Genomic DNA, 288,358 nt, shown 5'->3' with positions numbered 1-288,358 from the left:
GAGTCAATATATTTCACCTTTATTTATGAAAAAATCCCAAATTTACCCAAAATTTTTAAAAATTCGCGGAAAAAACGCTAGAAGGCTTAGAAGTTCAGAAGCAATTCTTCAAATTTTTAAGAAAATTGCCAAAACCCACTTTTTAAGAACCAGTTCAGGTCTGAAGTCACTTTGTGGGGCCTATATAGTGGATACCCCCATAAATGACCCCATTGTAAAAACTACACCCCTCAAGTTCCTTAAAACCGATTTTAAAAACTTTGTTAACCCTTTAGGCCAGGCATCCTCAAACTGCGGCCCTCCAGCTGTTGTAAAACTACAACTCCCACAATGCCCTGCTGTAGGATGATACCTGTAGGCTGTTTGAGCATGCTGGGAGTTGTAGTTTTGCAACAGCTGGAGGGCCGCAGTTTGAGGATGCCTGCTTTAGGCGTTCCACAAGAATTAAAGGAACATGGAGATCACATTTTTAAATTTCACTTTTTTGGCAGATTTTCCATTTTAATCCAATTTTTTCTTTAACACATCGATGGTTAACAGCCAAACAAAACTCAATATTTATTACCCAGATTCTGCGATTTACAGAAACACCCCACATGTTGTCATAAACTGCTGTATGGGCACACGCCAGGGCGCAGAAGAAAAGGAACTCCAAATGGTTTTTAGATGCCATGTCCCATTTGAAGCCCCCCTGATGCACCCTTATAGTAGAAACTCCCAAGAAGTGACCCCATTTTGGAAACTTGGGGATAAGGTGCCAGTTTTATTGGTACTATTTTTGGGTACATATGATTTTTTGATCATTCATTATAACACTTTATGGGGCAACGTGACCAAAAAATTGGTTGTTTTAGCACAGTTTTTATTTATTTATTTTTACAGCGTTCACCTGAGGGGTTTGTTCAAGTGACATTTTTATAGAGCAGATTGTTACAGATGTGGCAATACCTAATATGTATACTTTCTCTTATTTATTTAAGTTTTACACCATAATAGCATTTTTGAAACAAAAAAATTTGGTTTTAATGTGTCCATGTTCTGAGAGCTATATTTTTTTTATTTTTTGAGAGATTTTCTTATGTAGGGGCTTATTTTTTGCGGGATGAGGTGACGGTTTTATTGGTATCATTTTGTGGGACATACGCCTTTTTGTTCACTTGGTGTTGCACTTTTTGTTATGTAAGGTGACAAAAATGGCTTTTTTTGACAGTTATTTTCATTTCTTTTATGGTGTTTATCGGACTGGGTCGATCATGTGATATATTTATGGAGCCGTCACGGATGCGGCAATACCAAATATGTCTATTTTATTTAATTTTTTCTATTTTTAACATTTTTTTTATTCCTTACTTGGGGAATTTTTTTTTTTTTTAACACTTTATTTATTTATTTTTTATTTTACACTTTTTGTCCCCCATAAGGTCATACAAGACCTCTGGGGGACATTTACTTCACTTTTTTTTTTTTCCTCGGTGAGCGCTGTGTATGCAGCGATCTAGAAGGCAGGGATACCTGGGCACTGTCCCTGCCTTCTCTCTGGGTTGCCCTGCTGTCACTGACAGGGGGCAACCCGATCAGTAGCCGCACGATTAGCGTGCAGCTGCAGTTTTTGAATGGACATTCCAGAACGTCTATTCACAAATAGAGAACCACCTCCCGGATGTTTTTAGTCTATGGGCGGACGGGAGGTGGTTAAGGTCGTTAAATAGGTTGTCTCTCTTCAACAAATGGCATTATTATGTAGACAAAGTTAATACAAGGCACTTACTATAGTGTGCAAGCATGACCACCGCTGCTAGATTAAATGGGCAGTGTATAATGTGATAGAAAAATGAATCAATCCAGCAAAGGAGGCAATATGGACAATCACAATACATTAGTAAGCGCCTTGTATTAACTTTCTCTACATGATAAATGCCATTTACTGAAGGGAGACAACCCCTTTAACCACTTAAGGACCACAGGTTTATACCCCCCTAAAGACCAGGCCCTTTTTTACAAATCGGCACTACACTACTTTCACCGTTTATTGCTCGGTCATGCAACTTACCACCCAAATGAATTTTACCTCCTTTTCTTCTCACTAATAGAGCTTTCATTTGGTGGTATTTCATTGCTGCTGTCATTTTTACTTTTTTTGTTATTAATCGAAATTTAACGATTTTTTTGCAAAAAAATGACATTTTTCACTTTCAGTTGTAAAATTTTGCAAAAAAAACGAGATCCATATAGAAATTTTGCTCTAAATTTATAGTTCTACATGTCTTTGATAAAAAAAAAATGTTTGGGTAAAAAAAAAATGGTTTGGGTAAAAGTTATAGCGTTTACAAACTATGGTACAAAAATGTGAATTTCCGCTTTTTGAAGCAGCTCTGACTTTCTGAGCACCTGTCATGTTTCCTGAGGTTCTACAATGGCCAGACAGTACAAACACCCCACAAATGACCCCATTTCGGAAAGTACACACCCTAAGGTATTCGCTGATGGGCATAGTGAGTTCATAGAACTTTTTATTTTTTGTCACAAGTTAGCGGAAAATGATGTTTTTTTTTTTTTTTTTTCTTACAAAGTCTCATATTCCACTAACTTGTGACAAAAAATAAAAACTTCTATGAACTCACTATGCCCATCACGAAATACCTTGGGGTCTCTTCTTTCCAAAATGGGGTCACTTGTGGGGTAGTTATACTGCCCTGGCATTCTAGGGGCCCAAATGTGTGGTAAGGAGTTTGAAATCAAATTCTGTAAAAAATGACTTGTGAAATCCGAAAGGTGCTCTTTGGAATATGGGCCCCTTTGCCCACCTAGGCTGCAAAAAAGTGTCACACATCTGGTATCTCTGTATTCAGGAGAAGTTGAGGAATGTGTTTTGGGGTGTCTTTTTACATATACCCATGCTGGGTGGGATAAATATCTTGGTCAAATGCCAACTTTGTATAAAAAAATGGGAAAAGTTGTCTTTTGCCAAGATATTTCTCTCACCCAGCATGGGTATATGTAAAATGACACCCCAAAACACATTCCCCACCTTCTCCTGAGTACGGCAATACCAGATGTGTGACACTTTTTTGCAGCCTAGGTGGGCAAAGGGGCCCATATTCCAAAGAGCACCTTTCAGATTTCACAGGTCATTTGTTACAGAATTTGATTTCAAACTCCTTACCACACATTCGGGCCCCTAGAATGCCAGGGCAGTATAACTACCCCACAAGTGACCCCATTTTGGAAAGAAGACACCCCAAGGTATTCCGTGAGGGGCATGGCAAGTTCCTAGAATTTTTTATTTTTTGTCACAAGTTAGTGGAAAATGATGATTTTTTTTTTTTTTTCATACAAAGTCTCATATTCCACTAACTTGTGACAAAAAATAAAAACTTCCATGAACTCACTATGCCCATCAGCGAATACCTTGGGGTCTCTTCTTTCCAAAATGGGGTCACTTGTGGGGTAGTTATACTGCCCTGGCATTCTAGGGGCCCGAATGTGTGGTAAGGAGTTTGAAATCAAATTCTGCAAAAAATGACCAGTGAAATCCGAAAGGTGCTCTTTGGAATATGGGCCCCTTTGCCCACCTAGGCTGCAAAAAAGTGTCACACATCTGGTATCTCTGTATTCAGGAGAAGTTGAGGAATGTGTTTTGGGGTGTCTTTTTACATATACCCATGCTGGGTGAGATAAATATCTTGGTCAAATGCCAACTTTGTATAAAAAAAATGGGAAAAGTTGTCTTTTGCCAAGATATTTATCTCACCCAGCATGGGTATATGTAAAATGACACCCCAAAACACATTCCCCACCTTCTCCTGAGTACGGGGATACCAGATGTGTGACACGTTTTTGCAGCCTAGGTGGGCAAAGGGGCCCATATTCCAAAGAGCACCTTTCGGATTTCACAGGTCATTTTTTACAGAATTTGATTTCAAACTCCTTACCACACATTTGGGCCCCTAGAATGCCAGGGCAGTATAACTACCCCACAAGTGACCCCATTTTGGAAAGAAGAGACCCCAAGGTATTCGCTGATGGGCATAGTGAGTTCATGGAAGTTTTTATTTTTTGTCACAAGTTAGTGGAATATGAGACTTTGTATGAAAAAATAAAAATAAAAAATAAATAAAATTTCCACTAACTTGTGACAAAAAATAAAAAATTCTAGGAACTCGCCATGCCCCTCACGGAATACCTTGGGGTGTCTTCTTTCCAAAATGGGGTCACTTGTTGGGTAGTTATACTGCCCTGGCATTTTCCAGGGGCCCTAATGTGTGGTAAGTAGGTAAATGACCTGTGAAATCCTAAAGGTGCTCTTTGGAATGTGGGCCCCTTTGCCCACCTAGGCTGCAAAAAAGTGTCACACATGTGGTATCGCCGTATTCAGGAGAAGTTGGGGAATGTGTTTTGGGGTGTCATTTTACATATACCCATGCTGGGTGAGAGAAATATCTTGGCAAAAGACAACTTTTCCCATTTTTTTATACAAAGTTGGCATTTGACCAAGATATTTCTCTCACCCAGCATGGGTATATGTAAAATGACACCCCAAAACACATTCCCCAACTTCTCCTGAGTACGGCGATACCAGATGTGTGACACTTTTTTGCAGCCTAGATGCGCAAAGGTGCCCAAATTCCTTTTAGGAGGGCATTTTTAGACATTTGGATACCAGACTTCTTCTCACGCTTTGGGGCCCCTAGAATGCCAGGGCAGTATAAATACCCCACATGTGACCCCATTTTGGAAAGAAGACACCCCAAGGTATTCAATGAGGGGCATGGCGAGTTCATAGAAATTATTTTTTTTTGGCACAAGTTAGCGGAAATTGATATTTTTAATTTTTTTCTCACAAAGTCTCCCGTTCCGCTAACTTGGGACAAAAATTTCAATCTTTCATGGACTCAATATGCCCCTCACGGAATACCTGGGGGTGTCTTCTTTCCGAAATGGGGTCACATGTGGGGTATTTATACTGCCCTGGCATTCTAGGGGCCCTAAAGCGTGAGAAGAAGTCTGGAATATAAATGTCTAAAAAATTTTACGCATTTGGTTTCCGTGAGGGGTATGGTGAGTTCATGTGAGATTTTATTTTTTGACACAAGTTAGTGGAATATGAGACTTTGTAAGAAAAAAAAATAATAATAATTCCGCTAACTTGGGCCAAAAAAATGTCTGAATGGAGCCTTACAGAGGGGTGATCAATGACAGGGGGGTGATCAATGACAGGGGGGTGATCAATGACAGGGGGGTAATCAATGACAGGGGGGGTGATCAATGACAGGGGGGTGATCAGGGAGTCTATATGGGGTGATCACCACAGTCATTGATCACGCCCCTGTAAGGCTTCATTCAGACGTCCGGATGCGTTTTGCGGATCCGATCCATCTATCAGTGCATCCGTAAAAATCATGCGGACATCTGAATGGAGCTTTACAGGGGGGTAATCAATGACAGGGGGGTGATCAGGGAGTCTATATGGGGTGATAACCACAGTCATTGATCACGCCCCTGTAAGGCTTCATTCAGACGTCCGGATGCGTTTTGCGGATCCGATCCATCTATCAGTGGATCCGTAAAAATCATGCGGACGTCTGAATGGAGCTTTACAGGGGGGTAATCAATGACAGGGGGGTAATCAATGACAGGGGGGTGATCAGGGAGTCTATATGGGGTGATCACCACAGTCATTGATCACGCCCCTGTAAGGCTTCATTCAGACGTCCGGATGCGTTTTGCGGATCCGATCCATCTATCAGTGCATCAGTAAAAATCACGCGGACATCTGAATGGAGCTTTACAGGGGGGTAATCAATGACAGGGGGGTGATCAGGGAGTCTATATGGAGTGATCACCACAGTCATTGATCATGCCCCTGTAAGGCTTCATTCAGACTTCCGGATGTGTTTTGCGGATCCGATCCATCTATCAGTGCATCCGTAAAAATCATGCGGACATCTGAATGGAGCTTTACAGGGGGGTAATCACCACAGTCATTGATCATGCCCCTGTAAGGCTTCATTCAGACGTCCGGATGCGTTTTGCGGATCCGATCCATCTATCAGTGCATCCGTAAAAATCATGCGGACATCTGAATGGAGCTTTACAGGGGGGTGATCAGGGAGTCTATATGGGGTGATCACCACAGTCATTGATCATGCCCCTGTAAGGCTTCATTCAGACGTCCGGATGCGTTTTGCGGATCGGATCCATCTATCAGTGCATCCGTAAAAATCATGCGGACATCTGAATGGAGCTTTACAGGGGGGTGATCAGGGAGTCTATATGGGGTGATCACCACAGTCATTGATCATGCCCCTGTAAGGCTTCATTCAGACGTCCGGATGCGTTTTGCGGATCGGATCCATCTATCAGTGCATCCGTAAAAATCATGCGGACGTCTGAATGGAGCTTTACAGGGGGGTGATCAATGACAGGGGTGTAATCAATGACAGGGGGGTGATCAGGGAGTCTATATGGGGTGATCACCACAGTCATTGATCACGCCCCTGTAAGGCTTCATTCAGACGTCCGGATGCGTTTTGCGGATCCGATCCATCTATCAGTGGATCCGTAAAAATCATGCGGACGTCTGAATGGAGCTTTACAGGGGGGTAATCAATGACAGGGGGGTAATCAATGACAGGGGGGTAATCAGGGAGTCTATATGGGGTGATCAGGGGCTAATAAGGGGTTAATAAGTGACGGGGGGGGGTGTAGTGTAGTGTAGTGGTGCTTGGTGGGACTTTACTGAGCTACCTGTGTCCTCTGGTGGTCGATCCAAACAAAGGGGACCACCAGAGGACCAGGTAGCAGGTATATTAGACGCTGTTATCAAAACAGCGTCTAATATACCTGTTAGGGGTTAAAAAAAACACATCTCCAGCCTGCCAGCGAACGATCGCCGCTGGCAGGCTGGAGATCAACTCTCTTACCTTCCGTTCCTGTGAGCGCGCGCGCCTGTGTGCGCGCGTTCACAGGAAATCTCGGCTCACGCGAGATGACGCCTATTGGCGTTAGTGTGACCTGGGAGCGCCGCAGAAATGACGCCTTTCGGCGTTAGCGTGGCGGGAAGTGGTTAATAGAGGTATATGGCTTAGAGGGTCCTGAAAACTATCCCAGGTGTTTTTGGCCTCTTGGCCTTACATCTCAATAATTCCAAGAGTATTTTATATTTTTTTGTGAATTTTTGTAAAAATAAAAAATAAAAAAATCTGGAAAATATTTTCTGATCATGTTAACATTGCAGAAAAAAAAAATCATGCTTGAACCTAGCTGAATTTTTTTTTAATTCTAGCAAAAATAATCACATTCAGATATTTCTTCATACACTGTAGCAACATATAATAATATCACATTTGCAGAAAATATATGCATTCAATAAAGAGAAATAATGATGCACGTACTACTAATAACTATTTGTGTCAGAGTACGATAATAATATGATATTTGTATACTACACCATCCGCGTCTGACTGCAACCTATAAAAGAGATCTGTGTTAAAATTTAATCAAATGGTTGAATACATCAATGTTTCATAAGGATTCATTAATCCATTGTAACATCTGCACAATCATTATTTTACTGCTTCAAAGCATCATAATAACCCAGCTGCAAAGTTAGAAATCATGAAAACTTAAAAAGGGCCATAAGGAATAGACAACTAAACGAAGCACTGCGATAAACATATTAAAAGCATTGAAAAATAAATCATTTAATAAGCATTTTTTTGTATAAATATATATATATATATATATATATAAATATGTATATATTAAGTATTTAAATAAATGTAAGATATAGACATATATTATTATAAGACAGTAAATGTAACCCTCAAACCTTTATACACACCTTCATAATCACCCATCATATTATTATAAAATCCCAGCATAAAATTGAAATTTTTCTCCATATAATGTCCTCTCACCTGTATAATATGAAGAATTTCTCCGCAGTCGCTGGCACTGTGGTACTGAACGGATGTAAGAAAAATTCACCTGTGGTATTTACATTTTTTGCCTGAACCTATGGTTCATCTGTACAGCAGCTTATTAGAAACAGCTTTTCCCCACAAGATGCTTTTTCCAAGTGTTTAGACTATAGACCTTCCTTTTCCCTCTCTACAATTTTTTTGTCCGCTCTTGGTCTCGCAATCTCATCATACTCAGGTGTCTGAGATTACCCAATGAATTTCCAGCACTGGTAATACAACGACCAAGGTTATCGTTACATTAACTCCTGCTGATCCAATCCAGCTGTGTGCTTTGTGTCTGTATATAGTGTACCTATGCTGTGCCAGATCCAAAGCAGCTCCACTGCTATCAACATCAAAATGGGGTTTGCTGTATAGACTATGGCTAAATATCTCTCCTGTCAAGCTTCATGATGGGGCACAGGTTTAATAATATTATCATAGAAATAGAGTTCTCCTATTGTTGTCCCCCCCCTTACTCCTTGACATTGGTGGTTTTACCACCATGCAAATCATGAAAATGCATAGGGCTCCAAGACATCAGGGGCCCTTGCTGATGGATCAGCCGAGCCCCCTGACTGCGGCACAACTTTCAACTGTATCTGCACCCTACAGGTGAAAACTATGGCAAATGCTCAGGTGAACATGACCAACCACCACCTCTGCCCAGGCCTCTGAACCACACGTAATGTCACTCCATCAGTGACACATTGCTCTCTTGTCTCTTCAGATTTGATGCTGAAGAGGAAGACGTTCAGGATATTTGGTGTGGGTGAGCTAATGTTGCAAACTCTGCTGGTTACTGGTTAGCTCCACCTTTGGTTCATACCCGCTCCCAGTGCTCCAAGGGGCTTATTTTGTGGTCAACATGTACATGACAGGATGCTGAGGACCTGGCTTACAATGTGACCACAGCTGTACCCTTTTGAATCTCTAAACTGGTAGCAACTTTTTGGGATAATGGATTTTTAAGGCCGTTGACACCAATATGAAACAAGGATGTGCTGAGATATTAAAGAGGTTGGCCATTTTCTGACTACTTGTGACCAGTGTGTAGGTAAGATGACTATATGGCAATTACTAATATAGTATTTGATGATATTCTATGCCACATGCTATATTTCAGAAGCCATACCCCCTTGTTAGGCAGATGTTCTGTGCAGTTCACATAGAGTTCCTGTCCATAAGATGACCTCTGATGGAAGGTCATGTGACCGGGCAAATCACATTCTGCTGCACTTAACTCCCAACAGTGCAAGTCCCGATGTCAGGTGCAATGGTCACATGATGTTTAACTATGATAATAGTGGTCACTAAATTGTAACTTTTATTAAATTATCTAAAAAAGAAGGAGGAGGTTCTCAAATAACATATAAACTAGACATGTACGCTAACCTGGGTGGCACCCACTACATTGGGACATGTGTAGCTGGCCTAACTCGGGACTCAATATATGTCACCAGAGGGGGCAAACTAGTGACCAAAACCAAAAAGGGGAGATGGACTTATTGTGGTATGTAAACCTTCATCAGCCCCTATTAATCAGTAGTCCAGTCACTGACATCGGTCAGTTTCTCTGGTGACTATTACTGCCACCGATTCATCAGGAGTGCTTACAGACACACACAAACAAACTGTGCTGGCACGCTCTGGTGCATAGCGTGCAGCACGTAGCCTGCGGCACTGGGATGGCCGCCCTCCACTGCCGCTGAAAAGGAGAACACCACGCCCCCTATGCCGGACGTCATCTCGCGGGAACCAATAGCATCGGGGTGCCGCTAGCTACGGACGCGCCCCTGTCCTGCCTCTATACTGTATTCTCTGAGGCATAGAAGGTAAAAAGTATTAATGAAGTGACTAATGGGCGGTTCTAGTAACTACCAGGTATAGTAATACTCACTGAAGACACTTAGCCAGGAACCCTATTAGGGGATGTATACATCAATAAAAACCGCTCAAGCTGGCATGTGTAAATGGTTGCCAAGCATAACGCTTGGACGCACAGAAGAGCAAGATAATGTCCAAATAGCAATAATCACAGCCACAGCAATCTCGAATACAGATAGGTCAGTGTCACTACAGAGAGAGTGTTTGGCTTTCCAAATGTGAGCCCAATTCTGTCATGACAGGTGACACTGACAAATTCAACCTAGACCAGACCATGTCACTGAATAAAGCTGGTATATGAAATGAAATCATTCAGTCCACGTGGTTTCACCGTCTGAAGCATGCAAGTCCACTGAGCCTCTTTGCGAAGGAGGAGATTATCCACATCTCCCCCTCGCGCAGATGTTCTAACATGCTCAATCTAATGCAGTCAGTGGTGTCAGGGTGTTGTTTCAAGGCGTGTTGAGCAATTGGTGAATCAGCTTTATTCGCGATATCGCATAAATGTTCACCAATGCAGCGCCTAAATTCGCGCTTCGTCTTCCCTACATATTGCTATTTGCAGATACATGTTGCTACATAAATCACCCCATAGGTTCTGCAATTAATGAAGGACCGGATCTCATTACTCTTGCCCGTGGTTGTACTTACCACGTCCATCCCTTTCTTGATGACCTTACACTGTGAACCAATCTATCTCTCAGATTACCACCTCTGCGGAATGTTATGAGGGGGTAATCTCCCACCAAGTGTCCCACTATAGGATCAGACTGTAAAAGGCCCCAGTTGTCCTTGAGAACCTTGCGTACTTCCCTATGCGCTAAATCAAATGTGCCTATGATCCTCACCTTAGGGTCATCACTAGTAGCCACTTTTGGATGCAGCAAACTCTCTCTGTCGCATCCAGAGGCATGGTGATATGCTTGCTTCCATGGTTCTGCTGGGTAACCTCTCCGACTGAATCTAGTTCTTAGATTATTTGCCGCAGTTCTAAAATCAGCCAACTTAGAGCAATTCCGCCTTGGCCGCAGATATTGTCCTTTAGGGATGCCACACTTTAACAGTAGTGGATGACCACTATCCCATTTGAGTAGCGTGTTAGTGGCTGTCGGTTTTCTAAACATGTTGGTAGTGATTGTCCTATCCAGGCCAATCTTCGTTCACAGATCAAGGAATGTCAGTTTGGTATCATTGATCTCACTGGTAAAGTATAATCCTAGATTATTCTTATTAAGGATAGAAGCAAACTCTTTAAATGCTGAGGCAGTATTATCCCAGAGAATGAACACATTGTCGATGAACCTCAGCCACAGTGTGATGGATGAGGCCCATCGACTCATGCTTTCCCCAAAGATGACCTGTCTCTCCCACCAGTCCAGGTATATTTGAGAACTTCCACACGTTCTTTTTTAGATAATTTAATAAAAGTAAAATTTTAGCGACCACTATTATCATAGTTAAACGTTATTGTCATAAAGGTAGTCGCCTATTGCAGTACGCAGCCCTGCAGGGTGAGCGAATGTGAGGTCACAGGGGTAGTTAAAAAACCGAGGGTTGTTCTTGGTACTCACAGTTTTTATATACCCTGGGCAGGCGTACAGCAGTGATGGAGAGGCTGGCACATGGATCCTCTGGGGCACTCTCTGTGTATAGGGACCAGGCCAGGTGGTAGGTGAGGTGCCCTGGGTGTTGTAAGTTTAGTGTGCCTGTGGCAAGATCCCTTATAGTTTGTGACGCCAGTGCCGGTAACGGTGGCACACCGATTTATTGTAGGAAGAATTGAGGTACACACAGTTGCAGTGAACCAGAACTTCTTTTTACTGAATAGTTCAACTATATACAGTCCTCAGTTAGTTCCATAGGTATAATGTTGAATACAGGCAGGCTTCATACAAATGGCAGGCAAAGTCTTTGCAAGATACTCAGAGCGTATAACACTTACAGATCAGGCTGTATTTTCCTCAGATCCTGTCTGGCTTTCACCAAGGCCCGTATGCCCTATTGCTGGCTTTATCCTTGGGTAGGGAAAACTTCCTCTGGTATATATCTTCTTGCTGTAAATATCCTTCTGCCCTTCAGCTTTCTATTTGGCTGGATAAAAGTGGCTCTGCTCTGTACTTGGTAAGGTGCTATATATCCTCAGGAGGTAACTTCTTCCCCTGGATTAACTTCTGAGCTTCTCTTGCTCAGGGACCTCAGGCAGGCTAGCCTGAGCTACTTGGCCTCCTGGATTAGACTGAAATAACCCCTTCCTGTCTGGTCCTAACTATATATACTAAGGGGTTCCCTAGCTCCCTCTACAGCTTGGGAGGAGAAATTACACCCCTAACAGGTCTGGTTCACAGGAATTAACATGACATTATACATTACATTGCAATATAAAATACCATAGCAATTTCCCACAGGAGGTGGGGTAACATGACCCTTAGTAGTGCCCACCCTTACGTAGTTTACGTAGTGGGACACTACACTATTACTTACAATATTATTTAGTGAATACTTTTTTGATTCAGTATTGCTTTATATAAGTGATGGCAGGTTTTTTTATCCATTGATATTAGTTCTGACAACTGGCTGGGTAACCTGCGGGAAGTATTCTCTGAACAGGAACTGCCTATGTCCTCACAGTTGGCCAGTATCTCCTCTGTATAAAAAAATTTGACGAAAGTGTATAAGGACCATGTTCGGTCATGGTGGGAGATACAGACCCTAGAGACGTACCTTAAGAATAAAATAGTTCCTACGGGGCCTGCGAAATCCTGTATTGCCGAACGCTAGGGTGAAATCAAAGGAACTTATAAAAAAAATGGGAGAAAGAATCGGTTGAATTCTCCCTCCGTCTTATGAAATTATTATTAGAAGAAGAGAAAAACATTCTAGCTAAAACCACCAACTACCTGCAGGCACAGATTGAGGTAGCGAAGAAATTTACACAATCTCCGGACTTTGAAAAAAGGGAAAGTGCACTACAGCAATAAGTAGAGAGATTTACTGGATACATTAGGGAGAGAAAACATAATCTGTTTGTGCGTGATACCTGTGATTTTAAGGAGGGTACTGTCTTTAGCTTCACAGGTATAAAAAGTAAAACAACTGTGGAAAGCGAGATTTTTCATCCTCAGAGGGTGAAGTAGATGGTGAGAATACAGCAACCACATCGGTGAATACCAGAAGTAATAGAGGCAGAGGACGAGGTTGGTGACCTAACAGGAATCGAGACAGGACTGACAGGAATGATGGGGGGGGGGTTTAGGTATGGGTACAGAATACCCCCTAAGGAACAGAAAAAAACATTAGTTCCACTCGGACATGCTGAGGACTTACAAATTATTAATTTGTCAGATCGAGTCCTGTCAGCAACTGAGATGGAACTTCTACGCAAAGGGTTGTCCTTTGTCCCAATATGTAGGTATAACCCATTTACTTGGGTAAAGGATATCAACCTCTTTATTAGGAAACTTAAATGGAGGAAATTCTTCCTCACCCATGACCGGGATGAATGCCGGAGATTAGGCATAGATGAGGAAGAATTATCTGATGTCCGCCTGTTGGCGGAATTGTGGGAGGAGGGACAAAGGCCTGCGGGTACTGGCCCCTTCACCCACTTGAAATTGCGCTCCAAAAAATATCCACCTGTCAGTGAATACTCTCCCCTGGATGTGTTCCTCATGACTGTTACAGAAAAGTTGAGGACGCTGCATGTTTATGATCAGGGATCATGTAATCTTACCCCTGATGAGTCAGCAGTCCTGGAATTGCTGCAAACAGGGCCGGCGCTTCCATAGAGGCAAGGGAGGCAATCGCCCCCTGGGCCCCCGAGTCCTTAGGGCCCCCCCGCGCCGGCCCGCAACTAACTATAGGCAGGACAGTCAGTGTCACACGGAGATGAGCGCTTCCATTGTGGAAGCGCTCATTTCCAGTCAGTCCTCAGGACAGCGATACAGATGGCTGTGCAGCAGGGGAGGGAGAGGTGTGTCCCTTCCCCTTCCTCTGATAGGCAGCCGGCCTAATGCCGCCTGAGCCCTGAGCCGTACAGCGCGGGACACAGGCCGGAAGAGGCCTGCATCGCATCGCTGCCAAGGAGGTAAGTATAAGTGTTTTTTTTGTTGTCAATACTGGTGGCTACTGGCACATGATAGGGGGGGCCTATGGCTACTGGAACATGATAGGGGGGGCCCTATGGCTACTGGCACATTATAGGGGGGCCCTATGGCTACTGGCACATGATAGGGGGCCTGTGGCTACTGGCACATGTTGATGGGGGACTCAGGCTACTGGCACATGATAGGGGGGCCTATGGCTACTGGCACATGATTGGGGGGGCTCAGGCTACTGGCACATGATTGGGGGGGGGGCTCAGGCTACTGGAACATGATAGGGGGGCTCTGGCTACTGGCACATGATAGGGGGGCTCTGGCTACTGGCACATGATAGGGGGCTCTGGCTACTGGCACATGATATAGTGGGGCTCTAGCTACTGGCACATGATATAGGGGGGCTCTGGCTACTGGCACATGATGGGGGGTCCTCTGGCTACGGGCACATGATATGGGGGGCTCTTCTTACTGACACATGATGATGGGGGGCTCTTATTACTGGCACATGATTGGGGGACATCTATGGGGGCACTTTTTACTGGCACATTATCTACTGAGGCTACAAAGAACGGTTATTTTATACGGGGGCTCTGTATAGGGGCATTTTATACTGGGACACATTATGGTGGGTACTATGGGGAAGTTGGGAGAGGAGTACTATGGGGTCATCTACGGGGCACTGAGAAGGGGTATTTTATACTTACAAATTATGGGGGACACTGAGGGGCATCTACTGGGGCACTATATATGGGGCATTTTATACTGGTACATTATGGGGGGAACTAGGGGGAAAGGGGGGAGAGGAGCACTATGGGGGCATTTACTGGGGGCACTATATAGGGGTATTTTATACTGGCACATTATGGGGACCTTAGCTCAACTGGGGGCATTACAAGGGGGTATTTTTTGCACTGTCACATTATAAGGATAATTATTTCTACTGGGGGGGGCATAATGGTGGGCTTTATTACTCCCCCATGGGATGACCCCCTAGTAGCAGCACCAGCCTCTCCCTTCTCTGCTATCCCTCTGCCCCTTCTCCAAATCCTTATTATGAAATCTTTCTCATTAGGATAAAACACATCAGCTCCACATAGCCCCTGGCCAAAGTGTTGAAGTGGTGTCCGAGATCCCCAAGGGTCAAGCCAAGTAACTGTAAGTTTTCATATGTAATATGTTTATGTTATACACATATAGCATACACCGTGCCCCACAATATACAGTTTCTTCTGTAAAAGTCATCAAGTGTCATGGGGGGGGGGGGGCCTTATTGTTTTTTTCGCCCCAGGGCCCCATTTCACCTAGAACTGGCCCTGGCTGCAAAAGGACAAAACAATCATCATCAAGCCTTCCGATAAGGGAGGAAATGTGGTCTTAGGGATGGAAGCATACAGGATGGGTTTACGCATCCTGAGTGAGAGATCATGTTATGCCAAACTTCGTAGTAACCCTACTGTTACCTTCAAAATCTATTTGTCATGAAAGCTAGGGGAGGCGAAGAGACAAGGCCTGGTGAGCAGGGATGAATACACCTACCTGCTGCCTGACAACCCTATCACTCCAGTGTTTTACGCTCTGCCTAAAATACATAAAGGGGTTAATCCCCTTAAGGGCAGGCCTATAGTGTCCGGAGTGGGGATCCTTACAGAGAGAGTCAGCAACTATGTGATCCTGCGCCCCTTCGTGTTGAGTTTGCCTTCATACGTAAGGGACTCAATGGATATGCTGAGGCGTTTAAATGATGTGACATGTGAGAGTGGCACACTCCTTGCCAGTTTGGATGTGGAGGCCCTCTACAGTTCCATCCCGCATGAGAGAGGATGTGAAGCTGTAGGGGCATTCCTGGCAGAAAGGGGTGCACATTTAACGTCACACAATGACTGTCATCAAGTTGCTGGACTTTGTCCATAAGAACAATATTTTCCTGTTTGACAGACAGGTCTTCCACCAGCTCAGGGGGGTGGCGATGGGCAGTCCCTGTGCCCCAACTTTCGCCAACCTATACCTGGGCTGGTGGGAGAGACAGGTCGTCTTTGGGGAAAGCATGAATTGATGGGCCTCATCCATCACACTGTGGCTGAGGTTCATCGACGTCGTGTTCATTTTCAGGGATAATACTGCCTCAGCATATAAAGAGTTTGTTTCTATCCTTAATAAGAATAATTTCATGATTTTCCTATTCCATGACGTAAAGTCATGATTTTATTAAAGACACGGAGGCGAGTATTGCATTAACTCTCTTTACTGTTACCATAGCAGCAAAGAATGAACAGTCAATCACAAGAAGAAAACCATAGTAACCAAACTCCTCCCACCATCCCAGTATATAATGGCTCAGCCCCTGGGATCATCCTCTTTTTTTGTACAGCTGCTCCAAACTGTAAATCTTCCGAAACTGGTCATCCTGGACCGGAACTCTTGACCACGCAGACCGGATAACACCTTCAACAGAAGGGAAAACGAACTTTGACGGCGTAGAAACACGGAAACAAGAAATGAGACATAACAAGGTTACTAATTTTGCCGACAATTGGCGTAGGGACAGTTGAGCATTAGGAGACCAAGAGGAAAAGAAATTTAACACCAATTCCACATCCCACGTTGTAGAAAAACGAGGTCTGGGAGGGCGAGATAGGCGAGAGCCTTTAAGCAAACGACACACCAGAGGATGCTGGCCCACAGGGCATCCTTCAACCCCCTCGTGTCTAGAAGAAATCGCTGACCTATAAAGGTTAATCGTGCGATAGGCCTTACCTGAATCATAAAGGGAAGACAAAAAGGACAAGACAGAAGCTACAGGGGCACGAAAGGGATCCAGAGAGTGTCCTCCGCACCAACGAGCCCAAGCGTCCCAGGCGGAACGATAAGCCCGTCTGGTTCCGGGGGCCCATGCGTTTTCCAGTAGGAAAATAGTCGTGTTTGAAACTCCAGACAATGAGCTGGGACACCCGAGATCCTGCAAGCTAGAAGTCGGAGCAGACCTGCTTGCAGAAGGGGATGGGATTCCCCCGTCGGACTCCGCAGGAGGGAGAGTTGGTCCGGAAGGAGAAGCGGAAAATCCACTAATAGATTCAGAACCAGAGGGAACCAAGACTGTGACCTCCATAGGGGTAGGACCAAGATGAGTTCCGCTGCTTGGTATTGAACCTGTAGAAGAACTCGAGGGATTAGAGCAAATGGAGGGAAGACATACATTAACGTCCCTCCCCAGTGTTGCAGGAACGCATCCACAGCTTCCGCCAGAGGATCCGGACGCCAGCTGAAGAATCTGGGAAGCTGGGAATTCAAGCGGTTCGCGAATAAGTCCACAGAGGGGAAACCCCATCGAGATGACAAAGCTAGGAATATCCTCTCGTCTAACTTCCAATCGCTGGAATCCGAAATGTAACGTGAATTCCAGTCCGCTAACACATTGTGAAGGCCCGGGAGGTGTTCTGCAATCACCACGATACCCCTGTCGAGACAGAACTCCCAAAAGTCCTTCGCTAGGTAGGTCAGAACTGATGAGCGTGTGCCCCCCATACCGTTGATGTAACGGACCGCGGAGACATTGTCCATCCGCAGTCTGATACAGGTTGTGACCGAGTCATTGGCGAAACTGCGAATCGCCAAAGACCCTGCTAGCAACTCCAGACCATTGATATGGAGACGAGCCTCTTCGGGGGACCAGGGGCCTCCTGTGGATACCCCATTGCAGTGCGCTCCCCAGCCTCGCAAGCTGGCGTCCGACTCTATAACCAGATCCAGAAGAGGACCGAACAGGGCTTTGCCATTCCAGACTGACAGGTTCTGGATCCACCATTGAAGCTCATCCTTCGTCTCCCTGTCTAGAATGATCCTGTCTGAATAGGCGGCTCCTGCCTGGAGATGAGCAATTTTGAGCCGCTGGAGGGCTCGGTAATGCAAGGGAGCCGGAAAAATGGCTTGTATGGACGATGCCAGAAGTCCTATTAGTCGTGCCAAGTGTCGAAGAGACAACTGCGGACGAAGCAGTGCATGGCGTAACTCCTTGCGAATCGACCGGACCTTGGATAGGGGAAGATGAAGGGTCAGGGAAAGGGAGTCTATCCGGAATCCTAAAAACTCTATTGAAGTGGCTGGTGTGAGGCACAATTTTTCTTGGTTTATGATAAAACCTAACCTTGAGAGAAGATTGACGGACATGGAGAGATGTCTGAGGAGGAGGGACGGACTTTGCGCCATGATAAGAATATCGTCTAGATAAATTATCATGCGTACACCTCTGCTGCGGAGCCAAGCCACAACCGGTTTCATTACCTTGGTGAAACACCAAGGGGCGGACGACAGGCCAAAAGGAAGGCAGGTGAACCGCCAGACTTGATCTCTCCAAAGGAAACGGAGTAGATCCCTGGAAGCAGGGGCCACTGGGACTGTGAGATATGCATCTTTTAGGTCTAATTTGACCATCCAGTCGCCCGCAAGGAGCATGTCCCTTAAAAGATGGATACCCTCCATCTTGAAGTGCCGATACTGAACCAACGCGTTGAGGGGTTTCAAATTGATGACAGGGCGCATCAGACCTCCTTTTTTCTCCACTAGAAACAGATTGCTGATCACGCCAGTGGTGTGAGTCGTGGCGCGTTCTATTGCTTGTTTGTGGAGTAATTCCATTAGTTCCCTGTGAAGGTGTAATTGAAGTGGACCGGTTAAATGAATAGGATGGGGAGCAGGTAAGAGGTCTGGGGAGGCTACCAAGTCTATCGTGAAACCTCTGACGGTGTTCAGAACCCACCGGTCTGAGGTAATCGCGGACCAAGCATGGAAAAAGAGACGGAGTCTGCCTCCGACACAATCTGTTGAAAAAGGCAACATGAGAGCGGGATGGGAACTTACCGACTGGTCGCCGAAAGGAGGGTGCTCCCCGATAACCTCTGGAACGTCCTGGTGTACCCCGGGAGGGGAAAAAGGAAGGTTGGTGTCTGGGGTCTTGAAGTGAGGATCTGTAATTAAAGGAGCCTCTCCCCGTGCCGCGTGGATGGAAGTTAGAGCGGCCGGACAGTCGGCTCCTAGAGCTGCCGGCCCTGTTGGAAAAACGGTTATTAAACACTTTCCGCATTGAGGTCTGAGCTTTGTCCAGAGCCGTGAAAGCCCCGACATATCTGCCCAATTCTTTTATAAAGGAATCTCCAAACAGGAGACCCTGAGCATCTTTGCCCGCCTCAGACAGGGCTAGGTTGGAGAGTTTTGGCTCCACTTTAATCAAAATAGCTTTACGTCTCTCTATGGCCAAAGAGGTGTTTACGTTACCCGTAATACAAATGGCCCTCTGAATCCATCCCCCTAATTCAATGGGGTCTACGGATGTACCTTCTGCTTTGGCGGACTCCGCCATGTCAAATATCCTGGCAAGAGGGCCCGTAATATCCAGGAGTTTATCTTGGACGGCTCTAAGAGCCGAATCTAACCTCTTTTTGGGGTTGAACCCCGTTTTCGACAGGAATTGGACCATTTTAGGATCCACTGTCGGTGTCTCACACACCTTGTGGGGAATGAGGGGGCGTGGGCACTCCGCTCGCAACTTGTTGCGTGATTCTTTACTTAAAGGGGCGCGGATCTTCGATTCCAGATATTGCGCTACGTGAGTAGCTGGGAGCCATTCCGCAGAGCGGGGGTGGTGGAGCTCGTCAGGGTTAAATAATGGATCGCCCAGGGGATCAACCAAAAGATTGTCCTGAGTGGGGTGCCCTTCTGGTATAGCAGCCGTTGCCGTTGCGGGGACTGGGTTAGGCAACAGGTCTAGAGGATCAAGAGTCACATCCTCAAGTTCCTCACTAGAGTCATAATTTGACTCGTTCCGAGCCTCCTCTATGGATTCTTTATCAGAATCAGACAATGGCTCAGGCAAGGTACTGGCCGTCTTCCAAGCGCGAGTGCGTTCTGCCTGTCGCGAGCAGGCTCTTTTACGCGGGACAACCGCGTGATCATATGATGGCTCACCATCAGTCATAGAGGTTCTGGAGGCTGAGGGCATGTTAGTATCAACCCCTGCATTCTGGGTAGACTGGGAGCATAAGGCCTGGGATATAGACTGTGACAAGGCAGAGGACATAGAGCCCATGGCTGCCATAATCGCATTAGAGATGGATTGTTGTAATACAGCATTCTGTCTATCCTGTGAGGAAGTATCCGTGCGGCTGTCTACAGCAGGAGGAGGTGTAGGGACAGAGGGGTCACCCTGTCTAGGGGTAGAACTAGTACTGCGGCGGGACATAATGGGAAGAGTAATTCATCCCAGACCACTGAAAGCTGCAGCAGAAAGGATCGACCTAAGGAAGAAAGAATAGCAATGAGGGTCTAGAAATGTACATAAACGCAAGTATAGGCGCAAGAAGAAAACACATACCAAGTGCACCGGCAGCAGGAGACTCCGGAGAGGGCGCCGTGCGATGCTGAGGAGAAGGTGCCGAGATGTCGCGAGATCTCGGAAAAAACGGCGCCAAAACAGTCCGAAATCCCGCGGAATCGCGGGGACAGAAGGAGGGAGTACCAAGATGGCGGCCGAAGTCTCGCGATCTCGGGAGTTCGGCCGGCAAGGTAACGGAGCGCAAGGGGAAAGAAATAGCTGGCCTGAGGAGGACCGGAGCGTCCGGTGGGCGGAGGAAACGGCGAATAGATGTGGGGAACTACCCCCAGGTATGCTGGCCGAAATAGGAAAGAAAGTAGGCCAAAAAAGCTAACATACAAATATGACAAAATTAACCCATAGGGGAAACTGGTTAAAGGTACAATAACAATAGGGAATCAACCCTGAGGGAGAAAGTAATCAAAATCACCATAAAAGAAAACCCATACAATAGTAAAAAGATACTCATCTGCTATGGCAGCAGCAAAGAAAGAGGATGATCCCAGGGGCTGAGCCATTATATACTGGGATGGTGGGAGGAGTTTGGTTACTATGGTTTTCTTCTTGTGATTGACTGTTCATTCTTTGCTGCTATGGTAACAGTAAAGAGAGTTAATGCAATAGGAGCCTCCGTGTCTTGTCATAAAATCTAGGATTATACTTTACCAGTGAGATCAATGACACCAAACTGACATTCCTTGATCTGTGCATTAAGATTGGCCCGGATAGGACAATCACTACCAACATGTTTAAAAAACCGACAGCAACTAACACGCTACTCCAATGGGATAGTGGTCATCCACTCGCGTTGAAGCGTGGCATCCCTAAAGGACAATATCTGCGGGCAAGGCGTAATTGCTCTAAGTGGGCTGATTTTAGAACTGCGGCAAATAATCTAAGAACTAGATTCAGTCGGAGAGGTTACCCAGCAGAACCATTGAAGCAAGCATATCACCATGCCTCTTGATGCGACAGAGAGAGTTTGCTGCATCCAAAAGTGGCTACTAGTGATGACCCTAAGGTTAGGATCATAGGCACATTTGATTTAGCGCATAGGGAAGTACGCAAGGTTCTCAAGGACAACTGGGGCCTTTTACAGTCTGATTCTATAGTGGGCCACTTGGTAGGAGATTACCCCCTCATAACATTCCGCAGAGGTGGTAATCTGAGAGATAGATTGGTTCACAGTTTCTTCTCTACCCCAATATCGGAAACGTGGTTGCCCAATAGACCATCAGGCACCTTTAATTGTAGTGGATGCGTGGCGTGTAAGGTCATCAAGAAAGGGAAGGACGTGGTAAGTACGACCACGGGCAAGAGATATGAGATCCGATCCTTCATCAATTGCAGAACCTGTGGGGTGATCTATGTAGCAACATGTATCTGCAAATAGCAATATGTAGGGAAGACGATGCGCGAATTTAGGCACTGCATTGGTGAACATTTATGTGATATCTCGAATAAAGCTGATTCACTAATTGCTCACCACGTCTTGAAACAACACCCTGACACCACTGACTGCATTAGATTCCAAGGAATTGAGCATGTTAGAACATCTGCGCGAGGGGGAGATGTGGATAATCTCCTCCTTCGCAAAGAGGCTCAGTGGACTTTTATGCTTCAGACGGTGAAACCACGTGGACTGAATGATTTCATTTCATATACCAGCTAAATTCAGTGACATGGTCTGGTCTGGTCTGGTCTGGTCTGGGTTGAATTTGTCAGTGTCACCTGTCATGACAGAATTTGGCTCACATTTGGAAAGCCAAAGTGACACTGATCTATCTGTATTCGAGATTGCTGTGGCTGTGATTATTGCTATTTGGACATTATCTTGCTCTTCTGTGCGTCCAAGTGTTATGCTTGGCAACCATTCACACATGCCAGCTTGAGCGTTTTTTATTGATGTATACATCCCCTAATAGGGTTCCTGGCTAAGTGTCTTCAGTGAGTATTACTATACCTGGTAGTTACTAGAACCACCCATTAGTCACTTCATTAATACTTTTTACCTTCTATGCCTCTGAGAATACTGTATAGAGGCGGGACAGGGGCGCGTCCGTAGCTAGTGGCACCCTGATGCTATTGGTTCCCGCGAGATGACGTCCGGCATAGGGGGCGTGGTGTTCTCCTTTTCAGCGGCAGTGGAGGGCGGCCATCCCAGTGCCGCAGGCTACGTGCTGCACGCTATGCACCAGAGCGTGCCAGCACAGTTTGTTTGTGTGTGTCTGTAAGCACTCCTGATGAATCGGTGGCAGTAATAGTCACCAGAAAAAACGCGTCGAGCGATAGATAGACTACTGTCCCTGAGTTATGGAGGGGAGAGCTTTATAGTCTATAGAAGACACAATTAGGTAGCCGTTTTATATAGTCCCAGGTGGGAGCATAGACCGATGTCAGTGACCGGACTACTGATTAATAGGGGCTGATGGAGGTTTACATACCACAATAAGTCCATCCCCCCCTTTTTGGTTTTGGTCACTAGTCTGCCCTCTCTGGTGACATATATTGAGTCCCGGGTTAGGCCAGCTACACATGTCCCAATGTAGTGGGTCCCACCCAGGTTAGTGTACATGTCTAGTTTATATGTTATTTGAGAACTTCCACACGTTCTTTTTAGATAATTTAATAAAAGTTACATTTTAGCGACCACTATTATCATAGTTAAACGTTATTGTCATAAAGGTAGTCGCCTATTACTTACAATATTATTTAGTGAATTCTGCAATGGTCACATGACCCTCCATCAGCAGCCATTTTATGCACAAGACCTCTCTGTGGACAGCAGAAAAAACCAGGCAAACAAGGGAGCATACCTGATCAAATATAGAAAATGGCATAGAATTTCAACAAAGGCTATATTAGTAAGTGCCATGTAGTCATCATACAAATACAGTCAACAGTAACCAAAAAGTGGCCAACCCCTTTAAGCTAATTCCCTTATGATGTAATCATGCTAGCGGGACCTAAGTCATTATACTGATGATTTATTCATTTATTGGGTATATATCATTCACATTTATAAATGTAATCACAATAATACTGTCCCCTATGTTTAAGATTATAACTGGTATGTCCACAAACGAACCAAAACCTGGATCATTTGACATACTGTATATCACCATATTCTGTGCCATAGGGAGTAGAGTAAAACTAGGTAAGAAATCTTTGTATTATATGTTTTTTCTATCTTTATTCTCAACTATCCTGTCTTAGGCTTCATGCACACGACCGTTCCTTTTTTTGCGGTCCGCAAGCCGCGGATCCGCAAAAAAACGGTAGCCGCCCATGTGCCTTCCGCAAAATGCGGCCCATTGTAGAAATGCTCATTCTTGTCCGCAAAACGGACAAGAATAGGACATGTTCTATTTTTTTTGCGGGGCCACGGAACGGAGCAACGGATGCGGACAGCACACAGAGTGGTCTGCATCTTTTGCGGCCCCATTGAAGTGAATGGGTCCGCATCCGAGCCACAAAAACTCTCAGCTTGGATGCGGACCCAAACAACGGCCGTGTGCATGAGGCCTTAATAACCAACAGGGATATCCACATTTAGAAAGTCTCTGCTTGATATGCATGGCTTCCATGGCAGGCACCACTCCTCCACATAGTCGTGTTTACCCACGGTCCCTTCCTGAGACAAATACCTGACTATATGAAAGAGATCCCGGAAACAGGATTCATCTGCAAGTCTTACTACATAGCTGAAGCTGGCTTCTTCATTGCTCAGAAGAAGGATGGTTCTTTGTAATCTGTATAAACTACTCTGGTCTGAACGAGGTCACCTACAAAAATCAAGTATCTCCTGCTGTTGACATCTGAACTCTTTGACAAGGTCTTCACCAAAATGGATCTCCAAGGTACTTGTAAACTGATCTGCATTCAAGAGGGTGACAAATGGAACAACGGTCTTTTAAACCTGTTATGGCCTCTATGAGTACCTCATCATACCTTTTGACCTTAACAATGCTCTGGCAGTGTTCCTGAAGTTTCCCAGTGACATCCTCTGAGATTTGCTCTAACTCTGCATGGTGGTTTATCTTGATGACAATCTGATCTACTCATCTGACTTGATGTTGCATTGAAAGCACGTTCATGCTGTTTTGCAACAGCTTAGCTCTATGCCAAATAAGAGAAATATCTCTTTGAAAGATTGTTTCTTCCCATTTTTGGATATGTGATCACAGACCGCAGCCTACTGATGAATCCTGAAAGACTGTCTGCACTCCTAGACTGACATCGTTCTCAGGGCCTGAGAGCCATCCAGCATTTTTGGGGTTCGCCACAATTGCTGCTCCTATCTCTGCTCTTACCATAAAAAGAATGAATGCCGGAGTTTGGTCACCTAAAGTGCAAGCTGCTTTCTAAGCCACTAAAGTGCTTTTCTTTAAAATAGTAATAAACATTTATGTAGGTAGCTGTAGTATTGTAATGTGTTAGGTTGGATAAACCAACAGGAAGTTCTACACATCAGAGTGATTTGTTTGAGTCCAAATTGAAAAAAAAAAAAAAAAACATCATGGGGATGATATACATGAGGTAAGAAACTCTATCCATATCTGTTAAAATTGTAAGCCTGGAAAAACCCTTTAAAAACATTCTCCTTTACCTCCATCTTGTATTATCCTGATGTCTCCAGGAGCTGGAGAAGAGCTAAGAAGAGTTCTAATGGCTAGACTCAGACATGTGACTTCTTGGGGATATAAATCTAAAACTGCTGGGAATCTTGGACACTTTTGGTGGCCTATGCTTTCCCCAGACACCCGTGAATATGTTGCCGCCTGAACCACATGCGGACAAAACAAGCCTTCCTGGCAAAGACCTGCAGGTCTTCTCCTTCCTTTGCCTGTGCCAGATTCTCCATGGCAACATATCACTGTGGACTTCATCACTGATTTGTCTCCATCCTCCGGCTCTGCTCTGATCTGGGTGGCCAGACCATTTCTCCAATGTGGCTTATTTCAATCCATATTTTTTTTTTCGACTACACATATTATCCCCAGCATATTAGGAAGTTCATATCCAGGTTCTTGTGGAGATTGCTGAATGTCAGGCTAGAATTCTCTTCAGCATTTCATCCTCAGTCCAGTGGACAGGTAGAGCATATTAGCTAGGTTCTGGAGAATTATTTGCACCATTTCATATTTTGTCATGATAATTTGGTGTTTTTCTTTCCCTGGAAAGAATTCACTTAGGCAAGAATTTTATTCTCTAAATCATGTATGAACAGGTCCGGTGCAAGGATTTTTGCCAACACAAGCGAAGCTACATTTTGGCGCCCCCCCTCGCAGCTCACCTGGCCCTGGTCCGTCTGCAGCAGCTGGCTTCTCCTCTGTGTGGTCCTGGTATCTTCTCTCTGCTTCAGACAATCGCTGGTTTGAGGACCGTTTTTTTCGCCCTCTAGGTTTTAGGGGAGGATAATAAAAACATATTTTCCATTACACCTCAGGTCAGACCAGCCAATCAGACCCCCAATATTCATCAGACCTCAGCTCACAGCCCCAATCAGACCCCCAATGTTAATCAGACCTCAGATCAGAACCCAATGTCAGACATCAGCCCCCATCCATGAGCCCCCCATGTCAGCCATTAATCCCCCCATGTCAGCCATTAATCCCCCCATGTCAGCCATTAGCCCCCAATGTCAGCCATCTGCCCCATGTAAGCAATCATGCCCCCATGTAAGCCATCAGCCCACGATTTCACATTTCTGCCCCTCCATGTCAAATCACCCCCTATGTCACATCAGCCCTCCATGTCACATTTCCCCCCTCCATGTCACATTTCTCCCCCTCCTTTTTGCATAATCCCCTCTGTCACATCACCCCTGTGGCGAAACCAACCTCGCCACTGGGTTTTGGAGAGGCCTGTTTACCAGCCTCTTGCCTCAGGATTATGGCCAATACTAACTTTAAAGGAGAAGACAGACCGGCCGCACAGCTTAAATCTGTCTTTGGAATTGTATTTTATGTTATGTGAGGGTACCCAGATAGCTAATTTTATTGTATTCGTGTAGTCTGAGTGCCATTCACCTAATGATATGCACTCAGACTTGAGCTATCTGGGGATATGTTAAATGTCTGTGTTTACTGTAAGGGTTGTGACATTGCATGTTTAAATGATGATTTCTGTCCTGTTGTCCCCACATGTGTATTGGCGATTTCCCTTTGTCCTGAGAGATAATTGAATTACTCCTCGGGTGTCTCCACGGCAGAGAGGAGGAAACCATGATGCATTGTGGGGATGTATTGTGTCTGTGTATCCTGAATTACTGCATATCTGTCCTGTTTCACAGTCTTCCTTCATGTCCCCTAGGGGCATGTCCACCAGATGGGGACCTGCATAAATACGGGAGGGTAGCCCTCAATAAAGTGTTCCTGTTTTATCCTTCATCATGTTGAGGCTGGTGTTTGGGTAACTGATCAACACTGGGGGATTGCTATACGCTGGGAGCTTTGCTATACTCCCCTGGCTATAACTACTAGCTCTTGTAAGAGCTGTTCCTGATCTCTGGATTTGGGAGATGTTCACCCACTGGAGCCTGGAGCCTTGTCGTAGGTCCAGGGTGGGTAGGAGACGGTGAGACCTCAACCAAGCTTCGGCGGTTCGTGGGGTCTGCAGTGCTTACGGTGTCAAGTGGAGTGCTTGGAGTCCTCGGGAAGCACTAGGAGCAGCTATCGACGGAGGTACCCAGTCGGGATGCTAGGAGATCCGTTACATTGGTGGCAAGCAGTGGGATGGCGTCCTAGTGTGAGGAGAAGCAGCTCGGAGACACAGTTCGTGGAGTATATTGAGGGCAACGCTAGTATCCGTACAGCGCCCCTGGCTACAGCAGCAGGAAGGAATCAACTAGTCTTCGGACAGCATTCTATGACGAGGAGGAGGAGGCAGCCGCAGACTACAGGGATGCAGACAGAAAGGAAGTCTGGTATGATGCCCTGAAAAAAGCCCAGTGGCGGTGAGGTGAGAGTCTCCCCAGTTATGAGCAGCAGCTACAGAAGCGTGTGGCGATGCGGATGGGTCTCTTGGGAGAGCAGCCCCTGGATGACTGGGTAACAGAGCTCCAGAGCCTGGTATGTAAGGAGCTTTGGCTAGTGGACGCTTACCAGGCCCTACGGTGGCATGTCATTCAACATTCCCCCTGGGCAGCTGAGCATGACAAGCCAGAGGGAGAGGAGTTTTATGGTCCTGGCTTGTTATGGGAGTCCTTTGCAGAGCCTGACTTCGGGAGCCCTGCACAGTCCAGACTTCAGAACATTTTCTACGAGAGGGAGGCTAGGCTGGATTGGGAGGACCCCCATGAGGTAGAGAAAGACCTGGCTCACCTAGCAACCCTGGAGTGGGAACTGGAGCAGGACTACCGAGATCTCTTCCACTCCATTGAGAGGGCTCAGCGAGAGAGCAGAGTGTCAGACCCAGGTCCAGAGCCCTTCAGCTGGGAGGATATTGTGGAGGTGTCCTGGGAGGACCCGACTGAAGTATCCCCTGCTTCAGTACCAGCTTCAGAGGTAGGGGACCTCATAGACTGGTCCTGGGGGGAAACCCATATGGCAGGTGGAGATGGGACCGAGATCTCTCAACCGGCCCTACAGGGATGCTGGGCAGTCGGCCCAGATCCCCAACGGCAGCCGGAGTTTCAGGGAGTAGGGACAGTTGGTCCTGCTCCCCAGCGGCAGTATGTTTTGCAGGGAGAGGAGAGCATCGTCTCCATTCCCCAGAGGCAGTATACTTTGAAGGGAGAGGAGACAATCGGTCTCTCTCCCCAACCACAGGGGGACAGCACCCCTAACTCCAATGGTGCAGATGGGACCGCAGTCTCTGCACCAGGCCTACCGGGATACTGGACGGCCGGTACAGATCCCCCACCAACCCCGCAGGAATGCCAGGAGGAGGAGGTAAGCGATTCCTCCTCTCCACAGCCGATCTGAAACAAGGTCCTGGGGATAGGATTCCATGACCACATCCCAGCAGAAGAGCTGGCATCTGGGCAGAGTGCAGTCGGCCTCTGCCCTCCTCTATCCTCTTCTCCAGAGGCTGACTCCACACCGGCTTCCCCAGCGGAAGAGCTGGCATCTGGGCAGAACACAGATGGCCTCTGCCCTTCTCTATCCTCTTCTCCAGAGGCTGAATTTCCACAGGCTACCCCAGCGGAAGAGCTGGCATCTGGGCAGAGCGCAGTCGGCCTCTGCCCTCCCCTATCCTCTTCTCCAGAGGCTGACTTTCCACTGGCTACCCCAGCGGCAGAGCTGGCATCTGGGCAGAGCGCAGTCAGCCTCTGCCCTCCCCTATCCTCTTCTCCAGAGCCGGACATCCCACAGGCTACCCAAGCGGAAGAGCTGGCATCTGGGCAGAGCGCAGTTGGCCTCTGCCCTCCTCTATCCTCTTCTCCAGAGGCTGACTTTCCACAGGCTACCCCAGCGGAAGCGCTGGCATCTGGGCAGAGCGCAGTCAGCCTCTGCCCTCCCCTATCCTCTTCTCCAGAGCCGGACTTCCCACAGGCTACCCCAGCGAAAGAGCTGGCATCGGGGCAGAGCGCAGTCGGCCTCTGCACACCAAGTACCTACAGCTCCAAGCTAGAGAGCAACAAGGAAGCAAGGAGTAGCAGATGCCTCCTCAACAGCTGGGGACATACAGAACAGAGCCAGGCCCCAAAATTCAACAGGTCCAGTATTGGGTTGTGGGTGGACTGCCAGACTAACTCAGATACCGACCGGCATGAGGTCAGGTATCTGGTTAGTCTTCCCTGGGAGGGGGAGATGTGTGGCGAAACCAACCTCGCCACTGGGTTTTGGAGAGGCCTGTTTACCAGCCTCTTGCCTCAGGATTATGGCCCATACTAACTTTAAAGGAGAAGACAGACCGGCCGCACAGCTTAAATCTGTCTTTGGAATTGTATTTTATGTTATGTGAGGGTACCCAGATAGCTAATTTTATTGTATTTGTGTAGTCTGAGTGCCATTCACCTAATAATACTAGCTCTTGTAAGAGCTGTTCCTGATCTCTGGATTTGGGAGAGGTTCACTCACTGGAGCCTGGAGCCTTGTCGTAGGTCCAGGGTGGGTAGGAGACGGTGAGACCTCAACCAAGCTTCGGCGGTTCGTGGGGTCTGCAGTGCTTACGCTGTCAAGTGGAGTGCTTGGAGTCCTCGGGAAGCACTAGGAGCATCTATCGACAGAGGTACCCGGTCGGGGTGCTAGGAGATCCGTTACAACCCCCATGTCACATTTCTCCCCCCATGTCAGATATCTCCCCCTTCATGTCACATTTCTCCCTCTCAAAGCCTCAATGTCACATTTTCCCCCTCCATGTCAAATCACCTATGTCACATCAGCACTCCATGTCACATTTCTCCCCCTCCATCCATGTACAGTCGTGGCCAAAAGTTTTGAGAATGACACAAATATTAGTTTTCACAAAGTTTGCTGCTAAACTGCTTTTAGATCTTTGTTTCAGTTGTTTCTGTGATGTAGTGAAATATAATTACACGCACTTCATACATTTCAAAGGCTTTTATCGACAATTACATGACATTTATGCAAAGAGTCAGTATTTGCAGTGTTGGCCCTTCTTTTTCAGGACCCCTGCAATTCGACTGGGCATGCTCACAATCAACTTCTGGGCCAATTCCTGACTGATAGCAACCCATTCTTTCATAATCACTTCTTGGAGTTTGTCAGAATTAGTGGGTTTTTGTTTGTCCACCCGCCTCTTGAGGATTGACCACAAGTTCTCAATGGGATTAAGATCTGGGGAGTTTCCAGGCCATGGACCCAAAATGTCAACGTTTTGGTCCCCGAGCCACTTAGTTATCACTTTTGCCTTATGGCACGGTGCTCCATCGTGCTGGAAAATGCATTGTTCTTCACCAAACTGTTGTTGGATTGTTGGAAGAAGTTGCTGTTGGAGGGTGTTTTGGTACCATTCTTTATTCATGGCTGTGTTTTTGGGCAAAATTGTGAGTGAGCCCACTCCCTTGGATGAGAAGCAACCCCACACAAGAATGGTCTCAGGATTCTTTACTGTTGGCATGACACACGACTGATGGTAGCGCTCACCTTTTCTTCTCCGGATAAGCCTTTTTCCAGATGCCCCAAACAATCGGAAAGAGGCTTCATCAGAGAATATGACTTTGCCCCAGTCCTCAGCAGTCCATTCACCATACTTTCTGCAGAAGATCAACCTGTCCATGATGTTTTTTTTGGAGAGAAGTGGCTTCTTTGCTGCCCTTCTTGACACCAGGCCATCTTCCAAAAGTCTTCGTCTCACTGTGCGTGCAGATGCGCTCACAACTGCCTGCTGCCATTCCTGAGCAAGCTCTGCACTGGTGGCACTCCGATCCCGCAGCTGAATCCTCTTTAGGAGATGATCCTGGTGCTTGCTGGACTTTCTTGGACGCCCTGAAGCCTTCTTAACAAGAATTGAACCTCTTTCCTTGAAGTTCTTGATGATCCTATAAATTGTTGATTGATGTGCAATCTTAGTAGCCACAATATCCTTGCCTGTGAAGCCATTTTTATGCAACGCAATGATGGCTGCACGCGTTTCTTTGCAGGACACCATGGTTAACAATGGAAGAACAATGATTTCAAGCATCACCCTTCTTTTAACATGTCAAGTCTGCCATTTTAACCCAATCAGCCTGACATAATGATCTCCAGTCTTGTACTCGTCAACATTCTCACCTGAGTTAACAAGATGATTACTGAAATGATCTCAGCAGGTCCTTTAATGACAGCAATGAAATGCAGTGGAAAGGTTTTTTTGGAATTAAGTTAATTTTCATGGCAAAGAAAGACTATGCAATTCATCTGATCACTCTTCATAACATTCTGGAATATATGCAAATTGCTATTATAAAAACTTAAGCAGCAACTTTTTCAATTTCCAATATTTATGTAATTCTCAAAACTTTTGGCCACGACTGTACATTCTTAAACACAAGAAGGTTCATTTTTCCACCCTTTCCCAGAGTGCGCCCTAAGGCAGCCGCTTGGTCTGCCTTATTGTAGCACCGACCCTGTGTATAAACAATATCTGCAGATTGTACTTGCTGTTTCTGTTTCCACTAAGGCGTCAGCTGCTACCCTCAAAGACTTATTCCAGATTTGGCAGGATCTTCCCCTTCCCAGATCACAACTTGTATGAAGAAATCTAAAGATCACAAACACAGGTCACCGCAACACTTCTGCCCAGGAGACAAAGTCTGTCTATCCTCCAAAAACATCAGTTTGAGAGTGCCCTTTAACAAGTGTGTTCCCCGGTTCTTGGGATATTTTGAGATTTTGAAACAGATCAATCATGTACGCTACAAATTACATCTTCTACCTTCTCTTCGTATAATAAATTCATTCCACATTTCACATCTCAAAACGCTGGTGCTCAGCTGGAGAGGACTGCCAATGAGCTGTGAGGGATGAAAGAACTGCTAGAGAAGAGGCTATTACAGGATATGTGAGGCAGTTAGAGGGCAGATAGATAATATGATCAGGCAGTGAGAGGAAGCATCAAAGAATAGAGGCTAAGACACTGTGTCATTTTAAGTCAAACCTCTTTGGTCACATGATTAGATGTAGTCTCAACACCGAGAAAATTGTTTCTTCCAGTGACAAGAGCAATAGAACTAGAGGACTTCTTGAGTCAGGGAAAGCCTGCCAGAATAGAGGGAAAGCTGCAACATTTTGAATAAGTGGTAAAATGCTGAAATGTACCATAATTTTTGCAATATAAGATGCACCGGACCATATGACGCACCACAGATTTTAGAAGAGAAGTATGAGAAGAAAAATATTTTGAACCAAATGGTGTGCTAAAATGATACCCACTAAAGTGCCCCCAGCACTAACAATGGCCCCCTATAAGGGACCCCTTCAGAGTCCCCAGTAGTAATAAGGCTGATGTATAAGGCAACAATATACTGTAAAGCCCACAGTAGTAATTAAACCACCTATAGTGTCCCCAGTAGTTATAATGCTAGTTAGACCATGTTTGCCTGACTGGTGAACTAAGGACTGTACTGTTGCACAGACACTAATAGAGTACCCACTGTAATTAAGATGCCCTGCCTACCAGGCATGGAAACCCAGACCCCACACTCTCTGCCTTTGACCTGCCAGGAACCATACCACCGTGTGCCATTCATCCCCCTCCTCCCTCATCTGGCACATGGGAAATAATGGGGTAATTTATCAAACTGGTGTAAAGTAGAACTGGCTTAGTTGCCCATAGCAACCAATCAGATTCCACCTTTCATTTTCCAAATGAGCTGTCAAAAATTAAAGGGGGACTCTTATTGGTTGCTATGGGCAACTAAACCAGTTCTACTTTGCGCCAGTTTGATAAATTACCCCATAGGCCCTTCTCCACAGAGGCAGTGCCAGTGCACTATAGCCCAATCCTGTCGGTGCCACTGTGTGCCGCCTCCCCCCCAACTTCCCACACACACAGAGGCAGTGCCACTATATCCCTCCCTTACTCCTAGTCTCGCACATGGGGGCAGAGCAGACCTTCTCCACAGATGCAGTGCCAATGCTGAATCCAGTCTGAGGCAGCATGCAGCCACAGCTGACACCTGGAGGGACTGAGCTACGCTGTGCTTGCCATGACAGGACAGGAGTGAACTGTGGTGGGCACATACTTCTGCAATTTAACAGAACTAGTAAAGAGTGGTGCCCACCGAACAACTAGTGGATCGGAGTCACACAGCACAGGTCTGACAAGCAGCACAGGGCTGACTTTATAAGTGAAGGCATACCTCCCAACTTTTGAAAATCGCAAAGAAGGACAATATATGCCGGCAATTTTTTTCATACTAGGCCACGCCTCTAACTCCGCCCAAAGCATAATTACTGACCCCTGTCACAACTGCAGTATCTGGGGATCGGTTAAGTGAGTGCAAGTTCCTTTAGTTTTTTACAGCATGTGGAGCCCCTGGGACAATTTTTTCTTACGCTTCAATATCCATTTAAATATTAGCACATAAATCATCGGATTATAGCTATTTTATGGAAGAAATTGCACAAAATAATGAAGTCCTGGACTAATATACAGGTAGAAACCATACAGATAGTTTAGTAAGGAGCAATTTAGTAAATTTATTAATGCACATTTATGCATTAATTCCCGAGGTCAAAAAGAGGGAGATTTAAAGGGAGTCTGTCACCACATTTGAGCCTATTAGACAGATCCAATAGCGTTAATAGTGCCACCCAGAAGTTTAAAACGGTACCTTTGTTGCATATACCGGAGTCTTGTTTGAGCCAAAAATGAACTTTGTAGGTTCTGTAAATGCGCCGTCTCAAGTGCCCAGGGCGGCGTCTCAATCTTCCGAGCCCAAGACCGGACCTCCCCAACGGCTCATAACCCCGCCCTCCTTGTGCCTCTGCCCGCCCGTTTACACTCCTCCTCTCTCCTGCGGCGCAGTGGAAAAGGAGAGAGGAGGAGTGTAAACGGGCGGGCAGAGGCACAAGGAGGGCGGGGTTATGAGCCGTTGGGGAGGTCCGGTCTTGGGCTCGGAAGATTGAGACGCCGCCCTGGGCACTTGAGACGGCGCATTTACAGAACCTACAAAGTTCATTTTTGGCTCAAACAAGACTCCGGTATATGCAACAAAGGTACTGTTTTAAACTTCTGGGTGGCACTATTAACGCTATTGGATCTGTCTAATAGGCTCAAATGTGGTGACAGACTCCCTTTAAGGATCAAAGAGGGACAGAGGGACTTGGGTCAAAAAGAGGGACTGTCCCTCCAAAAGAGGGAGACTTGGGAGGTAAGGTGAAGGTAACCTGTGATTGGATCCGGAACACAGGTCAGGTGCGCTGGAACAGTCAGCACTGTGGAGGAGGGCAGAGTCACCAATCGAGCATAATCTTCTAGCCTGCCCTGCCGGCTGCCACCCCTAGAGCATAAAGGCAGTGAGCAGGCACAAAAGAGGATGCGGCATTGGCCACTGCCAGTGTTTGTTAACTGCTGCACCGATGCCACCCCCATCAAAGACAGTAGAGGCCTCCTCTCTATACACACTGACATTTTTTGGGAAAAAGTGCATCTTAGGCCTCATGCACACGACCGTTGTGTGCATCCGTGGCCGTTGTGCCGTTTTCCATTTTTTTTCGCGGAAAAATCGGAAAATGCACAGTTTTGCAGCCGTTTTTTTCACGGCCAACGGTTCACGGACCCATTCAAGTCAATGGGTCCGTGATCTGTGGTCGTAGGTTCGTTTTTATACAGACGGATCTTCCGTCTGCATAAAAGCTTTTTCATAGCTGAGTTTTCACTTCGTGAAAACTCAGAACCGACAGTATATTCTAACACAGAGGCGTTCCCATGGTGATGGGGACGCTTCAGGTTAGAATATACTAACAAAACTGTGTACATGACTGCCCCCTGCTGCCTGGAAGGTGCTGCCAGGCAGCAGGGGGCAGCCCCCCCCCTGTAGTTAACACATTGGTGGCCAGTGTGGCCGCCCCCCCCCCCCTCCCTCCCCTGTAGTTAACTCATTGGTGGCCAGTGCGGCCGCCCCCCCTCCCCTGTAGTTAACTCATTGGTGGCCAGTGGGCCCCCCCCTCCCCTGTAGTTAACTCATTGGTGGCCAGTGGGCCCCCCCCGTAGTTAACTCATTGGTGGCCAGTGGGCCCCCCCCCTCCCCTGTAGTTAACTCATTGGTGGCCAGTGGGCCCCCCCTCCCTCCCCTGTAGTTAACTCGTTGTTGGCCAGTGGGCCTTCTCCCCTCCCTCCCCCTCCTAATTAAAATCTCCCCCCTATCATTGGTGGCAGCGGAGTGTACCGATCGGAGTCCCAGTTTAATCGCTGGGGCTCCGATCGGTAACCATGGCAACCAGGACGCTACTGCAGTCCCGGTTGCCATGGTTACTTAGCAATTTGTAGAACCATTATACTTACCTGCGAGCTGCGATGGTCTGCGTCTGGTCGGGAGCTCCTCCTACTGGTAAGTGACATGACCTGTCACTTACCAGTAGGAGGAGCTCTCGGCCGGACCTGTCACTTACCAGTAGGAGGAGCTCCCGACCGGACGCAGACCATCGCAGCTCGCAGGTAAGTATAATGGTTCTACAAATTGCTAAGTAACCATGGCAACCGGGACTGCAGTAGCGTCCTGGTTGCCATGGTTACCGATCGGAGCCCCAGCGATTAAACTGGGACTCCGATCGGTACACTCTGCTGCCACCAATGATAGGGGGGAGATTTTAATTAGGAGGGGGAGGGAGGGGAGAAGGCCCACTGGCCACCAACGAGTTAACTACAGGGGAGGGAGGGGGGGCCCACTGGCCACCAATGAGTTAACTACAGGGGAGGGGGGGCCCACTGGCCACCAATGAGTTAACTACAGGGGAGGGGGGGCCGGCCGCACTGGCCACCAATGAGTTAACTATAGGGGAGGGGGGGGCGGCCACACTGGCCACCAATGTGTTAACTACAGGGGAAGGGGGGCTGCTGCCCCCTGCTGCCTGGCAGCACCTTCCAGGCAGCAGGGGGCAGTCATGTACACAGTTCTGTTAGTATATTCTAACCTGAAGCGTCCCCATCACCATGGGAACGCCTCTGTGTTAGAATATACTGTCGGATTTGAGTTTCACGATGTAACTCAAATCCGACGGTATATTCTAACATAGAGGCGTTCCCATGGTGATGGGGACGCTTCAAGTTAAAATATACCATCGGATTGGAGAAAACTCCGATCCTATGGTATATTAACTCCTGACTTTACATTGAAAGTCAATGGGGACGGATCCGTTTGAAATTGCACCATATTGTGTCAACGTCAAACGGATCCGTCCCCATTGACTTGCATTGTAATTCAGGACGGATCCGTTTGGCTCCGCACGGCCAGGCGGACACCAAAACGACTTTCTTTTCATGTCCGTGGATCCTCCAAAAAACAAGGAAGACCCACGGACGAAAAAACGGTCACGGATCACGGAAAAACTGAACCCCGTTTTGGTATATACAGACTGGGATATGAAATGTAGCAGCAGATGCACTGTCTAGATTTAATTTTTTGGTTTTCTTTCAGGAGATGCCCGACGCGGACCCCACGGGAGCCTCAATCCTGACACACAACACTCTAGTGATGGGCTAGAGTCTTTGATTTCGACAGCAAAACACCTCATAAGTCAATCAGTAGCCCCAAATACGGCCAGGAATTACAGAGCCGGGTTGAAAGCGTTTGATAGTTTTAGACTCCTTTACCCTCAGGGCGGCCGTGACGAAACATCATACTTGCTGGAGTTCATAGCTTTCTGTTATTCCCAACTTAAACTCTCTTATAATACCATCAAATTATACCTAGCGGGCCTCCAACATCACTTCATGCTCAGTAATCTGGGTCGATCTTCTATTTTTTTTCAAACCAGGCAATCAAGGCGGCCCTCAGGGGAATACAAAAAAATCCAAAACAGGCTCCCACCCGTAGACAACCGGTGTCCAGCAAGCTGTTCAGGGATTTGTCTTCTGCCCTAGATGGCTGTCCTTTTGGGCCCTTGACCAGCACGGTAATACAGCAGCCATGTTTTTAAGTTTTTACGGCTTCCTCCGGCCAGGAGAATTCACTGGCAGCTCTCCGGGACATGGCTGTCTCCGCAAAGAACAGCTGTCGTGGCATAATGACTATTTCGTACTCAGCCTTTCACTGACCAAAACAAACCAAGCAGGGCCACCCACGGAGACTAAATATTTCCCTACCCAAAATAACTGGTGCCCAGTTCGGATCCTCAACAAATTATTATCCCTGTTACAGACAGCGCCTCGTAACAGTCCTCTCCTGCCCTTCAAAGACAAACCCCTCTCTTCAAACCAATTCACGTCCCATATCCGTTCTCTGGCAGCAGGCCTTGGGTACGACCCAGGAGTCATCTCGGGTCACTCGTTCCGCATCGGAGCGGCTTCGTCGGCGTCGAAACACCAAGTCCCTGCTCATGTCGTTCGTTCCATGGGGCACTGGAGGTCATCTTGTTTCATTGGATACATTCCAAACCCACACAGGGAAATATCCCAGGCTTTTCAGTCATTGGCGTTATAGGTCATGCGAGTTGGAAGTATATGAATAAACCGGTTTAGACAACATAGTGTACTTGTCTTTTTGCCCTCTCCAGGCTTACCCACGCCCGTGGCTCCCGGCACAACTCAGCCATAGTTCAGGTTCGGCATGCCTTACCCACGTCCAAGACGCATTCAGCCCTGCCCATAAGTATTAAGGCTGATTTCAGCCTGTATTTGTGGGCAGGGCGTTGGCTCCCTATATATACCTGCCAATTCCTTCCCTCAGGTGGTGTGTCTCACTTACCCCTCCCTCCCACCCCTTTTTTCACACACTCCAATAGGGTACGCCCTCTCCAGGCTTACCCACGCCCGTGGCTCCCGGCACAACTCAGCCATAGTTCAGGTTCGGCATGCCTTACCCACGTCCAAGACGCATTCAGCCCTGCCCATAAATATGAGATAGACTCATTACATGCAAAGCGAGATATTTCAAGACTTTGTTATAATTTGGATAATTATGGCTTACAGCTTATGAAACCCCAAAGTCTTAATCTGAGGTACCCTTTGCTCAGGGGGTATGGATTTTATTACACGACACGGAGGCTCCTATTGCTATCTCTTTCTTTACTTAAATCTTATAGCAGCAAAGAAAAAACATCAATCAAACAGGTAACCATGGCAACCAACTCCTCCCCACTGTGCCAGTATAATAATCCTCCTCTTTCTTTGCTGCTCCCTCACAGATAAGTACTTCTAATCCTATGTATCTGTGGGTGGATGCTATTTGTATTTATGTTTTGGGGATATATAGATATGAATGTTATCTGTATTGTATGAGGTATTTCCTTTAGGTGCTTTAGGATTGTGCCCTCCGGGCGTTAATATCTTTTCCTATTTATTTCCTTCCCTTGGTTATCGTTTTGCTTTACAGGTTTTTTCCCCTCGTTTATCACCGTTACCCCTCCGTTTGTCTACCTTACTCCTCCGCTCGGTTCTCCCTCTGTTTTCCCGCTTGCGGCGCTTTTCTCCTAAGTGCCGATTCTCCGGGCGCTTCTTCTTACGGCCGAGATCTCGCGATATCTCGGCTGCCATTTCCTCTTCTTCTCGGCTGGTTTCGCGCTCTCCGCTGTGTTCTCGCGGGATAGCGCGAGACTTCCGCCTTCATCTCCGTCAGTGTCGCCGGGAGTTGCTTCATCCTGCTCCGTCCTAGGTTTTTGCATTACTGCTCGTTATAGAGGCCTTATATGAGCCCTCGGCCATAATATTAATACTATTAGCCACCATTTTGGCACTTGTTAGTTTAGTTACTAATTAGCCATCGCTACCCTTTGCTTATCATGTCCAAGGCCCCTTTTCATGGTTCTGGCCCTGTCCCTGAGGGCATGGATGCTGTTCCTCTCTCTCAGGATACAGATGTTATTATCCCTGAGGCACAGTCCTTAGCCTTACAGCGCTCTGTGACTGCTGCTATACAGGCCGCCATGGGGTCCATGTCTACGGCCATTTCAAGTTCTATTACTGAAGCCCTTTTGGCCGGCCCTTCCTCCTCGGCGCCTTTAGGGCCCTCACCACTTGATAAACCACTACCTGCCTCCAGAAACACTATGACTGGTGGAAACATAGCCACCCTTGATGGCGCGCATCGATCGCGCAAGAGAGCCTACGCCCGCCAGGCAGAAAAGGCGAGGCAGTGGAAATGCGCCAGAGCGCAACAGGATAAGGAATCGGGTTCTGAACCAGATTCTGATGAGGAGGCTCAGTATCAGTCTTTGGACGTAGTGGATATTGAGGAGGAGGATCCTTTGGATTTGGACCTGCCTGGCCCGTCCTCAGGATCGACAGCTCCCATTGAGGTTCCTTTTGATGCCTCTACTATCTTGGATCCTACAGGGGAACCCCTTTTTGACCCGGATGCTCTCCACCATCCGAGGTCGGCGGAATGGCTGCCGTCTTCTCATATTGCCAAATACTTGGAGGCCCGTATACGCCAACCTCTGTCTAAAGAGGCGCGAAATAAACTAAAGGCCGAATGTCCCAGACCTATTGTACCGAACAAAGTCTGCGAGACACCCGTTGTTGACCCAAAAATGTGTCAATTTTTGGCTAAGTCAGGCTGGAACCCCAGGAAGGGGCTTGAGTCAGCCCTGAAGTCCTGTCAGGACAAGTTGTTGGACCTTTTGGGCCCATTAACAAAAATCTTTGAATTGGCTGAATCAGCCAGAACCCAGAACACCCTGGTAGACCCGGAAGAACTCCGGCGATGGATACAACGTGCCGTGTGCCTCACGGGCAACGTAAATACTTCGCTATCAATTGAGCGTCGTAAGGCTATCCTGTTTAAAATAGAGCCTAAGCTGTCTAATTTAGCCCTTACCGAAACAGGAAAGGAAGCTCAGGGCTTACTCTTTGGAGATACCTTTATTAAGGACCTCTCCCGGTTTGTAGGAACCTTTATGGCCCTTGATAAGGCTCAAACATCCATGAAGAGAGTGTTCCAAGGACGGGTCTCTAACAGGGCCGGCAGCTCTAGGGGCCGCCTGTCCGGCCGTTCTTCATACCAGACCCGCGGGTCCGGCAGAGGCTCCTTTTCTTACCGACCATCCAACCAGGAATTCCGTCAACCGCCTGCCTTCTTCCCCTCCCGAGGTTCGTCTTGGCGTTCACGTGGAGTCAGAGGTTCATCTTCCAGACGTCCTTTCGGTAAGTCCGATGTCACCGTTTTCTTTGACTCCTTGTGTAGGGGGCAGGCTCCGTCTTTTTTCCCATGTTTGGAAATCCATCACGGCGGATCCTTGGGTCCTATCTACTGTTCAGGGGTTTCACATAGAGTTGGTTCACCTCCATATCCAGATTCCGTCTCCGTATCCTACGGTTCTCCCAGCTTCTTCTCAACTGCTGTTGCATCAGGAACTGTCAGCCCTGTGTCAGAAGGGCGCCATAGAGCGGGCCCTCCCTTCCTCAGAAGGGGTTATCAGCAGCGTTTTCTTGGTGGCCAAAAAAGGAGGCCAGATGAGACCTGTGATCAATCTCAGGTCATTAAACGCGTTTGTAAAATATCGACACTTCAAGATGGAGGGTATCCACCTCCTCAGGGATTTACTCCTTCAGGGAGATTGGATGGTCAAATTGGACTTGAAGGACGCCTACCTGACGGTTCCGGTAGCCGAACCATCCAGGGATCTCCTTCGTTTTCTCTGGAACTCGGAAATTTGGAGGTTCACCTGTCTGCCTTTCGGTCTCTCTTCCGCCCCTTGGTGTTTCACCAAGCTCCTTCGTCCAGTAATTTCTTTCCTTCGCAGCCAAGGAATTCGTCTGATTATTTATCTGGACGATATCCTGATATTAGCTCAGAATCCTTTTAACCCACCTTCAGTGGTCTATGGACCTACTATCCCGGCTGGGATTCCTTCTGAATTTGGAGAAGTCGTCACTTACCCCGGCCCAGTCCATAGAATTTTTGGGATTTACCATCAATTCTTCCACAATGTCTCTCAGCCTTCCATCTGCCAAGGTTCGTTCCATCCGCAAGGAACTTCTCCATACTCTGTCTCTCCATCAGGTTCCCTTACGTCATCTGGCCAGAGTCAAAGGCCTCCTCTCCTCGTCCATTCAAGCTGTGTTTCCGGCTCCCTTACACTACCGCAGCATGCAACGTCTCAAGATTGCTCACCTCCATGCAGGAGCATCATACGAGGATGTGGTTACATTGGACGAGGACACCAGAGAAGAACTGATGTGGTGGATCCACAACCTGGATACCTGGAATGGGAAGGCCATAATTGGTCCCCATCCGGACTTCACGGTGGACTCGGATGCCAGCCTTCTCGGCTGGGGTGCGTACTGCGAGGGTGTGATGACAGGAGGACCTTGGTCACCAGAAGAATCCAAGTTCCACATCAACGCCTTGGAACTTCTGGCGGGCTCCTTTGCCGTCCGCAGTTTTGCGAGCGGTTTGTCCAAAATTTGCATCAGACTGCGGATGGACAACATTTCCGCAGTTCGGTATGTCAATGCCATGGGGGGCACACATTCTGCGACTCTATCCAGCTTGGCTCGGGAGTTTTGGACATTCTGCCTGTACAGAGAAATCACAGTGGCGGCGGAGTATTTGCCGGGACTCCACAATACTCACGCGGACTGGAGCTCGCGTTTCCTCTCAGACTCGGGAGATTGGAAGTTAGATTGCACGGTGTTCTCATCCATATCTTCCCGTTGGGGTCCATTCTCTGTAGACCTCTTTGCGTCCCGTTTGAACGCCCAACTTCCACGCTTTTACAACTGGTGTCCAGATCCGGACGCGGAAGCAGTAGATGCGTTCCTCCAGGATTGGACCGGTCACCTTGCGTACGCTTTTCCCCCGTTTGTGATGGTGTCTCGAGTATTGTCTCAAGTCCGCCGCCAGCAAGCGGACCTGGTGCTCATAGTTCCGTTCTGGCCCGCGCAATCTTGGTTTCCTCAGCTGATGGAATGCCTGGTTCAATGCCCTCTACTTCTTCCTGTTTTTCCAGGCCTCTTGTTGAATCCAGGGGGTTTGGATCATCCCCTCACCCTCGACGGCTCTCTTCATCTCCTGGCATGCAGAATTTCGGGGAACCCTGGGACATCGCTGGAATTTCGGAAACAGCTCGACTTCTTTTGGACGAGGCGTGGGCACCAGGAACCAGACGAGCTTATCGATCAGCCTGGAGGTCTTGGACTGATTGGTGCCTGGCTAGGCACCAGGATCCCTTATCATGTCCTGTGACCGAAGTTCTTCAGTTTCTCGCTTCTCTTTTTGAGGACGGTAAGGCTTACCGTACTATCAATTTATACCGCTCGGCCATTTCCGCTTTTCATCAAGGCTTTAATAGATGTCCGGCAGGTCAACACCCTCTTGTTTGCAGACTTCTCAAGGGTTCCCGCCTATCCCGACCTCCTAGACCTCGGTTCACTTCTACTTGGGACGTCTCTTTGGTGCTTACACTGTTCTCTTCATGGCCGTCTAACACGGACCTTTCTCTTCGTCATCTTGCAGCCAAGCTGGTGTCGTTGTTCTGCTTGATTTCTTGCAAAAGAGTATCAGACGTTCGCGCTTTGGATCATGACGCTCGTTCTTTTACTCCGGAGGGAGTCACGTTCAACATCTCGCGTCGCACCAAAACCAGTATTAGGTCAGTATCTTACCCCAGTTTTCCGAATTCCCCGGCTCTTTGTCCGGTGTTGTGTCTCCAGGAGTATGAGGCTCGTATGGCTGCGCATCGATCCTCTTCTTCTCCGGAACTTTTTCTATCCTATAGACGTCCTTTCCGTCCGGTCTCCACTGTCACCTTGGCCCGTTGGGTGAAATGGGTTATGTCTTTAGCAGGTGTGGATACTGCGATTTTCACGGCTCATTCCACTAGGGGAGCTTCGGCAACATCTATGGTGGTGTCTGGAGCGCGTTTAGAAGATATTATGAGGATGGCGGATTGGTCCCGTGTATCTACTTTCCGTGAGTTCTATTTCAGGCCTTCTATTCACGTTTTTTCCTCAGTTATAGGTCAGCTTTGAACTCGCAATAGGAGCCTCCGTGTCGTGTAATAAAATTACATGATTTTCCTATTTTATGACGTAAAGTCATGATTTTATTAAAGACACGGAGGCGAGTATTGCCCTCCCATTTTATATACCCTCCCTGAGAGTTGCTCTGTTATGCATTATTTATTGTTTTGTGATTTGATTTTTTCTCATCCACTTATGCTATATGTTCATTTTCATGCACTGATGTCTCTCCTGATGAGATTTTTGGGACGTTTTCTACCTTTGTCTTCTTTATTTATTTCTTAGGCTGAATACACTGTCTTCTGGATACGAATTGTTTGGGAGTTTCCGGTTTCCGTCTTCCGTTGAAGAGCCGTTCAGCTGGTCCTTGAATTTCGGTTTCCGTGTTTGGAGAGTTTGGTTCTAAGAGTTCTGGACATCGGTCGTTATCAAAGAAAGAGGAGGATTTAGCAGAGTCAGAGACTATTATACTGGCACAGTGGGGAGGAGTTGGTTGCCATGGTTACCTGTTTGATTGATGTTTTTTCTTTGCTGCTATAAGATTTAAGTAAAGAAAGAGATAGCAATACTCGCCTCCGTGTCTTTAATAAAATCATGACTTTACGTCATAAAATAGGAAAATCATGTAATTAATTAGCTGACTAGAGTGAGACACTTTGAGTCTAGAATATTGAACCATTTCACAAAATTCTAATTTTAAGCTGCATTAATGCAGATCCTTTTAATTTACATTACTGAAATAAATGGACTTTTGCACGATATTCTAATTTTTCGAGTTTCACCTGTATTTTGAAGGGGTTGCTATTGAAGTATTATTTTTGCACTGGAAGACCTCTAAAATGGTGTTCCATCCTCAGTGATTTAAAGTCAAGAGCACCGAGATTTTGCATCAAGCAATACTTAGTGAAGTTCTGGTCATACGGGAGCTTGTTTATTCCAGTAAAAGATCCTGTATGAGTAAGCCTTCACCTTTTCTGCATACATGCTTCATACTACACCTCATGCACCGGATCGCTGAAGACTGAAAGATTGAACCAAGTTTGAAACATCTTGCATGTTCTCCAACCCCTATCATCCGAACACTTCTGTCTCTGTATACATCCTCACGCTCCCTCCATCATCACCTCCAGCTTATGGCTCATTCCCTTTCATTATCACCAAGGATACTAAGCAATTATTCACAGAAAATATGAAGCTCGAGCGCTAACACAAATTCCAGTGATGCTGCCACCGCAGTCAACGGACTCATATTTCTCAAAGTGACGAGTCTATAAGTCCAAAATTCTTAGAAGAAATAAATATTCTTCTGTGCTCTGCATCTTGACGAAATGTGGTATCTTTATTGATACTAAAGTCCAATTTTATAAAGCTTTTCGGGGGAGATCCTCTTCAGATAATCAGGACATATCCCTAATATACATACAGTATGTCCTGCTTTAGCTGGAGAAGGGTTCTCCCCTGAAAAGTGTTATGAGAATAGACTGTTGTCAATGAAGATATCCACATTGCATCAATTTATTGAGCCCAGAACCGTGTTTTTCTTCTTCTTGTATTTATTGTCTAACAAGAGCGGCACAAGTGGTACCTACCTGAGTGTCATCAGTGGAGTCTGCAGCCCAACTTGTATGATTACCTATCGATGTCTGTATTGTTGGTGTGAGACTTCACAAAAATGAAGGTGAGCATCCCATTGGTGTCTTACCTACTTAAACTGTACTACCCTATGTGTCGCTTTGCATGTTTTTCTCTTTGGTAACAGACAGCCTGCGAGAGTTCATATTAGTTACGTTCTGTAAATAACTAGATATTCATTAGCACAATGCAAAATTGTTGGCTTCCATACTTGTACCTGCTACTAAAAACATTGAAAAAATGTATTCAGCACCAAAAGTCATTTTATAGACATTCTCAAGGAATATACATTGATGGTCTGTTCCTAGGATAGGCTTGTAACAGTGTGTTCCCCTTACAGAAATTAGTACTTTTCACATAATGGTGGCACATCAACTCTTGATTGTTACATATCTACCATGAGGCACAGAACTTTAGTGGTTACAGTTCACTCTAGGTGAGGCTGTACACTTAAACACTGAAGAACATAACCTGAACAGTCTAGAATAAATTGGTCCAGATGGAATATCTTATGACATACCATGGAGACATCAGTTGTCATTGCCAGTTATCAGTATCCACTTTACTTTTTTTTATATTCAACTATACAATCTGTATTCACGGTTAATTGTCCTTCCAAATCCTGGAGGGAGGCATTAAAGGGTTTCTGTCACCAGAATTAACCCTATTAAACTGGCTGACATTAGCGATGTGGTAATGTCAGCAGACCCTAACTCTCCTATTCTTATGCTTATGGATGCCCCCGTTACTGCACAATTTTAACTTTGATTATATGCAAATTAGTCTCTAGGAGCGGGGGGGGGGGAGGGGGCGTTGCTCCTGCTTCTAGAGGCTCCGTTCACCCACCTCAAGTCACGCCCTGCCGTCCTTGATTGACAGGGCCAGCGTTCATCTCCTCCTGCCAGCCATGTGTGCTGGGTAAATCTCGTGCCTGCGCAGTGTCGTTTACCCATCACACAGGGCCGGCAGGAGGAGATAAACGCTGCCTGGCCCTGTCAATAAAGGACAGCAGGGCATGACATGAGGTGGGAGAATGAAGGCTCTAGGAGCAGGAGCAACGTCCCCCCCCCCCCCCCCCCTGCTCCTAGTGGCTAATTTGCATATCATCAAAATTAAAATTGTGCAGTAATGGGGGGATCTATAAGCATAAGAATAGGAAACTTAGGGTTTGCTGACATTAGCACATCGGTAATGTCAACCAGTTTAATAGGGTTAATTCTGGTGACAGAAACCTTTTAATTACTTTGATTCCAAAGCTGGACAAAAATATGATAGTTATCCCCTATTCTGAGAACCTTCCGGATGCTTCAGGCCAGTCACGACACCCGCAACCTACATACAGAGGTCACTTTCATCTGCTACATCTTCCATAAACTACTGAGGAAACCCAACAAGGCAGTTTAGGAGTCCTTTTTTCAGTCTGCAGAGTATTTCTCTTGTAGTAATCAGCATTGCAGGACTGATTCCCAAGCTGTAAAGTAAGTTGGAACCACAGTCAGCCATTTTATAATGAGTAGGCTGTCTCTCCGGGTCATCTAGTCACCCACCAAGTGCACAAAAACACTTTTATACTTTCTCCTCCTTCTCTCTATATTTGTCTTTCTAATGTATATTAGATCTTTAGCGATGTCCTACACTGAGGTAGAACACCTACATGACAATTCACATGTATCCTGCAAACTAGCAATGTAACGAATTCATTTAAATGGGTATTCCCATCTCAGGCATTGATGGTATAGCGTTAGGATATGCCATCAATAGTCCAACATCTGGGGCGCACTTCAATCTCCAGAAGAGCAAACCGCTCATGCAAGCTTTGCTCTCTATTCAGTGCTATGGGAGCTGAGTTAGTGCGCTCTGCTATTTTTGGGAGTCCCATAGCAGTGAATGTAGAGAACACTGCTCAGGCACTGCTACCTCTCTATTAACTGTCATAGGACTGCCGGAAATAGCCATGGCAGAGCTTGGCTACTTTTGGAACACCCATAGTGGTGAACAGGGTCGGTGTTGGGTGGGCAGAAACTACTGGGCAATTGCCCAGGGCCCCCATCGTCTAAGGGGCCCCCTGCTACAGTGCTGCTGTTCATGTCAGTGAATGTCAGTGGAAGCAAACGGGCGGAACAGCTGAAATGCTACATTTTACAATGCAGTGTATGGTCTACTCCCTCTACAAATAAAACAAATCATTACCCACAATGCTTCTCTGCAAACTGACAGCTCCCAGCACCAGCAGCCCTCTTCTACTGGAGCTGTAGGACCTGCGATGATGTTACCTGCAGGAGGCAGAGCTCAGCAGAGAAGAGGGGGAGGCGCAATATGCTTCCTCCACCTAGGGCACCGACATACCTTGTCCTGGCACTAATATTATATAATAACAGCCTAGACATGCTGGGAGTTGTAGTTCCATGTTTGGAGAGGGATGATCCATGTCAGTACAGTGAAATAATTTCTCTTCCCTGTATCTGTACCCAGGAAAGTTGGATGATTTACAGTATGACTGCCATTATGGCTACTACAGCTGCTATTTTCAGGTACATTTTTATCTGAACTGCCAACGGGACCCCAGCAGTGAATGAAGGGGCCCCAATACTCTGTCCACATGAATCCATGCGCTTGTGTGATCCTACCACCTTGTTCTATGGCAGTGCTGGAATTCATTGAAAGGGTATTCCGGTTACATTATGTTATCCCCTATCCACATCTCATGGCCACTCCATTCATATACAGCCAGGTCCATAAATATTGGGACATCGACACAATTCTAACATTGAAATGAAACGAACAAGATGTGCTTTAACTGCAGACTGTCAGCTTTAATTTGAGGGTATTTACATCCAAATCAGGTGAACGGTGTAGGAATTACAACAGTTTGCATATGTGCCTCCCACTTGTTAAGGGACCAAAAGTAATGGGACATAATAATAATCATAAATCAAACTTTCACTTTTTAATACTTGGTTGCAAATCCTTTGCAGTCAATTACAGCCTGAAGTCTGGAACGCATAGACATCACCAGACGCTGGGTTTCATCCCTGGTGATGCTCTGCCAGGCCTCTACTGCAACTGTCTTCAGTTCCTGCTTGTTCTTGGGGCATTTTCCCTTCAGTTTTGTCTTCAGCAAGTGAAATGCATGCTCAATCGCATTCAGGTCAGGGGATTGACTTGGCCATTGCACAACATTCCACTTCTTTCCCTTAAAAAACTCTTTGTTTGCTTTTGCAGTATGCTTTGGGTCATTGTCCATCTGCACTGTGAAGCGCCATCCAATGAGTTCTGAAGCATTTGGCTGAATATGAGCAGATAATATTGCCCGAAACACTTCAGAATTCATCCTGCTGCTTTTGTCAGCAGTCACATCATCAATAAATACAAGAGAACCAGTTCCATTGGCAGCCATACATGCCCACGCCATGACACTACCACCACCATGCTTCACTGATGAGGTGGTATGCTTAGATCATGAGCAGTTCCTTTCCTTCTCCATACTCTTCTCTTCCCATCACTCTGGTACAAGTTGATCTTAGTCTCATCAGTCCATAGGATGTTGTTCCAGAACTGTGAAGGCTTTTTTAGATGTCGTTTGGCAAACTCTAATCTGGCCTTCCTGTTTTTGAGCCTCACCAATGGTTTACATCTTGGGGTGAACCCTCTGTATTCACTCTGGGGAAGTCTTCTCTTGATTGTTGACTTTGACACACATACACCTACCTCCTGGAGAGTGTTCTTGATCTGGCCAACTGTTGTGAAGGGTGTTTTCTTCACCAGGGAAATAATTCTTCGGTCATGCACCACAGTTGTTTTCCGTGGTCTTCCGGGTCTTTTGGTGTTGCTGAGCTCACCGATGCGTTCCTTCTTTTTAAGAATGTTCCAAACAGTTGTTTTAGCCACACCTAATGTTTTTGCTATCTCTCTGATGCGTTTGTTTTGTTTTTTCAGCCTAATGATGGCTTGGTTCACTGATAGTGACAGCTCTTTGGATCTCTTCTTGAGAGTTGACAGCAACAGATTCGAAATGCAAATAGCACACTTGAAATGAACTCTGGACCTTTTATCTGCTCATTGTAATTGGGATAATGAGGGAATAACACACACCTGGCCATGGAACACCTGAGAAGCCAATTGTCCCATTACTTTTGGTTCCTTAAAGGGAACCTGTCATCTGGAAAAGACAATTTACACTAATCAAAGTACCTTAAAGTATCTCTCATAGTGTGCCCAAAGATGTATTCATATCTTCTTTCTGCGTTGCGCTGTCTCATAAAATAGACTTATAAAACTGTGTTTGGCACCTTTTTGAAGTCGTGCTGAAGTCACAGGGGCAGCGGCCTCCTTGACTCGACCGTCGGATAAGCCCGCCCCTATGCCGCTCCTCCGCATATTAATGGACATTTTTCCCTGTAGCCGTGACCGCGCTCTTCTCACGCATGCGCCGTGCGCGTCCTGCCGCAGCGCGATCCCGGCTACGGCTCCCTCCCTCCCTGGCATCTGCATGTTCACTGCGCCTGCGCTGCAGTGCAAGCAGACAGTGATCGCGCTCACGCCGCAGGGGAGAAGCGATGGGCGTGAGCGCGCTGTATAGGAACGGCGCAGGCGCAGTGAACAAGAAGATGCCAGGGAGGGAGGGAGCTGTAGCCGGGATCATGCTGTGGCAGGACACGCACGACGCATGCGCGAGAAGAGCACGGTCACGGCTACAGGGAAAAATGTCCATCAATATGCGGAGGAGCGGCATAGGGGCGGGCTTACCCGACGGTTGAGTCAAGGAGGCCGCTGCCCCCGTGACTTCAGCACGACTTCAAAAAGGTGCCAAACACAGTTTTATAAGTCGATTTTATGAGACAGCACAACGCAGAAAGAAGATATGAATACATTTTGGGCACACTATGAGAGATACTTTAAGGTACTGTGATTAGTGTAAATTGTCTTTTCCAGGTGACAGGTTCCCTTTAACAAGTGGGAGGCGCATATGCAAACTGTTGTAATTCCTACACCGTTCACCTGATTTGGATGTAAATACCCTCAAATTAAAGCTGACAGTCTTCAGTTAAAGCACATCTTGTTCGTTTCATTTCAAATCCATTGTGGTGGTCTATAGAGCCAAAAATGTTACAATTGTGTCGATGTCCCAATATTTATGGACCTGACTGTATATAGGAATTCCAGAGATAGCTGAGTGTTGTACTCCGCTATCTCCAGAACTCCCATAGAAATGAATGGAGCGGCCACGTGCATACCCTTCTGACCACTCCGATCATTTCAGTAGGCTGCAGGGGGCATGTGGTTCCAGTTCTTGTGATCAGTGGGGGTCCTAATGGTAGAACCCCCACTGATCTGATAGTTTTACCCTATACTTTGAATAGAGGATAACTTAATGTAACCAGAAGATAGGGCAAAGGGCTATTCATAGTATTCAGTATATTGGGCAGACTAGATGGGCCAAATGGTTCTTATCTGCCTACACATTCTATGTTTCTATGTTTCTAGAATACCCCTTTAAGTCTCCCACATAATCTGATTAAAAAATTATGACTGGTGCGTCGTCTGCTTGTAGCAGTAGTACAGTGTAATTACAGCTGCTCGTTCCATTCAAGTAAAGGTATTGTAATTATACTGCGCAGCCACTACCCCTTCATACAGCTGATCAGCGGGGGTGCCGGACCCTGACGATCTGATATTGATGACCTGAGTATACATAATCAATATTAAACCACTGTACATATAGATGTACACATACTGTACACAAATCTATATACTCAAACAAACGCTATGCATATATCTATATACTTACACATACACTGTACATATATCTATATACTCACATGTACACTACGTAAATCTATATACTCACACATACACTGTACATATATCTATATACTCACACGTACACTGTACGTATATCTATAAACTTACACATACCCTGTAGATATATCTATATACTCACACATACCCTGTACATATATCTATATACTTACACATACTCTGTACATATATCTATATACTTACACATACTCTGTACATATATCTATATACTGACACATACACTGTACATATATCTATATGCAGCGTCCCACTACATGTGTGTGGGCACTGCTTAAAAGTACTTTTTGATCTCAACAATTGCATTGTACAGTATGGTATAATTTTGCATTGATGTATGTGCAAAATCCCTGGTAACAGGCCTATTAGGTGTAATTTATACATCCCACCACTAGATGGGGATATAGTTCAGGTCTTATATATACCTAGGTCAGGCCTAGTGAGACAGATTAGTGGAGGCAGATGTGAGTTGAATAGATAGGGACCAGAGGTCAGTGTAAAAATCAGTAAGTAGACTGATACTGAGAGAGTGAAAAGGTGCAGATCCAGCACTTCAGCTCTGAAGAAAAGTTTTAGTCCAGAAAGAGACAAGAGACAAAGGATATATTTAAATACATCCAAAGGATAAAAGCCGTAAACCAGGCATAAAGGACCTTTGGGATATTCAGGTGAAGGATACCATAGCCTCCGGCAACCTCACTAAAAATTCCACTGACATTGAATAACCCACTGCTCCAAAACCACGAAACCTAAAAAGCCTAAAAACAGTGGATTTGCAGAATTAACTCTGTACCATCTAGAGACTGCATATTTGTACTGCTGCAACAAAAAAACATCCAAAGTAAAAGTTGTGAGTTGCCTCATTATTACCACTATTGGTTGTACCACCATTAACGGTACTGGCGTCACGACAAAAACCATCAAGGGACTCAGCCGCAACAAGCACCCTAAGCACCCCTAACATCAAGGGCACCTCAACCACCATCTTGGCTGATGCTTCCTACCACAGAGCGTGCCCTGGAGGATTTCGTGCTGTCCACCTCAACACTGTGCTGCCAGCCCAGAGAGGCTTTCTGCTAACCGTGAGTAAACTGATGAACTGTGTGTCATATCATTTGGCCCCTCATCGGTCCACCGTGCACCTCACGTGTTGCCCCTGCGACTGGCTGGCTGCATAACTTTTTATTGGCATCACGAACAGGATATTAACCCCTGCGCCATATTTGAGAGACTGTCGCATGTGAATAAGCTCCTTTATTTGGTTGAGAGACTTTTGCTTATTGTGCGCTGTTTTGGGCTACAGAACTGTTCAGACTGATTGAAAAAGTATATGGAGGTGCTATACTAGTCCCCAGCATCAAAACCGCAGTGTTAAAAGTGAGAAAATCCAACATTTGTGTGTTACTATAACTGCTTGCTGTCAGTGAATAGACTGTTACTGTGCAATTAATATGGCCGCCGGAGCTCCGATTTGAAAAATAATACTGCGCCATCACTGTGTACAAGTTGGCGACACCCCCTAAAGAGAGCGGGAAAATATTGTGCCACCCCTTTATGCAAAACTGTCTGGTCAAAGCCCATCCTACCTGTACTGTGTTGTTTCTGAGAGGCCAGCCCTGAATACAAGCGCAGCGCCACCTCCTCTGCTTGTGGCCACATCAAAGGGAGACGCCGCGCAGGGGAGGAGAGTGCGACGTGCGTGTATCCACAACATCGCGGGATTTCGCATGCGAATTCTCGGAACAGGAATCATCGCATTGCCTGTCTGCCCCCAAGTAACCATTGTGAACTGTAACTTTAATAAATATAACGATACTGCGCTCTGGTACTTTAAGTATATTGAAATTAATGCAGGGATATCACAGATTATTACAATTCAGCACATGAGTATACACTATTATACAAGTCTTTATCTGGCTTTGCCAGTATACCTGTAGTGTGAACTCCTGTCTGTATGTTGATCCTCCTGCTTGTGCTTCTGTATTTGGTGTGCTGGTGCGGCTTTCTGAAAATCGGAGATTGCAGATAGAGTGATTGTCGCTCACCGAATTCGGTGAGCGACAATCACTCTATCTGCAATCTCCGATTTTCAGAAAGCCGCACCAGCGCACCAAATACAGAAGCACAAGCAGGAGGATCAACATACAGACAGGAGTTCACACTACAGGTATACTGGCAAAGCCAGATAAAGACTTGTATAATAGTGTATACTCATGTGCTGAATTGTAATAATCTGTGATATCCCTGCATTAATTTCAATATACTTAAAGTACCAGAGCGCAGTATCGTTATATTTATTACAGTGCCTTCCTTTATGCGGCAGACTTTGCGGTTCTGCTGCGATACCGCTGCCACCACCTAGTACATCCACGGAGCGCCTTTGAAGCGTTATTTAAATTGTGAACTGTAACTTACTATTGCTACTTCAGAAAGAAGCACCGCTAGCCAGGAGCGCTATTAGAAATTCAAGTAAGCGCTGCCTGAGTGTTGTATTTATTTAAAGGGCCATACACCGCAAGATAGCGGTCGCCCGTAGCAACATTAAATAAAAAGTATTGGAAACCACAATTAACATATCTAACTGTAATACACCTATCGTCAGCATGTCTGTGCAGGAAGATAACGTGCAGGCTGACCTCCGCGGACCTCCTGCGGCAGCCGCAGCCGGTCCCAGCGCAATGCCAACTGATGCAGCACCAAGTTTAATGCCTTTAACTATGCCTTATTATTTTGGGGCCCCCTGGTTCCCACGGTATTCTGGAGAAGTTCACACTTTAAGGGACTTTAAAGAAAAAATGCTTGCTGTGTTCAGGTTGTACCCTGTATCCCCAGAACAGCAAATGGAGATTCTCCTTGCGCAATTGGAAGGAGCTGCTCTCAGAGAAGTGAAATCCTGGCCAAGCTCAGAAAGGAGGACACTGGAGCAGATATTTGAACGTCTCTACACCACCTTTGAACCCAGGACCGTGTCAGAGGTTAAGCTGAGGTTCTTCAGTAAGAAACAGCAAACGGGTGAGTCACTCAGAGACTTTGCATTATCTTTACAGGAAGCCCTTAGAGCTGTTGTACAAGTAGACCCCCGTGAGGCAGAGAATCAGGACAAAACCCTGAAAGAGCAATTTATTGAAGGTAACAATACAGACAATTTAAAGAGTCAACTAAGAATGTTAGCCGCCCAGCATCCAAGTGCTGCCTTCCTAGATTTTAAAGAACTAGCTATCAGTATACTGGGAAAAAGTCCACCAACAGAACCTGTTGGATCCGCTATAGTGGCAGCAACACAGCCGGTCACCCCTGTAAAACCTTTACCTGTCGTCAGTCAGGCAACTCAAGCCCAATTCCTGACGCAGTTGCTGCCCTTACTGAGCAAGTCCAATTCCTAACTAAAAGTCTGGAGAAAGTTCACAAAAAATTGGAACAATTGGAAAAGCCACTATTGCTGGAGGATGAGAAACCTGTGTCCAGAAGGCTCTTCTCTCCTGATTATAAAGAGACTTATTCCAGAAATTCAGGCAGACGCCCACCTGACCGCACTAGTACCCCTAGGCGGCCTATCTGTACATACTGTCACAAGCCAGGCCATACTGAAGCCACCTGCTGGCAGTTAAACGGGCGACCCCCGAGGTCAGGGACCACCCTCAATAGGTCCAGAAGATCCCCATTGGATGCCAAGATATGAAGGATCCCGTCCAGAAGTGACACTTCAAATAAGTGGAGTTCCTTTTGTTGCCCTAGTTAACACTGAATCCCAAGTCACTACCATCCAACAGTCTGCATTTGAAAAATACTGGGACCAAAATCAGCTTACCCAGCCCCCAGAATCCTGGCTGGGTCTCATAGCCAGTAATGGCAAACCTGTACCAATACTGGGTTACTGGGAACCTACCATTCAAGTAGGAGGAACTATTCTATCCCAACAAGGCATTATTGTAGTACAAGTTAAAGAAAATAACAATAACCCTCCAATAGTCCTAGGCATGAATGTCCTTAGGAATTGTTATGTTGAAATGTTGGAAGCCTTACACCAGTCAATGCCTACTGCTTCTTTTGCTTCTAAGAAGGTAATCCAACAAGCCATTCGTGTACTGAGTGCACAACAGAAATTCGCCAATGAAAAAGGAGAAATTTGCTGTGTCCGAATCCGAGACAATCAACCGGTGATACTCAAGCCCAACACCGAAACTCTACTGTGGTGCCGAGCTGTAGTTGGAATTCAAGGTCAAGACTACCAAGCCTTCGTAGAGCCTGTCGTCTTGGAAGACTATCCCCTAGTTAGAGCTGCAAGAAGCCTGGTAACCGTCACTGAAGGTAAAGTAAAGGGGATATTCGTCTCCTCAACTTGAGTGATCACAGTGTAACGTTAACAAAGTACCGTCCCATTGCACAGCTGGTCCAAATCACCTTTCAAGATGTCATCAGTGTGACTACAGATCTCAAGAAACAACACCCACAGGGCCAAAACTTAAACACCCCCTGGTGGAAAGAACTTCATGTGGGAGATGCTTCAACACCAGAACACCAACTGGAAGGAGTATTGCAAGTCGTGAAGGAACATCACCGTGCCTTCAGTAAACATTCTACAGACTATGGAGAAGTGGATATCATAAAGCACTCCATTCCTACAGGTTCACACCCACCGATCAAGGAAAGGTATCGGTCTATACCACCTACTATGTACCAATCCGTCAAGCAAATGATTCAAGAGATGAAAGACTCAAACATTATCAAGGACAGCCATAGCCCATGGGCTGCACCACTAGTCCTAGTCCGGAAAAAAGACGGCAATATCAGATTCTGTGTGGACTACAGAAAAATCAACCAAATTACTCACAAAGATGCTTACCCTTTACCACGCATAGAGGAATCCTTGACAGCTTTAGGATCTTCAGCCTACTTCTCTACTCTTGATTTAACCAGTGGATACTGGCAAGTACCAATGGCACCAGAAGAAGACTGCATTTACCACCCCTATGGGCCTATTTGAGTTCAACTGCATGCCCTTTGGACTTTGCAATGCGCCTGGAACTTTTCAGAGACTAATGGAGCGTTGTCTGGGCCACAAAAATTTTGAAACCGTCCTGTTGTACTTAGATGATGTCATCATCTACTCCAAATCCTATGAAGATCACTTGAAACATCTGGCCGAAGTTTTTCAAGTTCTCATTAAGCATGGACTAAAAGTCAAACCATCCAAGTGTCATCTACTGAAGCCAGAAGTTAAATACTTAGTGCATATCGTCAGCTCTGAAGGTGTTAAACCGGATCCAGAGAAGATAGCCGCAGTCCGAAATTAGCCTACTCCCACTACGGTGAAGGAGGTAAGAAGTTTCCTCAGTTTCGCAGGATATTACAGACATTTTATTCCTCACTTTGCCCAAATTGCAGAGCCCATATTGGAAATTTTGAGAGGGCATCCTAAAAGATATCAGAAAACTCCAATACCAGTGGAATGGAACACTGAAAGAGAAATTGCCTTCCAGCTCCTGAAAAAGAGGTTAACAGAACCACCAATCTTAGGTTACCCGGATTATCAACAGCCATTTCACCTTTACACAGATGCAAGTAAGAAAGGACTGGGAGCTGTTTTGTCACAAGTACAAGAAGGTAAAGAAAGAGATTTCCTACGCTAGTAGATCTCTTAGAGGTGCTGAAAGGAACGACCAAAATTACAGTTCCTTCAAATTGGAATTTCTCGCACTCGTGTGGGCTGTCACAGAAAAATTTAAAGATTATTTTGCCGCAACACCCTTCGTGGCCTTCACTGATAACAACCCACTAGCACATCTTAACACCGCCAAGTTAGGAGCGTTGGAGCAAAGATGGGCCTCACGCCTTGCTAACTACAATTTTAACGTAAAGTACAGAACAGGAAAAGCAAACGAAAATGCGGATGCATTATCCCGTCTGCCGACCAAAGAAGACCATACTTCACAAGAAGATGTTTGGGAAGAGGTAGAAATGCCATCCTTCTACAACAACTTTGCCCACCAAGACATCATTACTGTAAAAGAGAAAAAGGTTTTCAACCTTCAACAACAAGTGGATCCAAAATCCCAAGTGGACAAAGAAAAATGGATCAAGCTACAAAATTAAAGCAGAGTGTTAGGAGAACTACAAGATTTCTTCACCAGTGGAAAAAACCCAGAAAGAATCTGCAGAAAGAATGCTGATCTAGAATTGTCCAAACTATGGAGACATAGAAAACATCTCTTTCTACAAAAGGGCCTACTATTAAGAAGAACTTTAGACCCAGTTACATGGGATCGTCTATACCAAATCCTAATACCACGCCGTGATGCCAGGATCATTTTGGAGATGTACCATGATCAATCAGGACACTTTGGCGTGCAGAAAACAGAAGCCACCATCCGTAGAAGATTCTATTGGAACGGGATGAGAGGAGACATTGAGAAATGGTGTCGAGAATGTTCCACCTGTGCTGTTGGAAAAGGTGAGAAACATGACCAAAGAGCTCCCTTACATTCCATTGTGAGCAGAACACCGCTAGAAATAGTAGCCATTGATCATGTGAAGTTGGAACCAAGTAGCTCGGGTTATACCTATGCTATGACCATCATTGACCACTACACAAAATTTGTTGTAGCTGTGCCCGTAAAAGATGAACCAAACCCTAATTGAAATGTTAAGAGCAGTCCCACCTGCTACAAGAAATGATTGGCCTACTTTATTGCCTCAGCTGATGTATACCTACAACAATACTATTCATTGTTCTACTGGGTATACACCCTACTACCTTATGTTTGGCCGACAAGGTACCTTACCTGCTGACCACACCTTGGGCGTACAAGTGCCTGATGCAATCAACCCCCTACCAAAGACTGATTGGGTGGCGGAACACCAAAGGCGTTTGATTGACGCACAAGAGATTGTTCAACAACGCATGGGACATGCCCATGAAAAACAACAGAAGGACTACAACCAATCTGCCAAGGCAGAACCACTCAAAATTGGTGATCGTGTCTGGTTAAAAAATAACCATAGAACCAGCAAACTTGATAGCAAATGGGAGAGAGAACTTTATACCATTTCTGCTATTCTGAATCCAGAAACTGACACGTATGAGATTACCCAAGAGGATAAATCCCGTGTAGTACATAGAAATCGTCTAAAATTGTGCCTTAAAGAAGACACTTCAGTAAAAACTTCTCAAGGAGAAGCTGTTCCAGAAGAAATTTAACCCATTGAGCCAGAACTGGAAAAACCAACTGAGCCAGAGGGACCAATACAGTCCTTGGGAAAAACCTTATTAGGCTCGGACCCTTTGCAATAGTTCTTAACTCCATGGCTCAACATTCTAGTGCCTGCTAAAACCAACACCCCAACACTTCAACCTGAAGTTATTGCTACTCAGGAAGCCTCAAGTTCCCTTGAAGCAAGGTTGGAAGAGTCTTAGCCACTTCGTAGATCTGAAAGGAGTACAAGAGGACAACCACCAGTCCGTTACGGAGATTTCCTGCTCCAGCAGCCGAGAAGACAACTTCCAGCGCTGCCAGTTCAACATTGAAGACATCCTTAACTTGTCTGGAGTTCCCTCGACTCAGAAAAAGGACTAATCTTCTGTTCCATTTGCCTTAAAGGACTTTTTAAGGGACTATTTGCCTGTTTTGCAACGTTCAAGTCCGCACCCGGAGATAGACTTTCACGTACCTGAGCCTCCGTGCTATTCCATTTGGACATTTATTTGTGCCCAGGGAACGGACTCATACCCTGTGAGCCTCCTGAAATGTTTATTTGTGTTTTTCCTCATCATTATGGACTATTTTGGTTGCCGGTATATCAGCAGTATTCAGAGAGAATAATGTGTTACCCCATTTGTCACATTTCGTTGTTGCCTGAGATATGCTTGCCTAACCTATTTTATTCATAGGTTCAAGAAGTACAAGAATGTGAGTTATGGCATTATTTCCCTATGCATGCATGCTTCTCCCTTTTTTATATCTTTCAGGATGATACAACATCGAGTCAAGAATGTGTCGAGGTCGACTAACATTTTACCATGGGGGTATGCAGCGTCCCACTACGTGTGTGTGGGCACTGCTTAATAGTACTTTTTGATCTCAACAATTGCATTGTACAGTATGGTATAACTTTGCATTGATGTATGTGCAAAATCCCTGGTAACAGGCCTATTAGGTGTAATTTATACATCCCACCACTAGATGGGGATATAGTTCAGGTCTTATATATACCTAGGTCAGGCCTAGTGAGACAGATTAGTGGAGGCAGATGAGAGTTGAATAGAGTGGGACCAGAGGTCAGTGTGGAGATCAGTAAGTAGACTGATACTGAGAGAGTGAAAAGGTGCAGATCCAGCACTTCAGCTCTGAAGAAAAGTTTTAGTCCAGAAAGGGACAAGAGACAAAGGACAAATTTAAATACATCCAAAGGATAAAAGCCGTAAACAGGCATAAAGGACCTTTGGGATATTCAGGTGAAGGATACCATAGCCTCCGGCAACCTCACAAAATTCCACTGACATTGAATAACCCACTGCTCCAAAACCACGAAACCTAAAAAGACTAAAAACAGTGGATTTGCAGAATTAACTCTGTACCATCTAGAGACTGGATATTTGTACTGCTGCAACCAAAAGACATCCAAAGTAAAAGTTGTGAGTTGCACCTTACCACTGTCTACCTCATTATTACCACTATTGGTTGTACCACCATTAACGGTACTGGCGTCATGACAAAAACCATCAAGGGACTCAGCCACAACAAGCACCTTAAGCATCCCTAACATCAATGGCGCCTCAACCACCATCTTGGCTGATGCTTCCTACCACAGAGCGTGCCCTGGAGGATTTCGTGCTGTCCACCTCAACACTGTGCTGCCAGCCCAGGGAGGCTTTCTGCTAACCGTGAGTAAACTGATGAACTGTGTGTTATATCATTTGGCCCCTCATCGGTCCACCGTGCACCTCACGTGTTGCCCCTGCAACTGGCTGGCTGCATATATACTTACACATACACTGTACATATATATATATATATATATATATATATATATATACTCACACATACACTGTACATATATCTATATACTCACATGTACACTATGTATATCTATATACTCACACATACCCTGTACATATATCTATATACTCACACGTACACTGTAAATATATCTATATTCTTACACATACACTGTACATATATCTATATACTCACACGTACACTGTACATATATCTATATTCTTACACATACACTGTACATATATCTATATACTCACACGTACACTGTACATATATCTATATACTTACACATACACTGTACATATATCTATATACTCACACCTACACTGTACATATATCTATATACTCACACGTACACTGTACATATATCTATATACTCACACGTATTCTGTACATTTATCTATATACTCACACGTACACTGTACATATATCTATATACTCACACATACACTGTACATATATCTATATACTCACACATAGACTGTACATATATCATATCTCTGCAGTAATCATAGTTCTGTTACCATGTCTATATGTCAAACAGGTGGGGTCCACAATTTTCGCACAGCCCAAGGCCCATAGTAGCCTTAAAGGGAACCTGTCATCAACTTTGTGCTGCCCATACTAACTGCAGAATAAAGTATAGACAGGTGAGTTGATTTCAGCGGTCTGTCATTTAAAAGTTAAAAGTAAGTGGTTGCCGAGAACCAACATCACAATCACTGCAGACTGGGCCTCCTGAGAAGAGTCATGGTTATTCATAAATTCCTGCTCTCCCTGCCCACCTGCTGATGTACCTCCTGACAAAGCCTACGTGGCGAAACACGTGTCGAGGTTGAGGCATTTGGGGATCAGTGATGAGCGGCAGGGGCAATATTAGAATTTGCGTTATTTTGCGATAAAAATTTGCGATTAGAATATTCCGCGAGCAGCAGCAATATGGGTATGTAGACTTAGTTGATGTCTTGACTGACTGTACCACCCAGTGTCAAGTAGTTACCATGATTACAGGCTTTGTCCACCAGTCATATTATTAGATATTGCCGTAGTCTGACATTCAACCTGAGTCCTAGACTGAGGAGGGTGAAAGGATTTTTTGGATAATCATGTTAGAGGTCTGATGTGATATGTCATTATCATTGTTATCTATTATCAATTTGATTGTCACCCGACTCTTTATTATTTTGGTAACTGTGGCTGCTCAAGGTGCAATTTTCCTCCAATGCGTTTCTCCGCATTGTTATGCCCATTTTTTAGAGGCTCGCTTCTCTACATCCCATACCTTTTGACTACCAGTGATATTTATTGTCTGATGTAATTCAATAAAAAAAATTATTTTTATACTAACAGTATTCTCGTTTTTGGTGTTTACTTTATGTTTCTTTCTGAGGATTAATGTGTTGCAATTGTGGGTTGCTGTAGGTTTAATCACCTGCTGATGATTGACAGTCTTCTGCCTAGTTTTCTCCCTTTTTTTCTAGGAGAGAACTGACAATCATCAGCAGATGGGCGAGAGTCAGGGCCGTCTTTAATAAGGGGCAAAAGGGGCAGCTGCCCCGGGCCCAGTTGCTCCTGGGGGCCCAAGGCAGCTCCCTCTTGAGCCCTGCTGGAGTGGCCACTGCCCCGGGTGTGAGGCTGCTATGCCATGCCTGCCAGCACTCCAGGCAGTGAACTATGAGAGCTGTGATTCTCTTAAGGACCTTAGATGACATCATCACCATGTGACCAGTAACCTAGCAATATTACTGGTCACATGGCTATGATGTCATCAAAGGTCCTGTCTAAAAGGAGTGTTGCTGCAGGAGAAGTTTGCCAGACTTGTGGAGCTTTTTTTGTGAAGATTACATCAGGAAAAGGTGACAGGGGCTGTTATACTAATATACTGTAAGCTACTGTATACTGTGGGGGGCTGTATACTGTGAGGTGCTGTATACTGTGGGGTGCTATACTGCTCTACTGTATACTATGGGGTGCTGTATACTGTGGGATGCTGTATACTGTGAGGTGCTGTATACTGTGGGGTGCTATACTGCTCTACTGTATACTATGGGGTGCTGTATACGGTGGGGGGCTATACTACTGTATATTGTGGGGTGCTGTATACTATGGGGTGCTATACTGCTCTACTGTATACTATGGGGTGCTGTATACTGTGGGGGGCTGTATACTGCTCTACTGTATACTGTGGGGTGCTGTATACCGTTGGGTTGCTGTATACTGTGGGGTACTATACTGCTTTACTGTATACCTGGGGTGCTGTATACTGTGGGGTTCTGTATACTGTATACTGTGAGGTGCTGTATTCTGTATAGTTTGGGGTGCTGTATACCATGAGGTGCTGTATACTGTGGGGAGCTGTATATTGTGGAGTGCTATACTGCTCTACTGTATACTGTGGGGTGGTGTATACCGTTGGGTTGCTGTATACTGTGGGGTGCTATACTGCTTTACTGTATACTGTGGGGAGCTGTATATTGTGGAGTGCTATACTACTCTACTGTACACTGTGGGGTGCTGTATACTATAGGGTGCTATACTGCATACTGTGGGGTGCTGGGGTGCACTGTAACGCTAGGGTGAGCCAAGCCTCGGTCTCCTTCCTGCAGAGCGATGCCCACTTCCAGCCTGAGCCCAGCTGCCCAGAGCATTGATCCTGAGCCGCTGGAGTCTTCAGAACTGGAAGTATTTACAGTCATTTACTGTACTCTACCAGGGGTGTGGATTTATTTTGTGTGTGTGTTGTGGTGGAGGGCGTGATTGCATGCTAGGGTGTGGGAAGGCGGGATCCAGGGGGCCCAAGTAAATTTTTGCCCAGGGTCTAATCAATATTAATGATGGCCCTGGCGAGAGTGCAGGAGATTTTGAATAACCATGACTCTTCTCAAGTAGATTTGACTCTTTTCAAGGCCTGGGCTGCAATGATTATGAGGCTGGTTCTCAGCAACCACTTACTTTTAGCTGATGAGTGACACACCGCTGAAATCAGCATTTCTCTCACTATTTTATGCTGCCCTCAGTGAGGTCAGCATAAAGTTGATGACAGGTACCCTTTAAGGCCGCGTTCACATCTGCCTTTTTAACTCTGGCAGTCCAGCAGAAGATGAGGCTGCCGGAGTTCACTGTATTCAGTGTATATGATGGCTTTTGGCCAGACAAAAAATGCTACATGAATCATTCTTTGTCCAACCAAATGCTGGCATAAATAACGGATCCCCATTCACATTCAAATGAAATTACACATACTATTCCTGCTAGTAAACAACTAAATGAAAAGACTACAATCACAAGATGGGCAGCATGGTGACTCAGTGGTGCCTTGCAGCGTTGGGGTCCTAGGTTCAAATCCGACCAAGGACAACATCTGCATGGAGTTTGTATGTTCTCCCCATGTCTGCGTCGGTTTCCTTCCAAAGACATACTGATAGGGAACTTAGATTGTGAGCCCCATTGGGGACAGACTGATGCTAATGTCTGTTAAGTGCTGTGGAATATAGTAGCGCTATATACGTGCATAAAATAAATACTGCTTGCTAGTATTATGTCTAGAATAAACTTAGAATGTAATTGAATTTGGTGCATTTAATATAGTTAAATAAATACATTTGTTCACATATTTGTTTTCATTTACGAAATCGATGGAATGTGACTGTGTTGTTAGTACATTATTACAAGATTTGGGGCCCTACTTTTGATTTTGCCCAGGGCCACATTTTGTCTAAAACCAGCCTTGGCGGTGAATGGAGGATGGCCACACAGGCGCTGTGTGCTCTCTGGAAATAGTCCTTATAGATCTAAGATCACCTTTTTTTTCAGATGCTTATAGAATTAAAACGTAACTTTTATTTTTACTTTTAATATATTTGTGGTAAGGAGGTATTTGAATTAATAGATATCAGTAGATGGCACATTTATGGCTCTATAGCATTCTTATAGTATATGTCCTGCTTTATGTCTCTATATCAGGATCTGTAGATTAGTGCACTGTATCTGTGGCTGCGCGCTGCCACCTGCGCTCCTAATCTCTCTTCAACTAGTATTCCAACATCTGTTGGTATCCCAGCCTATCTGTGCCCCTCACTGGTTCTAAAAAGCTGCCATCTTCAGGGGATCGGGCAGTGCGTGTGTGCAGCCGCGAGGACAATATGTAACCTAACATGTTTACGTCATGGGGTGTCATTGGATGAAATGGCCTGTGCTGGCGCTTGTAACTATAATCTGGTATGCACTGGGAGAGAAGTCACCCTTTATAGGGTAGATATTAGCATCGTCCAGCCCCTGTGGTGACATATACAGTACTTACCTCCCCTTACTCTTCCTTCAGCGCCGTGTGGAGCATACCAGTGCGTAATAGATGCCCGGCACTTTCTCGCGCATGTGCGGGAATTTAAAATTAGTTTCTTGAGCATCTTGGTACTGCGCGTGTCCTGAGACTTAGGCTCATGTGTCAATGAGTTGCCTCCTTCTGCGCATGCGTTCGGCTGTGGTACACTGACTTGTAACATTGTAGGATGTTGATTATAAGTGGATACTTCTTTCAAATGTGGTGGGGTGGATGAGAGCTTAATTTACTTGGCTGGAAGTTTGTAACCTCTAGATTGTAACTTATTTCACTATATATGTACAACAATCCTACAAGGAGGTTAGTAATATTGCATAAAGTACAAATAACATATTATATAACCTATTTTTTCCATCTCGTCTCCTCCTGTTGTAGTCTTTTATCTATATTTCCTTGCCTTGGGACGGATTTTATTTTAGCGATACGCCAAAATTTAAGGTTTGAGGTATTTCCTTGGTGTTGAGCTCTTATATGTCTAGATACGGATGTATCTTCTCCTGTATTGATACTGCTCAGGTGTCTAGAGATCCGTCTTCTTAGTTCCTGTATTGTTTTTCCTATGTAAATTTTTGGGCAGTCCCATTTGATAGCGTATACAACGCCTGTTGATTTACAATTTATGTAATCTTTAATTTGATCAATTTTCCAATCAATGAGATTTTTGAAGGTTCTGGTGGGTGTCATTCTGTTGCAAAACGTGCATTCGCCACATGGGAATGAACGCTTGTTGCTAAACCATGTTTCAGTTGTTTTCTTTTCGTATGACTGGAAGTGGCTATGCACCAGTGTTTCTCTCAAATTCTTCCCCCTTCTGTAGGTGATGCTGGGATTTTTAGGTAGGACCTCATTAATATCATTATCGGCTTGCAAGGTACAGAATGCCAGTGGTGTCTCATGATCCTGTAAACTCTCTCATATTATACGTCATAAGTTCCAATACAGAGTAGCATCTTCCCTTCTTGCCGTGTATTTTTATCCATCAATAGTTGGTTTCTTTCAGAATTTTTTGCTTTGTATAAACTTTTTTTTATGGGGTAACCTCTATCCACAAACCTTTTGTAAAGAAGCTTACACTCTTGTTCGAAGGCCTCTTTCGTAGAGCAGTTACGCTTGGCTCACAAGTACTGTCCCACTGGGATCTCCTTTTTAAGGGGGGGCGGGTGGAAACTTTTCCAGTGTAGGAAGCTGTTTGTGGATGTCTGTTTCCTATATATTTCAATCCTGAATCTGCTGCCAGGCTCCAGTGTAGTTTTTAAACCCAGGAAGTTTATGCTTGTTTTTTGCATTTCTGCTGTGAAGGTCAATCCCACAGTATTGTCATTGAAGCATGGGCGTAGATATAGGGGAAGCAGGGGAAGCGGCTGCTTTGGGGCCCTGACCCAGAAGGGGCCCATCCAGGAGGAGGAGGACTAAACGATTTTGTCAGGGCCCCCTCAAAAATTAAATTATATACAGTGACAGTGTAGAAAACGGATGGAACAGCTGCCAGGTCTAGTCTGAGAGAGCAATCTTTACTAGCCACAGGAATTGGGGCGGGATAAAAGGAAGCGGTTGCAAAAAAATTACTGGGGGAGGGGGGCCCCATTCAAAAATTTGTTGTGGGGCCCAGTCATTTCTAGCTACGCAACTGCGTTGAGGCAATTAATGAATTCAAAGAAAAGTGTTTCAGTGTTATCCCAAAAAATTTAAATATCAATATAACGTCCCCAAAATAAAATGTGTTCTGTGTATTTTGTGTGACTCTCTGTAAATGACTATACGGTATTCCCACCACCCAAAAAATTAATTAGCAAAACTTGGTGCACAAATCATCCCCATGACTGTCCCTTTGGTCTGCAAATATTTCCCATTAAATAAAAAATAATTGTGCGTTAACAGAAACCATAATAGTGACAGGACAAAAACATTGTGCTCGTGATATTGAGTTCTTTTGACGTTAAAGGGATTCTGTCACCTCGTTTTCGGTTATAGAGCTGCGGACATGCACGGCTAGATCGCGGCTAGCATGCCCGCAATATACCGGTCCCATAGGGATGTGTCCTTTTAATTTGTTTAAAAAATTATTTTAGAGATATGTAAATTAGCTTTGTAAGGAGCCCAAGGGGCTGCACTAACCTTCCTGGTGCCAAGCCATGTCCCCTGTGAAGGAGCCCAGCACCGCCTATGTCCTCCGAATCTCCTCCTTTCGTCACAGTTAGATTGCCGCGAGCTCACGCATGCGCAGTGCCAGTATAGTGTTTCTTCACTGTGCTGGCATCAGCCTCAGTGAAGGAACTGCGCATGCGCGAGCTCGCGCATCGCAAGATTACGGCAATCTAACTGTGACGAAAGCAGGAGATTCAGAGGACATAGGCGGTGCTGGGCTCCTTCACAGGGGGGCGTGGCTGGGCACCAGGAAGGTTAGTGCAGCCCCTTGGGCTCCTTCCACGCGTTATGGGTAACTGATGCATTCCTATGTTTACTGTTAGCGTCCTTATGTATTAGTTATTTTCTTACTATGCTACCACTGCAGTGTCCTCGCTCTGTTTATACTTTATATTCGTGACCTAGCCTTGCTTTCTAACCATTGCAGGCTGGCCATCACAATTCTCATGGGCTAGTTCGACACGGTACTGGTGGCAGTTAATACTATGTACAGTCCCTGACAAAAGTCTTGTCGCTTGTGTACAAATTGACCTGAAGTGCCGCTAAAATATATTTCTAATCAAGATTTTGTTACAAGAAATGGGTCATTTTAATCCCAACAGCTTTTGTAATAATGTTTCAGTGCAAAACGAAACTGACAAAAAGTATTCTAATATTCACAGCTTGGTAAAGCCCATTGAGTCAATTTTTGCCAAGACATAAGTGTTGTCGCCTTGTCATATGAACTTCACCTATGACTAATAATGGATCAATTAGGTCTCAGGTGTGTATAAAAAGAACCCAAGTACACTAGACCTTCACATCAACTGCAACTAGACCTCTGCAAACATTCATAAGATTAACCCGGAGACTAAAGTGTTGATTATCAAGAGGCTGAAGACCAGATCCACTGCTGATGTGGCAGACACCTTCAATGTGTCTCAGCATCAAGTTCAGAGGATGAAAAAAAGATTTGAAGAGACTGGAGACGTTATGGATAAGGCCAGGTCAGGCCGACCCCGCAAGACAACTGCTCGAGAGGACCGTTTGTTGGCTCGAAAATCCAAGGCCAGCCCATTTTCCACTGCAGCAGAGCTCCACGAGACCTGGTCACCTGAAGTCCCTGTGTCAACCAGAACAGTTCGTCGGATTCTGTCTCGAAATGGCCTCCATGGTCGAATGAGTGCCCATAAGCCAGCACTAAACAAAAGACAATTGAAAAACCGTGTGGCATTTGCCAAGGCCCACAGCCTGCTAAAAGGATGGACGCTGGAAAAGTGGCAGAAGGTGGATTTTTCTGATGAATCTTCTGTTGAATTACACCACAGTCGCAGTAAATATTGCAGGAGACCTACTGGAACCCGCATGGAGCCGAGATTTACCCAGAAAACAGTGAAGTTTGGTGGAGGCAAAATCATGGTCTGGGGTTACATCCAGTATGGGGATGTGCGAGGGATCTGCAGGGTGGAAGGCAACATCAATAGTCTAAAATACCAAGAAATCTTAGCTACCTCTTATATTCCCAACCATAAAAAAGGCCAAATTCTGCAGCAGGATGGTGCTCCATCGCATACTTCCATCTCCACATCAAAGTTCCTTAAGGCGAAGAAGTTGGTAGGCCTGAATTCAATATTGGTGCACCAAATGGCGGTATTTTAAATGCCTGAATCAAACCCCTGTATGTAGAGGGTGTATCTCACATGGTCTGAACCAGTGTAGGCCTGAATGAAATATTTCTTTGCCCAAAATAGATGTATTTCAAATAGCTGTATTTCAAATACCTGTATCAAACCCCTGTATGTAGAGGGAGTATCTCAAAGGGGATGAACCAGTGTAAGCCTAAATTAAATATTTATTTGCCCAAAATGGCTGTATTTCAAATGCCTGAATCAAACCCTGTATGTAGAGGGAGTGTCTCACAGGGCCTGAACCAGTGTAGGCCTAAATTTAATATTTTATTGCCCAAAATGGATGTATTTCAAATGGCTGTATTTTAAATGCCTGAATCAAACCCCTGTATGTAGGGGGGGAATCTCACAGGGCCTGAACCAGTGTAAGCCTAAATTAAATATTTCTTTGCACAAAATGGATGTTTTTTAAATGGCTGTTTTTCAAATGCCTGAATCAAACCCCTGTGTGTAGAGGGGGTATCTCACACGGTCTGAACCAGTGTAGGCCTGAATGAAATTTTTCTTTGCACAAAATGGCTGTATTTCAAATGTCTGTATTTCAAATGCCTGAATCAAACCCCTGTATGTAGAGGGAGTATCTCACAGGGCATGAACCAGTGTAGGCCTAAATTAAATATTTATATGCCCAAAATGGATGTATTTCAAATGCCTGAATCAAACCCCTTTATGTAGAGGTGGTTTCTCACAGGGCATGAACCAGTGTAGGCCTAAATTAAATATTTCTTTGCCCAAAATGAATGTATTTCAAATGGCTGTATTTCAAATGCCTGAATTAAACCCCTCTATGTAGAGGGGGTGTCTCACAGGGCCTGAACCAGTGTAGGCCTAAATTAAATATTTCTTTGCACAAAATGGATGTATTTCAAATGGCTGTATTTCAAATGCCTGAATCAAACCCCTGTATGTAGAGGGGGTATCTCACAGGGCCTGATCCAGTGTAGGCCTAAATTCAATATTTCTTTGCCTAAAATGGCTGTATTTCAAATGGCTGTATTTCAAATGCCTGAATCAAACCCCTGTATGTAGAGGGGGTATCTCACAGGGCCTGAACCAGTGTAGGCCTAAATTAAATATTTATTTTCACAAAATGGATGTATTTAAAATGGCTGTATTTCAAATGCCTTAATCAAACCCCTGTATGTAGAGGGAGTATCTCACAGGGCATGAACCAATGTAGGCCTAAATTCCAATATTTCTTTGCACAAAATGGATGTATTTCAAATGGCTGTATTTCAAATGCCTGAATCAAACCCCTGTGTGTAGAGGGGGTATCTCACACGGTCTGAACCAGTGTAGGCCTGAATGAAATTTTTCTTTGCACAAAATGGCTGTATTTCAAATGTCTGTATTTCAAATGCCTGAATCAAACCCCTGTATGTAGAGGGAGTATCTCACAGGGCATGAACCAGTGTAGGCCTAAATTAAATATTTATATGCCCAAAATGGATGTATTTCAAATGCCTGAATCAAACCCCTTTATGTAGAGGTGGTTTCTCACAGGGCATGAACCAGTGTAGGCCTAAATTAAATATTTCTTTGCCCAAAATGTATGTATTTCAAATGGCTGTATTTCAAATGCCTGAATTAAACCCCTCTATGTAGAGGGGGTGTCTCACAGGGCCTGAACCAGTGTAGGCCTAAATTAAATATTTCTTTGCACAAAATGGATGTATTTCAAATGGCTGTATTTCAAATGCCTGAATCAAACCCTTGTATGTAGAGGGGGTATCTCACAGGGCCTGAACCAGTGTAGGCCTGAATTCAATATTGGTGCACCAAATGGTGGTATTTCAAATGCCTGAATCAAACCCCTGTATGTAGAGGGTGTATCTCACACGGTCTGAACCAGTGTAGGCCGGAATGAAATATTTTTTTGCACAAAATGGCTGTATTTCAATTGGCTGTATTTCAAATGCCTGAATCAAACCCCTGTATGTAGAGAGGGTATCTCACAGGGCCTGATCCAGTGTAGGCCTAAATTAAATATTTATTTGCCCAAAATGGCTGTATTTCAAATTGCTGTATTTCAAATGCATGAATCAAACCCCTGTATGTAGAGGAAGTATCTCACAGGGCCTGAACCAGTGTAGGCCTATATTCAATATTTTTTTGCCCAAAATGGATGTATTTCAAATGGCTGTATTTCAAATGCCTGAATCAAACCCCTGTATGTAGAGGGGGTATCTCACAGGTCCTGAACCAGTGTAGGCCTAAATTAAATATTTCTCTGCACAAAACAGATGTATTTCAAATGCCTGTATCAAACCCCTGTATGTAGAGGGGGTTTCTCATAGGGCATGAACCAGTGTAGGCCTAAATTGAATATTTATTTGTACAAAATGGGTGTATTTTTAATGCCTGAATCAAACCCCTGTATGTAGAGGGAGTATCTTACAGGGCATGAACCTGTGTGGCCTAAATTCAATATTGGTGCACCTAATGGCCGTATTTAAAATCTCTGAATGTAACCCAAATGTATTAAGGGTGTATCTCACAATTACATCTGCATCAAAGGCTGTCAATAACATTTTTTGTGCCCAAACGAGTGTTTGTTTAACAACTGTAAAGGGGGAATATTACTCACCAATATTTATGCAAATATTGATACTTAATATTCATAAATAGGAGGAGCCGTCTATTGATAACTCCGCCTATTTATACCTTTATATAATAATAACAATACCTTCACTATGCCTTACACTGATCGCTACACTAGCTGCATGCGCCTTACTAACTAACTATCGCCAATAACTACACGTTACCGACGGATACAAATATAACAGTATTTATTAACAATACACTACGCAATACATTTACAATACAGCACTAGATATACAGTACTCAACTACACTACACAGTCCCAATTCCACCCACAAACTAACTATACGATACACACATTCAATATTAACAGCCCACCCACCTAGTACTATAAACTATCCCTATGGGGTAGACGAAGGTTGACGGTGGTCTTACTAGAGTGTAAGCCAACCATAAAGCATAAATATACCGCGGGAGGTGATTAGGGTAAATCAGGGAAGGGATTACTAGGGGTGTTGGATTATCAGGGGTAATAAGGGGTAGGGTACCAGGGGTATATAGGTTAGGGTTACCAGGGGTATATAGGGTAGGGTACCAGGGGTATATAGGGTAGGGTTACCAGGGGTATATAGGGTAGGGTTAGGGTTACCAGGGGTATATAGGGTAAGGTTACCAGGGGTATATACCAGGGGTATATAGGGTAGGGTTTATAGTGAGTGAGAGTAGTGGGGTATATAGTAGGGGGGTATATAGTGGGGTATATAGGGAGTGAGAGTAGTGGGGTATATAGAGTAGTGGGGTATATAGGGAGTGAGAGTAGTGGGGTATATAGTGGGGTATATAGGGAGTGAGAGTAATGGGGTATACAGTGAGGGTGAGCGTAGTGGGGTATATAGGGAGTGAGAGTAATGGGGTATATAGTAATAGGGGGGTATCAGAGGGGTACTTAGGTATAATGCTCGTTGTCCAGGGGTTGCTCGTTCGTCCAGGGATGATCCTCTCCGGCTGGGGCTCTGTACAGAAGTGCCTCAGCGTAGCGCCGCCTGACTATTTAAGTTTGGCGGCGCTCGCTCCCGAGGCAGCACGTCCGGACGTGCACGTGCGCGCCGCCGGCCAGAACACGTGGGCCGGCGCGGTGATATGACGTCACCGCGCCGGCCCGCGCATCCCGGAGCGCGCTTCCAGGCGGAGGGTTCCTTTGATCCTCCGCCTGTAGCGCATCTGCATACCATGCGGTGCGATAATTATCGCGCCGGAGGGGTGCAGATAACAGAGGGAGGGACGTTTGTTCCTCTCTCTGTTATGTTAACTATCCCCAACGGTTGGGGATAGTTAAATACCAAAAGGCATCGGATCTCTATTGATCCCATGCCTTTTGAGGTCACCAGAGGCTGGACATAATTGTCCAGCCATCTGGAGACCTTCTCATCCCCTGCAGGGATGCATGAGGGGGGGGGCGGCACGTCTGGTTCCTATACTATATGTGTATGGATGCTTGGGGCACATCCATACACATATATATACATATATACAGTTATATTATAAGTATATGCACAATCATGGATGTTTGGGGCACATCCACAAATATGCATACACCCACACGTGACAATAAGCCCATCCATACATATATATATACATATATACATAGAGATGTATGCCTGTCAAGGAGGCCTACATACATTTCCATGTATATCCCCTGGTCCCACCTGGACGGGCCCACAGTCAAGGGCCAATATACATGTATATATGTCAGGGCATATATACATATATATTTAAATATAACACTTCCTTCAACAATCCCCCTGTTGTCGGGAATACGACAATAAACATTTTGGGGGAAGGGTTGGGAGGTATTTACCCCCTCTCAATCGCACTCTAGGTGACAATTCAGGAAGGACTGAAGTAGTATGACCCTTAGGTACCTAGACATCACCTGTCATGACTAACATCTCCGACCTGCCCTTCACCAACGCCTCCGTCCACCGAATACACCGTCTTTTCCTTGGATAACTTCCTCGGCATCTTACATTATGTTCCTCAGGTGTCAGCCACTCCCTATGTAGTCTATTTCTGACTCCGGAATGGCTTCACCCTTGCCGTCTCTCTCTTGGCCAGTGTTGTTCTTCTGGCGTCCGTTACCCCCAATGTTAGTGCCGGTAATTCATGTAGCACCTCCTTATGGGGTATGGACGGCCGTACCTTTTAACACCAGTATGATTTTCATCTTAATTGAAGACTGAGTTGTTAGAGAGGTTCTCCCATGGACAGATACATAGGTTTTTACAAGGCAGGTCAGATTTTCTGGGGGGGGGAGGTGATGTCATAGTACCTAAATTCTACCTGCGGGAAAGAACCCCGCACTACCATCATTCAATCCAACCCCTACAAAAAGTCACCATTGTCGATATTGAAGCGGCAAATACTTTAGTAGATGAGGGGCCTGACCCTAGGGAATCTACTCTACCCCACTCACACGAACATGTCATATCCCTCCCAATACAGCCCAATTCAATTCAGTGAGTACCCATAGAGACTCATGCCTTGGCCTACTCTCTATACCTCCCAAGACACTGGTAGTTAACAGACCTTTGTGTCCTTGGGGAAACGACTTATAGGATGCAAGTGTGCGTCCAGCCATATTGTAGTATGGCTGTCGCACATCTACACCTAGAGTGTCCATGGGTACATGAGGACACATATATACAAATAATCAATGTAAATCTATACACAATATGATGAGGTCACAGGGTGGCCTATGATTATACCCCTATCCTTCTTACGAAAATCTACTACAATACGTGATATACATGTACATAATGCTATGAGGTCACAGGATGGCTTTGGATGTTCACCCTGAACCCTCATAGGAAAAACCTACTACAACACAATATTTATATACACCCACCCCCACACACAATACTATGAGGTCACAGGATGGCTTTTGGATTTTTCATCCCGACCCTCATAGGAAACAGTATGTCCATGCGATCTCTGGCTCCAGGACTTTGTTGGAGCTAAGTCCTGAGCCTCCTACGATTAACTTCGTGAAGTTCTGTCTGGTTCTGGTTTAGTTGGTCCGCAAGTCTCTTGACCCTCCTGTAGATTAGACACAGTCCCGTGTACATGATGATTACCAGAACCAGAAGAACTATCACCGGATGAATCAATAGGTTGAAGAAGGATGTTGCCTTTGGACTGTAGCCGAACAGACTTTCCCACCAGGAGATCTTGGAGTCTTTGTCCAACGCAGTTGTGATTGCCGTTATTTTATTCTTGTCGTGCATCAGTTGGATGGTGGCCTGTTTCTCTGTTTCTCGAAGATTCTTAATTATTTCGTCTTCTTGGCTGAAGTCTAGCAGGAGATGTTTGAGTTCTATCCCAAAGCCAAGAGGGATCTTCTGGAGTCTCACGGGTACGTCAGGGCGGATGTCGAGTCTCTTCTCCGGGGTGATTGGTGTCCTTCCTTGTAACTCTGCGACATCTAAACCTAGGACGGGACTAAGGGTGCAATACGCTCCAGGGAGGAGCTCTCCTCTCTCAGTGCAGTTAGTTCCATAGATTGTATAAGACATGTTTTGCCTTTGGTACCAGCACCAATACCCCTGTCCCAAGTATTTAAGGGAGGAGGGTATTGGGCTGGCCTTCATCTCACAGGACCCCTCGGTGCTCCAACATTGGTGTCTTAACACCCGATCCTGACTACCTTGACAGAGGATAGCATCCTCTTTCTTCCAACATCCCTCTGTGTCTAACAGATAAGGATGGCCTCTTTCATAGGTTAGAACGCCCGGGGGGAGCTGTGGATGAAGCACCGTCTGGTTATTTATGACAATCCCTAAGTTAATTGCACTGTAACCCTGTCTAAGATGGCCAGATACAGGAGCCAATGATGAAGCAGTGCAAGTGAGATTCCTACAGCCGTGCCACTGGACTACCCACCAGTTGGTGTGATTGGCTGCAAAAGGAGATATAAGAGGACTTACCCGTTGGCGGAGGTTAAATGGGAAGTGGCCGCCGTACAATGATGATACAATATGTTTAAGGTTGCCTGAGAGTTCACTCTGGACCTGCGTACACGCCAGAGCGAGCTGAGCTCTATCCTGTTCTTCCAAGAGACCCACAACTAACCTTCTAAACTTCTCTCGTAAAGCAGAAGATAGGGAGGTAGTGGCATCTATGTGCGAATGCTGCAAACCCTCTAAGACGTGGTTTACATCAAGCTGGGTCTCGAATCCTTCTCCGGCGTGTCGCGCAACATCCCCAAGTTTACCTCTCAGGACTTCCATATCCATAGTGTTCAGGGCGCCCACTCCCAATGCACCTCCGCCTAGTCCCATGGCTATCAGATCTCTTCTTCCCCGGTGATTTCTATGTATGAGATCGTCTTTTCTTACCTCTTGCCCTGCCTCTATCCAACCTCTTATCATGTCAATTTGGTTCCTCACAAACTCCCCACATCTGTGATCCCACTGGTCGACTCGGAAGTCATCTACAGAAATTCTCCAAGTAAATAGGACGAATTTTGTCCCCGTGATGATCTTCCATGGGGAGGACAGTTGAGGAGCTATAGGATCTGCCAATTGATGGATAGGGGCGTTGCAAGAGTCTAAATGCATTTTTACAGGTTGTAGACCTGTCGCTTCATAGGGGATCCTTACCACCGTTACACAAACTTGCCCTCTACCTCTGAACGGATACCATTGGTCATTTTCTCCAACCTGTAGCACTAGTTTTCCTACGGGTTTGGATTTAGACAGATAGGCCCATTGTGTAAATGTCCAGCACCCTTCATCTACTGCCTCGCAAAAAGGCCATCTAAACGAACCATCTATATTGATGTCAAAGTTAATATCCCTGCCACTGGGGTCTTTCCAATCGGAAGACACATACCTACCCCGGTATTCCTCATTCATAGGGGTACCGTCCATCCATACATCCACTGTAGGGGTATCCACCCCATTGCACACTAAATCCCAACTCCAGGGATTAGTGTCCAAGGTTACCATCTGGGTATCTTGTTCCCAGTGGGCATAGGTGACGAAATAATATCCAGTCACCTCCTGAACACAATTGTCTCTCATGATGGTGATCATAAAGGACCGTATGGATGGAGATCCCTTTAACTGAGCATACCTGGGATCCTTGGCATCTGTCCGTACTTTTAAAACGGTGGCTCGGTAAAAGCCTTCCAGTTTTACCGGACCACTCTGGTCATTCCATAAGGCCTGGCCAGAGTTACTGCAGTTTAACTTTAGCATCACTATACTGGTTCGTATGTAATCTGTGGACACATGTCCTTGAACATAACTGGATTCCCTAGTGATAATCATCTGGGAATCTCTTAACATACAATAAGCTTTTAGGGTGCCCTTTACCGGAATGGGTCTGTCAAAATATGTCCTTACCCTCAGCCCATCTTGGCTATCCCTCCTTATGAAGGTAGCTTTAAGGATATACCAGCCACTATACTCTGCACCCGTGACATCCTCGGGACTCAGAACCCCCTCCTTGGTACACAACACTGTGGTAGTGTTGGCTTCCACTTGTTTGTAAGGATGTAAGTGAGGGTCCTTAGACACCCATCTTAAGGATCTCATAGGAGTAGGGTCAGAGTCCCGAAAATGTCTGAATTCTTTGAGGCAGAGTGCATGTAAATCATGTTGTATGGCAGACACATTCTCCACAGGGGTATAATGTTGAATTACACCTTGGGCAAAACTCTCCCTCTGGAAACCATACAGATACCACTGTCCTGGTGTAAATGAAAAGTTCTCGTATGGTGTCAGGATTTTGCCCTCCAAACATTCCACCATTAAAAGGCCGGGTTTATTCATAGATATGTCAGCCATATCTATATTAACTCCCAGGCCCTCCCCCAAAGAGGTTGAACCTGCCATCATCATGCTTACCACCAGTACCACAAGTTCGGGATATGCCATGTTCAGAGGATTTCTATATCTTTTCAGGCTAGTCGTAACCTTGGTGAGTCTCCCTCCCGTGATCTGTTAATTCAATGTGAATGTAATTAGCTTCATGGATCCACCTTCGACCCCACCAAAACACCCCCCCCTCCCCCCGGTCACCCAACTCTGTGAGGGTTCATGTTATTGAGTTGGGGAGGCTCGGGTGGCTTTGGCCTGGTCGATATGGATCCATAAAACTCCCTGTGCCTACGTGACTTTTTCTTGGTCGTCATCGGCCTTTGCACCTTTAGCATGGTGTCACCCATTACTTCAAGGACCTGATAGGGTCCTTCCCAGTTTGCATCCCAGGGGCCGGCCCGACGGAAGATTTTCACCATCACTAGCTCTCCTACAGAGGGCATTGGCGTTTCCCCCTGTAGATACGGTCTGTGTAGCCGTATCGCTGCATGAGGCAATAACTCCTTCAGGTTTAGTTGTACCTGTTGGAGAAACAGGTCTCTGGCGATGGCGTTCTTCACTGGTTCTGACACTAGGGGTTCATTGGGTAGGCATAGGGGCATTTTGCGTCCGGTCATTAGTTCAAATGGGGTGATACCGGTACTAGTAGCCTCGGTAGCTCGGATTCCCATTAGCACGGCTGGCAGAGAGGTTACCCATGAGGAACCTTTCTCCAGTAGTGCTTTAGAAAGTCGTGTTTTTATGGTCCGGTTCATCCGCTCCACGATGCCCGCAGACTGAGGGTGGTAAGGCACGTGAAACCTTTGCTTTATATCTAAAAGACCACAAAGTGCTTTCATTACCTTACCCGTGAAATGGGTCCCTCTGTCCGACTCTATCAATCTGGGGATACCCCATCGTGACAGAACCTGTTCCCAGAGAACACGGGCAGTGGTTGTAGCCGAATCATTAACCGTGGGGATGGCTTCTACCCACTTAGAGAAGACATCCACTACCACCAGTGCGTAACGATAGTTACGACTTCCTGTTGGTAAAGGTCCTATAAAATCTATTTGTAGTGCGGACCATGGACCATCTGCAGGAGGAACTCGCTGCAACACCGGCTTCAGGGCTGACGCCCTTGGGTTAACCTGAGCACAAACCAGGCACTGTTGTGTTACTTCCTCTACTGTGTTGGACATTCCCGGCCAGTATAATTTGTCTCTCAGGAGAGACAAGAGTTTATCCCGGCCCAGGTGTCCAAACAGTTGGTGGTTCAATCTGGTTAGCTCTGCTTGCAGATGCTGTGGAACCACGGGAAGAGGAAGTTGCTGTGTACCGGTATCGTGACACAGGATCCCCTGCTGTATTGACCAGGGATGCTGTGGAGATGTGAGGTGTGTCATTAGAAGAGAATCTTTTGCTTGTTCCTCCTCAAATGACACCGGGCCTTTACTCAGGTTGGTACGAACTGCAATCTGGTAGGCTGGTAACGGCTCAGTGTCTGTTTCCTGAAGGATCCCAGACACTGCCGCTAGTTTGGCCAATTCATCCGCCTTGTTGTTACCCAACGTCAAAGGCTCATCCCCTTTCTGATGCGCAGGGATTTTTATGATGGCTGCTTCCGCCGTGTGTGCCATGCCCCATTCCCAAAGTTCTTTCAGGACCGACAAATGAGCCAGAGGTTTGTTTTGGCTATCCACAAATCCTCGTCTTTTCCATGTATCCAGGTGCAGGGTGAGAGAACGAACTACATATGAACTGTCGCTATATATAGTTCGTTTCCCTGGGGGTTGAAGAAGCAAGGCTTCCTTGACCGCCTCCAGTTCCGCCCGCTGTGCCAACATGTGACCTGGTAACTTGACCAGATTCTGGGTACCTGTGGTCTCATCCAGCACAGCAAAACCTGTGACATAGGTCCCATCCATGAAAAATCGAGAGCCATCCACAAAGATGACTCTGTCTTCTGGATGTTTATCGGTCCTGAAAATTTGTGGCGCGTTGATATGCGCTGGTTGGCCACAGTCATGTTCGGTGCCAGTTAGGTTCAATAACTGGGACAGAACATACTTGGCTTTGTGGTTCACCTGCAGACTCCGGCCACTGAGATCCATAATCCACCTCCCGAATCTCTGTTGGGAGACTCCAGGGAGTGTATCACGGAGCAAGAGGGCCAATGGAGAGTGTGGAGTCTGTAAAGTGAGGGGCCTGAAGCCTACAATATGCTCAGTGGTTTTGACGGCATAGTGTATGGCTGCCAGTTGTTTGGCACACTCATCGAACCCTCGTTCAACAGGCGAAAGTAACCTGGAGAAGTATCCCAGCGGTCTAGTGTCATACCCTATCTGCTGTAGGAGGACCGCTGAGATAGACTCCGTCCCTGCATGCGCCTGTATGGCTATTTCCCCTTCAGGATGGGGAGTGGCCAATACAGGGGCAGAGGAGAGGTCCCTTTTCAAAGTAGAAAAGGCCCCTTCCTGTGCATCAGACCAACCTTTGATTGAGGGGTCTTCTCCTCTGAGGAGTTCATAGAGGGGTTTTGCTTTGGCAGCAAAATCCTCTATGAACTCCCTCATAAAATTAGCAACTCCCAGGAATTTTCTCAAATCTTGTAGAGTGCCCGGTCTAGGTAACTTTACCATGGCTTCCACTCTGGCTGCCACGATTCCTTTGGCTCCAAAAGAAATTTGGACTCCAAGGAAAGTTACCTCTGTTCTGGCCAAATTTGCCTTGTGGGGACTCAGCTTGAGTCCTGACTTGGCCAGGAGTCCCAATAGTTCTTTTAACAGAACCAAGTGTTCTTCTATGGTTTCTGTGTGTAAGAGCAGGTCATCCACGTATTGCAGAAGGCATTCCGGCCGTGAGAATACACTCAGAACGGCCGCCAATGCCTGGTGGAAATACGTGGGACTACTGTGGAACCCCTGGGGGAGTACACCGAACATGTACTGTTTGTCCCCTACTGTAAAGGCAAATTTGTACCTACAGTTTTCAGTGAGTTCAATTGAGAAGAACCCATTGGCGACATTTATGGTTGAGAATATGCGACTTTTGCCGCTTATTCTGGCCATGATGTCAGGAGTCTGTGCCACCACTGGAGCGGACATTGGGGTGTATTTGTTGAGGACCCGGAGGTCTATGGTGAGCCTCCATGCATTGGTGTCCTTTTTCTTTACTGGCCAGAGGGCATTGTTGCATTTAGAATTGCCCTCTATGACCACCCCCCTAGTTTTTAATTCTTGGACGGTGTCCAAAATTGAATGGGTGGCTTCTGGCGGAAAGCGGTATTGGCGTTGAGGTGGAGGGTCGGGACCCTGTATGTCCACCTGAACACCAATCAGTCTGCCACAATCGTTTTTTCCCTGGGCCCACAGATCGGGGTACTCATACACAATAGCCTCAAGGTCTGGATTATGTGAGATATCAGGCCATTTGTGTTCAAGTACTTCAGTAGAGTCATCTATTGTTGGCAATGGTGGTCCCAGAAACTGGCGTTGGATGACAAACACCTTGGATTGTCTGGGACCCTTCCATACAATACTATTTGCCAGATCTAAGATCCACCCATTTTGTGTCATTACGTCGGTTCCAATAATGTTGTCAGAACCGGGGTAATACCACATGGGGATCCTAAGGGTCGTGTGACTGGTAATCTGGACAATTACTTCTTCTATTCTGTGGGCCCTCACCCCCCCTTGTTGGTGATCAAATCCGATCACCACACACTGAGGGCTGTTGGGATGTAAATCATGTTTGACATTGGTAATGGAAATTTCCGCACCAGTGTCAAGCATGATTTCGGCGTCCTGATTTTTGATTTTGGCCTTTATGTGGGGTCTCCCTGAAGAATCCAGTATGATGGGACATACTGGCGCCAGATCTTTAGGGATCCCTGATCTTCAATCAATTTCTACCAGACTCCCAGTAGGTACCTGTGAGGTACATACTGCCACTTGTGGGTTCTTGCTATGAACCCTTCGTGTGGATTCCAGGGATTCCACACTCATTACCGAACGCGCTGGGTCATTCACAACAGCCACACGTTTTGGTGTCTGGACCTGTGAATGTCCCAGATATTCCCCCACTGGTTTGGCATAATTAGGTTTCATCTTGAAACCGTTATTATTGCCTGTTCTCTCAGGATTTGTCCGGTTGTTACGTGACCATTGTGGACAATTCCTCTTTATGTGCCCGTATTGTAAACATAGGAAGCATCGAATGCCTCCCATCCTTTCCAATGGCGGGGCTGTGGGGCGAATAGCCGAGTTCCCTTTTGTGTGCTGTACCCGTTCATCTTGAGATGTATCGTGTACAGGCGCACGCTCCGTCACTTTGACGGATTTCTTATTGAGCAGTGTATCCTGTCTGCACTGCTCAATAATCATAGCAGCATCCGTGAGGGATGGCTCCCTAGCTGCACTCAACCGGATTGCAGTGTCAAGGTATGGAAATTTTTCCACAAACATACGTATCATACCCTGTGGAATTCCAATACCGTGATCTTTCGTAACCCTTCTGTACATTGCTTCAAACCGACTACACATAGACAGAGGTTCGTCATGTATAGTGGGTTTGAACTTGGACAGGATATCCGGAGTGACGTCCCAATGGCCCGTTGCCAGTCTCATGAGTATGGAGAGACGTTCCTCCTTGTCATAAAACTGTCCATTCATGGGTTGCGTCCTCCCCGTTACCTCATACCTTTGGTTTAGGTGTGTAGGTAACCATAACTTGAATAACTCCATGCGATATTCGTGAGCCACTGAATACTTGTTACAGTGACCCTCGAAGATATCACATGAAGTAAACGGATCTACACTGGGATCGTATTTTGGGATCTCCTTGCAGATCCGTAACAGGAAGTTTATCCTTTCCATACTGGAATGGTTAGGATAAAAATCTTCCTGTCTTTCCGGACGCGTTGGCGGATTGGAAGTGGTAAATGGCCAACCACTTTCCTCTCTCCAATCGTTGCCCTGTTCCTGGGATCGGTTGCTACTATTCTCCCTGGGTGTGTGGGTGAATTGTAGCGTCCGTTCCACCTGTCCCCTAGTGTCTACTGTATCGGATGTTTGATCCGTGGAAGATCTTGGCGCTGTCGCCGCTATCTCCCCCTGTGCCGTTTCCGAAACACAAACCTGTTTCGTGGGCACCATACTGTTAGCACCAGGCCGTGACAGATTCGAGATGACCTGCTGCAAATCCGCAATGGTTTGCGTTTTTGCAGCCAGGTCCTCTCGAAGTTGAACAATCATGTTATCCATAGATACCGTATTGTTCCTGAACTGGTTTATCTCAGTGTACAGTCTGAGCAGTTCCTTATCCATGTCAGAGTAGAAACTCTCCTTGTCCGAGAGTCTAGACTCTAACACGCAAATTTCCCTGCCCCTCTCGACCGTACACTGGGATTTCTCTTGTAGTTGTGTTTGTAATGTGTGTAACTGTTTAATGTTCTCAACACAACAATTGCAGTGGAAGTTTGCAGTGTTGGAAACTTCCTCTGCCTTTGCCGTGCTGTTAAGTGTTTCCAGATGTTCCGGCTTCCAAATGATATCCTCAAAGGTGTGAACCAATTTGGCTAACATTTGGAGCCGTTTTTTGGTTTTTTTAAACATGCTGCGATTAATGCAGAGTTTGTCATGAGCGTATGCCTGGTCCAATAAAGTGGACCATAGCAGCTCAGTGGATTTGTAGGTGGTGGGAATGATGGGGTTGTATGTGCTATGTTTGCTGAGGTGTTGCAGTGTGGCGAAGTTCATACTTACTTTTTGACGAGAGGCCATCTTCATTGGTGTCGTTTGTTGTGCTGTGTTGCTGCGTGGAGGAGGTCCTTCAATATTCGGAACGCCTTCTCCCGACCAGCCAGACGACTTATGTTCGACTTCAATGACGACGGTTCTCTCTTCAGTGGTGTAGGTGATGACTTCTCTCCAGTGGGCGTGTAAGGGAATCAGAAAATATTAATACAGAAAAATCAGAAAAGATTTTAGATTCTCTGCTGTAGAGATTGCTCTGTGTCTGGTTCTGATTGAACAAACCGCTTTACCTATACGAACTATCAGGCAATGGACGCTCAGAATCCACTGACCGCGTCCCTCCCGCCTGACTAGTTCACAGCGTAAGCGATTCTTTTCGCCAAAACCAAACACAGAAAACAAATTCTTAGCAGTGGGCCTGGCTCGCCAATGTAAAGGGGGAATATTACTCACCAATATTTATGCAAATATTGATACTTAATATTCATAAATAGGAGGAGCCGTCTATTGATAACTCCGCCTATTTATACCTTTATATAATAATAACAATACCTTCACTATGCCTTACACTGATCGCTACACTAGCTGCATGCGCCTTACTAACTAACTATCGCCAATAACTACACGTTACCGACGGATACAAATATAACAGTATTTATTAACAATACACTACGCAATACATTTACAATACAGCACTAGATATACAGTACTCAACTACACTACACAGTCCCAATTCCACCCACAAACTAACTATACGATACACACATTCAATATTAACAGCCCACCCACCTAGTACTATAAACTATCCCTATGGGGTAGACGAAGGTTGACGGTGGTCTTACTAGAGTGTAAGCCAACCATAAAGCATAAATATACCGCGGGAGGTGATTAGGGTAAATCAGGGAAGGGATTACTAGGGGTGTTGGATTATCAGGGGTAATAAGGGGTAGGGTACCAGGGGTATATAGGTTAGGGTTACCAGGGGTATATAGGGTAGGGTACCAGGGGTATATAGGGTAGGGTTACCAGGGGTATATAGGGTAGGGTTAGGGTTACCAGGGGTATATAGGGTAAGGTTACCAGGGGTATATACCAGGGGTATATAGGGTAGGGTTTATAGTGAGTGAGAGTAGTGGGGTATATAGTAGGGGGGTATATAGTGGGGTATATAGGGAGTGAGAGTAGTGGGGTATATAGAGTAGTGGGGTATATAGGGAGTGAGAGTAGTGGGGTATATAGTGGGGTATATAGGGAGTGAGAGTAATGGGGTATACAGTGAGGGTGAGCGTAGTGGGGTATATAGGGAGTGAGAGTAATGGGGTATATAGTAATAGGGGGGTATCAGAGGGGTACTTAGGTATAATGCTCGTTGTCCAGGGGTTGCTCGTTCGTCCAGGGATGATCCTCTCCGGCTGGGGCTCTGTACAGAAGTGCCTCAGCGTAGCGCCGCCTGACTATTTAAGTTTGGCGGCGCTCGCTCCCGAGGCAGCACGTCCGGACGTGCACGTGCGCGCCGCCGGCCAGAACACGTGGGCCGGCGCGGTGATATGACGTCACCGCGCCGGCCCGCGCATCCCGGAGCGCGCTTCCAGGCGGAGGGTTCCTTTGATCCTCCGCCTGTAGCGCATCTGCATACCATGCGGTGCGATAATTATCGCGCCGGAGGGGTGCAGATAACAGAGGGAGGGACGTTTGTTCCTCTCTCTGTTATGTTAACTATCCCCAACGGTTGGGGATAGTTAAATACCAAAAGGCATCGGATCTCTATTGATCCCATGCCTTTTGAGGTCACCAGAGGCTGGACATAATTGTCCAGCCATCTGGAGACCTTCTCATCCCCTGCAGGGATGCATGAGGGGGGGGGCGGCACGTCTGGTTCCTATACTATATGTGTATGGATGCTTGGGGCACATCCATACACATATATATACATATATACAGTTATATTATAAGTATATGCACAATCATGGATGTTTGGGGCACATCCACAAATATGCATACACCCACACGTGACAATAAGCCCATCCATACATATATATATACATATATACATAGAGATGTATGCCTGTCAAGGAGGCCTACATACATTTCCATGTATATCCCCTGGTCCCACCTGGACGGGCCCACAGTCAAGGGCCAATATACATGTATATATGTCAGGGCATATATACATATATATTTAAATATAACACTTCCTTCAACAACAACTGAATTTGACAACTGTATATAAGCCTGTAATTTCACACGTGCTGATGCTGCAATGCCTGAAAATAGTGTTTTTTGTCAAAAAAGTGTGTTTTTCAAATCCCAGAAAATGATGGGTGTATTTCTAGCTTAAATTGCACACTGACTAATCAAGATGTTGTAGATTGCCAATAAAGTGCTTTTTTGGTAACAGAATATGAAAGCTATATATATTAAACTTGAATTTAACACTTGCAGATCTGGAAAATACTGTTTTTTTAAAAATAAAAAGGGTGTTTTTAAAACCCCAGAAAATGATGGGTGTATTTCTAGCTTAAATTGCACACTGACTAATCAAGATGTTGTAGATTGCCAAAAAAGTGTTTTTTTTGGTAACAGAATATGAAAGCTGTATATATTAAACTTGAATTTAACACTTGCAGATCAGGAAAATACTGTTTTTTGGAGAAAAAAAAAGTGTGTTTTTCAAAACCCAGAAAATGATGGGTGTATTTCTAGCTTAAAATGCATACTGACTAATCAAGATGTTGTAGATTGCCAAAAAAGTGTTTTTTTGGTAACAGAATATGAAAGCTGTATATATTAAACTTGAATTTAACACTTGCAGATCTGGAAAATACAGTTTTAAAAAAAAAAAAATTGTGTGTTTTTCAAACCTCAAAAAATGATGGGTGTATCTCTAGCTTAAATTGCACACTGACTAATCAAGATGTTGTAGTTTGCAAAAAAAAAATGGTGATTTGCAATGTCACAAAAGCTCAGATGCAGTGTTGGTGCAGTGAGCTTGCATAAAATGGCCGCCGCCGACCTAACTAACAGAATTATAAAAGTTTTTTTTTTTTGGTCAATGGGCTCAGGGCAGGGTAAAACGATTGTGTCCTGCACCCACACAACTATTTCTCTGTAGATCGCTGAGTTAGATTCTCTCCTATTCTCTCCCTGAAATCACAAGTCCAGCAGCATAGCGCTACGTGACCCAAGCTTATATAGAGCCTGGGTCACATGCTGCTTTGGCCAATCACAGCCATGCCATTAGTAGGCATGGCTGTGATGGCTTCTAAGGTCAGACAGTTAACCGCTTGATTGGCTGCTCTGCAGCCTTTCAAAAAGCGCCAAGAAAGCGCCGAACACCAAACCCGAACCCGAACTTTTACAGAAATGTTCGGGTTCGGGTCGGGGGTCCAAAAATCCTAAAGTTCGGTACGAACCCGAACTTTACAGTTCGGGTTCGCTCAACCCTAGTTATATATTGTCCTCGCGGCTGCACACACGCACTGCCCGATCCCCTGAAGATGCCAGCTTTTTAGTACCAGTGAGGGTCACAGATAGGCTGAGATACCAACAGATGTTGGAATACTAGTTGCAGAGAGATTAGGAGCGCAGGTGGCAGCGCGCAGCCACAGATACAGTGCACTAATCTACAGATCCTGATATAGAGACATAAAGCAGGACATATACTATAAGAATGCTATGGAGCCGTAAATGTGCCATCCACTGATATCTTTTAATTCAAATACCTCCTTACCACAAATACACTGCCTGTCCAAAAAAAAAAGTAACCACCAAAAAATAAAGGTCACACACTCTAATATTTTGTTGGACCGCCTTTTGCTTTGATTACGGTACGCATTCTCTGTGGCATTGTTTCGATAAGCTTCTGCAATGTCACAAGATTTATTTCCATCCAGTGTTGCATTAGTTTTCCCCGAAGATCTTGCATTGATGATGGTAGAGTCTGACTGCTGCACAAAGCCTTCTCCAGCACATCCCAAAGATTCTCAATGGGGTTAAGGTCTGGACTCTGTGGTGGCCAATCCATGTGTGAAAATGATGTCTCATGCTCCCTGAACCACTCTTTCACAATTTGAGCCCGATGAATCCTGGCATTGTCATCTCGGAATATGCCCGTGCCATCAGGGAAGAAAAAATCAATTTATGGAATAACCTGGTCATTCAGTATGTTCAGGTAGTCCGCTGACCTCATTCTTGGAGCACATATTGTTGCTGAACCTAGATCTGACCAACTGCAGCAACCCCAGATCATAGCACTGCCCCCACAGGCTTGTACAGTAGGCACTAGGCATGATGGGTGCATCACTTCATCTGCCTCTCTTATTACCCTGATGCGCTCATTACTCTGGAACAGGGTAAATCTTGCGTTAAAAATAGATTTTATTGAAATATAAATAAAAATAAAATAAACATAATACTGAATGTACATGGGTAATAAGGCAGGGACAGCCACAGTCCTACATCACCCTGTTATCAGCCCAGTGATATAAAATGTATAAACAATATCTCAATTATTAAACAAACAGGTAACATTTGATCCAAAGAACATAATGTAAGTGTAAGCAGGAGATATATATGATACGTATCAGAGCCCCAGCACTGCAAAGCAGCTATATGGCCTGGATCCAAGTACAACAAGTGATAATACCAGGTCATGCACCGAGTGGTGAGGCAACATACCTAAGAAACTGGGACTGAAGTCAGGGTAATGGCGCTCCTCGACGCGCGTTTCGCGTGTAGTTCGCTTCCTCCTGAGGAAGCAAACTACATGCGAAACACGCGTCGAGGAGCGCCATTACCCTGACTTCAGTCCCAGTCTCCTAGGTATGTTGCCTCACCACTCGGTGCATGACCTGGTATTATCACTTGTTGTACTTGGATCCAGGCCATATAGCTGCTTTGCAGTGCTGGGGCTCTGATACGTATCATATATATCTCCTGCTTACACTTACATTATGTTCTTTGGATCAAATGTTACCTGTTTGTTCAATAATTGAGATATTGTTTATACATTTCATATCACTGGGCTGATAACAGGGTGATGTAGGACTGTGGCTGTCCCTGCCTTATTACCCATGTACCTTCAGTATTGTTTATTTTATTTTTATTTATATTTCAATAAAATCTATTTTTAACTCTTTATTGGTGTGTCGCACACTCCTTCCTTGTTGTGTTAATTTGTAAGTAACGGGAGTGGACCGTTTACATTGAGACCGCAGGTGATTTAACAGGGTAAATCTGGACTCATCAGACCCCATGACCTTCTTCCATTGCTCCAGAGTCAAATCTTTATGCTCCCTAGCAAATTGAAGCCTTTTTTTCTGGTTTCCTCACCGATTAGTGGTTTTCTTATGGCTACACAGCTTTTCAGTCCCAATCCCTTGAGTTCCCTTTTCATTGTGCTTGTGCGTGCGCTTACTTTCACTATTAAACATAGCCCTGAGTTCTACTGTTGTTTTTCTTCGATTTTATTTCACCAAACGTTTAAGTAATCGTCGATCACGATCATTCAGGATTTTTTTCACGCCACATTTCTTCCTCGAATACAATGGGTCCCCACTATTCTTCCAGTTTTTAATAATGCATTGGACAGTTCTTAAGCCAATTTTAGTAGTTTCTGCAATCTCCTTAGATGTTTTCTTTGCTTGATGCATGCCAATGATTTGACCCTTCTCAAACAGACTAATATCTTTTTCACGACCACGAGATGTGTCTTTTGACATGGTTGTTTAAGAAATGAGAAGCAGCTCATTGCACCAGTTGCGGTTAAATAACTTGTTGCCAGCCAAAAGATAATCGCCCATGCAGTAATTATCCAATAGAAGGCTCATAACTATTTGCTTAGTTGAATCCAGGTGGCGACTTTTTTTTTGGACAGGCAGTGTTAATTCTATAAGCATGTGGAAAAAAAGGCGATCTCTGGTCTATAAGGACTATTTGTAAATAAAAGTATTTGCTGTAATACGCCTATCCACACGCTATTTGGGATCATATATTTGTATTGTCTCTGGAAATAAGAGCAGGTTCCAGAGGTAGGACCTGCACCTATATAACATTGCTGGCATATCCTATGTCTGAGATGAGAATACCCCTTTAAGCGGAGGCCACTGCCTGCCATAGAACAGGTAAATCAAGCCATATTAAATTATTATTATTATTTTATAATTTGGATAGAACAGACAGAGACAGCACAATTTTTAGCGATTGAAGCAGAATCTGTGACTTTACTTCCATGGCTTTGTCCTCTTTAATTGATAAGATAGAGCAGGCACGAATCCTCTCCCCATTCAATGCTGTTATCATGCTTAATGTCTTGATAAAGTTTAGTGTCTTAATAATTTTACGGTCATGATCCAAGCAAGAAAAGAGAAGACATAAAAAGCAAAGCTTCGTGACTCATTATCCACCGATGTCAAACTTCTGCATATTTTGGAAGTAGACAACTGATGATCCGAAATGTCATTGACTAATAAATGCAGAACAGCAGTAGACTTTTTTCAGGCTGCACAAATGCACTATGATTACAGAACAAGTATCTAATGAGACAGACGGTTACGCCAATTGCAAATTATTAAAAGTGACCTTGTGCACTCAAGGACAGTGTCTCTACAGAGCCTTGAAATTGCCTAATGCTAATCAGTCCCTCCAAGCCTCCCTCATGGATAATTTCAAGTATCACTAGTTGAAATCCGTTAAAACCATTCACCCTCATACACCAAGATAAAGCACAATTTATTACTAGCCCCGAAATAGAATTTCTTGAATTCTGCATGAACACCCTGGATATATTTGCAGTGAGAAGAGGCAAATTGGAAAGTGTTGCAATTTCGAGGAAGGAGATTAAATGGATTTTACGCTGTTTTGGGAATTGCATATTTCAATTACAATTCTAATAATAATATTATGTTTGTTCATACTGACATCACCACTGTGGCCAATCACTGGTTGTAATAGTTACATGACGTGACTTTTGAACCAATATTGAAAACCTCCTTTACATTGATAGTCTATGCTTAGGATAGGGCAAGACTGCTTCATTGGTTGGGGTCGGACCTCCACCATTCAAAATAACAAAAAGGCTGTGACACTTCAAATGAATTGAATTCAGTAGCAATACCAGGCACAGCTGTCCATACAGACGGACAACTGTGTCCATGTAAATAAAGGGGTTGTCCCATGATAACATCCTTTTTAGGGGATAAGAGTCTGATTGGCAGGGGTCTGACTGTTGTGGCCCCCACCAATCACTCTCCATTTCCCTCATTTGAATGGAGAGCTAGGCATGTATGAGTGTCTGCTGCTCCATTAAACTCTATGGGACTGATAGCCCAGAACTTGTACATGGCTATCTTTCGCTTGTACATGGCTATCTTTCGCAGCCCCATAAAGCTGACTGGAGTTTTAGACAGACATGGTGCTCCATTCAGACAATGGAAAAAGGCCCCCAATCTAGCCACTGGTTGGGGCCACAACAGTCAGACCCCTGCCAATCAGACACTTCTTGCCTATAGGGGATAAGTTATCATGGGACAACCACTTTCCCAAAAAGGGGACTTGGTGAGGGTGGGGAGGGGGCAGGGCCAGTGATGCCCGACCACATTTATCTTTTATGCCTGTGATTCTAGCAGTTTATTGTGAAGAAAATAGATGACAGACACCCTTTAACAATGTCCAGCTAGTTTATAGCATCGAACACCCAGCTAGTTACATAGACACTCCCCTAAAACTACCCCTGTTGCTGCTTTGACACTTCCATGGATAAAACATAACAGGGAAAAAGACAGAAGATAGGAGCAATAAAGGTAAATGCTTATTTTAATGGATGTCAGTACAAACTAGAAAACCCCTTTAAATGATGACCTATCCTCAGGAAAGGTGATCAATATCAGATTGGTGGGGATACAGCACCCAGCACCACCACCGATTAGCTGTTTCGGGCAGCCTCCAGCACTAGAAGCTATACAGTGGACATTGCCAGAAGCAGTAGGCACCATCCACACCATCCGTGCAGGGGTACTGCAGCTAATTTTCCATCCAAGTCAGGCTTCTGCCCACTGTAAAGTTTCCGGGTCAGTGGCTGCCCAAAACAGCTAATTGGTGGGGGTGTTGGATGTCAGACCCTCAGGATTTAACACTGAATAACTATCCTGAGGATAGGTCATCGATATCCAAGTCCAAGAAAACCTCTTGAATTGATTGATTTATGGCATGCTGACTTGTACTCATTTATACGTGGTGCCCACATTTAGGAAACAGTTATATAGAGATGCCACTTCATGTAGCATGGCACTGTGTGGTTCTGTCTACAGAGTGATGCCATGACTGCCTGATATGGTCACTTTGGACAAGATCACTATCAAAACAAGTAGCAGCAAAAAGAGAGGAGGTAGGACACGATGTTAGAAGCACTCTTCATACACAGGGGATAGTAAAAAGGTTTACCGAAATTCACCAATTCCTAGGTATTTGGCTTTCATGTTTGCATTGTAATACCAATTAGTAACACACAGACTGATGACGAGATTGTGAGCTCCACTGGGGACAGCAAGTGATGATAATGTCTGTAATCTGTCAGCGCTATACCAATGAGTAAAATAAACTCTGAACTCTGCATTGGATACAACAAAGCTAAGGAAATATAAAATACACTTAGCTAAAACTTTACACAAAGCAATAAATGAAAGGTGGGAAACGTTAAATATTTTTAATTTAAAAGACATGTCCGTCATTCACAGTTTACATATAGACTTGATATACATAAAAAAGCGAAGATCTTTGCAAATACATTACATTATATATCATGTACTGACCCTGAGTTACATCCGATGTTATTCTCCAGAGCTCTATTTACAATTATGTAGTCCTCAGAGCTGAAATCTTCCATCATTCCACCTTTAGGCTAGGTTCACACGGGCGTTGCAGGAAAATGTGCGGGTGCAAAACATTGTAATGCGTTTTGCACTCGCGTGAGAAAAATCACGCATGTTTGGTACCCAAACCCGAACTTCTTCACAGAAGTTCGGGCTTGGGATCGGTGTTCTGTAGATTGTATTATTTTCCCTTATAACATGGTTATAAGGGAAATAATAGCATTCTGAATACAGAATGCATAGAAAACTAGCGCTGGAGGGGTTAAAAAAAATAATAATAATTTAACTCACCTTAATCCACTTGATCGCCTAGCCCGGCATCTCCTTCTGTCTCCTTTTCTGAACAGGACCTGTGGTGAGCATTAATTACAGGTAAAGGACCTTTGGTGACGTCACTCCGGTCATCACATGATCCATCACCATGGTAAAAGATCATGTGACGTACCATGTGATGACCGGAGTGACGTCACCAAAGGTCCTTTACCTGTAATTAATGCTCACCACAGGTCCTGTTCAGCAAAGGAGACAGAAGGAGATGCCGGGCTACGCGATCAAGTGGATTAAGGTGAGTTAAATTATTATTTTTTTTTTTAACCCCTCCAGCGCTAGTTTTCTATGCATTATGTATTCAGAATGCTATTATTTTCCCTTATAACCATGTTATAAGGGAAAATAATAATGATCGGGTCTCCATCCCGATCGTCTCCTAGCAACCGTGCGTGAAAATCGCACCGCATGCGCACTTGCTTGCGGATGCTTGCGATTTTCACGCAACCCCATTCACTTCTATGGGGCCTGCGTTGCGTGAAAAACGCAGAATATAGAGCATGCTGCGATTTTCACGCAACGCACAAGTGATGCGTGAAAATCACCGCTCATCTGAACAGCCCCATTGAAATGAATGGGTCGGGATTCAGTGCGGGTGCAATACGTTCACCTACCGCATTGCACCCGCGCGGAAATCTCGCCCGTGTGAACGCAGCCTTAGTGTCTCCTCAGTTTGCTCTTGTGAAATGCAATTTTTACAACATTCATTGCACAGTGATCTGAAAATCTAACCATACTTCTGCATTAAAGGGAAACCTCTGTCATAAAGGAGTATTTTATAAATTCTATATTCATAGAAAAAAGGTTTCTTTTAGAATATTTGGCATTTTTATTTTGTCAGTACTGTGCCATTGAAAATTCATGCAAATGTTGTAATCTGTAGCAATAGTAAAGTCATTTAAGTTTAGGACTGCTGCACATGGAATGGTTATTATGAAAGGTAATCTCATTAGAAGAATAGGTGGAGGACTGGAATGAATTGCAGAATTAAAGCTCTATTTTTTTCTTTTGATAGACCTTGAGAAGTGTAAAGTGAGAAGCTCTACACCTCTAGAATAGCACAGGGGAGGTGCACCACCCATCACTTTTCTCTGGTCTCACTAATGGTCTGACAAAGAGTGTTAAGTAAGAATCTCTGCCATGCTAACATTCCAGACAGTGGCTTCAAAACATTATATCCAGAAAACCATCCACCAACTTTATTGTAAACAAAAATACATTGAATATTCACATGTTAAAAAAATTATGGAAATGTCCCTTTAAACCAGCATAGCTAAACTTGCGTAAAACGTTTCTATAAGGGCTCATGCACACGACCGTGAGCCGGCCGGGCCCGTATTGCTGCCCGCAAACAGCGTGTCCACAAAATACGGGCCCCAGCCATTCTGGCACCCATTCACTTGACTTCACTATGGAGTGCTTGCATGGGTTTTCTGTCCGTGCCTCCGCACTGCAAAAAAGTAGTGCATGCACTATTTGTCTGCTGTGCAGACCGTCGGATGCGGATCCACATGCGGCAGCCCCATGGTCGGTGCCCATGCATTGCGGACCGCAATTTGTGGTCCGCGGCACACGGTTGTGTGCATGAGGCCTAACTCAGAACAAGACCAAGCAAATGTAGTCTTGGAATCCTCCCTGGCAATAACCTAGTATCACTAAATGTATTGGGCAAAATGTATATAAATCACGACTATATCATAAATGGTCGCACCAAGTGTTTCAAATTGGAAGTGGGGGTCATGAGCAGGGGGTGAACATATACCTGATAGACAAAGCAATGTATTTATATAGGTCTGAATTTATGTATACATAGCTATATGTAGTATGTGGAGATATATCCCTACCCTGGAAGAAACTTTCTCATTTGTTCATTATCACTCCCCCGCTCAGAATTGTACTGTACTACATACTAGCTGCTAAGATATGTGGGGGAAGGGAAGCGACAAGTAGAGGTGTAACTTGAAGCTCCTGAGCCCAGATAACATTTATAATACTGTGTCATCTTATGTGGCAGGTGGGCATTTGGGCCCCCTCAGTGGCCAGGGCCTGGGTGCGACTCTCACTCCTAAACCCCTATAGCCACAGCCTGGGTAACAACTCCTCTGAACATATTATTGGCCGAGGAAAGTTCAAACTAAACTGAATATCTGCTATACCAGTGCTCACTACTGCCCCCCTATGGACAACATTATTTCCTGAAAGGCTAGGAGAATTTCTCTATAGATCTGGAGTTCTATATTCTCTATGTACTAATGGACAATACAACCTGATGCTTCTCTTTTAATTTTGGCTTTGAGTTTCCTCATCTCCTGGTTGGTTTCATCGATAAGCAATCCACATTCAGTCACTCTCCACGACTCCTCCAGGAGCTTTTGCTCATAATACTTATGTGATACCAGACTGAATTTCTGCACCAGCCGCTGCTTTCCTGGTGTATTGCTAATGGCTGCCAATGCCAACGAGCTGTCCAGACTCAGAGCCTTCATGTACTGCCTGCAGGCAGCTTCATTCTCCTCCTGTAACAGCAAGATGTATCCCTTACAACAGAAGTCCTCCACTTGTGTCTTGAGGTCATTAGTATTGTGCCTTTGGATGGCCTTGTCCATGTCTGTGACCGCATTGTGGTAGTCTCCCATATGAAGAAGGCAGGTGGCGTGCTGGCGCAGGTATTTAGGGTTATTGTTACTAGCTATAATGGCTAGGGTAAAATAATTCAGAGCCTTTTCATGATCATTGTCTTGAGTGAAGGCGATGCCTTCTTGTCCTGCCACCTGCAAAGCAAAAAGTAAATAAATTTTATTTTCTTATATAGAAATGGCTTTTGCATCGGCCTCTTTTGCGGTTCTACTGTATTCGTATTATCTATTCTGGATTAAGTTTATGCTGGCTTTTTAGCTTTATCTATTATGGGAGAGCTAGGTGGCGGCCATAATGGTCAATAATCAAGTAGTTGTCACCCAGCAATCCTGGCATCAATAGGCAAAGATAATCCTGCACGGATGCTCCTGCATTACAGCACAACTAGACAGATATGCCATTTGGTTATTAGTAGATATACTTTACTTTGCTTATTGGGACTAGCAATGATACTGCTATTTACACTGCCTTGAAAAAGTATTCATTTATAGTATTTTTTAACGTTAGGCCCACAAATTTACGGTAAATGTATTTTATTGGGATTTTATGTGACCAACACAAAGTAGCAAGTATGTATGTATGAAGTGAAAAGAAAATGATACATGGTTTTCAAAATAATATTAATAAATAAAAATCTGTGTGAATTTGTATTCAGCACCCTGTACCCTAAATAAAAGACCAATTGCCTTCAGAAGTGAATTAATTGGTAAAAAGAGTCCACCTGTGTGCAATTTATTCTCAGTATAACTACAGCTGTTCTGTGATGGCGTCAGAGGTTTGTTAGTGAACATTAGTGATCAAACAGCATCATGAAAACCAAGGAGCACACTAGATAGGTTAGGGATAAAGTCGTGGAGAAGTGTAAAGCAGGGTTAGGTTATATAAACCAAGCTCTGAACATCTCACAGAGCACTGTTCAGTCCATCATCCAAAAATGGAAGGAGTGTGGCACAACGGCAAACCTACCAAGACATGGCCATCCACCGAAACTGACTATCAGAGAATCACTAAAGAGGCCCATGGTCAGTGGCAAGAAGAAAGAAAACAATATGAAGTCCCATTTGCAGTTTGCCATAAGTCATGTACGGGACATAGCAAACGTGGAAGAAGCTGCTTTGGTCAGATGAGACCAAAGTTTATATTTTTGGCCTAAATGCAAAACACTATGTGTGGGGTAAAACTAACACTGCGCATCAACCTGAACACTCCATCCCCACCGTGAAATATGCTGGTGGCAGCATCATTCTGTGGGGATGCTTTTGTTCAGCACGGACAGGAAAGCTAGTCAGAGTTTATGGGAAGATGGATGGAGCTAAATACAGAGCAATCCTGGAGGAAAACCTGGTAGAGGCTGCAAAAGACTTAAGACTGGGCAGAGGTTCGCCTTTCAGCAGGAAAACAACCCTAAACATACTGCCAGAGCTACAATGGAATGGTTTAGAGCAAAGCATATTCATGTGTTAGAATTGAGATTCTGAAGCAAGACTTGAAAATTGCCATTCACAGACGCTCTCCATCCAATCTGACAGAGCTTGAGCTAATCTGCAAAGAAGAATGGGCAAAAATGTAAAAGTCACAGGTGCACATCCATAAAGCTAACATGCAAACAGCAAACAAAATATGGCAGCACGCTGTTATACATGCAAACAATAGAACTAGGGATTAGAGATTATTCTGGATTACAGTGGTGCTATACCTATTATACAAGAAAAATGGAAGCTCTTTGTGCACATTTTTGATCAAACGAGAGTCGGGCCCATCTACCTACGTCAAGTTGGCTTCTGCAGATGGGTATCTAACACTAAGGCCTATTGCACACGACCGTATGGCTTTTTCAGTGTTTTGCGGTCCATTTTTCACGGATCCGTTGTTCCGTTTTTTGTTTCCGTTGTGTTTCCGTTTCTGTTCCGTTTTTCCGTTCCGTTTTTCCGTATGGCATATACAGTATACAGTAATTACATAGATAAAATTGGGCTGGGCATAACATTTTCAATAGATGGTTCAGCAAAAAACAGAACGGAAATGGAAGACATACGGATGCATTTCCGTATGTGTTCCGTTTTTTTTGCGGACCCATTGACTTGAATGGAGCCACGGACCGTGATTTGCGGGCAATAATAGGACATGTTCTATGTTAACACGGAACGGAAAAACGGAAATACGGAAACGGAATGCATACGGAGTACATTCCATTTTTTTTGCGGAACCATTGAAATGAATGGTTCCGTATATGGACCGTATACGGAACGCAAAAAACGGCCAGTAAACGGGAAAAAAAAACGGCCGTGTGCAGGAGGCCTTACAGAACCGCCTCTCCTGAGCTTAACTTTATTCCACAATGTTCAGGGTGGTGTAGGAAGCAGCTATATTTATACTCGCTTTAGAGGCCACGGATAGATGGGCAGGGAGTGCTTGGGCAGCTACCCTCCAAGCACACTGCAAGAAAATTTAGACTAGCACATGTAAAGTCACAGGTGCACATCCATAAGGCCTCATGCACACGACCGTATTTTTTTGCGGTCCGCAAAACGGGGTTCCGTTTTCCCGTGATCCGTGACCGTTTTTTCGTCCGTGGGTCTTCCTTGATTTTTGGAGGATCCACGGACATGAAAAAAAAGTCGTTTTGGTGTCCGCCTGGCCGTGCGGAGCCAAACGGATCCGTCCTGAATTACAATGCAAGTCAATGGGGACGGATCCGTTTGACGTTGACACAATATGGTGCCATTTCAAACGGATCCGTCCCCATTGACTTTCAATGTAAAGTCTGGAGTCCCTTTTATACCATCAGATCGGAGTTTTCTCCAAACCGATGGTATATTTTAACTTGAAGCGTCCCCATCACCATGGGAACGCCTCTATGTTAGAATATACTGTCGGATATGAGTGAGATCGTGAAACCTCATTTCCGACAGTATATTCTAACACAGAGGCGTTCCCATGGTGATGGGGACGCTTCTAGTTAGAATATACTACAAACTGTGTACATGACTGCCCCCTGCTGCCTAGCAGCATCCGATCTCTTACAGGGGGCCGTGATCAGCACAATTAACCCCTTAGGTGCCGCACCTGAAGGGGTTAATTGTACTATCATATCCCCCTGTAAGAGATCAGGGCTGCCAGGCAGCAGGGGGCAGACCCCCCCCTCCCCAGTTTGAATATCATTGGTGGCCAGTGCGGCCCCCCCCCCTCCTCCCTCTATTGTAATAATTCGTTGGTGGCACAGTGTGCCCCCCCCCCTTCCTCCCTCTATTGTAATAAATCGTTGGTGGCACAGTGTGCGCCCCCCATTGGCCCCCCCTCCCTCTATAGCATTAACAACATTGGTGGCTAGTGTGCGGCCTCCCATCTCCCCCCCCCCCCGATCATTGGTGGCAGCGGGTTACTAGCAATAGTACAATAGTAAAAGATTCATACTTTACCTGGGAGCTGCGAGGTTCGTGTCCGGCCGGGAGCTCCTCCTACTAGTAAGTGACAGTTCATTTAGCAATGCGCCGCACAGACCTGTCACTTACCAGTAGGTGGAGCTCCCGGCCGGACACGAACATCGCAGCAGCAGCCTGGAGCAGGTAAGTATGAATCTTCTACTATTGTACTATTGCTAAGTAACCATGGCAACCAGGACTGTAGTAGCGTCCCGGTTGCCATGGTTACCGATCGGAGCCCCAGCGATTAAACTGGGACTCCGATCGGAACTCCGCTGCCACCAATGATGGGGGGGGGGGAGAGATGGGAGGCCGCACACTGGCCACCAATGTTGTTAATGCTATAGAGGGAGGGGGGGCCGATGGGGGGCGCACACTGTGCCACCAACGAATTATTACAATAGCGGGAGGGAGGGGGGGGGCGCACACTGTGCCACCAACGAATTATTACAATAGAGGGAGGGGGGGGGGGCCGCACTGGCCACCAATGATATTCAAACTGGGGAGGGGGGGGAGGGTCTGCCCACTGCTGCCTGGCAGCCCTGATCTCTTACAGGGGGCCGTGATCAGCACAATTAACCCCTTCAGGTGCCGCACCTGAAGGGGTTAATTGTGCTGATCACGGCCCCCTGTAAGAGATCGGGTGCTGCCAGGCAGCAGGGGGCAGTCTTGTACACAGTTTGTAGTGTATTCTAACTAGAAGCGTCCCCATCACCATGGGAACGCTTCTGTGTTAGAATATACTGTCGGTTCTGAGTTTTCACGAAGTGAAAACTCAGCTTTGAAAAAGCTTTTATGCAGACGGATCTTCGGATCCGTCTGTATAAAAACTAACCTACGGCCACGGATCACGGACACGGATGCCAATCTTGTGTGCATCCGTGTTCTTTCACGGACCCATTGACTTGAATGGGTCCGTGAACCGTTGGCCGTGAAAAAAATAGGACAGGTCATATTTTTTTCACGGCCAGGAAACACGGCTCACGGATGCGGCTGCCAAACGGTGCATTTTCCGTTTTTTCCACGGACCCATTGAAAGTCAATGGGTCCGCGAAAAAAAACGGAAAACGGCACAACGGCCACGGATGCACACAACGGTCGTGTGCATGAGGCCTAAAGCTAACATACAAACAGAGGTTCAAAGCTGGTACTGACATAACCCCAAAAGACTTGCAGCTGTAATTGTAGCAAAAGGTGTTCCTATAAAGTACGGGGGAGGGGGGGGGGGCTGAATACAAATGCATGCCACACTTTCCAGATTTTTATTTATTAAAACTTTTGAAAACCATCTATCATTTTCTTTTCACTTCACACATATTTGCTACTTTGTGTTCTTCTATCACATAAAATCGTAATCAAATACATTTAAGTTTATGGGTGTAACGTGAAAAAAATTTGGAAAATTTCATTACTACTATCTCCTTTTTACACATATGCCATGTACTCCCTTTGAAGCTTTGTTGTTTCTTGTGTATTTCCAGCCTGATAAAGGGCATTCTCAGAGTCCTGCCCGAAACGTTGCTATTACTCCCAATATTACTTTAATAAAAGAAAACTAATTATATTTGATCTATCCAATTATTGTGAACAAAATTGTGATCACACTAATCCTACTGCAGGAAGAATTACCTGAGACGGGCACCACATAGGAGAAAGAGACTTGCACAAATAGTGAATGGAAACACACTAGTGACAGTAGAAAAAGATCAAACACTGATCCGTTTTGTTTGGGGGTTTCTGTACAGCACCTCCGATGGATAACATGTGGTAGTGCAGTTGTATTTATTTTCACCTTATGTTTATATCGTAATTATTTTGCCCTGGGAATTCACTATAAATTCTACCATCACTCATCTGCTTTATTTTCCCAAACCTCAAGATCTGCAATTTATTAAGTTACTAAAAGAAATCTAGAAAGGAAAAAAGGCAGATGCTGGATACATGTTAAACATCAATTTCGCTGCTAAAAGCCTTTCAAGCAGTAAGTGCTTGTCACAGGGTTTATGATTGCACAGGTGCATGTACAGAAGCCTTTTCCCATCTAGATAGGATTATTTTAGTTTATTTACGCTTGTCAGGTAACATTAAGAGTCCATTGTGAATTTTTGCAAACATTCATTTGTTTAATAAAAAATTCCCATTAAAACACATTATAAAGAAATGTGATGATTAAGATGACAGGTAGGTGTTTGGTTTAAGTAGAAATAAGGTACAATCTACAATAAAAGGAAAAAATAAAACAAAATAAAAAGGTTTATTCAAAGTTTACTAAAAGTCACTGATTAATAAGAAAAAAAAACAGCGTCTATAGAATTCTACGAGTTCATACTGAAACTCCAATTGTATTTGTACTAAATCTAAGTGTTATGGAAACATTGGGATACTGCCATGTGCATGGATCCTTAGTCAACCAGTTTTTATAAGCCCTCAAGGCAATGTAAAGCCGGTGGAAGCAAGTCAGTCTGTGAGTGCCCGCCCCCATTTACTAGTTCAGCTCTTACCCCCATAAGTCATGTTCTGATTTTTCTGGACTTGCTTATGCGATGAATTTCTAAGAAACACATTTTCTAATGTGGACAAGCTAGCCAGCTGCCAGACATTAAGTGGGGTCAAGTAAAGAAGCAGAAGAGATGAGTGTTCAGGATTATGTCTTGCATTTAATGACAGCTCCAGCACTTTCAGGCCAAAATGAGCAGAAATAATGAGGCTCTCTTCAGTACTATACAATTATGTTTACTGGCAAGTATCCTTAACCCTTTCTACCCCGGGCCAGTTTTCACCTTCCTGCCCAGGCCATTTTTTGCAAATCCGACATGTGTCACTTTATGTGGTAATAACTTTGGAACACTTTTACTTATCCAAGCCATTCTGAGATTGTTTTCTTGTGACACATTGTACTTCATGGCAGTGCTAAATTTGAGTCAATATATTTTTCCTATAATTAAAAAAAATCCAAAATTTACCCAAAATTTAGAAAAATTCTAAATTTTCTAAGTTTGAATGTCTCTACTTTTAAGACAGATAGTAATGCCGCATAAAATAGTTATCAGTAATCATTCCCCATATGTCTGCTTTATGTTGGCATAATTTTGTACATGTCATTTTATTTTTTTAGGACGTTAGAAGGCTTAGAAGTTTAGAAGCCATTTTTTATTTTTATTTTTTACAAAATTTCCAAAATCATTTTCTTAAGCACCAATTCAGTTATAAAGTGATTTTGAGGGGCCTACACAATGGAAACCACCCATTAATGACCCCATTTTAGAAACTAAACCCCTCAAATTATTAAAAACTGTTGTTACAAACGTAGTTAACCCTTTGGGTGTTCCATAAGAATTAAAGCAAAATGGAGGCGAAATTTCCAAAATTCTTTTTTTATGCAGATTTTTCATGTTAATAAATTTTTCCTTGGAACACAGCAAGGGTTAACAGCAAACTAAACCTTAATATGCATTACTCTGATTCTGCAGTTTACAGAAATACCCTATATGTGGTGGTAAACTACTCTATGGGCACGTGGCATTGGTCAGAAGGAAAGAAGCGCCATATGGATTTTGGAGGCAGATTTTGCTAGAATGGTTTTTGGGCACCATTTTGTATTTGAAGAGACCCTGACGTACAGTGGAAACCCTCAAAAAGTGACCCCATTTTGGAAACTACACCCTTCAAAGAATATATTAACCACCTCCGGACCGCTGTACGCACAGACGCGTCCTGGAGGTGGTTGATTCATTCCTCCTGGACGCGCCGGCGCGTCCTCTCGCGAGACGCGAGATTTCCTGTGAACGCGCGCACACAGGCGCGCGCGCTCACAGGAACGGAAGGTAAGAGAGTTGATCTCCAGCCTGCCAGCGGCGATCGTTCGCTGGCAGGCTGGAGATGTGTTTTTTTTAACCCCTAACAGGTATATTAGACGCTGTTTTGATAACAGCGTCTAATATACCTGCTACCTGGTCCTCTGGTGGTCCCATTTGTTTGGATCGACCACCAGAGGACACAGGTAGCTCAGTAAAGTCCCACCAAGCACCACTACACTACACTACACCCCCCCCGTCACTTATTAACCCCTTATTAGCCCCTGATCACCCCTAATCACCCCTGATCACCCCATATAGACTCCCTGATCACCCCCCTGTCATTGATTACCCCCCTGTCATTGATCACCCCCCTGTAAAGCTCCATTCAGATGTCCGCATGATTTTTACGGATCCACTGATAGATCGATCGGATCCGCAAAACGCATCCGGACGTCTGAATGAAGCCTTACAGGGGCATGATCAATGACTGTGGTTATCACCCCATATAGACTCCCTGATCACCCCCCTGTCATTGATCACCCCCCTGTCATTGATTACCCCCCTGTAAAGCTCCATTCAGACGTCCGCATGATTTTTACGGATCCACTGATAGATGGATCGGATCCGCAAAACGCATCCGGACGTCTGAATGAAGCCTTCCAGGGGCATGATCAATGACTGTGGTGATCACCCCATATAGACTCCCTGATCACCCCCCTGTAAAGCTCCATTCAGATGTCCGCATGATTTTTACGGATCCACTGATAGATGGATCGGATCCGCAAAACGCATCCGGATGTCTGAATGAAGCCTTACAGGGGCATGATCAATGACTGTGGTTATCACCCCACATAGACTCCCTGATCACCCCCCTGTCATTGATCACCCCCCTGTCATTGATTACCCCCCTGTAAAGCTCCATTCAGACGTCCGCATGATTTTTACGGATCCACTGATAGATGGATCGGATCCGCAAAACGCATCCGGACGTCTGAATGAAGCCTTACAGGGGCATGATCAATGACTGTGGTGATCACCCCATATAGACTCCCTGATCACCCCCCTGTCATTGATTACCCCCCTGTCATTGATCACCCCCCTGTAAAGCTCCATTCAGACGTCCGCATGATTTTTACGGATCCACTGATAGATGGATCGGATCCGCAAAACGCATCCGGACGTCTGAATGAAGCCTTACAGGGGCATGATCAATGACTGTGGTTATCACCCCATATAGACTCCCTGATCACCCCCCTGTCATTGATTACCCCCCTGTAAAGCTCCATTCAGACGTCCGCATGATTTTTACGGATCCACTGATAGATGGATCGGATCCGCAAAACGCATCCGGACGTCTGAATGAAGCCTTACAGGGGCATGATCAATGACTGTGGTGATCACCCCATATAGACTCCCTGATCACCCCCCTGTCATTGATTACCCCCCTGTCATTGATCACCCCCCTGTAAAGCTCCATTCAGACGTCCGCATGATTTTTACGGATCCACTGATAGATGGATCGGATCCGCAAAACGCATCCGGACGTCTGAATGAAGCCTTACACGGGCGTGATAAATGACTGTGGTTATCACCCCATATAGACTCCCTGATCACCCCCCCTGTCATTGATCACCCCCCCTGTCATTGATCACCCCCCCTGTCATTGATCACCCCCCCTGTCATTGATCACCCCCCCTGTCATTGATCACCCCCCCTGTCATTGATCACCCCCCCTGTCATTGATCAACCCCCCTGTCATTGATCAACCCCCCTGTCATTGATCAACCCCCCTGTCATTGATCAACCCCCCTGTCATTGATCACCCCCCTGTAAGGCTCCATTCAGACATTTTTTTGGCCCAAGTTAGCGGAATTATTATTTTTTTTTCTTACAAAGTCTCATATTCCACTAACTTGTGACAAAAAATAAAATCTCACATGAACTCACCATACCCCTCACGGAATCCAAATGCGTAAAATTTTTTAGACATTTATATTCCAGACTTCTTCTCACGCTTTAGGGCCCCTAGAATGCCAGGGCAGTATAAATACCCCACATGTGACCCCATTTCGGAAAGAAGACACCCCCAGGTATTCCGTGAGGGGCATATTGAGTCCATGAAAGATTGAAATTTTTGTCCCAAGTTAGCGGAACGGGAGACTTTGTGAGAAAAAAATAAAAAATATCAATTTCCGCTAACTTGTGCCAAAAAAAAAAAATTTCTATGAACTCGCCATGCACCTCATTGAATACCTTGGGGTGTCTTCTTTCCAAAATGGGGTCACATGTGGGGTATTTATACTGCCCTGGCATTCTAGGGGCCCCAAAGCGTGAGAAGAAGTCTGGTATCCAAATGTCTAAAAATGCCCTCCTAAAAGGAATTTGGGCCCCTTTGCGCATCTAGGCTGCAAAAAAGTGTCACACATCTGGTATCGCCGTACTCAGGAGAAGTTGGGGAATGTGTTTTGGGGTGTCATTTTACATATACCCATGCTGGGTGAGATAAATATCTTGGTCAAATGCCAACTTTGTATAAAAAAATGGGAAAAGTTGTCTTTTGCCAAGATATTTCTCTCACCCAGCATGGGTATATGTAAAAAGACACCCCAAAACACATTCCCCAACTTCTCCCGAGTACGGAGATACCAGATGTGTGACACTTTTTTGCAGCCTAGGTGGGCAAAGGGGCCCATATTCCAAAGAGCACCTTTCGGATTTCACTGGTCATTTACCTACTTACCACACATTAGGGCCCCTGGAAAATGCCAGGGCAGTATAACTACCCCACAAGTGACCCCATTTTGGAATGAAGACACCCCAAGGCATTCTGTGAGGGGCATGGCGAGTTCCTAGAATTTTTTATTTTTTGTCACAAGTTAGTGGAAAATGATGATTTTTTTTATTTATTTTTTTTTCATACAAAGTCTCATATTCCACTAACTTGTGACAAAAAATAAAAACTTCCATGAACTCACTATGCCCATCAGCGAATACCTTGGGGTCTATTCTTTCCAAAATGGGGTCACTTGTGGGGTAGGTATAATGCCCTGGTATTTTAGGGGCCCAAATGTGTGGTAAGGAGTTTGAAATCAAATTCTGTAAAAAATGACGAGTGAAATCCGAAAGGTGCTCTTTGGAATATGGGCCCCTTTGCCCACCTAGGCTGCAAAAAAGTGTCACACATCTGGTATCTCCGTACTCAGGAGAAGGTGGGGAATGTGTTTTGGGGTGTCATTTTACATATACCCATGCTGGGTGAGATAAATATCTTGGTCAAATGCCAACTTTGTATAAAAAAATGGGAAAAGTTGTCTTTTGCCAAGATATTTCTCTCACCCAGCATGGGTATATGTAAAAAGACACCCCAAAACACATTCCCCAACTTCTCCTGAGTACGGAGATACCACATGTGTGGCACTTTTTTGCAGCCTAGGTGGGCAAAGGGGCCCATATTCCAAAGAGCACCTTTTGGATTTCACTGGTCATTTACCTACTTACCACACATTAGGGCCCCTGGAAAATGCCAGGGCAGTATAACTACCCCACAAGTGACCCCATTTTGGAAAGAAGACACCCCAAGGTATTCCGTGAGGGGCATGGCGAGTTCCTAGAATTTTTTATTTTTTGTCACAAGTTAGTGGAAAATGATGATTTTTTTTATATATTTTTTTTTTTCATACAAAGTCTCATATTCCACTAACTTGTGACAAAAAATAAAAACTTCCATGAACTCACTATGCCCATCAGCGAATACCTTGGGGTCTCTTCTTTCCAAAATGGGGTCACTTGTGGGGTAGTTATACTGCCCTGGCATTCTAGGGGCCCAAATGTGTGGTAAGGAGTTTGAAATCAAATTCTGTAAAAAATGACGAGTGAAATCCGAAAGGTGCTCTTTGGAATATGGGCCCCTTTGCCCACCTAGGCTGCAAAAAAGTGTCACACATCTGGTATCTCCGTATTCAGGAGAAGTTGGGGAATGTGTTTTGGGGTGTCTTTTTACATATACCCATGCTGGGTGAGAGAAATATCTTGGCAAAAGACAACTTTTCCCATTTTTTTTATACAAAGTTGGCATTTGACCAAGATATTTATCTCACCCAGCATGGGTATATGTAAAATGACACCCCAAAACACATTCCCCAACTTCTACTGAATACGGAGATACCAGATGTGTGACACTTTTTTGCAGCCTAGGTGGGCAAAGGGGCCCACATTCCAAAGAGCACCTTTCGGATTTCACTGGTCAGTTTTTACAGAATTTGATTTCAAACTCCTTACCACACATTTGGGCCCCTAGAATGCCAGGGCAGTATAACTACCCCACAAGTGACCCCATTTTGGAAAGAAGAGACCCCAAGGTATTTCGTGATGGGCATAGTGAGTTCATGGAAGTTTTTATTTTTTGTCACAAGTTAGTGGAATATGAGACTTTGTAAGAAAAAAAAAAAAAAAAAAAAATCATCATTTTCCGCTAACTTGTGACAAAAAATAAAAAGTTCTATGAACTCACTATGCCCATCAGCGAATACCTTAGGGTGTGTACTTTCCGAAATGGGGTCATTTGTGGGGTGTTTGTACTGTCTGGGCATTGTAGAACCTCAGGAAACATGACAGGTGCTCAGAAAGTCAGAGCTGCTTCAAAAAGCGGAAATTCACATTTTTGTACCATAGTTTGTAAACGCTATAACTTTTACCCAAACCATTTTTTTTTTACCCAAACATTTTTTTTTTATCAAAGACATGTAGAACAATAAATTTAGAGCAAAATTTATATATGGATGTCATTTTTTTTGCAAAATTTTACAACTGAAAGTGAAAAATGTCATTTTTTTGCAAAAAAATCGTTAAATTTCGATTAATAACAAAAAAAGTAAAAATGTCAGCAGCAATGAAATACCACCAAATGAAAGCTCTATTAGTGAGAAGAAAAGGAGGTAAAATTCATTTGGGTGGTAAGTTGCATGACCGAGCAATAAATGGTGAAAGTAGTGTAGGTCAGAAGTGTAAAAAGTGGCCTGGTCTTTCAGGGTGTTTAAGCACTGGGGGCTGAGGTGGTTAAGGGGCGTACTGAGCACTTTGACCCCCTAAGCTTTTTACAAAATTTGAAAACACTTGGCTGTGAAAATGAAAAGTTTCATTTCTTACAATAAAATGTTACTTTAGCCCCAAATTTTTCATTTTCACAAGGGGTAACAGGAGAATAAGCACCCAAAATGTGTTACCCATTTTCTCCTGAATACGGCAACAACCCATATGTGGTGGTAAACTGCTGTGGGGGCACATGGCAGGACTCAGAACAGAAGGAGCACCATATGGCTTTTGCAGCGCATATTTTGATGGATTGGTTTATGGGCACCATTGATTAGTATTTTTTGAGTGATTGTCATATATGGGGGCTCATTTTTTTAGGTTTTCATTGGTACCATTTAACTTTTCATTGGTACCATTTTAGGGTACATAAGATTTTTTGATCGCTTGGTATGACAAGGTGACAAAAAATAGCTGTTTTGGCATAGTTTAAAATTTTTTTTTTTTACAGCATTCACCTGAGGGACATCTCATGTGATATTTTTATAGAGCAGGTTGTTATGGATGTGACGATAGCTAATATGTCTATTATTTTAATTTTTGTTAAGTTTTACACACTAAATGCATTTTTGAACAGAATGGAATCTTGTGTTGCCATTTTCTGACTGCCCTATTCTTTTTTTTTTCTGTCGATTGTCTTAGGGTCTCATTTTTTGTGGGATGAGATGGCGGTTTGATTGGTACCATTTTGGGCTAAATATGCCTTTTTGATCGCTTGGTATTACACTTTTTGTGATAGAAGGTGACCAAAAATGGCTATTTACTGCATTCAACTGACAAGGTGGATCATGTGATATTTTTATAAATCCGGTCTATATGGATGCGTCAATACTTACCGTAATATGCATACTTTTCCTCCTTTCTTTTTAAAAAAATTTTTATTACTTAATTATGGGAAAAGAATGCTTTTTCTTTTTTACTTAAAACTTTTATTTTTATTATGCAAAAATTTATTTTAACTTTTTTTTAAACTTTTTTTGTTTCCCCCCCCCACAACTTTTGGTGGTCTGATCCCATGTACAATGCATTACAATACTTCTGTAATGTAATGCATTGGCTGTAAGTGTATTACACACTGTAATACACTTACAGCCTTCCTGCCTGTGAGATCCAGGGGCTGGATCTCACAGGCTTACATGGAAGGCAGCCCTAATGCCTGTGGAAGCTCCCTCCCTCCACACACCCCGCACAGCGCTGACCGCGGCATAGTGAGGGTTAATGTGCCGGCATCAGTGTTTTCACAGATGCCGGCGCATACAGCAGGGTTCCGATTAATGGGAACAGCCGGTCCCCTGCAGCTGATCGGGCAGGCGCAGCTCCTGCAGCCGCTCAATTAGCGCGCCATACTACGACACTGGTCAGGAAGTAACATAGTAACATAGTACATAAAGAGGAAAAAAATACATTTGTCCATCCAGTTCGGCCTGTCATCCTGCAAGTTGATCAAGAGGAAGGAAAAATAACAAAAACTGTGAGGTAAAAGCCAATTTTCCCCATTTTAGGGGAATAAAAAATTCCTTCTCGACTCCAATCAGGCAATCAGAATAATTCCCTGGATCAACGACCCCTCTCTAGTAGCTATAGCCTGTAATATTATTACGCTCCAGAAATACATCCAGGCCCCTCTTGAATTCCTTTATTGTACTCACCATCACCACCTCCTCAGGCAGAGAGTTCCATAATCTCACTGCTCTTACCGTAAAGAATCCTTTTCTATGTTTGTGTACAAACCTTCTTTCCTCCAGACGCACAGGATGTCCCCTCGTCACAGTCACAGTCCTGGGGATAAATAGATGATGGGAGAGATCTCTGTACTGACCCCTGATATATTTATACATGTTAATTAGATCTCCCCTCAGTCGTCTTTTTTCTAAAGTGAATAACCCTAATTTTGATAATCATTCGGGGTACTGTAGTCTGCCCCATTCCAGTTATTACTTTAGTTGCCCTCCTCTGGACCCTCTCCAGCTCTGCTATGTCTGCCTTGTTTACAGGAGCCCAGAACTGTACACAGTACTCCATGTGTGGTCTGACTAGCGATTGCAAAGTGGTAGGACTATGCATGGGCGTAGGAAGCGGGGGGGACGGATCCCCCCCAGGAAATAATGCGGGGGGGGACAGGTTTGGTCAAATCCCCCCCAGGCTCCAGCCAGGCCAGCGGCAGTGTCTGTGTGCGGCGGGCCGGCGGCGGCAGGCAGTGTGCGGCGGGGCAGGCACTGAGATGAGCGCTTCCATTGGGGAATCTAAGCGCTCATCTCCATGGTGATCCGTTTATATCGCTGTCCTCAGGACAGCGATACAAACAGAAGGCTGCAGAGGAGCAGGGCAGGGAGGTGTGTCCCTTTCCTGTTCCTCTGATAGGCTGCCGGCACTACTAGGCCGGCAGCCTATCAGAGGCCGGCGTAGGCGGCGCAATGACGTCATCGCGCCGGCCTGAGCCGTACAGAGTTGGAGTCAGGACACAGGCTGGAAGAGGCCTGCATCGCATCGCTCCAAAGAGCCGAGGTAAGTATAAGTGTTCATTTTTTTTTTACTATATACAATAATTAGTTGGCACATAAAAGGGGGGCACTGTTATTATACTGGCACATGATTGGGGAATTTGGGGGGGCCCTGGTATTATACTGGGCTGGCACATGATTGGGGAATTTGGGGGTCTGGTATTATACTGGCACATGATTGGGGAATTTGGGGGGGGGGGTCTGGTATTACTGGCACATGATTGGGGGGGTCTGGTATTACTGGCACATGATTGGGGGGTCTGTTATTACTGGCACATGATTGAGGGGGTCTGTTCTTACTGGCACAGATTGGGGGGGTGTCTGGTATTACTGGTGCCACATGATTGAGGGGTCTGTCTGGTATTACTGCCACATGATTGGGGGGGTCTGGTCTGGTATTACAATACTGGCACATGATTGGGTGGGTCTGGTATTACTGGACCGTCTGGTATTACTGGCACATGATTGGGGGGGTCTGGTATTATACTGGCACATGATTGGGGAATTTGGGGGGGGGGCTGGTATTACTGCCACATGATTGGGGGGGGGCTGGTATTATACTGGCACATGATTGGGGAATTTGGGGGGCCCTGGTATTATACTGGGCTGGCACATGATTGGGGTATTTGGGGGGGCCCTGGAATTACTGGCACAGATTGGGGGGGGGGGGTCTGGTATTACTGGCACATGATTGGGGGGGTCTGGTATTACTGGCACATGATTGGGGGGGTCTGGTATTACTGGCACATGATTGGGGGGGGGTCTGGTATTACTGGCACATGATTGGGGGGGGTCTGGTATTACTGGCACATGATTGGGGGGTCTGGTATTATACTGGCACATGATTGGGGAATTTGGGGGGGGGTCTGGTATTACTGCCACATGATTGGGGGGGGTCTGGTATTATACTGGCACATGATTGGGGAATTTGGGGGGCCCTGGTATTATACTGGGCTGGCACATGATTGGGGTATTTGGGGGGGCCCTGGAATTACTGGCACAGATTGGGGGGGGGGGGTCTGGTATTACTGGCACATGATTGGGGGGGTCTGGTATTACTGGCACATGATTGGGGGGGTCTGGTATTACTGGCACATGATTGGGGGGGGGGGTCTGGTATTACTGGCACATGATTGGGGGGGGGTCTGGTATTACTGGCACATGATTGGGGGGTCTGGTATTATACTGGCACATGATTGGGGAATTTGGGGGGGGGTCTGGTATTACTGGCACATGATTGGGGGGGTCTGGTATTACTGGCACATGATTGGGGGGTCTGGTATTACTGGCACATGATTGGGGGGGTTCTGGTATAGTGGCACATGATTGGGGGGTCTGGTCTGGTATTACAATACTGCCACATGATTGGGGGGGTCTGTTATTACTGGCACATGATTGGGGGGTCTGGTATTATACTGGCACATGATTGGGGAATTGGGCGGGGGGTCTGGTATTACTGGCACATGATTGGGGGGTCTGGTATTACTGGCACATGATTGGGGGTCTGGTATTATACTGGCGCATGATTGGGGAATTTGGGGGGGGGGTCTGGTATTACTGGCACATGATTGGGGGGTCTGGTATTACTGGCACATGATTGGGGGGTCTGTTATTACTGGCACATGATTGAGGGGGTCTGTTATTACTGGCACATGATTGGGGGGGGGTATGTTATTACTGGCACATGATTGGGGGGGGGGTTCTGTTATTACTGGCTGATGAGAGGCCCCCGGGGGGGGGCTGATGAGAGGCACTGGGGGCTGCTATGAGGCATGGGGCTCTTATTTGAGGTCTGATTGGGGGTCATTCATATTGGGGTCTGAGCTGAGGTGTGATCTGAGGTATTATTAACATTGGGGATCTTATTGGGGCTGTTAGCTGAGGTCTGATTAACATTGGGGGTCTGATTGGTGGTCTGACCTGAGGTGTAATGAAAAATATTTTTTTCTTATTGTGCCCACTTCCAGCCCGGAGCCCAGCTGCCCAGAGCACTGATCCGGAGCAGCTTGGAGAAAAAGGCCTCACAGTCTCCCACATTCCTTCTGCCCGGCCAAGCCAGCACCCCTGAGTCTTCAGAACTGTAAGTTTATACCCGGCGAGCAAAAATGCTGTCCCCCCCAGATTTTTGGGGGTTCCTACACCCATGGGACTATGTTCTTATCACGGGCATCTATGCCCATTTTGATGCAACCCATTATCTTATTGGCCTTGGCAGCAGCTGCCTGACAATGTTTTTTGCAGCTTAGTTTGCTGTTTATTATAATTCCTAGATCCTTTTCCATGTCAGTGTTACCGAGTGTTTTACCATTTAGTATGTATGGGTGACTTGCATTATTCCTTCCCATGTGCATAACTTTACATTTGTCAGTGTTAAACCTCATCTGCCACTTATCTGCCCAAGCCTCCAATCTATCCAGATCCCTCTGTAGTAGTATACTGTCCTCTTCAGTGTTAATTACTTTACACAGTTTAGTGTCATCTGCGAAAATTGACACTTTACTATGCAAGCCTTCTATAAGATCATTAATAAAGATATTGAAGAGTATAGGGCCCAATACTGACTCCTGAGGTACCCTACTAGTGACAGTGACCCAATCTGAGTGTGTACCATTAATAACCACCCTCTGTTTTCTATTATTGAGCCAGTTACTTACCCACATACAGACGTTTTCTCCCAGTCCGAGCATTCTCATTTTATATACTAACCTTTTATGTGGTACAGTGTCAAATGCTTTGGAGAAGTCCAGATATACGACATCCATTGATTCGCCGCTGTCAAGTCTAGAACTTACCTCCTCATAGAAACTGATTAAATTAGTTTGGCATGACCGATCCCTCACGAAGCCATGCTGATATGGCGTTATTTGCTTATTTCCATTGAGATGCTCTAAGATAGCATCTCTTAGAAAACCTTCAAACTGTTTACCCACCACATATGTTAAACTTACCGGCCTATAGTTTCCAGGCTCTGTTTTTGGACCCTTTTATTATTGGCACCACATTTGCCATGCGCCAATCCTGTGGGACATTCCCTGTCAGTATAGAGTCCGCAAATATCAGAAATAAGGGTCTGGCTATGACATTACTTAATTCCCTTAGGATACGGGGGTGTATGCCATCCGGTCCTGGCGATTTGTCTATTTTAATCTTTTTAAGTCGCTGATGTACTTCTTCCTGGGTCAGACAAGACACTTTTAATGGGGAATTTATTTTTACATTCTGCATGTCATCTGACAGTTTATTTTCCTTAGTGAATACACTGGAGAAAAAAATATTTGCTTTGCTGTTTTTTACATGTTCTATTTTTTTTCTTACAGTTTTTCAGTGCTTCCGTGCTACCCTCCTGTTTTAGTGATTTATATGCTTTCTTTTTGTCATTTATTGCTTTCTTTACAGTTCTATTTATCCACATTGGTTTCTTTTTGTTCCTTAACCTTTTATTCCCATTCGGTATGTACCTCTCACAATGAGATTTTAGGATGCTTTTAAAGATATCCCATTTTGTGGCTGTATTTTTATTTTGGAGGACTTTGTCCCAGTTAGTTAGGCCTATGGCCTCTCTTAGTTGGCTAAATTTAGCTTTTTTGAAGTTTGGTATTTTTGTTCCTCCCTGTAGAAACGTTCTTTTGAATGATAATTGGAAGGTTATTACTTTATGGTCACTATTTCCCAGGTGTCCCCCAACCTGCACGTCTGTTGTTCTGTCAGGCCTATTGGTTAATACTAAGTCCAGTATGGCCGTCCCTCTAGTCAGATCCTGAACCATTTGGGAGAGGTAATTGTTGTAACGGTCACGTCCACACACACACAGGGGGAAGGGTAGTGACCACTGCGCTCCACCCTCACCCCTGGCCCTGCCTACTTGCCTCACGAGTCCTGATGACAGGGGACAACTGGACGGCAATCCCTAACTTAGGATATGTGCAGGGAAGACAGACAAGACAAAATACGGAACATGAACGGACCGGGTCAGAACCAAGAGAGCTACGCAGTACAACGGATTAAGCAAAGAATGGTCAGGAGAAGCCGGGGTCAAATACCAGGAGAGTAGCGAAGTACAAGAGGAGTCCTAAGAGAGTAGTCAGGTGGGAGCCGAGGTCACAATACCAGGATGTATGCGCAGTACAGGAGGAGCAGGCAGAGGATCGTCAGGGAACAGGATCAGGTAAATATTCAGTAGTCCAACAAATAGCCAGGAGCCTAGAAATTAACAGGCAACCTGTAGCCAGCAGGCTGCCTGTATTTATAGTGGGGAGTGAGGGTCATGTGACGTGGCCAGCATCACATGACCGACAGACCAACCAGTCGAGCACCGAGTGATCAGCTCGGCGCTCAAGGCAGACTAGGAGCAGGGAGCCACCCAGCTAGTAAAGCCGCCCTGGGAATGAGGTCAAACACAGAACCTCATTCCAAAAGCTAAGCAACAGTTCTGCGGGCAATGGGGGACCGAGTGCACCTTCGGAACCCCGTGACAATTGTCTTTGGTTATTGCCAAGAACCTGTTTCCTTTATGAGAGATACAAGTTTCAGTTTCCCAGTCTATATCTGGGTAGTTAAAGTCCCCCATAATAACCACCTCATTATGATTTGCCGCCTTGTCTATCTCTTTTAGTAGTAGATTTTCTGTGGACTCTGGTATATTAGGTGGTTTATAGTAAACTCCTATTAGTCATTTATTATTGTTTTTAGCTCCATGTATCTCTACCAACAGTGACTCCACATGTTCATGTCCCTCACTTGTATCTTCCCGTGACTTCCCGTAGCGCCGTACTATTACAGCGCTGGTCGGGAAGGGGTTAAAAGAAATCTGTCACCTGGCCAGACCGATGAGGATATGCTTTAAAGATTTTTTCCAGGATTTGCAAAGAATTTTTTTTTTGCAGCCCTCTTGCCCGTGTTATCGCAGCTCAGGCAAGAGTGGTGCTGCATCTGAAAAAAGCAGATCCTTGTTTTTCTAATCAGGGACAATACGTTTGTTTGTGCCTCTTAAGTTGTTGCCAAACAATGTCATTCCAAGCTATATGTTTATGCCTTCTGTGAGGAATCTCAGCCAGTAGTGTTGAGCGAACCCGAACTGTAAAGTTCGGGTCCGTACCGAACTTTGCGAATTCGGGTACCCGGACCTGAACTTTGCCGGAAAAGTTCGGGTTTGAGTTCAGTGTTCGGGCATTTAATAAAACTTTTGAAAGGCTGTAGGACAGCCAATCAACGAGCTTTTAAGCTGTGGCCACTTAGAAGCCATTACAGCCATGCCTAGTAATGGCATGGCTGTGATTGGCCAGTGCATCATGTAACCCAGCCTCTATAAAAGCTGGATCACGTGTAGCATCACCCATCAGCTCTGAGTGTGCAGGGACAGGAAGCAGGCAGCTGAAGCGAGGGAGAGTGTTAGGGATCTGGCTATTTGTTTTGTGGGTGACCTATAATTATTTTTTGTGTGTGCAATACACCAGCTTTGCACCCCTGACACAGAAATATACGGTAATAATAAATCTGGCTGTTAATTCTGTGAGTGACCTATAGCAAATTTTTGTGGGTGCAATGCACCATCTTTGTACCTCGACACAGAAATATAATAATTAATCTGGCTGTTAATTCTCTGGGTGACCTACAGTGATTTTTTTTGTGGGAGCAATGCACCATTTTTGTACCCCGACACAAAAATATAATAGTTAATCCGACTGTTAGTTCGATGGATGAAATATACCCATTTTTGGTGTGAGATACATGTGCACTGCATACGTGACAGGGAAATTATTATAGTTAATCTGACTTAGTTCGGCCGGTGACATATACCCATTTTTGGTGTGAGGTACACCTACACTTTATACACAACAGGGAAATTAATATAGTTAATCCGTCTGTTAGATTGGTGTGTGACATATACCCATTTTTTGTGTAAGGTACACTGCACTGCATATGTGACAGGTTAATGAATATAGTTAATCCGTCTGTTAGTTCGGTGGGTCACATATACCCATTTTTGGTGTGAGGTACACCTGCACTGCATACGTGACATCAAAATTAATATAGTTAATCTGTTAGTTTGGTGGGTGACCTCAAAGATTGAGGAGAGAATCAAATAAGGGCCATGGCCCTGGTCATGGTGGTGTTGGTACTGGTGGAGCTCCTGTTGCAGGGAGAGGATGTGGTCGATCTGTGCCAGCTACACGCCCAAATGAAACACCTTCCTCAGGTGCACGTAGGTGACAGGACATTCAGCATCATTTTGTAGGCTTGAATACTGATGTATGAATAGTGAGGCCAGAAAAAGTAGAGGCTGTAGTAGATTGGTTGGCTGACAGTGCCTCCAGTTCCTTTACATTGTCTCCCACCCGGTCCCCTGCTGAAAGCGCAGAGTTGGCACCTGAAGCCCATGGGCATCTGTCTCTCAAGTCATGCAGCAGTCTCTTATGCTTTTTGATAACTCTGCTGGCGGGGTTTCCGTGGACAATCCACATAGCCTTGACCCAGAAGTGGAAGAGATTAAATGCACTAATGCCCAACAACTTATGTTTCAGGATGTGGACATGGGAGGACCACCGCAGCACGTCTCTGATAAAGACGAAACACAGGGGCCAACTGCTGTGGCTTTCTGCCATGTGCAGACCGGCAAGGAGGGCAGGCGTGAAGAGTGGGTGGAAAATGATGTGGAGAATGATGAGGTCCTAAACCCCAAATGGAGTGGGTGGAAGATGATGTGGAGGATGATGAGGTCCTAGACCCCAAATGGTCATGCGAGTGACGTGTGCAGTTCGGAGGAAGAGGTGGTGGTCACACAGCGCCAGCTGCACAGCAAAAGAGAGCAGGGTGCAAAAGCAGAGTGGCTGTCCCTTAGCCAGTATGACTCCTACTGCCCACTTCACCCAGGGACTAAACACACCAAATCCAGCTCCAAAGAGTTCCCTGGCGTGGCAGTTCTTCAGACAATTTGCTGACGACAAGACGCAAGTGGTTTGCACTCTGTGCAATCAGAGCTTGAAGCGAGGCATAAATGTTCTAAACCTAAGCACCACATGCATGACCAAGCATCTAAATGCAAAGCACGAGCTGCAGTGGAGTACAAACCTGAAAAACCACATAAGATCTCAGGGTCCTCTTGCTTCCTCTTCTGCTGCGGTCTCAGCCTCTTCCCCCCCCCCCCTCTGGAGTGACAGTGGCACCTGCCACCCCGCAAACAGAGTATGTGGCAGCAATACCACCATCTCCACCACTGTCACCCAGCATGTCCACACTGTCCCATGGAAGTGCTCAGCTGTCCATCCCCCAAACACTGGAGAGAAAGAGGAAGTACCCCCCTACCCACCCGCGATCCCTGGCCCTAAATGCCAGCATTTCAAAATTCCTGGCCTTTGAAATGCTGTTATTCTGTCTCGTGGAGACAGAGACTTTTAAAAACCTTATGGCGGTGGCTGTCCCACAGTATGTGGTTCCCAGCCACCACTACTTTTCCAGGCGAGCCATCCCTGCCCTGCACAACCAAGTTGCAGACAAAATCAGGTGTGCACTTCGCAGCGCCATCTGTGGCAAGGTCCACATAACTACCAATACGTGGACCAGTAAGCATGGGTAGGGACGTTATATCTCTGACTGCACACTGGGTAAATGCTGTGGCGGCTGGAACTGAGGAGGATAGCAGGACATTTCTCGTTGCCTCCTGTTACCTCCCCCTCCTACTCTGCTTCCTCCTCTACCGCCTCCTCATCAGGTCAGCGTAACACCTTCACCTCCAACTTCAGCACAGCCAGGGGGAAACGACAGCAGGCTGTTTTGAAACTCATCTATTTAGGGGAAAAACCCCACACCGAGCAGGAGCTGTGGACAGGCATAGAACAACAGACCGATGAGTGGTTGGTGCCGCTTAGCCTCAAGCCTGGCCTGGTGGTGTGTGATAAAGGGCGAAATCTTGTAGCAGCTCTGGGGCTAGCAGGTTTGATGCACATCCCTGTGCTGAATTTGGTGGTGCAGAGGTTCCTGAAAAATTACCCCGATATGTCAGAGCTGCTGCAGAAAGTGCAGTCCGTCTGTGCGAGCTTTCGGCATTCTCACCCTGCTGCTGATCGCCTGTCTGCACTGCAGCGTAACTTCGACCTTCCCGCTCACCGCCTCATATGCGACGTACCCACAAGGTGGAACTTCACCTTGCACACTCTGGTGAGACTGTGCGAGCAGCAGCAGGTGATAGTGGAGTTTCAGCTGCAGCACGCACGGGTGAGTCGCTCTGCGGCACACCACCACTTCACCACCAATGAGTGGGCCTCCATGCGGGACACGTGTGCCATGTTGCGCTGTTTCGAGTACTGCACCAACATGGCCAGTACCGATGACGCAGTCCTCAGCGTTACTATCCCACTTCTATGTCTCCTTGAAAAAACACTTTGGGCGATGATGGAAGAGGATGTGGCACAGGAGGAATAGAAGGATACACCTCCCACAGAGGACAGCTTGTCGTTGCCTCTGGGCAGCCTGCAAAATGACCACCGAGTTGCCCACATTCTAACCGGTGCTGATTACTGGGTGGCCACCCTGCTGGATCCCTGCTACAAGGACAACGTACTGTCCTTAATTCCGTCACTGGAGCATGATGGGAAGATGCGCGAGTACAAGCGCACGCTGGTAGACGAACTGCTGATGACATTCGTACTTGTCAGCGGGGGCTCAGTGGAAGCACAAGGCGAAGGCAGAGAAGGGGGAGGAAGAAGTCGCCAGCGCAGCTGGGGTATTGCAATCACCTCAGAAGGCAGGGTTAGCATGGCCGAAATGTGGAAAAGCTTTGTCAGCACACCACAACAACCAGCACCACCAGCTGATACAGAACCTTTTAGCAGGAGGCAGCATTTCAGCAACATGGTGGAGCAGTATGTGTGCGCATGCCTACACGTACGGACTGATGGGTCTGCCCCATTCAACTTCTGGGTCTCCAAATTAGGCACATGGCCTGAGCTTGCCCTTTATGCCTTGGAGGTGCTGGCCTGCCCTGCAGCAAGTGTATTGTCCGAACGTGTGTGTTTAGCATGGCAGGGGGGGGTAATCACAGACAAGTGCCCGAAGTTTAGACGGACCCGGCAAACCCGAACATCCTTGGGTCCGCTCAACCGTAATTACCAGATATGGCAATGTACCAAAATGGAAAGCTGTGCCTAATAACTCTTGGCTTGGGCCAAAAGTAGGGTCAGTCCCAACAGGAGCAGCCCCAAATCTATTTCCTTAAAGGGTTATTACTGTTTTACAATTTTCAACATCGATTGACAGGTAACAACACATTATCACTTACTAATAGTGATAGCTTATCTGTAATGCCCCATTTTCCTGCACTCCACCGCAGTTATGTGAGATTTTCCATTGTGTTGGTTCCCTGTCCTGATGACAACACTTCTACATCTGAAGCATGGCAAGCCCTCTAAGGCTCTGCCCTGTAAACACAACATCATCACTGACTTTGTCTCTTTGGGCGGTGTTCTGCCTATTCTCCTTGACCCTGCCCTGTAGACAAGTTGAATGCTGGTGTTATTTTTTTGTGTGGAAATGGAAAGCCTCTTACCATAATTTACAAAAAGTTTTCTTAAAGGGACAACCCTTTTTGAAAACTGTATATCTACAGAAAAAAAAATTGTCATTGGAACTGTTGTGACATCACTGGTATACAGTTAATGATGTCACAGAAGATCAAAGGACTGCACACTCAGCTTTATCACCTGCATCAGATCTCTTCAAGATAAAATGCGGGACAATATTAAGTTACCTGTACTAGAGGGATGGTCTGAGAAACAGGAACCTCAGTTATGAGTCATGAATAGTCATATGTATTCCCTATTCTTTGTTAGTCTGAGGGCACTCCTAAAATATTCTTAGTAGAGATGAGCAAATTAATTCTAAATTAAAGGTATTCATTACAGATTTTCCAAAAATGTTGTCGCCTAACAAATCCAAATTATTTTAATGAAAGCTTTCATTCTGTAGACCAGAAGACAAAGAAGAAGGCACCTGTCATCAAAAAAGGAATCGTTTTTGGAGTTGGACCATTTTTAACCACCTCAGCCCCCCTAGCTTAAACACCCTTAATGACCAAGCCACTTTTTACAGTTCTGACCCACACTACTTTAACCGTTTATTGCTCGGTCATGCAACTTACCACCCAAATGAATTTTACCTCCTTTTCTTCTCACTAATAGAGCTTTCATTTGGTGGTATTTCATTGCTGCTGACATTTTTACTTTTTTTTGTTATTAATCGAAATTTAACGTTTATTTTGCAAAAAAATGTCATTTTTCACTTTCAGTTGTAAAATTTTGCAAAAAAAACGACATCCATATATAAATTTTTCTCTAAATTCATTGTTCTACAGGTCTTTGATAAAAAAAAAATGTTTGGGTAAAAAAAAAAAATGGTTTGGGTAAAAGTTATAGCGTTTACAAACTATGGTACAAAAATGTGAATTTCCGCTTTTTGAAGCAGCTCTGACTTTCTGAGCACCTGTCATGTTTCCTGAGGTTCTACAATGGCCAGACAGTACAAACACCCCACAAATGACCCCATTTCGGAAAGTAGACACCCTAAGGTATTCGCTGATGGGCATAGTGAGTTCATAGAACTTTTTATTTTTTGTCACAAGTTAGCGTAAAATGATGATTTATTTTTTATTTTATTTTTTTCTTACAAAGTCTCATATTCCACTAACTTGTGACAAAAAATAAAAACTTCCATGAACTCACTATGCCCATCACGAAATACCTTGGTGTGTCTTCTTTCCAAAATGGGGTCACTTGCGGGGTAGTTATACTGCCCTGGCATTTTAGGGGCCCAAATGCGTGCGAAGTAGTTTGAAATCAAAATCTGTAAAAAATGGCCGGTAAAATCCGAAAGGTGCTCTTTGGAATGTGGGCCCCTTTGCCCACCTAGGCTGCAAAAAAGTGTCACACATGTGGTATTTCCGTACTCAGGAGAAGTTGGGCAATGTGTTTTGGGGTGTCATTTTACATATACCCATGCTGGGTGAGAGAAATATCTCGGTCAAATGCCAACTTTGTATAAAAAAATGGGAAAAGTTGTCTTTTGCCAAGATATTTCTCTCACCCAGCATGGGTATATGTAAAAAGACACCCCAAAACACATTGCCCAACTTCTCCTGAGTATAGTGGGGTGTCTTCTTTCCGAAATGGGGTCACATGTGGGGTATTTATACTGCCCTGGCATTCTAGGGGCCCTAAAGCGTGAGAAGAAGTCTGGAATCTAAATGTCTAAAAAATTTTACGCATTTGGATTCTGTGAGGGGCATGGTGAGTTCATGTGAGATTTTATTTTTTGACACAAGTTAGTGGAATATGAGACTTTGTAAGAAAAAATAAATACATTTCCGCTAACTTGGGCCAAAAAAATGTCTGAATGGAGCCTTACAGGGGGGTGATCAATGACAGGGGGGTGATCAATGACAGGGGGGTGATCAGGGAGTCTATATGGGGTGATCACCCCCCTGTCATTGATCACCCCCTTATAAGGCTCCATTCAGGTGTCCGTATGTGTTTTGCGGATCCGATCCATGTATCCGTGGATCCTTAAAAAACATACAGACATCTGAATGCAGCCTTACAGGGGGGTGATCAATGACAGGGGGGTGATCAGGGAGTCTATATGGGGTGATCACCCCCCTGTCATTGATCACCCCCCTGTAAGGCTCCATTCAGATGTCCGTATGTGTTTTGCGGATCCGATCCATGTATCCGTGGATCCGTAAAAAACATACGGACATCTGAATGCAGCCTTACAGGGGGGTGATCAATGACAGGGGGGTGATCAGGGAGTCTATATGGGGTGATCACCCCCTTGTCATTGATCACCCCCCTGTAAGGCTCCATTCAGATGTCCGTATGTGTTTTGCGGATCCGATCCATGTATCCGTGGATCCGTAAAAAACATACGGACGTCTGAATGGAGCCTTACAAGGGGGTGATCAATGACAGGCGGGTGATCAATGACAGGGGGGTGATCAGGGAGTCTATATGGGGTGATCACCCCCGTCATTGATAACCCCCCTGTAAGGCTCCATTCAGACGTCCGTATGTTTTTTACAGATCCAATCCATGTATTCGTGGATCCGTAAAAAACATACGGACATCTGAATGCAGCCTTACAGGGGGGTGATAAATGACAGGGGGGTGATCAATGACAGGGGGGTGATCAGGGAGTCTATATGGGGTGATCACCCCCGTCATTGATCACCCCCCTGTAAGGCTCCATTCAGACGTCCGTATGTTTTTTACGGATCCGATCCATGTATCAGTGGATCCGTAAAAATCATACGGACGTCTGAATGGAGCCTTACAAGGGGGTGATCAATGACAGGGGGGTGATCAATGACAGGGGGGTGATCAGGGAGTATATATGGGGTGATCTGGGGTGATCAGGGGTAAATAAGGGGTTAATAAGTGATGGGGGGGAGTAGTGTAGTAGTGTTTGGTGCTACATATTGCTGAGCTACCTGTGTCCTCTGGTGGTCGATCCAAACAAAAGGGACCACCAAAGGACCAGGTAGCAGGTATATTAGACGCTGTTATCAAAACAGCGTCTAATATACCTGTTAGGGGTTAAAAAAATCACATCTCCAGCCTGCCAGCGAACGATCGCCGCTGGCAGGCTGGAGATCCACTCGCTTACCTTCCGGTCCTGTGAACGCGCGCGCCTGTGTGCACGCGTTCACAGGAAATCTCGCGTCTCGCGAGATGGCGCATATATGCGTGACTGTGCGCAGGGCTGCCGCCTCCGGAACGCGATCCTGCGTTAGGCGGTCCGGAGGCGGTTAAAGTTTAAAAGCATGTGTGGTGTGTTTTTTTTACTACCGTCTACCATTCGTTTACCCATAGTCATATATTTCACTGCAACTTTGACATTACTGATGCTATCTTGGCGTGAAATAGCTTGAAAGAGGTTGGATACAGTCCGAGGAGACCTCAGCGTGTTGCACATACATTTTTAGAACAACTGGGGCACCTTCAATGTAGACCGTATTTATTTGGACAGAATCAAATCTGATGGCCAATTTAACCAACTCAGACCTGAAACTAATTTTTGTATAGCTAATCCTTTGCCATATGAGAGATTTGATACCAGGGGTCAGTGGTACAAATTGTCCCTTTAACTTAACAGAAATAGTACTGCTGCCAGCAGATGTATACTACACTTCTACAATGGAGCTACATAGTATATATACAAGAGTATCACATTGCAGCTAGGTCCACTGTTGTGCCCATGAGGAAGTGCAAGGTATATAGCAATGCTGGTACAGGATAATCATCATACACTGCCTATATTATTGTGCTCATCATCGCAAATGAAATATAACATTTTCTCAGTCACAAGACTAAAAGGGCATCACCATCCAAAAATTGTTATCACCTATTAACAGCCTACAATGCATTCAGGAACTCTTCTTTACACTTTTTTTTTTACATTTTGTTATATTGTGGCCTGGTGCTGAAATAATAAAAAAAAAAGTCGTCGTCCCCATCAATCTATACTCAATACCCCATAATTACAAAGTGAAAACAGAATATTAAAAATGTTTTTCAAAATTTGTTAAAAAAGAAAAACAAAGATTTTACATGGACATAAGTATGTGGACCCTTTGCTATGACACTTGAAAATTTTGCTAAGACATGAGGAGGAAAGAACTGCCTGTAGATCTCAGCAGCGCACAGACAGAATTGTGTGGAGGAACAGATCTGGAGAAGGGTACAAAAACATTTCTGCTGTACTGAAAGTTCCCAAGAGCACAGTAGTCTCCATAATTCTTAAATGGAAAAGGTTTGGAACAACCAGGACTCTTCCTAGAGCTGGCTGTCTCACCAAACTAAGTACCGTAATCAGGGGTGAAAGGCCTTGGTAAGAAACGTTGTCTGAAGTGTAGTCTGCTCAGTACATAAACAAATTACAAACATCATGCTGACCGATTTCGGGAAGAGGTGCCCTTAATCATGGCATAATTCATAAAAGATAACATGAGTTTAAATGCAGAAAAGCAAGGCATGCATGGAGAACATCTGGAATGGAACAGTGGACTGTGGCTATAGAGAATATGCAAGAAAAAACAGAAATACATGAAAAATGCAAATGGTTTTCAGTAACATAATGTGAAGAGACACCAATAAGAAATAATCATACAGAATAATTACATAATTAATAAAAAAAAAGCCAAATCCATTTGAAGGTTTGAGCCAGGCATGCTCAACCTGCGGCCCTCCAGCTGTTGTAAAACTACAACTCCCAGCTGATAGCTGTAGGCTGTTCGGGCATGCTGGGAGTTGTAGTTTTGCAACAGCTGGAGGGCCGCAGGTTGAGCATGCCTGGTTTAAGCCATTTGGATAATGTCTGCCCATAGTCAGTATTCAAAAGTCTTCACGCCTGAGGAGAACCCTCCTCATTTGGGTCGGTGCACTTTTTCAATTGCTTTCACCTAAAGTGTGCTTGTATCTCCTTGGTGCATATTGACAAAGTGCATTGCAGCATCGGACAGGCTTTTGTGTTCAGAACTGGCTATACTGTTCAAATGTTCACCAATTCTAGTTTTCAAGCCATGTGTAGTGCAACCTATATACTGAAGATTACATTTGTTGCACTCAATAATATAAACAATGTAAGGGCTCATTCAGACGGCCGTATATGTTTTGCGGTCCACAAATTGCAGATCCGCAAAACACAGATACCGGCCCGTGTGCGTTCCGTAATTTGCAGACCACACATGGCTGTCACTCCCATAGAAAATTCCCATTCTTGTCTGTGACAAGAATGTATGGATCCCGGAATTATATAGAGGGATCCACATGGGATTATAATCATCCCATTAGCTTGGGTATAGTTGTGGCGGGAAATTTTCCCGCCTAAAAGTGTGTATAGGTGAGCTAAATATAGTTAGTTGCTGGGGGGTTTGGGGCAGAGGTAAATTATTGGGTCATTAAGTGACCTATGGGGTAGTGTTGCTGGGCAGGGTAGCCTGGGATGCCCAGCAACAGGTAGTTCATTGGTGGGACAGTTTCAGGGCCCCCCCTTGGTTAGGGCTATATAGCAGGCAGTGTTAGGCTGTCATCTCATCAGCGTCTGGAGGAGGTGCTGCCTGTCTGCGTACCTGGTGATGGAGGATTTCGTTGCTGAGCTGCGGAGGCGTGCGGGAGATGGAGAGACGGCGTCCTGGCTGGAATCCTGCTTAGCTGACTGGTCTTCATCTGCGGCTGTTCCGGCAGTGGTGTGCGATCCTGGCGATGTTCCGGTCCCGGCGGTGTCTGCAGCTGACCTATCTGGAGATCTCCCTGTGGTGCCTGCGCTGCGCTCTTCAAGAAGAGAGAAGAGGCAGCGCACCCGTTTCTCTCCTTCACCCTGTAGGTCTGTTCCGGAGCGGAGGAGATCAGAGAGGAGAAGTGCTGCTGTAGAAGAAACCGGAAGTGGCCGCTTGAGGATGACATCACAGGCTGAGGTCCGTCCTGAATCTGCGTCCCCAGGAAACTTGGAGCAGCGTTTTGGTTCCGCTTCTGCCCTACAGCATTTTGGTTCCCAGGAAGGTCCTGCTGTGAGAAGATCATCGCTTGAGCCCCCTGGAAATACTTCGCGGCAACATGGACGCAGACGACGCAGAATTGAGCCACAGCCTGTGCAGCACCAGTCTCTGCCGCTCCGCTCCGGCGTTGAGCAGCGGGACGGTGTGTGCTTAGAAAGCGTGACGCAGCAGAGACAAGAGGCATCCGCATCTTCTTCTGGTGTCCGGAGTGCTGCTCCAGCGGGTGGTGAGTTCCCCAGGGAACTGGGCACCGTTATTGCGTCCTTGTCTTCTGTACTTTCTTCTTTACAGAGTTTTGCTCCTCTTCCCCCCCCTGCTCCTGAACCGGCTGGTACGGCAGGCGATTTTTCTGATGCTTGGCGTTTTGGCGTTTTGGCGGTCGGGGGACGGGAGGGGATTATGATAGTGATGACTCTCTCCCTCTTCCAGCGGTGGCTAAACGTGGAGGAGTGTCAGAGTCATGTTATAAAGAAATGTTGCCATGTGATATTTCGCCTTTGGGCTTTCATCTCTCCATGTCGGTCAAACAGAATATATGGAGAAATGAATTTGTGGATATATTGTCGTTGTTACCTGCTTCAAAAGATTTTGTCGCTAAATTAGATAGAAGGGAGGATAAGTCTGAAGAGGATAGGAGACGCCCGATCCCTCGTACCTTTAATAATTGGTTGCAGGCATACTGTATCTTTTGCAGCGTGATGGGTGAGAAATTTCCTGCAAAATGTTCAGGCCTTTTTCAACATTTAGATAATGTTTTGGAGGCGTATAAGAATTTTGGAGAGATAGGTTGGTTTGTGTATGACGAAAATTTCAGACAGAGGCTGTCCGTATATCCTAGTATGCGGTGGGGCACAAAGGATGTTGGGCTGTGGCTTAATTTATTGTTGCCGCAACGTTCATCTTATTCTGCCCCAAAACAGCAGTCAGCCTCTGCATTACCGCAGTCTCAATTGTTAAAAAAGGGCACCTGCTTTGCTTTCAATGAAGCGCAGTGTAGGTGGCCGGCATCATGTAAATATCGCCATGAATGTGCCTTTTGTGGGGGCAGTCACCCGATGGTTCGCTGTTATAAAAGAGCTAACATGCCTACCATGCCATCCACAAAAGAGTTTATTGCAAAGAGCATGGACGCCAGTAAATCTGGTGACCATGCGTCCTTGGTTAGAACGTTACCCAAATTGCAAGATGGCGGAGCTGCTACGGTTTTGCTTTGGGTTTTCAGTTGTCATCGTTTTCTGGTGTAGGTTGTGAATGGGTGAATAATTTGTCTTCAGTTGACCAGTTTCCTGTGGTTGTGAGGGATAAATTGGCAAAGGAGCTGGAGTTAGGCAGGATCGCTGGTCCTTTTTCCTCTCCGCCTTTTGCCAATTTTCGTCTTTCTCCATTAGGAGTTGTTCCAAAGAAAGAACCCAATGCTTTTAGATTGATTCATCATTTGTCATTTCCTTATGGTGCATCCTTAAATGATGAGATTGATAAAGCATTGTGCTCGGTCAAGTATGCCACATTTGATTCAGCAATAGACCTGATACGTAGTTTTGGTAAAGGTGCTTTGATGGGAAAGGCGGACGTTCAGTCCGCCTTTCGCCTGTTACCTGTACATCCTTCTTGTTTTAACTCACTTGGTTTTCATTTTCAGGGTTTATTTTATTTTGATAAATGTATTCCAATGGGTTGTTCTTTGTCTTGTTTCTATTTTGAAGTTTTTTCCTCGTTTATTGAATGGGTAGTAGCAGTCAGGTGTATGCGGGGTGCGGTGACGCACTATTTGGACGATTTCCTGTTCATTGGTCCAGCGGAGTCCTCAGCATGCTTAGAAAGTTTGGAATCCTTTTTTGCAGTTTGTTCTGAGTTTGGTGTTCCGTTAGCCGAGGATAAGACAGTGTACCCTACTAATTGTTTGGAATATTTGGGGATTGTCATAGATTCTGTGAAAGGCGAATTTTGTCTTCCGTCACAAAAAGTGTCAAAAATCTGTATGGCATTATCTTCATTGCTTAGTAAGCGTACAGCTAAGGTGAAGGAGATTCAGTCGGTTTTGGGTATGTTAGCTTTTGCCAGTAGGATTATGCCGATGGGCCGGGTGTTTTGTCGGCAATTGTCTGCAAAGATTTCTGGGGTGAGGAACCCGGGTTTTCATGTTAGTTTATCTAGGGAGGTTAAAGAAGATTTTATGATTTGGTTGGAATTCTTTCAGCTTTATAATGGCAGGTCGTATTGGCAGGAAGATTTTGTTTTAGCTTCTTCTATGGATTTGTTTACGGATGCTGCTGGTTCTTGCGGTTTTGGTGCATATTGGAACGGACATTGGTGTGCAGAAAAATGGCATCCTGCTTGGATTTTGAATGGGGTGACTAAGAATATTGTTTTGTTAGAGATGTTTCCTGTTGTGGTTTCGCTAGTTTTATGGGGGAGTTGTTTTTCCAATAAGAGAATTATTTTGCATACTGACAATAAGGGTGTTTTATTTGCAGTTAATTGTTTATCATCAAAATGTCCGTTAGTAGTTAAATTGTTACGTCATCTGGTTCTTCTCTGTTTAAGATTAAATATTTGGTTGAAAGCTCGCCATATCCCTGGAATAGATAATTCAATTGCTGATTCGCTTTCCCGTTTTCAGTTTCAGACATTCCGACAGTTGGCAGAAGGGGCCGATCTGAAAGGGGAATCGTGCCCTGCGTACCTGTGGAATCTGATTTGGTCCTAGGTATGTCTTACTTACAGTCTTCTGTGGCTCTGGCGACCTGGTCGGATTATAGCCGTTCGTGGTTTAGGTGGTGCAGTTTTACAGCTGATAGAGGTTGGTCTTCTCATGGTGGTGGTGAGGTTGCTGCTTTAGCATTTTGTGTGGCATTGTTTAGGCAGGGTCTGGCTTACTCTACCGTTTTAAGGGTTTTGTCAGGTGTTTCCTTTTTTCTTCGGGTTTTAGGTTCTCCTTCTTTGTTAGATTATTTCTTGATTAAGCAGATGTTAAAAGGTTACAAACGTGGTAATTGTTCTCCTGACAATAGATGTCCTATTTCTCCCACGCTGTTAGGATCGTTATGTCATGCTACTTCTTTAGTTTGTTTTGATAGTTTTGAAGAGTTGCTATTTTCCACCGCGTTTTGTTGTATGTTTTTTGGTGCTTTTAGAATTAGTGAATTGTTTCCAAGAAATAGTGAGGCAGGTTTGGGTTTGGCCTTGAAACATGTCCATGTTCATGTTAATTATGTTTTGTTCTTTCTTCCGACGTCAAAGATGGATCAGTCAGGTAAGGGTACCTGGATCCGTGTGAACAGAGTTGGGTCGGGTGGTATTTGTCCGGTGAGTATGATTTCTAAATATTGGCTTCGCAGACCAAGGGGTGGTAATGCTTTCTTTGTGCATGCAAACGCCTCTCCTTTAACGCAATATCAATTTAGGTCCGTGCTAAAAAAATGTTTAAAGGAATTGGGTTTAGATGGTGTCCGGATTACGTCGCATTCTTTTCGGATTGGAGCCGCCACTGCGGCGGCTCGGTCGGGTTTGAGTGCGTCAGTGATTAAACGGATTGGAAGATGGTCGTCTAATTGTTTTAAAATGTATGTTCGTCCTGATATTTCTGTGATCTGATGATCTTTATATTATAGTTTTCACAGGTCTCACCGTATGGATTGTTGGCCATTCTTTCGTGTATTGGGCCCATCGCAGAGCTGAAAAAAGATCGTACGGTGATAACCTATCTTGGTCCACAGATACGGTTCGAATATACTGGAATGGAGTCAGGGGTCTTCGTTGGGAAGGTTTGATGGATGTACTGTTGGAAATGTGTGATTTATACCCTGATCCTGATGTAATAATTTTTCATGCGGGGGCCAATGATGTGGGCAAATTTGGTACCATTGAGTTGGCCTTTTGTATGAAACGTACTATGGTAAGGGCTAGGCGATTGTTCCCTGATGCCCGTTTAGTTTTTTCGGAGATGATCCCACGTTTACTTTGGTTATCCTGTTCCAATTTTAAATATTTGGATAAGATTAGGATACGTTTGAATAGAATTATGGCTCGTTTTATGCCATTAATCTGGGGGTTTTCTTTTCGACACGTGGACCTTGAAGGTGGTTTGCCCGGCCTTTATTTTTCGGACAAGATTCATTTGTCAGAAATCGGTTTGGACATTTTCAATTTGGACATGCAAGCTATAATTGAGATAGTTATGGGTGGGGTGGGGCCCATGCCGCCTGGTTAGCCGGCATGGTCCGGTGGGTGTAAAGTCGCTCACTGAAATGGTGAGCGGACGAGTTAAGTCTGAAGTTTAGGCCGAGCTTATGGCTGGTCTAATTATTTGTTTATGAAGTTATTGGTTTATATTGATACAGTTGAATTTTGGATTAAGTTAATCTTTAATAAAGCCGGCCGTGGCCTAATTTATTCCACCAAAAATATTTGTGTCCACGTGTTTTATTATTATTTATAAGAGTTGGAGATGTTTAAGTAATCTTATGGTACACTCATATGATTTATAATCCCATAGTACATGCTCTATAGTTTTTGCGGGGCCGCTGAACAGAACAGCGGATGCAGACAGCACACGGTGTGCTGTCCGCATCTTTTGCGTCCCCATTGAAATGAATGGGTCCACACCTGTTCCGCAAAAATGCAGTACGGGTGCGTAACAAAACAGATGGCCGTCTGAATGAGCCCTAAGTGCTATTACAATTTACAAATGAGGCCAACCTATGTTTATAATTGTTGAAGGTAGATAAAACCTGTTTAGTGGGTACAACATATTTACACAACGGCATCTATTCAAGCCGCATTTGAAAAAAACTTTACAGGAAAGCCAGTTAGTAGGTTTGGGGGTCTGAGAGGAATACATAGAGGGTTCCACGAGGTTGCCTAGGGTTAGAAAGGTGACCGAGAACCCAATGGTCACTCTGGCTGAGCTCCAAAGATCCTGTGTGCCAATGGCAGCCTTTATAGCAGAGTGGCCATAAAGAAGCTTTTTCTCTGTAAAAGATATTTGATTTCCCAAGTTGAGTTTGCAAGAAAGCACCTAAAGGACTCTCAGACTGTGAGAAACAATTTTCTCTAGTCAGTGGAGCATGGTGCTGGCAGAATCATACTTTGGGGGTGTTTTTCAGTGGCTGGGACAGGGAGGCTGATCAGGGTGTAGGGAAAGCTGAATGGAGCAAATATTCTTAATGAAAGCCTGATCCAGAGTGCTCTGGACCTTAGACTAGGCCGAACAAGACATTGACCATAAGCACAGAGTCCTGACAACACAGTGACAACAATGGCTTTAGGACAACTCTGTGAAGTTCCTTAAGTAGCCCAGCCAGAGCCCTGATTTGAACGCAATTGAACATCTCTGCAGACACCAGAAAATGGCTCTTCAACTATTCTCCCCACCCAACTGGACAGAGCCTGAGAGTAGAGATGAGTGTAGTTTTAAAAAATTCAACTCGATCAGAATTAATTTGCGACAAAGCACATTAGAAATCGGCTATTTCCCAGCTGCAGGGAGCATGTATCTTAGTGTACATCACTGTGCATTGTAGAAACATGCATAGCTGGTCGCCTGTGGTAGTGAAACTGTTACTGTGCGTCAGCATGACAGGTAGGTGACAGGCGTCACTCTCAGTTCACATTTCACTTATTTAGTCAGTTACGGTTCAAAAACTGACCAAATAACTGGTGTGAACTCAGCCTTACTGGTCAATAGAGATGGCCTTGCGGTTCGCCCGGCGGTCGTTTCGCGATGAACTTTGCGTGTTCGCGATTCGCCAAACATGAGAAATTCGCGCCCGCCATATTCTTTTACATTATGAAGAACTTTGACCCATGACACATCCATCAGGTGGTACAGGACAGCCAATTGAGATGTTTCAGCACGTGGACATACCCCCTACCTTATAAATAAACCTGATCTGGCCGCCATTTTACATTCAGTGTTTTGCCAGTGTAGGGAGAGGTTGCTGTATGGGGCAGGGACAGACTGTTAGGGACACCAAACGCTAGCTAATAAGGCCACAAAAGTCCTTTTAAGCACTAGTATAGTTGTGCTATCGATAGGTGTGATACACAGAGGGATGCGATATACTTATACTTTTATAATGAGTCAAAAACACATAGATCTATATACTGATCACCTGGAAGTCAGGGGCCTAGGGGCTAGGGGCTTACTGGGGCCATTTTTATATAGGGTAAGGTTCCGGACGGGGTCGCTCTTATCAGGGCGGGTGCTCTGTGGTTAGGCTATCAGGGCCAGAATAGCACCACCTGTAGGGCAATATCAGGGACAGTTCTTTGCCCACCCTGTCCTTCAATACCACATCATCATCTAGTCCAGGGATAGATGATTTTTGCCTTCCCTCCGGGATTCATGGATGTGCACTGGAACCCCCCGGATTGTGGTAGGACATATGCTTTCTGATTTGGTGGCGCCGAGCACTTGTTATTGCCTACCACATCTATGCTTTTTGCTTAAAGGGGTTCTGCACTTTGTTTTAACTGATGATCTATCCTCTGGATCAATTTTGCGGAACTCGTGCAGACCCATTTATTTTCAATGGGGCCGTAATGTGCTGTCCGCATCCGCATTTGCGGATCCGCACTTCCGCATTTGCGGATCCGCACTTCCGCATCTGTGCTTCAGTTTCTGCAAAAAAATAGAACATGTCCTATTCTTGTCCGCAATTGCAGACAAGATTAGACATTTTCTATTATAGTGCTGACAATGTCCGGTCCACAAACTGCGGAATGCACATTGCCGGTGTCTGTGTTTTGCGGATCCGCAAAACACTTACGGACGTGTGAATGGACCCTCATAGTAAAATTATTAAAGGTTACGTTTTATCTTTATGCATAGTCTAATGGATTGCCTTCCTTGTACAATGTTATAATATACTTTCTATGTTAGAAAGTATATTACAGTGCATTTGTATTGTGCGGCAGTTGTGTGCGGTTCTGCTGCGATACTGCAGGTATATAGAGGGACAAGCGTTATTGGAACAAATAATTTCTACTGGTGTGATATACCAGTCGTCCCCCCAAAAAAACAGATTGAAGCGGGGTGTTATATACCAATATACTTTCTTTATAGTGCATTTGGGTACTGTATAGTGCATTTGCGCATGCGCGTACGCAAAAATTATATTGCCGATATTTCGCATTTGTCCATCATTACTGGTCAATGTTAGTGTCAGGTATAATGGACGTAACCGTGCAGTGGCCCTAGACCCTGCTATAAAGTGATAATGCTCTCTCCTTTGCTGATTCCACATAGATTGCTACAGAACGTGTTCTGCTACACGCTGATACAAGTAGTGCCCCCATGACAGATTAGAGACGGTGTCAGCAGTAAGTTTGTGTTGACGTCACTGTTTATTTTTCCCTTCTTCTGATCCGTCACAAGAAGAACACCAAAAGACGAATACTGTCTTTTGAGCATCTGCCTTCACACGGTCAAAATTTTGTCAGTAATTGATCTGTATTGGGCCATGCCAACTTAGCGTGGCATCAGAGGAACCCAGTGACTCTTTGCTGAGGGTGTCTGATGTCAATTGAGATGATGTTGAAGACTGAGTCAACCATTCAAGGATAGCTGGGTTGCTGGTCAAAACACGACCACTGGATGACGCTGACAGCTCTGGCCTGCTGCTTCAACAGCGCTATCACCCCCCCCATGTATTTGTGCTGCTACTTCTACCAGCTAAAGAAACATTTTTGCAACTGACCTTAGAAGGTCCTGGCACCTCTCTGTCAGACATACTGTACAGTAACAGTAACTGTAAAATAGCAGTAGTAATTAGACCGCTTTTTCACTCCAATTAGAGACTTAAAGGCTAATGAAGTTACTTATCTATAAGGTGGGAAAGTGGGAAAACAAATAATTTTAAAAATAGAGCGCTATTTCACCCCAATTACAATTCTATTCCCTTAACATGATTAGGGTGGCGGCCATCTTGTCTGAGCTGTTTTTTACAGCATTCAGAAAGCATTAAGAAAATTGCTTTATGGGAGCCCCAAAGACTATAGAACTAATTGTCTGGAGTGGACCTCATTAGCTTCTCTGGGGGAGTTTTCTAGGCATGCTCTATGATCTGTGCAGAGGTCATTGTACAAGGAAAGAATAGAGAAGCTGTGACAAACACCTATTGTGAATTTTGTGGTGGATCCTGTCTTATCCATACACAGAGGTGATATCAGTACAGGCAGGATTAGAATGACAAATAAACAAGTAACTGCAGTTATGTGATCTGTAGAGAACAATAAGTGCCGCCTATTATTAGGCTTAGAGGCCTATTTTTTTTTTTAAATATGTTAAACATGAAACCGTGATTTTATTTTCAGTGGCACAGTCCCACCGAAAAGACAGAGAAAAATAGTCAATTAAAAAAAAAAAAAATGTTCTCTATGAATAAAAATAACCCTTTCTAACTGAAGTATCTCTTTAAGCCATAGGGTGTTGGCTACACTGAAAATGCACAAAAGATCCCAAAAACACTTAGTAAGCATCTTTGTACTATTATTTTGGCATATCAACCACGAACCTCTGTTGTTGCCAGACTATCTTACAACTGGACCACAAAAAGGAAGAGGACGTGATGGGGGTGTTCCCTTATGGGACTGGAGCAGGGTTTGAGATGGACTAGGTTTCGATATTTGTAAGTATAACCTTAGGGCACTATGCTATGAGTTGTTGTGCATTTTCATTTACAGAGATTTTTTGAAAATCCCATTCTGTGACAAACCTAGGATAATTATTATTTATAGAGAGCGCTCAGTGATTGCACAACCTAAAAAAAACTCTAATGAAATTCAATGATAAAACACTTGAGACCTTAATGAAGTTTTTATTGCTGCTGTCAGAAAACTGACCTTAAACGAACTGAACAAACTCAACTGCTTTGATAAAAGAGAGAAATATATCTGCTTTACTGCAGTAGTTTCGAAGGATCTCAAATGTATGTCCGTATTTGGGCACCAATAGTCATCTCTTGGGGTAATAGTCTTGGAAATGTTCCTGTTTACATTCATAGGCAAATAATTCTTGACCCAGACCTGCTAATACAGCTGAGAAGTTTGTTACAATACATAGTGTAGACAATACTCTGTGACCACAAATCTATTTCCTATTGTGAAATTCACACCGATAGCCTTGGGGCTCATGCACACGACCGTATGTATTTTGACAATAATAGGACATGTTCTATTTTTTTGCAGAACGGAAATACAGACACACGAAAACGGAATGCACACGGAGTAATTTCCGTTTATTTTGCAGACTCATTGAAATAAATGGTTCCGCATACGGTCCGCCAAAAAAACGGAACAGACACGTAAAGAAAATACATTCATGTGCATGACCCCTTACCCATATAGATAATTATCACAAACGTGTCAACTGTGTGAGTGGAACTCACAAAAAGGGTCTTGTGGACATTTTGGTGGGACAAATAGATTCTTCCAATTAACATTTATGGCCTATACTAAAGATAGTAATTTGTTAACTTATTTGCCACTCTGGCTCAATTATACCCTTCTTGTCCTAGACATAAATAGGGATGTAGAAATGATTTCATATCGTTAAAACCAGCATAACTACTGTGCAATGAGTGGTGCTCCTTTAAAGGGGATGTCCGGGTTCAGAGCTGAACCCGGACATATCCCCATCTTCACCCCTCCGGCCCTCCTGATATGAGCATTGGAGCATTTCATGCTCCAATGCTCTCCTTTTCCCTGCATTGAATCGTGCAAGTCAAAGACATTTTATGGAGATCTGGTGACGTACTGGGCTCTCCATGGGGAAATCTAGGCGAAGGTTTCCGTCCAGCAGTGAGCTCAGTGATGTCACCGGCATTAATGGGCGGGCTTTAGTCCGCCCTAGCCTGTAAAATGGCTAGGGCAGTGCTAAAGCCCGCCCATCAGAGTCAGTGATGTCACCGGGAACACTGCTGGGTGGAAGTCTCCGCCTAGCAGTGTGCCATTGTAACATTGTAAACAAAAAAGCCCTTGCCCTGCGCAATACAGCAAAGGGCAAGGGAGAGCATCGGAGCTCCTATTAGGGGGGTGAGGGGTGAAGATGGGGATGTCTGGGTTTAGCTCTGAACCTGGACTACCCCTTTAAAACTAGCTTTTCGCTCACAGACTGATGATTGTATTGTACTGCAGGAGAAGGTGCCGACGGGTGTACACTTCCCTATCTCCCTACTGTTCCTGCTGCTTGATTTTGGCAGTTGCTGTCATTGACCCTATACACCTTACTGGAGCGATAGCATCTAAAATCATATTAACCACTGTCCCACATGTCTAGGGCTAGTATGGAATAATTTTGCCAGGGTGGTAAATAAGTTAACAAATTACTATAGTAATGCCCATCCCTAGACAGGGTCAATTGTTTGATCTCCTATCCTAAAGATAGGCCACCAATATCTGATTATAGGGGTTTGGGTTAGTCAGAACCACAGCCATTCAGTATTGGTATACTATCTATCTTGAGGGAACATTTGTGGCCACCAATTTAGACAGGGGCATACATAGTTATCATTGCACCCTATAGCAAAACTTAGAATGGGCCCCATATCTTCCGTCCTAATGACAGTGGAGACATATGTCCAAAGTCACTTTTGGCTAAGTCAGATTTATTAATGGTCCTTTAATACTGTTATAAATGTGATTTGACGGTAGCAGCTTATCCTTCAGTGAGCGGCTTTACAAAAGTCGCACGTCTTTACAAAAAAGTCACATGTTATATTAAAAAGTTGCATAAGATAAGCATGGCCCTCACTGAAGTGAACTTGCGCAATTTTTTGCGACTTTTTAAATAGTCGCAATAGTAAATCTGTCTAGAGATTCATTAACATAAGAAAACACGCCCACTTTCAGAAAACTGGCGAGCATAGCGCAGAGCCAATAAAAGTGACTTTTTCTCTCCATTATTTTGACTTCAGCTAATGATAAATCTGGCCCCATGAGTTGATATTGGGAACAGAAACAGGAGTTTAGTGCTGACTTTCCTTTTACCCCGGACACCACCGCATTTGCATAGAGTGTCTCCCAGGTAAGCACACCACTGAATTTAGATTAATGTCCAAGTTCATTGGAAATGTTTTTGCTGTCAATAATTCTTGCTTTTCCCTATGCCGAGAAGGAGAAGCCCTATGAACATAATCATTGACTTGGACCTCTTCATAGATTTATGCCCGTGATCTTACCAGTGTCTAAAGAAATTGACTCAAAAATAGTTGTGTCAAGTTGTGTAGCAGTAAGTGATGTGTATAGGCGATAGGTATAATAATACGCAATCTAGCAGACACATTTTTGTAAAATCAAGTGTCAAAACAATTTCAATAATTCTATATTTTCTTAGTTCCATCTATGACTCAATTGTGAAATGAGGAAAGCAAGTCACCGAGTACAGCTGTATCAAGAAACAGTTTAGAGGGAGTTTGTAAATAACCTCTTTAATTGAACTTTGGAGGATTGTGCAAAAAAATTACAAGGGTCCCAGAAGGTTATGGACCATGAATCATACACAGCTGGGCAGGTCTATTGTGGCAGAGCAGTTCAATTCAAGGATACAGCTCCAAATCAAAAATTGCAGAACATTTCCCCCTAAAGTAAAAAAATATGTTCTAGATAGAGATGAGCAAATCTATTCTGAATAAATAAAATTTCTCAAAGCTTTGGGATTCCAGCAAATCTAAGGGGATCATTTATGAAACTGGTGTAAAGTAGAACTGGCTTGGTTACACATAGCAACTAATCAGATTCCACCTTTTATTTTTGATGGGTTGGCTGCCGCCACCTTGCTTAACCCCTTAGGGACCCATGACGTACCGGTATGGCATGGTTCCCGAGTCCTTAAGGACCCATGACGTACCGGTACGTCATGTGTTGTTCCGATCACTGCCGCCCGCCGCAAATCATTGAGCAGGCACCTCGGCTAAATTGAGCAGGCACCTCGGGAAGTCCCGTGACCCCCCCCCCCCCCGTGTCGGCGACCGCCGCAAACCGCAGGTCAATTCAGACCTGCGGTTTGCGGCTTTTATCTAGCGCGGTGGCGGTGGTCCCATCTGGTCCCCATGCGGCTGTAGGGGGGACCCGATGGCATGGAAGGCAGCACGATGCCTTCCTGAGGCATCTGTGCTGCCTTCCGGTGGAGAGCCTGTGAGATCCAGCCCCCTGGATCTCACAGGCCGGAAGCTATATGAGTAATACACACAGTATTACTCAAGACCAAGAAAAATCCAGCTTCCAAGATGCAAAAGGTGGAATTATTGTGCGTTTAAAATCCAATGCAAGACATCACAGGTTACAGTAACGCGTTTCAGACCGCAAGTAAATCAGGGTCCTTCATCATGACAAAAAACTTGTGTACAAATCTCAGTTTAAAAAGACTAATCCACACCTGACTCCCCAATCATTAAGTCACATGTCCTGATTAGACTGACTCAGAACATGTGTCAACCATGAAGGGAGAGGAGGGAGGAAAAGATACACATGAAATACACATGAAAAGATACACATGAAATACACATGAAAAGATACACATGAAATATATAGAAAAAACATAATAACAATGTTTAAAAATGACAATGCGTAAAAAACATCAATGGCAGGCAAACGTGAAATTAATATTGTAGTATGAGATCATGTCTCTTGTTCAGACCTTCAGGATATCGCGTGGCTCGTAAAAACATCCAATAAGCCTCGCAGCTTTCTCCTCAGGTCGCCACCTCTGGCTGGAATAAAGACCCTTTCAATGCCTTGGGCTCTCAAATGGGTCACTTCACCACCATGTACAGTATAGCTGCAAAATGTTCACTAACTGCAGATACGTTGCGATTTCTGTAATGGGGAATATCCGATATGTGTTTACGGATTCGCGATTTTATTTGGTTGGAAGTGCAACCTACATACTGCAACCTGCACATTTGGCAAGTCACTAAGTAGATGGCATTTTTTGTGTTACAATTCAAGTAGCTATTAATACTACATTTTTTGCCATTAGCCATAGAATGGAAGAACTGGCTTACTTGAAAATGATCACAACAAATGCATCTATTGTGCCCGCACTTATAGCTCCCCTTCGTGGAAAGCCAGGTCGGTGTCACATTACTTTTCTCTTTGTATAAACTGGGACTGATGAGACTGCCTAAATTTCTTTGCAGCACATCTAATACCTCCCGCTATTATTTCTGACCACTTTTCATCAAAGCTGAGGACTGGTAGATGTTTTTTTAATAATTTTGCATATTTCCCTGTATTCGCCACTGTACTGAGTGACAAACGTAATGGGAGTGTGGCTATTCACTTTCTTGTTGTCCGCTGTAGCTGTGGAATTCATATCAGGAAAGATTAAAGATTTGCGGTTCAAACTCTGGACCGTTTTTTTGCTGTTTCGCATATGGTTCTGTGAATAGGCTCTAAGAGCCAATCTATTCACAATCGTATTACTTTCCTGTTCAAAAGACGAAATGGCCGAACAGTTACGCCTGGTACGGATCAGCTCGCCTTTTGGAATGTTGTATATTACATGTGGCGGGTGACATGATGAGGCATGCAGAATAGTATTGCCAGCTAGCTCTTTCCAAAAAGTGGAGGTGTTCACACTAGAACTAGCAGAATCACCGCTCAATTTTAGATCCAAAAAGGAAACCGACCTGGTGTCAGAATGCAGCGTGAAAGAAATAGAGGGTACACACAGGGCCGGGCCGACACAGAGGCTGGGGAGGCTCCAGCCTCAGGGCGCAGGCCAGCTCCCCAGCCTCTGCCGGCCGCGCTGGAGGAGGGAGTAGTGAGCACTTGGCACTGACTTACGTGCTCCCTCCCCACTCCGCCTTCTGGCTCGGCCGCTCCGCTGCTTTGGTCTCTGCTCAGTCGCTTGCCTGACTGGCTGCGTACAGCGCGCACTTTGACCTGACGCGCTGTATGCAGTCAGGTCACATGTGCGCCCTCTGGAGACCAGGAGCAGCGCGGGCAGCAGCACAGCACAGCACTGTGTCACGACCCAGCCCAGGCCCCAGCAGGGATAGAGCGTGAGAGTCTGCCCTGAAGTGAAGTAAGATAGTTGTTAAATAAAGATAATATTCTTTTCCGTCTGATCTGAGGTCTGATGGGGTTCTGGATGGGGTAAAATTACAAGGAACGCCCCGGGGGGGTTGGGGTGGATGTCTGATTAATAACAAACATACATATCTAAATGGCGGGGGGGGGGGCTTGACTTGAGTCATCTACTGATCAGTTATCATCAGAGCTGCAGGAATAAATAACATCTAAATGTCTGGTGGGGTAGATAGAGGGGGGGGGGGCACTTGGGCAGCTCAGCCTCTGTTGGTGGTGGACCTTGTCCCAGCCCTGGGTACACATGAATCCATATATTCGCCAGTGGTATGGAAGCCACATCACCAGACCATACAAACAGCAGGTCATCGATGTAGCGCCCATACCACTGCAGGCGATCGCAGAAAGGGTGGGTGTCGATGAGGAGGAAGCCTCTCTCCCACCATGCCATGAATATATTGGCAATGGAGGCAGAGAACTTAGCCCCCATCGACACCCCTGACACCTGCAAATAATAACATCCATTGAACATAAAAAAATTATGTTTCAAGAGAAAGCTGACCGACATCTCCAAAAATTCTTGCAATTCACAGGTATAATTACTATAGGTATTGAGGAACCAACACAGAGATCGCAGCGCCAAATCATGTGGTATATTCGTATAGAGTGACACCACGTCTGCAGCAATCCAAACATAATCCTCTCTCCATTGGAAAGACGACATGGCCTGTAACACAGATCCAGTGTCTTTTATGAAACCAGGGATGAGAGGAATGAGAGGTTGCAATAGCGAATCTACCGATTCAGACAAACGTTCTGAAAAGCTACCTATACCCGCCACAATGCGCCGCATTGGTGGAGAAAACACATCTTTGTGGATTTTCGGCAGAGCATGAAAAATGGGGATGACTGGGCAGGTAACATAAATGTAATCCTTTTCTTTTTGCAATAAACAGCCAGAAATAAGGCCAATGGATAATAAATCTGCTAATTTCTTCTGAAAAGAGGGGAGCGGGTTGTCCTGGAGTGCCCTGTATACATCCGGATCACTCAGCATTAGCAATATTTGGGACTTATAAACGCCACTATCCAAAATGACAACCGCTCCACCCTTATCAGCCTGCTTGATTACCAGGTCATCCCTATCTCGCAAAGCCCTTAAAGCCGCCATCTCTCCTTTCTGGAGATTAGAAAAAGAACCAATATGCAAACCATCATGAATTGCATTCTCACTACGGTGCAGTTTAATATCATTATGCAATGCACATAAATCCCTCTCTACCATTTCTTGATACCTATCCAAAGCAGGTGAGCGAAACTGCAATGGATAGAAATCTCTATTGGTAACCTTAAAGGGTTTCTACCACCAGAAATACTGTTATGTAGCTGACTGATATAGCGATTCGCTAATGTCAGCACTACATAACAGTATGTTTCTAACATTAGTCCCTGCAGCCGTTTTTGTTAAAAAAGCACTTTTATTATATGCTAATGAGCTTTTAGGTGCTATGTGGGCGTAAAATCAGCACCTAGAGGCTCCGTCCACTCACGCTTTATCCCGCCCAGGTCCAGTGTTCTGCCCGCCCAGCTCCTCTTGATGGATCCTCTAAAGATAACCTCACTAAACGTAAATGGGCTTAATGTTCCTCAAAAGAGAAGCCAGGTCTTTCAAATGCTTAGGAGAGAGAGGGCAGACCTGTTGTTTCTACAAGAGACGCACTTTAGACATAACCATGTTCCCGCTCTTTTCTCTAAACAATATACAAAATGGTTTCACAGCACACACTCTTCGGCCTCTAGGGGAGTCTCTATTGGAATAGGTGCCAACGTCCCCTTTCAAACCCAGGCACAATTCATAGACCCGGAGAGCAGGTACATATTCCTAAAAGGTACACTTTTTGGTAACAAAATGACCTTAGTTAATGTGTATGCCCCCAACTCCAAACAAATACCTTGGCTAATTAAGATGTTAAGTTCTCTGCAGGATTTCAGAGAGGGAATATTGATACTAGGAGGGGATTTGAACTTAGTACTAGATCAATCCATGGACTCCACCTCCAGTGCCCCTAAATATTCACCTGCGCAACTTCGTAAACTACGAAAAGCATTATCTGCTCATCAGATAACGGACACCTGGAGGCTGGCTCACCCGGGAGATAGCGACTATACATTTTTCTCAGCTGTCCATAGATCCTACCAGCGTTTAGATTACCTATTCATCTCCAACCACATACTAGAGAGACTAAAATCTCTACTATTGGACAGATCACGATTTCTGATCATGCCCCTGTTTCTTTGGTGGTTCAGCTGAAAGGTCTCCCCCCTAAAGCTTGGTCATGGAGACTCAATGAAACGTTCTAGAGAATGAAAAGGATAGGAGTAGGCTAGAGAAGAAACTTGAAACATTTTTCGAATTAAACAACACCCCCCTTATGGAAAAGGCCATCATATGGGAGTATCATAAGGCGTTTATTAGAGGAGAACTTATATCCCTAGGAACCTGGGTGGGCAAACAAAGGTCAGCGAAGATAGATTCCATAATAGCCCAAGTTTCTGCCCTAGAAAACATTAATAAAAGCACTCCCTCAGACGTTGACTATAGTGATATCCTTAAATTAAGAAGCCAGTTGAAAGACCTATTAAACATTAAATTGACCAAAGCCCTTAGATAAGCAAAATATAAGTTTTACATTCATGGTGACAGAGGTTCTAAACTTCTTTCACAGATGATTAAAGGTCAAAGAGAGAAAGCTTTCATCTCCAACATTAAATCCGAAAAAGGTCATCAGCTCACCAATACTCCTTCAATAGCGGAAGAATTTGCTGGATTTTATTCATCTCTCTACAACTTACATTCTGACGACCCAGCCCATACACTTGCTAAAATAAATACCTTCCTAGAAGCGGTTAAAGTCCCGAAAGTGAAAAAATCTGAAAAGGACATGCTGCTCTCCCCAGTAACGGAAGAGGAGGTGTTAGAAGTTCTAGCAAGTATACCTTCGGGGAAATGCCCAGGACCCGATGGACTACCCATAGTATATTACAAAAAATTTAAAAACATCCTTGCTCCACAATTTGTGGACTTATGCAACTCCTTATTAAAAGGGAATTCCCTCCCCCCACAGTCACTAATTGCCCACATAACTGTTATTCCTAAAGAAGGAAAAGACCCCACTAAATGTAGCAGCTACAGACCAATTTCCTTGCTTAATGTTGATATTAAATTATGGGCCAAGCTCTTAAGTCATCGCATAGCGAAGTTACTCCCTAGACTTATTGGCGAAGAACAAGTGGGTTTTGTAAAGGGACGTGAAGGTAAACATGTTAGCAGAGTCTTGCATACTATATATTACGCAAAAAAACACAAAATCCCACTAACACTCCTGGGGACTGATGCTGAAAAAGCATTCGATAATGTCAACTGGGTTTTTATAGACAGTGCACTACGCCATTTCGGCTTCCCGCCCTTATTTATCTCAGCCATCTTTTCACTTTATAAACAACCCTCTGCTAGAGTTCTTATTAATGGTACCCTTTCACCGCCTTTCCATATCTCGAACGGAACGAGACAGGGCTGCCCTCTCTCTCCAGCATTATTCATTCTTATCCTAGAATTGTTACTATGCAAACTACGAACCTCTGAGGCTATCAAGGGTCTCCAAGTGAATGAGAAAACTCATTCACTGGCAGCCTTTGCGGACGACCTGCTTCTCTTTATAACAAATCCTAAAGACGCAATTCCAGAGGTGATCAAAATCTTCTCTGACTTTGGAGAAATCTCCAATTTCAAAATCAATTATGACAAATCCGAAATACTTAATATTTCCGCTTCGTAAAGACACATGACAGAGATCAAATCTTGTACCTCTTTCCAATGGCCGAAAGAGGCTATTAAACACCTGGGAATCATGATCCCAGCGAATCCCTTACATCTTTTTAGACTTAACTACGCCCCTCTGTTTAGCAAAATCAAGTCCTTTATGTCTTGCTACAGATTTTATATACCCTAAGGCAGCGTTTCCCAACCAGTGTGCCTCCAGCTGTTGCAAAACTACAACTCCCAGCATGCCCGCACAGCCAAAGGCTGTCCGGGCATGCTGGGAGTTGTAGTTTTGCAACAGCTGGAGGCACACTGGTTGGGAAACACTGCCCTAAGGTGTCTACCCATACCACTATCAAACAGATATTTCTCAGATTTTCGCATATTATTTAGTAACTTTCTCTGGTCTAACAAAAAACCACGACTAGCATATCCCCTGCTCATCAGGAAAATTAATAAAGGTGAATTATCCCTTCCCGATTTAAAGACCTATCTTCATGCCATACAGTTAGAAAGGTGGATCGAATTAGCCAGACTCTACAACAAGGCCCTACACGTTGACCTAGAAAAAGCCCTATTAGACGATAATACTATCCGCCATCTCTGGGTTCATGCACCCACCAAGAAGAAAAAATTTCCCCTCAGTGCCCTAACACGTTGCATGTTTCAATATTGTGGAAGATCCGAGGCCCTGTCAATGTCTTCTAACAAATTATCTCCCATAGCCCCTCTGTCTGTCCTCCCATACTGCCTCAACAAAGATGGGGGTGATTTCCACAGATCATGGCTTTATCTAACAGACCTTACGATTTCTGACCTAGCTAGAGCCACAGATCTCTCGGAATTCCTAAAGATTGCCCAAACCTACATACCTAGTCATTTAAGGTCCATGCTTGTAGAGATAGACCTCGAGCTTTGTTGCAAAAAATATAAGAAATTATACGCGCAATCCCAAAATGATCCCACTTGGCTTGAAAACTATACTCTAATGCCAAATTCCCCCTCTAAAACCCTTTTTACAGGCTTTACTCCCAATTGATGTTAGACTCCTCCTGTGGAAAACCCATTTATTTAAGAGCATGGGAAAGAGAACTGCAGACTTCTTTGTCAGATGAAGAGGTTAAAGTAATACTAAAGCATTTTCATGGCTTCTCTAGGTGTATCCGCATTCAGGAAAACTCTTTCAAGATTCTGTCAAGATGGTATAAAAGTCCGGATTTTTTGCACAGAGCTCACCTCTCCCCTTCGGATAAGTGTTGGAGATGTCAAGAAGAGCGAGGCTCCATCTCTCACATCTGGTGGTTCTGCAATAAAATTTCAGATTTTTGGAAGGAAGTAGAACATATCATTAATAAAGTCTGCAGTTCTCTTGTCTCATTATCCCCAGCTCTCGTCCTACTATGGTTGCCACAGAGTGATTTCAGACCATCCACTAACAGCCTGGCCACACATATGATCTCAGCAGCTAAATATATTATACCCACTAAATGGAAAAGTTCAGAACCACCAACCATTAAAGAATGGTTAGATAAGACTCATCAAATTTGCCTCATGGAAGAAAATGGCAAAAGAGATGCCTTTCTAAAAGTTTGGCAACCATGGTTAGACTTCTATAGAACTTATATAGAGACTTAGGATCTAGTGCACTCTCCCCAGAGTTTGGTCATTTCACCCTCATGCCCTCACTAGATACAATGTACACAGATCTATTTACAGCGGAATACCTTTAACCCTTCCAAACACTTTACGTTTAGTGCCCATGTATAAGTCAAACACATCCCAACAACTTCTGTCTTAACCGGTATTAGGTTACTCACCTATAACACTTCCTAACTTACCTCCAGTACACTTTCCCACGCAAATTCCAAGGCCCGTGTTCGGACCCATCCGTCTGTTCTGTTTGCTGTTATTTTTCTTTTCATGTTATTCAAGAGTACGACTGTCATATGAGAACTGAAGGTTTACAGTTCGCCTCTTTTACAGAATCCTCAGTGACTTGGCTTCAACAAGTTTTAAATCATCTGTAGCCCTTATTCTATAATATGATAATGTATACACTCTTGCTTTTCTTTACTTGTAATAACCAATTGAAGCATATTTGCTCTTACTTGAATGGGGACCGTCCATTTGAGTATACTCAGGCAAGCTGTGAATCTAACTTGCAAATATTTGATTGTACTCGTCTTGTTACTTCTATTTTCTAATTTGAAAAAATCTTTCTAAATAAAGAATTTACAAAAAAAGCTTATTCATATTTTCTGTCAATTTGACATCCAGATCGGCAAATACTGGATTATCCAAATAAACTGTAAGATTGTCCTGAGTGATCTGAATTTCATCTCTCAGGTCAGCAAGAGCTGTTTGCTCATGTTGCACAATTAATTACATCAGTTTGGTGGAACAATCTGATAAAATTGCCTGCCATTGTAAAGTGAAGGATTCTGAATAAACTGTAGTGGGTTTCTTTTTAAGTCTCAAACCCTGCGGAATCATATTCTTATCAATATACTTTTGTAGCGAGGTTAGGTCCCACCAGGTGCGTAACTCCTTCACTAAAAGCTTTTTAAGTGTAGACATAAGTCCCCTGAGATTGAAGATGTCTTGCATGTTTGGATCCGGAACCTCAAAAATCGCATTCATTTTGAGCATGAATAGCCACACTCCCATTACGTTTGTCACTCAGTACAGTGGCGAATACAGGGAAATATGAAAAATTATTAAAAAACATCTACCAGTCCTCAGCTTTGATAAAAAGTGGTCAGAAATAATAGCGGGAGGTATTAGATGTGCTGCAAAGAAAGCTCCCACATTAGGCAGTCTCATCAGTCCCAGTTTATACGAAGAGAAAAGTAATGTGACACCGACCTGGCTTTCAACGAAGGGGAGCTATAAGTGCGGGCACAATAGATGCATTTGTTGTGATCATTTTCAAGTAAGCCAGTTCTTCCATTCTATGGCTAATGGCAAAAAATGTAGTATTAATAGCTACTTGAATTGTAACACAAAAAATGCCATCTACTTAGTGACTTGCCAAATGTGCAGGTTGCAATATATAGATTGCACTTCCAACCAAATAAAATCGCGAATCCGTAAACACATATCGGATATTCCCCATTACAGAAATCGCAACGTATCTGCAGTTAGTGAACATTTTGCAGCTATACTGTACATGGTGGTGAAGTGACCCATTTGAAGTGTTTTTATTAGCCACGCAATATCCTGAAGGTCTGAACAAGAGACATGATCTCATACTACAATATTAATTTCACGTTTGCCTGCCATTGATGTTTTTTACACATTGTCATTTTTAAACATTGTTATTATGTTTTTTCTATATATTTCATGTGTATCTTTTCCTCCCTCCCCTCCCTTCATGGTTGACACATGTTCTGTGTCAGTCTAATCAGGACATGTGACTTAATGAGCTTTGTACACAAGTTTTTTGTCATGATGAAGGACCCTGATTTACTTGCGGTCTGAAATGCGTTACTGTAACCTGTGATGTCTTGCATTGGATTTTAAACGCACAATAAAGATTCCACCTTTTGCATCTTGGAAGCTGGATTTTTCTTGGTCTTGAACATTTTACAGTAATCAAGTCCGGAGGTTGCCATCCGTGCTCAAGGCAGGTGGACGGTGGGTGAGAGCTGCTTTACTTTCCCTGTTTTACACAGTATTACTCATACAGCCAATGCATTCCAATACAGAAGTATTGGAATGCATTGTAAAGGATTAGACCCCCCAAAAGTTCAAGTCCCAAAGTGGGACAAAAAATAAAGTGAAAAAAAAGTTGAAAAAATAAAGTTTTCCCCCCCAAAAATTAAAAGTTTCAAGTAAAAATAAACAAAATCGTCATTTTCCCCAAATAAAGTTTAAAAAAATTGGTAAAAAATAGGGGAAAAAAAAAGTATACATATTAGGTATCGCCGCGTCCGTATCGACTGCCTCTAACATATCACATGACCTAACCCCTCAGATGAACACCGTAAAAAAGAAAAAATACAAACTGTGCTAAATAAACAATTTTTTTGTCACCTTACATCACAAAAAGTACAACAGCAAGCGATCAAAAAGGCGTTTTTCCACCAAAATAGTACCAATCTAACCGTCATCTCATCCCACAAAAATGAGCCCTACCTGAGACAATCGCCCAAAAAATAAAAAAAAATGGCTCAGAATATGGATTTTTTTTGTTTTAAAAAAGCAGTTATTGTAAAACTTACATAAATAAAAAAAAAGTATACATATTTGGTATCTCAGCGTTCGTATCGATCGGCTCTATAAAAATATCACATGACCTAACCCCTCAGATGAACAGTGTAAAAAATTAAAACTGTGCTAAATAAACCATTTTTTGTCACCTTACATCACAAAAAGTGTAATAGCAAGCGATCAAAAAGTCATATGCACCCCAAAATAGTGAAAATCAAACCGTCATCTCATCCCGCAAAAATTGAGACCCTGCCTAAGATAATCGCCCGAAAAATGAAAAAACTATGGCTCTCAGAATATGGAGACACTAAAACATGATTATTTTTTTTTTAAATGATATTATTGTGTAAAACTTACATAAATAAAAAAAAAGTATACATATTAGGTATCGCCGCGTCCATATCAACCGGCTCTATAAAAATATCACATGACCTAACCCCTCAGATGAACACCGTAAAAAAGTTAAAATAAAAACTGTGCTAAATAAACCATTTTTTGTCACCTTACATCACAAAAAATGCAAGCGATCAAAAAGTCACACGCACCCCAAAATAGTGCCAATAAAACCGGCATCTCATCCCGCAAAAATCATACCCTACCCAAGGTGATCTCCCAAAAACTGAAAAAATTATGTCTCTCAGACTATGGAAACACTAAAACATGATTTTTTTTTGCTTCAAAAAGAAATCATTGTGTAAAACTTACATAAATAAAAAAAATGTATACATATTAGGTATCGCCGCATCCGTGACAACCTGGTCTATAAAAATATCACATGATCTAACCTGTCAGATGAATGTTGTAGATAACAAAAAATAAAAACGGTGCCAAAACAGCTATTTCTTGTTATCTTGCCTCACAAAAAGTGTAATATAGAGCAACCAAAAATCATATGTACCCTAAACTAGTACCAACAATCCTGTCACCCTATTCCGTAGTTTCTAAAATGGGGCCACTTTTTTGGAGTTTCTACTCTAGGGGTGCATCAGGGGGGCTTCAAATGGGACATGATGTCAAAAAAAACAGTCCTGCAAAATCTGCCTTCCAAAAACTGTATGGCATTCCTTTCCTTCTGCGCCCTGCCGTGTGCCCGTACAGCGGTTTACGACCACATATGGGGTGTTTCTGTAAACTACAGAATCAGGGCCATAAATATTGAGTTTTGTTTGGCTGTTAACCCTTGCTTTGTTACTGGGAAAAAAGGATTAAAATGGAAAATTTGCCAACAAAATTGAAATTCTGAAATTTCATCTCCATTTGCCAATAACTCTTGTGGAACACCTAAAGGGTTATCGACAATTTGTAAAATCTGTTTTGAATACCGTGAGGGGTGTAGTTTCTTAGATGGGGTCACTTTTATGGAGTTTCTACTCTAGGGTTGCATCAGGGGGGCTTCAAATGGGACATGGTGTCAAAAAAAAAGTCCAGCAAAATCTGCCTTCCAAAAACCTTATGGCATTCCTTTCCTTCTGCGCCCTGCCGTGTGCCCGAACAGTAGTTTACGACCACATATGCAGTGTTTTTGTAAACTACAGAATCAGGGCCATAAATATTGAGTTTGGTTTGGCTGTTAACCCTTGCTTTGTAACTGGAAAAAAAATATTAAAATGGAAAATCTGCCAAAAAAAGGACATTTTGTAATTGTATCTCTATTTTCCATTAATTCTTGTGGAACACCTAAAGGGTTAACAAAGTTTGTAAAATCAGTTTTAAATACCTTGAGGGGTGTTGTTTAAAGAATGGGGTCATTTTTGGGTGGTTTCCATTATGTAAGCCTCGCAAAGTGACTTCAGACCTGAACTGGTCCCTAAAAATTGGGTTTTTGAAAATTTCTGAAAAATTTTAAGATTTGCTTCTAAACTTCTAAGCTTTGTAACATCCCCCAAAAATAAAATATAATTCCCAAAATGATCCAAACATGAAGTAGACATATGGGGAATGTAAAGTAATAACTATTGGAGGTATTACTATGTATTATAGAAGTAGAGAAATTGAAACTTGGAAATTTGCAATTTTTTACAAATTTTTGGTAAATTTGGTATTTTTCTATAAATAAAAATGATTTTTTTTAACTTAATTTTACCAGTGTCATGAAGTACAATATGTGACGAAAAAACATTCTCAGAATGGCCTGGATAAGTCAAAGCGTTTTAAAGTTATCAGCACTTAAAGTGACACTGGTCAGATTTGCAAAAAATGGCCAAGTCCAGAAGGTGAAATAGGGCCGAGTCCTTAAGGGGTTAAAGATCTGGCGCGAGATTACGTCATCAGGCTGGCCGACGTGGTGACGTCATACGCCGCCACGCACAGGATTTTGGCTGAGATCTTCAATCAAGATGGCGGCTGGCGGCCCGTCGAGAGCAAATGGAGGAGGTAAGTATGAATTTTTTTCGTTTTTTACAATATTTCAGGTTCAATCGATTTGCTTACATGAAGGCAAATCGAATTTATCCTGAAATTCATATCCAATTCATGGGATTCAATTTGCTCATCTCTAATCTAGGGCTGCAGCTAACGATTATTTGAATAATCGATTAGTTGTCGATAATTTCATCGATTAATCGGGAGAAAAAAAACAAAATGACAATTAAGGGGTTTATATGATTTTACTTGAAAAATTATGTTTAAAGGCCATATTAAAACAAATTGCTGATGGCACTGTTATGGAGGATCTGTGGATGGCGCTGTTATGGGGGGGGATCTGTGGATGACACTGTTATGGGTGATCTGTGGATGGCACTGTTATGGTGTGATCTGTGGATGGCACTGTTATGGGGTGATCTGTGGATGGCACTGTTATGGGGGGATCTGTGGATGGCACTGTTATGGGGAGGATCTGTGGATGGCACTGTTATGGGGAGGATCTGTGGATGGCACTGTTATGGGGGGATCTGTGGATGACACTGTTATGGGGGGGATCTGCGGATGACACTGTTATGGGGGGGATCTGCGGATGACACTTATGGGGGATCTGTGGATGACACTGTTATGGTGATCTGTGGATCGCACTGTTATGGAGGGGATCTGTGGATGGCACTGTTATGGGGAGGGGATCTGTGGATGGCACTGTTATGGGGAGGGGGATCTTTGGATGGCACTGTTATGGGAAGGGGGATCTTTGGATGACACTGTTATGGGGAGGGGGACCTGTGGATGACCATGCTATAGGGGATCTATGGATGACACTATATAGCATCTTATGCTATATGTGTCATCCACAGATCTCCCTCATAGCAGTGTCATCCACAGATCCCCCTCCCCATAACAGTGTCATCCACAGATCCCCCTTCCCATAACAGTGTCATCCACAGATCCCCCTTCCCATAACAGTGTCATCCACAGATCCCCCTTCCCATAACAGTGTCATCCACAGATCCCCCTCCCCATAACAATGCCATCCACAGATCCCCCTCCTCATAACAGTGCAATCCACAGATCCCCCTCCTCATAACAGCCCCGCCCCTCACAGCAGTGTTCCTTAACCGGCAGTAACTTTTACTTTAAATCACGGCATCTTTATTATCTTACAATGAAGCTCCAGTAACAGGCACTTTATGAATGAAGCAGGCGTGAGTAAGTGAGATTACGCTGCCGCCTGCTCTGCCTGTTACTGAAGCTTCATTGTAAGGTAATAAAGATGCCTTGATTTAAAGTTCAAGGACCCGCAGGCATAGCACCTGACCGCCCGCATAGCAATTATTCGATAACGAGATTCGTTGACAACGTATTATCGATAACGTCGATTCATCATTGCAGCCCTACTCTAATCGCATCCTTGTGCACTTTTTGTGTGGCACTCTGCACTTTTGTGCAGTAGGGTGTGTTTAAAAAAAAGTAGAGTAGTAGTAGACCCTGGAACCTAATGCCTGAGAAAATCGTCTGCCAAAAATGAAGACACCAGTATCATGAATGGCAAATGTTCGATGGGGCCCTGTTGTAGATTTCTGAGGTATCTTGTGGCTGTAAAGTGACTCATAAAGAAAAGAGATGCAATTCCAGGAGTTCAGGATATCTACAACTCACTCTTCCTTAAAAATGGTGTGATCCAAAGCAAAAAAGGGGGACTAGGCTAACCCAATATAGCACTAACTCTCTTCTCTCCTACAAGGCATAGACAAGAGAAAAACACCCTTTTGTCCTAGTAAAGAATAGTGCTGGGCAAATACAGATCCCCCAGAGGGGGACGCTAAGTTTGTTTTTCCTCTACTCCTAAATTTTTGAGATGGAAGAAATAAAAAATATTTACAGTCACCAAATCTGCTTAGTAGGATCAAATAAAAACCACAAACCCTCCAGCAAACAGACATCCCACCTCTGTAGTTATTCTACACTAGATCAGGCGATTGTGGGTAATAGCACACTGCATTTCATAGACTGGATGACACAGTTAGACCACAATGAAGAGATGATGTTTTCATTCTGTGGTTTCATCTCTATTTCGAGAATGTTTCTGCTATTTGTGGACCCTTATTATTAATGTTCTGCTGACCTGTGTCCCAATACAGATGTCTTAGGAGGAATGTCTGCAGATGTGTAAAAACTTCTTCATGTGATCACTTTTTCAGGACAAGATGATAAATATTTATGAGGAGAACATTAGAATATGAACATATGTACGAAACAAACAGTCATCTAAGACAACGGAGACCCCAAAATCAAACTATCTATCTATCTATCTATCTATCTATCTATCTATCTATCTATCTATCTATCTATCATCAGTACATCTTTCCCTTTAAAACAATAGGGGAGGAAACAGAAAAATTAAATATAAATTATGGACAAAATAAATGGTTTGTCAGTGCTTAAATTAACTGCAACCCAAAATAGCAAGGTTACAGCTGACTAACAAACTCTATTTTTCCAAACTCCAAAAGATTCCAAGAAGTTGTCTAATGCCAAATGTCCTCAGAGTCATGTTCTAACTTATTAACATAGTGATCCTCTGGGCTATAAATATTTGAGTGCGGAAGATTTCAAAGCAGCCATGGAAAACTGAAATCTGGCGAGGAAAACAAATATCTGTGTGTTGTACGATATATCCGTGTTTCTGCTCCTTGGCCAAGTGTACAGCATAGACACTTTACAATCATGGTCTAAAGATCATTATAGAGACAATTTTCATTAGCTATTTCAACTGTAAAGGAAGATTGTTAGGTCTAGGATACCCCTGGATCACACAAAAGGTTTAAAGGGGTTGTCTCATGATAGACAATGGGGGCATATCGCTAGGATATGCCCCCATTGTCTTACAGGTGCGGGTCCCACTGCTATGACCCGCACCTATATAGAGAACAGAGCCTTGCAAGGTGGTGGCTGGAGGACTCCGGTCAGGCCACCACCAAGCCGGCTCCCCATAGAAGTGAATGGGAGCGTACCACGCATGCGCGGCCCCCGCTCCCATTCATTTCTATGGCGCCGACGGAAATAGCCTAGCCAGCGCTCCGCTATTTTCGCCGGCCCCATAGAAAATGAATGGAGGGCGGCTGCGTGATATGATAGATATGATAGATAGATAGATAGATAGATAGATAGATAGATAGATAGATAGATAGATAGGTAGATATTCAGGCACTCAACTCCAATGAATTATAAATTATAATAAATTTGTAATAAATTTATAAAACCACAGCTTCTGTATACACATTTTGCTGAGGTCATCCTGTGACTTATAGTTCTTTTACAGCTGGGTTACTATTGGTTTTGCAGCATTACACAGGAAGCACTCACTGCTGATTTAGTTTCTCTGTTATTGCTGTGAGAAATGGATGTCTTGGCAGATTTCCTAAAATGAACACCTGGAAAAACAACAACAAACGACCTGTTTGGGGTTTCGGAAAGGTTAATGTAACTTTAAGAGCCTTTTAGACAAAGCCTAATGGCAAAATAAATTGTGTTTGACGAGCAGCAAATTAAGAAAGAAGGAAATTCATTTACACTGAGCGATATAAGATAGCAGTCAACATAGCTCTATGTACGTCACCTCCTTCGTCAACTTCATTAGCTCCTGACACGCTTGACAAGGTATGAAGCACAGGCTGCAGTACTAGGCCTCCATACCTCACAACTTTTGAAAATCACAAAGAGAAACAATAGCAGCGGCACACGTACTGTGCCATGGCAAATTTCTTAATATTAAGCCATGCCTCTAACTCTGCCCAATATATATCTATACACACCCAATCCAGCCCAGTTCCTAGTGCCCCCACACAGAAGTTATATCTAAATTGTGCTCCCTCACAGTAACTGTGCCCACAAGGTCTAGGAGAGATGGGTACAGGGGCCATATTGGTTGTCAGATTTTCCAGAAAAGGATATAGCTAGGAACTTAAGAGAGGTGGACAACTTTTTTTTTTTACAGACGATTTTAAGATATTAGTGAGCGAAGCTCCAAAAATGTTGTAAAGATTTCAAACATCATCACTGATGGGACTGAACAATGATGGATGTGTTGTCCTGCACTAGAGGCAATTCCTGGGCTGAGAGGATGAGACATATCAGATCTGAGAATAGCCATGTATACATTGAGGGTTCCACACATGTGATGAGTCATCACTCGAGAAGGGTGGGTAGATGCAATTCATTCTTTGTTGTGAAACATAAAACCGATCACATAATAGTCATGAGTGCAGACTTTATGACCCTGCTATATCTAGAGCTATATTCACTTCATATACTCACCATATACCTTGTGAATAGCAAAAAGATTGACAATTCTGAGACCCAAAAAGTCACTGAACCTATCACAGCTGCATGAAGAGTAAAGTGGACCTCAAAACCAATACCAAAATATGCTCCCTCGATCAGTGATTGGTTGCCATCAGATGAGGAATACTTAACATTTGTGAGCCCCCATCACTGGTCAGAGTGCTCTCATTTCCATTCCTCTAAGATTAAATGTCTATGGAAGAGAGGCTAGCTGCAACTGGATAGGAAGATGGTGGCAACCCAAGGTGGTTCACCCTTCTCCATGAATCCATCAGCGTGTCTTCATGGAACCTTTGGAATCCCCAGAAAACATACATCAGCATCACCACCATCCTGTCTCATCTCCTATGCTGGCCTGGCTGATGACACCATGTTCTCTCAATGAAGCAGTGGGTTTGTCAGTTGCATCACTTTTACATGGCGATTGGTGCCCAATGACATTGCAGGGTAGCAAAACTGCACACATCAATAGATATTTCTAATTTTCTCCACAGAAATGTATGCGTCACATGTACTTTTCTTCAACTATGATTATATCTTTCCCACAGACTTCCATTTTTAGTACCAGAGATGTAACGAGTATCAATAATGATAGTTTTGTCAGTCCACTTATGGCAAAGTGAAACTTCAGACAAAACGTTCACAATCCAGGTCCTTAGTGAAGTCTACTGGTGTAACTACATACACTGAGGTGGATTTACTAATCCTGTCTAATACAGTACTTAGACGTTATCACAGTTCTGATAAATAAGGACATCAGTATTCCAAGTTAGTCACTAGTGTGGTATAATTAATCTTATTCTCACAGAGCACCTTCATCAGTATAAAATGTAACCTTTAGGCCTCATGCACACGACCGTATTTTTTTGCGGTCCGCAAAACGGGGTTCCGTTTTCCCGTGATCCGTGACCGTTTTTTCGTCCGTGGGTCTTCCTTGATTTTTGGAGGATCCACGGACATGAAAAAAAAGTCGTTTTGGTGTCCGCCTGGCCGTGCGGAGCCAAACGGATCCGTCCTGAATTACAATGCAAGTCAATGGGGACGGATCCGTTTGACGTTGACACAATATGGTGCCATTTCAAACGGATCCGTCCCCATTGACTTTCAATGTAAAGTCTGGAGTCCCTTTTATACCATCGGATCGGAGTTTTCTCCAATCCGATGGTATATTTTAACTTGAAGCGTCCCCATCACCATGGGAACGCCTCTATGTTAGAATATACTGTCGGATATGAGTTAGATCGTGAAACCTCATTTCCGACAGTATATTCTAACACAGAGGCGTTCCCATGGTGATGGGGACGCTTCTAGTTAGAATATACTACAAACTGTGTACATGACTGCCCCCTGCTGCCTAGCAGCATCCGATCTCTTACAGGGGGCCGTGATCAGCACAATTAACCCCTCAGGTGCCGCACCTGAAGGGGTTAATTGTACTATCATATCCCCCTGTAAGAGATCAGGGCTGCCAGGCAGCAGGGGGCAGACCCCCCCCTCCCCAGTTTGAATATCATTGGTGGCCAGTGCGGCCCCCCCCCCCCCTTCCTCCCTCTATTGTAATAATTCGTTGGTGGCACAGTGTGCCCCCCCCCGCCCCCCCCCTTCCTCCCTCTATTGTAATAATTTGTTGGTGGCACAGTGTGCGCCCCCCCCCCTTCCTCCCTCTATTGTAATAAATCGTTGGTGGCACAGTGTGCGCCCCCCATTGGCCCCCCCCCTCCCTCTATAGCATTAACAACATTGATGGCCAGTGTGCGGCCTCCCATCTCCCCCCCCCCCGATCATTGGTGGCAGCGGGTTACTAGCAATAGTACACTAGTAAAAGATTCATACTTACCTGGGAGCTGCGATGTTCGTGTCCGGCCGGGAGCTCCTCCTACTGGTAAGTGACGCTTCATTTAGCAATGCGCCGCACAGACCTGTCACTTACCAGTAGGTGGAGCTCCCGGCCGGACACGAACATCGCAGCAGCAGGTAAGTATGAATCTTCTACTATTGTACTATTGCTAAGTAACCATGGCAACCAGGACTGTAGTAGCGTCCTGGTTGCCATGGTTACAGATCGGAGCCCCAGCGATTAAACTGGGACTCCGATCGGAACTCCGCTGCCACCAATGATGGGGGGGGGGGGGGAGATGGGAGACCGCACACTGGCCACCAATGTTGTTAATGCTATAGAGGGAGGGGGGGCCGATGGGGGGCGCACACTGTGCCACCAACGAATTATTACAATAGAGGGAGGGAGGGGGGGGCACACTGTGCCACCAACGAATTATTACAATAGAGGGAGGAAGGGGGGGGGGGCCGCACTGGCCACCAATGATATTCAAACTGTGTACATGACTGCCCCCTGCTGCCTAGCAGCATCCGATCTCTTACAGGGGGCCGTGATCAGCACAATTAACCCCTTCAGGTGCCGCACCTGAAGGGGTTAATTGTGCTGATCACGGCCCCCTGTAAGAGATCGGGTGCTGCCAGGCAGCAGGGGGCAGTCTTGTGCACAGTTTGTAGTGTATTCTAACTAGAAGCGTCCCCATCACCATGGGAACGCTTCTGTGTTAGGATATACTGTCGGTTCTGAGTTTTCACGAAGTGAAAACTCAGCTTTGAAAAAGCTTTTATGCAGACGGATCTTCGGATCCGTCTGTATAAAAACTAACCTACGGCCACGGATCACGGACATGGATGCCAATCTTGTGTGCATCCGTGTTCTTTCACGGACCCATTGACTTGGCCGTGAAAAAAATAGGACAGGTCATATTTTTTTCACGGCCAGGAAACACGGATCACGGATGCGGCTGCAAAACGGTGCATTTTCCGATTTTTCCACGGACCCATTGAAAGTCAATGGGTCCGCGAAAAAAAACGGAAAACGGCACAACGGCCACGGGTGCACACAACGGTCGTGTGCATGAGGCCTTACTGATATTACATACACAAATCACTGCAAAAAATGCACCAAAATGATACGCAACTGACAATACTAGCTAATTCCTCAAGTCTATGTTAAAAGCTGAGAACTTTGCCAATATCTTCCAATCAGGAACATATCGGAGCCCCTCATGCACCACGTCACCGTGTCTCAGCACGCATGGGGTCCTACCACCCAACTGCCCGTGGTGTGTGAACAGGGTCTGAACAGTGCTAGAAACCAGCTCACAGCCAGACTCTCACATGCCCCAACAGTGGTCTCACCAATGCACTGTGAGGTAGGATAAAGCTGTGAGCCGCACCCACAACAGACCATGTGACACAGAAGCTACCAGGTGATACCACTGTGGAGGCATGTGAGAGCCTGGCTGTGAGCTGGTTTCTAGCACTGTTCAGACCCTGTTCACACACCACGGGCAGTTGAGTGGTAGGACCCCATGCGTGCTAAGACACCGTGACGTGGTGCATGAGCGGCTCCGACATGTTTCTGATTGGAAGATATTGGCAAAGTTCTCAGCTTTTTAACATCGGCTTGAGGAATTAGCTAGTATTGTCAGTTGTGTATAATTTTGGTGCATTTTTTGCAGTGATTTGTGTACGTATATTTTTTTCATCTGCACAATGTATCATTTTGTGTAAGATGTCCTTGTTGTGCATGAGGTCCGCCCCGGCATCCACCGGACCGCATGCGGAGGAAATTGCTCCCCCGGTTATAGACACGCTACAGTGTCTGGGTTTGGAGCATTTTCACCCGTTTAGGCCACTTTTTTCACTTTACTGATATTAGTTAAAATTATCCCAAAAATGTGCCATACAAAGCAATTTATCAATTAGGCTGGGTAGGCTAGGGAGGGGAGAAAAAACCTCACCCTTACACTTGTCCTACAGACTGGTAACCCTACCTATCAAAACGGAATGGCCACCCCGATAGGGGACATCCCGTGTCAGGAACCTCCTAATCAAACGTATATGTCCCTGACAAGGAAGAGATACCGCCAATCAAGAAAAGACCTATTAAAACTACTGTCCACATGTCCGGACAGATACTACACTCTCCATGAAGATGGCCACCAGTGCACCACCAATGTTTTTGGACCGTATTCTGCTGGGATTCGGCACTACATATGGATTTTAGCTATACAACGAAAGTAAAAATTATCCTCCCCTCTGCTCCCATGTATAAGTGCTTTGATATGCTTTAGTGATACCCATTATGAATATATACAGCCACATCATTATCAATAATTTATTTGTTGGTTGTTGCACGCTTATTTGAGTCTGGATTCTAAACTTTGGATTGGAACTTTTTTATGGCCATGAGATCATTGTTGCAACATCGTAAGGGCATTGTTTAATAAATTCTAAATGGATTTGCACATATGTTCCATCTGTTATTATTGGTTGATTTTTTGAGCAGTTTTTTTTCTCTGGGTCATGTAAAGCAATAGATTTAAGAAGGCTTTTGTGCATTTTTACTGTGTTTTGTGCCATTCCTAGAACTTTGGGGGGTATTTACTTTCACACGGACTGCCAGATGAAGCGCTAAGCTTATGTAGAGGCCTGAGCTTCTACATAATACATGCCCCCCTTTGTATTTACTAATTTGTATACTGATGTTTTGTGGGCAGAGTTAAATTTTTAGGCAGGTATATCACATGTGACAGATGGAAATGTTGCAACAGTATTCCAAAGTGTGCTAGAGTCTCCTGGTGACGTAGAAAACGGAGGAAATCATTATAATAAATATAAAAGACAACAACTAGGACCAAAATTAAGAACCAACCTGTGACATTTGTTAAACTGGGCACACAAAAATGACATGGTTAACAGCAGACACCCCAAAAAATTACCGGTACTTCAAAAACTACCCTCATAATAAATTACATCCAAGAAGTCTAAAGATGAACCCAATTTATCAAAGTGGCTCAAGCTGGATAATAATTTTATGCATGTTGCTAGACATGTTACGCACTTTTGTCTTACTTTATACCACTTACAGACTGGGCCAAAACTCTGCACCAACATTTTAAGGATTTTGAAACATCTGAGACATGTTCCCTGCACCTTGTCTGGTGAGGGGCAAAAAGTACCTTAAAAACCTAATAAATGTGGTGCAAGTCATGTAAGCTATTTTTTGTGCAAATTAAGCCAGAATTCTAGCACATTTACTTTAGTAAATCTCCCTCCCAACTGTACTTAGTTTTGACGACTATGAGGGTCATTTACTGACAGAAATACGCCTATATTATTACCCGCTCACGCCAGATCTAAAAAGTGGGAGTCTTACATTTCAGAGTGGCGGTGGATCCGTTGCCAGCTATAGGGGATATTAAGACCGGTGTCTAAAACACCAGTCTTAATACATGACCCCCTATATGCTTGGTTCTCTTTGATCAGTCTTCTTGGAGCACTCTCTATTTACACTAGATACAAAAAAACTGGCCAGAGAAAATTCTACCTGCTGCACAACAGACTGTCTCTGAGTGGTACGTACGAGGACGGGGTGTACATCCATCTTACAGGCGACCTCGGTGGGGGAGGTAAAGAGGACAGGTGTCTTGAGTTTATCCTGTTCACCCTCCTCCCCGGTGAAGTAAGTCCTTTGACTCAACTAGTTTTATAACCTTGCCTTTTAATATATATGGTATGTTTTAGGTTTACCTTCCATACTTGACCGCTGGCATATCCGCCATTTGAGCTGTAATACACCTGCTCTATCTATATACACCTACTCTTCCTATAACCAGTTACCTGTTTTTGGCGCCCCACTACATTGTTGTCTGAGTGGTACATAGGCTTGTTTTAGACTCTTCCCATCCTGGCAAGTCTGTTTCATGACACAAAAAAAAAACAAGATAGAAGACTAAGCAGTCCTTAAAGAGGTTGTCCCACAAAAAATATTCCACAGTTTTCAAACCAGCACCTGGATCCGAATACTTTTGTAATTACATGTAATTAATTTTTTTTTATAGCCCCTGAGTTATTCAATAAAATGTATCTGTATAGCGCCACCTGCTGTTTGTTTTCTTCTTATTTCTTTGCCCTGCTCACTGAGATGGCCGCACATGCTCAGTTTCATCCTTCAACTGCCTCCTGAGCTGTGGTAGGGAGAGCATGGACACACCCCCTGAGCAGCAGCAGATAAGACACTCCCCTTGAGCTGTCAGCTTGATATAAATCTAGCAGAGCAATGAATGGGGAGATCTCTGGATCCATGTGAGGTACAGAGCTGGTTCTAGCTTTGTTAGAAAGAGGTTGTTGTGTGATATATGATGTCTGATTTTCATTTTTACATTAAATATGGGATAACCCCTTTAAGACACTATTAGACCGAAAAATATTCTATTAGACCGAAAAATATTCAGGATAATTATTGTGAATGAGCATTCATAGGAAAGCTTTTTCCTGATAATTGGCCCATATAATGTGCAGCTGATTAGCCAGTAAATGAGCAAACGCTCATTCGTGGATGTGTTGGTGATTATGAATAGACGTGCAGTTGCAATCATTCCTCCCACCTTCAGTTTGCATCAGTCTGTGTACTAAACTGGTGCAAACAACTGCATTCATTTATCATCCATTTGTGCTTGTCCTGCCCAAATACTGGGCAGTGTAATAGGGCTATAAGCTAAGGGTTGCTTGGTCAAAAATGCACAAGTGGAGTATTCTTTTGCCTTTCACCTATGCTGTTACCACTCGTGCCTGCTTTTAGTATTATAGACTAAGAAAAGTTTTACTTTCACTTAGATGCTGGTCTATGATCCAGTTTCTCTTCTTGAAACCTACAAATCCCTACTGATGTAACCGTAACCCACTGCACTTAATGCATGCTAGCCTGAGCCAAGCATATACAGTATATATATTGGAGTATGTGTATGTAGCACCCCAGACCTGGGGGTACTACAAATTGTTTATTGGGAGGAGTGGGCTGGTCCTGGTCCCTACCAAGTGGGGGAGTTCCTGTCCAGAGACAGACAGGGGAGGAAGCAAGTTGCAGAGTTCCCACTCCTGTTACAGACTCTTCAGGGAGAAATGCCCAAATTGTCCTCTATAGAGGCTGCTGTAAGGTGAGGGACTACAGCCAAGACACCCATCACCAAACAACCACTAGGCCAGTATCACCTAAGTGCTGAATTATTACCAACCAACCTGCCTGCATATCCTTGCTGGTGGCAGAGAAGAATTGCTCTAAAAGCCTGCTGCTACTGTGTGTATTTCATGTTCTATGTTGCACTTGGTGAAAGAGACTTTGTTAAGTTCAACGCTGGCCTCATTCTTCAGTACTACTGTATATTTCCACGCACCGATCCCCAGGGAGCAATGGTCTGAGAGAGTACACCATGACACAGCACTTCATCAGGGCCACTAACACTCCTATCTTCTAAATTGGCTCCTCAGGGGGTCGCTGAATGTATTCCAGCCTAACTCATGAGGCCCAACTCACTAACCTTAACAGCGAACCCTGAACCATCAACTTGATTCTTGCCTTTGTATTCTGCCTGGTCAAGTCAAGCTACTGCTATATGCAAGTAGTATTGTTATTTCCCACCACTTAAAGAGTTTAACTGAGTTTAATAAATCAGAGGAATGTTTCCACTGGAATCATAGGAAGAAATTCCAAAAATTGTACAAATATTGATTAATGGGAAGTTATCAAACACTTTTACTACATCAGGCACCAGATTTCTGCTATAAACTAGAAATTCATTCCGGATAATTTTATTTAGCCTTACAATAAAATATTTGTTGCTTGATTTATGAGTCCTGGAGAGGCAGCACGTGGTGACTCCAGCCAAAATGTCAGTAAACAAGGAATCGTGTTATAATAACTATAATAAAATTATGTTCCAGGATAAATCCTGATATACACGTCCTGATGTCAGTAATGGGAGGTATGTTATCAAACAATGGATCATGTCTGACAGTACTTAGTTTATTATGTGCTTGTTAGTGTTGATGGTTAACTGCTTCATGTCTGGATGGAGTATGCGTATACGTCAGTTTATTTTGTACCATATTTATTATGTTTTATATAATATTTTAAGATGGGCTTATACAAGGCATTCGGAAAGTCTTCAGACCTTATCATATTTTTTTCACATTTCGTTATGTTGTGGCAATGTACCAAGAGAATAAAAAGCAAGGGGAACATTTATTAAGATCAGCATTTTAGATGCTGGTCTTAATAAGCCCCTGCGCTGGATTGCTGATTCTAAATGTAAGACATCTTCCTTGCTGGGACTGGCCGGCTACTACAGGAGGTTTATACCCAAATTTGCTAATTTGGTGGGCCCATTAAACGAGTTATTAAGGGGCACTGTGGGGGGCCCAAAAAATCATCCCATCAAGTGGGGACCCTGGCAACAAGAGGCCTTTGAAGCAGTGAAGGAGACGCTGACCAGTGCCCCGATTCTGACTTATGCGCGGTTCGACACCCCATTCATGCTGTACACTGACGGAACATGGTCTACATGGTCTGGAGGCCGTGTTATCCCAAGTCCATGATGGAGATGAGAGAGTCATTGCCTATGGTAGCTGGTCTCTGAGGGAGTCAGAGCGCAACCCTGACAACTATAGCTCCTTTAAATTGGAACTACTGGCACTGGTGTGGTCCATGACCGAAAGGTTCGCTGAGTACCTGACAGGTGCAGAGGTGACCAGGATGACGGATAACAACCCGTTAGCACATCTGGAGAATGCCAAGCTCGTGCACTTGAGCAGAGGTGGTTGGCTCGCCTTTCTAAGTACCAATACAGCATCAAGTACCAGTCAGGTAGGGAGAACAACGCACTCTCCCGAGTCCCTGTGGGGTTGTCGGCTCAGTGTGCCGATGAGGAGCTAGAGGACATAAACTCCTGACCTTGGTCGATTACCCATGTTCCAGGACGTGGCACATTCAAGAGGGGTGGCGTCCAGGATGCCAATGGTGCATGGAAAGACGTTGGCTGATTGGCAGTGGGTCCAGAATGGCTGCCCGGACCTGTGGAAAGTGAAAAATTGGGTCCAGACCAAGAACTGGCCTCGCCAGAAGAGCAGGCCCGTCTGACTTCAGAGGGCCAAAAGTTGTTGAGGCAGTGGGATAAGCTGACTGTTACCCAGGGCCTCCTGTGTCAGACCACATACTTGCAATCAGAGTTGCAGTACCGGCAACAGATTGTCATCCCCATTTCATTGGGACCGGAGGCTGCCCGGGAAGCCCATGAGAAGGGTGCCTATTTTGGGAGAGATAAAACATTTAAGTGGCTCCAGCGGCTGGTATACTGTCCAGATTTGGCAGACATGGTGGCCAAGGCATGTCTTAAGTGTCGGCCCTGCAGGCAGAGTAAGAGTACCAGGCCATCCGGACCTCAGCACCCCTAGAGCTCCTTATGATTAATTACGTACAAATTGGGTACTCTACCTCGGGACACTCATACTGTTTAGTCATGACAGATCATTTCACAAAGTATGCAGTGGCTTTACACACCAAAGACCAGACGACAGAGTTGGCCACTGAAGCGGTCTGCAAACACTTTATTCGGGTGTCCACGGAGGATACATTTGGACCAGGGGGCATGTTTTCAGGGTACTCTAATGAATGAGTTCTCTAATGAATGAGTTGTACCAACTGGGATCGAATGTTCCCGCACCACCCCGTATCACCCCCAGGGAAACGGGGCGTGCGAGCGGTTCAACCGCACCTTGCTCCAGATGCTGTGGACTCTGGAAGACAGCCAAAAGGCTCGGTGGCCCAAGTACCTACCTGAACTGATGTGGGTCTATAACAGGGTACACAGTACCACCGGATACTTCCCACATATACACTAAACAAATTTAAATGGATAGGTAAGCACTCAACCACCGTGGAGCAGGCACAATATTTAATATAGGGTATAGGTCAATAAAATGGAATAAAATACACTCTAAAATTACTAAAATAGAATAAAACAAACACACTGTAAAACTGGCTGGGAATAAGGTGCAAATTTAAATTCCCGTTACAACAGATAATGTCCTTTTCAACTGATATCAATGTTGAATGGCCGGCACCTGTATCCTTTGATGTAGCATTACATCCGAAAAATCTCGAAAAGATTTGCCAAAAAAATCGCAAGTAGCAATAGTCAGTTGGTATATGGCGAGTCAGTGGTTGCTACCAGACACCCGCCTAACCTGTTGGTAAGGGATCTTCACACTAGCTAGTGTGCATTCAAATAAATATATTTTAATATATTTTCGGGTGGGTTGTTACTTGTATTGGTGGCAACCTTTACGTTTGGATATAACGTTGCATCCACCAAAATCGCATCCGAAGGGGGCACAAATGATTATGTTGCCGCACTATAATGGTATTATGCGGATAATCGATTACTCACTGAGCACTCACCCCATCTGTTGATGTGTTGTCTTCACACTGGCTGGTGTGCGCTCCGGTGTATATTCTCAGGGTGGGTTTGTACCTGTGTTCCGGTGAAAAACTTTCTTGCAATTGCCTTCACTGCCTCTCTGTCTCACTCTGCATGCAGTTCTCACGAGAGTTGGAGTACAGGTTCACCAATTCAGGTCTCTCCTTGCCTTTGCTGGTGCTGGATACCGATGCTGTATGGCGAAGTGTGGCCCAACAGTCCTCCCGACTCCGGCCTTGTTACCCTTGAATCCCGGCGTTCCCCAAACTTCGGGCTGTCACAGTGTCCCTGGGTCTCTCAGCCTGGTGAGCTGAGACCACGCACAGAGCCTCTGCTCTGGGTCTCTGTATCTCATAGCGTATCACTGGGAGTGGGTCTCTGCAGATTCTCTCATATGCATACAGTTTTGAAGGCGACCATCAGTGGACAGCTATTTTCAGGTCTCTACAGAGATGTTCAATTGGGTTCAAGTCAGGCCTCTGGCTGGGCCACTCCAGGACATTTACTAACCTGTCCCTAAACCACTCCTGTGTTGTCTTTGCTGTGTACTCAAGGTCATTGCCTGGAAGGTGGACCTTCAGCCAGTCTGAGCTCCAGAGCACTTTGGATCAGGTTTTCATTAAGAATATTTCTTTACTCCATATAACTTTACCTCAACTCTGACTAGTCTCCCTGTATCAGCTGCTGGAAAACACCTGCACAGCATGATGCTGATTCTACCATGCTTCACACTAGGGATGGTATTGGGCAGGTGATCAGCATTGCCTGGTTTCATCAGAGCAGAAAATCTTATTTACAAACCCAAGGTGGGCTTTCATATGACTTTTACTAAAGAGAGGCTTCTTTCTGGCCATTTTGCCATAAAGCCCAAATTGGTAGCATGTTGCATTGATGGATGCAATTATGGAGGCTTCTCCCATCTGCACACAGGATCTTTGAAGTTCAGCCAGAATGACGATTGCGTTCTTGATCACCTCTCTTACCAAGGCCCTTCTCCCCTGATTACTTAATTTGGTGGTGCAGTCAGCTCTAGGAAGAGCTCTGGTTGTTCCAAACTTCTTCCATTTAAGGATTATGGAGGCTACCGTGCTCCTGGGAACTCTCAGTGCAGCAAACATTTTTCGCACCCTTCTCGAGATTTGTGCCTCCACATAATCCTGTCTCTGAGCTCTACACACACAGTTCTTGCATCCTCATGGCTTGGTTTTTGCTTTGATATACATGTCAGCTGTGAGACAGGGTTACAGTCAGGTCCATAAATATTTGCAACCAAGTATTAAAAAGTGAAAGTTTGATTTATGATTATTATTCTGTCCCATTACTTTTGGTTCCTTAACAAGTGGGAGGCACATATACAAACTGTTGTAATTCCTACACCATTCACCTGATTTGGATGTAAATACCCTCAAATTAAAGCTGACAGTCTGCAGTTAAAGCACATCTTGTTTGTTTCTTTTCAAATCCATTGTGGTGGTGTATAGAGCCAAAATTTTTAGAATTGTGTCAATGTCCCAATATTTATGGACCTGATTGTATGTCATTCTAAATAATGTCAACTTAATTGACCACAGATGGACTCCAATCAAGGTGTAGAAACATCTCAAAGATGGACAAGAGAAATGGGAGGCTCCCGGAGGGTCTAAATAATTATTTCCTTGCATTTAAGTTTTTGTTTTTTAATCCCTTGACGATATGCACCATATATGTATGGCACATGTTTTCTCTTTAAAGATGGTGCCCGCTCTGCTCAAGAGTTTCAGACACCTGGAGCTAATGTCTGTGAGTGGGAATAATGTGTGGTGACTATGGGAGCTGTTTCTTTGTTGTGGTAGCCTCGGTCCCTCTGAAGGATCTGGGGCTACCACAGCAATAGTTCATATGCCAAAGGCACGGCTCCATAAGAACAAAATGGAACTCCCATAGGGTACAGTGGTAATTCATTGCAGTCTATGGGAGAAGCGATCCGAGCATCACACATTTAAGTCCCTTTAGGGGACTTAAAAAAAAGTGAAATAAAGTAAAAGATAAAAACAAAACAAAAAGTCATATAGACTCCAAAATAATACCAATAAAAACTACAGGTCGCCCTGCAAAAAAAAAAAAAGCTCTCACATAGCTTGGTAGATGTAATTAAAAAAGTTATTGAGGTAAGAATATAGCGATGAAGATAATTTTTTTTTAAAGTTTAACATTTTTTTTTCAGTATTAAAACTCAAGAAAAACTATATACAGTACATGTCATATGGCTGTATTGAAACAGAGAAATAAGGTAACAGGTTGAATTTATCACATAGGGAATGCAGTAAAAACAAAACCCATGAAACTATAGAGCAAATGTGTTTTTCTTTCTCCAATTCCACCAAATCTGGAATTTATTTCCAGCTTCCCACTGTATCATATGCAATATTAATTGGTGCCATTATAAAGTATAACTTGCCTCTCAAAAAACAAGATCTCATACGTCTATGTGAATGGAAAAGTTATGGCTCTGGAAAGGCAGGGAGTGAAAAACAAAAACGCAAAAACTGAATGATTTTGGGGTTAATAAATTTTCTATAAAATTCTAAAACGTTTTTTACTTTCTTATTATTGGATATTGAGTGCAGAATATTAAGGGAAAACTTTATTTTTTATTTATTTTTTATTTTTTTTATTTTAGCACAAGGGTGCAACATAAAATATTAAAAAATTATGACTTTCCGAATGCATTGTAATTAATAATCTGAACCAAAAGAAAGATCAATGGGACTATGACTATAACATGTATAATCATCTTTATTAGTCAAAATATATAATTTAAATACAATAATAAGGAGAAAGAGGTACGATGGAAAGTGATCCAGAAAAAATATACAGTACATGGGATACAAAGATCAGATACAGCACTTATGTCACAGATGTAATAATGGGAAGCAAACCCCAAACTCTTATATCTAGCTACATAGTAAAGCCAAAAAGATACTATAGAGTCCTAATAGTTGTACTCCACCAGTGGGGGCAAAAAAATACACGCCCCAAAAAAAGGTTGTTGACCAAGCTGGATAATTCAGGCTCTCGACCAGGGCAACAACAAATAGAAGCCCAAGGTAGTAGATTAGACTAAAACTATAAGGCTGAGTACATATAGGAACTTAATGATAGGGCTAGGTACATAGATATTGCACAAAGTTATAAATGCTCCACTTGGCTACTAGCTGAATATATAGTGCTGAATACATACAAAATCCAGTTAGCCCTAAAGATGAATACATATAAAGGCTTTATAATACCTGAAGCTGAGTACCTAAATATTGCACAGAGCTGCAGATACTATACTATACTAGACTTCTAGCTAGATATATATTTACTGAATACATAAAAAGTCCTAGGTGCTATGTTTTGACCGGAGCAGTAGTGCTGGTGCCGTGCTGAGTACATATAAATAATAACATATAGTAATCAAATCAATAATTGCACACAGCACACATATGTACATTAGAGATGGCCTTGCGGTTCGCCCAGCGGTCGTTTTGCGGCGAACTTTGCATGTTCGCAATTCGCCGAACATGCGAACATATGGAGAAATTCGCGCCCGCCATATTCTTTTACATTGTGAAGAACTTTGATCCATGACACATCCATCAGGTGGTACAGGACAGCCAATTGAGACATTTCAGCACATGGACATACCCCCTACCTTATAAATAAACCTGATCTGGCCGCCATTTTACATTCAGTGTTTTGCCAGTGTAGGGAGAGGTTGCTGTGTGGAGCAGGAACAGGCTGTTAGGGACACCAAACGCTAGCTAATAGAGCCACAAAAGTCATTTTAAGCACTAGTATAGGTGTGCTATCGATATGGGTGATACACAGAGGGGTGCGAAATACTTATAATATACTTTTATAATGAGTCAAAAACACATAGATCTATATAGTGATCACCTGGAAGTCAGGGGCCTAGGGGCTAGGGTCTTACTAGGGCAAATTTTATATAGAGTAAGGTTCCAGACGGGGTCTCTCTTATCAGGGCGGGTGGTCTGTGGTTAGGCTATCAGGGCCAGAATAGCACCCCCCTGTAGGGCAATATCAGGGACAGTTCTTTGCCCACCCTGTCCTTCAATACCACATCATCATCTAGTCCAGGGATGGTGGTAGGACATATGGTTTCTGATTTGGTGCCGCCGAGCACTTGTTATTGCCTACCACATCTATGCTTTTTGGTTAACTTTAATAATTTAATTTATTTTCATTTTGAGGGATATCTTTTCCATTCACACGTCTGCAAAATGGGTCCGCATCCATTCCTCAATTTTGCGGAACGGGTGCAGACCCAGTCATTTTCAATGGGGCCTGAATGTGCTGTTCGCATCTGCGGATCCGCACTTCCGCATCTGTGCTTCCGTTTCCGCAAAAAAATAGAACATTTCCTATTCTTGTCCGCAATTGCAGACAAGATTAGGCATTTTCTATTATAGTGCTGGCGATGTGCGGTCCACAAATTGCGGAATGCACATTGCAGGTGTCCGTGTTTTGCGGATCCGCAAAACACTTACGGACGTGTGAATGGACCCTCATAGTAACATTATTAAAGGTTGCGTTTTATCTTTATGTATATTCTAATGGATTGCCTTCCTTGTACAATGTTATAATATACTTTCTATGTTAGAAAGTATATTATAGTGCATTTGTATTGTGCGGCAGTTGTGTGCGGTTCTGCTGCGATACTGCAGGTATATAGAGGGACAAGCGTTATTGGAACAAATAATTTCTACTGGTGTGATATACCAGTTGTCCCCCAAAAAAAAAAGATTGAAGCGGGGTGTTATATACCAATATACACTGCTCAAAAAAATAAAGGGAACACTTAAACAACACAATGTAACTCCAAGTCAATCACACTTCTGTGAAATCAAACTGTCCACTTAGGAAGCAACACTGAGTGACAATCAATTTCACATGCTGTTGTGCAAATGGGATAGACAACAGGTGGAAATTATAGGCAATTAGCAAGACACCCCCAATAAAGGAGTGGTTCTGCAGGTGGTGACCACAGACCACTTCTCAGTTCCTATGCTTCCTGGCTGATGTTTTGGTCACTTTTGAATGCTGGCAGTGCTTTCACTCTAGTGGTAGCATGAGACGGAGTCTACAACCCACACAAGTGGCTCAGGTAGTGCAGCTTATCCAGGATGGCACATCAATGCGAGCTGTGGCAAGAAGGTTTGCTGTGTCTGTCAGCGTAGTGTCCAGAGCATGGAGGCGCTACCAGGAGACAGGCCAGTACATCAGGAGACGTGGGGGAGGCCATAGGAGGGCAACAACCCAGCAGCAGGACCGCTACCTCCGCCTTTGTGCAAGGAGGAACAGGAGGAGCACTGCCAGAGCCCTGCAAAATGACCTCCAGCAGGCCACAAATGTGCATGTGTCTGCTCAAACGGTCAGAAACAGACTCCATGAGGGTGATATGAGGGCCCCACGTCCACAGGTGGGGGTTGTGCTTACAACCCAACACCGTGCAGGACGTTTGGCATTTGCCAGAGAACACCAAGATTGGCAAATTCGCCACTGGCGCCCTGTGCTCTTCACAGATGAAAGCAGGTTCACACTGAGCACATGTGACAGACGTGACAGAGTCTGGAGACGCCGTGGAGAACGTTCCGCTGCCTGCAACATCCTCCAGCATGACAGGTTTGGCATTGGGTCAGTAATGGTGTGGGGTGGCATTTCTTTGGAGGGCCGCACAGCCCTCCATGTGCTCGCCAGAGGTAGCCTGACTGCCATTAGGTACCGAGATGAGATCCTCAGACCCCTTGTGAGACCATATGCTGGTGCGGTTGGCCCTGGGTTCCTCCTAATGCAAGACAATGCTAGACCTCATGTGGCTGAAGTGTGTCAGCAGTTCCTGCAAGACGAAGGCATTGATGCTATGGACTGGCCCGCCCGTTCCCCAGACCTGAATCCAATTGAGCACATCTGGGACATCATGTCTCGCTCTATCCACCAACGTCACGTTGCACCACAGACTGTCCAGGAGTTGGCAGATGCTTTAGTCCAGGTCTGGGAGGAGATCCCTCAGGAGACCGTCTGCCACCTCATCAGGAGCATACACAGGCGTTGTAGGGAGGTCATCATACAGGCATGTGGAGGCCACACACACTACTGAGCCTCATTTTGACTTGTTTTATGGACATTACATCAAAGTTGGATCAGCCTGTTGTGTGTTTTTCCACTTTAATTTTGAGTGTGACTCCAAATCCAGACCTCGATGGGTTGAAAAATTTGATTTCCATTTTTTTTATTTTTGTGTGATTTTGTTGTCAGAACATTCAACTATGTAAAAAACAAAGTATTTCAGAAGAATATTAAATTAATTCAGATCTAGGATGTGTTATTTTTGTGATCCCTTTATTTTTTTGAGCAGTGTACTTTCTTTATAGTGCATTTGGGTACTGCATAGTGCATTTGCGCTTGCGCGTACGCGAAAATTATATTGCCGATACTCCGCATTGAAAACAAAATTGAATGGAGAACGCAACTTCGAATAATACATCTGATATGTCACTGTCCATGTTGTGGGACTATTTGTGCACTTCTAGTAATTATTTCTTGTCTGCAAATATGAGCTGAAGGTTTTTCAGGTTCGCCTGACATTAAAATGAATGGGACCTGCCGCGAATTTGCAAACATTTGATCGCGTTCGCGCAAACGCGAACCGCCCCGGCAGATGTTTGTCCATCACTAATGTACATACAAAAAGATAACAAACTACTCAGGGGAACAGTCCATATGCAGCTATAGCAACCTACCCACAGACAGGATGTGCAATATGCTGAAGTATCACCCTAAGCACAAACACCTCGACACGTGTTTCGCCCCTCAGGCTTCATCAGGAGGTGAGTATAAAATTAAAAAGGGGGTATATAAAGGGTCAGCGGGCACTAGATGAATAATTAGAGAAATCACCTGGACAACATCATGTGTAGCGCTGCTCTGTCATGATGGAGCAGCGCTACACATGATGTTGTTCAGGTAATTTCTCTAATTATTCATCTAGTGCTCGCCTCCTTTCCCTTTATACTGTATACCCCCTTTTTAATTGTATACTCACCTCCTGACGAAGCCTGAGGGGCGAAACACTTGTCGAGGTGTTTGTGCGTGGGGTATATTGAACATCATGTCTGTGGGTAGGTTGCTATAGCTGCATATGGACTGTTCCCCTGAGTAGTTTGTTATCTTTTGTGTGCTGTGTGCAATTATTGATTTGATTACTATATATTATTATTTATATGTGCTCAGCACGGCACCAGCACTACTGCTCTGGTGAAACATAGCACCTAGGACTTTGTATGTATTCAGTAAATATATATCTAGCTAGAAGTCTAGTATAGTATAGTATCTGCAGCTCTGTGCAATATTTATGTACTCAGCTTCAGGTATTATAAAGCCTTTATATGTATTTAGCTTTAGGTCTAACTGGATTTTGTATGTATTCAGCACTATATATTCAGCTAGTAGCCAAGTGGAGCATTTATAACGTTGTGCAATATCTATGCACCTAGCTCTTGGTATCTTTAAGTTCCTATATGTACTCAGCCTTATAGTTTTAGTCTAATCTACTACCTTGGGCTTCTATTTGTTGTTGCCCTGATGGATAGCCTGTCCTGAATTATCCAGCTTGGTCAACAAACTTATTTTGGGGTGAGTATTTTTTTGCCCCCACTGGTGGAGTACAACTATTAGGACTCTATGGTATCTTTTTGGCTTTACTATGTAGCTAGATATAAGAGTTTGGGGTTTGCTTCCCATTATTACATCTGTGACATAAGTGCTGTATCTGATCTATGTATCCCATGTATATTTTTTCTGGATCACTTTCCATCGTACCTCTTTCTCCTTATTATTGTATAAAAAAATATATATTTTGACTAATAAAGATTATTATACATTTTATAGTCATAGTCCCATTGATCTTTATTTTGGTTGGGATTTGTGTTGCGTTTTAATCTGGGGACAACTTGGATAATATAAGGTGGTTGTAGGTTTTAATAATTAATAATCTGGTCTGCTTCAAATCTTTAAAATTGCTGTTCTAGCTAATTTCTGTAATACTTTTCCTGAGATGTTTACTTGTGGAGCTGCAAGTTCAGAGCTCAATCAGTGTTTTGTGCGTTCTCTCAAAGGTCTAGTCTGTGTTTCCTCCCACATCCTGAAATGCCTTTGCAAGCTGGAATTTCTAGTAGAAATGGCAGATCAGATCTCTCCTCAAGGATATATAACATGCTGTGTATGAAAAACCTAGACATGTTCTGAGCAGAGATGCCTCTACATTGTTCTGAGGTAGGTTAGCAAAAAAAAGAATAGACTACACAGGGTTTGTTTGCAGCCATAAAGCAACAGCTGCACTGGCCCAGTCCATAGGTCTGCATGGGAATTGCTTACACAAACGGTAGGGTTTTCTGAACCTGAGGCTACTTACAAAGTTGTCTTTAAAAAACAGTTTCAGAAAGCCAAATCTGCAGCCTTTATTGTACCCCTAATTTTATTCATAAGATGAAATAAAAGTTGAATTATTTTAATAAAGGCTCCAGATTTGGCTTTGTGAAACTGGATTTCTGACAGTTGGTCTGCTGTTGCAGGAACCTTTTGAGCCATGGAGAGAGCACATTGCATTAGAAGAAGGAACTGTGGTGAGCATCCTTTTATTATTGTTTTGCACGATCTTTAAAAAACTTAGTACAAACAATGTATTATACACAGTGGCAGGCTGCCCATAGACCCTAGAGGAAAACTTCCCAGTGGGATGATGCTGAGGAGGTCCAACTGAGCTCTTCTCACTGCTGCTGCCTGTGTGCATAATCATCTGATGCTCTTGGCGTTAATTAAAGCTGGGAGCATCAGGTACTTATTTACCTCGTGCAGGTGCCCTCATGAAATTGATTGTATCGCTGTCCTGAATGGAGATAGAGTTGAATAATGCAGGATGCATGGGAGAATACAAATGCCATGGAGACACAGGCATCTAAGGCCGCAGCCTGAAAGAGGCTGATGGCTGCAACAGAGACAGCAAGCTATTTTTTGTCTTGTTCCTTAGCCACTAAGGGAGCATACTACTGGGGCACAATAGGGGCATTACGAGGGGAATTTAAGGTAGCATGCTGAAGGTAGGGCTAGCTTGGTGCTGGGCCTGCATCTCACCTCCTAAGCCCGCTGCTCCATATCTTAGAGATAATTGGAGGAGAACAGAACATGGCAGCTTTTGATGGCCACCACAAAAGGGTAGCTGCTGGGGTGGTATTTTGTGCTGCTCTGTGGTATTTTGTTCTGCTTGGGTGGTATTCTTTATGCTGCACTATAGTTTTGCTGACCTCACCTACTTGTGTTGCATACGCCTTCTGGGGGCCATTTCAGATTCCCAGTCTGCCCCTGATTATACACACATCTACATTAATATATAAATGAAACACAAGTTTACACATTGTGATGTTACCTGTGAGAGGCTTTGTCGTTCTCTTTTATCCAAAAACTTCACAAGAATTTCCAGCTCATTGCTGTTTTTACCAGCTAAGGTAGATAGTTCCTGAGCTGCTGCCAGAATGTTACGGCACTTGACATGGAGGAGTCCATACCTGGCTTTACCAGATTCATCAATGGCGCTGTTGTTGAAAGACATCTTAAGGTGTGTGAAAGCGTCTTCATATCTTTCTAAGATAGGAGGGAAAGGAAATAAATGTGATTATAACTATATTGTCACCTATTTCTTCTAAAGCTTTTGTTCCTGAATGCTACATTGATTCTACCATTTCTGAGGGAGCTGACATCATGCAGAGATCCTGTAAATAGTAAGAAATTGAAACACAAAGTAGAAAAAGAGAGTCTTAAATTATAAAATGTTTTAAGGATTTGCAGTTTGAACAATATTTATGTATATGAATGGTCCACCAATGATCTGATTGCCAGGATGCTGCTGGAGACGTGAATGTTTGCATGGTGTCCATTTAAATCAATGCACCATCAATATAATTAATGAAAGAGAAACTTTTTAGCTCTTTAAAGACATACTAAACATTATTACTCTGTAAATATGACTTAAAATGTATGACTTTGATACACTAGTCTCCAAGGACATGTTACTTGTAACGTCATATACTTATGCATAGTGTCTCGTGGCTAAGTCCTGTTGTAAAAGTCTAGTCATCTGATGTGGTGAATGACTCATGAGGTATTAAGTTTATGGTCTGTAGTCTGTGTGTTCTTTTTCTAAGTCTCATTTATATCTTTTGTTCCTCTTTACATCTTTTCCCACATTTCCAATAGCGTAGTATCTGTGCAATACTTTAAGCTCAAGGACCTTGGGTCAGTGGATACCCACTGGGACAACTTCACTCATTCAAGACGCAGTGGCCCTGATTTACCATTCTGGATTTTTGTACATCAGTCTCAGCAAATAGACTTGCTTATTTCAGATGCACCAAATTAATTAAGAGGCCTTGCCTCTTAATCATTTTGGTGCATCTCCAATTTTAAACTGCCTGACATTGAAATGTGAAGCTTGACGCTGGTGTGGATTTCAGCTTTATGCCATATTTTTAAATGATGGTAAATATGCTGGCCCATTGTGTCCTGTCCCCCTACCACCTGATCTTGCTTTCATAATGGCCATTAAAAAAAACTTTTGTTCACGGCGTAAAAAGGGGGTAGGTCACTGCTTTTGCGATTTTCGGCTGCAAAATGTGACCACCACTTTTTAGACAAAAAGGGCAAACAGTCTGACTATATAAAAAGGACATGAATGTATTTTTGTCCAATTTTATCAATTATTAAAGTCATGGGCCCTCTTAAAGGACCAGCTCCATGGATCTAGCAAGGAACTTTCTAAACATAATCCACTAGTGACTAGAAACCCCCTTATAATAACTATGGAAAACTTGGTTGATTGTCATAGATTTCACTGGTCGGTTACAGGTGTATGTGAACACTTGACAAAGTCACAGTGGGCCCCCTGTTTACCCCTCCTTTTACTTGCTAGGGGTCTTCAAGCCTGGTGAGCACTGGTATCTGCCTAGTTCTGCCTGGTGGTGACGCCGTCCTATGGATTAACCCAACTCTATTTGTCAGCTTTGAGTCTAACATTTAAAGTGTAACTGTTATTTCATTTTTTTAAATATTATATAGGAGCAGTGATTTTAATACTTTTTTTAATATACTTTATTAGAAAAATGTCAGCATTTTATTAGAAAACAGAATGTAAAGTGTCTACTTAGCAACACTATAACTGAATATTGCAAAGGAGAGCCCATCTTCAGCAAATACATTGAAGATGGCTGTGTGAAACATACAGAGCCAGGCTTCTCATCCTACCCTAGCTTCTGCTTCCCCAACCCAATCCACTGCCTCCGTACAAGTGCCCTAACATGTCTGACCTGTCCCTGCCTATCTGACTTGCTGCCAGTGCTGATCACTGGCAGCTCTGATCATTTCTATTTTCCGTGCAATTCTCTTTTAGTTAGTGAGCACAGGGAAGAGAGATGAGAATGGGGCTGCAGCAATCAGTGCTGACAATAAGTATACAGGAACATACTGTAGTACAATTACTACAATTATTGTCAGTGTACTATGTTCGGTTATTTCAAAGTGCAAAAAGTAAGCATGTGGCCCTCACCATAATCCATATATTCTTTGTTGACTTGTTATAATCCAACATATCATTGAGGATGGGAATGTTTCTGTATACTTACTTTCAGCACTGACTGCTGAAGCCACTTCTCCCCTTTCTGCAAGAAGTCCAAATAAGAAAGAAATGAGCAGAGCTGCCATTAACACTGGCAGCACTGCCATTAACAATGATTAACACTGGCAGCAAGAAAGATTGTCAGTGACAGGCCAGAAACATGGTGAGATACATGCAGGGAGGCAAGGGCAGAGTTAGGGAGAGAAGTGGCAGGCTGAGAAGCCTACCTCTGTAGGTTACACATAGCCATCTTCAGCGTACAGAAGATGCTAAAGAAAGACTCATTATAGTGTTGACTCACATACTGCCTTCTAATAAAAAATACCTAAATTGCCCTAATAAATTATATTACAAAAATGATTTAACATAAAAAATTAAATAACATTTATACTTTAAGAACATCAATAATATACCCCATGGGGGAAAATATGATGAAGAAAGGTCCCTTAGTTAGTACTATACATTTAGGTCCCTCAAAAAATAAAAAATAAAAGACATATAATAGTACAATTATTTTCTCATCCTACCTTTTGCAATAAGGATATCTGTGCACAGTAGATGAATTTTTCCTTGCATTTTGTCAATTTTACAAAGCGATTCTGCGATTATCTCCAGGTCCTTAAATACGGGGTCACTTTGCAGGCTCTTATTGGCATTAAGTAGCTGGGTCAGACCCGTACGGCTGTGCTCATGTAGCCAATTCACCACCTGTAACTGAGCCTCTGGCTTCAAAGAGCGGATCTCCTGGACAACATAACCTGCATCTGCTCTGAAGGCCAGCACCATGTCACACACCGCTTCCTTTGTGATTAAAAGGAGAGAAAAATAATTGGTTATGACCAACAAAGACATTGCAGTCAAGTCATTAATATCCTAATGGTAATTAACCTCTGGACATGGAAGGTTGAGAGCAGTGTAAATGATCTATTGTTAGCACAGGTAAATAGAATAGTTGGGAAGGCACCCAACTTTTTATAATTGTAGTGAACTTCTTTACTATCTGAAAAAGGAATGTGAAAATAAATCTTGCAGGATTTTTTTATTTAACCCTTACGTCCTTTAGATGGGTCTTTCAAACAGGCATATGCATGGAAAGTGCAATTAGTATATATCCAAGCAGCAGCCAGGCCTGTTGCTTTTTTGCTTTCTGGTAGCCCACTACAGCCACTACTGATAAAGGCTTAAAGGGGTTGTCCGGGTTCAGAGCTGAACCCGGACATATCCCCATTCTCACCCATGCAGCCCCCCTGACTTGAGTATCGGAGCAGTTCATGCTCCGATGCTTTCCTTTGCCCTGCGCTAAATCGCGCAGGGCAAAGGCATTTTTAGGAGTTCCGGTGACGAACCGGGCTCTCCATGGGGCTGCCAGGAAGCCCGTCACTAATGGGCGGGCTTTAGCGCAGCCCTAGCCAGTAAAACGGCTAGGGCAGCTCTAAAGCCCGCCCATCGGAGCCGGTGACGTCACTGAACACACTGCCGGGCGGAAGCTTCCGCCCGGCAGTGTGTTATGATAAACAAAAGAGCTCGTGCCCTGCACGATCTAGCACAGGGCAAGGGAGCACATCAGAGCATGAGATGCTCCGATGCTAGCCTCAGGAGTAATGTCTGGGTGAAAATAAGGGTATGTCCGGGTTCAGCTCTGAACCCGGACAATCCCTTTAAGGCGAAAATGTTCAGCTTATGACTGGATGTCCACTTGATAAAGAATACAGCACTAAAAGCAATCCAGTGGAGTGCGGGAATCTTTATTATATTTACTCTGGCTTGGGAACCATCTCCTGCATTCACACCTCTAAGTGATGTGCCATCAAATATATTATAAAAATAGATGCCATCCTGTGATTCTTCAAGCATCTGGCACCTAACACTGTAAGCAGTTTCCAAGTGGGTAATGCAGTGACTAGTAAAGGGTTGATACTCAGGTTTACAGTTTATCTATGCATCTGGTGATCCAGAAAGGCTATGTATGAAAGAAAATAGTTGTACTGGCAGCCTTGGTAATAGGGGACTGGCCCTATTTCCCCCTGGTAGAGTTGTAGGGAGTTCCTAGCAAGTAAGGCTAGAGGGAAGACCTGTTTGGTGTGTGCCGCTGCCAAGTAGGCCTAGAAAGTACTCATTTCCAGGGAGATACCCTGACAGGAAAAGCTGCCAGAGAGGTAACTATGAGAGACAACCTCTGAGGGAAAAAAGAACTGAATACTTGCAGAAGGTTGATGATCATTAAAGGATGCTACATAAACATTAAAGACCGTAAAAGTAACACACTTACGGCTTTTCAATTTACTGCATGTGGTTAGCGTTAACTGCTTCTGGTTCCCATCACAATTTTAAGATGGACAATGGCCATCCATTTTAGGACTGCACCCCTCAGTTGGGACAGCTTTGGTCATTTGGGAAGATTGCATGGTATTTAGAGAGAGACTAAAATGAGTCCAACATACTGACTATTCCCTATACAGGGGAGAACTACTACTTTGTAAAATAATTTAAAAATATGTCTACTGCTTGTGATTGCACTATAACACCCATTATCTTCAGTACCCATTCACCTAACATCAAGGGTACTCCAGCCACAACAAGGCAGGAGGTCCCCAAAGTTCAAGTTATGTGCTGAGGGAAAGAAGTGTTGCACCCCACTCAACACTGCACACGCGGCCTGGGGAGAGCACTGGAGAGAGGTATTAGCCACTATAAGAACTATGACCACCCTCATTACCACTGCTACCACTCTCAATCTCCACTACAACCCTGATTGCCTCCACCTGTGGGCCAGAATGCTGCAGTCACGTTCATTAGCCTAGTTTAGCAGATTTTTGCAGCTTTTATTGCTGACTGTGATCGGGTGAGAACCGCATAGTACATAAATTACTATTTGAGATGTCTTGTTTTTCAGGTGAAAAACCATTTGCATGGAAAATTTGCAATCTACACTACTCATGAACAGTGCATCTATTGAATTCATAGTCTTGTCATAAGACTATGAAGCCAATAGATGGCGCTGTTCAGGAGTCATGAACAGCGCCATCTATTGGTTTCATATTTTTATGACAAGATTATTTGTCTTGTCATAAGACTATGAAACCAATAGATGACGCTGTTCATCTTGTTGGGGTTCTAGGTAAGTGGGGCTCAACAGAGTCCACACACTGTGTAGCACTCAGCCTATAATAGCCTTTGCTAATACTGAGGTGTATATCGGATTGCTGCTTAATATTCACACATCTTCTAGCACTTTATCTGCGGTAATATAAGCTTGCTAGGGTGTATCTGAGGACTATTGCCTTGCTTGTAATGACTCATGAACAGCACCATCTATCGGTTTCATAGTCTTATGACAAGACTATGAATCCAATAGATGGCGCTGTTAATGAGTAGTGTAGATCGCAAATATTCTAATCGCTAATTTTTATCGTGAAATTTTCATGCAAAAGGCTGAGTGCTACACGATGTGTAGACTCTGTTGTACAGAGTGCCCCACTTACTAGCGCCACAGCAAGATAAACAGTGCCATCTATTGGTTTCATAGTCTTATGACAAGACTAATAGTCTTGTCATAAGACTCATAGTCTAATAGTCTTGTCATAAGACTATGAAACAAATAGATGGCGCTGTTCATGACTCATGAACAGCGCCATCTATTGGCTTTATAGTCTTATGACAAGACTATGAATCCAATAGATGGCGCTGTTCATGAGTAGTGTAGATCGCAAATTTTCCATGCAAATGGTTTTTCAGCTGAAAAACAAGGTAGATTCTGCTCATTTGCATGTCTTTCCCATATGCCCATGTTTATGAAATTTGTTTTTACATGACAAAACTGTATAGAAAGGTTATTGAATATTATGTTAGGACAATCAGATTTTTTTTTGTCACCCTAATGATATTGATCTAGGTGCGCAGGTCCACCCAATCAACAGATGTGAAGCAACTTTGAGTCTTACTGGCTCTCAGTCAGATGAGAGCTGGTTTGGAATGTCTCATAGTGTGCAAGGCTGCCATTGTAAGGTATGCTGACTGTTATCTGTCTCATGGATAGATTGTTGGCTTTCACATACCTGGCTTTTGGCATATAGCCTTTGTGTGGTTGTCTATTGTATGTCATAGATAATAGGAGTCCAAGACGCATCCAGCCATCCTCTTAATGCTCTTTCCAACCAATTTTGATAGGGTTTCCATCAATTTCTAACCTTTTTTTGTGAACCAGACACCCTCTCTTCTTCAGAGCAGGGGGTGCCTGGTTTGATGCTCAGGTCTCCCATTAACTTTGATTGTATTAATTTGTACTCGAGCACCCGCAGTATTCCGCCGAGCACTGCTATGTGCCGAGCATAACGATGCTCGAGCCGAACAGCAGTTTGGCCAAGCATGCTCGCTCAATACTAGCCCTAATGGTATAGTACACCCTGCTGTATTAATGCTTTTGTGCTTTATAATTTTATCTTTTTCAGTTTCACCTCATAATAACACCCAAAAATGCGTGTCACTTTCACATTGAGCAGGCCTCTTCCCACAGCATTGTAATGTGCATGCCATCTCCTCTCTGATATAAACAAGAGACGGGAGAGCACTGGGAGGAGGAGCACAGCCCTGAGTGCCTGGGATTGGGCAGAAAGTGGAGGGGGGAGGGCTGCTTTAGATGCTGCTATCTCCTGAAAGCTGAGATTTCAGGCTTTCATACAAGACCAGAATGACAGCTAAAGTCCAAGCAACAGAGGAGAAATCACTGTTAGAAATTGAGTCGGGAATAATCACGGGTAAAACCTGCTTTTACTTTCACTTTCAGCTGCATTCACTGCATCCTGATTTCTATCAGTGATATCTTCCCCTGTACTGAACATATTGCTGTCATTTAGGTATTGTCTGAAAGCTTGGAATGTCAGTTTTCAAACAATACAAAAAAAATAACTATCTCTGGCTGGTACCAAACCAGAGATATGAGTAGATAAAGGAGCCCCCCCCCCCCTGTAGTGTGGAGGACAATGAGAGAGCAATGGCAGAGCTGACAGGAGTAGAGAAAGATAGTAAAAAAATATATAGAAATATTACATTATCATCAGTGTAGTGACCCACATAATAAAATTACGTTATTTTTACCACACAGTGAACACTGTAAAAAAAAATTCCACAAAATAATGTTAAAATTGCATTTTTTTATCTCCCCCCCCCCCCCTCCAAAAAAAAATATTGGTATTTAATACACTATATAACCCAAAATGGTTCCTAAAAAAACTTTTAATGTGACTATAAAGAGGCTAAAACAAATGCTTACTGATTTCATGTAATTGCAGGGCTTGTCTCTGGTTAGCTGTATGTGAGAGGATACACACTGCTCTGGGGTAGTGGGGGAATTTATCTGCATTCTGATTGGTCTTGTCTGTCTCTGGTTAGCTGTATGTTGGAGGATATACATTGCTCTGGGGTAGTGGGGAAGGTTATCTGCATTCTGATTGGACTTTTCTGTCTCTGGTTAGCTGCATTTGGGAGGATACACACTGCTCTGGGGTAGTGGGGAGGTTATCTGCATTCTGATTGGTCCTGCTAGTTCATGTAAGGAGAGCAATGGGTTATGGGAGATGAGGGAAATACAGAATGGGCTCAAGGACTTGGCAAACAACATCACAGGAAGTGCAGCAGAGGCCATCTTAGGAAGATGCTGAAATAAAGGGAAAGAGAAATAGGGTTGCTAAGGGCTGAATACAGACATCCGAAAGGTAAAATTAACTGAAAAATAAAGCTTCATGAATATCTTCTCTTGAGCATCACATATTTTAAGAATTTCATTTTTGGTAGTGAAATGGTAGTAGTGTCCCATTGATAGTAGTGTCCTATTAACTCCTATTGGACTGCAATAGGGGTTGCGTCACTTCAGCAAGTGGCATTTATCATGTAGAAGTATCATGTAGAAGTTAATACAACAAACTTACTAATGTATTGTTATTATCCATATTGCTTCCTTTGCTGGATTCATTTTTCCATTTTGTTATACACTGCTTGTTTCTTGGGGTTACGACCACCCTGCAGACAGTCCAGCAGCGTTGTTCATGCTTGCACACTATAAGAAAAAGTGTCGGCCCTCTCTGGTGCTTTTTTCTACAGTGTGCAAGCAAGACCACACTGCTGGATTGCAGGGTGGTCGTAACCATGGAAACGAGCAGTGTATAATCTGATTGAAAAATTAATGAAGCCAGCAAAGAAAGCAATATGTATAATAACAATACATTAGTAAGTGGCTTGTATTAACTTGATAAATGCTATTTGCGGCAGTGACATAACCCCTTTAATTGAGAAAATGTGCTTGTAAAGAAACTAGCAGATGGAAAAAGACCCAAAATCTGCAGTTTACAAACATTTCTGACTGCAGCACAATGTAACTCGCATCCACAGCAACGGTTTGCATTTTCTTTGTTTTTGAACTATAGACCGATATGTTCACAGAAGTACAAAGTATTTCAACAGACTTAATTTCGGAATGCCACCCTTTTAAGTAGGAGAAGCTAGTCTAGTGATGACTAACCTCGGGCACTCCAGCTGTGGTGAAACTATGACTCCCAGCATGCTCCATTCATTTCTGCAAGCAAGTGTGCATCTTGGGAGTTGTAGTTTTACAACAGCTGGAGTGCCGGAGGTTAGCCATCACAGAGATAGACAAACCTTGGGCGTCTGAACACTAGTAATGAAAATAAAAGTTCATATATTGACCTTGTTCCTTTTGTATATTTTTTATGGTAAAAAATATGAAGAAACAAAATTCAGCATTTTATTATTTTCTTGAATTCTCTTTTAATAAGTTTATCCCAGTAAAAGCCATCACTTGATTAAAGCTTCTAAATAGAGATGAGCGAATTTCCAAAAAAATTGATAAGGCCAGTTCGCTGAATTTATCTAAAAAATTTGGTTTGATCCGAACTTATTTGTGGCGAATCGCGTAAAAAAAACAGCTATTTCCTGGCTGCAGAGAGCCTTTATAGTGGTGTAGAATACTGTGCCTTGCAGCAACACGCATAGGGAGTCTGCTGTGGTAGTGAAACAATACTGTGAGTCAGTATGACATAAAGACAGGTGCCGCTCTTAAAATCACTGCACACTTCACTTATTTGGGCAGTTACGGGGCCAAAACTCACAAAAAAAGTGTGAACTCAGCCTAATAGGTCAATGTTACAGATGTCTACAGAACCTGTTCTATTAAACGCTTATACAAGTAGAGCCCCCCCCCCCCCTTCCCAACAGAGTGGAGAGGGTTTCAGCAAGTCAGCAAATCAGTAAGTTTGTGTTGACGTCACTGATTATTTTGCCCTTCCTCTGATCCATCAGAACATTAACCCCCAAAAAACAGATTCTGTCTGTGGAGTATCCGCCTTCACTCGGTCACCATTTGGTCAGTAATCCATCAGTATTGCTAAAGTAGAAAAAAAACATGAGTGGATCCAAAACAGAGATGACACGTGAATGGAATATTTGCATGTCTTCTGTGTTTTGTACCCACTCCTGCTTTTGGCTACCAAATCATCAGCCAATTCTGATGCAAAATAGGGACCATGTCATGCAGGCCTTACAGTTGTTACATAGACAGGATCCATTGTGGGTCTCATTTTTCCTTCCTTCTGACAGATCAGAAGAAGGGTCAAATAAATGATGATGTCAGTCAGGCCAAAAGGCAAAATAGTGGCCCAGTCATGACGTGGGGAGGGTGGGAACTGCATGATAAGTCCACAGAGTGGCCCTATGACATAGTGGTGAGGTGGAAGCAGCATCAGAAGACCACAGAGTGGCAAGGTGACATAGTGTGGAGGTGGCAGCAGCATCAGGAGACCACAGAGTGGCAAGATGACAGTGTGGAGGTGGAAGCAGCATCAGAAGACCAAAGAATGGCAAGTTGACATAGTTTGGAGGTGGCAGCAGCATCAGAAGACCACAGAGTGGCAAGGTGACATAGTGTGGAGGTGGCAGCAATAGTAACTGATGCAGATAGCCAGAAGAAACCAGTCTCTTTTGTCAAAGTGTTGGTGTGGCACCATGGATGATCTAGGCTGATGCATCAGGCATTGGTGGGTGGAAATCCTGGCTGATCCAAGCCTGATTCAACTTGACAAAGGTCAGTCTCTCCACATTTTGGGTGGACAGGCAAGTTCTTCTTGGGGTAACTATGGCCCCCGCCGCACTAAACACCCGCTCTGATGCCACACTACTGGCCAGGCAGGACAGCTTTTTCAGGGCAAACTCTGCCAGTTGCGGCCAAAAATCTAGTTTGGCTGCCCAGTAGCCCAGCGGATCTTCAATGTGGGGTGGCAGGGTGCTGTCCAAGTATGCCACCACCTGCTGGTTAAGGTCCTGCTCCAGGTCTAGCTGCTGCTGAGTAGTTTCTTCACTATGCGTGTGAAGAAAGCTGCTCATCAGCGACTCTGGACTCAAGTTGCTGCTGATGGAGCTGCACACACAGCAGCCATGGCAGAGGAACGTGAGCGCAGAGGGCCCCCCCGGTCAGACCTGCGAGAGGATGGACGATGGCGGAGATAGGCAGCGGCCAACTAACTAAATAGGATGTCTCTATAGTAGTTCAGTTTTTTCTCCCTTTCAGCGGGTGTAAAAAAGGTCCCCATTTTGGACCGGTAGCGAGGGTCCAACATGGTGGAGAGCCAGAAGTCATTCCTCTGCTGAATGGTGACAATTTGGCTGTCAATACGCAAACAAGTGAGCAAGCATTGGGCCATTTGTGCAAGTGACTCGGAGTCACTCCCTGCCTCCATCTCCACTGCATACTGCCATGGTGAGTCTGAGTCCTCTGTCTCGTCTTTCTCATCGCACTGTTGCTCCTCTGGCTGGTCCTGCTCCTCCTCTCCTGTCATCTGTGTAGAAAAAACTCCCATTTCGCTAGACATAGCTTGTGCTCCAATGTCCTTCTCCTCCAGTTCAGCCCCCACAGGGCTCATGTGGCCGTGAAATATAGGCGCCTCGTCTCCAGTCCCCTGACCAGCCAGATTTAGCAGCATCTGTTCCAGGACATGAAGCAGTGGAATGATGTTGTTCATCTCGTAGTCCTCGCGACTGACAAATAACGTGGCCTCCTCAAAGGGCCTGAGCAAATGGCAGGTGTCACGCATGAGCTGCCACTGGCTGACATAGAAGTTACACAGCGGAGTACTCCTGTCTGCTTGGATCATCAAGAAATCATTTATAGCTAGTGATGGCCTTGCGGTTCGCCCGGTGGTCGGTTCACGGCGAACTTTGCACGTTCGCGATCCGCCGAACATGCGAACATATGGCGATGTCTGCACGCGCCATATTATTTTGCATTGTGCTGAACTTTGACCCATGACACATCCATCAGGTGGGACAGGACAGCACATTGACACACCCCCAACCCTATAACAGAGCCTGATCTGGCAGCCATTTTGCATTATGTGTTTTGCCAATGTAGGGAGAGGCTGCATTTTGGAGCAGGGACAGGCTGTTAGGAACTTAGGGACACCAAACGCTAGCTAATAGGGCTACAAAAGTCCTTTTAAGGATTGGTAACGTTGCGCTATCGATAGGTGTGATACACAGAGGGATGTGATATACTTATAATATACTTTCTAACATAGAAAGTATATTATAGTGCATTTGTATGCTTCCAGAAAATACTGATTGAGAGCTGCGATCTATCAGCTTCCACAAAATAGTGATTGAGGTTTTCCATATACCTGTGTACACAAAATTACTGCTTGAGGGTGATATAGCAGCTTCAAGTAACAACTGATTGATGCCTGCCATATATCAGCTTGCACAAAATAGTGATAGAGGTTTTTAATATACCTGTGTCAACAAAATTACTGCTTGAGGGTGATATACCAGTTTCAACTAACAACTGATTGAGGCTTGCCATATATTAGCTTCCACAAAATAGTGATAGAGGTTTTCCATATACCTGCGTCCACAAAATACAGATTGTGGATTTTGATATACCTGCTTCAAATAACAACTGATTGAGGCCTACCATATATCAGCTTCCACAAAATAGTGATAGAGGTTTTCCATATACCTGCGTCCACAAAATTACTGCTTGGGGGTGATATACCAGCTTCAATTAACAACTGATTGAGGCCTGGCATATATCAGCTTCCACAAATACTGCTCTTCTTCCCTAGAGAAGAACACAAATACTGCTCTTCTCTAGGGACTTTGGCACAGGGCAAATGACAGGCAGAGGAAGAGGCAGGCCATTCCGCAGGGATGGTAGGGGTTGGGCAGGTGCACCAGGTGGGAGCCTAAGGCCTTATTCACATGTCAGTGTTTTGGTCAGTGATTTCCATCAGTGATTGTGAGCCAAAACCAGATGTGGCTCTTAACACAGAATAGGAGCAGATCTTTCCCTTATACCTTATGTCTGTGTAGTCTCCAATCCTGGTTTTGGCTCACAATCACTGATGGAAATCACTGACCAAAACACTGACGTGTGAATAAGGCCTAAGTGGGAAGTTGGAGAAGATGCGTGCGATTATGTCAAAGGACGCACCAGAGTTGGTTGAGTGGCTCACTCAGCCTTCTGCTTCTGCAACCTCCTCATCCTCTGTAACTGCACCCTCCTCCTTCTCTGCTGTGTGCACCCCCAAAGACACCAACACCACCACCACCATAGCCCCTCCACTTAAGTCAGAGGAATTATTTTCCCATTCATTCCCAGACCTTACCGATGTGCAGCCATTCTTGACATCGGATGAGGAAGAGGAGGTAGCAATGGCCACCACCCAGCGGTCTGACGACAGTACCCAGCTCAGCCCAAGGAAGGGTGGTCCCCGCTGTTGCTGCCTACTCCGAGATCTCTAATGTCAGTGGTGGTGAACATGACGATCACGTGGGTGCCCACAAGAGAGGAAGAGTAGGGGAGTTCATAGGGAGAGACGGAGCAGCAGATATGGAGGAGAAGCAGGCAAAACTCACAGTGCACAGGAGGCAAAAAGCAGACTGCAAATGTATCTGGAGAGAGCCATCCACCATGCATGGTCACATCTTGCGTTCCAAGGACGCTGGCACATAGCTCCGCAGTGTGTTTTTTTTTTTAACATGTCAGCTGCTGACAATAGTGTTGCCATCTGTAGCCTGTACTGTCAACGCATAAGTCGCAGTAAGCCCAACACAAACCTAGGGACGACCGCTTTAAGAAGGCACCTGGCCTCCCATCACCGAGCCCAGTGGGAGCAACGCCGTCAGAACCCACAAAGCCATACTCCCGATGCTCCACGTCCTGCCTCTTCTCCTTCTCCTCTCTCCTTCCATTTGTCCTTCACTCGACCTTCCACCATACCATCGTTGCGTTTATCTGGCACAAGGCAGGCTTCCATGGCCCAAATGTTCGAGTGTAAAAAAATGATGGCACACCGCAATGAAAGGTCCCCTGAAGGAAATATTTCTCCCAGAAGGGCATCCCTGAACTATATGGCCACATTCACCGGCAAGTTAATATATCTCTGGCACACAGTGTCGGTGCCAAGATACATCTGACCACAGACACATGGTCGAGCAAACACGGGCAGAGAAGGTACATAACTTGTACTGCCCACTGGGTGAACCTTCTGACGGCCATTAAGCATGTAACCCATGGCACCTGTGAGAATTTGGTGTTACCGGCACGGATTGCATGCAGGCCTTCCTCTTCTTCTCCTCCTCCTACTCCATTCTCCATCTCCTCCTCGGCTGACTTCTCCTTTTCCACTGCAACCCGCAAACTTCCCAGAACCTATTTGACGTGGCAGGTGAGACGTTGCCATGCTATGCTGCGGCTGTTGTGCCTGGAAGCCAAGTGCCACACCAATCCTGCACCCCTTTCAGCTCTGCGGTCACAGGCCGATCAGTGGCTAACCCCGCTCAAATTGACAGTTGGCAAAGTGGTGTGCGACAACGATGCCAATCTGCTGAGCGCACTTAAACAGGGCAAAATGACGCATGGCACACGTTCTGAACTTAGTCGTGCAGTGATTCGTTGCCAAATACCCCGAGGTCCAGGACGTCTTGCGGCAGGCCAAGAAAATCTCTGGCCATTTTAGAAGATCTTACAAGGCCATGGCTCGCCTTGCTGACGTTCAGCGGCGAAACCACCTGCTCATCAGACGTCTGATTTGTGACTGCCCGACGTGCTGGATCTCCACCTTGTATATGCTTGATAAGCTGCTCCAGCAGAAACATGTTGTTAACGACTACCTGTACAAACTCTGTGGCAGTACAGGTTCTGGGGAGCTTGGTTTCTTTTCAACGCGCCAGTGGCCTCTCATGCACGATGCATGCAGACTTCTGCGGCCATTTGATGAGATCACTAAACTGATCAGTCGCAGCCAGGGCGCCATCAGTGGCATTGTACCTTACGCCTTTTTTCTGGAGCGTGCATTGCGTTGTGTCATTGATCAAGCCGTCAAGGAGCAGGAGCTGGAAGACGAGGAAGTCGCAATGCTGAATGAATTCCCAGGGGGGCTACTCCATCTGAGACAAGTCAGCAGGAGTCTGAAGAGGAGGAGGAGGAGGAGGAGGATGGTGGCTGGGGAAAAGAGGAGGAGGAGCAAGAAGAGCAGGCTTTAAACTTTTCGGGGATCCCTGGTATTGTCCGTGGCTGGGGGGAGGAGACTGAGGAAGACATTCTCCTGGGCAATGAGCAGGAGCCAGGGCGCTGCACCGCTTCCATTTTAGTGCAAATGGGGGCCTTCATGCTCCAGTGTTTGAAGAGGGACCCCCGTATAAAAAGCATAAAGGTCAAGGACATGTACTTGGTGGCAACGTACTTAGACCCCCGGTACAAACACAAAATGGCGGACATGTTACCAGCATCACAGAAGGCTGTCAGAATGCTGCATTTTCAGGCCTTGCTGCGAGAGATGCTGCATTCTGCTGTTGCGGGCACTAGCAGAGGAATTTCCACCCACAGCAAAATACCGTATTTTTCGCCCCATAAGACGCACTTTTCCCCCCCAATGCTGGCAATTTACATCGCAGTCTGCGATGCTATTAGTGAAGAGGGAGGAGGGACTGTAGTAGGCGGGGAGAGCGGCGGTGCCGTGCAGGCACTGTACTCGGGCCCGCAGCTCAGTATGTACTGTATTATACGTAGTGTTAATCATCAGATCTAAACTGAATAATGATGCGCTCCCCCTACTCCCCATGTGCTTACCGGTACACATGTCACGCTCCTGTAGTAAGCACTAGCAGCTAGCAGGCAGGCCGGGCGGCCGTAACTCACGGAGGTCACATGCCTGCTCCGCCTACTTTATGAATGAAGCAGGCAGAGCAGGCACGTGACCTCAGTGAGTTACAGCCGCCCGGCCTGCCTGCTAGCTGCTAGTGCTTACTACAGGAGCGTGACATGTGTACCGGTAAGTACGGTACACAGGGGGAGTGCATCATTATTCAGTTTAGATCTGATGATTAACACTACGTATAATACAGTACATACTGAGCGGCGGGGACAGAGTACAGTGCCTGCACGGCCCCGCCGCTCTCCCCGCCTACTACAGTCCCTCCCTAGGAATCTGTGAATGGGATAATTATGGGGGGGGGGGAGTCTGTGGATGGCATTATGATGGGGGGGGATCTGTGGATGGGACTGTTATGGGGGGATCTGTGGATGACACATATAGCAGTGTCATCCACAGATCCACCACCCCATAACAGTGCCATCCACAGATCCCCCCATCATAACGCCATTTACAGATCCCCCCCACCATCATAATGCCATCCACAGACCCCCCCATCATAATGCCATCTACAGCTCCCCCCATAACAGTGCCATCCACAGATCCCCCCCATAACAGTGCATCATCCACAGATCCCCCATAATAGTGTCATGCACAGACTGGCATTAGTTCAAACCCACCAAAAGCACACCTTTTGGTTCAAAATTTTATTTTTCTTATTTTCCTCCTCAAAAACCTAGGTGCGTCTTATGGGCCAGTTCGTCTTATAGGGCGAAAAATACGGTAGGTGCGGGTACCAATCCTACCGCGACTGCAAAAAGAGGGCGGTTCGAAGATGTGTTGGTCACTTCGGATATGAGATCATTCTTGCAGCCAACCCATCGACAGCCACCCTCCGGATCCAGCCCCAGGGAACAGTTGATGTGGACGCTCTGAGAAGCAAGGAACGCCTTAACTACTGGGTGTGCAGGCTTGACCTGTGGCCAGAGCTGGCACAATTTGCCATGGAACTCTTGGCTTGCCCCTCGTCGGGTGTCCTGTCCGAAAGGACGTTCAGCACAGCAGGGGGGATCGTGACCGATAAGCGCACTCACCTAGCTCACAACAGTGTGGACTACCTCACATTTTTAAAAACGAATAAGGCATGGATCTCGGAGGAATTCAACACCTGTGATGACCACATGTAATTGAATTTCCTCATGCCAGCCCACACCACCAAGAACCAAGAATGGTCCTTGCCTTATGTATATACAGCGGCATAAATGGCCTTTTCTGTCAGGTGAATGCCTAATTTTTGGGGCCTGTACTGGCTGACAGTTACATATTTATCCTGTGACTGCTTAATGTACCTCCAGCCACAGAATCCAAAGTTTTTTGCTGTCAGGTGAATGCCTATTTCCTAATTTTTGGGGCCTATACTGGCTGACAGTAAAATATTTATCCTGTGACCGCCTAATGTGCCTCCAGCCACAGAATCCAAAGTTCTTTGCTGTCAGGTGAATGCCTATTGCCTAATTTTTGGGGCCTGTACTGGCCGACAGTTAAATTTTTTTTATCTCTAGCCACATAATCACACCCCTGTCTCACTCCTCTGCCTCTCATTATGGTGGCGTATGAACCGCATAAGGACCTTCTAATGTCACAGGGTCAAGTGACTGTGCCCCCCACCCCGTACTGTGCACCTCACCCCATACTGTGCCCCCTTATACCCTGCATTGTGCCCACTTACCACACCCTGTGCAGTGCCCCTAGTCATTCCCTGTACTGTGCCCTCTTATACCCTTTTATCCATTCACGGTATGGCGGTGTTATCCAGTGACTGTACAGAGGTGTTATCCGGTCAATGAATGGCGGTGGTATCCAATAACTGGATGGTCATAACTGTATCCCTTTCCCTGCCCACGACATCCTTTTTTAGACCTGGCATGAGCGGGAAAAATATGCAGATTGCGGTGCAAAGGACTTTGCGCTACAATCTGTGTCAGAAATACGCCTAACAGACATGTTTTTATAAAATAAATGACCACCTAATTGTATTATTTTTGGGGGGTAGGGCTAATATCTTTATATTATATAGATTCTAGTGTATTATACTGTGCCCTGTATTTCCCAGTAGAAAATGATCCTTGGGAAACACAGTCCTCATCTCTGACCACCAGGTAGTGCTCTGTCAGTACATGGCGGCCTCCCCTCTCCGCCACGCTGCTCCGCTGTGTACTGGTGCTTATTCTGACACTAGGGCTGCATTCACATCCTATTTTTGCCATCCATTTAATGCATACCAAAAATGTATGTGTTAACAGATGCCTCAGACTGATGCCGTACAGTGGCATCCGTTCACCATACAGTTCCATGGTAGAAAAAAAAATGTACGTTAACATAAGCATTTTTTTAAATGGAATCTGCAGGATACAAAAACGTGGAGTGCTGCACATTTGTATACATCAAACCGATAGGAAATAAAAAAATTCTAGACTGCAGCAGGGTATATTTTTGAGAGTTTCTCTTTAAGACGCATAAAAATGGCCCCTGATTAAAATAAAAAAAATTTGTGGGAATTTTTGCCAATGATCCTCCTCTGGTATATCACTGTCCATGTTGTGGGACTATTTGTGGGACTGTTTGCTGGCTGCAAATATGACCTGAAGGTTTTTCAGGTTCACCTGCGATTACAGTGAATTTGTTCTCGAACGCGCGTTTGTGTTCATAAATTGTCCCGGCCGATGTTCGTCCATCACTATTTATGGCCTGTCTCTGTTCGTATAGTCGGTCCAACATATGGAGGGTGGAATTCCAACAGGTGGCAATGTCGCATATCAGACTATGTTGGGGGATGCCGTTCTGCCGTTGCAGCTCAAGGAGGGTGTGCTTTGCAGTGCATGCAAAGTTTCCTGGCCTTTTTTAGGATGTCTTGCAGATGGGTGGAAGACTTCAGCAACCGCTTGACAACCAGATTGAACACGTGTGCCATGCAGAACACATGGCTCAGCCCTCCTTGACGCAGAGCTGACACCATGTTCTTCCCGTTGTCGGTCACCAGGGTTCCGATTTTGAGTTGTTGTGGAGAAAACAAGGATTCGGTTTCTTGATGGAGGACACGGAGCAGTTTCTCCCCTGTGCGACTCCGTTCGCCCAGGCATCCGAGGTGCAGAATAGCGTGACACTGCCGTGCCCTGCACATGTGGTATGCTGCAGGGGCACTGTGAATTGTCCCTGCAGTGGAGGCTGAGGACACGGTGGAGGATGAGGAGGACATTGTCACAGGACCAACGGCGTGAGAACGTGGAGGCGGAAGCACTTGTCACCTGGCCAAGTTGCTGGTGTGGCTGTGCAGGAGCCACATTCACCCAGTGGGCCGTAAAGGACATGTATTGTCCCTGACCGTAGTTACAGCCTCACATGTTGGCGCTGCCGTGCATTTTGGCAGACACCGACAGGCTCAAGGACTGGTCCACCTTCTGTTCTACATACATGTGCAGGGCTGGTACTGCCTTTTTGGCAAATAAATCACGGCTTGAGACGCTCCACCTCGGCTCTGCACAAGCCATCAGTTCTGTGAAAGGTGCAGAGTCCACCACTTGGAAAGGGAGGGACTGCAGCACCAGCAACTTGGCCAGGAGCACATTCAGCTTCTGCGCCGTTGGATTAGTGCACGCGCATACTGTTGTCTCTTGGCAATCGCTTCAGTGATCAATTGCTGACGGAATGACTGACGAGGAGTAGGAGCAGGAGCATCAGGACCAGCAGATGATGGGAAGGACAGACAGCTCCCTTCGGCTGAGGTGGTGGAGCCTCGACTGCCTGAAATTGGGTGCGTGCCACTGGGTGATGTAGCGGTTGCTGCGGCAGGCTGGACCACCACATCGGAGCCACCAATCTCCCAGACCACTTTATGGTGACACTGCATATGTTGACACAGGGCTGTGGTGCCAACATTGGAACCCTGGCCACGCTTCACCTTCTGCCCACAGATTCTACAAATGGCAATGTTCACCTCCTCTGGCGGCTTAACAAAAAACTGCCACACCGCCGAGTAGGTGATTTTACCCCCAACACTCAGCACTGACTGACTGCTACCTTCACTGCTTCCGTGAACCCCTGCACCACTTCTTTCCGGGCAGGTAGGCTCCTGACCTCCCACTGCTGCCACCCTGCTGACTCCCAGCCACGCTAGCGACTTGCTGGCTCCGCCTGTGCCTCACGGGCAAGCTGCCACCCTCTTCTCCTGATGATGATGAAGCCCCTAATTCACCCGGCTCCCAAGTGCGATCAGCTACATCATCATCATCGAGTACTGTCTGCATGTCACTGATGTCCTCCTCAACAGTCTCTGGGCCAGGATCCTGACCACTCGCAACACCAGCTCCCATGCCACTCTCCTCATCACTACTTTTCCGCCTACTGGAGGAAGCGGCGGATGTCTCCTCCACTTCTTCGTTGGCCAGTAGCTGCTGACTGTCATCTAGTAGCTCTTCCTCGCTGTATAGTGGAGTTAAGCCCACAGCATATAGTACTTCTCTGGCTGAGGGAACAGAAAAGTACAGAGGCAGGTTGAGAACAGTTGAGGGCACAGGGCCTGCTCCCTGGCCATGCCAACAAAGGGTTGTGTCTGACGAACCCACTGACTTTTGGCTCGGAGTGTCTGATGTCACTTGGGACGAAGTGGATGACCGAGTCAAACATTCAAGAACCGCTGTGATGCTGGCCAAGCCACGACCGCTAGATGACACAGGGAGCTCAGGCCTCTCGCTGCAACTCCTGCTGCCACACCCCCTTACTTTTAGGCCTCTGCCACTCCCCTGTGCAGGGCCTGGCACTTCTCTGTTAGATCAAATAAATAAATAAAAAGAAATGAAAACACCCGAAAAAGTCTGTAATGTTCTCACTTCACCACACAACGGCTAATAAGCCCTTTTTTTCCACTAATACACTCCAAAAAGGGCTTTAGAACATATAGCTGCACCGCTGAACGGCAAATATATATATAATTTTTGCCACTAATACATGCCAAAAAGGGCTTTAGACCATTTAACTGCACCGCTGAACGGCAAATAGGCCCTTATTTTTTTCCACTTATACACGCCACAAAAACCTTTAGAACATATAACTGCACCGCTGAACAGCAAATAATATATATTTTTTTTTGCCACTAATACACGCCAAAAAGGGCTTTAGAACATATAACTGCAAATAGGGCCTTACTTTTATCCACTTATACACTCCACAAAGGCTTTAAAACATATACCGTATTTTTCGCCCTATAAGACGCACTTTCCCCCTCCCAAAAAATAGCATTGCGTCTTATGGGGCGAATGCTGCTGATTTTGCCATATTTTCAATGATACACCCGCCGCGCAGCATCGCGGTGGGTGTATCAGCTGTGAGGGAGGAGGGGCTGTGGGCCGGCATCTGCTTTTATAATGACAGCGGGGCCTGTGCAGTGACTGTATTCTACTACACGGGCCCCGCTCACTGTATAATCGTATCTGTAATAGTTAATTATGTATATACCGGTAATCGCATAATCAGCGCCTGTATTACTTACAACTACAACTACAAGCGCTCGGTAGGTAGCAGAGAGGAGGGAGGAGGCAGGCCGGGAGGATCGGGCGCTGGTAAAATGGCTAGGGCAGTGCTAAAGCCCGCCCCTCAGAGCTGGTGACGTCACCGAACACACTGCTGGGCGAAAGCCTCCGCCTGGCAGTGTGTTATTGTAAATAAAAAAGCCCTTGCCCTACGCAATCTAGCGCAGGGCAAGGGAGCGCATCGGAGCATGAAATGAAACTCTGGGAACGAGGGATCACCCACAATGCCATGCATGCAGCCACTCAGCAGCCAGCCCAGCTCCGATGCCAACATCAGGGGGGCTGCCAGGGTGAAATTATGGGTATGTCCGGGTTCAGCTCTCAACCCGGACAATCCCTTTAATGGCTGTATCAAACAGCCAGGGCCGGCCTTTAGGGTGTGCGAGCTGTGCGGCCGCACAGGGCGCCATGGCAACAGGGGCGCCCGGCGGCCGACACAGCTCGCAGTCGGTCTCTTACAGCAGGCCGGCCCGAGATTGTGTGAGGCAAGCCTGGCGAGCTGAGCCGCTGCAGCTGCCAGGTCAGGTTCTGGAGCGTGGAGGAGGAGCTTAGGGGCGCAAGTGCAGCGTCCAAGTACTGCGCCTTCACAGAGAGCTGCGGAAGGATCCGCTCAATGTGTGAGGGCGGCGGCCGGTGCTCTGTAGACAGGGAGGGAGCAGAAGACTTCAAATAGTGAGTACCTGTTCTTATTGTTTTTTTTTACCAAATATCTTTCATTAAATGGGGGCAGGGTCTAATTAAGGGGGGCATGGGACTGGATAAGGGTGACAGACACTGGGTATGATTAAGGGGGCAGGGGACTGGATAAGGGTGACAGACACTGGGTATGATTAAGGGGGCAGGGGACTGGATAAGGGTGACACTGGGTATGATTAAGGGGCAGGGGACTGGGTATAGGTGACAGGGTATGATTAAGGGGGGCAAAGGACTGGCTATGGGTGATACTGGGTATGATTAAGGGGGGCAGGGTCTAATTAAAGGGGCAGGAGACTGGGTAAGGGTGACACTGGGTATGATTAAGAAGGGCAGGGGACTGGGTAAGGGTGACAGGGAATGATTAAGGGGGCAGGGCACTGGCTCTGGGTGACACTTGGTACGATTATGGGGGGCAGGGGACTGGGTATGGGTGACAGGGTATGATTAAGGGGAGCAGGGGTCTGACTAAGGGGTGCAAAGTGTTGATGAAGGGGTGCAGCCTGGGGATTGATGAAGGGGTTGATCTATACCTGCAGTACAGGGTTTTATGTATTATTCAGTTGATCGCTAGGTGGTATCTAGTGTAGCCCTATGTTATTTGGTATTTTGTTTATCTATGCTTTATTTGGCGCAAATGTTGGCGTACTATATTTAGGAAATTTATATTATCTGTACACTGCTGCTGCGAATCTTGCATTTCTTTTGTATCTATACTTAAAAGGGCCTCTCTTTTATATATATATATTTTTTTTATTGTATCATGTAGCAGCATTATGGGTCCCAATGGGGGGGGGGCGCCACAAGATTAGCTCGCACGGGGCACCCGAACACCTAAGGCCAGCCCTGCAAACAGCACTTGCACCCCAATAACAAGAACGGCTTGCTGGAATTACAGAGCTGTATAATGGCAATTTGGATCCGCAGTCAGTGCAGCAAGGTGTAATAGGATTATTCCTATTACCGAGGCTGTAACCTCCCCAACTGAACACTGTTCTATTTCAATACTGTGGAATGATTCCTCCCTATCCTTTTCCTGAACTGCTATACAGAAAAATAAACGTTTTAAAGTATTTTCTACCACTGTCCCTAGCCTGCTGACGTCTCTACCTGCACTAAGTACACTGGAAAATGGCTGAATCCAAGATGGCTGAGGCTAGTTATAGGGCTGTGACATCACAGGACTGGCTGGCTGCTGATTGGCTGCATGCATGGCATTGTGGGTGATCCCTCGTTCCCAGAGTTTCTTGTTCCATGTCCTAACACATTCAGCAGCCATTTTAGAAAAAAATGTGATTCGTTACCACAAAGCGTGAGGAAATTCGGATTCGGTGTGAATAGAGTTTTTCCTGAAATTCGTATCGAATTCCACTTCGTCAACTTCGATTTACTCATCTCTACTTCTAAATCAGCGCGTAGCCTTTCCCAGAGAAAGACGATGAAAGGACAGAAATGGTGACTTCTTAATTGAGTGTAGGTTCTCAGAGGCATGTGGTAAAAATAAAGTCTATTTTGAGCTATTGTAATAATGTTACCTCTCTGCTCCTGCTCCGGGACCTCTTGTGCTGCGTCTTGTGTCTGCTCTCAGGTTACAAAGGAAGAAACACCGAGAAACTGATACCTTTTTGGTATGTCTGACTTTTTTTCTATTATGTACATGTACTAAAAAAGTTTCACTCTACAGTACATATTAAAAGGGTTCTCTTGGCTACAGATATTGATTAACTATCCACCAAATAGGCCATAAATATCAGATTGTTGGGGGAAGATCCAGAAACACAGTGTATGGACCTGGAGGCAGACACTCTGTACACCATGTAGTGGCAGTGCTGGGGTATTGCAGCTCAGCGTCCATTCAAGTGAATAGAAGTTAGGTTTAAGTACACCGGTGCCATTAAAATACACAGTGCACAGAGCCTTCTACTTCCACTCACTGTTATTTTACAGCACCATAGCAGCCTGCGCAGGGCTGCAGTAAAGAAGACACCCCAAGGTATTCCGTGAGGGGCATATTGAGTCCATGAAAGATTGAAATTTTTGTCCCAAGTTAGCGGAAAGGGAGACTTTGTGAGAAATAAAAAAAAAAAATCTGCTAACTTGTGGCAAAAAAAAAAAAATTCTATGAACTCGCCATGCCCCTCATTGAATACCTTGGGGTGTCTTCTTTCCAAAATGGGGTCACATGTGGGGTATTTATACTGCCCTGGCATTTTAGGGGCCCTAAAGCGTGAGAAGAAGTCTGGGATCCAAATGTCTAAAAATGCCCTCATAAAAGGAATGTGGGCCCCTTTGCGCATCTAGACTGCAAAAAAGTGTCACACATCTGGTATCGCCGTACTCAGGAGAAGTTGGGCAATGTGTTTTGGGGTGTTATTTTACATATACCCATGCTGGGTGAGATAAATATCTTGGTCAAATGCCAACTTTGTATAAAAAATGGGAAAAGTTGTCTTTTGCCGAGATATTTCTCTCACCCAGCATGAGTATATGTAAAAAGACACCCCGAAACACATTGCCCAACTTCTCCTGAATACGGCGATACCACATGTGTGACACTTTTTTTCAGCCTAGGTGGGCAAAGGGGCCCACATTCCAAAGAGCACCTTTAGGATTTCACAGGTCATTTTTTACACATTTTGATTTCAAACTACTTACCACACATTAGGGCCCCTAGAATGCCAGGGCAGTATAACTACCCCACAAGTGACCCCATTTTGGAAAGAAGACACCCCAAGGTATTCCGTGAGGGGCATGGCGAGTTCCTAGAATTTTTTATTTTTTGTCACAAGTTAGCGGAAAATGATGATTTTTCTTTTTTTTTTTCTTACAAAGTCTCATATTCCACTAACTTGTGACAAAAAATAAAAACTTCCATGAACTCACTATGCCCATCACGAAATACCTTGGGATGTCTTCTTTCCAAAATGGGGTCACTTGTGGGGTAGTTATACTGCCCTGGCATTCTAGGGGCCCTAAAGCGTGCAAAGTAGTTTGAAATCAAAATCTGTAAAAAATGGCCGGTGAAATCCGAAAGGTGCTCTTTGGAATGTGGGCCCCTTTGCCCACCTAGGCTGCAAAAAAGTGTCACACATGTGGTATTGCCGTACTCAGGAGAAGTTGGGCAATGTGTTTTGGGGTGTCATTTTACATATAGCCATGCTGGGTGAGAGAAATATCTTGGCAAAAGACAACTTTTCCCATTTTTTTATACAAAGTTGGCATTTGACCGAGATATTTATCTCACCCAGCATGGGTATATGTAAAATGACACCCCAAAACACATTGCCCAACTTCTCCTGAGTACGGCAATACCACATGTGTGACACTTTTTTGCAGCCTAGGTGGGCAAAGGGGCCCACATTCCAAAAAGCACCTTTCGGATTTCACCGGCCATTTTTTACAGATTTTGATTTCAAACTACTTTGCACGCATTTGGGCCCCTAAAATGCCAGGGCAGTATAACTACCCCACAAGTGACCACATTTTGGAAAGAAGACACCCCAAGGTATTTCGTGATGGGCATAGTGAGTTCATGGAAGTTTTTATTTTTTGTCACAAGTTAGTGGAATATGAGACTTTGTAAGAAAAAAAAAAAAAAAAAAAATCATCATTGTCCGCTAACTTGTGACAAAAAATAAAAAGTTCTATGAACTCACTATGCCCATCAGCAAATACCTTAGGGTGTCTACTTTCCGAAATGGGGTCATTTTTGGGGTGTTTGTACTGTCGGGCAATAGTAGAACCTCAGGAAACATGACAGGTGCTCAGAAAGTCAGAGCTGCTTCAAAAAGCGGAAATTCACATTTTTGTACCATAGTTTGTAAACGCTATAACTTTTACCCAAACATTTTTTTTTATCAGAGACATGTAGAACAATAAATTTAGAGAAAAATTAATATATGGATGTCGTTTTTTTTGCAAAATTTTACAACTGAAAGTGAAAAATGTCATTTTTTTGCAAAAAAATCGTTAAATTTCGATTAATAACAAAAAAAGTAGCAGCAATGAAATACCACCAAATGAAAGCTCTATTAGTGAGAAGAAAAGGAGGTAAAATTCATTTGGGTGGTAAGTTGCATGACCGAGCAATAAACAGTGAAAGTAGTGTAGTGCAGAAGTGTAAAAAGTGGCCTGGTCATTAAGGGTGTTTAAGCTAGGGGGGCTGAAGTGGTTAAACAGAGTAATGAAACTTGGGGATATTACATGACTATTTCTTACAGATTTAAAGGGGATTTCCTATAAAAACAAAGTGGAGTTTCCCTGCAAACAGAGGTTCTCGTTCTGGCAAACCCAATCTGTTCCTGTATTATTTGGACAGCTGATGCAGGGGAAATGAGATAGTGAAGTTGTAATTACACCTGCTTGCCACTGCAATGGCGATGGTGAGTAGGTAAACAGTGAAAAGAAGGAAGCGATTGGACAAGCACTGCGTTCTCTTCAAGCAGCTGATCAGTGGGGGTGTGGGAGTTGGTCCTCAACTGATCTGATATTGATAACCAATGCGAAGGATATGTCATCAATATAAAAAAAAAAAAAAGCAAACAACCTCTGTGAAGGGGTCTGTCTGGCCCTAACACTAATTTTAGTTAAGGCCTTGGAAATGTTAAGTAAAGAAAAAAAAGTCACTTGCCAATTCAACACCACTTTGGTCCAGTGCCAAAGCTCCTTAACCCCTTAGGGACCAGGCTCATTTTCACCTTAAGGAGCAGGCAATTTTTTTCAAATCTGTCATTTTATGTGGTGATAACTTTAAAACACTTTGACTTATCCAGGCCATTCTGAGATTGTTTTTTCATCACATATTGTACTTCATGACACTGGTAAAATGGAGTCGAAAAAATTCATTTTTATTTATAAAAAAATACCAAATTTACTAAAAATTTGCTCATTTTTAAGTTTCAATTTCTCTACTTCTATAATACATAGTAATATCTCCAAAAATTGTTATTACTTTACATTCCCCATATGTCTACTTCATGTTTGGATAATTTTGGGAATGATATTTTATTTTTTTGGGGACGTTACAAGGCTTAGAAGTTTAGAAGCAAATCTTGAAATTTTTCAGAAATGTAAAAAAAAAAATTTTTTTAGGGACCCGTTCAGGTCTGAAGTCACTTTGTGAGGCTTACATAATAGAAACCACCCAAAAATGACCCCATTCTAGAAACTACACCCCTCAAGGTATTCAAAACTGATTTTACAAACGTCGTTAACTCTTTAGGTGTTCCACAAGAGTTAATGGCATATGGATATAACATTTCAGAATTTATATTTTTGGGCAAATTTTCCATTTTAATAAATTTTTTCCAGTAACAAAGCAAGGGTTAACAGCCAAACAAAATGTTATATTTATTGCCCTGATTCTGTAGTTTGCAGAAACAACCCATATGTGGCCGTAAACTACTGTACGGGCACACAATAGGGGGTAGAGGGAAAGGTGCGCCGTGTGGTTTTTGGAAGGCAGATATTGCTGGACTGGTTTATTTACACCATGTCCCATTTGAAGCCCCCTGATGCACCCCTAGAGTCGAAACTCCATAAAAGTGACCCCCTTTTGGAAACTACAGGATAAGGTGGCAGTTTTGTTTGGACTATTTTTAGGGTACATATGATTTTTGGTTTATCTATATTACATTTTTGTGAGGCAAGGTTACCAAAAATAGAAATTCTGAAATTTCATCTCCATTTGCTAAAGGGTTAATAAAGTTTGTAAAATCAGTTTTGAATAGCTTGAGGGGTGTAGTTTCTTAGATGGGGTTGCTTTTATGGAGTTTCTACTCTAGAATGCATCAGGGGGGCTTCAAATGGGACATGGTGCCCAAAAAAAAAAGGCCATCAAAATCTGCCTGTCACGGAAGGTGTACAGGAAACAAGACAATGTAAAATAATCTATGACTCACTGGATCCAAAACTAAGGAACAAAAGGGAGACCCCTGCATGAGACCTGGCACTCTCCCTGACTGCTCAGACTATGCAAACACCCTAAAAGTGGATAGTCGCATATCCTCGTACCTCAACTATATAACACCTGAAATCCCTACAATAGTGAGGGGACACGACCACCGGCTCCCTACACTAGACACAGAGGGAGTCAGGGTCACCTGAGATCCAGCAAACAGAAAATCACAAATAAATGTACAGCACTTATCTTGTAGCAGACTGGGGAATAGGAACAGCATGCACACACACTCCAGGAAGTTGTATAAGCCGCACACTAATGCATTATGGGCAGGAATTTAAAGGGATGCAATCAGTCCAACTACATGACAGCTGAGGGAGACTAACGAGATCAGGAACTGAAAACCAAAACAAAGAAAACTAAAGGAGGAGGTTCTGAAAGGCTTCTGTCAGAGCTTCTCAGCTGTCTGGTTGTGACAGTACCCCTCCCTCTACGAGTGGACTCCGGACACTCAGAGCCCACCTTCTCAGGATGGGACCTATGGAAAGACTGATTAGACGAGTGGCCTTAATGTCCGTCACTGGGACCCACATCCTCTCCTCAGGACCATAGCCCTCCCAATGAATGAGGTACTGGAGAGAACCGCAGACAAGACGAGAATCCACAATCCTAGAGACCTGAAATTCAAGATTCCCATCAACCATAATCGGAGGAGGAGGCGAAGGCGAGGGTACAATGGGTTGAACATAAGGTTTCAATAAGGACTTATGAAAAACATTATGGATCTTCCAAGTCTGAGGAAGATCAAGACGGTAGGCAACAGGATTGATGACAGACAGGATCTTGTAAGGCCCAATAAACCTAGGACCCAACTTCCAGGAGGGAACCTTCAATTTGATATTCTTGGTAGACAACCACACCAGATCACCAACATTCAGGTCCGGACCAGGCACACGTCTCTTATCTGCCACACGCTTATATCTCTCACTCATGCTCTTTAGATTATCCTGAATCTTTTGCCAAATAGATGACAAAGACGAGGAGAATCTGTCCTCATCAGGTAAACCAGAAGACCCCTCTCCCGAGAAAGTCCCAAACTGCGGATGAAACCCATATGCACCAAAAAATGGTGACTTATCAGAGGACTCCTGACGACGGTTATATAAAGCAAACTCAGCAAGGGACAAAAAAGAACACCAATCCTCCTGATTCTCCGCCACAAAGCAGCGCAGATATGTCTCCAGATTCTGATTGACGCGCTCTGTCTGGCCATTCGACTGTGGGTGGAAAGCAGAAGAGAATGACAACCGAACCCCCAAGCGAGAAAGAGAAAGCCTTCCAGAATCTGGAAACAAACTGTGTGCCCCTATCAGAGACTATGTCTGAAGGAATACCATGCAATTTGACAATGTGATCAATAAATGCCTGCGCCAGCGTCTTAGCATTGGGCAAACCAGGAAAAGAGATGAAATGCACCATTTTGCTAAAACGGTCCACCACCACCAGAATCACAGTCTTCCCCGAGGAACGAGGCAGGTCCGTTATGAAGTCCATGGACAGATGTGTCCAAGGACGGGAAGGAATGGGTAAGGGAAGGAGAGGACCCGATGGCCGTGAATGAGGGACTTTGGCACGAGCGCAAGTCTCGCAGGCTGCCACAAAACCCTCAACCGACTTACGAAGCGCAGGCCACCAGAATCTCCGAGCGATGAGATCCAGTGTGGCTCTTGCCCCCGGGTGCCCAGCAAGGACCGTATCGTGGTGTTCCTTAAAAATCTTGTGTGTCTTAAAGCGAGAGGCAAAAACAACCTCCCAGGAGGACAAAGATCAGGAGCCTCCGACTGGGCTGCCTGCACCTCTGCCTCCAATTCAGGAAAAAGGGCAGAGACCACCACACCTTCAGCCAAAATGGGACCCGGGTCTTCAAAATTCCCACCTCCCGGAAAACAATGTGACAGGGCATCTGCCTTCACATTCTTAACCCCAGGGCGGAACGTGACAACAAAATTAAACCTTGAAAAGAACAAAGACCATCTGGCCTGTCTCGGGTTCAGACGCTTGGCTGACTCCAAGTAGGCCAGATTTTTATGGTCAGTAAACACGGTGATAGGGTGTCTGGCTCCCTCTAGCCAATGGCGCCATTCCTCAAAAGCCAACTTGATGGCCAACAATTCCCTATCTCCCACATCGTAATTTCTCTCTGCGGAGGAGAGTTTCTTCGAGAAAAAGGCACACGGTCGCCATTTGGCAGGAGAGGAACCCTGAGACAAGACCGCACCCACACCCACCTCAGAAGCATCAACCTCAACTATGAAGGGTAAAGAAATATCAGGTTGTACCAGGATGGGAGCGGAAGCAAAACTCTCCTTGATATTAGAAAAGGCCTTACGCGCCTCTACCAACCAGGAAGAAAAATCTACCCCCTTTCTGGTCATATCAGTGAGTGGTTTAACAACAGAGGAATAATTCAAAATAAACTTCCTGTAATAATTGGCAAAGCCCAAAAAACGCATCAGCGCCTTCTGATTCTCAGGAAGCTCCCACTCAAGCACAGCGCGGACCTTCTCGGGGTCCATGCGAAAACCAGCAGCGGAAAGAAGAAACCCCAGAAATTGAATTTCTGGAACCGCAAACACACATTTTTCCAGTTTTGCGTATAATTTATTCTCCCGCAGGATGAGCAAGACCTGACGTAAGTGTTCCTTATGAGTTTTGAAATCAGGAGAAAAAATCAAAATGTCATCCAAATACACTAATACAAATTTTCCCATTAAATGATAAAAAATACTGTTCACGAAATGCTGAAAAACGGCTGGGGCATTCATCAAACCAAAAGGCATAACCAAATTCTCAAAATTGCCCTCAGGGGTATTGAAAGCCGTCTTCCATTCGTCTCCTTCTCTGACCCTGACCAGGTTGTATGCCCCTCTTAGATCTAATTTGGAAAAGATTTTAGCCCCAACAACCTGGTTAAAGAGGTCCGGGATCAGAGGAAGCGGATAAGGGTCCCGAATAGTGATACCGTTCAGCTCCCTGAAATCCAGACAAGGTCTTAAAGAACCATCTTTTTTCTTAACAAATTAAAAACCAGCGGCAACAGGTGACTTCGAGGGTCGTATGTGTCCTTTTCTCAGACTCTCAGAGATATAAGCACGCATAGCGACCCTCTCAGGTTGGGAAAGATTGTATAAACGAGATTTAGGCAGCTTGGCGCCTGGGATGAGATTAATAGGGCAATCGTACTCCCTGTGCGGGGGCAAATCCTGAACTCCACTCTCAGAGAAGACATCCGAAAATTCAGAGAGGAAAGTTGGTACAGTCTTAGTAGAAACCTCAGAAACAGATGTCGTGAGGCAATTCTCTCTGCAAAAGTCACTCCAACCATTTATTTGCCTCGCTTGCCAATCAATGGTGGGGTTATGTTTAGTGAGCCAGGGTAGCCCCAACACTAGAGGAGTAGGCAAACCGCTAAGGACGAAACATGACACATCCTCAACATGAGCATCACTCACAATTAAACGGATATTGTGAACTATGCCCTTTAATGATTTCTGAGAAAGTGGAGCGGAATCAATAGCAAAAACAGGAATATCCTTTCCCAAAGTGCATACCTGGAAACCATGAGTTATTGCAAATTGATTATCAATGAGATTGACAGCTGCTCCACTATCCACAAAAATCTCACAAAAAATGCTCTTGCAGGACAAAACGGGAACTACAAGCAAACGGAAAACCTTCAATTTCCGCCTCAACCCTGCCAATAGTAACAGACGGAACATTTTTAAAAGATTTTTTCCTTTTTGTTTCTTTATTACTCCCAGAAAACTGCCTGAATCTCCTAGAGGGACAAACATTTGCCAAATGATTTATACCTCCACAACAAAAACAAACCCTCCCATGCAGGCTGAATCTTCTATTGTCAGAGGCAATCAACCCCAGCTGCATGGGCTCCTGCTCAGAAGGGGCTGACAGCGACTGAGACCCCTGCGCACCGAATGAGATCGCTGCACTGTCCTGGGACTGAGTATGACAGGAAGGAGAGATCTCTCCTCTCTCTCTAAGACGCCTGTCAATACGAACGGCCTGAGACATAGCAGAGTCCAAGGAGATAGGCCTCTCATGAAAGGAAAATGCATCTTTCAATCCCTCTGAAAAACCATGGCAAAATTGACTTCGGAGTGCAGCATCATTCCAACCAGTATCAGCTGCCCATCTCCAAAATTCTGAGCAGTATATCTCTGCAGATTGTTTACCCTGGCATAACAGACGTAGTCTAGACTCAGCCAGGGCAATACGATCCGGATCATCATATATCTGACCCAGGGCTAAAAAGAATTCATCCACTGAATGGAAGGGCCGTGCCCCCTCCGGCAGCGAAAAGGCCCAGGACTGAGCGTTACCCCTGAGCAGTGATATAATGATCCCCACCCTCCGTTCCTCATCACCAGAGGAATGAGGAAGAAGGCGAAAATGGAGTTTGCAAGCCTCTCTAAAACGCACAAAATTCTCACTACCCCCGGAGAACGTATCCGGGAGCGAGATCTTCTTAAGCTCAGAACAAACTCCATGAACGCAAGCTGAACCGGTCACTTGAAACTGAGAAAAAGTCTTACGGAGATCAGCTACCTCTAATGAAAGACCCTGGAAGCGTTCAGCCAAAAGTGAAACCGGATCCATGCTTGAGACGGTTTTGGCGGCTTATAATGTCACGGAAGGTGTACAGGAAACAAGACAATGTAAAATAATCTATGACTCACTGGATCCAAAACTGAGGAACAAAAGGGAGACCCCTGCATGAGACCTGGCACTCTCCCTGACTGCTCAGCCTATGCAAACACCCCAAAGGTGGATGGTCACATATCCTCGTACCTCAACTATATAACACCTGAAATCCCTACAATAGTGAGGGGACACGACCACCGGCTCCCTACACTAGACACGGAGGGAGTCAGGGTCACCTGAGATCCAGCAAACAGAAAATCACAAATAAACGTACAGCACTTATCTTGTAGCAGACTGGGGAATAGGAACAGCATGCACACACACTCCAGGAAGTTGTATAAGCCGCACACAAATGCATTATGGGGAGGAATTTAAAGGGATGCAATCAGTCCAACTACATGACAGCTGAGGGAGACTAACAAGATGAGGAACTGAAAACCAAAACAAAGAAAACTCAAGGAGGAGGTTCTGAAAGGCTTCTGTCAGAACTTCTCAGCTGTCTGGTTGTGACATTGCCTTCCAAAAACCACACAGCGTTCCTTTCCTTCTGCGCCCTGCCGTTTGGTCATACAGAAGTTTACGACCACATATGGGGTGTTTCTGTAAACTGCAGAATCAGGGTAATAAATATTACGTTTTGTTTGGCTGTTAACCCTTGCTTTGTTACTGGAAAAAACGGATTAAAATGGAAAATTTGACCAAAAATTGCTGTTTTGGCACAGTTTTTATTTAATTTTTTGACCATGTTCATCTGAGGGGTTAGGTCATGGGGAATTTTTTATAGAGCAGATTCTTACGGACGCGGCGATACCTAATATGTCTACTTTTTATTTATTTATTTATGTTTTACACTATATTATCTTTTTATAAACAAAAAAAAACATTTTAGTATTTATTTATTGGCACTATTTTGAGGGGCATATGACTTTTTGATCGCTTGCTATTGCATTTTTTGTGATGTAAGGTGACAAAAAAAGACCTTTTTTTTGCACCGTTTTTATTTTATTTTTTTGACCGTGTTCATCTGAGGGGTTAGGTCATGGGGTATTTTTATAGAGCAGATTCTTACGGACGTGGCGATACCTAATATGTCTACTTTCTTTATTTATTTTAGTTTTACTTACTAATATTTTTGACAAAAATATTAAGTTTTAGTGTCTCAAGTCTGAGAACCATAGCTTTTTATCCGATTGTCAGTGGCTAAATTGGGGAAGGGGAATATAAATTTAGTACCCCATGGAAGTGTGGTGCTCCTGAAGCAACCAATAATGCAGAGGCCCGGATGATCGGGGCACGTGTCACACTGAGTAGTGGTGTCCTTCCGTATTCCCCTCCTGTGACACACTCTGCACCTTTTTTGGGTCCGTCCATTCTTTCCAGTATGGGGGACCACACCTGGAAAGTGTTGGCCAGGGACGATCCGGGGCGCCTCCAGTTCCCGAGGTACTCCAGCCTGTTCTTTCCCGGTCAGAAAAGATCAAGTCCTTCAGGACTGCCTCATAGAACTGAAGGAATTTCCCTGTGTTGCCAGCGCTCCGGGACAGTACAAAAGAGTTGTACAAGGCAACCTGCACCAAGTAGACCGCAACTTTTTTGTACCATGCCCGGGTTTTGCACATTTCATTATATGGCTTGAGGACTTGATCAGAGAGATCAACTCCTCCCATATACCGATTGTAGTCGACGATTCAATCGGACTTGAGGACAGTTGCCGCGGTACCTCGCACAGGGACAGGGGTGATGCCGTTACCGTGAATTGTGGACAGTACAAGGACATCCCTCTTGTCCTTATATCTGACCAGCAACAGGTTTCCACTGGTAAGGGCACGGGTCTCACCCCTGGGGATAGGTACCTGGAGGGGGTGGGTAGGGAGGCCGCATTTATTTTTCCGCACGGTCCCACAAGCGGACGTGGATCTGGCGGCGAGGGACTGGAACAAGGGGATACTAGTATAAAAGTTATCCATGTACAGGTGGTAACCCTTATCTAGCAGTGGGTGCATAAGGTCCCACACAAGTTTCCCGCTAACACCCAGAGTGGGGGGAAATTCTGGGGGTTGAATACGGGAATCTCGCCCCTCGTACACACAAAACTTGTAAGTGTACCCTGAGGTACTTTCACAAAGTTTGTACAGCTTCACGCCATACCTCGCCCGCTTAGAGGGAATATACTGGCGGAAAATGAGTCTCCCCTTGAAAGCAATGAGAGACTCATCAACCGCGACCTCCCTTCCAGGTACATAGGCCTGCACAAATTTGGCCCCAAAGTGATCGATGACCGGCCTGATTTTGTACAGGCGGTCATAGGCAGGATCACCTGGGGGGGGGGGGGGGGGGTAGGGGGCATGCTGCATTATCTGCAGGCATTTCCGGATGGCCTTAAACCGGGAGCGTGTCATGGCCGTACTGTAAAGTGGGGTCTGGTAGAGGACGTCCCCACTCCAGTAATGCCTGACACTAGGTTTTTTGACTAGGCACATGTGCAGCACGAGGCCCCAAAATGTCCTCATCTCAGCTGCACTCACCGGAGTCCAGCCACCGGCCCTAGCCAAAAAGGAGCCTGGGTGTTGAGCAACGAACTGTTGGGCGTACAGGTTCGTTTGCTCCACCATCAGATTTACAAAGTGGTCACTGAAGAAAGACTAAAATAGTCATAACTAGTGAAGCCCACTGTGGGAATCTGGATTCCTGGTTGGCCTACAAAATCAGGAATCGCGGGCTCAAAATGCTCTGGGATACACCAGACAATTTCACCTGCCGGGGGCTCAGGTGGACTTAAATGGTGGGCCGGAAAACTAGTACGAGCCCCAGAGCTGCTCGTACTAGTGTGGGCCACAGGGTCCCTAGCATGGCGGACCCCTTGCTCCGCCTGGCGGCATCTCCGCCGCCTTGGGGGCTCATCATCATCGCTAGATGATGAGGACGCGGATGACAAAAGACAAGTGGGGTCATCCTCGTCCTCACTGGGGCTCTCGGACTCGGAGGCAAGCTGGGCATATGCCTCCTTGGCTGAGAACATCCAGCGGGCCATAGGGGAGTGTGTGTGTGCGTGCGTGTTAAACTTTATTTGGTGTGCATGTGTGTGGGGGCACGGGTGTTCACGAACTTACCCTAAACCTAACAGACAAAAAAATATATATAAAAATTAAAAAAAGGACAAAAAAATTGAAAAAACGTAATAATTCAAACTCGCTGATCAACCGTCCGAAGTTGATCAGCGGTGGGGTGTGCGATGCGCTAACAGTGGCCGGACGCTAAGAGTGCCGGCCACAGTCAGCGTACGCCCAAAAAAAAATATGCTTGCGCCCCAAAAAAAGTTGTGGGGGGAAAGGGGGGGGGCAGGGGGGCAAGCTGCAGCACCCCTGGGGGGGAAGGTCTAGGGTCAAACAGCTGTGCTGTGGACCCCAGACACCCGATTTAGGATGATGCAACAAAAACTGAATTTTTTTTTTTATCACTAACTTTCCCTGAATATCCCTGCCTAACCTAACCTTTCCCCTAAATACCTTGGTGGTGCTGGGGTTGCTGGCTTATGATCCCTGAACAGATGGGGGTGCTGGCTTTTCAGTCCGGGAGCCGAGGAGAGAGGAGCACTGCTGTAATTTGAAATGCCCACCCGCCCAGCCGACTAATGAGAGGCGATCTGAGGATCGCAGGATGGTGATAGGTGGTGTATTATCACACCACCAATCACCATCTTATTCCATGTTATCGGGTTCCCAGAGACCCGAATAACCCGGAAACGCAGCAAACCGCAGGTCTGAATTGACCTGCGGTTTGCTGCGATCACCGACATGGGGGGAGTCACAGGATGGCAATGATTTGAGCAGGCACCCAGTTCCGATCACCGCCCGCCGGGCGGCGGTGATCGGAACTACACATGACGTTCCGGTATATCATGTGTCCTTAAGTACCGGAACAACATGCCATACCGGTACGTCATATGTCCCAAACAGGTTAAAGGGGTTGGCCACTTTCTGGACTGTTGACCAATGTGTTTGTGAGATGACTATATGGCATTTACTAATATAGTCTTTGTTGAAATTCTGCACCATTTTCTATATTTCATGAGGTATATTACCTTGTTTACAAAGTCATTTTTGCTGTCCACACAGAGGTCCTATCCATAAGATGGCAGCTAAAGTAGGGGCATGTGACCAGGCAAATCACTTGTGATGATGTGATGCCTCCTCTATTCAGACACACTGCACTTGCTCTAAACTCTAGTGATAATCAAGCATGCTCGGCCGAACACCTGTTCGGCTCGAGCAACTCGATGCTCAGCACATGGCGGTACTCGGCCATGCTCGAGTCTCCTCCCCGCACGTTTCTTGGCTGCTCACAGCCAATAAACGTGCAGGTAAGTACTGCTCTCACTGTAATGCCAGTAGCCATGTTGGCTACTGGCATTACAGTGATTGGCTGGCCGGAACGAATCATCGGGTGATAGCACCCGATGACGCATGTTCGGCTCATTCGTAGTCAGGGAGAGCTGAGCATAGGAAGGGACAGAGTGTAGGGAGTGTAATGAAAAAAGTTTTTTGTACAAAAACATTTCAGAAACCCCAAAGTCCTTGTAAGGACTATTGTGTGTGACAGCAGCAATATATGTTTGTAGCCCAACCTGAGCTAAATTAGTCAGTGTTAGGGAGAGCTGTGCATAGGAAGGGACAGACAGTGTAGGGAGTGTAATAAGAAGATTTTTATACAAAAAAACTTTTCAGAGACCCAAAAGTCCTTTTAAGGACTATTGTGTGTGATAGCAGCAATATATAATTTTTGTGCATCCTGCGCTAAATACCGTGTAATAGGCCACTGCGGACAGTTAAATTATTTGCGCCACATCTCCTGTGTAAAGTGTGCGCATCAATAAAATATCAGTGACATCCAGTGTTCTTTTTCTGTAGTCGTGTCCGCTGAGGACAATTAAATTATCCGTGCCATATCTCATGTTTAGGGTCCATTCACACACCCGTGTGTGTTTTGCGGATCCGCATTTTGCGGACCGCACATCGCCGGCACTAATAAAATATGCCTATTCTTGTCCGCTATTGCGGACAAGAATAGGACATGTTCTATTTTTTTTGGGGATTGGAAATGCTGACCCGGAAGTGCAGGTGCGCATTTCCGATGCCGGGCCCCACATGTGACATACTTTCAAGCATATATCACATTTAAAATGAAGAAGGCGAGCAGTAAGGAACAGGGAAGTGGCCGTGATGCTGATGGTGCACGCACTGTGCCCGCTGCCAGAGCACAAGAAAAACAGTCATTCACGATACCTAGCTTCATGTCCCAGTTTCCAGGGCGGCGCAGGACACCATTCTTGAAGTCAGACCAGTGCGACCAGTTGGTCGGCTGGTTTGCAGCAGATAATGCTTCCAGTCGGTTAAGCACCACCCTGTCTTCCACCAAGTCCAGTCTCAGTAGCCAGGAGTCTGGTCAACCCAATCCTCACCCTGATCCTCTTTCCTCCCACCATGTACAGTCTGGCCAAACAAGTGATCCCACACTCGGATATTCCGAGGACCTCTTTTCATCGCCATTACTTGATTTGGCCCTCTCGCCAAGCACGCTTGAAGAGGGACATGAGGAAAGTGCGGACGACAAAAGAATAGTAGTTTGCCATATGAAAATGAGCCGGGGCGTGAACACTAGCAACCTCACCACCAACAGCATGATCCGCCACATGGCATCCAAGCACCGTAATAAGTCACACCACTGCCTCCTATTCCCTTATGTTACGTCCTGGCCAATCCCTTGTCGAAAGCGCAGGCCCGGATGCCTCCCGCCCTGCACCTGGACCTTCGCAAGCACCATCAGCGACCACATCCACTTCCGTGTCCCAGCACATCGTCCAAATGTCCTTACCCCAGGCCTTTGAACGCAAGCGAAAATACCCAGCCACCGACCCAAAGGTCATAGGACTAAATGCATTCAGCTAGGGACGCTACATTTCCCTGACGGCACACTGGGTGAATGTTGTGAAGGCTGGGAGCGAGTCATACCCTGGGATGGCACAGGTGCTACCGACGCCAAGGATTGCGCACATAAAATCTTTTACATGGTAAGCTCACCTGCAGGCCCGCACCTAAACTCTTTTACAGGGTCAGCTCACCAGCAGGCCCGCACCTAAAATCTTTTACAGGGTCAGCTCACCTGCAGGCCCTCACCTAATTATACCTAATAGGTAATTTGCAGGCATTCTGCCTTGATTGGATGTGGTAGCCGTAGCTGTTTCTCAGGCCCCCTCTCCGGAATCGAACTATGATTCCCCCGTTACCCATGGTCTACATGGTTTGGGCTGAAAATAACATAGAAAGTTGATAGGACAGACATTCGAATGGATCGTCACCCTCACGGGGACGTGCCATCATCCCCAGGTTATCTAGAGTCACCAAAGTGGAAGCAGGACCTTGCCCATAATGTTTTAGATGGTCAGATCAGCAGCCCCTTGCTCCAAATGTTTTTGACGGTCACCAGCAGGCCATCAATCATAATTTTTCAAGGCTGTGTATGAGGCCCTCCTTTATGTGTAGCAAAAGGTGTATTGGAATGCTGGTTCCTTGTGAATTTTGGCAGCCCTTTCACTTTATATACAAGTACATATACAGGAAAGAATGTTTCCTAACAATTTTTCCTCTAAAATCGATTTTTTTTCTTCGGTTTTGTGCGTATTATTGTCAGTCTGTAAAAGTGGCGTACTATTTGGACAACATCGTTCCCAGCAGCGATCTGCGAGTACAAGATCCATCCAGACATCCTCCCCATGCTGTTCCAGAACCATTTTGGTGGTGTTTCCATCAATTTCTGACCTTTTCCTATGAACCAGGCACCCTCCCCTCTTCAGAGCAGGGGGTACCTGGTTTAATGCTCGGGTTCTCCCATTGACTTCCATTATACTTGGGTTCTCGGTAAAGTGGCCAAACCCTTTAAAGTCCCTGGCAGACCAGAGGTTTGATGTTCAATCTATGTTCATGTACAACGCTGCAGCCAGTCACAGGCTCAGCAGTGACATGTCTCCAAGCAGCATGTGGCTGCTGAACCTCTGTGGTCACATGCATGGCTGCAGGTATTTACTAGCCTCAGCAGTGATGTGTTTTCAAGTAGCATGTGACCACAGAGACGCAGTGGTCATATCATGCACAGGACTACGATTGGGACATCACATTTCTGGTCTGACAGGGACTGGAGGGAATGGGGCCTGGAACCCTGGCCATTGAGTGGAGTGGCAGTGAATAAGTGAGCGGGTTTTTTTTCTTTCATTTACACACTTTCAGGAGGTCTAACTAAAATTGCCTTTAGGGCCAGACAACTCCTTTAAAGGGGTTATTCAACAATGTGTGTTAGGTTTCAAAGTGCTGTCTAAGGCCTCTTTCACACGGGCGTTGCGGAAAAAATGTGCGGGTGCGTTGCGATTTTTCAGCGCGAGTGCAAAACATTGTAATGCATTTTGCACTCGCGTGAGAAAAATCACAGAAGTTCGGGCTTGGGATCGGTGTTCTGTAGATTGTATTATTTTCCCTTATAACATGGTTATAAGGGAAAATAATAGCATTCTGAATACAGAATGCATAGTAAAACAGCGCTGGAGGGGTTAAAAAATAAATAAAAATAATGTAACTCACCTTAGTCCACTTGATCGCGTAGCCCGGCATCTCCTGCTGTCTCCTTTACTGAACAGGACCTGTGGTGAGCATTCATCAAAGGTCCTTGACCTATAATGAATGCTCACCACAGGTCCTGTTCAACAAAGGAGACAGAAGGAGATGCCGGGCTACGCGATCAAGTGAACTAAGGTGAGTTAAATTTAATTTTATTTTTTTAACCCCTTCAGCGCTATTTTACTATGCATTCTGTATTCAGAATGCTATTATTTTCCCTTATAACCATGCTATAAGGGAAAATAATAATGATCGGGTCTCCATCCCGACCGGCTCCTAGCAACTGTGCGTGAAAATCGCACCGCATCCGCACTTGCTTGCGGATGCTTGCGATTTTCACGCAACCCCATTCACTTCTATGGGGCCTGCGTTGCGTGAAAAACGCAGAATATAGAGCATGCTGCGATTTTCACGCAACGCACAAGTGATGTGTGAAAATCACCGCTCATGTGAACAGCCCCATAGAAATGAATGGGTCGGTATTCAGTGCGGGTGCAATGCGTTCACCTCACGCATTGCATCCGCGCGGAATACTCGCCCGTGTGAAAGGGGCCTAAGTTATCTGAATGCCAAAATAAAGTTTTGACTTTATAATGCTTCTCTCTTTCAGCTGCTTCTGTTCGGTCTTACTTCTCCCTTCACATACACTGGTGGCACTGATGCAGTGTCTTTTTATCTTGTCAGAGGAGGAAACTGTATAATTTTTTTTTTGCTTGCTCAGAAGTTCCTCTGACAAGCAGAAAAGCTGCTGCATTATCAGAGTTCACACTTGGAGTCCCCCAGCATCTACAGTGAAAGTAGGCATAAGGCAGAGGCAGCAGCGGCACAATTGTGGATGTGCATCCACCTGGGCACTGTTACTGAGGAGGACACAGTAAAAAAAAAAAAAACACTTGAAATGCCTCTTCAAAGGGTTCTCCACTTTCAATTCCTACTTTCTCAAAGGTTTCACAATACAGAGATACAGAGTATTTAATTTCCTAAAGAGCCATCACAAGGTAAATTAAGCGTTACTCTATTCTTACAAATAATTCGGCTGTCTGTTATATGCAGGAGAGGGCAGGTCCTCCCAAGCAAGAGATGCACTTTTTAATGCTCCACATCCCAGCCAAGAGATAAGGATCTTGAAAAGATTCAAGCAGGGCTTTACTTCAAGGTCATGCTGTCCTTGGCACCACATTCAACCCAATTTGTTTGATATTTGGATCCTGCGATCATCATGATTATAACTATATGGAGGGCAGAGATAACAGGCGAACCCTGTAAGAATCTGTGAGGGGGAATTAGTGGGAAAATGTCTGTAAGTAGTATTGGTGCGCTGGTTGTGCAGATGTGCTTTGGGAGAGGAAACACAGTATGGTAGGTGGCCCCAGGAGAGCTAAGTTATTGATCCACATCTATTTTTGTACAACCACAGTGGCACTGTCAGGTCTTCTATGTGAAGGTAGTATAGGATAGAAAAGAAGATGCTGGCACGCAGACACAAGCTGTCAATCACTCTTTGTGGGTGGGAAAAGCAGGACTCACAGCATTTCTTTTTGAGTAAGCAGGGGAAGCAGGATTCACAGGGTTTCTTTTTGAGTAAGCAGGGGAAGCAGGACTCACAGTGTTTCTTTATGAGTAAGCAGAAGAAACAGGACTCACAGTGTTTCTTTTTGAGTAAGCAGGGGAAGCAGGATTTCTTTCTGAGAAAGCAGGAGAAGCAGGACACAGGGTTTATGAGTAAACAGGAGAAGCAGGATTCACATGATTTCTTTCTGAATAAACAGGATTCACAGGATTTCTTTATGAGTAAGGCTACTTTCACACTAGCGTTCGGGGCTCCGCTTGTGAGCTCCGTTTAAAGGGTCTCACAAGCGGTCCCGAACGCATCCGTACTGCCCTAATGCATTCTCAGTGGATGCGGATCCGCTCAGAATGCATCAGTCTGGCAGCGTTCAGCCTCCGCTCCGCTCAGCAGGCGGACACCTGAACGCTGCTTGCAGCGTTCGGGTGTCCGCCTGGCTGTGCGTAGGCAAACGGATCCGTCCAGACTTACAATGTAAGTCAATGGGGACGGATCCGTTTGAATTTGACACAATATGGCTCAATCTTCAAACTGATCCGTCCCCCATTGACTTTCAATGTAAAGTCTGGACGGATCCGTCTGAAGCTACTTTCAGACTTAGAATTTTTTCTACAATATAATGCAGACGGATCCGTTCTGAACGCTAGTGTGAAAGTAGCCTAAGCAGGACAAGCAGGACTCAGTTTTTCTTTTTGAGAAATCAGGGGAAGCAGGACTCACAGGATTTCTTTATGAGTAAGCATAGAAAGAAGGACTCACTTGATTTTTCTATGAGTGGGTAGATTACTCATAGGCATATTCTCCTGGCAGTGGTTAAACAGCTTTTTACATTAAAAATCACTGAATGAAATAATGGAAAGCTATCATATGCTGCCATCCGATAGAGAGCTGACAACTCTGCTTTTCATTCGGGTGTGTCTTCCAGATAATTTGTCACTTCCTTTCTACCACAAATAAGAGAAAAACAATCTCCTCCAAAAAAACATAACACGACTATGAGATGATTGAAGCTGGAGCCAAACCTTGCCTAATTGCATCATGCTTCTGAACTGACACTGACGCCAGCATCCATACATAACCTCCACACATAATAATAATAATACAATCACAATGGCTGCATGATTGTGCACAGCCAGCATACTTTGCAGTGTGGGAACAATAAGTTTTTTGTCCAATCAATTTCAATACCATCTCTGTTGCCAAGACCAAACAATGACTTGTCTACCCAATTCTCAGTACAGAAGATGACAGAGGTATTAGGAAACCTTTCAGAAATTAGAACAAAGATCAAGAAGGGGAAGCACCATTATTGACCCCATTATAGTTTGCATTCTGATGTTATGTGAGGTTGTGAAATCTCGCTAAAATACAGCAATAATGAGAGTAATGATGACAATGATGGTGGAAGGTGCAATTCGGGGCATCGATCAGGTCTTTAAAGGGATGCCTATCTTTGCATCCATATTATTGCTCCAATGTATCTAACATAAAAAATGCTGAAACTTTACCAACAGTTTAGTTTAAAATTTCCTAACCATTTTTAGTCTACAGCTCCTGTGCAGACTTACAGTATGCGTCTCATGATTACAGACTACAAAAAAAACGGCATTTTTCCAGATAACATATTTGAGCTGCATATAATAAAAAAATAAAATGACACAGTTTATATTTCTCCTGATGAAAAAAGGCCTTATACAGCCACATCAATGAAATAATAAAAAAGTATGAAAAAAATGGAAAACATTTAGCTGGTCATCAAAAGGGGCTGTGATTCTCCACAGGATAGGTAATCACTAACTGATCTCTAGAGGTCTGACCTCTGGAAACCCTCCCTGATCCTGTGAACAAGGTTCCCATTGTCCTGATGGAGCGAAATGTTGAGCATGCACCCTGCTACTCTATCCATTCCCGATGGGACTGCCGAAGATAGCCAAGCACTGCATTTTGTTATCTCTGGCAGTCCCATAGAAAATGAATGGAGCAGTAGGGTTTATGCTCGACCACCGCTCCATCAGGATGGGCCAATGGATCTCCTGTTCTTGGGATCACTGAGGATCCCAGCAATTGGGCCCTCACCAATCAGTTATCCCCAAGAGGTGATAACTTTTAATCATGGCACAATCTCTTTAATGATCGAACATGTCTGGTCATTAAGAGGTTATCTTATTCTATGGTAATTGCTTTTCCATGGTACTAAAATCCAGAACAAGCTGATAGACAGAAGTGTGACATATAACACCTGGGGCCCAATGCAAAATCTCAAACAGTGCCTCCCATCTACCAAGGGCCATTTATAATATTGGGGTCTTGTTATTTGGCACAGGGGCCTTTGGACTCCCTCGGGCATCAGTTCCTGGGTGCAGCTAATACCCCCACAGCCCTACAGCTATACCCCTGCCCTTACATGCCAGGAGCTGCAGAGTATTTGCCCTGTTGAGAAGCTTCTCTTCTCTGCTCTTTTGATACTGTATATGCATTTACCAGTGACCAGAATTTGCCCGGCATAAAGTGTTCTTTAATAATTCCCTCTTTCTTCCTCTATTTTGTGCGTTTTACCAGGACTGAAATCCCCTAACTACTTTAAGTAGGGCCTGCGCTTCAAAAGCCATTTGCGCTGAGAACAAAATTAGTTAAATGGAACGATGAGCTGTGATTGACCTTGACAAGTGTATGGGTATAAGATGACGCTGGGGAGTGCGAGCGCCGACATGTCATTTACAGGCTTTTATATTAATGCGGATGCATAGCTGCATCTTTTTTTTTCTTGGCTTTTAAAGGCAAAACAGGCAGAGATTGTTTCCTTGTAGGACCTGACTCTGGCTATGCAGTCACTTCACTGGCTCTTTCCCTCTTGTAGAGATAATTAGAAGATGGTCTTATGTAAGAGGAAGAAAACACGCATTAACATTTACAAAGACTGAAGCCTTTCATAAGATGGTCTGATCCTGCACTCGCCTTCCCCTACTTCTTACTGACATACATTTAGAAGGTTAGTAAGTTCATATAGATGGCAAGTCGATCATGTGATCGGACTACACAGGATTTGTTACTGTTAAGACACATAGGTCTACATAGTAGCTGTATACCCAAGATGATAGTGCAGGTGTGTGTTACTCCGCTCCCTCTTTCCCTCTTTTTGCTAATCTACAAACAGTAGGAGAAGAGTAGCTTCTAAATGTTACTTAGTCTGCATATGAGATGTATGCACCAAACAGCACAATATTGTTTTTAGTTTTTTAGTTTGCAAAGTTGTTTCATGTTTTTTCCTTTTAGATGCATTAGATTGAACAATAAAAAGAAAATTGCTTGTGAAGTTGGAAATTACAACTGCTTGCATCTGCAACTATGGGGCTTTGGAGACTTTTTGCTATAGGTGTATAAGATAAAACAGTAATTATGGTGAGGATAGGCATTGGCACCATACCTTCCCTTCCAGAGGCTAACTGGGAACATAAAGTGGCCACATGTTGTAGGCGAGTCAAAATTGACAGGAGTGGCAATACAAGTAGGCAACGCCAACAGATGTGGGCTAGGACAGCGATACCATAGTGGAGCACAAAATACCGTCCCTGCAGAACCAAATAGCACAGTGCTGCACAAAATACTGCCACCCTCGCCGCAGTATGAAACTGTATCACTGTCCTGAGGATAGTGGCAAAGTTGAATTCAGGAGGGCACCTGGGAGTTCTGACCAGGTGCATAGGTACCTGATGCTCCTAGCATTAAAGTGGTTATCCGGTAATAAATATGGATGACGTGTTCCCAGGAAAGGTCACCAGTATCATATTGGGACCCAGGACCCCTGCTGATCAGCTGTTAGAAGATTCCGGCGCTCCGCGAGTGCTGCAGCCACTTCCTAGGTCATGTTATGTCACCTTACATTGGTCACATGGCCTAGTAGCAGCTCAGCCTCATTGAAGAGAATAGGGCTGGGCTGCAATACAAGTACGGCGTTGTGCTTGGGAGAGATGCCAGGAGTCGTCTGCACTCATCAGAGCTCCGGTGAGCATGGCGGCTCCCCATAACAGCTTTTTGGCGGGGGTGCAGAGACTGAGGATAGGTCATCATTATATACAACTGGATAACCCCATTAATTTATGCTGAAAGCATCAGATTGTTATGTACACAGCCAGCACCCATGAGGAGGTCTCAGGCGGCCCACTGGTCTATGGCCCCTGTTTCTTTTCATATGTTCTAAACAGTGTACAAATAACCATACAATACAGGTAATTACAAATACGGTTCAGCATGATGACCAAATAACAGTGCCATATGTTGGTCTTATGGCATACAATTGTCAAAAATAACAATGCTATACAATGGTGCCAACACCATACACCTCAATAATAATAGTACAAGTGCCTAAGTGTCAGTACCACACAGTGCTGTGCATAGCACCACACAGTGCCCGAATAATACCAATAAAATGTAGCAAAATAACAGCAGTTCTGTAAATAAGGTGATGTAAGAATATTACTATAGAATTTGTAAATAATGCTGCTATAAATTAATATTAAACTATTTTTATACTTACCAACAATTGTGATTGTAAATTCGGAGCATTTAGGCCCCACCCTCAGACATTCCCCAACCCCACCCCAGAATGTCCATTTCTGGTTGAGATGTACATTAGTCCCACCCATTTTAAGACAAGGACAGGCCCAATTTTCCAGGACGGCCTCCAAAAATTTGGGAAAATCCCAGAAAATTCTGCACAATGCAGGAATCTAGGTGCCCATTCAACCATGGTGCCATCTCCAGCAGGGAAAAGTGACCCTTTAAATTGCTTCTTGTAATAAATTACATTCAATCTCGGTTTATGACTAATGTACTGTAAACTGTTTATTATAATGGAGGACCCTTATCTTGTTGATAGAACACAATGAGCAGATTTCCTTCCAGTTGAGATTTGTTTGATTCATGGATTTGCTCTGCCCATGGTGAGAGGATGCCAAGTCTGAACAGGCCAGATGCAACATGAGAACATCACAGGACGTGTGGTTCTCCCAGCATTAAGAAAAACCTTGAGAATGCCATTGTTTCTGGTTCCCATAGCTGAACTGACTGGACATTACCATTTATAATGTTATTATTAACATCAGGAGCGGCTGAGCACTTGCCACTGAGCTCCCGCTGATGGTCAATTAATCAGCACAGTTCTTAATATAACTTGATTAGAATGATGCAGACAATTTAATAAATGAAGCCAATATTCTGTGCCAGTAACGGAGAGTACCTGATTAGAATTAGCAAGGATAAGGTAGGGCTGCATATTCTCCTGAGCGTGAGTGTTAAAGGGCAAACACGTATGTTGTTCCATTGCATCAAAAATGAAATACAAAACAATTTTGCCAATCGTTTTGACTTAAAATGACCTTGAGTTTTGTGTAGAAAGCTACTATGCAGCTACATGGCATGTCTGTAGATTAACAAGAGACAGACTAGCGTAACACATGACTATAGGATTAGCCCTTAGGATACCGTAGTTTTTTTTGTTTTTGCGTTTTCATTTTTCTTCCCCATCTTCGTTGAGCCATAACTTTTTTATATTTCCGTTCACATAGCTGCATGAGGGCTTATTTTTTGCGGGACAAGTTGTACTTTCTAGTGCAACCATTAATTATGGCATACAATCTAGTGGGAAGCGGGGGAAAAATTCCAAATGGGGTGGAATTGGAAAAAATAACTAAATTCCGCCACCATTTTACGGGTTTTGTTCGCACGGTGTTCCATTTGCAGCAAAACTGACCCATGCCCTTCATTCTCTGGGTCAGTACGATTGCAATGATATCTCATATGTATAGGTTTTTTATGTCTAAATAGTGTAAAAATAAGTTTAAACTTTGGAAAAAAACATTTTTTTTTACATCACCATATTCTGTCCCCCATAACTTTTTTTATAGTTATATCTACAGAGCTGTGTGGGGACTCATTTTTGCAGGACAATCTTTAGTTTTTATTGATACCATTTTATTGATAAATGTGACTTTTTAATCACATTTTATTAAATTTTTGGGGGTAAGAGAAGCAATGAAAAAATGGCAAATTGGCCATTTTGACCCTTTTTTTCCCTTTACGCCATTCGCCGTTTAGGAAAAATATTTTAATATTTGAATACTGTGGGTGTTTTTTGTTGCGGTGATACTTATGTTGTTTATATTTTTTGTTATTTAGGTATTTATTTTTTATTATACGGAAAGGGGGGGTGATTTAAACTTTTAGATATTTTTTTATTTTTGATGTATTTTTTAATAGTTTTGTCTGTACAGCAGACAAAATATTCGCGAAATATCACAAATTCAAATATGACCCCTGCCGCTCATCACTATTTAGTACCATCCATCTTTCCCTCATCTCTGACCAGTTTCCCAGTCCCGGCTGCTGGTATTCTTTGGGTGATGTGATGTGTTGGGTTTGCGCCAGACATAGCGTTTTCTTTGATGGCCGAAAAGTTCAATTTTAGTCTCATCAGACCAGAGAACCTTCCTCCATACATTTTGGGAGTTTCCCACATGCCTTTCTGTAAACTCACAATGTGCCTTTTTGTTTTTTGCTGAAAGCAATGGCTTTCTTTTGGCCACTCTGCCATAAAGCCCAACTCTATGGAGCGTACGGCTTATTGTCGTCCTATGTACAGATACTCCAGTCTCTGCTGTGGAACTCTGCAGCTCCTCCAGGGTTACCTTACGTCTCTGTGCTGCCTCTCTGATTAATGCCCTCCTTGCCCGGTCCTCGAGTTTTGGTGGACGGCCGTCTCTTGGCAGGTTTGCTGTTGTGCCATGTTCTTTACATTTGGTTATGATAGATTTGATGGTGCTCCTGGGGATCATCAAAGATTTGGATATTTTTTTATAACCTAACCCTGACTTCAAAACAACATCGTCCCTTACTTGTTTGGAGAGTTCCTTGGTCTTCATGGCAGTGTTTGGTTAGTGAAGCCTCTTGCTTAGGTGTTTCAGCCTCTGGGGCCTTTCAAAAAAGGTGTGTATATGTAATGACAGATCATGTGACACTTAGATTGCACACAGGTGGACATCATTTCACTAATTATGTGACTTCTGAAGGTAATTGGTTGAACCAGAGCTTTTTATGGGCTTCCTAATAAAGGGGGTGAATACATACACACATGCCAATTTTCTGTTTTCTATTTCTAAACAATAGTTTTATTTATATATTTTTCTCATTTCACTTCACCAACTTAGACTATTGTGGTTCTGATCCATCACATAAAATTCAGATTAACAAAACATTGAACTTGAGGCTGTAATGTAACAAAACACAAAAAAGTCAAGGGGGTGAATACTTTTGCAAGGCACTGTAGCTTTGGCATCCATGCTAAAATGATCTGTGAGCACTGACCAATAATTAGCTTTTCTGTCCTTTGGAAGAACAATGCAAGAATAGTTTTCATGGGGACTCTGAGGTAGAGGAGCGGCAAGAATTCTGGTAGTTCACCTTTAACCCCAGCACAAAAATAGTGAGGGGCTCAAGTTGCTTTGCTCAGTAAAATGTAATATGTGTGGGACTTAAACAAGTCTGTACAGCATAAAGAAGTAATAGACTGTATGGCAGATATGTCTGTTGGGATAAATAAGCAGCTCACAGGTTGGATTTTAACTTTTCTATTGGAAAAACAGAGGGTAAAAATAATCAAGAACAAAAAGTGGAAAACAGAAGTCTTCCAGAATTCAAAAGAGTTTGCAGTTTCTTCTGTTAAACAGTTTCAGAAGTCATCATAACTATACAGTGAATTTTCAAATCTGACATGTTCCACCAAAAGTCACTTGTCATCCTTAATACCACAGAGGATAAGTAGCATCTCTGTGTTATAGTACTTGCAGTTTTCCTAGCATAAATTCATTACTCCAGCCACACTTGTTTTTTTTTTTATGCTGGACTGAGATTCTAGATCCAGAAGACATGGATAGGAGAAACCTAGGGTCAGGCAGAGCTCAGTGTGCTATGCATTTTTCATTATGTGAAAAGGGCTTTATTTTTAATAGATTATGAGTATCTGGAATAAAAAGATTCCTCATATCTAAATAGTTCTGCGCTATTCTCTTTCCCTTATCCATCCTTATGCCAGTTTCACATGAATGCGCTCAGTCAGGAAACATGCTCCGTGTGATGGCTACATTTCCTGGACTGAACACTTCTCCTTTAGCTGAACTCACAGCATTATAATTTTTGATGATGCTATAAGTTCCTGCCAGACCCCAGGTCTACTGTACTACGCTCTCAGAATACTGTGAGTACATTAAAGTAGACTTGTGGTCAGACAGGAAATCACAGCATCATAAATCGTCATAGTGCTGTAAGTTCAGTCAAAGGAGCAGTGTTCAGTCCAGGAAATGTGCCCGTTATACAAAGGTTGGTAAGTGAACAGAACACTCATGTAAAACTGGCCTTAGGGAACAGAGTGTAATGGCCCCTTTTCATGGCTTGATGGAGCAGACGATTGTTGGGAAGGAAGCGTTCCTTGCTGACAATCGCCTGCTCATCAGAGGAGGAGAGCACTACATTCACATGCTGCGATGGGGAGGAGCGCTCACTAATGTCATCATTCATCCCATACAGAATCATTGTTTGCCGACAGCAGATCAGAATTAGACAGCACAATCTGCTGTTGGCAAATGATGATTTATATGTTCGCACCAACACTACTATGTGACACAGTGAGAGGTTTTGTCTGGGAAAACAGGTATTTTCCTCCCAGCATGTGCTGCTGGGCTGATTTACAGCCAGGTGAGGTCAAATACCGGACCAGATTTTAAATGCCGGTCCGGGTTTTGGCAGCACCTGGCTGTCCTTAAATAGGCAGCTGGGCTCAGAAGCCATGTCTCTGTGTTGGGATCTGGGAGCCTTGTGTTTGGATGAAGGCTTGCTACCTGTTTGGCGTGAAAACAGGTTGGTGCTGCTATCAGCAAGGACTCTTTGAGGCAGAATTGCCGCATGGTGTGAATTAACACCAACACCGCAAGGTGACTTTTTGTTGGATTATGACTGCTTGTTTTATCACTTGCCTAAAGTGTGAATAAAACACTGAACTGTTTGATCCAAAGAACTTGTTGTTGCCTCTATACTGCGTCTGCTAGTCCTGTCTACCAGAGAGAGTCCCCACAACTACTAAAAACGTTTCACTCATTCATTGAGTAATGAGTGGCAACTCTGCACAAGCAGATTATCACTAATGAGCGTTCATAGTGCTTATCTGCCTGTACATCAGGCAGTCTAAAGGGTCCTTGACCAGGTGGATCTCTGTCTAGCCTAAAAAACATCTGTGATTGGAGTAAACAATTAAGGGAAAGTGCAAGAGCTACTACATTGAAATGCCTTTTTACCCTCTGTGTGACTGAAGGTGGTGAATTATCTTTGGTGGTACGTGTCAGATTTCATATCTAGTGGGTACCCACAAAGTCTTCTGAAAACGGCAAGAAAAGTTGCACTGAGGCAGAAAAATTACAGGCGTTTCTAGTAGTTCCCTTTAAGGAAAATACAGAAAAAGTGAAGCATTCAGTTTGTTTTGCTCAATATAATAAAATGTGGGTAAGTGAGACCTAAACAAGTGTGTACATCAAGAAGAGGCAGTCTGTTGTATAGAAGATATCTCTGACCTGCAGGATACCATGGCCTACAGAACGTAAAACAGTACATAATAACTGGATAACTACTTACTATTGGCAAAAAATTGCAATCTCTCCTTATGTAGTTGTAAATATATATGGGATGTAGAGTAACCTGCAAATTTTAGATATTTACCTTCCCTGAACATTTTCACCCTGAGTTGAGCGGGCAGGCTTACCCTGTTTCCCCGAAAATAAGACAGTGTCTTATATTAATTTTTTCTCCCAAAGATGCGCTAGGTCTTATTTTCAGGGGATGTCTTATTTTTCCATGACACAGGGGGATCAGAGGGGAGAATCAAAATGACACAGGAGAATCTGAGGGAAGATTACAATTTTAGTACCCTTTCTTATCCTCCTGTGTCATTTTGATTCCCCCCTCTGATCCCCCTGTGTTATTTTAAGTGATCCCCCTCCCCTGTGCCAGCGGACAGTGGATTATTTAGTCTCTCCCCCCTCCCACCTTCACCAGACATCCCCCACCACTTTATCAGACATTCCCCCCCCCCCCCCCCCCCATACCTCAGTCACCCCTGTTTGTCCGTGCCGGCCAGATTCCACACAATGTGCCCGATTCCTGCCCTGCGCAACTCACTCACATTTAGACAGTGAGTCAGCCAGACTCCGTCAGGGCAGACCGAGCAGCAGGCGGCAGCTTGTCCTGGCAGTGGCGCGGGCTCTCTGATTTAAAGAGACCTCGCACCGCTTGAACAGCTCTGGCTGTGCTGCGGCCAATCAGTGAGCTGCGCGGCGGCGCCCGCCGCTACGATCGGGAGGAGTCAGATGCCTTGCAGTAACTTCTGGGACCTTATATTCCGGGGGGCCTTATTATCGGGGAGGCCTTATTTTCGGGGGGATGCCTTATATTTCAGCAAGAGGCAAAACTAGAGGTAGGTCTTATTTTCGGGGGATGTCTTATTTTCGGGGAAAGACGGTATGTACAGCTACAGAGATATGGTATGTGTTCTGACCATTCAACTGTTTCTCCCCCTAGGTTTCTGACAAGGAAAGAAGTGTAACATCCCAGAGTGGGGTTACTAAACGCTTTTACCCCACTACAATCTGCTAAGTGCATTAATATTGTCATCTGATGTGATTTCCCTTATGTCATTCATTATTGTGCAGTTGACACCATTTTAAATGTTATATTTCCTTTGTAGTATTTCAGGTCTACCAGCAGGTGGCGGCATCGTTGGTAGGCATAGTTCTAATGTTATGGCCATTCAGAATGGAACATTCCAGTTCTGTTCTGCCCCCCTGCTTAAGGGAAGTGGAGTTTCCCACGCCCTGCAGCAAGGGAGGGAAGAAACCAGTTGGATCTGGTGTGTACCAGCTATCCCTGCTAGGGGAAGGCTGTGTTGGTAGGAGCTCCCAGAAATTGGGATCCCAGACCAGGATCTGTCTCGGCTGAGACCAAAGATCACCCTTCCCAGACTGAGCCTTCAGCCTCAGCTGGTTGACAAGCAAGCAGCACCTCCAGAACTATAGATCTCCAGGACGAAACATTCCCTGTGAGCATAAGGCCTCATGCACACGACCGTTGTGTGCATCCGTGGCCGTTATTCCGTTTTCCGTGATTTTCTGCGGACCCATTGACTTTCAATGGGTCTGTTGAAAACTCGTAAAAAGCACCGTTGTTCATCTGCGGCTGTGATCCGTGTTTCCTGTCCGTCAAAAAAATAGGACCTGTCCTATTTTTTTGACTGCCAACGGTTCACGGACCCATTCAAGTCAATGGGTCCGTAAAAAAACACGGATGCACACAAGATTGGCATCCGCGTCCGTGGTCCATGGCCGTAGGCTATTTTCACACAGATGGATCCGCAGATCCGTCTGCATAAAAGCTTTTTCAGAGCTGAGTTTTCACTTAGTGAAAACTCAGATCCGACAGTATATTCTAACACAGAGGCGTTCCCATAGTGATGGGGACGCTTCAAGTTAGAATATACTACGAACTGTGTACATGACTGCCCCCTGCTGCCTGGCAGCACCCGATCTCTTACAGGGGGCTGTGATCCGCACAATTAACCCCTCAGGTGCCGCACCTGAGAGGTTAATTGTGCGTATCATAGCCCCCTGTAAGATATCAGGTGCTGCCAGGCAGGAGGGGGCAGACCCCCCTCCCCTGTATTTAACTCATTGGTAGCCAGTGCGGCCCCCTCCCTCCCCTGTATTTAACTCATTGGTGGCCAGTGCGGCCCCCCTCCCTCCCCTGTATTTAACTCATTGGTGGCCAGTGCGGCCCCCCTCCCTTCCCAATATTATATTCATTGGTGGCCAGTTCGGCCTACCCTCTCCCCCCCCCCCCACCTAATTAAAATCACCTTCCCCCATCATTGGTGGCCAGTGCGGCCTCCCCTCTCCCCCCCTAATTAAAATCCCCCCCCCCCCCATCATTGGTGGCAGCGGAGAGTTCCGATCGGAGTCCCAGTTTAATCGCTGGGGATCCGATCGGTAACCATAGCAACCAGGACGCTACTGCAGTCCTGGTTGCCATGGTTACTTAGCAATTTTTAGAAGCATTATACTTACCTGCGATGTCTGTGACCGGCCGGGCACTCATCCTACTGGTAAGTGACAGGTCTGTGCTATAGGCAATGCGCCGCACAGACCTTTCACTTACCAGTAGGAGGAGCGCACGGCCGGTCACAGACAGCGAAGGTAAGTATAATGCTTCTAGCCACCAATGATGGCGGAAGGTGATTTTAATTAGGTGGGGGGGGGGGGGGAGGGTAGGCCGCACTGGCCACCAATGAATATAATACTGGGGAGGGAGGTAGGGGGGCCGCACTGGCCACCAATGAGTTAAATACAGGGGAGGGAGCGAGAGGGGCCGCACTGGCCACCAATGAGTTAAATACAAGGGAGGGAGGGAGGGAGGGGGGCCGCACTGGCCACCAATGAGTTAAATACAGGGGAGGCGGGTCTGCTCCCTCCTGCCTGGCAGCACCTGATCTCTTACAGGGGGCTATGATATGCACAATTAACCCCTCAGCTGCCAGGCAGCAGGGGGCAGTCATGTACACAGTTCTTAGTATATTCTAACTTGAAGCGTCCCCATCACTATGAGAACGTCTCTGTGTTAGAATATACTGTCGGATCTGAGTTTTGACGATCTAACTCAAATCCGATGGTATATTCTAACATAGAGGCGTTCCTATGGTGATGGGGACGCTTCAAGTTAAAATATACCATAGGCTATGGTATATTAACTCCTGACTTTACATTGAAAGTCAATGGGGGACGGATCCATTAGCAATTGCACCATATTGTGTCAATGTCAAACGGATCCGTCCCCATTGACTTGCATTGTAAGTCAGGACGGATCCGTTTGGTTCCGCACGGCCAGGCGGACACCAAAATGACTTTTTCTTCATGTCCGTGGATCCTCCAAAAATCAAGGAAGACCCACGGAAGAAAAAACAGATACGGATCACGGACCTACGGACCCCGTTTTTGCGGACCTTAAAAAAAAACAGTCGTGTGCATGAGGCCTAACTGTGAGTAACTTATACAGAGACCAGGAGAAGCCAAACTCCTCCTCAGCTAGTCAGGCCCACACCAAGCAGAAGATAGAGCAGAAGACAGATTCCTGCCATATTCTCCAGGCATATAGTATAGAAGCAGAAGAGACATTGATCCCTGCCATACATTGCCAGAAACCTGCTGGGACCTAAGACTAATGCTGTATCTTGTATGGATTAAAGCTGCAACCAGTAAAGACAAGTTGAACTTTATTACCCATCTGGATCTCATTCCTTATTACCAAAGTTCCTCAATTACTCCTACTAACACATCTGGATCTCATTCCTTATTACCAAAGTTTCTCAATTACTCCTACTAACACTCAATTTATTGCAAGTGAGCCAGGATCCAGGAGTCCAGCCGTACCAAGGTAGGAGACACCGTTGACACTACATAGAGACATTATCCCCACTCTGGCATTCCTCACCTGGTACGTGAGTTACAACATCTTAAAGGGCCCTGCAACAGTACCCTGCGCAAACTGCAATTGGCGTCACGAACAAACCATAGACTTTTATACACTTATCCTGACCCACTGCATAATTGGCCACCGTACCACGGTCCTGCTCATTGCAGAAGCAGTCAGCATACATCCCCTAATCCAGGCATCCTCAAACTGCGGCCCTCCAGCTGATGTAAAACTACAACTCCCACAATGCCCTACTGTAGGCTGATACCTGTAGGCTATTCGGGCATGCTGGGAGTTGTAGTTTTGCAACAGCTGGAGGGCCGCAGTTTGAGGATGCCAGCCCTAATCCCACCTTCCTCTCCTCTTCATCTTCATTACGGTGTTACTCTGGATGAGTAGAGAGGGAGAGGTAGAACTCGGCTGCTAACAGGGGAAGAAGGAACTACTTTCCCCTAGTAAAAACACTTGTTGTACTGATGTATGAAGAATTAGGATGAAAAGTACACATAAATTATAAATTAGCATATAGCACTGCTATTATAGTTGTAGTGAAACACGAGTAGGGTATTTAGAGCTCTGTCTGTATCAGAAAAAAGGAGTTGTGACTGCTATAAAGAGAATAAAATTAATCAGCAGAGAATTTTTTATTTCAAAATGACCTGATGTTAAAAGGTGGAGGCTCACTTGAAGCTAAAGTTTGAATTACCTTCTGCTGGTTCAGTGTCATGTAGACCAAGCCCTTTCCATACAACGCCTCCACGCAGCCCGGTTCCTCTTTCAGAACACTATTGAAATCATATATGGCTGTTTTCTTCTGTCCCAGCTGCCAGTAACATCTGGCTCTGGCCAGTAAAGAATCCCTGGCATGTCCGCCTAACACAGATTAAGAAAAGACATAAGTACATTATCAGAAAAATGATATCTTTTTACCCCTGACATTACACGCAGCAGTGAATGTAATGTTCTCCACTAGGTCAGACAGATGTGAAAACCATTTCATCCATGTTTGCCAAAACACCTGCACCACAAGCAAGGAAAAAAAAAATCTGTATGTTTAATGCCAAGATTATTCTGCGTATGAATCCTCTCGGACATTACTACTATTACAAATGGAAAACATAATAAGATAATAGTATAATAACAGCAGCAATAATGATAACAACAACATTAGCAATAATTATAATAACAACATCATTAACATCATTAACAGTAATAATGACCATAACAAGATTTTTCATGTTCTGCTTTGGAAAGAAAAAGATGATTCCAGGAATTTACTTTTTTCTTTTTATGTGTAATGTTCTATAAATTTTTCTTCCCATTAATGTCCAAAAACAAACTCGAAAAATACAAACGGCAAACAAGCCTACTAGCACTCTCTCATTAACCCCTTCAGGACCCTGCCATTTTTCACCTTAAGGACCAGGCCATTTTTTGCAAATCTGACATATCTCACTTTATGTGGTGATTACATTGTAGGGGGGCCCTCACTGATGCCATAGGTGTATTTTTTTTTTAACCCCCCCCCCCAACCATTCGTCCGCTGTGGTTCCCCGATGATTTGGCGCGCTGTATTATAATGAGCATTAAACTCGCAACAGGGAGGAGACGCTGTCTTCTTCTGTTGGTGTCTCCTTCTCCCTGGCTGTGAGCGCGATCCAATCAGAGCAGACCGCTCACAGCCAGGGAGAAGGAATCTCGCTCCTTCTCCCTGACTTTTTGATCGCTTGGTATTACACTTTTTGTGATGTAAGGTGACAAAAAATGACTTTTTTGACAGTTTTTATAAAAAAAAATTACGGTGTTCACCTGAAGGGTTAGATAATGTGATATTTTAATAGACCGGTAAAACCTAATATGTCTACATTTTATTTTTTCACTTAACATAAAAAATGCATTTTTGAATCTTACAAGCTGAATCTTACAGGCTTCCGTAGAAGGCAAGCCCCAAAGCCTATGGAAGGCTTTGGGCTGCTTTCTCTGCCAAACCCTCCGCAAATCCCCTGCATGCCACGGTCAGCTTTGACCGCGGCATACAAGGGTTTAATACACCGTTTTTTCACCGTGTTTTCACCAATGCCGGCGTATGCAGCAGGGGCTCGGCTGTCAGTGACTGCAGGGTCCGTGCCTCTGATCAGGCAGGCGCAGCTCCGGCAGCCGCCTGATCAGCCCGCCGTACATGTACGGCGCTGGTCCTTAAATGATGTCCACCAGCGCCATACATGTACGGCGGAAGTCTTTAAGGGGTTAAAGGGCATCTGTCGGCAGACCTGTTACATGTGCACTTGGCAGCTGAAGGCATCTGCGTTGGTCCCATGTTCATATTTACCCGCATTGCTGAGAAAAATTATGTTTTAACCACCTCCCGACCGCCTAACACAGGGATGCGTCCTGCGGGCGGCCGGGTTATTCCCCATTGACGCATCGGCGCGTCATCTCGCGAGACGCGAGATTTCCTGTGAACGCGCGCTCACAGGAGCACGCATTCACAGGATCGCCAGGTAAACAAGTTGATCGACAGCCTGCCAGCGGCGATCATTCGCTGGCAGGCTGTAGATGCGATTTTTTTAACATCAGAAAAGTATATCAGATGCTGTTTTGTTAACAGCGTCTGATATACCTGCTACCTGGTCCTCTGGTGGTCCTTTTTGCTTGGATCGACCACCAGAGGACACAGGCAGCTCTGTAAGTAGCACCAAGCACCACACTACAACACCCCCCCCTTTCACTTATTAACCCCTTATTAACCCCTGATCACCCCATATAAACTCCCTGATCACCCCCCTGTCATTGATCACCCCCCGTAAGGCTCCATTCAGACGTCCGTATGTGTTTTGCGGATCCACAAAACACGGACACCGGCAATGTGCTTTCCGCATTTTGCGGATCCGCACATTGCCAGAACTATATAGAAAATGCCTTTTCTTGTCCGCAATTGCGGACAAGAATAGGACATGTTCTATATTTTTGCGGAACGGAAGTGCGGACCCGGAAGTGCAGATCCGCATTTCCGGATCCGAGAGGGACAAAGCCTGTCCCCATAGAAATGAATGGGTCCGCAATTCCGTTCCGCAAAATGCGGAACAGAATTGCGGACGTGTGAATGGGGCCTAAGGGTCCCTTATCACCGCCAGTTAGTTAGCCACTTATTAGGTAGTTAGCGCCCACCGCACCGCAGTCGCTGATTAGCGTCATCGCTGTCGCTAATCAGCACTAGTACTATATAATATCTGTAAGTGATCAAGACTGATCGCAATCAGATCTATATCAGTACATTAGGGTCACCTTAGGCTCTACAAAAAACGCAGTGTTCGCCCGATCAGGCCTGATCTTGTGCGCACACTTGCGTTCAGTCCGCCCCACCGAATGTTTTTTTTCTGATCACTGCAAAAACACAGTAAAATCGCTGCTGCGCTATGAAGATCACTTTTGAGCTTTTTGGATCTTTATTAGCGATCGCAGCTTCTTCTTTTTTTTGCACATATTTTCATCCACATTGATCGATGCGAATTAAGAAATCTGTGCCCTTCATTTTTTCTTTCAGCCCAGAGGCTAAACGAAAAAAAAAAAAATCATTACCCGTATGCTCAATATAAGGCCTCATGCACACGACCGTGCCATTTTTTGCGGTCCGCAAACCGCGGATGCGCAAAAAACGGAAGAGGCCCGTGTTGACTTCCGCAATTTGCGGAACGGAACGGGCGCCGGCAATATAAATGCCTATTCTTGTCCGCAAAGCGCGGACAAGAATAGGACATGTTATGTTTTTTTAGCGGGGCCGCGGAACGGAGCCACGGATGCGGACAGCACATGGAGTGCTGTCCGCATCTTTTGCGGCCACATTGAAATGAATGGGTCCGCATCCGAGCCGCCAAAACTGCGGCTCGGATGTGGACCCAAACAACGGTCGTGTGCATGAGGCCTAAGGAGAATAGCAGAAACTCCTAATGCTGGCCATACATGTAATGATTGTGGAGACCCTAAAATGCCAGGGCAGTACAAACACCCCACAAATGACCCCATTTTGGAAAGAAGACACCCCAAGGTATTCGCTGAGGGGCATTTTGAGTCCATGAAAGATTGAACTTTTTGTCACAAGTTAGCGGAAAGGGAGACTTTGTGAGAAAAAACTTAAATAAAATCAATTTCCGCTAACTTGTGCCAAAAAAGAAAATCTTCTATGAACTCGCCATGCCCCTCACGGAATACCTTGGGGAGTCTTCTTTCCAAAATGAGGTCACATGTGGGGTATTTATACTGCCCTGGCATTTTAGGGGCCCTAAAGCGTGAGAAGAAGTCTGGAATCCAAATGCCTAAAAATGCCCTCCTAAAAGGTACTCATTGGACTTTCGGCCTCTTTGCACATCTTGGCTGCAAAAAAGTGTCACACATGTGGTATCGCCGTACTCAGGAGAAGTAGGGCAATGTGTTTTGGGGTGTCTTTTTACATATACCCATGCTGGGTGAGAGAAATCTCTCTGTAAATTGACAACTTTGTATAAAAAAATGGGAAAAGTTGTCATTTACAGAGATATTTCTCTCACCCAGCATGGGTATATTAATAAATACACCCCAAAACACATTGCCCTACTTCTCCTGAGTACGGCTATACGACATGTGTGACACTTTTTTGCAGCCTAGGTGCGCAAAGGGGCCCAAATTCCAATGAGTACTTTTAGGATTTCACAGGGCATTTTTTACGCATTTGGATTCCAAACTACTTCTCACGCTTTGGGCCCCTAAAATACCAGGGCAGTATAAATACCTCACAAGTGACCCCATTTTGGAAAGAAGACACCCCAAGGTATTCTGTGAGGGGTATGGCGAGTTCATGTAAAATTTTATTTTTTGTCACAAGTTAGTGGAATATGAGACTTTGTAAGAGAAAAAAGAAAAATCTTTTTCCGCTAAATTGTGCCCAAAAAAAAATATTCTAGGAACTTGCCATGCCCCTCACGGAATACCTTGGGGTGTCTTCTTTCCAAATGGGGTCATTTGTGGGGTATTTATACTGCCCTCGTATTTTAGGGGCCCTAAAGCGTGAGAAGTAGTTTGGAATCCAAATGCGTAAAAAATGCCCTGTGAAATCCTAAAAGTACTCATTGGAATTTGGGCCCCTTTGTGCACCTAGGCTGCAAAAAAGTTTCACACATGTGGTATCGCCGTACTCAGGAGAAGTAGGGCAATGTGTTTTGGGTGTATTTTTACATATACCCATACTGTGTGTGAGAAATATCTCTGTAAATGACAACTTTTAAAAAAAAATTATACAAAGTTGTCAATTTACAGAGATATTTCTCTCACCCATCAAGTCCAATGAGTACTTTTAGGCTTGCTCACAATTTAGCCCCACCCAAAATGCCAGAACAGTAAACACACCCCACAAATGACCCCATTTCGGAAAGTAGACACCCCAAGGTATTCACTGAGGGGCATAGTGAGTCCGTGGGAGATTTTTTATTTTTTTTGCCAGAAGTTAGCAGAAATGGAAACTTTATTATTTTTTTTTTTTTTCTCAGAAAGTGTCATTTTCCGCTAACTTGTGAAAAAAAATTAAATCATACATGAACTCACCATGCCCCTCCGCGAATACTTTGGGGTGTCTTCTTTCTAAAATGGGGTCATTTGGGGGGTATTTATACTATCCTGGCATTCTAGCACCTCAAGAAACATGACAGGTGCTCAGAAAGTCAGAGCTGCTTCAAAATGCGGAAATTCACATTTTTGTACTATAGTTTGTAAATGCCATAACTTTTGCGCAAACCAATAAATATACACTTATTGGATTTTTTTATCAAAGACATGTAGCACAATAAATTCTGACACAAACTTGTATAGAAATGTAATTATATTTGAACAATTTAACCAGAGAAAGTTAAAAATACACTTTTTTGAGAAAATTGAGGCCTATTTTGATTAATATCGGAAAAACGAAAAATCTTAGCATCAATCAAATACCACCAAAAGAAAGCTGTATTTATGAGAAGAAAAGGATGTAAAATTCATTTGGGTGGTAAGTTGTATGACCGAGCAATAAACCGTGAAAGTAGTGTAGTGCAGAATTGTAAAAAGTGGTCTGGTCATTAAAGAGGTTTAAGCTAGGGGAGCTGAGGTGGTTAATACATGCAAATAAGCCTGTAGGAGCATTGGGGGCGTCACCATTACACCTAGAGGCTCAGCTCTCTCTGCAACTGCCGCACCCTCTGCACTTTGACAGGACCAGGTGTGATGATGTTTTCCGTTTTCCCTGCCTGTCCTTGTCAAAATGCAGAGGATGCGGCAGTTGCGAGAGAGCTGAGCCTCTAGATCAGTCATGCTCAACCTGCGGCCCTCCATCTGTTGTAAAACTCCAACTCCCACAATGCCCTGCTGTAGGCTGTTCGGGCATGCTGGGAGTTGTAGTTTTGCAACAGCTGGAGGGCCGCAGGTTGAGCATGCCTGCTCTTGATGTAACAGTAACATCCCTGTTGCTCCTAGAGACTTATTTGCATATATTGAACCTTTATTTTTCTCAGCATATTTGAACTTGGAACCAACACAGATGCCTTCAGCTGCCAAGTGCACATGCAGCATTTCAGCCAGTTTCATAGGTACAAATCTGCTGACAGATGTCCTTTAAAGGGGTTGTGTCACTTCAGCAAGTAACATTTATCATCTAGACTAGAGGAAGTTATAAGAAGACATTAACTAATATATTGGAATTGTCCATATTGCCTCCTTTGCTGGCTCGCATCCAGGGGTTATGACCACCCTGCGATCCCATCAGTGGTGGTCATTCTTGCACACTAAAGGAAAAAGCATTCACCTCTTTGGTGGCTGGGACTTTGGAAGTGCACATAGGCCGATGCTTTTTCCTATAGTGTGCAAGCACGGAGGGGAGTCGTAAACATGGAAACGAGCAGTGTATAATGTGATGGATAATGAATCCAGCCAGCAAAGGAAACAATATGGACAATCACAATACATTAGTAAGTGCCTTGTATTAACTTTCTCTACATGATAAATGCCATTTGCTCAAGTGAGAAAACCCATTTAATGGACTTCTGTCAGCAGGATTATAGCAGTAAAACAGGCTGACTTGAGACATGTGCACTGGTCAGCAGAAGCTATCTGTCTTGTTCCCATCCTTATCTGTGTCCTCATTTCAGAGAAAAATTAACTTTTAATATCTGTAAATGAGCCTCTTGGAGCAATGGGGGAGCTGCCGTTACACCTAGAGGCTCCATTTTCCCTGCAACTGTTGTGCCTTCTGCACTTTGGTTGACAGGGCCAGGCAGTGTAAATGTCATCACTCCTCTGCCCTGACTGCTCCTAAAGCCTCAAGCCTTTGCCATGCAACTTAAGTAGATGGATATGTATTCTCTATGTAGCACATACTTAGAAGCAGCAGCATGGAGCATATCATCGTTATACAGCAGTACTGAACAGTGTAGCTGTGAATCCATCACTGGGATGAGATAAAACATTACATTACTGCCATTAGTAGCCATTGTCTCTCTTTCTCTCTCTCATTCTGCAGCTTATTTATCCTTCCCTTCCCCTCTTCATTGATTTCTACTGGCAATTGTGGGGCAGGGGGTAGGAGGAAGAAAGGAGCCTGATTTGTGGAGACCGAGGTTTTTTCTCTAATAAGATATAGCACAACGTTTATTATCTTCACTTGTAGCATTGATTTCTGGAAAGTTTTTTTGTAATATGAGGTATGCTTTCAGGGAGTAATTTATCAAACAGAAATATGCCTAAATTAGCCGTATTTCTGGAGCACATTGTGGCGCAAAGATCTAAAAAAGTGGGCGTGGAATGGGGCAGGGAAGGCGGCCTGCTGGCCTGTCTTATTCATCATTTTCTACACCTGTTTAAGGCGTAAAAAATAGTCTAAATGTAAGACAGCAAGGAAGCTGTCTTACATTTACAAGTGGTGGAGAATCTGCGAAGTTATGAAGAGGCCATAAAGCTACTTTCACACTAGCGTTTATATTTTCCGGTATTGAGATCCGTCATAGGGTCTCAATACCGTAAAAAAAGCTTTCGTTTTGTCCCTATTCATTGTCAATGGGGACAAAACGTAACTGAACAGAAAGGAATGCTCCAAAATGCATTCCGTTCCGTTCTCATACCGGAGAGCAAACCGCAGCATGCTGTGGTTTGCTTTACGTCCTAGAATGTGGAGCAAAACGGATCAGTTTTCACTGACACAATCTGTCACAATAGAAAATGGATCCGCCTCCCATTAAATTTTAATGGTTTCATGACGGATCCATCTTGGCTATGTTAAAGGTAATACAACCTGATACGTTCATAAGGGATGCAGATGGTTGTATTATTAGTAACGGAAGCGTTTTTGCTGAACCCTGCCGGATCCACCAAAAACGCTAGTGTGAAAGTAGCCTAAGGGTCCATTCACATGTCCGCAGGGTTTTGCGGATTCGCAAATTGCAGATCCGCAAAACACCAGGCCGGCACCCCAATAGAAATGTCTATTCTTGTCCGCAGCTGCACATCTTTTCTGGCCCCATTAAAAATGAATGGGTCCGTACCAGTTCTACATCATTGCGGAACGGATCCGGACCCATTCAAAGGACGTATGAATGGACCCTAACTCCGATGGATCCCCCGCAAGGTATAGGGGTTATTAAGACCGGTGTCTAAAATGTCGTTCTTAATAAATGTGCCTCTAAAAGTTCACAAAACATGGATACCAGGTGTGTGCATTCTGCAATTTGCAAATCAGCACATCTCTCTCTTTGTCTATTCTTGTCCAAAAAATGAAAAAGAATAGGACATGTTCTATTCTGATGTGCAGGGCCACAGAACGGACATGCAGATGCAGACAGCACACGGTCTTCATCTTTTGCGGATCAGATGTAGACCAAAAATACGGTCGCATGAATGCCCCCTTAGTACTGAGGACCTATCCTGGACTGAGGGCCAGAAGATTTTTTAAAAGTGGACAGCTCCCTTAAGATACTGTACTACTGTAGGTTTTATCTGCAAATCCTTCTGGCCCCCCCACCACCATATAAAACTATATCACCCTTGTCAGACAGCAGCACATTACCTCTACCTCCAGTGATCCAGAAACTAAATCTTACGGGTAAGTTACATAATAAAAACTTCATTAATTATTGTTACGTTCATTTTCCCCAGCTTTGATGATCTGCAGTGCACACGGAAAGCCATCCGCAATAGGAAAATGACCCCTTTGAAGTTTCACCACGACAAGCCACTTAAAGTTAATAAGAACGGGTTTCACCTGCTGTTTCATCATCCATTATTTCACATATTTCAGCTCCTAATCTTTACAGAGCATGTCTCCTCTATAAAAATGAATATAAGTCCCTCAGTCGTCTAATCAGCTATATGGGAAGTTGGGTGACCACTAGTGTTGATCAAGCACCAAAGTGTTCGAGTAGAACACTTTGGGATGCTCGGGTGCTCTACAGAGCACCTGAACTCAATGGAAGTCAAAGGGAGAAACCGAGCATTAAACCAGGCACCTCCTGCTCTGAAGAGAGGAGGGTGCCAGGGCCCACCGAGGTCTATGCAGAAGATCGCTGTACAGTGAGGGAATCCCCCAGTGTGAGTCCGCGGCTTAGGAGTCCCTGCTCTGACTCCATATATAGCTATGTCCATATATGAAGTCAGTGCTTGGGGACACCCAGTGTATTTAAATCTAATTCAGTGACTCAATGGATGTGATCAAGAAATTGGAGTGGATCCATATTGGTGAAAACGTTATGCTGGCCAGTCTGGACGTAAAGGCACTCTACAGCTCCATACCTCATGACAAGGGGTGTGGAGTTGTAGCCTCATTTTTAAATCAACGTGGCATCCATCTTTGGCAGCATAATGAGTTTGTTCTTGAACTTCTGAGTTTTATTCTCGAACACAATGTATTTATCTTTGACTACCGTATGTACCACCAGCTCAGGGGGGTGGCGATGGGGAGCCCTTGTGCGCCCACCTTCGCCAACCTATACCTGGGCTGGTGGGAACAGGAAGTTTTGTTTGCTGAGAATAACCATAAATGGGCTGACCATATTAATTTATGGCTACGTTACATCGATGATGTGCTGATTCTGTGGTCAGGAAGTGTAGTTGAATTTAACAGCTTTGTTACAGACCTGAGCAACAACACAATGGGATTGTTTTTCACATCTGAGATACAGGAATCTCAAATTACATTTCTTAATCTCACCATCTTCAGAGATTGTGATGGCAATGTTGGTACAAGTTTATTTCGGAAGAAGACGGCCACAAATAGTCTCCTTAGGTGGGACAGTTGCCATCCTCTGCCCTTGAAGAGAGGAATTCCCAAAGGACAATACCTTAGGGTAAGGCGCAACTGTTCTAAGATGTCTGACTTTAGGGCTGCTTCTAATGACCTGCAGTCAAGATTCAGAAGTAGGGGATACCTACAATATGTGTTAGCCAAGGCCTATCAACACTCTTTGGCCTTGAATCATGACACATTGCTGACACCCAAATCAGGGCCACCTGGGCCTGAACAATTGCGTATTGTGGCCACTTATGACGAGGCACATGATACGGTAAGAGAATTACTCACCCCGACATTGGTCATCTGGTAGGAGATACACCTCTGATAAAGTACCGACGTGGACGCAACTTAAGAGATCGTCTGGTCCACAGTTTTTTTCAAGCCCCCACTACAACCACCTGGCTGAGTACCAACCTTAAAGGCACCTTTCGATGTGGAGGATGTGTGGCGTGCTCTGCTGTCCAGCTAGGTGCTACATTCACCTGCAGTGTAACAGAGCAAACGTTCACCATCAAATCCTTCGTTAATTGCAGGACCAAACTAGTGACCACCAATAGGAACATCATGACAGAGGTTGTCACCACTGAGATTGTCATCCATCTTCAAAGGGTTGGTATATTTGGCCACGTGTATATGTGGAAAACAATATGTGGGGAAAACCTTTAGGGAATTCCACAGAAGAATTGCAGAACATCTTAATGACATCCGCAAGGGTGCAGACACCCTAATTGCGAGACACACATCCACCTTACATGGTGGTAATGCGGATGTGATGAAATTTCAGGCCATAGAGGTGGTACAAAAAGAGACACAGTGGATTTACCGTTTGCACACACTCCAACAGCAGGGGCTCAATGAGTATAACTCTTTTGTTTGCTTTCTTTGAGCCCCTATGCATGTAATTTGTCTCACTCTCTGGTTCACATTCAAACGAGGACACAATATATTCTGCTCTGCCCTACATTCGCATCTCAGAGTTGAGTACGCTGTGCGTCACCTTGATGTATTTCACATGATGCATCACCTCTATATATTATGATAACCCAGGACTCCTCACATCTCAGAGTTATCTTAATTCAGTAACAATAACCACAGTAGTTATTCACTACATGCAACCACTTACTAGAATAAGACACCGATCCCTGTTCCTGTAGTGCTGCGCTACCTTATTTTTAAAACTGCCGTTTGGTTGCTCTAATATCAGTATGCGAATGTTTTGACATTCGTCTGTGATCGCCTCATAGAGGGGGCGGGTAAGTGGGGCGGGTTGTTTGCTGCGGCGTTGCCGCGCCTCCTAGTGAGTAGATGTTTATCAATGGATTAATTGTTAATTTAGTCCAGACTGGGTGATTGAGCTGAGACTGGGTGATTGAGCTGAGCACCTTGTCCGTGCCATGGTGCGCACATTTGGTTGTGTTTAGATAACTATAGCCTGCTGGCATGGTTTTGCAACCTTTTGTAGTGCACCTGAAGTGGATTTCTCAGTGATTGTATCCACACCTGAGCGGTACCGCAGACCGTAGTTATCCACGCAATACCTCGATCCGCCTCAGGGTCCGTGGATAGATCTTGGTCACTTTGAATTTTATATATTTAGTAGGTTACTTTTCCTCACACATTTTTGTATATTTAATAAAGTATTCGTTTTATCTAATCCCTATAGCGTTCCTAACTACAGTGAATTAAATCTAATTTAGCCTCTATTTCTTGAAAGTTTCTGCCGGGATTTGAACTCACAACCTTCTACATTAGAGGTAAGGACCTTAAAGGGAACTTGTCATCAACTTTATGCTGCCCATGCTAATGGCAGTATAAAGTAGAGACAGGTGAGTTGATTTCAGCGGTATTGTATGTCATTTAAAAGTTTAAAGTAAGTGGTTGCCGAGAGCCGACATCACAATCATTGTAGACTGGGCCTGGAAAAGAGTCACAGCCACCTGAGAAGAGTCCTGGTTATTCATAAATTCCTGCTCTCCTGCCCACCTGCTGATGACTGACAGTCTTCTACCTAGTTTTCTCCCTTTCTCTCTAGGAGAGAACTGCCAATCAGCAGATGGACAGGGAGAGCAGGAGATTATGTATAACCAGGACTCTTCTCAGGTAGATTTGACTCTTTTCAAGCCCTGTGCTACAATGTTTATGATGCTGGTTCTCAGCAACCACTTACTTTTAGCTCATCAGTGACACACCTCTGAAATCAGCATTTCTGTTACTATTTTATGCTGCTTTCAGTGAGGTCAGCATACAGTTAATGACAGGTTCACTTTAACAACTGACTCGAGCATCGCGCTCAAGCACACGCGGTATTTGGCCGAGCATAGCGATGCTTGAGTCGAACACCAGATTGGCCGAGCATGCTCGTTCAACACTAGTGACCACCAATAGGAACATCATGACAGAGGTTGTCACCACTAAGATTGTCATCCATCTTCAAAGGTGGATGGAATGACAGTCCTGTCTAACACATCTAATCCTACCATGCAGCTCCATATTTAGGCTGCCTTGGGTGGCAACTTTCTGGGGGCCATAATGAGTTATATTGGTTTTCACCCAGCTTTTCCTGAGAAAGATCAGACTACGAAACAGCAGAACCTGTGAGAAAAGAACTCAAAGACTTAGATTTATTGTTTATTTTGGAGGGAAATGTTCTTAAAGGACATCTGTCAGCAGATTTGTACCTATGAAACTGGCTTACCTGTTACATGTACACTCGGCAGCTGAAGACATTTGTGTTGGTCCCATGTTCATATGTGCCCGCATTGCTTAGAAAAATGATGTTTTAATATATGCAAATGAGACTCTAAGAGCAATGGAGGCGTAGTTGTTACACCTAGAGGCTCTGCGCTCTCTGCAACTTCCTCGCCCTCTACACTTTGATTGACAGGGCCAGGCAATGAAAAGGTCATCACACCTACCTGGCCCTGTCAATCAAAGTGCAAAAGGGGCGGCATTTGCAGAGCAAGCAGAGCCTCTATGTGCAATGCCAATGCCCCCATTGCTCTTAGAAGCTCATTTGCATATATTTAAACTTCATTTTTCTCAGCAATGCAGGCAGGTATGAACATGGGACCAACTGAGATTCCTTCAGCTGCCAAGTGCACATGTAACAGGTCAGCCAGTTTCATAGGTACAAAACTGCTGACAGATGCCCTTTAAGGGATTTCCAGTATTTTTTTTTTTTTTATAATATTAATCGTCTGTTCTTTGAAGGGTTCTCTTGAAATAATTAGATCACTGATTGTCCTGCTGCTGGGGCCTCCAGTGATTTCCTATATTGCGCCCCCACAGGAAGTGAAAAGTATTACTCAGTTTTCATTCAAATGAATTCGCTATCCATGCAATGCACAGACATGGCGGGAATGAGAGATACTTTTTGTAGCTGCACTTCAGTCTTTCTAATTGGTGATGGCCCTGAATGGGAGAGTCTCTTTCCTGTAATAACTTTTATAAACCAGACCACCCCTTTAATAGGGGGTTTATGATTTTTATGTTTTTATCTTGCTGTATTATATCCTTAACATTGTTTATGGCAAATAAATCTAATCTTACCTGATGCAATTATAGCAAACGACAGGTAAGCGACGGCTTCCTTCAGATACGTATCCCCTTTGCTTTGCAGAATCGCCATTGCCTTCGTTTGACAGTGATTCTGCATCAATTTGCGGTCGTCTTCCTTAAATATATCCATGATAGGGAGGAGGCAAGAAGTGTCGCCCAGCTGGATAACCTTCTTTATGAGCTGAAAAAAAGCACAAGCAGAGATTATTTCCCATGGAAGCTACAACGTTATATAAGAAGGTGAATTCTTGCTTCTAGATGACAACCATTATGTTGCCCATTACAGCCAGAGTGGTTGTCACCCAGCTTTCTGACAGTCCTGAATGGCTAATCTATATAGTTATATAGGGAGTATGTATCTCTGGACCATGTACCGCTATTTCTTGGCAGAAAGTCAGCATAGTACTGAAACTAGTATTGAACCAAATTCTTAGGGTGGAAGTCATTTATCAAAATGCAACTGTTTTTTTGCAGAGTCTACTTGGTCTAAAGCCATTTTTTTAATTTGTGGCATGAAATACCTATACATTTTTCAGTGTAAAGTCCAATCTAGTTTATTACAAAAGTTCCGTCAGTTTGTACACCACCAGGGGACTGGAGTACTCTTGTGACTTTTTGTCAACTTTTTAGCTAAAAATGTAGCTTCACCCACAAAACATCTGGCTACTCCTTAGTAAATGTAAAGTGCCGAGCATGGCGCAAACAACACTCAAAATGGCTCAAATGCACCATAAGTTTGGTGCAACTGCAATTCCCAGTGGTGGTCTTTACCACCATGCGTGGGGCCACGTGATGGAAGGGTCAGGCAGCACCATAACTGACAACTGTATTTGTGTCCTAAGGATGAAGATACAGTTGTGGTCAGAGTCTATCCAGGGCCTGCTCTATATCTGCAAGAGCTGAGGGACCTGTGATGACATCACCGTCATGTCATCAGCACAGGAGGAGGCAGAGGTCAGCAGTGAAGAGGAGAAGTGGTGGTAAAGGACCTGTGATGACATTATATAACATGATGGGGCGGGGCTTTGTATGGAAGAGAAGAAAGTGAAGTGATGGATTCATTGTGAGCCAGAGAAATGCTGGGAGTTCTAGTTCTTTCCCATACCTCCTTCCTGTAATGTTCTCTGATATCACGTAAAACAGCCTGGGCAGGGCATGCTGGGAGTTATATTCCCTGTAATGTCCAATAGCAAACTGTTGGAGGCAGCGAGGAAAGACATTAAATATCACTGGTAGGTGCCAAGTCTAGTGAGTAAAGCAATGATTTATATTGTAGATTTCTAGTGTAATTTGTCTGATGCTGTTATATAGATCACGGTTTCCATTCTGTGAGTTTTAGTATCGTCGCCCACTATCCCAGGTATGAAAGTGGCCCCCCCTAGGAAAGACAGGAAACCGCCACTGGAAACAGTGATTCTAAAGGCAGCCAGGAATCGTCATTGTGGTTACATTGTTAGGACTCAAGCACACGACCGTATGTATTTTGCGGTCTGCAAAAAACGGATCCGCAAAAAATACGGATGACTTCCGTGTGCATTCTGTATTTTGCTGAACTAAACAGCTGGCCCCTAATAGAACAGTCCTATCCTTGTCCGTAATGCGGACAATAATAGGACATGCTCTATTTTTTTGCGCAACTGAAATACGGACTTACGGAAATGGAATGCACACGGAGTACCTTCAGTTTTTTTTTGTGAACCCATTAAAATTAATAGTTGGTATACGGTCTGCAAAAAAAAAACATAACGGACACAAAAAGAAAATACGTTCGTGTGCATGAGCCCTTAGGGATCATTCAGACGGCCGTATGTTTTGTTCAGCACCCGTTCCGCATTTTTGCTGTCCGCATCAGTTGTTCTGTTCCGCAGCCCCACAAAAATTATAGAGCATCTCCTATTCTTGTCTGCAATTGCAGACAAGAATAGGCATTTTCTATAAGAGTGACAGCATGTGCGGTTCAAAAATTGCGGAACGCACACCGTCCGGTAATCGTGTTTTGTGGACCGCAAAACACATATGGTCGTATGAATGTAGCCCTACAAAAAAATGCAAGTACATATACAACATTATCTGTACTCAGAGAGTTATCACTGTGTTATCTGTGGTGTTACATAGGACTGCAGGTGACATCTACTACATTATATTTACACAGTTATCACTGTGTTATCTGTGGTGTTACATAGGACTGCAGATGACACCTACTACATTATCTGTAGGCAGAGAGTTATCACTGTGGTATCTGTGGTGTTACATAGGACTGCAAGAAGCATCTACTACACTATCGGCACTCTGTTCATGAAGCTACTGTACATGACAAATATTGTCATATTACTTCATGAACAGAGTGCAGATAGTAAAATATATGTCACCTGCAGTCCTATGTTACACCACATATAACACAATGATAACTTTCTGCATAAAGATAATGTAATAGATGTTAACTGCAGTCCTATGTAACACTACAGATACCACAGTGATAACTCTCTGAGTACAGATAATGTAGTAGATGCCATCTGCAGTCCTATGTAACACTACAGATACCACAGAAATAACTCACTGAGTACAGAAAATATAGTAGATGTTAACTGCAGTCCTATGTAACGCCACAGATAACACAATAATAACTTTCCACGTAAAAATAATATAGTAGATGTGACCTGCAGTCCTATGTAACAGCACAGATACCAAAATGATAACTTTCTGAGTACAGATAATTTAGTAGATATCACCTGCAGTCCTATGTAACACCACAGATACCACAGTGATAACTCTCTGAGTACAGATAATATAGTAGATGTTATCTGCAGTCCCATGTAACACTACAATATCACAGTAATAACTCTCTGAGTACAGATAATATAGTAGATGTCACCTGCAGTCCTATGTAACATCACAGATATCACAGTGATAACTCTCTGAGTACAGATAATGTAGTAGATGTTCCCTGCAGTCCTATGTAACACCACAGATATCACAGTGATAACTCTCTGAGCACAGATAATATGGTAGATGTTCCCTGCAGTCCTATGTAACACCACAGATATCACAGTGATAACTCTCTGAGCACAGATAATATAGTAGATGTTCCCTGCAGTCCTATGTAACACTACAGATATCACAGTGATAACTCTCTGAGTACAGATAATGTAGTAGATGTCACCTGCAGTCCTATGTAACACCACAGATATCACAGTGATAACTCTCTGAGCACAGATAATATAGTAGATGTTCCCTGCAGTCCTGTGTAACACCACAGATATCACAGTGATAACTCTCTGAGTACAGATAATATAGTAGATGTCTCCTGCAGTCCTATGTAACACCACAGATATCACAGTGATAACTCTCTTAATACAGATAATGTAGTAGATGTCACCTGCAGTCCTATGTAACACCACAGATATCACAGTGATAACTCTCTGAGTACAGATAATGTAGTAGATGTCACCTGCAGTCCTATGTAACACCACAGATATCACAGTGATAACTCTCTGAGTACAGATAATATAGTAGATGTTCCCTGCAGTCCTATGTAACACCACAGATATCACAGTGATAACTCTCTGAGTACAGATAATATAGTAGATGTCACCTGCAGTCCTGTGTAACACCACAGATATCACAGTGATAACTCTCTGAGTACAGATAATATAGTAGATGTCACCTGCAGTCCTATGTAACACCACAGATATCACAGTGATAACTCTCTGAGTACAGATAATGTAGTAGATGTCACCTGCAGTCCTGTGTAACACCACAGATATCACAGTGATAACTCTCTGAGTACAGATAATATAGTAGATGTCTCCTGCAGTCCTATGTAACACCACAGATATCACAGTGATAACTCTCTTAATACAGATAATGTAGTAGATGTCACCTGCAGTCCTATGTAACACCACAGATATCACAGTGATAACTCTCTGAGTACAGATAATGTAGTAGATGTCACCTGCAGTCCTATGTAACACCACAGATATCACAGTGATAACTCTCTGAGTACAGATAATATAGTAGATGTTCCCTGCAGTCCTATGTAACACCACAGATATCACAGTGATAACTCTCTGAGTACAGATAATATAGTAGATGTCACCTGCAGTCCTGTGTAACACCACAGATATCACAGTGATAACTCTCTGAGTACAGATAATATAGTAGATGTCACCTGCAGTCCTATGTAACACCACAGATATCACAGTGATAACTCTCTGAGTACAGATAATGTAGTAGATGTCACCTGCAGCCCTAAACCAGACCAGAAGCACAATGTGAAGTATAATCCTGGCTGATAACGCAGTACCGCTGCATGTGACTGCAGGCCGTCCGACGAGCCAGCTAAGCTCATGGACGTCACATATTACTGATAATACATGATAAAAGGGTGACTGTAAAGTAATAACTTACATAAATTTTACTAGCAATATATCGTGTTAGCACGGCACAGGCACAACTATATAAAAGGTCTTTGATTAGGGCCCCCAGACATTACTTTGCTTGGGGCCCCATTAATGCCTAATATCTATTCCATTTTTCTGACACTGCGCACTTGACCCATTGCCCCCTTAGAGCAGGAAGTCACAAGATGAGCCAGTTATTCCAGTGTCGCGCGCTGTGTGTTAGATCTGGCACACTTGGACTTTTCTCATTTTAAGCCGACACTTTAGGCCCCTTTGTCATGCAAGGCGCACGCGTCTGTTCTTTTTAGCACAGATAAATAATCCATTTGTCTTAATTGGTTTGCCCCATAAAAGAAGGTGCAGCTGATGCCAGAATTCTGGTGCAAGGAATTTAGTAAATCTGTGACCTGAGTTCTGCAACTGGATGTAAAGGTCACCCCCTGCTGTTCATTCTTGGAATTACAGGTATTCTAATACAAAGCTGTAACATTTCTAAAATGCACCTTGTCAGCAGGGGTACAGCTTTAGGGGGTGCAGAGGCTGCCGTCACTCCCCTGACCCTGGTGCCTCAGGAGGCGTAAAATGCCCCTCTGTAACAAAACAAGACACCCGTTTTAGATATGGCACATGGTAGGTGCGGGGACTGTTCCAAAATTTGGCATCGGCACCCAAGAGCCTCAGGTTACTCCTCTGCCTATCAGCTTGTGCTAGATTTGAGTACCATGAATGATGATTTAGGGTCTCCATACACATGAATTTGGCTTTTAGATTTTTTTACCAGTACAAAAAACTCTGAATAAGCGTTTTTTTGGTGCGTTTGCACACAGTGGCAAGTTAACCATTGAAAACATCCGATTTTTTTTGGTGACAAAAAAACCCCCAAAAACTAGCGAACATGTCTTGCACCACATTTCTTAAGTGTTTTAGACACTTTTCTAACCTTTTTACTCCTCCTCTGACAAGAAGGTGAGGCTAGGTGGAAAGGGGCACGGCTTAGCGAGAAAGGGTTTTAAATTGGCCTTTGTGCACAAAAAATTCAGCACATTTTTGGAGCAAAACCAAGTCAACTAATAGGTGGCATAAACTTAGGGGGTCATGTAATAACTTCTGACTTTGTTCTCATTTTAAGAGTCTCCGTCATGGGCTGCATTTGGGTTTTTAGCAACAAATTTACTAAATGTCTGACGCCATTTCTTATATCTATTGCAAGGAATATCTAAAGTCTAACCTCATTTATTATAGAAGTTTACGATCTGTATGCCATCAGGGCAGTGGAAATGTGCGAATTTTGTGTGCGACTTGCAATCTTTTGGTTAAAAAGAAGCAATGATATAAAAAAAAAGGAGTATATTCATCATAAACTTGGTGCAACTTCTCCACTGACAAAACAGCCAAAATCACTCCAGTTCTCTTGTGCAGCACCCATGATATATCGAGGGTCATTTACAATCACAGACCTGTTTTGCAACTTTTTAAATGTCTCTGCAACAATATTTTGTCACACAAGTGTTTTTATGACGTGTTGGACACTCAGGGGTGTCGGGGGGTTGAACATCACCTACTGCAAATTTACTACATTTACACCTGAAAACAGGCGTTATGTTGGCAAAAAACGACTGCAGTCAGGGAGACTGGAATAGTTTTTACCCCAGGTGTATGGACTGCCAGAGGTGGGCGCCAGCCTCGTCATAAATGAGCAGAATCCTCTGGAACCGCAGGGGGAAGCAAAGACCGGTTTAAAACAACAGTGTTAGGCCTCATGCACACAACCGTTGTTGTGTTCCGTTCCGCAAAATGGGGTTCCGTTGTTCCGTGATCCGTTTCCGTTTTTGTTTCCGTGTGTCTTCCTTTATTTTTGGAGGATCACCAGACATGAAGGAAAGTAAAAAAAAAGTCTAAGTCAAGTTTGCCATGCAAATGATAGGAAAAAAACGGGCGCGGACGCGGATGACAAACAGTGCATTAGCCGAGTTTTCAACGGACCCAGAAAATTAAAGGGTCCGCAGAAAATCACGAAAAACGGAACAACACGGAATACAACAACGGTCGTGTGCATGAGGCCTTAGGCTACATGCACACAACCGTATGTGTTTTGCGGTCCGCAAATTGCGGATCCACAAAAAAAAAAATGGATGACTTTTTTTGGCGGATCCATTGTAACAGTGCCTAAAACGGACAAGAATATGACATGTTCTATTTTTTTTGCGGGGCTACGGAATGAACATACTGATGCGGACAGCACACGGTGTGCTGTTCGCATTTTATGCGGACCTATTGAAATGAATGGGTCCGCATCCTATCCGCAAAAAAAAAAAATGGAACGGACACGGAAACAAAATAAATTAGTGTGCATGTAGCCTTAGGGTGAGTTCACATCAGCGTTATGGATTCTGTTATTGTTTTCCGCTATGACATGATTATAACGGAAAATAACGGAATCCATAAGATGGAAGTCAAAACTTTTAAAAGGCATTCCGTTTTGCTTTCTGTCATAATAGAAGTCTATGGGCAAGCATAACGGATCCGTCCTGGTTTCCGTTATGCAAGACGGCCTCTTAAAGGCTTCCGTTTTGACCTCTGTCCTATGGATTCCGTTATTTTCCGTTATAATGGAAAACAGTAACGAAATCCATAATGGTGATGTGAAGTCACCGGCCTCTTTCACAAAACCGTTAACGGGCCGTTTTTTGCGTTCCATATACGGTCCGTTCGGCGAAATGTTCGGCGAAAAAAAAAAAAATGTACTCCGTATGCATTCCGTTTCCGTTTTTCCGTTCCGTTGAAAGACAGAACATAGCCTATTATTGCCCGCAAATCACGTTCTGTGGCTCCATTCAAGTCAATGGGTCTGCAAAAAAAAATACGGAAATGCATCCGTATGTCTTCCATTTCCGTTCCGTTTTTGTGGAACCATCTATTGAAAATGTTATGCCCGGCCCAATTTTTTCTATGTAATTACTGTATACTGTATATGCCATACGGAAAAACGGAACGGAAACGGAAACACAACGGAAACAAAAAACTAAACAATGGATCCGTTAAAAACGGACCGCAAAACACTGAAAAAGCCATACGGTCGTGTGAAAGAAGCCTTAGTAAATCTGCCCCATTTACGTCTTACCACTAGTGTTCTTCATGGATTTTACACCTAAAGAGAAGGCGCTGAAAGACACCAAGAACTCCGGCATGCTGCGTTTTTTAAAAGAAATGAGAAAGAAAAAAAAGCCACCAAACTGTGTCCTGTGTTTCATATTTCCCATAGACCAGGGATGGCCAACCTTAAGCTCTCCAGCTGTTGCAAAACTACAACTGCCTACAGCTATCAGCCTACAGCAGGGCATGTTGGGAGTTGTAGTTTTACAACAGCTGGAGAGTCACAGGTTGGCCAGCCCTGCCATAGACCTTCAGCTGACAGGAGCCATTTTTACCTCAAAATACATGGCACAAAGAGCTGATGCAAAAACACAAAGGTGCAGAGAAATGCCAAAAACCTAGGTGTGACCGCACCTTGATTATTTTTACTGCTATACCTAGCTTTATTTTTACGATGACAACCAGCAGCATAAACTATTCACTATTCAGGGTAATGATCGGTAACGAACTGTTGATTTCCGATCATTGCAGGGTTGTAAAAGCTGCATTTACAGACAGAATTAATTCCCTCTGTATGGGGGTGAATGATTGTTAGGGCTCATGCACACAAACAAATTTTCTTTCCGTGTCCGTTCCTTCATTTCAATGGGTCTGCAAAAAAACCGGAAGTTACTCCGTGTGTATTCTGTTTCCGTATGTCCGTTACGAAAAATTATAGAACATGTTCTATTATTGTCTGCATTATGGACAAGGATAGGGCTGTTCTATTAGGGGCCAGCTGTTCTGTTCCGCAAAATTCGGAATGCACATGGACGTCATCTATATATCTTTTTTCGGATCCGTTTTTTGTAGACTGTAAAACACATACGGTCGTGTGCATGAGCTCTTACTGTGATCATTCATTTCCATACAGATTAATTGTTTGTGGGCCGTAGATCTCTGTTTAAACCAGCAATATGGCGCCAATAAAGATTTTATGTGTCATATAAATGACAAATCATCCAGCAAATGAATATTCAGCGGATGATCAGCAGCACATTTACAACTATCATTTGTTCCTGACAATTGACCCAATCCTTGGCCCATGTAAAAAGTCCTTAAAGAGAGTCTGTCAGCAGTTCTATCGACAGACGACAGGAGGTAATAGGTTGAACACTACAGCTGTCACTTCCAGCAGATGTGAGGGGCTGTGGAGTGGCTTAAAGGGGTTCTGCACTTTGTTTAAACTGATGATCTAACCTCTGGATAGATCATCAGCTTCTGATCGGCGGGGGTCCGACACCTGGGACCCCCGCCGATCAGCTGTTTGAGAAGAAGCTCCAGCAGCGCCGCGGCCTTCTCACTGTTTACCGCAGGCCGAGTGACGTCACGATTTGTATCAACTGGCCTGGGCGCGGCTAAGCTCCATTCAAGGGAACAGAGTTTAGCCGCGCCCAGGCCAGTGATACTAGTCGCGACGTCACTGGGCCAGCGGTAAACAGTGAGAAGGCCACGGCGCTGCTGGAGCACCACTGCTGGAGCTGCTGGAGCGCCGCTGCCTTCTCAAACAGCTGATCGGCAGGGGTCCCGGGTGTCGGACGCCCACCGATCAGAAGTTGATGATCTATCCAGAGGTTAGATCATCAGTTTAAACAAAGTGCAGAACCCCTTGAAACACTGAGTCTGAAGCCCTGCAGTCTGCGGGCCTGTCCCCAGCACACTTATGGAGCACCTGCGCTAGTAGATCCCTCAATAATCAAAGTTAAAGGGGTTGTGTGGGATCCTAAAAAATATCTTTTAACTGTGTAAACCTGATCTAGTCTGCTGCAGAGCATAGTAGTGTGCTGTCAACTGTTCCTGAGTCTTCGCTTCCTTCTCCATGCTCCCGCTGCGCTCCAGGTTGTGGGCATAGATGAGCTGCAGCCACAACACTTCCCAATCACTACACCCTCCATCATCCTCTTGCTGACTCCTCCCACACAACTTCGATATGACTAGCAGTGAACACCGCCTACCCTGCTTGCAGACCGAGAGCATGGACCAGCCCATTCTAGATCACATGGGTCTAACATCACGATTTCGGTAGGGATTCTGACTGACGGAATCACGGGAGGCCTGGCTGTGATGTCAGAGAAAATGCAGTCTCCACAGAGGGCACAGTCACATGACCACTCTCCTGGTCTCCAGAGTGAGGCCCCATTCACACAACCGCATTTTTGGTCCACATCCGGTCTGCATTTCTTGTGGATAGGATGCGGACCCATTCATCTCAATGGGTCCGCAACAAATGCAGACTGGAAATGCACACCTTGTGCTCTCCGTATCCGTATGTCCGCAATAAGGCAGAACATGTCCTATTTTTGTCTGACTTACGGACAAGGACAGGCATTGTTACAATGGATCTGCAAAAAAAACGGATGCAACACTGATGTCACACAGACGTCATCCGCAAAATACAAATAGTCATGTGGATGCACCCTATGACAGAAAAAGTAGTGCAAGTGCATTAATAAGTTGCAGGCCCTGACCGAGGAAGCAATATGGAAAGGGAAAAATGTATACTCAGGTAACCCCTTTAATTTTTACCTCACTGTTTGGATTAAAACCAGTGACAGGTATGTATTACCTCCCGCCCCCTGGCCCTACATACACTCACCTAAAGAATTATTAGGAACACCATACTAATACGGTGTTGGACCCCCTTTTGCCTTCAGAACTGCCTTAATTCTACGTGGCATTGATTCAACAAGGAGCTGATAGCATTCTTTAGAAATGTTGGCCCATATTGATAGGATAGCATCTTGCAGTTGATGGAGATTTGAGGGATGCACATCCAGGGCACGAGGCTCCCGTTCCACCACATCCCAAAGATGCTTTATTGGGTTGAGATCTGGTGACTGTCGGGGCCATTTTAGTACAGTGAACTCATTGTCATGTTCAAGAAACCAATTTGAAATGATTCGAGCTTTGTGACATGGTGCATTATCCTGCTGGAAGTAGCCATCAGAGGATGGGTACATGGTGGTCATGAAGGGATGGACATGGTCAGAAACAATGCTCAGGTAGCCCGTGGCATTTAAACGATGCCCAATTGGCATTAAGGGGCCTAAAGTGTGCCCAGAAAACATCCCCCACACCATTACACCACCACCACCAGCCTGCACAGTGGTAACAAGGCAAGATGGATACATGTTCTCATTCTGTTTACGCCAAATTTGGACTCTACCATTTGAATGTCTCAACAGAAATCGAGACTCATCAGACCAGGCAACATTTTTCCAGTCTTCAACAGTCCAATTTTGGTGATCTCGTGCAAATTGTAGCTTCTTTTTCCTATTTGTAGTGGAGATGAGTGGTACCCGGTGGGGTCTTCTGCTGTTGTAGCCCATCCGCCTCAAGGTTGTGCGTGTTGTGGCTTCACAAATGCTTTGCTGCATACCTCGGTTGTAACGAGTGGTTATTTCAGTCAACGTTGCTCTTCGATCAGCTTGAATCAGTCGGCCCATTCTCCTCTGACCTCTAGCATCCACAAGGCATTTTTGCCCACAGGACTGCCACATACTGGATGTTTTTCCCTTTTCACACCATTCTTTGTAAACCCTAGAAATGGTTGTGCGTGAAAATCCCAGTAACTGAGCAGATTGTGAAATACTCAGACCGGCCCGTCTGGCATCAACAACCATGCCACGCTCAAAATTGCTTAAATCACCTTTCTTTCCCATTCTGACATTCAGTTTGGAGTTCAGGAGATTGTCTTGACCAGGACCACACCCCTAAATGCATTGAAGCAACTGCCATGTGATTGGTTGACTAGATAATTGCATTAATGAGAAATAGAACAGGTGTTCCTAATAATTCTTTAGGTGAGTGTATATCTGTCAGCAGTTTTGCACTGACAGAATTTCTTTCACACACTCAATGAGGCAGGGGCTACGTGCCGACTTTGGCTGGAATACATATTGCACGACCACAGATAGCTGCATCGCGCTCTGACTGTACATCGCAGCATAATGAAAGTGAATGGGGTTGCATTCTCAACAGGCACAAGAAATCCAAACTTGCTGGACTTCGTGTGATTGTTGGTCTGCGATTCCGCGATTCCAACAACATACCCCCATTCATTTTTATTGTATTTCAATACTGCCACGCTGCACTGTCATCGTAGGCCATGCAATGTGTGTTGCTGCCAAGGTCGCCGGGTAGATCCATCCTAAAATTACAAAGGTCTATTCCTCAATTAACCCTCTTTCTACATACTAGTAAAAAGACCATTTTCTTGCTGCCACCACTAGGGGGCAGTCTGCTTCTGACATCTATTGACCTGCATACATGGAAACAGAGGAGTGGTCTGTAGTGAATAAATCAAGTATATTAGAAAAATGCTGCGCTGCAGAAATCGCTAGGTTAGGGTCACACAGTGCGGCACTGACCCAAAACATGCTGCCGCGGTTTTTAAACTGATGATTAAGGGTACTTTCACACTTGTGGCAGAGGATTCCGGCAATCTGGACGCAAACGGATGTATTTGTGAGACGGATGCGGATCCGTCTCACAAATGCATTGCAATACCGGATCCATCTGTCCGGTTGTCATCTGGAAAAACGGATCCGGTATTTATTTTTTTCACAGATTTAATGGTCTGTGCATGCACGGACGGAAAGAACGGATCCGTTTTTCTGGAACACTTGGGGCCAGATCTGGCATTAATGCATTTTAATGGAAATTAATGCAGGATCCGGCATTCTGGCAAGTGTTCAGGATTTTTGCTGCGGTATTTTCTCTGGCCAAAAAACGTAAGAGGGACTGAACTGAAGACATCCTGATGCATCCTGAACGGAATGCATGGGGATATAACTGATCAGTTTTTTTCCGGTATTGAGCCCCTGTGACGGAACTCAGGGCCGGAAAACAAAAACGCTAGTGTGAAAGTACCCAAAGTGAATGCATGATTTCCGTGTCGCCAGTTGTGACGCTGAAGTTTTACCCCTGTGGTTCTACCCCTAGATATACGGGCACACTTAGGCCTGGGATACATGGAGACTTTCTGTAGCACAACTGTTTAAAGCAGCTGCCGTCCAAAGCAATACATACAGTGATCCCTCGACATACGAGGTACTCAACATGCGATGGATTCAACTTACGATGGCCTCTCCTCAGAGACATACGCTGATAGGCTGGAGTACAGTACCGCCAATCAGCGTGCTTTACAGTTTGGCTGAATGCCGTGTGTGCTGTAGGGCTATGTCGTGAGGATCGTGTGGAGAGTGACAGGCAAGCTGCGGGCTGAACACGGTAAGCCTCTATGCACACGGCTTTTACTACAAAATACAGTACAGTACCACAAAATCAGGCTGAACAGTAAAGCCCCCACCCCCACACATTTAGCAGTGGAATTACCACCATGGATTTTTGGAGGATTTTTAACAGTGGCAATTTTAATAAATAAATAATATTTAAATAATAATAAAAACACGACAATGGCATGAAGATAAGTGAGTTAGTGCAACAGTATGGTTTCTCACAATCAACCATTTCTACAATTGTGAAGAAGAGAGACGCACTTAACAGCAAAGTGCCCGACAAATCAACCACAGTTCACAAAGGCAGAGATCTTATTGTTGAGATGGAGAGGTTGCTGTATTTATGGATTAAGGAAAAGCAAATGAGAGGGGACACTGTTCCGGGAAACTTTATCTGTGAACGTGCAAAAATGCATTTTTGAAGATCTGAAAGCAAAGGCAGAGACTGAGTCAAGTGGTGACGCCGCTGATACAAGTCGTTATGAAGAATTTAGAGCCAGCAAAGGTTGGTTTGAACGTTTCAAGCAAAGATGTGAGGTGAAGAGTGTGATACGACATGGAGAGGCAGCTAGCTCAAACCGTGAAGCATCTGATTCTTTTAAGCTGGAATTTCAGCGTCTTATGGATGATGAAGGCTACCTTCCACAACAAGTTTTCAATTGTGATGAAACTGGCTTATTCTGGAAGAAAAGTCCCAAGCGAACATACATCACCAGAGAAGAAGCTAGTCTTCCTGGACATAAGCCTATGAAAGACCGACTAACCCTCCTGCTGGGTGCTAATGCATCGGGGGATTTTAAGCTAAAACCAATGTTGGTTTATCATTCTGATACCCCTAGAGTTTTCAAACAGAAGAAAGTCATTAAAGCCAATTTCGGAGTGTTCTGGCGCTGCAATAGGAAGGCCTGGGTGACCAGACATGTCTTTAATGAATGGGCAACAGAAGTCTTTTGTCCTTCAGTGAAATCATACCTGGAGAAAAACAGACTGCCGCTAAAAGCACTGCTGCTGTTAGACAACGCTCCTGGTCATGACCCAGCACTGGCAGAATCATTGGAGGCCCAATTTAATTTCATCACAATTAAATTTCTACCTCCAAACACCACTCCTCTTCTTCAACCTATGGATCAACAGGTCATCTCAAACTTCAAGAAGCTGTACACCAAGAAGATGTTTGCAAAATGCTTTGAAGCTACTGAGGCAGACAAAAACTTGACATTGAAAGAGTTTTGGAAAACAAAGTTTAACATCTTGGACTCTGTGAGGCTAATTGTTAGTGCATGGAATGATGTTTCTATTCGTGTCCCTAATTCTGCTTGGAGACCTTTGTGGCCCTCTGTTGTGCATGAAGCCACTGTTTCTGTGGTTCATACAGAAAATGAGATTGAGCAGGAGATTGTCAATTTAGCCCAGTCTACTATGGGTTTGGAAGTTGATAAAGATGATGTAGAAGAGCTTATTCAAGACCATGAGAGCGAACTGACTACAGAAGAGTTACTTGAGCTTGACAAGTCAACAGAACATGACAGTGGAGAAGAGGAGCGTTGTGAAAATGACCATGTTATCACAGCTCAAGATATGAAGAATCTGTTTTCTTCCTGGGAAGTTGTGAAGAGTGTTGTCCGAAAACACCCAGACATTTCTCTTGCTGAGCTTAAAACCTGTGATTATGAAGACAAGGTGCTGAGCTACTTCAGGAATCTTCAGAAAAAACGCCAGAAACAAGTTACGTTGGACGTATTTTTCATCAGTACCAAAAGGCCAAGAAAAGACCTTGAAGATGCTCCCATACATGTAGAGAGTGATCCAGAAGCTTCTTCTGACTGCTAAAGGTAAGAACCTGCTTTATTTCTATCAATTTTGTGCTTAATGTACCTCAATCCTCCCTTGTTCCTTATTCCGGGTTGACATTTTTGAGGTTTGGAACCAATTACCCATTTTCCATAGACTTATGGTTTCAACATACAATGGTCGTTGCGGAACCAATTAATATTGCATGTTGAGGGATCACTGTAATGCAAATTTACCGTACCTATCCTAAAGATTGTATAACCTTGGACAGACTGTCTAGGCCTGCACCAGATTTATCACAGGGGCTCAGGCCGGATGGTAGATGAGGTGCAGGGACAGACACTTATCTACATTTATCTTAGTTTTCAATAGCGTTTAACAGCAGAATTGTGGCACAATTTTGGGTTAAACTGACGATTTTATCTAAAAAGAGATGTGCCAATTTGTGGCAAATGTTGGTGCAGTTTATGGCAAAGTCTAAGTGTAATCACATTAGTAAAAGTCGGCTTGTAATCCTGAGCGCTGTAGTTATCACAAAATAGTTTATCAGTGCTCTGAAAGTACAGTACACTACTGCCATCTGCTGGGGAACATCACATCCAACAAGTGGCCAGGAATCATTGCATCTCTAATTGTTTTGGATTGTAATGGCCTTTGCACTGCTCGGGAAGGTGCAAGTATTATTAACACAACAGTTCTAAACGAGGACTGTACAATGTGTGATGCTGGGAAATCTGTAAGAGTTACCATCTACACATAAGTGATCAAAGGGCTTACCCACTGCCCTAGGGTCAGATATGACTTTATACAATCTTATAGATTTCACTCCATGGATCGTTATTTTATGAGAAAATATATTTGTATTGACCCAGTATGTATTGGAAATTCTAGCAGGCTAGCCCTGGTTTGTGAGCAGGGCTAGCCACTGGACTGTGCGACTTGTCAGACTGTGGTCAGTACAGCTGATCAGATAAGCAGGGGTGGTATTCTCTCAGACAATATGATCCTTTGCTGCTGTTATGCAAACCTCTGTGTCGCCCTTCCAGTACCTAAAAAGATCCAGAATCCCTGGCTATTTTTATTAATGATTTTAACCCCTTAAGGACACAGCCTTTTTACACCTTAGGACCAGGCCATTTTTTGCAAATCTGACCAGAGTCCCTTTAAGTGCTGATAACTTTAAAACGCTTTGACTTATCCAGGCCGTTCTGAGATTGTTTTTTCGTCACATATTGTACTTCATGACACTGGTAAAATGAAGTCAAAAAATTATTTTTTTTTGCACCAAAAAATACCTAATTTAACAAAAATTTGGAAAAATTTTGCAAATTTCAAAGTTTCAGTTTCTCTACTTCTGTAATACATAGTAATACCCCCAAAAATTGTGATGACTTTACATTCCCCATATGTCTACTTCATGTTTGAATTGTTTTGGGAATGATATTTTATTTTTTGGGGATGTTATAAGGCTTAGAAGTTTAGAAGCAAATCTTGAAATTTTTCTGAAATTTACAAAAACTAAATTTTTAGGGACCAGTTCAGGTCTGAAGTCACTTTGCGAGGCTTACATAATAGAAACCACCCAAAAATGACCCCATCTAAGAAACTACACCCCTCAAGGTATTCAAAACTGATTTTACATACGTCGTTAACCCTTTAGGTGTTGCACAAGAGTTATTGGCAAATGGGGATGAAATTTGAGAATTTCATTTTTTTGTCTAATTTTCCATTTTAACCCATTTTTTCCACTAATAAAGCAAGGGTTAACAGCCAAACAAGACTGTATCTTTATTGCCCTGACTCTGCCGTTTACAGAAACACCCAATATGTGGCCGTAAACTACTGTACGGCCACACAGCGGGGCGTAGAGGGAAAGGTGCGCCGTTTGGTTTTTGGAGGGCTGATTTTTATGGACTGGTTTATTTACACCATGTCCCATTTGAAGCCCCCTGATGCACCCCTAGAGTAGAAACTCCCTAAAATGACCCCATCTAAGAAACTACACCCCTCAAGGTATTCAAAACTGATTTTACATACATCGTTAACCCTTTAGGTGTTGCACAAGAGTTATTGGCAAATGGGGATGAAATTTGAGAATTTCATTTTTTTGTCTAATTTTCCATTTTAACCCATTTTTTCCACTAACAAAGCAAGGGTTAACAGCCAAACAAGACTGTATCTTTATTGCCCTGACTCTGCCGTTTACAGAAACACCCAATATGTGGCCGTAAACTACTGTACAGCCACACAGCGGGGCGTAGAGGGAAAGGTGCGCCGTTTGGTTTTTGGAGGGCTGATTTTTATGGACTGGTTTATTTACACCATGTCCCATTTGAAGCCCCCTGATGCACCCCTAGAGTAGAAACTCCCTAAAAGTGACCCCATCTAAGAAACTACACCCCTCAAGGTATTCAAAACTGATTTTACATACATCGTTAACCCTTTAGGTGTTGCACAAGAGTTATTGGCAAATGGGGATGAAATTTGAAAATTTCATTTTTTTGCCTTATTTTCCATTTTAACCCATTTTTTCCACTAACAAAGCAAGGGTTAACAGCCAAACAAGACTGTATCTTTATTGCCCTGACTCTGCCGTTTACAGAAACACCCAATATGTGGCCGTAAACTAATGTACGGCCACACAGCGGGGCATAGAGTGAAAGGTGCGCCGTTTGGTTTTTGGAGGGCTGATTTTTATGGACCGGTTTATTTACACCGTGTACTGTTTCAACCCCTCTGATGCACCCCTGGAGTAGAAACTCCCTAAAAGTGACCCCATTTTGGAAACTACGGGATAAGGTGGCATTTTTTTGGGGACTATTTTTAGGGTAAATATGATTTTTGGTTGCTCTGTATTACATTTTTGTGAGGCAAGGTTACCAAAAATTTAAATTCTGAAATTTCATCTCCATTTGCCATTAACTGTTGAGGAACACCTAAAGGGTTAATAAAGTTTGTATAATCAGTTTTGAATACCTTGAGGGGTTTAGTTTCTTAGATGGGGTCAGTTTTGGGGAGTTTTTACTCTAGAGTGCATCAGGAGGGCTTCAAAAGGGACATGGTGTCAATAAAAAAGGCCATCAAAATCGGCCTTCCAGAAACCATGTCAGTCCTTTCCTTTTGCGGCCTCCCTTTTACTGATACAGCAGTTTACGACCACAAATGTGGTGTTTCTGTAAACTGCAGTATCAGGGTAATAAATATTAAGTTTTGTTTGGTTGTTAACCCTTGTTTTGTTACCGGAAAAAACGGATTGAAATGGAAAAGTGCCAAAAATAGCGGTTTTGGCACTGTTTTTTTTTTTTTTTTTTTTAACCGTGTTAATCTGGGGGGTTAGGTAATGGGATATTTTTATAGAGGAGATTCTTACGGACGCGGCAATACCTAATAAGTCTACTTTTTTTTTTACAATTATTTAGGTTTTTGACTATATTATCTTTTTTGATACAAATCTTTTTTTTCGGTATCTCTAAAGTCTAAGGGTCATTTTTTCTAATTTTTTTTTATCCAATTATCTCATGTGGGGGCTCATTTTTTGCAGGATGAGCGGACGGTTTTATTGGCACTATTTTGGGGGCTATATGACTTTTTTTTCGCTTGCTATTAAAGTTTTTGTTATGTAAGGTGACATAAAAATTCTTTTTTTGCACCTATTTATTTTTTATTTTTTGACCATGTTAATCTGGGGGGTTGGGTAATGAGGTATTTTTATAGAGGAGATTCTTACGGACGCGGCAATACCTAATAAGTCTACTTTTTTTTACAATTATTTAGGTTTTAGACTATATTATCTTTTTTGATACAAATTATTTTTTGGGTATCTCTAAAGTCTAAGGGTCATTTTTTTTTTTTTTTTTATCCAATTATCTCATGTGGGGGCTCAATTTTTGCGGGATGAGCGGACGGTTTTATTGGCACTATTTTGGGGGCTATATGACTTTTTGATCGCTTGCTATTAAACTTTTTATTATGTAAGGTGACAAAAAAAAACTTTTTTGCACTTTTTTTTTTTTTTTTTCTTGACCGTGTTAATCTGGGGGGGTTGGTCATGGGGTAGTTTTGGGGGAGATTATTACCGACGCGGCGATACCTAATATGTCTACTTTTAATAAATTATTTTAGTTTTTTTGGGTGTCTCAGGTCTGAGAACCATTTTTTTTTATCCGATGTCAGTGCTAAATTGGGATATAAATTTAGTACTCCATGGAAGTGTGATACTCCCTGAAGCAACCGTCAATGCAGAGGCCCGGATGATCGGGGCACGTGTCGCACTGAGTAGTCGTGTCCTTCCGTATCCCCCTCCTGCGACACACTCTGCACTTTTTTTGGGTTCGTCCCTTCTTTCCAGTATGGGGGACCACACCTGGAAAGTGTTGGCCAGGGACGATCCGGGCACCTACAGTTCCCGAGGTACTCCGGCCTGCTCTTTCCCGGTCCGAAAAAATCAGGGCCTTGAGGACTGCCTCATAGAACTGGAGGAATGTCCCTGTGCTGCCAGCGCTTCGGGATAGTACAAAAGAGTTGTACATGGCAACCTGCACCTAGTAGACCGCAACTTTTTTGTACCATGCCCGGGTTTTGCGCATGGCATTATATGGCTTGAGGACTTGATCAGAGAGATCAACTCCTCCCATATACCGATTGTAGGCGACGATACAATCGGGCTTGAGGACCGTTGCCGCGGTACCTCGCACAGGGACAGGGGTGATGCCGTTACCATGAATTGTGGACAGCATAAGGACATCCCTCTTGTCCTTATACCTGACCAGCAACAGGTTTCCAGTGGTAAGGGCACGGGTCTCACCCCTGGGGACAGGTACCTGGAGGGGGTGGGCAGGGAGGCCGCGTTGATTTTTCCGCACGGTCCCACAAGCGGACGTGGATCTGGCGGCAAGGGACTGGAACAAGGGGATACTGGTATAAAAGTTATCCACGTAAAGGTGGTAACCCTTATCCAGCAGTGGGTACATAAGGTCCCACACAAGTTTCCCGGTAACACCCAGAGTGGGGGGACATTCTGGGGGTTGAATCCGGGAATCTCGCCCCTCGTACACACGAAATTTGTAAGTGTACCCTGAGGTACTCTCACAAATTTTGTATAGCTTCAAGCCATACCTCGCCCGCTTGGAGGGCACATACTGGCGGAAAATGAGTCTCCCCTTGAACGCAATGAGAGACTCATCAACCGCGACCTCCCTTCCGGGTACGTAGGCCTCCATGAATTTGGCCCCAAAGTGATCGATGACCGGCCGTATCTTATACAGACGGTCATGGGCAGGATCACCTCGGGGGGGGACATGCTGCATTATCGGAATAATGCAGACATTTCCGGATGGCCTCAAACCGGGAGCGTGTCATGGCTGTACTGTAAAGTGGGGCCTGGTATAGGACGTCCCCACTCCAGTACAGCCTGACACTGGGTTTTTTGACCAGGCCCATATGCAGCACGAGGCCCCAAAATATCCTCATTTCGGCTGCACTGACCGGCGTCCAGCCACCGGGCCTGGCCAAAAAGGAGCCCGGGTGTTGAGCGACGAACTGTTGGGCGTACAGATTCGTCTGCTCCACCATCAGATTTACCAGTGGGTCACTGAAAAAATGACAAAAAAAGTCATATTCAGTGTAGCCCACTGTGGAAATCTGGATTCCTGATTGGCCTACAAAATCAGGAATCACGGGCTCGTATCGCTCTGGGCTACACCAGACAAGTTCACCGGCAGGGGGCTCCGGTGGATTTAACTGGTGGGCCGGGAAACCAGTACGAGCCCCAGAGCTGCTCGTACTAGTGTGGGCCACAGGGTCCCTAACAAGGCGGTCCCCTTGCTCCGCCTGGCGGCGTCTCCGCCGCCTTGGGGGCTCATCATCATCGCTAGATGATGAGGAGGATGCAGATGACAACAGGAATGTGGGGTCATCCTCATCCTCACTGGGACTCTCGGAGTCGGAGGCAAGCTGGGCGTATGCCTCCTCGGCCGAGAACGTCCGGCGGGCCATAGGGGAGTGTGTGTCTGCGTGTGTGTAACTCTTTATTTTGTGTGCGTGTGTGTGGGGGCACGGGTGTTCACGAACTCACCCTAAAACTAACAGAAAAAAAATAAAATAAACTAACTAAAAAAAGGGCAAAAAATGTGGGGAAAAAAAATCAAAACCGCTGATCAACCGTCCGAAGTTGATCAGCGGTGGGGTGTGCGATGCGCTAACAGTGGCCGGACACTAAGTGCCGGCCACAATCAGCGTACACAAAAAATAAAAATAAAATGCACCCCAAAAAAGGTGGGGGGGCCAGGGGGTGGGGGGGGGGGGCAAGTGGCAGCACCCCTGGGGGGTCTAGGGTCACACAGCTGTGCTGTGGACCCCAGACACCCTAACTTAGGGTGATGCAATCAAAGTAAGAAAAGTTCAGAAACTAACTTTCCCTTTTTTTCCCCTGCCTAAACCAAACTTTCCCTATGCTGTCCCTATGTACCTGATGGGGGGTGCTGGGGCACAGATCGGGTCCTGGGGGCACAGATCGGGTCCTGGGGGTGCTGGCAGCGATGGTGGACACACGTGCAGGCAGCTCCTCTCTCCTCCGGCTCCGGAACACAAAAGGAGGAGGAGAGGAGCGCCTGCCTCTTTTGAATTTGCCGCCGGACCGCCCACAGACCAATCAGAAAGCGATCCTGAGTGGTGATGTCACCATCACCACTCAGGATCGCTGGATGGTGATTGGTGGGGTGAAATCACACCACCATCACCATCCTGTTCCGGGTTATCGGGTCTTCAGAGACCCGAACAACCCGGAAACGCAGAAAACCGCAGGTCTGAATTGACTTGCGGTTTTCTGCGATCGCATACATGGGGGGGTCACCGGACCCCCCGGCGCATTTGCCCCAAGTGCCTGCTCAATGATTTGAGCAGGCACGGGGTTCCGATCACCGCCCGCCGCGCGGCGGTGATCGAAAATACACAGGGCGTACATGTACGCCGTGTGTCCTTAAGTACCAGGGCACAAGGGCGTACCTGTACGCCCTATGTCCTTAAGAGGTTAAAGCACTTCATGCACAGTTTTGGCCAAGTTGTTGCGTGTTTGCCGCGATTTGACTATGGGTCATCGCTGTGGTTAGCTACAGCACCGCATGTCCGTGTTGAGAGGGACCAGGAACTACAGAGGCCGATGGGGACCCGGGAAGTGTCAGAATGGAAACGGTGCGGATCGGTAAAGTGTCATTTCTATTATTATTTTACACCACTCTTAGCATTTTTTACAAAAATTTAAGTAGAAGGACAACCTTCTTTTTACAAGTTGTATTCTAACATTAAACACACAGGGGTCATTATCTATGCCATTCTTGATGTCCCCTGTTCGGGAGGATGTGTTTAAAGGGGTTATGCCATGATTGATGTAAAAAAATAAAAATCATATAGTAAATGACAATACATTTCTAACAAAGCTAAAATCAGGCCTGGCACCACACACACCATTTCCACACCACTCTCCCTTTTAAGAAAGTGGCAAGAGTAGCGTAGAAATGGCATTTAAGGCAAAAACCTGCAGTTTGTGACTTTTTGTGCACCAGTTTTCTGTTATAGATGGTTAATATCCTCCTTAGAATCTGATAATGATCACTGAGGATCTAGCCAATCAGAATTTCCCTTTCCATATATATAGCACACTTCTCCTGCCCTAGCTGTTTCCATCAGGATGGGCAGGGGTGGCAAAAGAGAAATCTGCACTAGGTGCCATCCAACCTATTGCTGGAACTGGTTGTGACTAAAGTTCATGATAATTGGAATATCAAAACATCAAAAGGTTCTATTTTCTTACATTTTGTATTATTTTTTATGAAAGGCCAATAATTCAGATATTTGATAATAAGACAAATTAAATGGGAGTTTTAAACTTTAGATACCGAAGAACTATCCCTCTGGACAGGTCATCAAAATCAGACCAGTGGGATCTGACGTCATACATCTGCACCGATCAACTGTTTTAGGCAACCACTAGTGCTGAAAACAATACAGTGAATGAAGCAGCAACTGGAATGGGGGAAGTTGTGCAGTATGCCAGCACATGCACAGCCACTAGTTGACAGAGACCACGGCTTCTGGCTTCCACCTCCATCCACTGCTTTATTTCTGGTGTTGGTGTCTGCCAAAACAGCTGATCGTTGGATGTGTCTGCTGTTGGACCTCCACTGATCTGATATTGATGGCCTCTCCAGAGGATAGTGAGGTCATCAATAACCAAAGAGCAGGAAACCCCTTTAACTAAATGGAACAATGCTGACACCTGCAGGTAGAAAATAAAATTTCATGCTTTACCTGGTTTCCATCATAAATGAAACCTTTCTTGAACTGCAGCAATGCCAATCTGGCCAGGACTGGAGATCTTTGAGAACTACTGTTGAGGGCTAAGGAAAGCATCTTGTGAGCTTCTTCAACCCTATCCATCTGGTAGAGGGCATCCGTGCACAGAATCCGGCACAAGTCATCGGTGGGATCCAGCATCATTAGGAGACTGCCCAGCTGGTGTACGCCTGAAACATCACTAGAGGATAAGTGGGAAAAATTATTAGATTTCTTACTGACTACTAAAGGTATCCTAAATACTGCAGTATTTTATATATGTATATGAAGCTATGATCATGAAGTCAAAGCTTCACAGCCCCTTGAAGTCTCAGACTTAGGCCTCCTGCACACGAACGCCCCGTGGTCGTGCTGCGGCCCGCAAATTGCGGACCGCAATGCACAAACACGGTCCGTGGGGCAGCCGCAGCAGATCACGGACCCATTCACTTTAATGGGTCGGCGATCCGGCCGTTCCACAAAAAGATAGGACATGTTCTATCTTTTTGCGGAACGGAAGCATGGGACGAAACCCCACGGAAGCACTCCGTAGTGCTCCTGTAGGGTTACGTTCCGTGCTTTCGTCCCAGACCATTCCGCATCTCCGGATTTGCGGACCCACTGAACTGAATGGGTCCGCATCCGTGATGCGGAATGCCCACGGAACGGCACCCGTGCAAATGCGGTCCGCAATACGGCAACGGGGCACACACGTTCGTGTGCAGGAGGCCTTAGGCCCCGTTCACACGTCCGCAATTTCATTCCGCATTTTGCGGAACGGAATTGAGGACCCATTAATTTCTATAAGGGCCGCACGATGTGCTGCCCGGATACGGAATTGCGGACCCGCACTTCCGGGTCCGCAATTCCGTTCCCCAAAAAAATAGAACATGTCCTATTCTTGTCCGCAATTGCGGACAAGAATAGGCATATTCTATTAGTGACGGCAATGTGTGGTCCGCAAAATGCGGAATGCACATTGCCGATGTTCGTGTTTTGCGGATCCGTAAAACACGCTACGGATGTGTGAATGGACCATGCGACCCTGGGAAGAGACTGAATATAGTGGTCTTCCATACGATGACTGAGAAGAAGTCAAGAACGATCTCCATGATCACTACTCAGTTTTGTTCACATGAAAACGGCAGTACCAGACCCAGCCTATTGTTCAGAGGGGCATTATTTTGTGAAAAAGCAGTTTTTTTTTCTATTCTCATTTAAATTGAGATAAATTGGTACATTTAGTTGCCAAATCAATTCATTCCTTGCTTTCTGTAGACTGGTACATCAATGAGTCAAGCTGTTCAGGCATAACTAGTTACTTAGCTGCACTGTGTATGATTGTATGTATAGGCATAACGTGAAGCTTCTGTGCCCCATGGCAAAATCTGTATCAGGTCCCTCACCTAATGTGCCATTTATAATACTGGTGTCTTCTTATGTGACAGTAGTGGTGTACATTCCATGGAGGCAGACCACACAACCGCTAAGGGGCCTTGGGGGGCCGGGCTCTTCCCAACATGAAAACACTACATTCTGTTTGAATTGCCACTAGGGGGAGGTTAGTTTAAAGACATTATTACAGCTTCCATTGCAGACAGTGGTAACTGTATAAATTCATATTCCTAAGCAGTGATTTCGAGGTGTATAGGGAGATTTATCAGTATATTTATGTCAGTTGTCCAGTGTAAATACACTGAGAAATATGTTATAACTTTTACTAAAGCTTTTGCACCACAATTGTGATGTAGAAAAAGTCACAAATTATGGGACATGCCATACTTGTGCCATAATTAGTGACTTTTTAAGTTTCTTGCCATTTTTTTGGAGTGGCAAGAAAAGGAGCTTAGGGCTTAGCAGGGCCCCCAGATTTACTATAACTTACAGCAGAAAGTGGCGTAAGTTATAGCTCAAGTCTACGTCAGCACCTGGCTGACTTGAATTTCTGGCACACGGAGGGGCAGAGATGCAACAAATTTATTAAGAGGCATCGGCTTACTCCAGTACAAGGAGTTGAAGAGTGGTGATAAATCTCCCCCTTAGTGCTATCATTGTGAAGCACCTGTTCCACTTTTTCCAACACAGAAGTTAGATAAAGCCAAGGGCGACTTTTTAATTGCAAATTTTTAATTACATTTTCTTGCACTTAATAAAAAAAAATTAATTCATGGAGTGTTGAGCTTTGGATTCCATTTTGCCTAGGAGTGTTTAATGCACACATACAGAGATACTGGGTGGAGCAGTGAAGCCCCTACTAAGTTTTGCTGTGGGGTCTTATGAGATCTGTGTCTGTTCTTGTGTGGCAGTGGCAGGGGCGTTGCTAGGCTTAAAAATTCGGGGCCTGGGCCCCTGATGTTTTGTCCCAGGCCCTGAATGTACTGCCTGCCAGATAGATACAACTGTATTACCCTCCTCAGGATGGCAATACAATTGAATCTAATGCACTGGAAGAGCTGAAGGACCTGTGATAACATCACAGTCCATGTGATCAGTGAAAAAGGCAGTGGTTGCGGACCTGCAATTATGTCACCATCATGTGACCAGTGCAGAAGAGAAGGACCTTAGCAGTGAAGATGAGAAGCCCTGGGGAAATAGTTGTGGTGAGGTCTGCTACATGAGGAGAGATAAGTGAAGGGATAGATTCTCAGTGGGAGAGGCAGAGTAATGCTGGGAGTTGTGGTTTTTTAAATGGAACTGTATGTTAGGGCTGAAGAAAGAGGGATGTTATTTACATGGGACTGAATGTTGAGGGGGTGATGTTATTTACATGGGACTGTATGGTGGAGGGGCTGAGGAATTATAATTTCTGAGGACAGCAGAAGACTGCAGAGGGCATTATAAATACTGGGGGCACTTCAAGGTGAGTATTATAACAGTAGGGGGCAATATAAATACTGGGGGCACTGTAGGGGCATTTTAAATGCAGAGGACATTAGGCGTTCTTAGTACTGCTGGGGGCTCTATAAGAATGACTTATGGATCTGCCTTATTTCTACTAAGAGCACTATGAGGGGCATTATTACTACTGAGGGGTCTGTAGAGACCTTCATTACCACTGGGGGAACAATGGGTGGGTCTTATTTGTACTGGGGGCTCTGTGAGGGCATTATTAATACTGGAGGGCTCTTCTACTAATGGAGGCACTCTTGGGGAGCATTATCACTGTTGGGGGCAGTATTACTACTGGGGGCATTCTAGAAGGGAACTATTGGTGGGACTTTGAAGAGCACTATTACTATGGGGGAACTATATGTATGGCACAAATTTTTCTTCAGGATAGTATTTAGGGGTATAGGGGAGCACAGCGAGCAGCAGGATAACACTGTTGGGACTCCAGGTTGGGGGATGATGATAGAAAAGTGAGGAAGCTAAGATGTCCGTGTGTCACACTCTGCAGAGACGAGGCACGGCGAAAATAAGTCGTCCTGAACGAATGGAGAAGATGATTACAGAGAAGATCTACATCAGAGGAGATGTCACCTGGGAGGCCTTGGATGTGAGAGGTATGTGCTGCTGTACAGCAAGTACAGTTAAATGGCGTATGCGGGGGGAGGGTTGACTTAGAGAATTGGGCCATATTCATTGGGGCCCCAGATCTTTTGAGACCCTAGCAACACCCTTGGGCAGTGGACTTGGAGCCCCATCAGGTTCCATGTATGGTCTTGATACAGCTGCCACCTCTGCACTCCATATAGATACTCCCCTGATCCCATGCATCATATAGGTATGGATAGTTGGTCATTACCATACTTGAGATGTGTCGTCATCATGCTCCACCATTTTATTTTTTCTCATCAGTCCATGTTCATTGGTACTAGAAGACTTTCTGTGCAGCATCTTCTCGCCTTCCTCCTGTAGGACCTTGTAAAGAAGGCCTCTTTGGTTCCAGGGCACATAGGTTTTAATTGTCAGTAAGGTCTCATCTAATTTTAGCTTGCAGGCAGTAATATAGTCCAGGGCAGTTAGATAGGAGCTTCCACTTATCATCCGGATTAGTCCTCTCCCACAAAGAGCTCTCACACAACTAGAAGGATGAGGAGACTCATCTTCTATAATCTTCTGAAAGTCCCTCAAGGCTTGTTGATGTTCATTATTATGAAAATGACAGAAGCCCCTTAGAACGTATAAGGTGTTTTGATAAGTCTTACTCTCAGAGTTGATCAACTGGTTGCAAATATCAAGACAGGTACGGAAATTTCCAGAAAGGAGTTTGCAGTCTGCAAGGCGCACGTTCATCTCCCGTCTAGTTTCATTGGAGCTTTGGATTAAGAATTCCAGGGCCTGTATGATGGGTAAGAGAAGTTCAGTGCCAGTGTCACATCTTAGCTCCAGTCGAGCTCGTATGGCTTCTCTGAAGTCTCCAAATTGCATTTCGATGCTGATCTTGGACCGCTCCATGACTCTAGCAATGTCTGCACTGGAGAAGATCTCCATAAACCGTCTTCTTGCATGACTGGGGCAGACTCTGAAGGCCTCTGCTAAGTCCTGCACCATTTCTTTGGTCCGACAGCCTAAAGAGTAGTAAGCTGCTGCCCGGTCCACCAGCAACCAAGAAATTTTCTCCTCCTTAAGTTTCGTTTCTAACGACAAAGCCTCGATGGCTCTGGAATATACAGCTATGCATTCTTCAAACTTACATTCCTCAAATAAATAAGCAGCTTGGGTTTTGCATATTTGGAGGTCATCAGGAACCAAGGCAGCTAGAAAGCTATAACAGTCATGAAGTAAGTCGTTCATGTCGTCTTCTGTGTTATTGTTCTTGTAAGAGGAGATATAGTTATGGAAGGCTTTAATAATTTGGGGCAGTTGGTCTATTTGCTTAGTACATATGTATTGTCTTGCTTCCTCCTTGTACTTTTTAAAGACTTGGACATAGTCAACCACCCCATTTCTCGAATGAGTTTGAGAAAGTATCCAAGCCAGACCTCTGGTCAAGAGAAGTTCAAGGGAGTGCTGAGGGTATGTGTTCAATAAGGAGTTACATCTGGTTACCACATCTTCATAACGCTCACTTTTAAGGAATGTGCCCATTTTGAATAGGGAAGCAGCAAAATTATTTGGATAGAGTGTAGAAAGAAAGACTGCCGCTATTCCTGGGTTGAGCGAGACGATGGCCATGCCATCGCATTTGACTTTTGGTATATTACTTTCTCCTAGACACCATTTCTCCAGAGTTGTAATTACGGAATGGTATTGTCCATCGTCCAGAGATTTTACTCTTTGTAGGGCAATGGGAGCATTACAACTAAAAGCTGCCATATAGAATGCTGACGCCAAGAAGTGTTCATCATTGAGAAGGTGCTGGAAGGCTTTATGGCACAATCGACTGGGGACATCTTGACTGGACATCTTTATTTCTTGAGAGCTACACAGATGTTTTGTAATATGTCTTCATCTTCTGCTGTAGAATGTAATGTCAAAAAGAAAGACTAAATGTCAATTTATTAGAATACGTCCCCCACTCTTATATAGTATATATGAAAAAATAAATGGTGTACTACCCCTCCCCCACCCCACCTGTCTAGCACTGGATTTTGAAATCCAATTAGAAAAAAATCAGGGTGGTGGTACATCACCAATACATCTATAGTCTTATGGTATCACAATAATATGTTTTCCCACTGATATAATTGTTCGGCCTCAGATACAAAATACAGTAGTGTGCATGAGGCCTATTACTGATATTGCAGTCAAGTGGAGGTTTTGACTTTCTAGCAATCTTACAAGCAGCTGTATCTGAAATTTATCTTGGTCCACCAGACCTTCTCTTGACCTCCACTGTTGATGTTAACTGCCATTTCTTAATTACATTTTGAGGGAATGGAAGCCTGAAAACGCTTTGCTATCTTCTTATAGCCTTCTCCTGCTTTGTGGACCTCAACCATTTTCATTTTCAGAGTGTTAGGCTACTTTCACACTTGCGGCAGAGAGATCCGGCAAGCAGTTCTGTCGCCGGAACTGCCTGCCGGATCAGGCAAAATGTATGCAAACTGATGACATTAGTAAGACTGATCAGGATCCTGATCAGTCTTAAAAATGCCTGATCAGTCGAAAAAATGCATTGAAATGCCGGATCCGTCTTTCCGGTGTCATCCGGCAAAAACGGATCCGGCATTTATTTATTTTCACTGCGCAGACCGGAAGGACGGATCCGGCATTCCGGTATTCTGAATGCCGGATCCAGCACTAATACATTCCTATGGGAAAAAATCATTCAGGCAAGTCTTCATTTTTTTTCGCCGGAGATAAAACCGTAGCATGCTGCGTTTTTCTCTTTTGCCTGATCAGTCAAAACGACTGAACTGAAGACATCCTGATGCAAACTGAACGGATTACTCTCCATTCAGAGTGCATGGGGATAAAACTGATCAGTTCTTTTCCGGTATAGAGCCCCTGTGACGGAACTCTATGCCGGAAAAGAAAAACGCAAGTGTGAAAGTACCCTTAGGCAGCTGCCTGAAAGAAACTATGGCTGCTGTTTTTTTTTTTTGGGGACGACGACAAGGAGTATTTATAAAGCTTTGAAATTTGCGTCACCTGGCCTTTCCTAACAATGACTGTGAACAAGGCTTAACCCTAATAGGCTTTTTAAGGTCTGGTACCTTGGTCAAAGTTAACTGAGTGCCCAAATCTCCTTGGGTTCCCATACTTTTTTAAGGTATTCCTTTCCTTTTTTCACTCCAAAATTGTACAAAGTTAAAATAATATACTAATATTGCTTAAAATGTTGAAAAGTGTGCATAATCTTCGACTTTATGCCTTTTGGAGATCATTTCATTTTCAACTTGCTTAACTGTTCACAGTGAGGCCCCTTTCACACGGGCGAGTATTCCGCGCGGATGCGATGCGTGAGGTGAACCCATTGCACCCGCACTGAATACCGACCCATTCATTTCTATAGGGCTGTTCACACGAGCGGTGATTTTCACGCATCACTTGTGCGTTGCGTGAAAATCGCAGCATGCTTTATATTCTGCGTTTTTCACGCAACGCAGGCCCCATAGAAGTGAATGGGGTTGCGTGAAAATCGCAAGCATCCGCAAGCAAGTGCGGATGCGGTGCGATTTTCACGCATGGTTGCTAGGTGACAGTCTATTCACTGTATTATTTTCCCTTATAACATGGTTATAAGGGAAAATAATAGCATTCTGAATACAGAATGCTTAGTAGGTGATCAATTGAGGGTTAAAAAATAAATAAAAAATTAACTCACCTTCTCCTCTTGTTCGCGTAGTTCCCGGTCTCTTCTTTACTTCTTAAAAGATGAACTACCGGCTAGGACGTGTGGTGACGTCAGATCACATGCTCCAATCACATGGTCCATCACCACGGTGATGGACCATGTGATTGGAGCATTTGATCTGACGTCACCAAAGGTCCTTTAGCCGACAGCTCATCATTAAAGAAGTAAAGAAGAGACCGGGAACTACGCGAACAAGAGGAGAAGGTGAGTTAATTTTTTAATTTTTTTTTAACCCTCAATTGATCACCTACTAAGCATTCTGTATTCAGAATGCTATTATTTTCCCTTATAACCATGTTATAAGGGAAAATAATAACATCTACACAACACCTAACCCAAACCCGAACTTCTGTGAAGAAGTTCAGGTTTGGGTACCAAACATGCGCGATTTTTCTCACGCGAGTGCAAAACGCATTACAATGTTTTGCTCTCGCGCGGAAAAATCGCGGGTGTTCCCGGAACGCACCCGCACATTTTTCCGCAACGCCCGTGTGAAAGAGGCCTAAGGCTACATGCACACGCCCGTGCTGTTTTTTGAGGTCCGCAAACTGCGGATCCGCAAAAAACGGAAGCCGCCCGTGTGCCTTCCGCAATTTGCGGAACGGAATGGGCTGCCCATTGTAGACATGCCTATTCTTGTCCGCAAAACGGACAAAAATAGGACATGCTATATTTTTTTTGCGGGGCCACGGAACGGTGCAACGGATGCAGACAGCACATGAAGTGCTGTCCGCATCTTTTGCGGCCCCATTGAAGTGAATGGGTCCGCATCCGAGCCGCAAAAACAGTGGCTCGGATGCGGACCAAAACAACGGTTGTTTGCATGAGGCCTAACAGTTATTTTGACCAGGGTTGTTTAAACTTTTGCATGCCACTGTACACTCCCTGGTGAAGACAAAGATGGCTTTGATGCCCTCTAGCACCCAACACCCTGGGTGTCCGGAAATACAGACATACAGAAACGGAATGCACACAGAGTAACTTTCTTTTTTTTTGCGGACCCATTGAAGTGAATGGTTCCGCATACGGTCCGCAAAAAAAATTGATCGGACACGGAAAGAAAATACTTTGATGTGCATGAGCCCTTATGCCTCATTCACATGTCAGTGTTCGGTCAGTGATTTCCATCAGTTATATGAACCAAAACCAGGTGCGATTCTAAACATAGAACAGGAGCAGATCTTTCCCGTATACATTATGTCTGTGGAGGCTCCAATCCTGGTTTTGGCTCACGAGTGAACAAGGACTTAGACAGTCTTATTTTTTATGGACTACTGAAATTGAACCTTTATTGCCTTGTTCACCTATTGTGATTTTTTTTTTTTTAGCAATTTAGAAGTTTTCTAACTATTGCAACTTTTCAAGACCTATTTATGTTAGGATGCGCATTATTTTGTGCCTGAATTTGTCGCAAAACCAGTCTAATTTCTACTCCTCTCCAGGGCTGGTGTACTTTTCTTTATCTGTTTTGAGTGGTGAAGTGCAACTTTTTTTTCTTTTGCATTAAAAGTCGCACTTTCCAGGAGACATGTGACTTTTCTCTGCAAAGATGTCACTTTTTCATGTGCAAATAAATTAGACTAGTCTAAGCGAATATGAACCTATCTAACTGAAAAACAACCACCAGAGGTCAGACTAATAACAATACGCTTCATCTAATTTTTCAACTACTGTGCGAATTTTAGTAAGTACTCGGCTAAAGAAAGACAGCCAAATGAAATACGCCAGTCTAATTTTACACCTAAAAACAGGTGATCTTGATAAATATGCTCCATTGTTTCTGCTGTCCAGAAACTATGACTGAGGCGTCCGCACCTCAGATTATTTCACCCGATGAAATATCCTTTTGCTCATTCATCATCTGATCTGAGGCACCTTTACACGGGCAGATTACCGGGAACGAGCATTCATAGGAACCTGGACAGTCTAACTGTGGCATTAGTGTTTGGCAGGGAAAGTGCAACTGCTGCTTCTTGAGTAGTGGATATCTGAAATTTATTGCAGTCATTTTGCCTCCTTCTCTGTTTATTGTGTGCCGGTCACACCATGAGCTAAGAAAATGTCACAGAATAGTAAAAAAAATAACCTAAAATAAATCTAAATGTAACACATTGTAGCAAAATATTATCAGCTGGCGCTCCTGTGTCAGTCATCACATGTGACTCCTCACTACGAACCCCTCCCCCTGCTGCTTTCATCAGATCCTTTTATCCAGAATCCCCTATAATCCCCCATCCTCCGTGTCCATTGTTATCTTTTGTCCATTATCTGCCTTTACTGCTATAGTTTTCATCATGCTGAGAGCTCGGCCTTTATGAAAAAAACTCATCATGTTATAAAACTGCCCCAAGTTACGACAAAGTCACAAGTATCAACGTGTTCTTACCAGAACAAAGAGGAACAATAGGAAGCAGCTTGATACAGTGTATCCTTCTCAGAGAGTTTACTTACATGCAGATCCTGGACCTTCGGGCCCGTCCTGGGGCTAATTGCATCATCTGCAGGATCCTGGTGGTTTCAATGGTGTTCTGGCTCAGATGTCTACTATTTGAGGAGTCTATAATGTAGTATCATATAGGAGATCCTAGAAGTTTCAGGCGCAGCAGCTGCCGGGCTCAGCACCTCCCATGTGTCTTGTTGCCTTAGTGACCATAAACACAAGGGCACACTGGTGCCTTGTACACACCCCACTGCTTCCAGTGTCTTTCAAGGAGCTCTGCAGGGACAATGAAACAGCTTGCATGTCACAGCATACGACTGCACAGACCAACAGTTTTCTTATTCATTTGTTATTAGTCGTTTTTTCAACTTTTTTCTATTTTACATTTTTTTTGGATTAGATGCAAGATGGATAAACAAACAAACAGACAATATAATTGGATATAAATCTTCTATAGGTGTTGCGAAAATTTGATTTTAAAAAATTTAATTTTGTTACCTGCATAAACGTTCTCCATTTGGACCCCACTTTGTAAGCTAGAAATCACAGTTAAAGGGGGTGTGGTGCTGTAAAAGTCACTGTTCAAGGGGTTTTCAGGGACTTTATTACTGATGACCTAGCCTTAGGATAGTAGATAAAATGTTAAGAGCAGCACTCAATAACATGCAGACACTGGACTGCATCAGCCCATCCACAACCTCAGATCCACCTGTTCATCTGATCAGCAAACAAAGACAAATAACGGCATGATGCTTGATAAAGACTACTTGTTAGTCGAAACGTTGCACTTTTTGGCGTCATTTGCACATTTTTTCGTGGACCCACTGTGAATAAAATTCACTTCTGGAGATGCTGCCGTCATTTGTTTTTGTTTGCTATCCTTAGGATAGGTCATCAGTATCTAATCGCGGGGGTTCGACGCCTGGGACCCCCATGATCAGCTGTTTGAGAAGGCACCGCTGCTCCTGTTAGCACCGCGGCCTTCTCTGTGCTTACCAAGCACAGCGCTGTACATTGTATAGTGGCTGTGCTTGGTATTGCGCTCAGCCCCATAGAAGTGAATGAGGCTAAGCGCGATACCAAGCACAGTCAATATACAATGCACGGCGCTGTGCTTGGTAAGCACAGAGAAGGCAGCAGCACTCACAGGAGCGCGGGTGCCTTCTCAAACAGCCAATCAGCAGAGTGTCAGACCCCCACCGATCAGATACCGATAACCTATCCTAAGGATAGGTAATCAGTAGTAAAATCCCCGAAAACTCCTTTAAGGAGGCATGGTGATTTGAAGGTCACAGTTAAGGGGTCATGGTGCTTTGAAGGTCACTGTTAAGGGAATCGGCGCTGTGACCCTACAGGGAATTTTCCCGGAGGGCTGATACCTAGGAGGGCCACCCAAGCTCTCCTCACGGCCACCAGCTGGATACATGATGATCCAATTCTCTCTTACGAACCTGGCCAGCAGCCGCAGGTGCCATCCTGAATTCTACTGTATCGACGTCCACAGGACAGCGATACAGTTAAATACTGTGGCAGAGGTGGCAGTATATTGTGCTGTACTATGGTATTTAGTTCAACTGGGGCGTTATATTGCTCTGCACTATGGTATTTCTGGCTCTACCTATTTCTGTTGTCTTTGCCTAATTATGTTGTCCAGCCTTCTGTGAATTTGGACCCGCCTGCAACGTAGGGCCACTTTTACCTTTTGTTCCAGGGCCACTTTTAGTTTCAAGTCCGCCCCTGTTGTCTTCACTGTTTACTGGCTCGCTGTTGACATCGCAATGGCAAGGTAATTACAACATCCCTGTCCCATTCACTTCAATGAGAAGGTGCTGATGAAAGATACTGATCAGTTGATGGATGAGTGTTTTCTTGGCGGATCGAATATACAAGCTGATAATCGGGAAGGAGCATTCTTATTCCTGATAATTGGCCTGAAACCATGCAGTGTAATAGAGCCCTAAGTCAAGAGAGTGGTCCAGAATGTTAACAAAAGAGATCAATGCCTTGTACAAAAAGGAAAAGGATGCAAAAAGATAAAACAAAGGCACACTGGATGTTCCTAGAGATACAGTTGGAAGCATAATTTCCAAGTTTTAAGTTAAAGAAACCCTGCCTTATATACCTGGATATGGCAGAAAGAGGAAGCTATTACCGAATCCCTGAGGAGACAGGTGGTCAAAAACCCTTGAGTCACTGCAAAAGACATTCAACAAGATTTGGTGGCAGCAGGCACTCACATTTCAGCTTCATCATTTTCTACACCTGTTTTAGGCAGAGAAAATTGTCTAAATGTAGACTGGTGCTGGATGCGCCGAAGTTAGGTAGAGGCCGGCGCCTCTTCACAACTTTGGCAGATCCACAGCCAGCTATAGGTGTTATTAAGACCGGCGTCTAAAAGGCCGGGTTTTAATAAGTGACCCCCTGAAGGTTTTCATGCCTGAACTCTAAGTCTAAAACCTGTATCTTTTGTAAGTGCAATAGTTATGCCAGTGGCAGTAGCACCACTGTGTCAACCAACAGATTTGATTTTCACCCTTAAACCCTTGTACAGAGCTCTAGACTTCACTGCGGGGGAACCACCAGGCCTCTGCCTCCTGGAGTAGTCTCTGTGTGATTGACTGCTGACCCTCGGGAGTCAAAGACAAAGGTACAGGCAAAATAGAAGTCAGTGACAGGCTGAGGTCAGGTCAGGCAGAGTACGTGTTATATGGTAAACAGTCTGAGGTCAGGTCTGGCATCGAAGGGTCAATATGGAGGTCAGACACAGGTTCAGTTATGCAGAGGATGGTTAGAATCAAGAAAACAGGCACAGGTCAGTACACAGGTAGCCTGTAGCCTGCATGGAGTGGCAGAGCAAACTGGGAAGACGGAGACATCAGGATGTGGGACATCAGGAAATGTTTGCAGAGCAACGGCTGCAAGCCGCCGCTGTAACATCAAGTAATTAAAAATGTGGTACAGCCACTGAGTTATTAAATGGGTTGTCCCACGGAAAATATTCTACTGTTTTCAAACTAGCACCTGGATCTGAACTTTTTTGTAATTGAATGTAATAAAAAAATTTATATAGCCATTGAGTTATTCAATAAAACATATCTGTATAGTGCCATCTTCTGTTTGTTTTTTTCTTATTTCTTTGCCGAGCTCACTGAGAAGGCCGCACATGCTCAGTTTCATCCTTCAACTGCCTCTTGAGCTGTTATAGGGAGCGCATGGACACGCCCCCTGTGGTGCAGCAGAAAATACACTCCCCTTGAGCTGTCAGCTTGATATACAGTACAGACCAAAAGTTTGGACACACCTTCTCATTCAAAGAGTTTTCTTTATTTTCATGACTATGAAGGCATCAAAACTATGAATGAACACATGTGGAATTATATACATAACAAACAAGTGTGAAACAACTGAAAATATGTCATATTCTAGGTTCTTCAAAGTAGCCACCTTTTGCTTTGATTACTGCTTGGCACACTCTTGGCATTCTCTTGATGAGCTTCAAGAGGTAGTCACCTGAAATGGTCTTCCAACAGTCTTGAAGGAGTTCCCAGAGATGCTTAGCACTTGTTGGCCCTTTTGCCTTCACTCTGCAGTCCAGCTCACCCCAAACCATCTCGATTGGGTTCAGGTCCGGTGACTGTGGAGGCCAGGTCATCTGGCGCAGCACCCCATCACTCTCCTTCATGGTCAAATAGCCCTTACTTTCAAAGTTTCCCAATTTTTCGGCTGACTGACTGACCTTTATTTCTTAAAGTAATGATGGCCACTCGTTTTTCTTTACTTAGCTGCTTTTTTCTTGCCATAATACAAATTCTAACAGTCTATTCAGTAGGACTATCAGCTGTGTATCCACCTAACTTCTCCTCAACGCAACTGATGGTCCCAACCCCATTTATAAGGCAAGAAATCCCACTTATTAAACCTGACAGGGCACACCTGTGAAGTGAAAACCATTTCAGGGGAATACCTCTTGAAGCTCATCAAGAGAATGCCAAGAGTGTGCAAAGCAGTAATCAAAGCAAAAGGTGGCTACTTTGAAGAACCTAGAATATGACATATTTTAAAGAGGACCTTTCATCAGTATAATTGTAATAAACTAATAACCCTACCTAATAGTGCGGCTTCCACTGATGTTCCCCCTTATTTGTTGAAATAATAGCCTCGTTTGTTCTGGTGCAGCGCCTGTCACTCAAGCGCTTTTTTGTATGGGGCGTTGCTAAACTTTTTTCTTTGCTATGGGCCTTGGCTGAGAGCGCAGCCAATCAGAGCGCTCCTCTCTCAGCCAGGCAGAAGGAGCTAAAGTTCTCGCGAGAACTTTAGCTTCATAAGATCCTGTTGCAGCGATGTCTAGGGGATGATTATGATACTTACCCTGACGCTCGTACCGCTGCTTCCACACCCGTCGCGTCCCTCGGCCGGTCTATCTGATCTTTCGCTGATCTTTCTATCTGATCTGCCTGGCTGAGAGAGGAGCGCTCTGATTGGCTGCGCTCTCAGCCAAGGCCCATAGCAAAGAAAAAAGTTTAGCAACGCCCCATACAAAAAAGCGCTTGAGTGACAGGCGCTGCACCAGAACAAACGGGGCTATTATTTCAACATTCGGTGGTCGATTAAAAAAAAAAAAAAAAAGGGGGAACATTAGTGGAAGCCGCACTATTAGGTAGGGTTATTAGTTTATTAAAATTATACTGATGATCTCTGTGCTGAGAACAATGGGACTGGGGGGAGCATTCATCGAGGCAATTGGAGCCCTGTACTCCAATCCCTCAGCTAAGGTGTTTATAAATGGGGCCCTATCCTCATCATTTCCCTTAACTAATGGCACGCGTCAGGGGTGTCCTCTCTCACCCTTGATTTTTATTCTAGTGATGGAGCCCCTGGCCCAGGCCATTAGACTTAACCCAGAAGTACCTGGAATACAGATTGGGAAGACTAAACATTGCATTTCCATGTATGCAGACGATGTGCTCATGACATTATCATCACCTCATTCATCCCTCCCAGCAGTTCTTTCTGTTATTAAAGAGTATGGTCGTCTATCATATTATAAGGTTAACGAATCCAAGTCACAAATCCTTCCTTTAAACATAGGTAGAGACATTATAGACTCCTTAAAAAGTGCCTTCCCCTTTGATTGGAGAGGTGATAGCATAAAATACCTGGGCATGAATCTACCTCCAACCTTTTCTACTATGTTTACTACCAACTACCTCCCCTTATTAGAGATGATCAAGCAAGACTTTGCCTCATATAGCAAATCTGAGATATCATGGGTAGGCCGCATTGCAACCTTCCAAATGTTTATTTTACCTAAGCTTTTATTTATCTTCAGAATGGTCCCCATAAAAGTCCCCAACTTCTTTTTTAAAAAGGCACAAGGCCTACTCAACCGCTTTGTATGGAAGGGAAGTAAACCTCGAATTGCAACTAGCACTCTCACAAAGCATAAAACCAAAGGAGGTCTTAGCCTTCCAGATCTTAAAGATTACTTCCTGGCCACCCAAATTCAGGCTTTGAAGAAATGGTGGATCATGGATGTTCAAACTCCCTGGGTACATATCGAATCAACGTTAGCCCCAAACAGTCATTTAAAAACCCTCCTGATTAACAGCCTGAGTGTCTCCAAAACTGGGGTCCAACCATTGCCTCTCGTGATGAAGGCTTCAATTTACCATTGGTGTCTCTTTCACAGTAAATGTGCTCCAGTTCCAGTCTCATTGCTAGATTCATCACCTCTACAGCTAGTGGAATTGCATATTCCGGAGTTAGATTTAGCATCATGGGGTCCCTTAGGTGTCAATATACTGAGTCAACTTTACAGCAATGGATCCCTAAAGTCCTTTAGTGAACTCCAAGAGGAATTTAAGATCCCCAAGGGAGATTTCTTTAAATACTTACAGATCAGGCATCTTTTACAATCAGCATCTCCTTACCAAGTGATAGCGTACAAGGGAGTTTTTGAATTGTGGGCCTTACCAACGAGAGCAGATAGAAAGGAGGGAATAAGATCTCTATACCAAGCCATAGACATGAAAGCCACTTTCACTAAATCTGCACCACTACTGGCATGGGACAAAGAACTGGGAACAACTATACCTGAGGTCGACTGGATAGAGTCATTTAAATTCATCTCTAAAACCTTTCATAGCACTTCCTTATATGAGGCTGCTATAAAGTCATGTCTAAGATGGTACTACACCCCTGACAGATTAAGCAGAATCTATCCCGGTACATCGAATCTCTGCTGGCGTGGGTGTGGACACAGGGGCACACTGCTACATATACTTTGGGGGTGCCCGTTGATTTCAAAGATTTGGTCGGATATGTTTGAAGTGGCCTCTAGTTTCTGTGGTATTGCAGTTAACAAAAATGTGAATACTGCTCTCTTTTTTAAGGGTATACAAAATATTCCACCTAGGAGCAGAATTCCGGTGGCACATCTGCTACTTGTGACTAAATTAGCTCTGACCAAATGTTGGAAATCGGCGACAGTCCCCTCTAAGGCTGAAATTTTGGCCAGAGTCCAAAATAACTGTACTTATGAAAAAGTAATGGCATATAAAGACCATAGAGTGGATAAATTCTTGTATCAGTGGGAGCTTTGGATGTTATTCATGCCCAGGCCATCAAACCAACCTTATGATATATCTCTCTAAGCTGTCTGATTATCACACTACTGTGATGTTATTAGTAACAAGGCAATTTATTTTATTATTCTTTTATTCTTTTATTTTATTTATTCTTTACAAGTATGCGTTACTATAGGTCCTTATAGCACTGGCTTGTCTGGGCTAATATGGGACACAATCTTTAATATTACCATCTATGAGCGTCATCTGTATCATCGAATATTAAGATTGTATTAATATTGTAATGGATGGTATGAATATTCTGTATTGTTCAAAATTTTCAATAAAAATGATTGAAACAAAAAAAAAAATTATACTGATGAAAGGTCCTCTTTAAGTTGTTTCACACTTGTTTGTTATGTATATAATTCCACATGTGTTAATTCATAATTTTGATGCCTTCAGTGTGAATCTACAATTTTCATAGTCATGAAAATAAAGAAAACTCTTTGAATGAGAAGGTGTGTCCAAATTTTTGGTCTGTACTGTAGATCTAGCAGAGCAATGATTGGGGAGATCTCTCAATCCATGTGAGGTACAGGGCTAGTTTTAGCTTTGTTAGAAATAGGTTGTCATGTACTATATAATATCTTAATTTCAATTTTTACATTAGTCATGGGATAACCCCTTTAATCATGCGATAACCTCTTTAATGGAAGCAGGTCCCGTTCCCATTCCCAGTCAGGACTGTCATCAACTAGACACAGGGGGAACAGGTATAAATGCAGTGACTGACAGAGTTGAGTGCTGTGAGGAGTATGGGTGTGGTAGTAGCACTGATAAGAGTAGTAGTGGTTCATGGTGGCTCTTCTTACTCTGGCACTCCTTGGTGCCGTGCAGCACCCTTTATTTCCCTAGCTCTCTGGAGCTCCTGCCTGGTGGTAGTTGTGGTGCCCTTGATATTGGATATTTGGCAGGGTGTCAATCAGGAGGTCAGGTAGAGTAAGGGCAGGCGAATGATGGATACAGTGACCAAGCCAAGTATAGTTACAATAAATAAGGTCTCTCTTCACAGATAATGGAAGAAGTAATTCTTACAACAGGAAAGGCACCATTCTGAGGTATGTTACAGAATAGGATTCTCCCAATAGTTGTGTATATTCAGTAGCAATGTGTCATGGTCTTACCTGCTTGCTGCTCTCCTTCGTTTGACATGTGCTGGCGGCCATCTTGGGTCCTGGGTTTCTTGTAGCCTTCCACCCTGCGGCTCCTCCTTCCCCTGGGAGGAGCTGGATGCCTAGCTCATATATATAGGAGGTCTGTGGCTTCAGTTCCTTGCTTGGTCCGCTTGTGTTCACATGCTTCTAAGACTGCTGCTGCTTCTGGTTCCTGATCCTGGCTTCGTCTGACTACCCTGCTGGTTCCTGATCCTGGCTTCGTCTGACTACCCTGCTGGTTCCTGATCCTGGCTTCGTCTGACTACCCTTCTGGTTCCTGACCTCTGGCTTCGCAAAGACTCTGCTCGGTTTCACCATCCGTTTGGACTTTTGCTTTACAGCTTTATTTTCAATAAAGCCTTCTTATTTTCACTTATCTCTTGTTGTACGTCTGGTTCATGGTTCCGTGACATTAGGACCAAGCCATGAATTCTGACGGTACAGGGCCATCCTCGCTACCCACGCTGGTTGCCAGACTTGATCAGCAGGATCACCTGTTGGGTCGGTTCGCTGTGGCGTTGCAAACCCTGCTTGAACGCACGGCTCATTTCGCTCCCGTTGCCGATGGGTCGGTTGTCGCTCCTGGGCTCGCTCCTACTGCCGCTCCGGTTGTTGCGCCAGAGTCTACCCCGACACCTGTTGTTGCGCCTGCGGTGTTTCGGGGTATGACCGGTTCTGCCCCTCTTCCACAGCGCTTTGGGGGAGAGCCAACTCAGTGCCGAGGTTTCCTTAACCAGGTGGGCATTTATTTCGAGTTGCTGCCACATGCCTTTCCTACTGAGAGATCAAAGGTGGGCTTCTTGATCTCGCTGCTCTCGGACAAGGCCTTGGCCTGGGCCAGCCCTTTATGGGAGAACAACAATCCGGTGGTTGCCGAGTTTTCCGGTTTTGTTGCTTCTCTTCGGAAGGTATTCGATGTGCCGGCTCGTGCTGCCTCTGCTGCGAAGCTCCTTATGTCCATCAGACAGGGTTCACGATCCGTAGCTGAATACGCCATTGAGTTTCGTACCCTGGCAGCAGAGGTGGGCTGGAATAATGAGGCTCTGGTCGCTGCTTTCTCTCATGGTCTCTCGGATGCCTTGAAGGATGAGGTTGCAGCTAAGGACCTACCAGTTGAGCTCGAGTCTCTTATTTCTTTCCTGATTTTGATTGACACCAGACTCAGGGAGAGACCTTCCTTTAAGGAGAACCTGCGGAGGTCTTCTAACAGATTGGTGCCTACGTTTGCTGTCCCACCCGTGCCTCCCTCTCCTCCCACGCCTCCTGGGGATGACTTGTCTGGGGGTGAACCCATGCAGCTGGGGTTTGCTCGCCTGTCCGAGGGGGAGAGGGCACTCCGGAGACGCGAGGGCCGATGCATGTACTGTGGTCTCGGTGGGCATTTTCGGTTGGCATGTCCGAACCGTCCGGGAAACGCTCGTACCCTGAGATCCTGTCGGGGGCAGATCTTGGGTGGAGTCTCCTCGTCCCCGGTTTCCCGTGTTGACAAACCACTGATCACTGTTGTCCTCTCCTGGGTCGGGGGCTCGGTGACGACCCAGGCGTTGGTGGACTCTGGTGCTGGTGGTTTGTTCATTGATAGTGTGTTCGCTGCCGCCAATTCCATTCCTCTGCAGGCTCGAGGTTCCCCACTGGCTCTTGAGGCGATAGACGGCAGACCCCTTCTGCCGCCACACGTGACTCATGAGACCCTTCCAGTGGGGATAGCCATTGGTGCCGTTCACAGAGAGTCGGTCTGCCTCCAGGTTATTTCGTCTCCACACTACTCGGTGGTCTTGGGGTACCCCTGGCTCCAGAAGCATAATCCGACTTTCGATTGGAGATCGGTCGAGATCCTCTCGTGGTCACCGCAGTGTGGGGCTAGTTGCATCCATGGGTCTGTCAAGTTGCTGTGTACTTCCTCGGACTCTCTGTTGCCTCCTGAATACGAGGAGTACCGGGATGTATTCGATAAGGTGCGCGCGGTTGCCCTACCTCCGCACCGCCCATACGATTGTGCCATAGAGTTACAATCTGGTGCCGTTCCTCCTCGTGGCAAAGTCTATCCACTGTCGGTAGCGGAGAATGAGGCCATGGAGGAGTACGTGAGGGAGGCGCTTTCACGCGGACACATTCGCAAATCTTCGTCCCCGGCAGGGGCTGGATTTTTCTTTGTGAAAAAGAAGGGCGGTGAGTTGAGGCCTTGCATCGATTACAGGGGTCTCAATCGCATCACGATCAAGAACGCTTACCCGATACCCTTGATTTCCGAGCTGTTCGATCGCCTTAAAGGGGCCACGGTCTTTACCAAACTCGACCTGAGGGCGGCATATAACCTGGTAAGGATCAAGGCGGGCGATGAGTGGAAGACCGCGTTTAACACCAGGACCGGTCATTACGAATCCTTGGTTATGCCCTTTGGGTTGTGCAATGCGCCCGCAGTCTTTCAGGAATTCATCAACGATGTTTTCCGTGACCTGTTGCAGCAGTGTGTGGTAGTCTATTTGGATGACATCTTGGTATATTCTGAATCCATGGAGGCCCACATTCTGGATGTCAGACGAGTGTTGCAACGGTTACGAGAGAACAAGCTGTTCGGTAAGCTTGAGAAATGCGAATTTCACCGATCCCAGGTAACCTTCTTAGGTTACATCATTTCCGCTGAGGGGTTCTCCATGGATCCTGAGAAGGTTTCGGCTGTCTTACAGTGGCCCCAGCCCAGTGGTCTTCGTTCCCTGCAGCGCTTTTTGGGCTTCGCCAATTATTATCGGAAGTTCATCAGGGACTTTTCCATGCTGGCCAAGCCTCTCACGGATCTGACCAGGAAGGGCAGTAATTCCCAGGTCTGGCCGCTCGAGGCCATCCGAGCTTTTGAGGCCCTAAAGTCCGCCTTTGTGTTGGCTCCGATTCTGTCGCATCCCAACCCTGGGTTGCCCTTTGTCCTCGAGGTGGACGCGTCTGAGACGGGAGTAGGCGCCCTTCTGTCTCAGCGTAGAACACCAGAGGGTCCTCTGCTTCCTTGTGGGTTTTACTCCCGGAAACTGTCTTCCGCGGAGTGCAACTATCAGATTGGTGACAGGGAGTTATTGGCCATCGTGCAGGCCCTTAAAGAATGGAGGCACTTGCTCGAGGGTTCGGTGGTTCCGGTTCTCATCCTGACGGACCACAAGAATCTGACCTACCTTTCTGAGGCCAAGAGATTGACACCACGTCAGGCCAGATGGGCTCTGTTCTTGTCACGTTTTAATTACGTGGTCTCCTACCTACCCGGTTCCAAGAACATCAGGGCGGATTTGTGGCTCAATCTGGTGCTCCCTCTGGGAGACCCAACGGCAGATGTTTTGTGCCTGAGGAGTTGCGCACTCGGTTGTTGCGAACCTACCATAACTCCAAGACCGCGGGGCATCCTGGAAAGAATCAGCTGTCCTGGGCTGTTTCACGTCTGTTCTGGTGGCCTTCCCTACGTTCCGACATCGCCGCATATGTAGCGGCATGCTCCGTTTGTGCCCAGAGTAAGTCCCCTCGGCACCTTCCGTTGGGCCTTCTGCAACCCATAGCCACCGGGGAGCGCCCATGGTCACACCTGGGGATGGATTTCATTGTGGACCTCCCTGCATCCCGAGGCCATACGGTCATTCTCATGATTGTGGATCGGTTTTCCAAAATGTGCCACTGTGTTCCTCTCAAGAAGTTACCCTCTGCACAAGAGTTGGCCACGATTTTTGCCAGGGAGGTCTTCCGGTTGCACGGTTTGCCTAAGGAGATTGTGTCGGATCGGGGGAGTCAGTTTGTGTCCAGGTTCTGGCGCGCCTTTTGCTCCCAGTTGGGGATTCATCTCTCCTTCTCCTCGGCCTACCACCCTCAGTCCAATGGGGCCGCAGAACGATCCAATCAGGCCTTGGAGCAATTCCTTCGTTGCTATGTCTCCGATCACCAAGACAATTGGGTTGACCTCCTGCCTTGGGCTGAGTTTGCCAGGAACACGGCGGTGAACTCTTCCTCTGGGACGTCTCCCTTCATGGCCAATTATGGGTTCCAACCTGCCGTGTTACCGGAGGTATTCTCTCCCCAGGATATTCCGGCTGTGGAGGATCACCTTTCCGTCCTACGTGCTTCTTGGGTACAGATCCAGAAGTCCCTTGAGGTCTCTGCGCAGCGCCAGAGATTCCAGGCTGATCGCAGACGAGCGCCTGCTCCTTCCTACCAGGTCGGAGACCGTGTATGGTTGTCCACCCGCAACCTCAACCTTCGAGTGCCCACTCCCAAGCTGGCGCCTTGCTTTGTTGGTCCCTTCCGAGTGCTTCGCAGGGTAAACCCGGTAGCCTATGCCCTTGCGCTTCCTCCTGGCATGCGGATCTCCAACGTGTTTCATGTCTCCCTGTTGAAACCACTGGTGTGTAATCGTTTCACTTCCTCGGTTCCTCGGCCTCGTCCGGTCCAAGTGGGCAATCGTGAGGAATATGAGGTGAGCAATATCCTGGACTCACGCCTGGTCCGCGGTCGGTTGCAGTTTTTGGTCCATTGGCGTGGTTATGGTCCAGAGGAGCGTTCCTGGGTTCCCTCCGCAGATGTCCATGCTCCTGCCTTGCTCCGAGCCTTCCACGCACGCTTCCCTCAGAAACCGTTTTGTGCTCCGCGGAGGAGGGGCCCTTGAGGGGGAGGTACTGTCATGGTCTTACCTGCTTGCTGCTCTCCTTCGTTTGACATGTGCTGGCGGCCATCTTGGGTCCTGGGTTTCTTGTAGCCTTCCACCCTGCGGCTCCTCCTTCCCCTGGGAGGAGCTGGATGCCTAGCTCATATATATAGGAGGTCTGTGGCTTCAGTTCCTTGCTTGGTCCGCTTGTGTTCACATGCTTCTAAGACTGCTGCTGCTTCTGGTTCCTGATCCTGGCTTCGTCTGACTACCCTGCTGGTTCCTGATCCTGGCTTCGTCTGACTACCCTGCTGGTTCCTGATCCTGGCTTCGTCTGACTACCCTTCTGGTTCCTGACCTCTGGCTTCGCAAAGACTCTGCTCGGTTTCACCATCCGTTTGGACTTTTGCTTTACAGCTTTATTTTCAATAAAGCCTTCTTATTTTCACTTATCTCTTGTTGTACGTCTGGTTCATGGTTCTGTGACACAATGATGGTGCTAGTCCTCTCTAAACACACTTAGATGTGCAGTTTCGTTCTCATTAACTCTTACTGCAGTTCCCAAGCTGAAGGGTATAAATCTTAGATTCAGTTGGCTAGTCCGTCTCAAAGTGTGGTCGGTGCCAGAGGTAATTAACCCTTTCTACAAGCAGTAAAGACTTTAATGCCATAAACGACCTGTACCTTACTGTCTGAATCTTGTGCATGGCCTTGATGGTTCTAAACCATCTGTGGAAGTCTGTTCTCTTTCTCCTCAGTTAACTTGTTCCTTGGCAGCTGTTCAGTCTCAGGAATTGTGTTTCCTGGATAAGGCTTCAAAATTAGGGCTCGTTCACACTAAAGTTTTTTGCATTCCGTATATGGGCCGTTTTCCATATACGGAACCATTAATTTCAATGGTTCCGCAAAAAAAACTGAATGTACTCCGTATGCATTCCGTTTCTGTATTTCCGTTTTTCCGTTCCGTTCACACATAGAAAATGTCCTATTATTGCCCGCAAATCACTTTCTGTGGCTCCATTCAAGTCAATGGGTCCGCAAAAAAAATGGAACACATACGGAATTTACTCCGTATGTCTTCCGTATCCGTTCCGTTTTCGCAGAACCATCTATTGCAAATTTTATGCCCAGCCCAATTTTTTATATATCATTACTGTATACTGTATATGCCATACGGAAATACGGCTCGGAACCGGAAACACTGCTGAAACAAAAAACGGAAAAACTGATCCTTTAAAAATGGCCCGCAAAACACTGAAAAAGCCATACGGTCGTGTGAACGAGCACTTAAAAGGATTTTCCAAGATTTTTTACTGATGACCCATCCTCAGGATAGGCCATCAGTATCTGATCTGTGGGGGTCGGACCCCCTGGACACCCACCGATCAGCTGTTTTGAGAAGTCAGGGGCTCTCCTGTGAGTGCCGCTGCCTTCTCTCTGCTTTTCCTAGGCCAGTGACGACACGTTCATCAGTCACGTGGCCTTGGAGCCTCTCAGCCCCATTCAAGTGAATGGGGCTGAGCTCCAATACCAAGTACAGCCACTATACAATGCAAGGTGCTGTGCTTGATGAGCTCACTGGAGAGCTGCTGCCTTCTCAAAACAGCAGATTGGCGGGGGTCCCGGGTGTTGGACCCCCATCCATCAGATACTGATAACCTATCCTGAGGATAGGTTATCAGTAAAATATCTCTGAAAACCCCTTTAACCTTTAGCAGTGATACATTGGGTCACTGCATGTCTTTCACTGGAGGACATGTCGTGTTCATACAACATTCAAATGGCCTATTGATTTCAATGAGTACCATGCAATGCTTCATTTTCCCTGTGAAGGCATTTCAGGGATATTTAGCACTGCTCGCTTCTCCCATAGCAACCGTTACAACTTATCTCTCGGGGTCCCAGCTGTGGAGCATCCTGTGATCAGCTAATTATCAGTGAACCCTTCCAACAAAGAGATGGTCTTATATTAATAGAAATTTCTACAGGGAGTGCAGAATTATTAGGCAAGTTGTATTTTTGAGGATTAATTTTATTATTGAACAACCATATTCTCAATGAACCCAAAAAACTCATTAATATCAAAGCTGAATATTTTTGGAAGTAGTTTTTATTTTTATTTTTTTAGCTTTAAATGTTTTATATTATAATCATAT

At 44.6% G+C, this 288,358-nt stretch overlaps 1 protein-coding gene and 1 long non-coding RNA gene across 2 annotated transcripts; one reads left to right on the top strand and one right to left on the bottom strand.

The window, feature by feature from the left end:
- Positions 1-91,448: 91,448 nt before the first annotated feature.
- On the bottom strand, positions 91,449-268,353 carry TTC34 (tetratricopeptide repeat domain 34). Its single transcript, XM_040415571.1, has 7 exons — positions 267,870-268,353; positions 264,101-264,326; positions 241,225-241,414; positions 228,103-228,269; positions 175,083-175,356; positions 172,315-172,529; positions 91,449-93,546 (listed from the first exon to the last, which is right to left on the bottom strand). Exons 1-7 carry the CDS (start codon positions 268,109-268,111, stop codon positions 93,025-93,027), a joined length of 1,836 nt encoding a protein of 611 aa, XP_040271505.1. The 5' UTR covers positions 268,112-268,353; the 3' UTR covers positions 91,449-93,024.
- On the top strand, positions 126,408-127,390 carry LOC120986884. Its single transcript, XR_005775830.1, has 3 exons — positions 126,408-126,468; positions 127,002-127,067; positions 127,373-127,390. It is a non-coding gene; the product is annotated as an uncharacterized LOC120986884 (long non-coding RNA).
- Positions 268,354-288,358: the final 20,005 nt, after the last annotated feature.

Source organism: Bufo bufo, chromosome 1 (genome assembly GCF_905171765.1).
Source record: "Bufo bufo chromosome 1, aBufBuf1.1, whole genome shotgun sequence".
Classification (NCBI taxonomy): domain Eukaryota; kingdom Metazoa; phylum Chordata; class Amphibia; order Anura; family Bufonidae; genus Bufo; species Bufo bufo.
Note: the sequence above shows the minus strand (reverse complement) of the source record. Positions and strands in the feature narration are given on the sequence as shown.

What these genes read in the sequence shown, in the direction of transcription:
- TTC34 (XM_040415571.1), bottom strand. Translation starts at nt 268,111, where the DNA reads ATGATAAGTGGAAGCTCCTATCTAACTGCCCTGGACTATATTACTGCC. An exon ending in TGACACTGAACCAGCAGAAG is followed by an intron (nt 175,357 to 228,102) that starts GTAATTCAAACT and finishes TTAATCACAAAG; the next exon opens with GAAGCGGTGTGTGACATGGT. An exon ending in AACGACAAAGCCTCTCACAG is followed by an intron (nt 93,547 to 172,314) that starts GTAACATCACAA and finishes TTTGCTTTGCAG; the next exon opens with GTGGCAGGACAAGAAGGCAT.